This window comes from Salvia splendens, chromosome 13 (assembly GCF_004379255.2).
Source record: "Salvia splendens isolate huo1 chromosome 13, SspV2, whole genome shotgun sequence".
Classification (NCBI taxonomy): Eukaryota; Viridiplantae; Streptophyta; class Magnoliopsida; order Lamiales; family Lamiaceae; genus Salvia; species Salvia splendens.
The window spans coordinates 3,546,224-3,830,401 of record NC_056044.1 but is presented as its reverse complement, the minus strand read 5'-3'; the positions used below and the strand labels follow the sequence as shown (position 1 = coordinate 3,830,401).

At 37.1% G+C, this 284,178-nt stretch overlaps 31 protein-coding genes, 3 non-coding genes and 2 pseudogenes across 46 annotated transcripts; 20 read left to right on the top strand and 16 right to left on the bottom strand.

Annotated features, from left to right (window-relative positions):
- Positions 1–9,944: 9,944 nt before the first annotated feature.
- LOC121762845 (acyl-CoA thioesterase 2-like) lies at positions 9,945–16,182 on the bottom strand. Of its 2 annotated transcripts, none has more exons than XM_042158854.1 (17): positions 16,025–16,182; positions 15,814–15,906; positions 15,312–15,379; positions 15,137–15,218; positions 14,782–14,828; positions 14,576–14,701; positions 14,244–14,321; positions 13,890–13,977; positions 12,325–12,437; positions 11,690–11,752; positions 11,555–11,610; positions 11,028–11,132; positions 10,875–10,931; positions 10,646–10,747; positions 10,473–10,521; positions 10,311–10,379; positions 9,945–10,221 (listed from the first exon to the last, which is right to left on the bottom strand). In XM_042158854.1, exons 1-17 carry the CDS (start codon positions 16,038–16,040, stop codon positions 10,144–10,146), a joined length of 1,290 nt encoding a protein of 429 aa, XP_042014788.1. In that variant the 5' UTR covers positions 16,041–16,182; the 3' UTR covers positions 9,945–10,143. The 2 variants fall into 2 exon arrangements, with proteins under 2 accessions (XP_042014788.1, XP_042014787.1); XM_042158853.1 differs by having other exon boundaries at positions 15,814–15,912; positions 16,025–16,163.
- A 2,065-nt stretch (positions 16,183–18,247) lies between these two features.
- On the bottom strand, positions 18,248–21,071 carry LOC121759993 (pre-mRNA-splicing factor SPF27 homolog). 3 transcript variants are annotated; one of them, XM_042155591.1, is made up of 7 exons: positions 20,895–21,071; positions 20,532–20,767; positions 19,752–19,927; positions 19,502–19,585; positions 18,846–18,915; positions 18,605–18,738; positions 18,248–18,532 (listed from the first exon to the last, which is right to left on the bottom strand). In XM_042155591.1, exons 2-7 carry the CDS (start codon positions 20,763–20,765, stop codon positions 18,481–18,483), a joined length of 750 nt encoding a protein of 249 aa, XP_042011525.1. In that variant the 5' UTR covers positions 20,766–20,767; positions 20,895–21,071; the 3' UTR covers positions 18,248–18,480. The 3 variants fall into 3 exon arrangements, with proteins under 3 accessions (XP_042011525.1, XP_042011526.1, XP_042011524.1); XM_042155592.1 differs by having other exon boundaries at positions 20,532–20,755; XM_042155590.1 differs by having other exon boundaries at positions 20,532–20,780; positions 20,895–21,070.
- A 5,385-nt stretch (positions 21,072–26,456) lies between these two features.
- On the bottom strand, positions 26,457–27,140 carry LOC121761588 (40S ribosomal protein S7-like). Its single transcript, XM_042157225.1, has one exon. It carries the CDS (start codon positions 27,124–27,126, stop codon positions 26,527–26,529), a length of 600 nt encoding a protein of 199 aa, XP_042013159.1. The 5' UTR covers positions 27,127–27,140; the 3' UTR covers positions 26,457–26,526.
- Positions 27,141–31,807: 4,667 nt separating this feature from the next.
- Positions 31,808–36,948, bottom strand: LOC121762770 (conserved oligomeric Golgi complex subunit 7-like). Its single transcript, XM_042158759.1, has 10 exons — positions 36,576–36,948; positions 36,115–36,204; positions 35,898–36,017; positions 35,731–35,832; positions 35,322–35,602; positions 35,068–35,213; positions 33,839–34,037; positions 32,897–33,566; positions 32,345–32,677; positions 31,808–32,271 (listed from the first exon to the last, which is right to left on the bottom strand). Exons 1-10 carry the CDS (start codon positions 36,858–36,860, stop codon positions 31,993–31,995), a joined length of 2,505 nt encoding a protein of 834 aa, XP_042014693.1. The 5' UTR covers positions 36,861–36,948; the 3' UTR covers positions 31,808–31,992.
- A 12,657-nt stretch (positions 36,949–49,605) lies between these two features.
- On the top strand, positions 49,606–54,933 carry LOC121760205 (signal peptide peptidase-like 4). Its single transcript, XM_042155852.1, has 14 exons — positions 49,606–49,914; positions 50,448–50,606; positions 50,692–50,803; positions 51,156–51,275; positions 51,449–51,600; positions 51,699–51,881; positions 52,187–52,221; positions 52,426–52,588; positions 53,057–53,110; positions 53,544–53,636; positions 53,733–53,875; positions 54,321–54,391; positions 54,473–54,556; positions 54,638–54,933. The coding sequence occupies exons 1-14, from the start codon at positions 49,780–49,782 to the stop codon at positions 54,745–54,747; spliced, it is 1,614 nt and encodes a 537-aa protein (XP_042011786.1). The 5' UTR covers positions 49,606–49,779; the 3' UTR covers positions 54,748–54,933.
- Positions 54,934–59,489: 4,556 nt separating this feature from the next.
- LOC121760206 (probable glycerol-3-phosphate acyltransferase 8) lies at positions 59,490–62,545 on the top strand. The gene is made up of 2 exons (XM_042155853.1): positions 59,490–60,200; positions 61,556–62,545. The coding sequence occupies exons 1-2, from the start codon at positions 59,565–59,567 to the stop codon at positions 62,423–62,425; spliced, it is 1,506 nt and encodes a 501-aa protein (XP_042011787.1). The 5' UTR covers positions 59,490–59,564; the 3' UTR covers positions 62,426–62,545.
- Positions 62,546–62,716: 171 nt separating this feature from the next.
- TRNAY-GUA lies at positions 62,717–62,802 on the top strand. Its single transcript is given in 2 exon segments — positions 62,717–62,753; positions 62,767–62,802. It is a non-coding gene; the product is annotated as a tRNA-Tyr (tRNA).
- Positions 62,803–64,308: 1,506 nt separating this feature from the next.
- Positions 64,309–66,207, top strand: LOC121761543 (putative late blight resistance protein homolog R1A-10). The gene is made up of 2 exons (XM_042157184.1): positions 64,309–66,018; positions 66,092–66,207. The coding sequence occupies exons 1-2, from the start codon at positions 64,420–64,422 to the stop codon at positions 66,134–66,136; spliced, it is 1,644 nt and encodes a 547-aa protein (XP_042013118.1). The 5' UTR covers positions 64,309–64,419; the 3' UTR covers positions 66,137–66,207.
- A 4,978-nt stretch (positions 66,208–71,185) lies between these two features.
- LOC121761370 (pentatricopeptide repeat-containing protein At2g22070-like) lies at positions 71,186–75,801 on the bottom strand. Its single transcript, XM_042157030.1, is given in 4 exon segments — positions 71,186–71,362; positions 72,239–72,461; positions 73,070–74,413; positions 74,415–75,801. Coding segments are annotated over 2 exon segments (2,328 nt in total). The 5' UTR covers positions 75,560–75,801; the 3' UTR covers positions 71,186–71,362; positions 72,239–72,461; positions 73,070–73,230.
- A 12,719-nt stretch (positions 75,802–88,520) lies between these two features.
- Positions 88,521–88,594, bottom strand: TRNAV-AAC. The gene has a single exon. It is a non-coding gene; the product is annotated as a tRNA-Val (tRNA).
- A 137-nt stretch (positions 88,595–88,731) lies between these two features.
- On the bottom strand, positions 88,732–93,561 carry LOC121760990 (ferric reduction oxidase 2-like). The gene is made up of 8 exons (XM_042156572.1): positions 93,371–93,561; positions 93,132–93,240; positions 92,864–93,055; positions 92,463–92,697; positions 90,636–90,963; positions 90,293–90,536; positions 89,145–89,821; positions 88,732–88,962 (listed from the first exon to the last, which is right to left on the bottom strand). Exons 1-8 carry the CDS (start codon positions 93,516–93,518, stop codon positions 88,823–88,825), a joined length of 2,073 nt encoding a protein of 690 aa, XP_042012506.1. The 5' UTR covers positions 93,519–93,561; the 3' UTR covers positions 88,732–88,822.
- A 7,898-nt stretch (positions 93,562–101,459) lies between these two features.
- LOC121762125 (probable serine/threonine-protein kinase At1g01540) lies at positions 101,460–104,417 on the top strand. Its single transcript, XM_042157904.1, has 8 exons — positions 101,460–101,991; positions 102,327–102,637; positions 102,887–102,991; positions 103,083–103,205; positions 103,285–103,455; positions 103,540–103,669; positions 103,770–103,979; positions 104,064–104,417. The coding sequence occupies exons 1-8, from the start codon at positions 101,713–101,715 to the stop codon at positions 104,220–104,222; spliced, it is 1,488 nt and encodes a 495-aa protein (XP_042013838.1). The 5' UTR covers positions 101,460–101,712; the 3' UTR covers positions 104,223–104,417.
- Positions 104,418–108,168: 3,751 nt separating this feature from the next.
- On the top strand, positions 108,169–112,772 carry LOC121759982 (mitogen-activated protein kinase homolog MMK2-like). Its single transcript, XM_042155578.1, has 6 exons — positions 108,169–108,508; positions 109,714–109,843; positions 110,347–110,484; positions 110,642–110,974; positions 111,513–111,696; positions 112,354–112,772. The coding sequence occupies exons 1-6, from the start codon at positions 108,333–108,335 to the stop codon at positions 112,524–112,526; spliced, it is 1,134 nt and encodes a 377-aa protein (XP_042011512.1). The 5' UTR covers positions 108,169–108,332; the 3' UTR covers positions 112,527–112,772.
- Positions 112,773–112,835: 63 nt separating this feature from the next.
- On the bottom strand, positions 112,836–114,526 carry LOC121760356 (annotated as a pseudogene).
- Positions 114,527–128,066: 13,540 nt separating this feature from the next.
- On the bottom strand, positions 128,067–128,834 carry LOC121760355. The gene has a single exon (XM_042156037.1). It carries the CDS (start codon positions 128,832–128,834, stop codon positions 128,067–128,069), a length of 768 nt encoding a protein of 255 aa, XP_042011971.1.
- A 955-nt stretch (positions 128,835–129,789) lies between these two features.
- On the top strand, positions 129,790–135,086 carry LOC121761259 (annotated as a pseudogene).
- A 3,190-nt stretch (positions 135,087–138,276) lies between these two features.
- On the top strand, positions 138,277–141,277 carry LOC121761260 (protein ABIL1-like). Its single transcript, XM_042156895.1, has 9 exons — positions 138,277–138,624; positions 139,167–139,249; positions 139,526–139,676; positions 139,744–139,843; positions 139,942–140,031; positions 140,130–140,214; positions 140,323–140,375; positions 140,476–140,552; positions 140,833–141,277. The coding sequence occupies exons 1-9, from the start codon at positions 138,532–138,534 to the stop codon at positions 140,983–140,985; spliced, it is 885 nt and encodes a 294-aa protein (XP_042012829.1). The 5' UTR covers positions 138,277–138,531; the 3' UTR covers positions 140,986–141,277.
- Positions 141,278–142,292: 1,015 nt separating this feature from the next.
- Positions 142,293–149,410, bottom strand: LOC121761258. Of its 4 annotated transcripts, none has more exons than XM_042156891.1 (14): positions 148,755–149,410; positions 148,535–148,621; positions 146,813–146,916; positions 146,350–146,400; positions 146,067–146,238; positions 145,521–145,829; positions 145,169–145,372; positions 144,588–145,067; positions 144,280–144,480; positions 144,000–144,188; positions 143,509–143,672; positions 143,196–143,348; positions 143,031–143,109; positions 142,293–142,944 (listed from the first exon to the last, which is right to left on the bottom strand). In XM_042156891.1, exons 1-14 carry the CDS (start codon positions 149,196–149,198, stop codon positions 142,501–142,503), a joined length of 3,081 nt encoding a protein of 1,026 aa, XP_042012825.1. In that variant the 5' UTR covers positions 149,199–149,410; the 3' UTR covers positions 142,293–142,500. The 4 variants fall into 4 exon arrangements, with proteins under 4 accessions (XP_042012825.1, XP_042012826.1, XP_042012827.1 ...); XM_042156892.1 differs by lacking the exon at positions 148,755–149,410 and adding an exon at positions 147,057–147,184 and having other exon boundaries at positions 148,535–148,620; XM_042156893.1 differs by lacking the exon at positions 148,755–149,410 and adding an exon at positions 147,057–147,145 and having other exon boundaries at positions 148,535–148,563.
- Positions 149,411–157,045: 7,635 nt separating this feature from the next.
- LOC121762503 (delta(8)-fatty-acid desaturase-like) lies at positions 157,046–158,831 on the bottom strand. The gene has a single exon (XM_042158393.1). The coding sequence runs from the start codon at positions 158,565–158,567 to the stop codon at positions 157,215–157,217; it is 1,353 nt and encodes a 450-aa protein (XP_042014327.1). The 5' UTR covers positions 158,568–158,831; the 3' UTR covers positions 157,046–157,214.
- Positions 158,832–163,670: 4,839 nt separating this feature from the next.
- On the top strand, positions 163,671–164,422 carry LOC121761556. The gene is made up of 2 exons (XM_042157195.1): positions 163,671–164,139; positions 164,222–164,422. Exons 1-2 carry the CDS (start codon positions 163,695–163,697, stop codon positions 164,227–164,229), a joined length of 453 nt encoding a protein of 150 aa, XP_042013129.1. The 5' UTR covers positions 163,671–163,694; the 3' UTR covers positions 164,230–164,422.
- A 6,535-nt stretch (positions 164,423–170,957) lies between these two features.
- On the bottom strand, positions 170,958–171,107 carry LOC121763121. Its single transcript, XR_006042364.1, has one exon. It is a non-coding gene; the product is annotated as a small nucleolar RNA snoR145 (small nucleolar RNA).
- Positions 171,108–173,045: 1,938 nt separating this feature from the next.
- On the bottom strand, positions 173,046–174,439 carry LOC121761245 (WRKY transcription factor 22-like). 2 transcript variants are annotated; one of them, XM_042156877.1, is made up of 3 exons: positions 173,938–174,439; positions 173,764–173,874; positions 173,046–173,656 (listed from the first exon to the last, which is right to left on the bottom strand). In XM_042156877.1, exons 1-3 carry the CDS (start codon positions 174,276–174,278, stop codon positions 173,383–173,385), a joined length of 726 nt encoding a protein of 241 aa, XP_042012811.1. In that variant the 5' UTR covers positions 174,279–174,439; the 3' UTR covers positions 173,046–173,382. The 2 variants fall into 2 exon arrangements, with proteins under 2 accessions (XP_042012811.1, XP_042012810.1); XM_042156876.1 differs by having other exon boundaries at positions 173,764–174,439.
- An 8,872-nt stretch (positions 174,440–183,311) lies between these two features.
- Positions 183,312–184,790, bottom strand: LOC121760980 (heavy metal-associated isoprenylated plant protein 39-like). Its single transcript, XM_042156560.1, has 3 exons — positions 184,635–184,790; positions 184,295–184,370; positions 183,312–183,866 (listed from the first exon to the last, which is right to left on the bottom strand). Exons 1-3 carry the CDS (start codon positions 184,638–184,640, stop codon positions 183,487–183,489), a joined length of 462 nt encoding a protein of 153 aa, XP_042012494.1. The 5' UTR covers positions 184,641–184,790; the 3' UTR covers positions 183,312–183,486.
- Positions 184,791–191,346: 6,556 nt separating this feature from the next.
- LOC121761640 (uncharacterized protein At1g01500-like) lies at positions 191,347–196,301 on the top strand. Its single transcript, XM_042157269.1, has 2 exons — positions 191,347–192,231; positions 195,494–196,301. The coding sequence occupies exons 1-2, from the start codon at positions 191,554–191,556 to the stop codon at positions 195,722–195,724; spliced, it is 909 nt and encodes a 302-aa protein (XP_042013203.1). The 5' UTR covers positions 191,347–191,553; the 3' UTR covers positions 195,725–196,301.
- A 3,691-nt stretch (positions 196,302–199,992) lies between these two features.
- LOC121761641 lies at positions 199,993–202,902 on the top strand. Of its 2 annotated transcripts, none has more exons than XM_042157270.1 (7): positions 199,993–200,197; positions 201,217–201,309; positions 201,403–201,465; positions 201,544–201,591; positions 201,693–201,746; positions 202,374–202,431; positions 202,602–202,902. In XM_042157270.1, the coding sequence occupies exons 2-7, from the start codon at positions 201,232–201,234 to the stop codon at positions 202,646–202,648; spliced, it is 348 nt and encodes a 115-aa protein (XP_042013204.1). In that variant the 5' UTR covers positions 199,993–200,197; positions 201,217–201,231; the 3' UTR covers positions 202,649–202,902. The 2 variants fall into 2 exon arrangements, with proteins under 2 accessions (XP_042013204.1, XP_042013206.1); XM_042157272.1 differs by having other exon boundaries at positions 199,994–200,197; positions 202,671–202,902.
- An 876-nt stretch (positions 202,903–203,778) lies between these two features.
- Positions 203,779–206,703, top strand: LOC121761642. The gene is made up of 7 exons (XM_042157273.1): positions 203,779–203,890; positions 204,979–205,071; positions 205,164–205,226; positions 205,302–205,349; positions 205,455–205,508; positions 206,165–206,222; positions 206,422–206,703. Exons 2-7 carry the CDS (start codon positions 204,994–204,996, stop codon positions 206,463–206,465), a joined length of 345 nt encoding a protein of 114 aa, XP_042013207.1. The 5' UTR covers positions 203,779–203,890; positions 204,979–204,993; the 3' UTR covers positions 206,466–206,703.
- Positions 206,704–208,115: 1,412 nt separating this feature from the next.
- Positions 208,116–212,130, top strand: LOC121761638 (C-terminal binding protein AN-like). Its single transcript, XM_042157267.1, has 7 exons — positions 208,116–208,907; positions 209,595–209,763; positions 209,848–209,978; positions 210,214–210,999; positions 211,187–211,234; positions 211,499–211,612; positions 211,863–212,130. Exons 1-7 carry the CDS (start codon positions 208,335–208,337, stop codon positions 211,932–211,934), a joined length of 1,893 nt encoding a protein of 630 aa, XP_042013201.1. The 5' UTR covers positions 208,116–208,334; the 3' UTR covers positions 211,935–212,130.
- A 144-nt stretch (positions 212,131–212,274) lies between these two features.
- On the top strand, positions 212,275–217,109 carry LOC121761639 (protein REVEILLE 6-like). The gene is made up of 8 exons (XM_042157268.1): positions 212,275–214,076; positions 214,407–214,464; positions 215,252–215,375; positions 215,468–215,638; positions 215,711–215,836; positions 216,039–216,148; positions 216,323–216,382; positions 216,614–217,109. The coding sequence occupies exons 1-8, from the start codon at positions 213,829–213,831 to the stop codon at positions 216,683–216,685; spliced, it is 969 nt and encodes a 322-aa protein (XP_042013202.1). The 5' UTR covers positions 212,275–213,828; the 3' UTR covers positions 216,686–217,109.
- Positions 217,110–221,378: 4,269 nt separating this feature from the next.
- Positions 221,379–222,503, top strand: LOC121761057. The gene is made up of 4 exons (XM_042156642.1): positions 221,379–221,785; positions 221,865–222,086; positions 222,204–222,255; positions 222,346–222,503. The coding sequence occupies exons 1-4, from the start codon at positions 221,419–221,421 to the stop codon at positions 222,428–222,430; spliced, it is 726 nt and encodes a 241-aa protein (XP_042012576.1). The 5' UTR covers positions 221,379–221,418; the 3' UTR covers positions 222,431–222,503.
- A 5,883-nt stretch (positions 222,504–228,386) lies between these two features.
- Positions 228,387–228,941, bottom strand: LOC121760354 (protein FAR1-RELATED SEQUENCE 9-like). Its single transcript, XM_042156036.1, has one exon. It carries the CDS (start codon positions 228,939–228,941, stop codon positions 228,387–228,389), a length of 555 nt encoding a protein of 184 aa, XP_042011970.1.
- A 7,626-nt stretch (positions 228,942–236,567) lies between these two features.
- Positions 236,568–240,520, top strand: LOC121762014 (BTB/POZ domain-containing protein POB1-like). 2 transcript variants are annotated; one of them, XM_042157742.1, is made up of 6 exons: positions 236,568–236,947; positions 237,640–237,783; positions 238,422–238,543; positions 238,628–238,691; positions 238,989–239,268; positions 239,395–240,520. In XM_042157742.1, exons 1-6 carry the CDS (start codon positions 236,701–236,703, stop codon positions 240,221–240,223), a joined length of 1,686 nt encoding a protein of 561 aa, XP_042013676.1. In that variant the 5' UTR covers positions 236,568–236,700; the 3' UTR covers positions 240,224–240,520. The 2 variants fall into 2 exon arrangements, with proteins under 2 accessions (XP_042013676.1, XP_042013677.1); XM_042157743.1 differs by having other exon boundaries at positions 236,569–236,947; positions 237,661–237,783.
- An 864-nt stretch (positions 240,521–241,384) lies between these two features.
- Positions 241,385–242,613, top strand: LOC121762016 (eukaryotic translation initiation factor 1A-like). Its single transcript, XM_042157745.1, has 2 exons — positions 241,385–241,698; positions 242,226–242,613. The coding sequence occupies exons 1-2, from the start codon at positions 241,444–241,446 to the stop codon at positions 242,406–242,408; spliced, it is 438 nt and encodes a 145-aa protein (XP_042013679.1). The 5' UTR covers positions 241,385–241,443; the 3' UTR covers positions 242,409–242,613.
- Positions 242,614–243,548: 935 nt separating this feature from the next.
- LOC121762015 lies at positions 243,549–244,689 on the top strand. Its single transcript, XM_042157744.1, has one exon. It carries the CDS (start codon positions 243,709–243,711, stop codon positions 244,576–244,578), a length of 870 nt encoding a protein of 289 aa, XP_042013678.1. The 5' UTR covers positions 243,549–243,708; the 3' UTR covers positions 244,579–244,689.
- A 7,335-nt stretch (positions 244,690–252,024) lies between these two features.
- On the bottom strand, positions 252,025–256,136 carry LOC121761360 (alcohol acyltransferase 9-like). The gene is made up of 2 exons (XM_042157016.1): positions 255,511–256,136; positions 252,025–253,119 (listed from the first exon to the last, which is right to left on the bottom strand). The coding sequence occupies exons 1-2, from the start codon at positions 255,943–255,945 to the stop codon at positions 252,172–252,174; spliced, it is 1,383 nt and encodes a 460-aa protein (XP_042012950.1). The 5' UTR covers positions 255,946–256,136; the 3' UTR covers positions 252,025–252,171.
- A 16,149-nt stretch (positions 256,137–272,285) lies between these two features.
- Positions 272,286–273,292, top strand: LOC121763090 (bZIP transcription factor 44-like). Its single transcript, XM_042159154.1, has one exon. The coding sequence runs from the start codon at positions 272,766–272,768 to the stop codon at positions 273,198–273,200; it is 435 nt and encodes a 144-aa protein (XP_042015088.1). The 5' UTR covers positions 272,286–272,765; the 3' UTR covers positions 273,201–273,292.
- A 1,911-nt stretch (positions 273,293–275,203) lies between these two features.
- Positions 275,204–283,977, top strand: LOC121762370 (chaperone protein dnaJ 1, mitochondrial-like). 4 transcript variants are annotated; one of them, XM_042158235.1, is made up of 19 exons: positions 275,204–275,305; positions 275,387–275,465; positions 275,570–275,677; positions 275,773–275,864; positions 276,037–276,120; positions 276,238–276,276; positions 276,684–276,806; positions 276,877–276,918; positions 277,007–277,094; positions 277,443–277,507; positions 277,652–277,714; positions 277,791–277,863; positions 279,100–279,191; positions 280,427–280,498; positions 280,619–280,675; positions 282,382–282,430; positions 282,505–282,574; positions 282,942–283,025; positions 283,582–283,977. In XM_042158235.1, exons 1-19 carry the CDS (start codon positions 275,255–275,257, stop codon positions 283,679–283,681), a joined length of 1,431 nt encoding a protein of 476 aa, XP_042014169.1. In that variant the 5' UTR covers positions 275,204–275,254; the 3' UTR covers positions 283,682–283,977. The 4 variants fall into 4 exon arrangements, with proteins under 4 accessions (XP_042014169.1, XP_042014165.1, XP_042014168.1 ...); XM_042158231.1 differs by having other exon boundaries at positions 280,427–280,675; XM_042158234.1 differs by having other exon boundaries at positions 280,427–280,675; positions 283,545–283,977.
- The last annotated feature ends 201 nt before the right edge of the window (positions 283,978–284,178 follow it).

Here is a 284,178-nt window from a genome sequence, read left to right as displayed (position 1 = left end):
CATCCAGACGAGTGGATATTGGATTCAGGTTGCACCTATCATATGTGTCCCATCAGGGAGTGGTTCTTTGATTTCGAAGAACTCAATGGCGGACTTGTTTACATGGGGAATGACAGTCCATGTAAGACAGCCGGGATAGGCTCAATCAAGCTACGGAATCAGGATGGATCCACTAGAATTTTGAAGGATGTGCGGTACGTGCCCTAGTTGAAGAAGAATCTCATCTCATTGGGGGCCTTAGAATCTAAAGGCCTAGTTGTGATGATGCGAGATGGAATTCTTAAAGCAACTTCAGGAGCATTGGAGATGCTGAAAGGTGTGAGGAAGAACAATTTGTATTACTACCAAGGTAGTACAGTTGTTGGGACAGTAGCAACTGCAACTTCGAGTAACAAGAAGGATGTAGAGGCGACGAAGCTTTGGCATATGCGATTGGGACATGCTGGTAAGAGATCATTGCAAATTCTCGCCAAGCAAGGATTATTGAAAGGTACGAAGTCTTGCAAATTAGAGTTTTGCGAGCATTGTGTTCTGGGAAAACATCAAAGAGTGAAATTTGGCACTGCAATCCATAATACGAAGGGAATTCTGGATTACGTGCACTCAGATGTGTGGGGACCTGTCAAGACTCCGTCACTTGGAGGTAGACACTATTTTGTCACTTTTGTTGATGATTTTTCCAGGAGAGTTTGGGTGTACACTATGAAGAGCAAAAATGAAGTCCTTGGGATTTTTCTGAAATGGAAAGCTCAAGTTGAAAATCAGATGGGGAGGAAGATCAAGGTTCTCCGATCTGACAACGGTGGAGAATACAAGAGTGATCCTTTCCAAGATGTATGCCAAGAGTATGGCATAGTTCGGCACTTCACAGTGAGAAATACACCACAGCAGAATGGAGTGTCAGAGCGTATGAATCGAACACTAGTGGAGAAAATTCGTTGTATGCTGTCTAATGCTGGGCTAGACAGAAAATTTTGGGCTGAGGCCATCACATACGCTCAACACATTGTCAATCGTTTGCCATGTTCTGCCATTGATGGCAAGACTCCTTTAGAGGTATGGTCCGGTAAACCTGCAACTGATTATGATTCTTTGCGTATTTTTGGTTCTATTGCATACTATCATGTGACTGAGTCAAAATTGGATCCACGTGCAAAGAAGGCTTTGTTTTTGGGTTTCAGTGCTGGTGTTAAAGGATATCGGTTATGGTGTTTGGAGTCAAAGAAGACGATTGTAAGTAGGGATGTTACCTTTGATGAATCTTCCATGTTGAATAAGGTAAATCCAAATAGTAGTGATACTTCGCAGCAGGTGGAGTATACACCGAAGCAGGTGGAGTTCGAAGAAACAGTTGTGATCCCAACTACGAACACCACAAATGACTCTCCTACGGAAGAAGAAGAGTCAGATGATGAAGAGGTTCCACCCCAAGAACCTTCGCAGCAATCAGAGCCAATTGCAGTTAGGCGAACGAGGCGGGAAAATAAGAAACCTGCTCGATTTGCGGATAGGGTAGCATATGCGCTTCCAGTTGATGATGTTCCATGTATCTTTTCGAAAGCTATTGAAAGTTCAGAAAGCGATGGTTGGAAAGGTGCTTTGGAAGAAGAGATGCAATCTCTTCAGAATAACAAGACATGGAAGCTGATGCCATTGCCGAAAGGCAGGAAGGTAATTGGATGTAAATGGGTTTTTGCAAAAAAAGAGGGATTTCCTGACAGAAATGATGTTCGCTACAAAGCAAGATTGGTAGCTAAAGGCTACGCCCAGAAGGAGGGAATTAATTACAATGAGGTATTTTCTCCTGTTGTTAAACATTCCTCCATTAGAATTTTGTTGGCTTTGGTAGCGCAGTTGAATTTGGAGCTAGCTCAACTTGATGTGAAGACCGCGTTTTTACACGGTGATCTGAAGGGGGAAATCTATATGACCCAACCGGAGGGATTCAAGGTTGCTGGTAAAGAAAATTGGGTTTGCAAGTTGAACAAATCGTTGTACGGATTGAAGCAGTCTTCAAGACAGTGGTACAAACGGTTTGACAAGTTTATGAAGGATCAGATGTACACAAGAAGCAAATACGACCACTGTGTGTATTTGCGCAGACTTCAAGATGGTTCCTACATCTACCTACTCTTATACGTTGATGATATGCTGATAGCATCAAAGAGCCAAGTTGAAATTGACAGATTGAAGGCTCAGTTGAGTAAAGAGTTCGAGATGAAGGATTTGGGGGAAGCCAAGAAGATTCTCGGTATGGAGATTACAAGGGATAGAGAAGGAGGCAAGCTTTGGCTGACACAGAAGCAGTATTTGACCAAAGTAATACAACGTTTTGGTATAAATGATGATTCCAAACCTGTAAGTACCCCACTTGCTCCTCATTTGAAACTTAGTTCTCAGTTATCTCCAAATACGGAAGATGAGCGAGAATATATGGCGAAGGTTCCCTATGCTAACGCAGTTGGAAGCTTGATGTATGCAATGGTGTGTACAAGACCAGACATTTCACAGGCCGTTGGTACTGTGAGCAGATACATGCATGATCCAGGAAAGGGTCATTGGCAAGCTGTGAAATGGATTCTGCGGTATATCAAAGATACTGTAGATATTGGTTTGTTGTTTGAGCAGGATAAATCACTTGGTCATTTTGCAGTTGGATATTGTGATTCCGACTATGCTGGTGATTTGGATAAGCGAAGATCTACTACGGGCTATTTGTTCACTTTAGCGAGTGCGGCAATTAGTTGGAAGTCTACCTTGCAGTCAACGGTAGCTTTGTCTACGACAGAGGCAGAGTACATGGCCATTACTGAAGCTGTGAAGGAGGCAATTTGGCTTCATGGGTTGCTGAAAGAATTGGGTGTTGGTCAGAAACAACTTGAAGTATATTCTGACAGCCAGAGTGCTATTCATTTAGCAAAGAATCAGGTCTTTCATGCAAGGACGAAGCACATTGACGTTCGCTATCATTTTGTGCGGGAAATTCTCGAAGAAGTGGAAATTGTCATCCGAAAGGTTCCGACTTTGGAGAATCCTGCAGATATGTTGACCAAGGTGGTGACGAGGGCCAAGTTTGAACATTGTTTGGACTTGGTTAATATTCTGCGATTTGGAGCTGGCGCTTGACTGCGCCAATATGAAAGCACCGCGAGTCGTCTGTATAGGTAGAGAAGATTAGTGTTCGGTGGAATTTGAAATTTTGCCAAGGTGGAGATTTGTTGAAGTTTGTCAAATTTTACCAAATTGTATATCCCACATCGGTGGGTATTGAAACATTGGGGGGGAGTGGCTGCCTATAAAAGGATCATTCCTCCCTCATTTGTAAAGTATCCCAAATTTGTATTCTCTTCTCCGTCTATATATAAGCGGGCTCTGCAGAGGGTGCTCGGAGACGTAGGCAATTTGGCCGAACTCCGTTATCAAAGTTTCGGGTGTGTTCTTTCTTTATTATTTATTTTGTTCCGCATTTATTTCTGGCTTTATTTTCTGTTGGGATATTATATTCAATATTATTTGCGGGTTTGGTAGTAGTGTTTTGTACGGTTCTTTTGGGTGTTTTTATATTGTGATAAATACACCGACTGATAAATTTTGTTATGAATCTGGTATTTAAGATGGACAGTGTCCTCACCAGTCTTTCCAAAGAATTTATTTGGAGAAGTAATTTTATCGAGTAGACCCCATTGGGTTAACTCTGAAATTACTGAATCGGTTCATTTCACTATTTGAGAGAAAATTACCCGGTTTTCTCAACAAGGACTGCTTTCTTGAATCGCCTCTACACTGCTTTCTTGAATCGCCTCAATCCGGACTATCTCTCGAATCGACTCACTATCCAGGCCGTTGCGTTCTATGAGCATTCCGTGGAACTTCCAGTCCGAACCAGACGATGCCTCCTCAGAACTGCAGATCGCGACTTGATGATCAGAAGACATGGCTGCTATGAAATCTTGGAGGGGGAAATTGAGAGTTGTGGTAGCGGGAAAATTTGGAGACTGTTTATGTTGGAAATATTGTAGCCTTTACACGGGAAAACTCTTGCTATTACAAAAGAACAAAACTGGAAGGTAAATATAATAATATAAATTACAACGAAAGTAAAGAGATGCAAACTATAGTATTCTTCAAGTCGAGTCGAGGTATCCCTCTCTCCGCAAGACGAAATACGCCCCGGCTAGTGCTCACGGATTGGCGTAATGTCCCCAAAGATGAAACGACTTTCCTCCTATCGAGTTGAAGCACCTCAAACTCGTAGGCTCCGGCGAACTTGAATTGGAGGCGAGAACCGAGCTAGACAATGCTCCTAGAAAGCCCACTAGAATGCTTGAGTGATGAAGAGAGAATGTTTGTTGATTGTGTTGTGTGTCTTCCATCTCTCAAAACAAGCCTATTTATAGGCTAGGAGTGGCCACACGAGAGGTCTCGGGTTTAAGGCACCTCATAAACACATGGACGTTGAAAAGCCAAAAGACTTAGGAAATGAAAGGTTTTGAGACCTTTCTAATTTCCCACATGTTACATGTTTTTCCTACAATCCCCCACATTGGTTAGAGCGCTGCAAGCTCAAACCAACACCAGACACAAATGCATGTATGCAGACTCTTTGCTCAGTTCTCGAGAAACAATACTGTATTTGGAGAGGTAACTTGTGGTTTTGAACCTTCCATAGTCAATACTATCGGACATACCGGCGGGCTAGTGGACGCGCTGCCTTGAACTATTCCTCCTTAGTGTATGCCTAGTCAATAGTATCAACACAATATAGTCTCAACTCCATCAGTTCTCACGTTTGTGTCCGTTTCGGCCGTGGAACACCTCTTTGGAATTCATAAGTGACTTACTCTCACGAAGCGGCCTCACTTCTCACTTATATAGGTGATTCTTTCATGAGTATCCTGCCATACTGCATCTCCTTGAGATTTCAAGAATCATTAAAAGTCAAAAGACTTAACCTCTTACCACGTGCAGGTTACAACACTCAATGCTTTCTAAAGAATGGGCGAAGATTAAAATCTTCTGAGTGTTACAGCTAGATTTGTATAGCTTCGTTTTCCCATTGAACCAATCCCATGGGATCTCCAATCGTATGGTTGGGTTACCACTATACTCATCTTTTAAGATGTGGTTTTCAGTCCCATTCCTTTTAGCAATTTATGCATTTGATCACGGTTTAAACCTTTTGTTAACGGATCCGCTAAGTTATCCACTGACCTTACATAGTCAACTGTGATAACACCACTTGTGATCAATTGTCTGACGGTATTATGTCGCCGACGAATATGTCGAGACTTACCATTGTATAAGCCACTGTGTGCTCTACCTATAGCTGTTTGGCTATCACAGTGTATCACTACTGTCGGCACTGGCTTCTTCCAACATGGAATATCTTCTAGGAAGTTTCTAAGCCACTCGGCTTCTTCCCCTGCTTTATCCAAAGCGATAAACTCAGATTCCATGGTGGAACGAGCAATACACGTCTGTTTCGTTGATTTCCACGAGACAGCACCACCCCCCACAGTGAACACATACCCACTTGTAGAAAATGAGTCTTTTGAATCAGAGATCCAATTTGCATCACAGTACCCTTCAAGTACTTGGGGATATCTTGTGTAATGCAACCCAAAGTTAATAGTATACTTCAAGTATCTCAAAACTCTACACAGAGCTTTCCAATGTTCCTTACTTGGGTTGCTCGTAAATCGGCTCAATTTGTTTACAGAACAAGAAAGATCAGGTCGAGTACAGTTTGTGATAAACATCAAACTTCCTACGACCTTTGCATACTCTTCTTGAGCAACAGAATCACCCATATTCTTGCTTAGATGGACATTGAGCTCCAAAGGAGTCTTTGCTGGCTTACAATCAAACGAGTTGAATTTCTTAAGCATTTTCTCAACATAATGAGATTGCGTTAAGGCAATTCCCTCATTAGTCCTCAATATTTTGATTCCAAGAATCACATCAGCTAGACCCATATCTTTCATATCGAAATTTCTTTTCAACATGTTTTTTGTCTCGTTAATAATGGCACTATTGCTGCCCATTATCAACATATCATCAACATACAGACACACAATAACAAACCCGTTATCTGTGTTCTTAATGTAAACACACTTATCACACTCATTGATAGTGAATCCATTTGCCAACATCACGTTGTCAAATTTCAAATGCCATTGTAATGGTGCTTGCTTCAACCCATATAATGACTTTACCAGTTTGCATACTTTACGCTCTTGCCCAGGCACAACAAACCCTTCGGGTTGTTCCATATATATTTCTTCTTCCAGATCACCATTCAGAAACGCAGTTTTCACATCCATTTGGTGAATATCGAGATTGTGCAAAGCAGCAATCGCTAGAAGCACCCGAATGGAAGTGATTCTCGTAACAGGTGAATAGGTATCAAAAAAGTCATACCCTTCTTTCTGCTTAAAGCCTTGGACAACTAGGCGAGCTTTGTACTTATCTATAGTACCATCAGGCTTATATTTCCTTTTCAGAATCCACTTGCACCCTAAAGGCTTACAGCCTTCAGGCAAGTCTACTAACACCCAAGTGTTATTTCTCATGATGGATTCAATTTCACTGTTGATAGCTTCTTGCCACCACGCCGCGTCTGGGCCAGACAGAGCTTCCGCCAATGACTTTGGTTCGTCATCCAACATAAAAGTTATGAAGTCAGGACCAAATGTTTTAGCAACTTTAACTCTTTTACCACGTCTTGGTTCAACATCCTCAGGACTTGACCTCGTCCTTTTTGGAGGATTAGAACTAGTGGATTCATCCATCATTCTTTCACTAGAACGATCCTCTTGCCTCTTGCAAGGGTATACATTCTCAAAGAATATAGCATTCCTTGACTCAATCGTTGTTCCTTCAGCCACGCCAGGCACAACTGACCTATGGACTAGGAAACGATAGGCACTACTATTAAGTGCATGGCCAATAAAGATGCAATCGACTGTTTTAGGGCCTATTGCAACTTGTTTCGGAGGTGGCACTTCTACCTTCGCTAAACACCCCCACACTTTGAGGTATGAATATGAAGGTTTCTTCCCTTTCCACAACTCATAAGGAGTCACATCCCTATTTTTTAGTGGAATTTTATTCAGGATATGATTCGCTGTTAACACAGCCTCCCCCCACATGTTCTGGGGTAATCCTGAATTAATCAACAAGGCATTCATCATCTCTTTTAGTGTTCGATTTTTGCGTTCAGCAACTCCATTTGACTGGGGAGAATATGGAGCCGTTGTTTGGTGAATTATACCACTTGCATGGCATAATTCTGCAAACGGGGCTACATACTCACCACCTCTATCACTTCGAACACACTTAATCCGACAATTAAGTTGATTTTCGCCTTCATTTTTGAAGTCTTTAAACGCTTCAATTGCCTCATCTTTACTTCTTAATAAGTAAAGGTAACAATACCTTGTGCAATCATCTATAAATGTGATGAAGTACTTTTTACCACCTCTAGTTTGCACAAATTTTAAATCACATACGTCTGTATGGATTAACTCTAGAGGTTTTGTGCTCCGTTCTACAGAGCGAAACGGTAGCTTGGTCATTTTTGCTTCAACACAGACTTCACATTTTTCTTGTGAGTTAAACTTATCTACTTTTAGTAAATTAAGATTTACTAATCTTTTTATAGCATTTAGATTTACATGTCCCAATCTTTTATGCCATAAATCAGAGCACTCAAGCAAATAGGAGGATGCATCATCTTCCTTATTTCTTAATCCTTTTCCACGGTGAATGACCGTAACATTCAGCTCAAAAAGCCCATTCACTAGGTGACCTTCACCTATGAACTTTTCATACTTGGTCAATATAACCGTTTCACACTCAAATTCTAGTGAAAATCCATGATTTACTAGAAGAGAGCCTGACACCAAATTATTTCGGATGTCTGGGACATGCAGTACATCCCTAAGGGTAAGAACTTTTCCAGATCCTAATTTTAGGAACACATTACCCACACCAACCACCTTAGAAGAGGCTTGGTTTCCCATACGTACTTTTCTACCTCCAACAGATTTGTAGGTAGAAAAAACGCTTCTCTCGGAGCACACATGACATGTGGCACCCGTATCAACAAACCATTCATTTGGATTAATACCATGGTCCACGTCGGAGACCACTGCGATCACCTCGTGATCTTTGTTGTTTATAACAACACGTTCAAATAATTTGTACAGTATTGTTTCCAACAATAAGTACACAATTATATTGAACCAAATATGCATTGGCATATTCATCAACCCATGCATCCCAATTACTGCTACCAAATCTAAATTGGTCTTGCTTGTCAAAAGACAAACGATAAACATCATTCTCAAGAGAATAGATCTCAAGGAATTAACCACTCCATAGCGCATCGACATTGCGACCGTTCGTTGCTTTATTCCAGCTTTGAATTTCATGTTTCCTCCGGCATCGGTCGACATGATTTCAACAAGAGTACAATATTTCGTCTTGCGATTGTTGGAAATATTGTAGCCTTTACACGGGAAAACTCTTGCTATTACAAAAGAACAAAACTGGAAGGTAAATATAATAATATAAATTACAACGAAAGTAAAGAGATGCAAACTATAGTATTCTTCAAGTCGAGTCGAGGTATCCCTCTCTCCGCAAGACGAAATACGCCCCGGCTAGTGCTCACGGATTGGCGTAATGTCCCCAAAGATGAAACGACTTTCCTCCTATCGAGTTGAAGCACCTCAAACTCGTAGGCTCCGGCGAACTTGAATTGGAGGCGAGAACCGAGCTAGACAATGCTCCTAGAAAGCCCACTAGAATGCTTGAGTGATGAAGAGAGAATGTTTGTTGATTGTGTTGTGTGTCTTCCATCTCTCAAAACAAACCTATTTATAGGCTAGGAGTGGCCACACGAGAGGTCTCGGGTTTAAGGCACCTCATAAACACATGGACGTTGAAAAGCCAAAAGACTTAGGAAATGAAAGGTTTTGAGACCTTTCTAATTTCCCACATGTTACATGTTTTTCCTACAGTTTATAAAATTTGTGTTTATTCTTAGCCTATATATAAGTTATTGTTGTACATGAAGGTACATGGAAGCTTAAGATGAGGAACAACACACATGAACAAGAAAAGGAAGTTCAAATTTCGGTTGAACTGGTAGTTCTTGCGGTTGTAACCGATAGGATTTAAACCCCTTAATAATTAATTCAAATAAATTAGTTTGGAATATTGAAAACTAATTCAATTATAATAATCTAAATCATAATTACTTGTTGATATTGCACTATATGTCTCCGTATGTTTGCGATGTGTGATAAATTAGGTAAAAGCAAAAAAAAAGTGAGCATAAGGAATTAATGTGTCAGCATAAAAGCACTTCATTTACACTTTTTACTTCTAAAATTGAAATACTAGACAATATATAACACAAAAGCACTTCATTAAAAATTATAAATACTTAAATATTGAAATACTAAAAAAAGAAAACGTAAATGCTCTTAAGCTTCTAGAGCTTCCTATGTGTGTCCGCCTATTTTTATTGATATAAGGGCATCCGCACCGCAATGGAGTCTTTCACCAAACTGGTCAGAGGCGAGACGCGTTACGGGTGTATGGGAAGAAAAAGTGGCGGGCCCATTCTTGGGCATGGCAGACCAATGATAGACCTTAGGGCTGTGAAAGGTCAAGACTCAAGAAGCCATTTTGTGGGCCAGAGTAAGTGCAATGAGGCGCCGAGGATGAGGAGAGGAGGGTCGACGCCCACGCAGAGGAGGAGGCCCTAGCTGTTGCTATCATCACGGAGTGAGAGCAATGTGGGAAGAGGATACGGCTAGGGCATGAGGGAAAGAACCTGGAACCATTTGATTTTTGTTGCTGAAACATATATATTCCCATAGGTCTGGTGTTATTTGAATTTTAATATTCAAGCTATATTTCATCCCACTCAATTTTTAAAACAACAATGAAGCTTATAATAGACCAAATTTATATGTTATAGTCGTGTGTGTGGAACACTCAGAGAATTGTTTTAGAGAGAGAATAACTAAACATTTGAAGTAAATTAAATACACATTTATATATCTCTACCACAACACATTTGTCTACATGCGCCAGCTTCAAAATAGACTTGATATATGCCATGAAATTTTACAGTTTGGATTGGGAAGATGGAGCTGGTTCCCTGGCCCTCCTCAATAACCCCTCTTGCGTCAACGAAACAACTAGCTGATAATAACAATTAAATTTATCAGACATTAACTACTTTTAAACTAAATATCTGTCTGTTACATAATGATGTGGATAATGAGTTATACCTCTCCTGTCCGGGAAAACATTTGTCCGGTAACAAATCCACGACCGCGGTGAGCATTTGGACTATCGATCTGAGAACAAACAAAGCGTCATCGGATGAGAGCATTAGAACTTGTGTCACTGTTGATAGGAATAGGAATGGCAGAAGTGAGCTTGCTACTTACCACATATAGCAGCCAATCGTCAGCCCTCAAAGGCTTGTGAAACCACATCCTGAGAGAATAATATACCAACAGATGTATTATGCAGTTAAATATACTGAGAACTCTCTTTATGGAGAATCTGTAATTCGAAGAAAAGGGGGAAAAAGATGACGGTGTGAGAAATATGGACTCACGAGTGGTCTAGGCTGACAGAAGATGACTTCAAACCCTTTTCACGATGTGGGTTTAAACTCACTTGGAGAAAAATCAGATCAGAAGCATAAGCCACCACGCATCTGCACAAAAGTCGAGTGAACTTCCCACCATCAATCCAAGTTGAGAACAGTTCTTATTTGATTTCCCAAAAGTTCAAGTTTCATAAGCGAATAAGTGAGCACAAAGGAACTGCTAAAAGAGACTAACCTGTGCAAAGCTTGATCATCAGAAAGTGTGCCTTTAGCTCTAAACCAGTACCTTAAACTGCAGAGTATAAAACGGTAATGAAAGTGAGAATGCCTTCAAAAAGTATTACTACATCACAAATGAATTTGATGGACAAGAAAAGAATCCAGAGACCTTGGAGGAGATTTTGTGTAATTGGTGGAAGTATTAGGCTCACAGAACCTAATCTCGATGGGCCATGGCAAAAAATCAGTAGTGGCAACCTTGTTCCGGTATGTCCTGCAGCACACGTTAATAGCAAACCAAAGTAAATGACCTATAAGGTTTTAATAAATTTGTGTGTTTGAGAGGACACAATTGATAAGAATGAGTAAGAAAGGGAACAAATCGATCCATATTGAAAGGGGAAAGAGTTGAATAAGCTAGAGAACAATCCACATGGAAGGGTGATATAATAGAATCTAGTGCTGTGGGAACAGAATTGTGGGTGCGGCAAGCCAATACCATTGTCTTTCGTCAAATGAAGAGGAGAAAGTAGGGCATTTTGTGTACGTATTATTTAGCTCAGCTCGAGAACTTATTGAATTTATATATAGCTCTATTTGGTAAAGTTTCTTTAACATTCCTTTGTTTTTGGAATTGGGTCAATTGTGTTCATGGTACTGCTAAAAACACATAATGTTCAAGATAAGAAGTCAGACCTTGGAAGCCGAGGATCAACAAGACGTTGGTCACGTAACTCTTCCATGGATAAAAGCTGAAAACAAAGCAATAATTTAAAATTTTACAGAATATAAAAGACACTAATAAGAACTGATAAGAGCGTATTTCGAAACCTTTTCTGGATCAGACACAGAAGGCATCGTTGCCACCTGGTGAACAAACTGATACTCCTCTTTCTGTATATTGTTCACAGTGTTTAGAAAAAGTTGCAATCACAGAACAAGGATAATAATTCCAAAAGTAAGCTATCAATGACATATTTAGTTTCAGCACTCTCCAATTTTCGCAGCCAGTCATCCTTTTCTTTTTAAAAAGAAGGCCAAATCCCGCATTATCAATCCATACGAAATAAACCCCAGACACCAAATAAAGAGCCCATAATGAATCTCTTCTAGCTTTAAGACTCCACGTACAATGAAATACAACCCATACCATAGCTTTATAGCCACGTTCAAACTTTCAACAATCTAAGGTCTACTCTAAGAAGGGGCTATAATTTTATTTTTGGCAATAAATGAAAATTTTACTTCTCATCATATGTTATTTAGTTCTGATTCAGTTTACTCTTTGTCGTACTTTTGACAGCCTGATAGAGAGCGACGTGATACGACAGGATGGTGACCATAAATAAATCACTGTGCCATCACCTGAACTTTTATAGGATTGCCGATTGCCTACAATTGGCAGTGTGAGCATGTATGTATATGTGGCAGATCAAAGAAGAGCATCACACTTATGATGGAATTACCTGAAAAGAAGCCATCAATGTAAACACGACATTCCCCCTTTGTATAGCATCCACCCTTCGGGTCGCAAAGCTTTTCCCATCACGTACCCGACGCACTTCATATATAATTGGTTCTGAAACCATTATGAAACATCAATTATAATGACATGTTACTTTTAGATCAGCTTATACTAGATGGTGTACTTAGAAAAATGGTGAAATGAGAACACCCATCAAATTTGAGCACAATGATTGTTTATTAGCCATCATAATCATCTCTAGTTCTTAATGAATGTAGACATACTTTGGCTAGCTCCAAACTTTAAAACCCCCTGAACATTGTATATACTTGGTTTCGGATTCAAGAGCTCTGTGTGTCAATCATGTTTTCGTAGCATATATTGCATGTTGCACTTTTAACCTTATTAGCAATTTAATACTCCTAAGAGGCCTAGAAAGGGTTCATCTTAGAATCAATGTTATCAATCTCGTATGGCAGCTTATGACGGTTCGTCTAAAAACCGCCACAAGGATATGGCGGCGTATTAGTATGGCAGATATGGCAGTCAATAATTAAATAAATAAAATAATACTTATATATTTATATATAATTCAAAAATTAGAAAATACTCCCTCCGTCCCCAAAGAATATTCACTTTGGGTGTTCGGCACGAGTTTTAATGCAAAATTAGTAAAGTAAGAGAGAGGTAGAGAGAAAAAGTAAATAAAGTATTGTTAGTGGAGAGTGGGTCTCATCCATTAGAGAGAAAAGAGTTTCAAAAATTAGAAAGTGCATATTCTTGTGGGACGGACGAAGTAATAAAAATATAACATCTAAAGCTCTTAAAACAATTAATAAAGCATAAAATACAACTCTAACCTCCATGTTTCTTGCATAATTCCTCATTCTTAAATGCAGTACGCACGCAATGTTGTCAAATGGCGGATATGGCGGTGCTATGGCGTTTCCACTGCCGAACGACATGCCATAGCGCCATGGCGCCACCATATCCGCTATTTGATAACATGTTAGAATGAAAATCTTAAAATGAAGTTAGAATCCTAAATCAAACTTTCAAATTTTGAAGAACCATAGCATAGCTACAGCTTGAGCACTAATACTTGCTCAATCTCATACTGATTGTTATGGGATGTAATCATTTACAGATCAGGAAAAAAAGGCATTTTTCAGTAACAAGTACTACTACAATTTCTGGGGGAATAACCAACTTCTTGTAAATTCCTAAGAATTGTGTACGTACAACTTCAGGGACAATAACTAACTCCTTGTAAAATCCCTTATATTTATGTAAGTAACAATCTTTAATGGAGTAACAAATTTAGTAACATAATTGATAACACTAATTCAATCCAAATGTTATATAAATTCCAATAATAAATCTCCACCTGAATATTCTCTTTACTCAACCACCAGAAGACATTACGCAATTAATTTTGGAAAAGATCAATACTTAACTAGAGACGTCTTTTGAAGGAAATCACTGAACAAACATAAGCATGCCAGAATTCAGAATTAGCAATAAAAGTAGAGATATTGAGGATATTGAATAGACATGGATACGTACTATTAAAATCTCCAAGAAGAAGGAAGTATGCATGCAAACTGTGAATAATCTTTAAACAATCAACGGTTTTACAGGCTGCAGCCAGTGCCTGCATTCATCATCCAATGCAGACAATCAGTGGAAGAGATCCATCCATAGCAAATTAGCAACGTTAAAGGAAAAAAAGAAAAGGAAAATGTGTAAAAGGCCCATGGTAGGCCATATGGAGGCAAAAGAGATTTAAATAGTAATCTGCCAACAAATTTGAAATATATGCAATGGTACTTGACCAATCACATCATCAATTGTATTTCGCCTCTGAAATGAATTGGAAAGCACGTGATTCTATATTTATTTTTTTAAGGACAGGCTTACCTGTCCGAGAAATTGCCCGCCAAACACTTTTCCAAATTTTGGTGCATCAGGCAAAGTAATACCTTGGAAAATGTTAACCTGTGATGGAGAAGGACATGTACTTTTTAGATTAAACTTTTTGATAACACAACACAGCCAAACAAATACTATAAAAATGAGGCTAACTCAGGGAAATCGAACGAAAGAAAAGCAATCCAGAAGGAGAAGAATCCCTTTAGGATACTACTTTCAAACGAATACTATCAGTTGCCTACTTTCCCCTTGTCAAAACTTTAAAGCAAGAAAACCACCACTTCTAAAAAAAAACTAACTCTTTTGCTATACGGCTATACCTCTATAGGATCCAGTTGTAGAATTCTCTCAATGAGTGGGCGCTTCTCCTGTGCGTCATCCTCACTCCAAATTGATTTCGATTTTAACATATGCATTTTATCATTAGGAAGGACTAGGCAAGTCAGCTGCACAAAGATAGACATGTAATATAAGCACTCCTGCACAATCAGTGGAATATACTTGACATATAAGATAGCAATGCAACCTTAGACAAGGCAAGCACATCTGCTGTCTGAGTCGATGATGACATCCCTGCAATTGAACTTCAGCCTTCAGTATATTCTCATACACTCTATATAGAGATGCATACAAATAATCCTCCTAGAGCCCTAACAAATCCCAAAGCATATGCAAGAGGCAACGGGTAATTACCTTATGTTGGGGATATAGAGTAACAAATATACAATTTTGTTTTAACAAAATGGATGCACAGAGGACGTAAAAGGGAAGTTACACTTCAAGTCTAAGCACTGGTTTCAAAGAACCCTTTGAGTATATGAATCAGATGTAGAACAGGAAATTGAATGCATATGATGAAAAATTAAGCATTGGCATCTAACCATGACCAAAAAAGTCGCATTTCTTCAAATGATATTCAGCGTGATTTTGATCATCAGAATGAAAAGACCCACAGACCTCAGCCTGAGAAGATTTACAAGTACAGTTAAAGAGAGATCACACAATCATAGAGTATACCTCTATAGTCTACAACGAAAATCATTGTTACGGTGTTACCTCTCCTTCCCATATAAAATAAATGCCATCTGCCTCTTCTCCTTCACGAACTATATAATCACCTTGGTCTTCATTATTGTAGGCAAAAAAAAGAGATTAGTTGATAGAAGTAAAAAAACTGCGAATGAGCAAACAAGCAACACTCGAAGTCACTTTTAAAAATGGAAGATTGATAGCTCAATTCTGCAAAATACAGAACCACAAATTAAACAAGTCTTGCAAAGCTAGTTACGCGCTCTTTCAAAGGCATGTGGTTCAGCTCAAGGCTAAATGTCGAAGCCAATGCCAAGCTTGCTAAAAAAATTTACTGTAGCTGTTTTAGCTCAATTCACTTTACTCAAAAATGTCCATATGCAGAGACATAGAGAGATCGATCTAGCATCTGAATTCCATTCGTGTTCGAGTTAATCAAATCTAGTTCCTAGCAATCAATCACATCCAACAATCATCCCGATCAAAAATCCATCAAATGATCAAATTTGATAAAGCAAACACAAATTACCGTAGCGCTTAACAGAAACTACTTCGGCGATCTTCCTCAGAGACGAACTCGGCAGCGTCTGGAGCAGCGGCACACCCCCCAAAAACTCGATCACTGCCACTTTAAACAATTAATGTGAAAAATCCACAAAATTACTCCAAAATAAGATTAAATAAGTAGTGAGGTAACAGAAATAGGGCCTAGATCTGAGAGTGAACAAAAGAAGCAAAACCTAATTCGGGATTCATGGCTACAAAGTTTAGGCAGTTAGCGAGGATCACTCTATTGTCGATTAAGCGCCGCGGAAATTGAATGTGAATTTATCAAGTGTGGAGAGTGTAATCTGGTGCGGGTGGAGATAATGCAATAATTGCGCTCCGACACCCTCGTGAAGCGTGAGCCAATGGATCAGGTTTGAGTCAAACAGCACGTGTGTCTCGTTTGAAATGCGGCCCCGCCGGAGACCCAGTAGTGTTGGTCAACTTCGAAGTTTAGTGGGAAAGTGAATATAGATTTTCAGTTTTCAGTGTGGAAAATGTAAACCCAAATTATGGAGTTTTCAAAATCGAAATTGTATGGAGCTAATAATTATATTGAAATACATTTAATTTCATGTTTTTCTAAACCATTTATTTGAAGGGTTTATAGATTTTGTATTGTACGAGAAAATCTATTTCATTTGTGATCTGAGACGATGTAATTGTGTGTTGAGTAGGCGACCGTGTGCTGTATTCTTTGAAATCTAGGATTCATGAGACGGGCACTTGGGTATTGTTCTTTTTTTAAGAACATATAATTCATTCATAAATAATTAGTCAACGAGAATTACAAATTAGTTCGAGATACATTGGCAAGCGAACTAGCCTCCCCCAGCCCCTCGTGGCCGCACGAACTAGCCTCCCCCAGACGGGTCCAGGCCAGTAAGTTGTCCACCCTCAGACGGGTCCAGGCCCGTAAGCTTGCAAAGCCCCAAGGCAACAAGCCTTGTTTAGGCCCACAGGGGAAATTATTCCCAAGTTGCGCCATCCAGGAGTCGAACTCGAGACCTCCAGGATGGCGCGGTATCCTTGCCACCCTCCTCAACCACTTGAGCTAGGGGGCTTGGAAGGCACTTGGGTGTTGTTCAACTTGGCTTACCTTGCAACTTCCAATTAAAGGGAATTCGCATGTGGTCAGTGCCAATACGACTTACTGTTGCATACTCGCTTGTTCATGTGATTTTTATTCTATATCAATTGTAACTTGTTTTGTTATCTACTGATTCGTCTATAGGACCTGTTTGACAAGTGGGTAATGCCTAGATATAGATACTTATATGACTATTTCCAAGTATTTGGTATCATAGTTAACCTATCATGTAAGTCTGTGTTATCCTCTATGACCCATCTAAGCCCGTAGTTTTTTTTCCTCAAAATACAAGGATATGTATCTCACAAATTTTGTTGGCTAGCATTTTTGCCTCATTTCTTGTCCACCAAACAACGAAAAAAACATCATCTGAGCTTATCTTGATGTGAAGCCCGCATTTCTTATCTTACATTGCAAATCTTGTGTATATCCCATTTTTCTTATCAAACGAGCCCTAAGTATGTAGGTGATACTCTTAGATAGCTTAGACTTAGATCGGTGAAGATCCTAGTAATGCTAGTGTTTCCTAGTGTATCATGTACTTAATCAGTAGATTGTTTTGTTTCTTGGTCTGTATCTCGAGAGATGGACCATCTCTCAACTATGGGACATAGAAGATCTCGTTAATTAGTGAATCTTTGGTGATTTGATTCTTATAATTGTCTTATGTTATTTAAGTGTGGCGTAAAGTTTTTTTTTTGTTGTTGCTTTTACTACATGATTAAATTGATACTTCTATCCTAAATAGTCTTACTTTGGTGTTATTTCTATTATGGGGGTCATAAGGATCCTAGTATTTTAGATGTAGTGGTGTAGTACTATGTAAAGTGAATATAAATAAATTAGTACTCCAATCATTCACATGGGATACTGTGTAAAAAAGGAAAGAAAAAGTGAATAATAAATGAATTACATTCAAATTTTAGTTTTTAACCAATTCTACTTTATATTGTCCGAATTTACATCAACGTTTATTTTTTTGTCATAATTCACAGAAATTTTTGTATAGAATTTAACTTGAGCTTAATTTGTCCGAAGTCCAACGTGAAATCTAAAAGTACAAGCTCTTGATAATAGCCTATAATGGTACTTATAATGGATAGATTTTGGTTAAAGAAAGGACAAGAAAATGATTTGAAGTTATAGTCATGAAACTCAAATGGAATTCTATATATAGGTATTGTCTCACATTGCATTCCGAAGAACCAAGTGACCAACGAAATTTGAAGTTTAAAAAATTAACAGTTCATGTATTTCACTATTTCTACAAAAAAAAACAATTAATTAAAAGCAAAATTTTTTATATACTTAACATTTTTATAGACAATTAACCCACAAACGAATCACATATATATATTAAAAAAAGTTAGTAAAGCCGTCGTGAATTTTACAAAACCATATTAGTAAATCGATGGCCACTGAAAAACTAACAGAGAACAAATATCTTAGCATCAAAATCCATGGAATGACTGGTACACGATACTACATCCCTTTCCCTACCTATTTTTCATGTATCAGATAACAGTAAACTGTCAACAAACTTCAACCAAACCTCATTTTTCAGCTTCCTGCAATAGTTCCATTATCAACATTTGCTTCCAAATTCCATCCCCTGAGTATGATCGTAAGAAACTTGTGAGTGTGGGAAACGAAAGGGAAAACTGACTTATCGGAGATTAATTACCTCTTGGCAGCTTCGATTTTTACTGCTTCAGTATGGGCTTCAATTTCAGCACATGCACTTTCTATTTCGATGTTTTTTAGACAGAGCTCCTTCCATTGTGCAGATAAAGCAGTTAGCTCGTAGGCGGTGTTTTGCTGAATATTTACAGAACAATAATGACATTAGGCATATCATGTCCTGGCGATTTTTCCTTTGCAATGGGAAAAGGTAAAGAAAAATAAAAGAAGCTCTTTTGAAGTACCTGACGATACTTCCTCTCTCGATTGACGGATTCAATATGTCCATTGAGCTCCAGAACTTGAGATTGCATTCTGAAGGAAGTAAAAACATTAGTTGCAAAAGTAGAGCTACAGCAGAGTCTGAAATAAGAGTAAAAGTTTCGAAGCAGGGAGATTAAAAAGGATAAGCACAAATGAAGAGTGTAAAGTAACATCAGAGGTTTGATTATGAGATTATAATTATAGTAGGCTGCTAAGGCAGAGAACTTTGCAAGGCCTTAAAAGAAACTGAAGATAGACGTATTATATGTGATGGATTTGCATGGACATTAGCAAATTTTTAGTTAGCAAACGTCATAGACCTAGTAAACCAAATTGGTAGATCAACTCCCAACTCTGGAAAAGGATTTCAAGGTTCACAAATGATAGGATACGGGTGAAGAATGGAAAGCTACCTGTACCAGTAAAATGCCCAGTCAAGCAGTAAAGCCTGGTTTTTAACAGCTAAAGCTAAAGGTGTTTGAATAATTGATGTTAACATATTTATAACATTAACTTGTAACACATTCATTCAGTTAATTTTAAAAAAAGAATAGCGGAGAACGGAAAAACTGAAAAATGAATGACAAGCAGGACTTTAAGGACTTCCCTATTTCACATTAAGCAGAGAGATATGCACCTTGACAGAAATGCCTCCAACTGTTGATTATACAACTTCCAAACATCAGGACCATGCTTCAGCATCAAATCCAGATTTTCAAGCCTACAGAAAAAAAATTCAAAGGGTAAAAGGCAAGGCACATATGTTCAACAGTTCAAGATAATGGTTGGTACTTGGTAGTATTGTGCATATGAAGGTAACCTTCACTCAAGATGAAATTAATTTTGGTATTAAGATCATATTAGTTTCAATGCAATAACCACATTACCTGATCACTTGATGCTGCAACAGGCGCTGGGCTTTCTGAACTGCTTGCCTCCATGCAGTCTCATCGTTTCGCTTATTCACCGGTGGCACATCAAGCCCATATCTGGATGTATCCATTTGGACAGGGGGTTTCCCAGCTCTAACTCTGTCATATTCCTTTGCAAGCATAGGATGATCCTGAAACAAAGATATGAATAAGAGGCACGAAAGCATCACAGCGTGTCTCTCTCTCTCTCTCTCAAACACACATACAGTAGAGAGATGTAGTCTGCTAATGGTAAAAGTATTAAAGGGGTGCAAATATGATAATCTTCAGAAAAGAAGGAGATCCTCAAAATAAGATTATGCTTTAGAGCCAAAAGTCTGCTAACAAATGTTAAGTTTAACACAGACAAGAAACAGAGGGGAAAGGGGTATGTCATTAGCATCTAACTAGGAGAGGAGAGGAGAGGAGAGGGTGGAGTTAATAACAGTATCACTTCTCTCATAATTCTAGCAATATGCATAAAAAGTTCTCAGAAGAAAAAAATTACCCAATTTCCAATTATATATTCCCCAAATATCAACAGTATTGAGATAATCAATAATCAGAGAAGCATACACTAAACAACTTTCAAGCTAATACCATGCTTAAATTGAAGAGGATGGGAGGTCAATCTTAAAACATCTACTTGTTGATTTCCTCTAAAGCTATCTAACACAGATACAAATGCAAAACTAAAACAAAAATCAAAATAATTATTAACTCGATTAAAATCCCAAATTGAAGCCCTATGTGCACCTGAAAGTTGAATGTGGGGAGAGGGGGGAGCTCTTTGAGGAAATCGGAAGGCTTCTTGGAGCTTAACCGCATCTCCTCTTCCACCAATCGGTCGACTTCTTCTTTAACCTTCGGATTGCCATAGTCGTCATCAATGTACGGCAAAGCATCAATTATTGGAGCTGCCGTCGCTGGAGCCGGAGCCGGCTGCGGTGGCGCCTCCAGCATCAGTATGTCGCCATTATCTGTCGCCATTACTTACAAAAACCCCTGCCGTTAACACTTTGTCAGCTGAGAATTCGCCTCACAATGGGCGCAAGTAAGTATACGATACATCGGAAGCGTAGGTTACGCAATAAATAATCAATTACAACGATTTCTCACCTTCGAATAAAAAATTAGGGTTATGTGCTGCGCTGACTGAGATGGAGGAAGGCCCGGCGGTTAACGGAGGCCAACGGCGGATTACAGTTGCCGAGATTTGCTGAGGCAGTCTGAATTTAGGTTTCCTTTTCGTTTTTGAATAGCGCCTAAATCAAAAATTACCATGCTACATCAGAAATGAGGAAATAGGGTTTATAGGCTACTTTGCCTTTAACGTAACGTAAATGTACACATTTTGTTATCTATTCCATAAATAGGAAAAACGCCGACCTCGTTGGCGTGTTTTAAGTGAAAACGCCACCCGTATTGGCGTTTTACAACGTATGTGTCGTCGTATTGCATGTACGTTGAAAAACGCCGATGTGATTGGCGTTTTTCGTTCAGGCATTTCATCAAACACTTGGAGGGCATTTCCACGTTTCATTGTGTTAGTATGATAAATTTGGTTTTGATTTATCACATGCAGATTTCTGTCGAGTTTGTGGGAATGTAAGAGTGAATTCTGAAACTCTCGCAATAAATTCTGAAACGCTCGCAATTTTTGGTTTTATATACTTTATCCGTCCATGAAATAATGTTATTGGCATTTTTCATTTTACCAAAGTCATGAAAATTAGAGTGTGATTTGTACATTTTTTCTATAACTGTGAGTTTTGATTTTTATGAAATTTATAAAGTTAAATTTAAAAACTTTCATGTATTAAAATAAAACTATATATACAAAACAAAATAAATAACACTAAATATGTACTCATATGAGGATGAATGATGATACTCATGTTTACAAATGATATGTAGTAGCATATCCATTTTTTTGTTTTTGATTTTGTTTTTGTTTTGATATGTGTAGTATAATTCTAATGCCGTGCACTACATATCTTAGCTCAAACACCAACAATTTTTACCACAAAATTTGAATCAGACATTTATTATTCATGGTTCATCATTTACTTTTTTTTAATTCGTCATTTTTTATTAATCTTCAATTTCATATATTTATCAAAAAAAATTCATGTTTTAAAATTAAAATAAATTAATAAATTTTTACAAAAATAAAAACTAAAATTTCAAAAACTACTTAATTTGAAATACAACAAAAAGATACTAATTCTCCTATAACACGAATTCATGAGAGACAATGTTGAACTTGGGAGAAAGATACTAATTCTCCTATAACACGAAAATATTGTTTATCCAATCAATCGTAAATCTAGTTTGATTTTAAGTTTGCCCTCCAAGTGTTTGATGAAATGCCTGAACGAAAAATGCCATCAAGATTGGCGTTTTTGACGAAAAACGCCAATCCCACTGGCGTGTATAACTTAGGAGAATTTTTGGCCTTTTTTTCACGAAAGGCAACATGAAAAACGCCACCCGAATTGGCGTTTTTTAAAACACGCCAGTGGAATTGGCGTTTTTTGTCAAAAACGCCAACCACGTCGGCGTTTTTCAACGTACATGCAATACGACGACACATACGTTGTAAAACGCCAATACGGGTGGCGTTTTCACTTAAAACACGCCAACGAAGTTGGCGTTTTTCCTATTTATGGAATATATAACAAAATGGGTACATTTACGTTATTTTAAAGGCAAAGTAGCCTATAAACCCGATTTCCCCCATAAGAAATCGCATTAGTTTGGATTTTAATAATTTCATTGGACGTGTGGAATAAAAGGTAGTAAGTCTAATTTTGATTTTTTTTTTTTTTTGGTAATGAATTTGATAATAATTTTATACTACTCTTTTTCTCTTCGTCTATTGTTAATGATGCACTTTTCTACATGATTTAATAAAATGACATTTAATTAGTTACATATATAATAAATTAAGAAACACAACGTAACAGAAATTAAAAGGTATTTTTATTTATTTTAATTGCGTGCTTTATTGGTGATTCTTAATTTTAAAAAATACCACAATAAATTTAAAACAGGCAAAATAATTAAAAGGCTGAGAAATTGCAGTAAAGTTCTTCACAATATTTAATAGTAGTAATATTTTTTTATGCTTATAATATCTACTCCATTCTTTTATGCTCTATCTTTTTTCTTAGTTTACAATATACAATTTCGATAAACTGGTTGAGCCGTTTAAGTCTGCTTAGATAAATATCCAACTGAAATCGAAAAAACAGAATTTTCTTTTCAAAAAAAAAAAGAAAATGAGCTACCAAATTGTTCGAACCGAAATTACTAATTTTTTGAATCTTTTGTCTTTCTTGCGGAAATAAAGCAAAACTGGTACTAGTATAAAAAGAAGTGAGATTTAATTAAATCTGATCTAGTAATTTGGGTCTGATCGGGAAAACGTAAACAAATCTGTTGAAAAGTAAAATGCGGAAAATAAAATACTATTGCAGAAAGTAAAAGATGAGGAGAACTTTAAAGACTACATTATGAATGACTTGAATTCTATTCTCTCCATGGTTATACAACTATATATTGACTCTAATTCTAGCTAAATATGGAAAATATATTCTAATTATACTAATATCCTTTTATTTGATTTTCCATATTCTTTAATTGATTTCCTTCAATATTCTTGCCATAATTTCATCAATTGCCTTCTTGTTCTCCAATCAATTCATTTCCTTATTTCAACACTCCCCCTCAAGTTCAGTATCGAGTTTTTCGACCGTTAACTTGCACGATCTTTAGTTTGATAAATAGTTTATACTCGTATTTAAGAGTTCTTCAATTTCCATTGACAGTTTATGCTCGTATCATAGAGCTTCTTCAATTCATCATTGATAGTTTAGGCTCGTATCAAAGAGTTATTGAAAATTTAGACTCGTTTCAAGGAGCTCTTCATTCATCATTGAAAGTTTAGACTCGTTTCAAGGAGTTCTTCAATTTTTTGTTGACGGTTTTAACTCGTGTCAAGGAGCCAATCTAGACAGTTTTAACTCGTGTCAAGGAGCCAATCTAGACCGTTTTAACTCGTGTCAAGGAGCAATCTAGACAGTTTTAACTCGTGTCCGTGAGCTTGTCTAAACAGTTTTTACTCATATTTAGGAGCTATCTTAGATAGTTTTAGCTTGTATCCCGGAGCCATCTTAGATAGTTTTAACTCATATCTAGGAGCCATTTTAGACAGTTTTGACTCTTGTCGATGAGCTAATTCTGACAGTTTTGACTCTTGTCGAGGAGCTAATCTGACAGTTTTGACTCTTGTCGAGGAGCTTATCTAGACAGTTTTTGCTCGTATCTAGGAGTCATCTTAGACAGTTTTAACTCATATCTAGGAGCCAATTCAGACCATTCTCGGTCCATTCCAAACTCAAACTATGAGTCCATTATAGTGTTGCCCACGGTTCAAAAACCGGCGGTTCCGGTTCGGAACCGCCGGTTTCGGTTTTGTCGAAGGTGGAATCGGAACCGAACCGTGAGGCTATTTCACGGTTCCGGTTCCGGTTCGAAAATTGGCGGTTCCGGTTCCGGTTCGGAACTGCCGGTTTTTCCGGCGGTTTAGGCGGTTACGGTTCGGAACCGGCGGTTTCGCGGTTCGGTTTTTTTTTTTTTAATTTGAAATTTAGATTTATATAACAAATTGGAACAAGACAATGTATAATTCAAATAGAAATACGGCGAATAAGGAGAAAATGATATCAATTTTATTGAGTTTGAGTTGTAACGGACAACGATACATTACAAATTACAATACATATACATAATACATCTACAAGACTACAACTACAAGTATACAAGTATACAACATACAACAATGTAATATAATTTACATTGAAAAAAATATGAAATGGGGGAAAAAAAATTGAAAAGGACTTGAGCTCAACTTAAACTTTCAAAGTTAAACTTTTCAAATTTAAGTTGAGTTGCCTATGTATCCACAATTTTATTGAGGAAAACCGTCGGAATCGCCGGTTTCCGGGCGAAAACCGCCGGTTTACGGGACAAAACCGCCGGTTCGGTCAACAAACCGTCTGCCAAAAGCTGCGCCATGTCGCCTCGTGTCCCGCGCCGCCTCCGACAGCCCCTGAACCGTCGTTAACCGCCGGTTTTCACGGTTAACCGGCGGTTAACCGCCCAAAAACCACCGGAACCGGCCGGTTTTTCCGCTGAAAAGCTGCCGCCTCCACCTATCCCCCTGCTGCCTTGATTTGCGTGCCTGAACCGGCGGTTCCGCCGGTTAACCGGCGGTTCCGAACCATCCCGAACCGCCGGTTCGCTGACGGTTCCGGTTCGACAAAACTTGAACCTGAACCGGACCGCGACCCGATTTGTAACGGTTCCGGTTCGGGAAATTTGCCACGGTTCCGGTTCGGAACCGGAACCGCCGGTTCCGGTTTGCCGGTTAACCGCTGGAACCGGAACCGGTGGGCATCTCTAGTCCATTATAGACAGTTTTTGTTGACGGTTTTAACTCGTGTCAAGGAGCCAATCTAGACAGTTTTAACTCGTGTCAAGGAGCCAATCTAAACAGTTTTAACTCGTGTCAAGGAGCAAATTTAGACCGTTTTAACTCGTGTCAAGGAGCAATCTAGACAGTTTTAACTCGTGTCCGGAAGCTTGTCTAAATAGTTTTTACTCATATTTAGGAGCTATCTTAGATAGTTTTAGCTCGTATCCCGGAGCCATCTTAGATAGTTTTAACTCATATCTAGGAGTCATTTTAGACAGTTTTGATTCTTGTCGAGGAGCTAATTCTGACAGTTTTGACTCTTGTCGAGGAGCTAATCTGACAGTTTTGACTCTTGTCGAGGAGCTTATCTAGACTGTTTTTGCTCGTATCTAGGAGCCATCTTAGACAGTTTTAACTCATATCTAGGAGCCAATTCAGACCATTCTCGGTCCATTCCAAACTCAAACTATGAGTCCATTATTTTAATTTCTTTTATTTCTTGAGCCTAATAACTACTAGGCCCAAATTTATTTCTCCTTTTTGAAGACCCTAACAATGAAGACGTGAAACCATCAGCCTCCTTTATGTTTCTTCATAGGTCTTTTCTCGGTGACATACTCTCAATCCATGCCACCTCTGGCGAGTAATCGCCAAACTCTGTGGAGCCTCTGCTCCGTATGTCATTATTCTCTGACAATACTTTTGGTCGTCCATCCGAAGTCTGCTCATTTCTCGACGGTGAGAATTCTCCCGTCACTCCTTCAATCCAGTTTCTATTTCTTCAACAGCCGACGTTTCGCGACCATTGTGCGTCCCCCATCTCTGTGTGGCGACACTATCTTCTCCCATTTAGTTTAAGAAGGCCTCATCTTCTCTTATTGGCTTTGGCTTTTTCCGCGGTTGTTCCTTTAACATCATCTTATGGCAATGGGTTCTCAACGTCTTCTCGACGACAACCCATTCCCACCAACTCTTCACAACGGCTGTGTGGCGACACTATCTCTCTCCCCCTGCCACCCAGACGTTGGCTGCTCTGCCTTCGTCCTCGAAAATTCTCTCCTTAATTCAGAGATTGAATCGTTTGGCAAGAGGTTGATATCTCCGCTCTGCCAAACACTTCATTATAACGTGAGTTCACAGCCTCTCACGACTGCCACCTCTTCGGCAGTAGATTCTCCTTTCTCGGTTGCTTCTTCTTCTTCGGACCATTTTTGCCTGAAGCTATCTTCTCTTCTCTGGCATAGGCGCTGCTCCAATCATCTCGAATAATTATCCGGTTGCGGCTAACCTCTCCCCCTCGGCCGGATAATTCTTCGGCTGCTTTGTCTTCTTACGCTCCACTGTGGGGAATTCAAAGCCAACATCTTTTCCAGAAAGCTTCATGTACACCCTAGCAAAAGTTTCTAGCTTATTTTCAGTATCATTCCTCGACTTAGGATCCAAGAACACCTTCATGATCTTTGATCCATCAAGTCTGTATCTGATACGTTTTCTAACAATCTCAGCAGGGTACACACCATCTTCAAGCACAGCTTCGTGGACTGAAGTGAGTTTGCGGGGATCGAGGCCTTTGGACAGCAGAGCCCTCCTGGTAGCAACAAAAATGACATCCTTTCCACTGAATTTCTTCTCAAGCTCTCTAACAAGCTTTGGGTGCACCTTGCGGAAAGCTTTCCTCAGTCTGTAGGGAGCATGGATTACAACAGCAACATCAATTTGCACTGCAGAGTTGATATAGAGGTCTTTCAATTCACTGTTAATGTCTTGGTTGGTGTTTTCCAAATCAAACAAAGCCTGTGCAACCGACTCCTCAAATTCAGTGGAATCAGCATCCCTGTCTTCGTGAATTTTTTGCAATGCGGTAAACATATTGACTTCTTGGCGGAGGAAAATCCAAACTTCGGCGCCGCGGGGGCTGTTCGAAATTCAACCGCGGAGAAATCAACATCGTTGTCTCCGTCCCGCCACGCGCTACCATCGTTTACAGCGCCGCCGCCAGCCATAGAGGCGGTCGCTGCCTCTGCTTGTGTCACGACCGCCCATACAAAGGGGTACCACAACCGCGGCGATCATGACCGACATGCATGGATAACGGTTTAAAATAAGACTTAATTAACTTAAGAGGAAAACAACCTAGTTATAAGAAGTTTAAGGTTATAAAATTTTTTTGAGAAGACTTAAGGTAAAATGCTTTTAAAAGAGCAACGGGAAAAAATAGACTTATGAAATAAACCAATTAATAACTAAGGTAAAACAAACATTTAACTTAAATCTTAGAAAACACCATTTTCAAAGGACAACGTAAATACTTGTTTGAAACCTAACACCACCATACATGTTCAAACACAAAATTTAAAGAGAAGGTTAAGGTTTTGAGACATAGTTCGAATTATAGCAGCGGAAAAACAATAAGGTTAAAGGAGAGTCAAGGATAACGACCTATGTATGGAGACACAACGCATCCTAAGTACTTAAGCCAGCTCAACATCCACTGCAACATCCCGCTCAACCTGCACATAAAGAAAATAATATGCAGGGCTGAGTACTTGTTGTACCCAATGGGCTATGCCGAAAACATTTTAATAAGTTATGTCATCCATACCAGTGATCTCGAGTTTTATATAGTAAGAAATATCACGAGAAACACAAAAATTCAAGTCTGGCCAGATAATTTATCTCCCCACTTTTCACACCAATCCATCAATCACAATCACAGTGCGGCAAAAGTGTGGCCACACTATTCGCCCACGAGACCGGCCGACTAGCAAGGACGGCTCACGATCCCACCAGTGTACACAGCCTGATAGGGTTTGCGGTCCTACTCAGACCCGAATTCGTTTCATAACACAGCCATATAGCCTAACGGAGTAAACTCATACGAACTAGGCATCAGGCACAAAATCTCATAATAAAATAACATGTCATGACATAACAGTTAAACCACCCTTATAACGCCACATAGCATTTTCGGAAAAGTAAAGAGGTTGAAAAGAAAGCCCACCTCGATCGCTTAGCAGATTCACAACCCAACTTATAGCAACTCTCGATCCTCGAGTTCACGAGTACACAACACCCTTGTCAACGACAACACAAGTCAGCCTTCCACAACAACATTTTACTATGCATGTCCTATCGTGTTCTTTCTCATCGTTTTTCTCAAATTCCCCAACCCAACATACGTCACAAAGGTGTAAAGACACACGTAACACATTCCAACTTATCACAAGTGATTTCAACATTTAAACACGTTCCTTGGACATATATGCATCATATAATACTTTTAAACTTGAAACTAGGTGTCATTTTAACAAGGCAGAAAACTGGCAGAACTGCGCGACCGTTTTGTAAAAATCACTATAAATTCACCCGACCCCAAAAGAAGCTAAATTTTGGTCACAATACAGAGGACACATTCAAGTTCATCCATGAAAATTTTCACATCGAAATCACGTCATTTAGTCAGTCCTATCACATAATAAACTCTCTGGTCGGAACACACAATTTCTGACAGCACTGCGCAGTTCATTGGAAAAAAATTCACCATAAATTCATTCAATGCCCAAAAAGGCTGAAAATTTAACACGACTCAGAAAACACTTCAAATTTTCATATAGTTCAAGAATCAAATCAATCGGAGGTCATTTGGTCGGTCAAACAGAAAAAGAAACATTCTGGGCAAGAACACAAGTTTCTGGCAGATTTGTGCAGTCAATTTCAAAATTTTATTAAAAATTCATTTTTCGATAAAAAGGGTTGAAATTCACACGAGACACAGGAAACACCTTGAAGTTTACTCAGTAAAAATTTCATAGCAAATCTCATTCGTTTGGTGGGTCAATTACAGATCATAAGCTGCTGGTCGTGCACCACAGATTTCAGGTTCAAGGTTTGTAAATAGGGTTTTCATCCTCCATCACACAACCACCAATTTTTCATGCTCGAAATCACATAATCATGCTTACATGTTTCTCATACACATATTTGCACATAAACTCACATCATTCACCAATACTCCAATCCAATATCACATGGTTTCAATCAAACACACAATACCATCCAAGTTCTTACGAAAACACACTTTTCCCCGTTAAATCTTGCGATCTATCAATCCTACAACCACTACATGCATGTAGGACTCAAGAACATGGTTCAAACAGAAAAGGATGAGGAAAAGTGAGCAAATATACCTTATTTTACAGAAACAAATCGGTAGAAGCGAAGAACGAAGTGATCCATCGGAAACTCTTGAAGGTACTTTCAATGGTTGCAAGAATAAGCTTGAATGGAGGATTTTTTTGGAGAGAAAGAGTGGGCGAGGAGGAGAAAACGTGTGAGGGAGAGAGGGAGAAGGGGTGGGCGATTTTTTTGAGGGAATGAGGGCTAGGGTTTAGTTTAGGTGTTTTTTGTAGTATTAGGTTAAAGTTTAAAGAAATATTTAATTAATTATGGAGGAATAAAATAATGGCCAAATGAAATAAAAGTCCCATAATTAAAAGAATAAAATAGGCATGTGGGAAGGGAGGAATTTTCGAAAATTCCATGTAGCACACAACAAGGAATTTATTTGGTATTTACTTGGAGAATATATTCATAACTTAGGAAATAAAAATAATGAATATAAGGAAACAAATAGATTAAATCTCCAAGTAGGAAAAATATGGTGGGGGCCGAAAATCATTGAGCAATTGTACAAGGATATTATTTAAATCCCTAATTAAGTAGAATAGGATTTAAATTAGGTAATTTCTTTATAGGGAAAAGGCTCCCATAGAATAGGTAACAAATAAATAAATTCCCACAAGGAAAATTAATAATATGGGGCGTGTGGTATGGAGGGTGCAACACAAGGAAATATTCACATCCCCAATTAAATTGGCTAAGGTATTAATTTGAATAAAAGGTTCTCAAAAAGGAAACAAATAAATTCTCCTCTATAAAAAAATAATGAGGGCCGAAAGTGTGGCTTAAAAGCCCAAGGAATTGTTTCAACTCTTTTAATTAATTTGGGAGAAGAAATAAAGTATGACATGATTTAATCGGATTTAATTCAAAAGAATGGAGTCAACGAAGCACCAATTAAATCAAAGAGAATAATTCATTCTCCTATTTTAAATAGGAGATTTTCGAAACTCCTAAGGATAATAGGATAGAGTTTGAATTTCATGTAGTGCAATTTAGGGATCTTTTGGTTTGGATTTAATTTGGATAAATGTCCCAAAATAATTAATTAAATCCACGAAATGAAATACTATCTCAATAATTAGGGAGGGCCGAAACTTTCAATGAATTGACTCGAAAAAGGATAAATGCATGATCCTATTAATTATTTTTCCGCATTGGAAAACAAATATAAAATCTCAAACTCATCATTCCACATTAACCACGACAATTTATTTCACACAAAACACTTAATCACATATAAACAAAAGTTTCATAATTCCAAGAATTCAAAATTCAAATAACATATAAGAAGAGTCACAAAAGTTTGGGATGTTACAGCTTGGACGCCGTTTCCGTCGGGTCTTGCTGTGCCGTCACTTTGTTGGTGAAGAACTTCCTGTTGCTAATCGCCGAAGCCTCCACCTCCTTTGATGTTTTTCTGATAGGGTTTTGGTTTTTTTTTTTTTTGGTTTTTTTTTGCTTTAGAGACAGTGATCGATCCATGTGATCGAACCTGCTCTGATACCATGTTGAAAAGTAAAATGCAGAAAATAAAATACTATTGCAGAAAGTAAGAGATGAGGAGAACTTTAAAGACTACATTATGAATGACTTGAATTCTATTCTCTCCATGGTTACACAACTATATATAGACTCTAATTCTAGCTAAACATGGAAAATATATTCTAATTATATTAATATCCTTTTATTTGATTTTCCATAATCTTTAATTGATTTCCTTCAATATTCTTGCCATAATTTCATCAATTGTCTTCTTGTTCTCCAATCAATTCATTTCCTTATTCCAACAAAATCGAATACTATTTTTTTTAAAAATGAGGGGAAAAGCAAAGCAAATACATCAAAGTACATGTTAGCATCAAAAGATAATAAGAGAGAATCATCATCTGCATGAGTGATACAAATTAATAAGAATAGCACCATCCAATTTAAATGAACGAAGTTGCTAGTTCTCTAAATGGCAGAAGGCGTCGCCGCCGCACGTAGTGATGAATTAATTATGAGGTCCAGTGCTCAATAGGGCAGACAACAAGGTTGACCTACTGCACACGAAACGCCGGACGAAGATCTTTTTAGCTGTGACTACCCATTTTTATATGTTTACACAGAAATAAGAGAGCATAAAAATATACTCCTACTTTAATTTATTAATGCAAAAATGGGTATTTTTAGTGTGATCTTTTTTGGAATCGAGTCAAACAAGGGTTTTTTTTTTTTGCTTTTTTCAATAAATATTGCGATATTGAATAAACTATATTTTTACCTCCTAGATGGACAAACTATTATCTGACTCAAGTATTTTGATAAATTATTTTGGTTTTAAGAACTACTAATTGTTAGCAATATAAACTTTTGAATTCTAGACCCCTTTCTCCAACATATCTTCTTCATAGAGTTCTCACAAAAAAAGAAATCTTTTTTGGCAGAGCTGCTTTTCCAATAATTGCATTTTTACAATCACATAATCTCTATTTCATACAATACGAGTAAACGTATGAGGGAAAAATGGATTCGTCATTCAAGCGAGTTGGAAAAGGTCGACGACGATGAGCACTAATCAAGTCTGACGCCACGCATCTTACACACAAGGTTAGCAGTGGGAAGATCTAGCTGGTTTCCAGAGTCCGATTTGACAAGATCCTTGAGCTGATCCCTTGGCGTTGAGAAGCATGTCTGAAATGTTGCAAGAACTGGGGGAGTTGGCATTGACAGAGCCGACAGCACGTTGCTCAAGTACTCAATATCCACTGATAGCTGCTGTGCTCCGCGATCTGTGATCTTCTGGATCCCGCGCAGCTGCTCTATATAAAGAGCAGCAGCTCCCTCACCAACCTACAAATTCATACCCTGATGAGACACTCGGGTTTAACATTTCAGTACAAAGTAAATGAGCGAGTATAGTTACCTTGAACATCCATTCAGTTGCGAAAAATTGTGCATCCTCAGCGTTGGTGTCACTGTTGGAAATACCCTCAGCAAGGGGCTCCAGTTGCTGGGGTAGGGTAAGAAGGTATTCACCAACATTGTTCACGTAAGACTGAGGGTAGGCGCTAAAGCTTGGAACAGGGTAAGCACTAGCTTCTTCAACAGAAGACCATATTGGTAGATTAGACAGATCATTGAAGTGTTGTCTCACTTTTAGTATCAGTACGTCATAGACTAGCTCGTTGACTGCCTCAGAGAAGGCTGCTACTCTTTGAGAAGCCAGTGGAAGTGCGTGGAATCTGGGATCTTTGGACTGCAAGAACCAAGGGAAACTCATTAAGCAAGAAGCACTTATTCTATGTTGCATGTGATCAATATAACTCGTTTCTTTAGGTTGGTAGGTTTTAGCCCTCTTTAAAAGTATATCAACAAGTAAATCAATGATTATGATTAGTTTCTGTTAGACAATATAAGGTGGCATCAAAAAGTTGTTTTCCTCGAATCTTAAGATTAAGGGAATGATGGCAAGTACCTGTTCTAAAAGGCTAAATAGTTTCCGAGCCTTCTCAGGGACATCAACCAGCCGGAGAGCTGCAACATCCAAGGAAGCTTTTCCTGCTGTTGAAGAACCCCCAGCTCCATCATTGTCATCCAAATGTGATTGGCTCTGGTCAAGATTTGAACCGATCACGGAAAATGACAGATTAGTGCTCAGTCGAGTAAGTGTGGACTTCAAGGAAGCTTCAAAGACTGAAATTCGGCTAGTCAGGCAATCTGAAACGGTGAGAATCTGTAAAGCACCCTGAACAAAAGACCATTCCTCCTCATTGGAACTAAAATCAACTTTACGAGCATGTCTGTCTGACCCAGTTTCCTTCTTTCCTACAACGTTATCCACAGTTACATCCACTCCGCACACTGTTCTTAATGCTTTCAGATTTTCCTGAAGGATGGTTATGTATTGTATTGTTACATCATCGAGGGCTGGGATTAGTTCATCTAACTCGGAACCACCAGTAAAGTTGATACATCTTTCCACGGCAGCTTCAAGAAGTAGAATAACTAGTGGGATGGTTTCTTCCATTCTTCTGACTGTTTCACTGAGTTCAACTCCCTGGACACCAATAATGCGAGTACTAACTCCCCTAAGATCAAGACCAGCGATACCCCCAGACAGAACACCATGCTCCATTTGCCCATATCTACATGAGGAATTTTGCATATAAAGGTATTTATAATAATAAAACCAAATATTCATTGGTTATTGCATTAAACTAGAATCATCTTCCATAACAATATTCCCCTCAGTAAAATTTAATAAAACCATAAATCTAGTTTCCGGCATATAATTTCCATCCTCGTATATGAAATTGTCATCTTACCCCAAACATCTACCTAGTTAAACCAAGGAACGGAGGTGTGGAGAAACAGTTCTAATACTAGCCTATCAGAAATGTGTGCAGAATGGGACTACCTTTGTTTGAAAGTTTCATATGGCAAGTAGACCGCTTTCAGTGTATCCAATAATACATGCTGATTTGAATCTGCAAACACGTGTTGAATATTCCTGGCAAAACTCCCAGTTAAATTGTGTAATTCTATCAGAGCCTCTAAATGTTTTGTATGAATTTTGACACCTTTGGGCAAATCACCAGATAAGATGTCTAATACACCTGAAAGAGAGGGGCAAGAAGAAATCAATATGGGATTAAACTTCTTTACTAAAATATGGGATTAAACTTCTTTACTAAAATAGAGGGGCAAGAAGAAATCAATATGGGATTAAACTTCTTTACTGAAAGAGAGGGGCAAGAAGAAATCAATATGGGATTAAACTTCTTTACTAAAATATTGAGCTCAAATCAAAGGTCAGAGGATTGACTTGGAATTTATCAGACATAGATTCACAAATTCACATGTATCATTAGTCTTAAAACCATCTTTATGATTCTACACCATCCTTAGAAGAGGAAAGAAACCATTTTAATCTGTACACCAGTTAAATGAATAGTAACTTCATCAACACCAGCTCATGATCCTACCTATACCTTTTTAAGTCATACTAAGGCTTTGTTTACTTCAATGGGATGAAAGTAAAAAAAAAGTGTACTACTAACAAAAGGATAATATCACAGCTACTTCCTCCCCTTTAAATTCAAGAGGAAAGAAAGAGTAGTTTTTTTCCAAGTTTTATGTGTTTACCATTTTCTTAAATTTGTGCAGGCTTACAAACAATTTTTTTGTAAATAAAACTCCAAGAATTGCCACTAGTCAGCCAATCATTTTTCACTTAGGATCCAAAAGAGAATGGGCAATTAAACAATGCCAACATTGCAAAGCTAGAAGTAAACTGCCTAAGACCATCAACATCCATTTCCATTTCCTTAGTTTGTAGATTGTACTGATTTGTCCTTTACTAAGCTACAGCTTGAGATCCAAATTTATAAAGGTAAAAAATGGTTAATTTACAATGACAGAACTGCATAATTATATGTCAGTGGGATCCAGTGTTTCATCTGACTTGACTGGGTAATGCCACAAGCGATGAGATCTTTGTCTACTTTAGACTTTAGTGCATCATGGAGTTGGCCCATTTTTTTACAAACAAAGTTAAGAAGCAAATCAACATTCTGAGCTTAAGATAACTGTAACGTTAAATTCCAGAGAGAGAAACTGAATACAACAAATAAGATCGAGAATAACCTTTAGCCAATGCTTTAGTCTCAGGGACAACATTTCCAGTAGCCAGATTAACACGGGTTATAAAACTTGTACAGATGGATGCCATTGTCTCAGTCAACAATTTTGGAACAAGAGTTTTGTAATCTTCGGGGAAAGCAAGAATGCACCTGAAGAGGAATGAGCATTTCATAAAACATATCTCCTACTTGAGTCAAACACAACACCAGACTAAATAACGCAATAAGAATCAATACGCAAATGTAAACAAGTAATACCACTTCCACTCTTGCTCAAGATAAAGTAGCAACTCATCATAGAAACTTGGCAACCATTGTGCGAAAGATAGTGTTGGCACATTGGATTTTGAATCCACACTACGTGAGAACTGTTCCATTTCATTCTTCTCATTTGCAAGTTTATTGGATTGTTGCTTTAAGTCAAAATCTTCCCATAGCTTCTTTATGGGTCTGAGGTGGACTTTTGCGTAGTAATTCTCTAAAGACTTAAATCTCCCAATTCTAATAAGGATTCCCCGCATTTCTTGAGCGACATTAGCCTACAAGAGAAAGAGAAAGTCAGAAAGGGAATTAAGTTCCATGTCAAGTAAAAATTGACACGGATAAACACTATCCAAGAAAAAAGAACTATTCACTTGTAGAAGTAAAATACAATCATGTAGGCTACCTTTTTATTGTTTAATGCATCTGTGAGACGAGGCTGAACCATTGAGTCCAGTCTATCTTCCAAAACTTCAAGCTGCTTCCTTATATTAGCAAATTCAGCAACCTAATCATCAAAACAATTGCATCAGCAAAAAAACAAAACAATTGCACGGGTTAGGAAAAGAATACCTCCCCGACAGCAGCAAGGCAATGTCTCATGTTAGCCAACGTTTCTGCAGCTCGTGGGAGATCGCCACTGGCAAATACATCCTCCACAGTTGAGCTTAGTTGAGTTAATCCAGCAGCATCCTGTTCAACAACAGAAACAATTTCCACTGACCAACAAGAAACAAAATAGCTAACAGCTGAGAGAGTCCTAAATAAGAAATTCAAATCATAACTAGACCTGCAATGTCTCATATGCAGCTTCCATCCTCCTCTTGACTGTATCAATTTTAGCAAGGGCGGTGATCGACTCTGCAGAGGATCCTTCAGCCTACAGAACGAAATAAAATTGACAAAAAAATGTAACACTAGGTAACTACTCCTGAACATATCAGCAAACTATTCTCGGATTAAGTACTCGAATTGCTACGCATGCACCAGACTCATGTTAAAACATTCTAAATCAGTAAACAAACTATTCTCGTTTGCGAATTCACAATCAATTAGCAACTTCAAATTACTCTGCTTCTCCGATTTTCACCTATTTCGCTGGTAACTAGTTCCAAACTTGTTAGTTCCAACTCAGTAAAACTCAAATTCGCATTCCTCTCTAATTCTGAATTTCAAGCTAAATTGAATTGAAATATTATATTCCAGCGACATTATTGTGATGATAGACACGTGCGACAGAAATGAGAGCACCTTCTTGAGCGAGATCAGTATGCTGGCGACGGATGAGCGGAGCGAGAGAGCGTCATCACGGAGGCGAAGGACGTCGCGGGAGGCACGGGGGACGCGGAGGAGCGCGGCGGAGCTCTGCTCCTCGAGAGAGGCGGCGATCTCCTCGGACACCATCTGCAGCTTCATCTCCAGATCGACGAGATGCTTTTCGACGGGATCCTGCGGGTGCCGCTGCTGTACGGCGCCGTTGATCCATTTCTTAGGATCGAATTTCTTCTCCGAGAAGGAGCTGAGATCCACCATCATCTTGCCGGGTTTGCTGTTTTTCTCATACGGATCAAATCTTGAGAGATTTTGCAGTTCCACCGGCTGGAAACCAAGATTTGTTGCTCAAATCGCGTTTTCATTTTCACGCTTTTTATTTAATTAATTACATGTAATACCACCAAGTTTGGTTTAATTCTGATTTTACTATTATCTTTTAAAACATAAATGAAAATTATAAAGTTTTTAATTTTTGTAGTATTATAAACTTAATTTTGATTTCATAATAATTTTTTTATAAGGAAAAAAAGATGTTAAATTAGTGTACACGTGTAAAATTTTGATGATGTCAAAATAGTGACGTAAAATTGTATTATTGCTACTACATGAAAAATTAAAATTTTGTAGTTTTGAACCTAAGGAAAGAAAAAAAAAACAAATTTGGTCAAATAAGGCAATAGAATATTTTTAAAACTTTGTGATCATCATTCAAATTTTAGGTGCGGTACAAACCGAAAATTACCTATTCTTCGAAATTTAATAAGCAATTAACGCTTAATTACCGAGATCGCCCCGGCGAAGGCTATAGCCGCGGCTATACCATAGTGGACACTCTTAATGTAAATGTCCAAATATCTACCAAATGCTGATAAGGTGTACGTGAAACATTTAAAATCTACCAACTTATGGTGGCCACAATTTTTGTCCGTATATAAAATTAATTTTTGTCCGATTGAAAACTTACATTAGTCCAATTTTTCCATGGGATAATAATTCATTTGCACAGTGAGATAATATAATTATCCGACATGAAGATTAACATTATCCATCGATGATATTCAAATTTCCACCACAAAAAAATTGCGTACGGCAAAAGTGGTAGATGATACATATACATCTTCAACAAAACAAATAATTTGATTTGAAATATAACTAAATAAAAGTGGAGAGAACAAATTTCACCCTAAAATTAGACCTGTAATCACCCTTCTACACAACTAGTACCTCACAATGCCAAAAAAATATGGTTTGATTATGTAGAGCAGCAGAGGGCAAATGAATCCATGTGATAAATCAGAAATTAATAAGTAATGATAAATGTACATAAGTTTAGTATATAGATATAAAAACTTTGTAAGTATTTTATATTTAAAATTGATTCTGTTAAATGGTATAGACAACATATTTAGAGAAGAAAGCAATGGGAGAAGATTATTGTATTTTGATTGAATGATGAAATGGTACTCAACACCCATATATTTATAGGGATGTTGGTGACTTTTGAGATCCTACAATAAATGTATATTCATGGAACTACACTACTATTGGAACAATGCATGCACATCTTCAATGCTTCTTGGAACTCCATTCTTGGAACTATATTCTTCTTTAATGCTTATTGATACTTCCCCTTTTCTCAACACTCCCCCTCAAATTGAGTGGTGGGATCTCCAAAACTCAATTTGGAAAGCACATCTTCAAAGCTCCTTGAGTTGACTGCTTTAGTTAGGATGTCGGCAAGTTGATCCTCAGAGCGAACAAAAGGGAGTTCGACAATCCCATTCTCAATGTTTTCTTTGATAAAGTGTCTGTCAACCTCCACATGCTTCGTTCGATCATGTTGTACTGGATTTTGTGAGATGCTTATAGCGGCTTTGTTATCACAATACAACTGGCACTTGCTTGGAGGGAGATTAATCTCTTTCATCAATCTCCTTAACCATAAAATCTCGGTCAACCCACTTTTAATCCCACGAAATTCTGCTTCGGCACTCGAAAGAGCCACCACCTTCTGCTTCTTACTTCTCCATGTTACCAAATTACCTCCAACAAAGGTAAAGTAGCCTGCTGTAGACTTCCTATCGTTTGGGTTCCCTGCCCAGTCAGCATCTGTATAACCATGAATCTCAAGATGCCCATTTTTAGCGAACAACACTCCATGCCCTGGAGTTCCCTTCAAATACCGACAAATCCTAAGTGCTGCCTCCATGTGATCTGTCTGCGGCTTATGCATGAACTGACTTACGACCCCAACTGCATAGGCAATATCTGGCCTAGTGTGCGAGAGATATATGAGTTTTCCGACTAGTCGCTGATATCGACTACGGTCAGCCAACTTGGCTCCTTCTCTGATTTGTAATCCGTGATTAACTGCCAGAGGAGTGTCTGCTGGTTTACATTCCAGTAGGCCGGTCTCTGCTAAGATGTCCAAGATATACTTCCTTTGTCGCAGAAAAATTCCTTTGATTGACCTTAGCACTTCAATCCCAAGAAAGTACTTGAGATTCCCCAAGTCCTTCATCTCAAATTCCTGAAAAAGATTTTTCTTTAATTCCTCAATCTCTTCTAGGTCGTCACCTGTAATAATCATGTCATCAACATATATGATTAAACATGTGATCTTATCACCCTGCTTCTTAAAAAATAGCGTATGGTCTGAATTGCTCTGTGTATATCCATAGCTAATCATTGCCCCAGCAAACTTCCCAAACCATACTCTTGGAGATTGCTTCAATCCATACAAGGTCTTCCTCAATCGGCACCCTTCACCTGCTTTAAAATCTGTTGCAAAACCTGGGGGTGCCTCCATGTAAACTTCTTCTTCCTTCTTCAACTCTCCATGTAGGAAGGCATTCGTCACATCAAACTGGTGTAATGGCCAGTCCCTATTAGCAGCAATGGATAACAACACCCGAATTGTGTTCATCTTAGCTACTGGAGAGAAGGTCTCAGAATAGTCAACTCCATATGTCTGAGTATAGCCTTTTGCGACAAGTCGTGCCTTGTACCTTTCTATCGAGCCATCAGGTCTTCTTTTGATAGTGAAGACCCATCGACAACCCACTGGTCGCTTCCCTTCTGGTAGAGCACATTTCTCCCATGTGTGGTTTCGAATCAGTGCATCAATCTCTTTCTTCATTGCTTCCCTCCAATGCTTGTATTTCATAGCTTCTTCCCATGTCTGTGGTATTTCTTCTTCCTCATATAGTGCATTCTCGAAAGCCCGAGCCATCTCTGATAAATGGCCTTTGGCTAGGTTCACAACAGAGTACCGTTTTTTCTTGTCAATCCTCTCTGGCGTATACCTTTTGGGTGGAACTCCTCTGTTTGACCTTGGTGGAAGTATGTACCTCCCAGTGTCAGGGTCAACTCCTTCGACCTCGACTTCCTCAATTTCCCTTTCTTCGGCCTCAATTAAATTTTCTTCTGCACTTACAGTGTTAGCCAAACAATTATCTGTATCCACAGGATTACTTACAGTGGATAACCTTAACGGAGAAATATTTGAGGCGATGCCACTTTCTACGATGGACTCTACCACATCAGAGACTTGCTCAGCGGAATTGCTTACTGTTTTCTCTGATAGATCCGCATCAGGATTGCTTGGCGTTGGCAGTGGCATTGAGATCCAACTTAGCGGGTCCGTATCATTGTTATCCCTAACATTACTCTCCCCCTGACCGCTAAGATGGGTAAAGAAGTACTCAGTTTCAAGAAAGTTGCAGTTCATTGTAACAAACATCCGGTTGGACTTTGGATCGAAACACCTATACCCCTTTTGATTTACCCCATATCCTACAAAAATGCATTTGATAGCGCAAGGGGATAGTTTAGTTCTTTCATGTTTAGGAATGTGGACAAAAACGGAGCATCCGAAGACGCGAGGTTCAAGAGTCAAGGGCGGAGGAATTTTTGTGAAGGTGGACAAGACTTGTAGAGGAGTTTTATGTTTGAGAATACTTGTGGGCAATCGGTTTAAGAGATAGGCTGAGGTGGCAATGGCTTCTGGCCAGAAGTGTTTCGGGGCTTTTGACTCTATAAGCATAGAACGAGTCATTTCGAGGAGAGATCGATTTTTCCTTTCAGCCACACCGTTTTGTTCGGGAGTATGAGCACATGTGGTTTGGTGTATAAGGCCTTTGTTTTGGAAGAGTTGTTTCATGGTAGAATTAACGAACTCCCCCCCATTATCTGACCGAAGGACCTGAATGGTTTTGTGAAACTGAGTTTGGATAAGGTTATAGAAATGGGTAAAGTGTGACAAAACTTCAGATTTTTGTTTCATGAAATATATCCAGGTCATGCGAGTGCAATCATCCACAAAAACTAAGAAATATCGAAAACCTTGCCCCCCAATAACTGGTGCGGGCCCCCAAACATCAGAGTGTACTAAGGCAAATGGGGTTTCAACACGAGTATTACTTAATGGGTAAGAGTTCCGATGACTTTTGGATAAAAGACAAGTTTCACAGTACATGTCATGCTTAGGAATAATACTAGGAAATAATAATTTTAAGTAACCGATAGATGGATGACCCAAGCGCCGATGCCAAAGCCAAGCTTTCCTGTCAGCTGATCCGTGAGTTAACATGGCAGTCCCTTTTTGAGCTATCTCATCCACATAGTAAAGCCCATCACGTTCAGTGCCACGCCCAATTATCTCTCCGGTTCGGATATCCTGCAACAGACAAAATTGTGGCTGCATTAGTAACGTACAATTCAATTCCTTTGTGACATGACTAATGGATAATAACTTATGAGACATCGAAGGAATATATAGACAATTTGATAACTGCAAAGTTGGGGAAATGTTAACGGTTCCAGCCCCCTCAACCACCGTAAATTCCCCATTGGCAGTTTGGATATGAGATTTTAGAGGTTTCTGAAGGTTGGTAAGGTCTGAGGCATCATATGTTATGGTATCGGTTGCCCCACAGTCAAAAATCCATTTATCATTTTTCTCATGGCCATTAGATACTGCACACACAACTCCAAGCTTCTCGAGAGGCTGAAATCGATTTTGGCAAGTGGTTTGGGAAATTATGGAATTTTCAGGAGATTTGGGGGCTAATTGTGACTGAGAATTTTGGTGGGGTAAAACCTGCAATTTCCCAAAGATTTGGGGGCTTCCAATAAAAGAGCCCCCTAACCCTAATCTACCTGAATCGGGCGCCGCCTCTCCCCTCATCAATTCTTCACTCCAATCGTGAATTACACTCCCACTTCCGCTGGCAACGAAGTTTGCTGCCCCGGTTGTATTCGCCGGCTGAGCAGCTTCATTTCTGGTCCTTCCTCCTGGCTGGACAGCACCGGCGGTTTGCGCGACCCCCTGCACGGCGTTGCCTCCGTCGCCTCCAACTGCTGCGGCGGCGTGCCCGCCACGGTTCCATGGTGTTTGCGGTTGCGGCGGCTTGCCGTGCTTCTCTTCCCACCAATCTGGATATCCAACTAGTTCAAAGCATGAATCTTTTGTGTGTCTTTTCCGTTTGCAGTAGGAACACACCAATTTTGACTTGTCTTCTTCATCACTTCGCCGATTTCTATCATTGCCACTGCCGCGACCACCACTGTTGCTGCCGCGACCACCACCGTTGCTGCCGCGACCGCCACCCCGAGAGCCGCCGGTAGGGTTCTGCCACCCTCGGATGGCGAGGCCAGTTCCAATTCCATCCATGGCAGCTGCTCCGCCGGTGTTTGCCTGTTGTAACACTCGGAGTCGTGTCTCCTCCTGCTGAATCAGGTTGTACGCATAGTCGACGGAGGGAAGTGGGTCCATTTTCAGTATCTCCCTCTTGGTTGTTTCATATTTGCTATCAATTGCATAGAGAAACTGACATACTCTCTGATCTTGTATGAATTTGTTATGAATCTCCATATCCTCTGGACATTTCATTGGGTTCGTCTGTTTTTGGTCGATTGAAATCCAGATCTCTCCCAACCGGCTCCATATTTCTTCTAATGAACTGCTTCCTTGCCTCAGTGTGGTTGCTTTGAACTGAAGATCATACACCTGGATTTTATCTCTTCCGCTCCCATATGTGACGGCCAACGCATCCCATATATGCTTTGCCGTCGGATGTTGTGAAACTCGACTGACCAGTCGAGGCTCAATGTTTTGTATTAACCAAGTGATCACACAGTGATCGGCTTGTTCCCATTGTATGAAGGCTGGATCGGTTCGCGGTAGAGAATGAGGCACTCCGGTGACGTGAGATACCATTCCCCGACCGCTTATTGCCGTCTTCATCAATACGGACCAAAGGGCGTAATTTTCTCCATTCAACTTATTCCCACCAATGTGGAGGGGCTGCGTGTCAATTCTGAATGGCATGGCAGCTGTTTCTGGTGGATTTGGTTGGTTCATCGCAAAACTATTGCGCATAAAGTTGGCAAATTGCCGGGCAAATTCATCTGCCATAGATGAATCTGAGGTTTCGGTTACTATATAGTTGTCATTTGACATTTTGGCTTATGGTTATAGATACAGCGGAAAAAGGAAAAACAAAAAAACGGGAAAGGGCCGAGAAAGGTATCAAAGACGATGATGATACCTTATCTGAGTCCAAACCCGCTCTGATACCATGTTAAATGGTATAGACAACATATTTAGAGAAGAAAGCAATGGGAGAAGATTATTGTATTTTGATTGAATGATGAAATGGTACTCAACACCCATATATTTATAGGGATGTTGGTGACTTTTGAGATCCTACAATAAATGTATATTCATGGAACTACACTACTATTGGAACAATGCATGCACATCTTCAATGCTTCTTGGAACTCCATTCTTGGAACTATATTCTTCTTTAATGTTGATTGATACTTCCCCTTTTCTCAACAGATTCATAATTAATTTAAATAATTGATAGTAGTACAACTAATTCGTAGTACTATAAATAAAATCAGACGGATTTATAGCAGGTTTATTTATTTTATTAAAAATGAAACCATGTGATGTACGGCTAAACCATGAAATTATTACATAGATGAGCTTTAATGAGCCGCCTCATCTGTACGGCCGAAAATACGGAATAGTCACCGCCTCAGCCGGTGATGCCTATTTTGTCTGCCACGCGCTTCCGTTCACTCCCACTCCCCCACGCTCGGTGATTATCTAGTATTACTATTTGTTTATGATTAAATATATGAATTAATATATAATTTGCTATTTTTATTAAAACTTCTTTGTTCATCTTCCAATTATAATTGCGTCATATGACAATTTCCAACACATTTAATCTCCTTTATTTTTATTTTCTCTTACTTTATTTTCTTAATTTATTAAATATTTATTCTTAACATTCATATCTATTAGAATAGATTCAACTTTATTTTCTTAACTCATTAAATATTTATTCTTAATTTTCATTATCTATTAGAAAAGAATCAACGCTAATAGGACGAAAAAGATAATTTTATATTTGACATGAACTTTATTGCAAAATTGTCAACTATAAGTTCTTATTGTTATAGAAAAATTAAATACCGAAGTTAATATATTTGTCTATATCGAACGCATTTAATTGTTGACGCCGACACATTAACTTTTCAACTACCAACTGTTTTTGGAATATTAATTTTACAATAAATTTCAATTTTGTTACATTATTCAAACGAATCAAGAACAATCAAATTTTGTAATCTTTTCATTCTTCTAATTATATACAGTATATTTATTATTTTAGTCGAAATATATCTCAAATATGGAAATTGTATTGTTAAGAGAGATTTGCATAAACTTTTGTAATTTGAAGTAGATAGCTCTTGATGTAATTGAAAAAACTATCACTTTATTTTATATGATTATTAACATAAATTATTCACTTGAATTGATGTCCGATTAAAAATAATCACCATGCATGAAAAACACATAAGAAATTAAAAAATAATCACTGATGGAGTACGGACTAAACAAGCCCAACAGCAGTGACGGCCCATCAGCCCAAAGCCCAAGGAAGAGTATCAGATCGGCATTACCAAAGAGTTCGGCCCCAGCCTACAGCTCGGTAAAAGCCAACCAATCAGTTCGGCATTACCAAAGAGTTCGGCCCCAGCCTACAGCTCGGTAAAAGCCGACCAATCAAGCTCTACTCTCAGACCGGCAAAAGCTGCTCGGCAATAGTTCAGCAGTTCGGTCTCAGTATTTGACCGAACTGGGAGATAGTCAACTCATGTCAGAACCTCCACGATCTCCACTACACCCACGATCTATTTAGTGGTGTCAAGCAGTCATTAACTCATGCAGGATAGTGGGCCCATGCAGGATCGCATGACCTCCACGACATCCACAACCATCATTAGTGGTGATGCAAGCCACGATCTTAGTTCAATGTATAAATAGAACTTAGATCAGATAGATTAAGGGGACTCTCTCTCTCGCTCTCTAGAGAAAAAATATCAAATAGCAAGTCTGTATTTGTAAGCTGTAGAAAACAGATCAAGCAATACAACTCTGCCCTCCTTTCTCCCCGTGGACGTAGGTTTACTTCAGTAAATCGAACCACGTAAATTCTCTGTGTCGTGATCCGTATTTTTACTAGCATTCTTCACCATCAAAAATTCGCCGATTCATCACTGGCGCCGTCTGTGGGAAACAGAGAACCAAATTTGTGATAAAGCGAGTTTTTGATCCTCTTCTACCAAAAAAATGCATACCAGATCACATAACACCCGTGCCTCCGTCCGTGATAACCATGAGGAAGCTAATCCAGCAGCCCATAGGCCTGGAAAGCAGCCTCGCGAAAAATCTACTTCCAGTTCTCACGGAGAAGGAACAAGCCGCTCAAAAGGTCCACACACCGAGTCTTCCCAGCAGCCTGATTTGAATGAGGCTGTCAAGCTGTTCTTGGCTGAGAAGCAGGATGAGTTCTTAGCCTTCCTGCAAAAGAGCCAAGAGCCGAAGACGAAAAGGGTGGATTCTCCTTCCTCCTCCAGACATGAAAGTCACTACCGCAGTAGTGCCGTGTCTTCCGGAAAGAAGAATCCTCAACCCCGACATGTTCCTGTTCCTCCTCGGTACCGGAACCACAGGAGAACTCCATCTCCTCCGTACCGAAGAGATGTCAGTTCGTCTGAAACGAGCTGCAAGCTAACGATTGTGAGTCCAAGCTTCTAAAGAGGATACAAGACCACAATTCAGCTTAAACAAGCAGTTCGTCCGAAACGAGCTGCAAGCTAACGATTGTGAAGTCCAAGCTTCTAAAGAGGATACAAGACCACAATTCAGCTTAAACAAGCAGTTCGTCCGAAACGAGCTGCAAGCTAACGATTGTGAAGTCCAAGCTTCTAAAGAGGATACAAGACCACAATTCAGCTTAAGAATCAAGCACTCCGTCTGAAACGAACTGCAACAAAAGTCCGATTCACGCGATAAAACTTGCCTGAATTAGGACAAGGGAAAGTCCGATCCACGCGATAAAACTCGCCGAATTAGGACAAGGGAAAGTCCGATCCCCAAATTAGGACAACGGAAAGTCCGATCCGAGCGACAAAACTCGCCAAATTAGGACACAAACCAAGTCTGGTCAAAGATGTTTATTTCATCAGACCAAAGACGAGTCCGGTCAAAGATGTTTATTTCATCAGACCAAAGACGAGTCCGGTCAAAGATGTTTATTTCATCAGACCAAAGACGAGTCCGGTCAAAGATGTTTATTTCATCAGACCAAAGACGAGTCCGGTCAAAGATGTTTATTTCATCAGACCAAAGACGAGTCCGGTCAAAGATGTTTATTTCATCAGACCAAAGACGAGTCCGGTCAAAGATGTTTATTTCATCAGACCAAAGACGAGTCCGGTCAAAGATGTTTATTTCATCCGACCAAAGACGAGTCCGGTCAAAGATGTTTATTTCATCAGACCAAAGACGAGTCCGGTCAAAGATGTTTATTTCATCAGACCAAAGACGAGTCCGGTCAAAGATGTTTATTTCATCAGACCAAAGACGAGTCCGGTCAAAGATGTTTATTTCATCAGACCAAAGACGAGTCCGGTCAAAGATGTTTATTTCATCCGACCAAAGACGAGTCCGGTCAAAGATGTTTATTTCATCAGACCAAAGACGAGTCCGGTCAAAGATGTTTATTTCATCAGACCAAAGACGAGTCCGGTCAAAGATGTTTATTTCATCAGACCAAAGACGAGTCCGGTCAAAGATGTTTATTTCATCAGACCAAAGACGAGTCCGGTCAAAGATGTTTATTTCATCAGACCAAAGACGAGTCCGGTCAAAGATGTTTATTTCATCAGACCAAAGACGAGTCCGGTCAAAGATGTTTATTTCATCCGACCAAAGACGAGTCCGGTCAAAGATGTTTATTTCATCAGACCAAAGACGAGTCCGGTCAAAGATATTTATTTCATCAGACCAAAGACGAGTCCGGTCAAAGATGTTTATTTCATCAGACCAAAGACGAGTCCGGTCAAAGATGTTTATTTCATCAGACCAAAGACGAGTCCGGTCAAAGATGTTTATTTCATCAGACCAAAGACGAGTCCGGTCAAAGATGTTTATTTCATCAGACCAAAGACAAACATCAACTTACCCCGTACCTTTATCCAGAATGCCGAAGTGACTCGCTTCGCCGAAGTAATTCACTTCGCTTTTCGGGGGGGGTAGTGATGGAGTACGGACTAAACAAGCCCAACAGCAGTGACGGCCCATCAGCCCAAAGCCCAAGGAAGAGTATCAGATCGGCATTACCAAAGAGTTCGGCCCCAGCCTACAGCTCGGTAAAAGCCAACCAATCAGTTCGGCATTACCAAAGAGTTCGGCCCCAGCCTACAGCTCGGTAAAAGCCGACCAATCAAGCTCTACTCTCAGACCGGCAAAAGCTGCTCGGCAATAGTTCAGCAGTTCGGTCTCAGTATTTGACCGAACTGGGAGATAGTCAACTCATGTCAGAACCTCCACGATCTCCACTACACCCACGATCTATTTAGTGGTGTCAAGCAGTCATTAACTCATGCAGGATAGTGGGCCCATGCAGGATCGCATGACCTCCACGACATCCACAACCATCATTAGTGGTGATGCAAGCCACGATCTTAGTTCAATGTATAAATAGAACTTAGATCAGATAGATTAAGGGGACTCTCTCTCTCGCTCTCTAGAGAAAAAATATCAAATAGCAAGTCTGTATTTGTAAGCTGTAGAAAACAGATCAAGCAATACAACTCTGCCCTCCTTTCTCCCCGTGGACGTAGGTTTACTTCAGTAAATCGAACCACGTAAATTCTCTGTGTCGTGATCCGTATTTTTACTAGCATTCTTCACCATCAAAAATTCGCCGATTCATCAATCACCATGCATGATATAAAACACATAAAACTATAGTCTAAGAGGATTACAGTATAAAGATTCAACATGAGAAAATCTGAAAATGGCCTATTGATTATTGAAAACATGCAGTCACTCACTACCCAGCAAACTACAAAGACTACTGATAAATTATTTGGAAAAAAATAAATTTGATTTGAAGAATTATTAAGTTTGTACGTTGTTAGCAACAACCATTCCAGAACATACATAAGTTTTTGTTTTCCCATCTATGTATAATTCACTATTTCAAGAAAAAATACCCCCTCCGTCCCGTGTTACTTGCACTATTTTCCTTTCTGGGCGTCCCAAGTTATTTGCACTCTTTCCATTTTTAGTAAAAATTATCACCTACAGCCGCAATCGTTGACTTTGCTAATCACCCATTCCTTAATCTCCGTGCCGAAAAGCAAACGTGCGACTAACCCGGGACGGAGGGGGTATTAAAGATGTAATTTTTTAATGTGAAATTAGTATAAAAGAGAAAAATAATTGAAATAGTATGGATATCATGATTCACTCTACTAGAGGAAGATGTAATCATTAGCTATCAACTTAAAAATAATTGTTATTTTCATGTTCAAAATCAACAATCTAATCTTTCTCATAAAATATTAATTTCGAATTCATTAATCCTAACACAACACTAGAATAATATGAGAATCCATAAACTTAGTTTAATAGGATTACAATACAAAAGTTCAATTTGTGTGCCATCCAATATGGATTATTTTTCGTGAACAAATGAAGTGTACGTAAACAGTATATGTACAAAATTAATGTGTTATACTCCCTCCGTCCCGCACTACTTGCACTTATTTCCTTTCTGGACGTCCCAAGTTATTTGCACTCTTTCCATTTTTAGTAGAAATTTATACCTACAGTCGTAATTGTTGACTTTGTCTATCACTCATTCCTTAATTTCCGTGCCCAAAAGGAAAGGTGCGAGTAGTGCGGGACGGAGAGAGTATTATTTTGTAGCAATAAGAAAGAAATGATATGGAAATTTTATGTTAAATTTTAACGTGATTTCGAGCTTGATTCACATTAATTTTGAAATATTTAGTAAAAAAACATTTTTTAAATATGAAAATATTTAAGTTAAATTACATTTTTTTTAAAATTATTGCAAAATCATTAATATGTCATTTATTTTAAATCAATTTTATTTATAAATCATTTTCGATACAAAATATTAAAAAAATTGGATTATATATTAGTTTTACTACAATTCATATACCGTAATCACTATCCATTTTAACAATTTTTTATTACTACATTACTAAAACTATTACGGCCTCCGTCCCAGGATAAGTGAGCACAAACTTTTCGGCATGAGATTTAAGGAAATGAGGTTTTGTTAGTAAAGTGAATAAAGTAAGAGAATTAATAAAATAGAGAAAAAAAAAGTAAGAGAGAGAATATCAAAAAATGAAATGACTCACTTATCTTGAAACGTCCAAAAATGAATGTGAGTCGCTTATCTTGGGATGGAGGGTACTACAAATGATGATATAACAGAGAAATCGCGCAAGCATTTTACGGAAGCGCGTTGGGCGCACGCTGACTTTCGCGTCGAGTGGAAGGCGGTTGTAGTGAAAAGTCAAAACCGGTTTTAACGGTCGCAACGTGGCGCTCCCGTCGTGATAGAGTAGAAAATGCGATAGTGCCAAACAGTCCCTTAACCAATTTTCTCCTTTTTCCTCTCATTTCTTTGTACATACCTCAACTCTCATTCTTTTTGTCACCCTCTACTTCGCATCTCAACAATAATATCACCAGAAAATTGGAATTCAAGTAAGCCCCCTTTTGACCCAATTGATCTCTCTCACCTCAGATATTTTCCCCTTTCCCCAATTCATGGACCTCAGGACCGTACTTCTCTACTCACATTTTGCTCTCTTCCTCTCCACTTCCCTCGTCTTTGCTGGCGACATAGTTCACCAAGATGATATTGCTCCCAAGAAGCCTGGCTGTGACAACAATTTCGTACTGGTAATTCTCTCTCTCTTCTTACTTTTTTGGCAGTTTAAAGCTTTCGCCTTTTTGCATTTCCTTCACTAAAGTAATTGAACTTTTCTTATAAAATATCGGACAAGGTAACGGATTTTTTTTATAATTGATGTTTTTTTAATTGAACTTTTCTACAGTTGGTTGTGTTTTTATATGATATAATTAAAGGTCTGATTCAGTATAGATTTTGTTTTGCTATTTAATTATTACTATGTCTTTTATATTAGTATTCCTATTGCCTATAATTACGATGTTTTTGAATCTTGTGTGTTGGTCTGTAGTCTTTATATGGAGAAGGAAAGGTGGGTATTAGGAATAGTGTGAAAAGATTTTGTTTTCAATAGTTTAGGCTGAAGTTGATATATAACTTTCTTTATGAATTGTTGGTATTAGTGGGATCATAGATCTGTATGAATTGTTAAAGGGAATGAAATTTGAAGAAATCCAAACCCAATTCCTCCACTAATTTATGTGAACATGATCAGCTGAAGTTGCAGTTCATGACTGTTCAATAGGTTAAAGTCCCTATTTGGCTAGATGGTGTTGAGGTAACACAATTCGTTGGTATCGGTGCTCGATTTGGTCCGACATTGGAGTCACAGGAGAAGCGTGCCGACCAGATTATAGTTTCTCTTGCAGACCCTCCTGATTGTTGTAGTACACCAAGGAACAAGGTATTCTTCTCGGTTACATTTGCAACTGTTGTGACTATTTGTTTTTCTTATACCTGGCTTATTAATCCGTTTTGCATTTTCATAGCTGACAGGTGAGGCTATCTTGGTGCACCGGGGGAACTGCAGTTTTGTTACCAAAGCAAAAGTTGCAGAAGCCGCTGGTGCTTCAGCTCTACTAATCATAAACAATCAGACAGGTATATTCTCTGTCACCACACCACAGTTTTTTTGTCTTAGGACCATGATAAAGTTATAGCTTTCCGGTTAGCTGAACACCGTTCACAATTCCAACTAAATGAATTCATTTCCGTAGCAGATATAATTTTCTTTAGGAACACACATGATTCTTAAGTAGTAATCTCTGGTTTCATTTCTAAATATTGTGATAGCCCCGTTACTCCTCTACTACGCCGTTCCAGTGTCCAACTAAAAGTTATATAGGGACTCATCCATGGATCATTACTATAATGTTGACAACTAAACTTAATTAGATGTTGATATTACGCTGCTGATACTTCACGGTTCCCTCCTGATGGTGCTGTCATCCAGATCTCTTCAAGATGGTGTGTGAGAAAAATGAGACTGTTGTAGATGTTGGCATACCGGTAGTCATGCTTCCGCAAGATGCTGGTGGGAGCTTGAAAGTTAGCATGAAAAACAGTTCGCACGGTAAGCTTTGGCCTCTAAGGTTATGATCATTAGAATAGCACCTGATATATTTACTCCTAACGGATTTTTGTATGCCACCAAGATGCTTGTACCACGGTTTCTGTAGTTGTATGTTCTCTGTCCGCATCATTTCGTCTATTGCATCCCTTTCACGACCTTGGTGTTATTTTCAGTTTCCATCCAGATTTACTCGCCAAAACGCCCGTTGGTTGATGTTGCTGAAGTGTTTTTATGGCTGATGGCTGTCGGTACTGTCTTGTGTGCATCTTATTGGTCTGCATGGAGTGCTAGGGAAGCAGCTATTGAGCACGACAAGCTTTTAAAGGTAGTGCAGGGCGTTGTTCAGCATAAGCTTACGTTGTTGATAATAGAAGAAAGATAAGGGTCCTCGTGCAGTTCTGATGTTTAATGTTAACCTATCAGGATGGTTTTGATGAACACTTAACCAGCGATACTCACCATTCAAGTGGTCTAATCGAGATCAACACAGCCTCGGCAATTTTCTTTGTCGTGTTTGCCTCTTGTTTCTTGGTTATGCTCTACAAGTTGATGTCTTACTGGTTCATTGAAATTCTCGTGGTTGTGTTTTGCATAGGTGGTGTAGAGGTATGATATCATTACTGACATTCTAAGTTCTTTGTGGGGTTTTCATGCCAGTGAAAAGATTTTCGGTTCTGCATGATAATTGCTCAAACTATGCATTAGAATCTCTGAAGTGACCCACGAAAACTTTTTGAAATTTTTGTGTCTTCATGTGAATTTCACTGTACTCCAATAGTTCATTTGACAAAAAAAATTTCTCGGGGTGTATTATGTTGCACCTAGCTCGCCTTCGTTGATTAATTCATGAGAATATGGGCTGCTACATCTGACTTTAACTGAGCACTGATTTCGTTTGTTTTGTATCGCAGGGGTTGCAAACTTGTCTAGTGGCCATTTTAGCCTGGTATGTTATATTTGTTCTTTAACTTATGCTTACTTAATATATTTGTGTGGTCTATGCATGGATGGATGTGCCGTGTGCGTGTGTCTAATGATTGAGTTTGGGTGTGCATTTGCTTGTGGAGCACAGAGGAGCCGCACTGTTGTTTGCTCGATAAGTTTGCAATCCTATGTTCTCATAGCATTGACTTACATTACCGAAATATAGTTTCAGATGGTTTGAACATGCTGCAGAGTCGTTTGTCAAAATACCTGTTCTCGGATCTGTATCATATCTGACACTCGCTGTTTCTCCAATTTGCATAGCATTTTCTGTTTTATGGGCAGTGTACCGCAGTGCCTCTATCGCTTGGATTGGCCAAGATATACTTGTAAGAATGATATTTCTGTCTGTCAGTATTGTTTTCTTTATTAAAATGAGATCCAAATAGCACGAATTAGCTTAAGTAAAATTTTGTATGCTTAGTAATCGTGTTAAAATCAAATGCTTACAATAGTAAAATATGATAGTTGACTAGATGGGAGCAAAATTGTTTACGCTCATTGATTCATGCGAGTTTGCTCATAAATGCCACATTTAGAAAATAAGACAGCTCCAAAATATGCTTGTCGTCAAATTTGCTCATAAGCTGCCCTTTTCTCTTCTGCTTCGAGAAGTCAATCTGCAGTAGAACCTGATGCCATAGGAATCAAACTAGTTTCACTTGCCATTCCATTCCATTTCATGGCTTAACTTGTTTCACAAGAAGATGAAAATCTATGTATGTAGTTTCTTTACGTAGATTGTGAATGCTATCTACTAAATGTTTGGCTGATCTTGAAATTTATCACTGTAACAGGGAATTGCGCTTATCATAACTGTTCTCCAAATAGTACGCATTCCAAATCTCAAGGTGGTTATCGAGACTCATGTTATACTAGATAGTGTCTTTTTCTTAGATGCAATCACCAAGCTATTGTTGGAAGCGTTTCAATCTACCTGCTTTCTATTATTATTTTTGTTGTAACGATCTTTATTTCTTGATTTTGTGTCAACTGTCTAGGGAAAACACCAGTCCTGAACAAGCCTGACCACCACCCTTCCGAACATAAAAATATATATACAATAAAAAAAGGAATACCTGTAAATTTATCTCTGAAATTTTTTGAGTATTATTATAGCATTACACAAAGTATCAACATGTTCTCTCTGGACGTTTAAACAACAGTGGGTGTTTTATGCCATAAAATCAAACAAAACATACTCGGGCTGAAAATAATCTATCTGGATACATGTGTTACTTGAATTTATTTGATCTGATCACAGTCCATCCTTGGATTCCTCAGGTTGGAACAGTTTTACTGAGCTGTTCGTTCTTGTATGACATCTTTTGGGTTTTTTTGTCAAAATGGTGGTTCCATAAGAGTGTGATGATAGTGGTGAGCAATTGTTCAAATCTTGAAATGAAGCATAATATAAACTTTTGTCGGTTTCGATAGCTGCCTTATAACTGTGTTCTTGGTTCTTTCTTGTAGGTAGCTCGTGGTGACGGGAGTGGAGAAGATGGTATTCCCATGCTACTCAAAATCCCTCGAATGTTCGACCCTTGGGGTGGATTTAGTATCATCGGATTTGGTGATATTATCATACCTGGACTGCTAGTAACTTTTTCACTAAGGTTTGAACCACCATGTTTAACTCTCGTTCCCGTCTCTTATCCTGTTACGCCCCAGGCCTACTGGGATAAGGGTCCGTGACACTATTGCAAACAACTACTTGACATCCATCCCCGTACGACACATTTTCTTGAAGAGTTTGCCAAAATGGTTAACCCCGAGTTTCTTGAAGAATTCATAATCTAGTTTTCTCTCGAGACCTCACATTTTCTCCTCTATAAAATGTCATAAGAGTAACTTCACCTAATGTTTGGGTTTTTCACTTCAAGAAACATCGCAAACCTCCTAATACGACAACTCATGCTCGTATTGCACACACCTCACAAGCTTTCACCAAATATACGTATTTTGGAAGCCTATCCTCACTGAGATTTGTTGGTCTGCTGCAAAATATATGCATGAACGCAAAAACTTCACCTTTTAACCGCGTGGCATGGGTTCTTGCAGGTATGATTGGCTGTCTAAGAAAAGCCTAAAAGCTGGATATTTCCTGTGGGCAATGCTGGCTTATGGTTTAGGTAAACGAACATTTTTCGTGGGAGAGAGAAAGAGAGAGATTTTTACTGATAATACCGCACTTTCGAAATTACTGGCAACAGGTCTGCTAATTACTTATGTGGCTCTGAATCTGATGGATGGACATGGCCAGCCTGCCTTACTATACATTGTCCCTTTCACTCTAGGTTAAACTCAAACCCGGTGTCCTAATTCAAATTCATCAGCACGTCTCACATAATCAACACGCGATAATTTTGTGTTTTCAGGGACTCTGATAGTGTTGGCGAACAAGAGAGGTGATCTAAAGCATCTTTGGACAGTCGGGGAGCCTTACAGACCCTGCCCGCACGTTCGGCTTCAACAGGACGAACAATGACAGTTTCGACACCATTAACACAATTCTTGGCGACTCAAGCGACCCTCTTACTACATGCTCTCTATGAGATTAGGTGTTCTCTTGTGTAGAGGCTTTAGTGTACCACTACGGATAGGAATAAAATGCTTCTTGTTTTCTGACTATGTACCTCTAAACTTAAATCAAATAAACTTATATTTCATTTTACACCTTTGCCAAGTTTGATCTAAAGTATTGAGTTATACAATTGTTTAAAGGCTAAAGTCTGATTTTGGTCCCTTACATTTGCCCTAAAATTCTTTTTGGTCCCTTACATTAAGTTTGTGACCTTTTGGTTCCTAACATATTATTTTGGTACTTTTTGGTCCCAAACAAGGTCATAAACTTAATATATGAGAGTCGCAAAAAATTTTATGGAAAATGCACATGACCAAAATTGGACTTTAGTCCTAAATTATAATTAAGTTATTAAATTGATCAAACATGTTGACTGTTAATTTTAACAGAAAATGGTTATTTTGGACCAAAACAATATTTTTAAGACAAAAAAGTACCAAAACAATATGTTAGGTACCAAAAGGTCACAAACTTAATGTAAGAGACCAAAAAGAATTTTAGAGCAAATGTAAGGGACCAAAATTAGACTTTAGTCTTGTTTAAATACCAAACAATTTGGTACAATTAGGAATATTTATTTATTTGTAGCTTTTAAATAAAGGGTGAGAAAAACTAAGTGTTGCTGAAGTTAAATTTGAATATTAGCTTTGAGGGATTTCTCATAATAGTATAAAATGGAAAATAATTATTAAACTCTATCAAACAGATAGCCACAAATTTGATTTCGTTTTCAATAAAATTTCTGTATATGAACATTATCTATGATAGCCACCCCAGCTACCAACCAAATTAGATTAAAGTAGGTGCAATATTAATGTTTCTGAAACTATGATAAGCCTCTATATAATTAATGCTCTCACAATCTTGCTTGGTGAATTATAGGATACTAGTCATAACTCGACCTATAATTCACCAGTACAAAGTGTCGGTTTGTATACTGAAAAGTACTATGATTGAGCAAGTTTGCATCTAGTTTAATTTAATTATATGTTAAATTTATTTAATACTACAAACAAAGTTCAAAAAATTAAGAAATGAAGATTGTAATTTGTCTTGCCTAATTCGATTAATTAACTATCATGTCAGTCTTTATCAGTAAATATGATTGGCAAAACACTACCAAGCCTAAAACTTGAGCGGATTTTGTAGGTTGAGTGTGGTAAGAAAAAGAAAATGTGAATTTGACTAATAAATTTCTTTGCATAATGTCCTTTTTATGTATAGAAAAATTAGATTTCTTATGCTTGCAGACAATGGATTTCTAGTTGACCGTCTTTTTTTTGGCATTATGACTTTTATGGCTTATCCAAATGATATTACATTTGTATAAAATGTACTATCAGAGTCCTAATATTATAATGAATGTATAAAATCATTATATTTACAGTAAAAATAACTGCATTTTGAGAAGCGGAATTCTCATCTAGTGATAAGGTTTAATCCTAGTGATGCACTGATACGATCATATCTATCATATCTCTTAGGATCTTCTAATTATTTAGTTTTCCCTTATTCACCATATCTTTCCCATATTTATTTAGATATTTGTTTCTTGTTCATTAAGTTAGAGTAGTAGTATTCTAGTATTATAAATAGGAGAACTTGTTATCATTCTAATCATTCAATGAATATATTATTTTCCACAAACTTGTCTTGAGTAACAAGAATATCATATTTCGTTTCCAAATTGTTGTTCATCGGAGAACGTCCGAAAATCAGCAATTCGTGAGCTTTCCTTCGAGCACGTCGAAGGTTTGACCCAATCACATTAGGGTTTGATAAATTAAATGCACGCCTCGACAGTATGGATCGACGGGTGGACAAATTGGAGTCGCGTATGAACGCGAACAACCGACGACTGGGGAAGCTTCGACCTCCACAACGGCCTGATCCGGAACCACCTTACGGTCTTCCAGATCGTGGCGGTGCTGATTGGAACAAGCAGCATCGACGTTACACCCAGCCTACGTACCGGCGGCCACAACACCACCAGTCGGATAGGTACCCACCGCCGCCTCCATATCAGCAGGCTAGACGCCGGCTGTACCACCTCCACCAAACTCGTTATCAAGTGCCCGAACACTATCAACCCTTCGACTATGGACCGCCACCCACGTACAAGGGGTTCCCGCTTCATCAATTTCTACAGCTGCAGAACCAACCTTCTCGCCACCCACCCTGTTGGGACCCGCCGAGCGCTAGGGTGCCGATAGGTAACCTGGATTATGAAGAGAGCGCATCCGTATATTACCCTGATTATGATTGTGACTCTGAGGGATATGATGAGGACGCTGATGTCCACCGAGACCCATCTAGCAACTCACAACTAACTGTCAGTGTTGTCCCGCCACCACCACCACAACGCTCGTCATCTTGCTTGAGCATGACAAGCCACTGTCGTTCAGCAGCGTCACTGCCCGTGCCCGCTATAGCTGTTGTCCCATCTTCGAATCTGCCCCCAACAGTCCCGTCTTGCAGCCCCGACGACGACAACGGAGAGGAGAGCGGATTGATAGATGTACTACCTCCACCAGCTATGATCTCTCCGCCGTGCAGCCCCTATATCAGTGGAGAGGAAGAAACATTGTTAGATGGCGACGAGGAGGTTGATTCCATGGAGGAAGTGAAAAAGGTCGTCGCATCTCTCGACCCTGCTCGAATGACATCTCCCGATGTTGTTGAGAATTATTTTAGTGAAAATGGTGGTGCTTATCTATGTGCATTAGTTGGAAATAAAGTTGCACCGTCCTTTCCAATACATTTGAAGGAGATTGCCTTTAACTATGGGGATTTGCATGTTATGGATGCTACACGTCTGAATCCTCGATCAACATCGCTCGACACCGATGCGAGGTTGATCCCTCCGCGCAATGACACGTCATGTTTGGGCATTCTTGAAAGCGTGGACAAGCTTTTCGTTTTGGCATGGAATTTTGCCGACAACATTGGGTCTCCTTTGTTGATTTTTGACAAAGGTGAAGAAGGGGGACGTTCAGCTGTTCGATATGGGTTTGATCCAGGAGGAGACGCCTCGCCAAAGCGTTTGCTTTCAACTCTCGTCGTTGCTTTATGGTTCCCACCTTGAGGACAAGGTGGATTTCAACCGTGGGGGAGTTGATACGATCATATCTATCATATCTCTTAGGATCTTCTAATTATTTAGTTTTCCCTTATTCACCATATCTTTCCCATATTTATTTAGATATTTGTTTCTTGTTCATTAAGTTAGAGTAGTAGTATTCTAGTATTATAAATAGGAGAGCTTGTTATCATTCTAATCATTCAATGAATATATTATTTTCCACAAACTTGTCTTGAGTAACAAGAATATCATATTTCGTTTCCAAATTGTTGTTCATCGGAGAACGTCCGAAAATCAGCAATTCGTGAGCTTTCCTTCGAGCACGTCGAAGGTTCGATCACCTTATCTCTCCGAGAAGTTAGCCATCCGGCCTCGTTACGGAGAACGTCCGTAACATGCACTCATTTGGCAAGCACAATGCATTAATTTAATAATAAATACGTATATCACTATATTTCAATTCCATTAATTATATTTTATGAAAGCAAATGAACGTCGTATTAGGGGAGTTGGAGGGTGGAGGGAACACCCATTAAATGTACTAGACTACTAGTTGTATAATTAAATTTGGCCACCAAACATTGCAGCGTTTTCTACAAGTAATGAAGAAACCAAGCTTTCGTCCACCAACTTATCATGTAGGACTATTTTAAGCATATGAAAAAAAACTTTTGAAAATTATTTATTCTATTTCAAATACTACTATCAAACAAGAAATATATCTTGAAATTGTATGTTCTATTCTATGCATCAAGAAAACAAAATTCCAGGCGGAATTTAGGTAGTAAAGCGGGAACTACTCTTGGATTAAATTTACGATTATTTAGTCACGTGCATCAACAATGCATGCCCTTATTAAATAATAATAATAAATTGTATGGCAATGAGATTTTATGTTAAATGAAATGAGTTAGTGGAATATAAAATTATTTATCATTTATAGTAAAAAATAAAATAAAATTTCTATTAACAAAAGAATTAAAATAGCAAAATGAGACTTCTTTTTATCAAAGGGAGGGAATATGTATGGATGGTGTGTAATAACAAGGTAATGCGATCTAGATTAAGTGGCAAAACTGAAATACCCAATGTTATGATGACATTTATATTTCTCATATAGTAGGTTCAAATATGTATCTGTGGATGCATATTTTCCATATAAAAATCACACTATAGTTAGAATAGAGATAAAGTAAAGTAAGTAAGATAATAATGTATATACGACTATTTTCTATATTTTTCTCTTCACTTTAGCTATTTATTACTATCATCTTCGCAAAATAACGGCAAAAAAAGAAACACATCACTTGTGAGGGTACTTTTTTCTCGACTAATTGGTTAAAGAAAAAATATTTTACCAATTAAATTGTGCTTCTTTCATCTTAGTATCTTATACGGAGTATCTTATACGAGTATTTGTTACTTGAAATTTTTAATATTTACATATTATAACTAGAAAAAGAAAAAACAACCACCGAAAAGAGGGCATATCTGTCATTTGACATCCCCATCCTCATTTAAAACACTAACTCCCTCCCCAACAAATCACACCTACACTCATTAATATACACAATTCATGCATACATAAACCTCTCCACACACTCACACACAAACACGCGAAACTTCGAGAGAGACGAAAATGGCTGAAACCGCCGCCGCCGCCGCGGCGCGCTTCCCCTCAATCGAGAAATGCGACCTCTCCAGCTCAAACCGCCACTCGATCGCGGCGGATCTCGACGGAACGCTCCTGATCTCCCGCTCCTCCTTCCCTTACTTCATGCTCGTGGCGATCGAGGCCGGCAGCCTCCTCCGCGGCCTCATCCTCCTCCTCTCCTTCCCGCTCATCGCCGTCGCCTACGTCTTCGTCTCCGAAGCCCTCGCCATCCAGATGCTGATCTACATCTCCTTCTCCGGGATCAAGGTGCGCGACATCGAGCTGGCCGCGCGCGCCGTGCTGCCGAGGTTCTACGCCGCCGACTTGCGGCCGGAGAGCTACGCCGTGTTCGAGAAGTGCCAGAGGAAAGTGATAATCACGGCGAATCCGACGATCATGGTGGAGCCGTTCGTGAAGGACTATTTGGGCGGAGATAAGGTGATCGGGACGGAGATTGAGGTAGATCCGAAGACGAAGAAGGCGACGGGATTCGTGAAGAAACCTGGGGTTTTGGTGGGAAAATTGAAGAAATTGGGGGTGCTGCGCGAGTTCGGAGAGGAGAAGCCGGATATCGGAATCGGAGATCGGGAATCTGACCACGATTTCATGTCAATTTGTAAGGTTAGTTATCTTCTTCGCCTTCTACTACATTTTAGCTCGAATTTTGAGTAATTGATTCAAATTGAAGGTGTTCCTCAGGCTTTTCTATGTGATTAACTGAGATTTTACTGTTGTCGGTTGATTTTCTATGTTATCCTAATTAATTATTGAATTGAACTTGAAATTTATTTTCAATCGGAGCATCAAAATCGCCAATACTTCTGAATATAATCTGGTAAACATTGAAAAGAAAGTTCGTAATGCACAGCACAGCGCTTATAATGAATTTCATAGCTTAGAATATCATCAACTTAATTTGGAATTGTTTATGTATTCTTGAGAGTTGTGACAGTAGGTTGACTAGCCATATAATTGGAATTAATGTTGGTGAACGACCTGATCCGTTGAAATTTGATTAAATTATGTCGATTTCGGCAAATTAGTAGAAAAATATTGTTTATAGTAGTACTCCTATTACGTAGAAGGATGGTGACTTGACTTAGATCAATGGTTTTCGAAAATGCTTGTTTAATATTTCTTGATTTATGTAGGATTCTATATCTGTCAAAAAATGTTTCAATGTGTACATATTCATGATGACTTTTGCTTTCTTGCATGTTTTTGGTTTTCAACGAGCATTAAATTTTATCACATGTTTTTGCATAATACGCCAATGAAAATAAATGAGCAGGTGAATGAATCCCTCCGTTAACTGGATATTGACATTTATTTCTATCTCTAACCAATAAGTTGAAAAGTTGGGGATTCAGTTACTACTTCTAAAACACTATCTCTTAGAAAAAAGGGGGAAAACTATATGGTACTAATGTTATCTTTGAAATTTTAAAAAAATAAACGTTTATGGCCAATCATAGTTAATATGGTCAAATAGTAATACTAATCTATATGTCTAGACAAGGACATAAACGTTATTGAAAACGAAATCTAAAATAATTAAAAACGACTACTAATTATATTGGAGTCACCTAATAAATGTAGCAGTTGATGGTGTTGTAAAATGTAGTTGGGCTTTGAGACCTAAAAGGGAGGCACAGCATTAATAACCCAACTTTTAACAACGCATGTGTCCAAATTTATTTCGAAACTTTATCACTTCAAGCTGGCTAATTTAATGTGAGTAAATATCACATTAGTTTCTCAACTGCATGTGACATATATATTCTCTCCTGCACCTCCAATTAAATTTGGATAAAGTCAATTTACTCCTTCCTTCCATTATAAATAAGTGAATAGATACATAAGTTATTGATTTTTTTTGACAAGAGTAATTGACTTGTGACAATCCGAAAAGGAATATAGCTCATTTATTTTTACCGTGGTTGATCTGTGTAACAAGTAATGGTTATGTTGAACAGGAAGGGTACATGGTGCACCCGAGCAAGACAGCGAAGCCGTTGCCGGTCGATCGGCTAAAAAGACGGCTGATCTTCCACGACGGCCGTCTAGTCCAGCGACCGACGCCACTGAACGCACTAGTGACCTACATTTGGCTGCCATTCGGGTTCGTCCTCTCGTTGATCCGCGTCTACTTCAACCTACCCCTCCCGGAGCGCATCGTTCGCTACACCTACCCAATGCTGGGGATCAACCTCGTGATCAAGGGCAACCCGCCGCCACCGAGCTCCCCGGGCAACCTCTATGTATGCAACCACCGCACGGCCCTGGACCCCATCGTGATTGCGATCGCGCTGGGGCGCAAGGTCTCGTGCGTGACGTATAGCGTGAGCAAGCTGTCGAGGCTGCTGTCCCCTATCCCAGCGGTGGCGCTGACGCGGGACAGGGAGGCGGATGCGGCGATGATCAAGGCGCTGCTGCAGAAGGGGGACCTGGTGGTGTGCCCGGAGGGGACGACGTGCAGGGAGCCGTACCTGCTGCGGTTCAGCGCGCTGTTCGCGGAGCTGAGCGACCGGGTGGTGCCGGTGGCGGTGAACCTGAAGCAGAGCATGTTCCACGGGACGACGGTGAGGGGGGTCAAGTTCTGGGACGCCTACTTTTACTTCATGAACCCGAGGCCGACGTACGAGGTGACGTTCCTGGAGAGGCTGCCGGAGGAGATGACGGTAAAGGCAGGGGGGAAGTCGTCGATCGAGGTGGCGAATCATGTGCAGAGGATGTTGGCGGATGCGCTGGGGTTTGAGTGCACTCAGCTGACTAGGAAGGATAAGTACATGCTGCTTGGTGGGAATGATGGCAAGGTGGAGTCTATGTATTCCAAGAAATCATGATGTATCAGTATCATTCATGTTTTAGTATAATTGTTTGTCTGTGTAGCAATATGTGTTGATGCTGCTGTAAAACTCGTGCTTCACATTTTCGAATAACATTTCATTGCTATAAGCCTATAACTATACTATTGTTTCTCTGTAAAATTTATGCAAATGGGTTTATATTCAACGAGTTTTATGAACTACTCTAGTTATAATTAGAGAATGTATCGTTTGAAACCAAATTATTGATTTTGTTTGGCCTTCTTAGCTTTTCGTTACTACAATTATCTAATGACAAAGGAACGGCAACCGACCTTAGCTCAGTTGGTAGAGCGGAGGACTGTAGTATGAGAGCTGAAATCCTTAGGTCGCTGGTTCGAATCCGGCAGGTCGGATTTTTTAATCTTTTAATGATTGAGCTTATAACATTTCACATTTGCATACACCTTACAAACATATAATCTATTTTGTTTCCTCAGTTCCAATGGCACTATGGAAGACGAGCAGAGCAATATATTTATTTTGCTTAAATAACAAATAAAAAATATTTGGCTTCGCCCAGGTGACATTCAGTGTGTTAGACTGACGTGATAACCAACTACACCACCAAACCATCTTGTACTCTCTTCGTTATTTTTAAATTCCTAAAATTGGCACTAATGTTAAGGGGTGATGATGAAGAGGAGAATGATGATGAGTATACATCTAATACCGAGGAAGATAATATTATGAAGAATTTGTCAAACGAAGAGGGAATGACCGAGGTATTATAGCAATTAAGAGAGTAGTAGCTAGCTAGCATTCTACAATGATCATCTTTAAATTTTTACTGAAAATTGTCACTGGTGTTGAGGATATAGAGATGAGGAGAGTGATGAAGAGAATGATGACGAATATACAAATGAACATGAGCAAACCAAGGCAAGTATTCAGCTAAAAATATGAATTTGGTTATAGGATGTGGTTTCTGCTTCTTTCTATGCTTTGGGATCAATTTGTATTCTTACTTTTCCTTTTAATGCTGTTTTGCATATTGCAAAACATAGATGCAAATTTACTAGCTATATTGATTTTGCTATGCCAAAACACCCTTTCATTCTACCTTCACCTTCAATCAATCGCTTAACTTAGATCCATGTGAGTGTGCATTTCTTTTTGGCGAAAATTGAATTACAAAGAAAAATTAAAATTTTGTGATAAAGAAAATCAAAGTCAATGAATTTTCTGAAAAATCCAAATTTGAAATATAGAAATTGAAAAACCAAATTAAAATGAAAATATTTCAAAAATAAAAAAAAATTAAGAGATATAGACGAATCTTTAAATAATTAATTAGTAGTATTATTGATATATACACTTTATTTTCAATTAAGTTTTAAAGTTAGGCCGCACACCGAAATTTAATCAAATTTTGTAATTTTAACCAAAATTTAATTTCATTTCATAATTTTTTCGATAATTTGTGAAACTAGAATTCACCCAGTAGACCATTCTCATACATAAGTAATACTCCTTACGTCTCAATTTAGTGGATACATTTCATTTGAAAGCTAGATTTAAAAAAGTTAAAATAAAGAAAGAATAAAATAGTAGTCTCACCGTCCATTATTTAAAGAGCCATTTTGACTCAGCACGGGTTGAACTTGATTGACTTTGTGAAGAAAAGTAAAGGAAGAAAGTGAGTGGAACGTGAGACCCATTTAAAGTAGTATAGTTTTATATTGGATTGTGAGTTTAAAAAGTTGGTGGAATGTAGAATCTGCATACTAAACGTGGAATAAAGTAAATAGTTTTATAAATCATGGACAAACTAAAATGGCAAGATGGTTTTTTAAACGGCGGATGAAGGGAGTAAAGTCATATCGGTAATTGAGTAAAGATATGTAGACGGTAGACCATTCTCAGTGGATTACAGCTCATGTAGGGATTGATTGTGTTGTGTTCCACTTTCAATCAGCAAAGATAACTGCCTTTTTTTGCTCTCATTGCTGCATGAAATCTGAAAGAAAAAAATGGCATACAATCTTCAATCTCTCGTCACCATCCTACAACAAATCCTACATCCTGAACAAACCCACTGGGCTTTTGATCACAACAAACCCCAACTCCAATCCCTCCTCCACAAAGCTCTGATGCAAATTCTTGAAAATTCTCCACACACCAAAGCAGCAAGTCTGGAAAGCCGAATCAGAGATGTCGTGTATAAAACAGAAGACATCATTGAATCAGAGATGCTTCATCAAATGCTTTCCAACCCAGAAAGCCAGAGCTTGACCTTTTCCACACCAGATCTGCAACAAGTAACTCAACAACTTGATTCTGCACTGGTTTTCTTGCATGACCTGACACCAGATTTGCTGGTGGAATTTGAGGAAAAGAGTGCTTCTTCTTCCCTGAGGTATAAGGGAGATTTGGTGGGAGTTGATGAAGATCTGCTGCAGTTGAAGGATCGTCTCACGAATGTGGAGAGGAAGCGGGAGATCGTCCCCATCGTTGGTATGGGAGGTATCGGTAAGTCCACCCTTGCTCGGAATATTTACGAAGATCCGTGTATAGTGTCTCACTTTGATTATCGCGGATGGGCTGCGATTTCGCAAGTTCCCAACATGCGAGAAATTATGTTTAGTCTCCTTCGTGGCCCGAATGAAAAGGTCAGTGATGAACTGGCTGGATGCGGAGATTATGAGCTGAGAGATATATTGCATAAGAGGCTCTTTGAGCGAAGATACCTGATTGTGTTGGATGATATATGGAGCACGAAAGTCTGGGATGCGATAAGGATGTGTTTCCCGGATAATAATAATGGGAGTCGAATTGTGATCACCACTAGGGAGTCTGACGTGGCGGAACATGTTGCGGGGTCGAAGAGTCTGCATCATGTGCAGTTGCTAGACGAGTTTGCGAGTCGGGATTTACTTTGCCAGATTGTGTTTGGAGAAGAGGATTGCCCCGACGAATTGCGACAGGTGGCGGCTACGATCGGGAGTGACTGCAGTGGGCTTCCTCTTGCCATTCATTTGATCGGAGGGCTCTTGTCAAAGGTCGAAAGATCAAGAGATGTTTGGTATAATTTTTCAATGGATGTAAAAGCTTCAATCGTTGAATCGGACGAGCATTTCGCCAGTATACTTTCCTTGAGTTATAACCACTTACCGATTCGCTTGAAACCATGTTTCTTGTATATGGGAGCTTTTCCAGAAGATTACGAGATTAAGGGATCTAGACTTAAGAGTATGTGGATAGGCGAAGGATTTGTGAAATATAATGGAGATAAGAGTTTGGAGGACGAGGCCGAGGATTACTTAAAAGCTATGGTGGAGAGGAATCTACTTTTCGTTAAACGAAAAAAGAAGAATGGGAAACCAATGAGTTACTCGATCCACGATCTTTTGAGGGATCTATGCATAAGGAAGGCTAACGAGGAGAAGTTTTTAAACGTCAAGAATTCCTTGCGCCGTGTTAGTATTCTGTCACCATTTGGAATAGAAGATGTGTGTGCTTCACCCCGATTGATATCAAGTGCTCGATCTTTTATATGCACGGAAAATTGGTTTTTATCTCCTATCTTTTCCGCATTAAGATTGATTCGGGTGCTAGATGTAATGAGCAAGGTATACAAAGAGTTCCCGAAAGAAATACTACAACTTGTCAACTTACGTTACTTAGCTTTCTCGTGCACTTCAGGTTTTCCAATTGGAGTATCAAGATTGCGGAATCTGCAAACCTTGATTTGTCAACAACCGACAACGCTTGGTTTGCCATCGGAGATATGGGAGATGTCTGAGTTAAGACATCTCAAGTTGTACACAACAATTGAAATTGGGAATGGATACAACATAAGATGTGCTTGTAAGAAACTGCAGACGATTTACTTTGTGAGGATAACTCCTTCTCTGATTAGGGGTGGTTTCTTTGAGATCATCCCAAATATCATAAGCTTAGGAATCTATTACATCGACTCACCCGACATTGAAGTTGATCTTAGCCATCTTCACAAACTTGAAAAGTTAAGATGTGAATCTGAGTTGAATAAAGACGGTAGCCGTTTTCTGCACCAACTCAGATTTCCATGTAATATTAGAAAGTTGATTCTAGTTGGTTGTGTGGTGTTCCGGAGTTTCTTGACAACTCTATGTGCGCTACCGAATCTGGAAGTGCTCGTATTAAGCGGTTGTGTGTTTGAAAGAGACGGGGAGGCAGAGGAAGAAGTGTGGGAGGTGACAGAAGGAGATGAGTTTCGTTCGCTGCAATGTCTGCGCCTCATTTCCTTAAATATAGTGCACTGGAGAGCCGATGAGACGAACTTCCCTATTCTCCGGGAGTTGTATGTGACAGGATGCAATGATTTAGAGGAAATCCCATGCGACGTTGGAGATATCCCGACCCTCCAAGTCATTGGCATTAGTAGATGTCGCGCTTCTGTCGTGGCCTCAGCACAACAAATTCAGAAGGCGCAACAAGAGGAGTATGAAAACTACGACCTCAAAGTGGTTATAGAATATTAGAAGAGAAAAGGTACAAATGCTAAACTCCAAGCAATCAAAAAAAGCATGCTACATTTGTTCATATACTACAACACAATCTAGTCCTTAATATTCAGTTTTAAACTTACATCGTTGGTATACTTTCTTGATCATGACATGTGTGTGTGTGTGTGTGTTTTGTATGGTGTAACTGTTGAGACATGTGAAGATCTTTGAGTTTCTGTGGAAATTCATTTGGATGACTGTTTTTTACAAAGAAGGATGCAAACTAAGTAGGCAGTTGGTTTTTGTGATTTTGCATCCTTTGTTTTTAATTTGGCATCTCTGTATATTTATTCCAACCATTGCTCTGTGATTCACATCTCCAATTTTTTTTAATTAGAATTGGGAGTATGTTGCTATTACTCATATGGAAGAGGGGATGAATAGAAATGCAGAGAAATCATCATTTCATTTATATGTTCATTTTTTTCTAACTTGAGTCCATTCCATTGTCATAATTTTATTATTTTATCGAGTACCACACCAAATTATGATATTTTAAAAATTATCAATTGTTCTACGATGATTTATTTCTGGGCAAATGATTTGCCCCGACAAATTGGTGCATACGTGTAAAAAATTTAATGATTTCGATGAATAATGATGTACCCATGTATTAATATGACGACTATGACGACATAGACAAATAAACGATGTCATCTTAAGACTAAGAAACTAAAAAATGGAGTACAATAGAACAACATTGGTTAAATGGACAATTCATATTTTTGAAACTTTGTGATTCATCATTAAACTTTTGAAAAATTTAGGACAAACCAAAAAGGCAAAAATGACATATACTTCGCCATTATATAAGCAATTAACTAATTCCAAAATTATATGTATACGTATATAAAGTAGCGATATAATGCAAACTTTAAATATTATACAAACTCCAAACTAGGATATGGACCGTTGACAAAATAACATAAACATAAAATGTAAACACAGTGCCAGAACATTGTCAACACCGCGTCAACCGTTGACACTGTGTTGACAAGCTTCAACCACATGACATGCATAACATGAAATGTATATATATAACATATAGGATTATCCCTCTTATCAAGCACTAACACTAGATGTTTTATATTTACAAGTTGAAGCGACAAATTATTCATTCAACTTAATATTCAAGTTGAAGGTGTATCATTACTTCATACATAGAAACCGACCTAGATGAGAGGCGCATAAGCAAAATCACAATCAGCTAGTGAACTTGACATGCGTCATTTTATTATGACTACTATATATCGAGTTTGGTAAGCTTCAAAATATTATACTATTATATAGTTGCAGAAAAAACTAGTTTAAATGTGTAGAATGCTTCTCATAACATTTTAAATTGCAACATATTTCATCAAATAATCAATAGACAGAAACTGGAATTACAAAAAAAAAGAGAACTAAAAAAATGAAATACTACTAACTAATGAACCTGGTAATTCATCAACTACCACGTCTTAGCATCGCATTTTCCGTTGGGCCTGATCCCAAAAATTTTCTTGATAGGTTCTGATGGTGAATTCAAGAATCGGCTCTTCCCAAGCACCAAATTCGAGATAATTATATCTTTGAAGATAAGATTTAGGTTTTACCAACACAAAACCCGGGTTGCTTCGCCTTCGCGTGGTTCGGGTCGAGAGAGTAAGCAGGATGAGGACGACGATGGTGATGATGAGAGACAAAATATTCATACACTTTGATGCCATGGCTGTTTCATATGAAATTTCAACTAGCTGTATCAATTTATAGAGCTCAATCCTAATACTACACGGATTAATTACGTTCATATTTTGTATTTTTTTAGTTATAAATTTTGTATATCGTTTATCTATTACGATGTTGATTTAATTTGATTTTTATATTTAAAGAACAAATCAAATCTGTTATGTGCATCAAAGATTCAAATCATTATAGAAGATTCAAAAATGTGAGTCTAAAATCATTTACCAAATTATATTCTTCCGATTTGATGGGCCTACTCTATACTCCCCCTGTCCATGATTATGTGTTTCCTTTGAATCATTACTAATTTTAAGAAATATTAACAATTGTAGCTAAAAAAATTTGTGAAAGGTGAACCTAATTTTAATGAAAAACATGTAAGGTCATCCGCAACGCTGTCTCTTATCCGGCTCTTAACCGTCCCATCTCTTAACTACTCATGGACCCAACTGTACTTTCCACTCCATCTCTTAACTAAGAGACAGAATATGCAACCCTCCATCTATTATCCGTCTCTTAACCATCGCATCCCTTAACTATTCATTCAATTTCATTTTTTATTTTTATTTCCAACAAATTCATTAAATAAAATAAAAATTAAAACTTAAAATCCTAAAAAAAATACATAATTAAATTCGTGGCATAATAAATAAAAAAAAGATATAATTTAAAATACAATTTTATAGAAATTATAAAAACTACTCCGCCGGCGAATCATCCCCCGGAGGCGGTGGAGGCGGAATACCAAGTTGTCCCGCCAGATACACAATGTCGGCATGATGGGCTTGAAATTGGACAGGCGTCATGCGGGAAGTGTCTGTCATCGTGGCGGTGAAGTACATGGACATTAAGGAGGAGGGCGGCCCTTGGGAGCCCGCCTGGCTTGATTCGCCTCGGCCCCTCCTCCCTCTAGCTGCCTTCGCCGCCTTGGTCCCTTGCGGCCGACGGCGCCCACGGGAGGACCCCCTGCATCGTCCGTCGTGCCCTCAACCTCCTGCGAGGCAACCTCTTGTGCGGCGTTGCCTGAACCGCCCCCACTAGACGAGTATTGGCCACCCGTCGTGTGCTTCGTGCACTTCGAGGTCAAGCCCGTGCTGGACTGGACACCGCCGGCCCACCTTGCCTCGTCTTTGACGACCTCCCAAACATCGACATGTTTGAATTCTTTGCCGGTGTCGTCGAAATAGATTTGCAAAGCCGATATCAGAATGTCGACTCTCGTGGCTCCGTTTTGGTAATGAGCCGCTTCAGTCTTGTAAATGCCGCAGAATTTTTTGACCTCTCTGTCAACTCGGTCAAAGTGAGCGCGGAGCATCTTCAATATATGGCGGCGGGACCCTTTCGGCTTAATCTCGTTGTAGGCCTCGACGACCTTTTCCCAGAAGCACTTCCGGGTTTGTTGATTCCCAACGATGTGATCGTACGAGACGCTGATCCAGGCGTTGTACACAGCCATCATGTCCTTGCGGCTGTACGGATGTTGGCCTACATCCTCATCCTCCTCGGTCGCCTCCGCCTCTTCCTCCACGGCGTCGAATGCCCTGGAGCTTCCACCGCCTCGTTCTCATTTAGGAGTGGGTTCATTCGGATAATCCTCCATAATTTGGGATAATCCCTGCGAATACCTCAGGGTGGAGGGACGAGCGTATGCATCCACATCAAAATGGGATGGTTGGTGCCACGCCGGCGTCGACGAGCCTTGGGTGCCCGGCGTCGACCAAACGGAACCCGAACCACCCAATACATTGTACATGCCCCCCAGTCGCCAAACGCGTTGATGTCAAACCCGCCCGAGCCGCCCTCGTTTCCGTCGCCGGACATTTTGTGATGAAGAGGTTAGATGAAAATTGGAGAGGAAATGAAAATGATTTGAGAAGAATAGATGTGTGTTTGTGTGTGTAATGAGGATGAAATATGAGTATTTATAGAGTAAAAAAATAAAAAAACTAAAAAAAAGAAAAAACGGTCGAAAACGGTAATATTACCGTTTGATTTTTTTTTATTAAATTCGAAATTTTTTTTAAAAAAAATGATTTATTGCGTCAACGTGACGAAGCCTACTCGCGGGCCTGCGAGTGGGTGTCACGCGCGCCACGTCGCGCGCGCACGTGGCGAGTTGGCTCGCCATCCGTCTTGGTGGGATGGTGATGAGAAGGGACGCTGCAACGCGTCCCGCGCGGGTCTCGTCTCGGAGGGACGAGATAAGAGACACCCGCGAGATGCGTTGCAGGTGCTCTAACTACCTATTAAATTTAGTTGTTGTAGTATTTAAGTTGTTTTGCAAATCAGATCTTGTTTCATGGCTGTCCCTTGTTTCCAAAAAATGAAGTCTGAAATTAGACTAAGAACTGCATTTATTGATCTTCTTTAATAAGTGATCATTTAACTGTGGTTACATTAAAGAGAAATATAATATGATCAAATTAAAGATATTAATTTTATAGTATTTCTTATGGTAACATACTATTTGTACTGCTTAGTTTTCATTTCTCAACTTCAAAATTGCACGAGTATTGCAAGAACATGAAAAATGTAAATTAATATCAAAACAAAGTGAAAGTCATGCACAATGTGGAGAGGTTATATATAATCCTTCAATCAGGGGAGATCACACAAATCAAATCTAAGAAAAACACATCAAGTCTTAATTGAAATTCCTAGAATATAACAGTTTCTGTTCCCAGCATCCCTGATCGTTCACCTGTGGAAACGGTGTGCCTGATGTTAGATTTTACGAGGTCAAAGGACTAATCTCATTCATTGAAGCGTACTTTATACTTGGAGTTAAGATCAACCAACCGATATATGGTAAGATGTAGCGCAGGGTATTCGGTCGGTTCGGTTCTAACCGAACCGAATACCCGGTTAACCGAAATTGAAGCACCGGAACCGAAACCGAATTGGCCTCGGTTCGGTTCGGTTCCAATTAACCGAACCGGAACCGAATTTAAAAAAAAAAGTTTTTGCAGTTCATGGGGATCGATCCCTGGACATTTCATACGAAAAATTCCCAGCCTAGCCACCACTTGCGCTATATTGCGTTTTTGATATTTAATCGGTTTTTCGGTCCTAAATTCGGTCACACCGATCGGTTATCGGTTCTAACCGATAACCGATCAACACTTGAAGATGGGAACTGAAATTAACCGATAACCGAGATGGGGCGGTTCTCGGTTAACCGAGAACCGAGGTGTTCGGTTCGGTCATCGGTTAACCGACTAACCGATGACCGAATTATCAGCCCTAGTAAGATGTCATCCCATAATCAAGCAATTCATATGTGAATACCTCAAGATTAAATCTAATAAATTCGCATTTACGTTCTATGGTCTATTTTACTTCAAGAGAAATCGCATGTCTTTTTATTTTATTTACTACCTATGACCATCAAAAAATGTTTCGATTTTTCAAAAATGAAATTGAATGACGTTCTATATTGAGTAACTTATATAACACTCAACTACTTCATCTGTCTTGCTCAAAGTGATCCATTTGCTTGTTTGATGCATGATTTTATGCAGTAGTGTGTTTAGTGATGCGAGAATACAGTAGAGAGAGTATATATTGGATTGCATACCTTAGCAAATCAGTTGAGGCATGTCCATAAATCCCTTCAATGGAAACATCGAGGTGATCAACCAAGTCAATGAGTTTAGTAGTCCATTTTCCTTCACCTTTGATGATCGTTACATTATCACTCTCCAAACTACTTCTTGAACTTATAGTAAATGGGTGCCATTGCAGCTTCGAAATGCTCGGCACATTCATGAGCATGATGCTAGTTGGACTATAGTTTAAACCTGACAAAAAAACCATCAACCAAAACAACACATATATAGATAGTGTTACAAATGAAAAGAGATTATATATGCAAAACTCATGTACCCATGTACGGCTCATAAATTAGTTAGATAGTACTCTATAGGGTAGCATGCGCTAATGAAAACAAACAAATATCACACATCGATCTAAGAGAGGACTGTCATCACTATACGAATGTCAAGAGTTACTTTACTGTGTTGGCAAATGAAAACAAACAAACAATTGAATTTAAGTTGGAATCAGTGTTGTATAAGTTGGGCCAGTAAGTGAACTGAAGGTATTATCTCATGGTTCAACCGGTCAAATTGGTTTGACCACTCGTTATTTGACCGAAATACTGGTGTTTGTGGCGTTGTTCCATACCTTATCTACTGGACAAATTCAAATCTTCTTTTTTTAAATGCTTAAAATTTCCAAAACTGGTTCAACCTGTCTATGGTTCATGGTCGAATAATTGATTTTTTCAGGTTGAAGGCGACTAATTATTCCAATGGTTTTAATATGCAATCAGACCGGTCTGAGGCAACGCATTAGTCCCTAGTATATCTATGCTGAAAAAGTGCAACACCTCTGTTAGATAGAATACCTTTGTTCTTGAAGAAGTTGAGCTCAATGGTGTGGCATGGAAGAGCCCTAGCAGAGTTGAGGCGAACGTGCTGCCTCGACTGGAGGAATCTGAGGTATCGGTCTATCATGAAGAGGAGAAGTCAGGGAGCATGATGGAGGCGTAGTTGATGCCAACATGCTTCACCAGTAGTCCCTGCACGAACATGCCCCGTCCCTGAAATGGTGGAAGCGCGTAGCATCCCTAACAACAATCTCTCTCCCAACCAGCTTCGATATATACTTGATAGCAGAGTGGCAGTCGTTGCACACCCTAAGGTTCTTCATGATAGTCAGAGTACTCTTCTCCGGCATATTCATCACTCCAAACACGATAGCGAGCTTTTCACTGTGATGCTTGAGAAGCTGCTCCTTCAACTCGTCATCAAGATCATGCAAGACTGAAGCAGTGTCCGGAACAAATCCCATCTTCTTGATCTCTTCCCAAATCTTTGTCAATCTAATATCAATTGCATCTCGTTGTGGATGTAGAGCGTCGTCTGCACCAAAGATATGGACTTCACCTTTGATCTGCAGCCAGCTAATCCCTTGCTCTTTCTTCACCTTCCTATCTTTCATTGACTTTCTTATTATCGCTGCTTCTTCCCATTTCCCACAAGCAGAGTAGACATTTGCTAAAGCCGAATACGCTCCACTGTTGTCTGGATCAATTGAAATCATCCTCTCAGCGGCCATTGCAGCAACCTCCAAATTCTTGTGAGCTTTGCACGACGCTAGAAGTGAACCCCAAGCTATGATATCTGGCTCAATTGTCATGTTAAGTATAAAATCTTGAGCCTCATTCAAAAGTCCAGCTCTACCATAGAGATCAATCATACAAGCACAATGGCTAGAGGTTGGCATGATTCCATGGATATCTATCATCTTTGTGAAGTAGCTACGCCCTTTCTCGATCAATCCCATGTGCGTGCAAGCTGATAGCACCCCAACATAGGTTATATGGTCCGGTTTAATCTCCAACAACAGCATATCCTCAAAGAGCTCCAATGCCTCCTCACCATGCCCGTGTTGGGCTAAACCGGTGATCATTGAAGTCCATGAGACTGGATCTCTTCTTTGTTGTATCAATCGGAATGCCTTTCTTGCAGATGTGATGTTGCCAGCCCTTGCATACATGCTGATCAACGCATTTCCCACAGAAACAGATGACATTTCCCCCAATTTCTTTGCAACCGCGTGGATTTGCCCCCCGTGGTTTAAAGAAGCAAGATTTGAACTCACACTCAACATAGCTGCAAGGGTGTAGCTATTAGGCACAATTCCTTCTTCAAACATTGATTTAAAGAGCTTAGTCGCCTCATTGTTGCCCGTTTTGAGCATACCCCACGATCATAGCTGTCCACGCCACCACATCACATTCGTGCAAGGAATCAAAGACCTCCCTAGCCGGATTCACGTCTCCAGCCTTGATGTATCCGTCCAATAAAGCTGTAAACGCGATGACATTGAGAGTACACGTCCCACATGCCTCAAGCATCTTCCTAGCTATCCCAACACCGCCACATTTTGAGTACATGCACACCAACGCGTTCCCAACAGGTCCAGATGTGTCAAACTCAGCTCTAATAATATAAGCATGAATTTGCTTCCCACATGCTAACACTTGAAGATTTCCACAAGCCGAAAGCACACTCGCTAGAGTGTACTTATCAGGTTTCAACCTAGACTCGTGGAGCATTCCTTTGAACATTCCCAGCGCTTTGGCATCAAAGCCACGCTGATTGTAGCCTGCAATCATTGAATTCCAAGAGATCGCATCACGTTCCTCCATTTGCTCGAATTGAGCCAACGCCTCTTCCACCTGACCTCTCTGCATGTACAATGTGATGGTTGCATTCCAACTCGAAACATTTCTCAGCTCAATTCTCTCAAACACAGCCACTGCTGTCGCTGCATCACCCGACTTTGCATACATATTTAGCAAAGAATTGGCAACAGAAACTGCACGGAACAAGCCGAGTTTAACCACGAAAGAATGCAGCTTTCTTCCCACATCCAACGCTTCAACGACTGCACACGACGCGAGAATATTAGTGAATGTATACTCAGTGGGTAGAGCGCCACGCTTGATCATCTCCATAAACACCGCGAGAGCAGCGCCGAAACGCCCCTTTTGATTGTACCCAACGATCAGAGCGGTCCAAGAAACGGAATCGGGTTGCGGCAATTCGTCGAATATTTCGAGCGCTTGGCGGGTTCTTCCCTGTTTTGCATAAGCTGACAGAAGGGTGTTGTGCGTAGACACATTCTTCACTGGAATTTCATCGAACACTTGGCGGGCTTCGAAGAGAAGCCCAGTTTTCGCGTATGCGTTCATGACATGGTTCATCAAGATGACTCCGAAGTTGAGGCCGGACTTGATTATGCCGGCGTGTGCTAGTTTTACAGCGAAAGGGCGTCTGGTTTGGATGCTTGTTTGCAGAATGGAAGTATACTTTTCCCGATTCGACATGGTAAAGAGGTGAAATATAAATACTAGCTCTCTTCGTCCCAAACTGCGGCAATGCTGTTTGCTTCATACCTCATTATTTCAAGGCGGCGGGAATGCGGTGATGCCGAAAACAAAGTATCCAATAATTAATCGAATGAAAACAGCTACATTGGAATTATTTATTAGCCAAACTTTAACATAGGATTTGGAATAGGTTCATACACATGCTAAATGTTTAACTTGTGTATTGTGCGAAAATTGAGTTGGTGAGGAGGCAGATTTGTGGCAGTCAGAGAGCTGAACATCGATGTTATAACCATTTTTTTGATTTTTTTTTTAAATTTTAAAAAAAAAATTAATCCCAAAATCATCTATAAATACACACATTCATCATCAATTTGGGCAAAATTCGGCCACGAGTAGTGGATTTTTTAAATTTTATGAATTTAATTATGTAATTTTTAATTTTTAGGATTTAAATTATGTAATTTTTAATTTTTAAGACTTTAATGAAGAAAATTTTAATTTTTAGGATTTTAATTATGTAATTTTAAATTTTTTGTAATTTGTAATATTATTCTGGTTATTTTTAATGCATTTTAATATTGTGGAAATGTTTTTATTTAAATTGAATAATAGAATGGTGGGACCCTTGAGCATGTCCTTGCGGAAGAGTACGGATGTGGGTGTTATGCTCTTGCCTAAGAGCAGAGAGTAAAAGTGGGTCCGGGTCTACATCCGTGCTCGTTGGCAAGAGCACGAACGTGAATGCTCTTGAACGCATGAAACTGACAAAATACCATTCATTTCCTTTTTCTCTTTTCTATTTTAGTTTTGGAATACTTCATTTTATTTAAACATTGAAGAACACTATCAAACCAATTAAGTCAATAAATTATTACGTATAATTGATCTTCACTATTTATTTAGGATTTTTAAATTCACCGCTAAAAAACCTCTACTGTAGTAATTCTTAGTATGTTTCTTTTTTCTATAATGGTAATTAAACTAATATTTAAAATAGCAAATGGAAAAAGGAAATGAATGGGATTTTGTCAGTTTCATGCGTTTAATGTGCAAATAGCTGCGTTTTGACCACAGCAGCTTGTGCTGTGGTTTTTAACACTGCAGAGGATCTCTGCCCGGACAGCTGTCGGCGAAACAGAGAGATGCTATAAGAGTGTCCACAATGGTGGCCCTTGAAGGCCACCATTTGTGGCCCGGCCACCATTCGTGGCTCTCATGTGGCTTCCGTAATGGTAAAGTCAACAAAACTATCAAAAATAACAAGGGCCACCAAATGTGGCCCTCTTTAAAAAAAATTAATTTGTTTATTTTTTTAATATTATTTTTTAATTTAAGTCTAATAAATTTTATTAGTTTTAAATTTATGATATTTATAAATTTAATTAAAGTAAAATAATGTGGATTGTAAATTAGAAAATTCACAACCTAGAAAAAATGTAACAATAACTTCGTTGTATTATATTGAAATAGGAAAATTATACAACGAAAGTGACATAATTATACAACGAAAGTGACATAACTTTGTTGGAATTGTTCATCGTCGGAATCCATAATTGCAAGGTTAAATTGAAGTTGGAAGGGAAGATTGGAGGAAAATGGGAGTAAAATGGAGTTGGAAAATGGAGTGGAAATGTAGTATATTTATGCACAAAATTTCGAAAATTAAAAAAATAATAATAATAATTTCCGCGGCCCAGCCGCGATTCTCGGCGCTTGCAATGGGATGGCCGCGGCTCACACGGCTCAGCCGCGTGAAGGCCGCGGCCGCGGCTCAGCCACGCTTCTCGCCTCTCCGCCCCGGCTCTCGGCCTTTGCAATGGGGGGCCGCGCGCCGAGCCGCGGGCCGCGCGGCTCCCCCATTGTGGACACCCTAAAAATTAAGATGGCAAATTTATTCCCGTTTTATTATTTCTGTTTGTTATAATAGTTGGGCTAATAGTTTATCGTTCAAAATGGATAATTTGGGCTTCTAAACTAATCTCTTTTAATTATTCTAATTCAATCCTAACACCTATGAATTTGGGCTTCGAAATTGTACTCCATTTTTACATGCGCATAAAATCATTTTCAATCGATTTTTTAATTAAAACTTCAACGGCGCATTAATGAACATTCTCTCCCGAGTATAAAAAAAAAAGCAGGAAGAAAAAATGAATACTCCTACAAAAATATATAAAAAGGTAATTTCTACACCAAATTCCTTACAGCCAGACAGCTGGTGAGATTATCAAATCAATCAAAAAATCAAATTAGCTTGCGAAATAGAGTCTCTCTCATGAAGAAGTTGGTGATCCAATAGCAAGATTCAGATTAGGAGACTTGCAAGAGGCATTTTAAAAAGCAATAGTTAATACAATTTGCTTCTATAAAACTGCATTTACATATTTAATTTTCTAACAATTAGTGGAGAAATGTTGTGATGGGATACGAACTAAACAACTAAACAATAATTGCGAGCCCAATAGCAGTGACGGCCCATCAGCCCAAAACCCAAGAAAGAGTATCAGTTCGGCACAACCAAAGAGTTCGGTCACAGCCTATAGCTCGGTAAAAGCCGACCAATCGAGCTCAACTCTCAGATCGGCAAAAGCTGATCGGCAAAGTTCAGCAGTTCGGTCTCAGTATTCGACCGAACAAGGAGATAGTGGACCCATGCAGGATCTCCACGACCTCCATTACACCCACGATCTATTTAGTGGTATTAAGCAGTTATCAACCCCCCTACCAGGGCTGCAAACCACGATCTTAGTTCGAATGTATAAATAGAACTTAGATCAGATAGACCGGGGTTAAGTTCTCTAGATCCTGAATCTCATATAGCAAATCAGTATTGTAATCTGTAAGCTAGATCAAGCAATACAAATTTGCCCTCTATTCTTCCCGTGGACGTAGATTTACCTCAGTAAATCGAACCACGTAATTTTCAGTGTTGTGATCTTCATTTATTACTTGCATTTATTCCCATAAAAAATTCGCTAAATCATCACTGGCGCCGTCTGTGGGAAAACAGAAAACCAAAACTGTGATAAAAGCGAGTTTTTGATCCTCTTCCACCAAAAAATGCGTACCAGATCACATAATACCCATACTTCCGTCCGTGATGAACGTGAGGAAGCTAGCCCAGCCCGTAGGTCTGGAAAACAGCTTCTGGAGAAATCTGCCTCCAGTTCTCACGGTGAAAGAACAAACCACTCAAAAAGTCATCGCACCGAGCCTCCCCAGCAGCTCGATTTGAATGAGGCTGTCAAGTTGTTCTTGGCTGAGAAGCAGGATGAGTTCTTAACATTCCTGCAAAAGAGCCAGAAGCCGGAGAAGAAAACGGCGGATTCTCCCTCCCCCTCCAGACATGAAAGTCACTACCGCAGTAGTGTCGTATCTTCCAGGAGAAAGAATCCTCACCACCGATATGTTCCTTCTCCTCCTTGTTACCGAAATCACAGGAGAACTCCATCTCCACCATACCGTAGAGATGTCGGATTCGCTATTTATGGAGCGCTGAAGACTCCATTTTCGGATGATATCACCAGAACTCCGTTGCCACAGAATTACCGAACTCCGTCAGTGACTTATGACGGGTTAGTGGATCCTCATGATTTCCTGGGACGCTATCAGTATAATATGGCGAACCAAGGTCTCAATGAGGTTCATATGTGTAAGCTGTTTCCCGAGCTGCTCATCGGGAACGCAAGAAGGTGGTTTGATAGCCTCCCTCAAGGCAGCATTAGATCTTACAGAGATCTAATGGATGCTTTTCATAGGAGGTTCTTCCAGAAAGCTGAAACCCAAATCACTTCGGCTCAGCTGCTTTCTATACGTCAAGGTCGCGATGAAAAGATTAGCGACTTCATGACAAGATTCCACAAGGAATGCCTACAAGTAGATGATCTCAATGATCTACTTGTCTTTTCGGCATTCCAAAATGGAATTCTGCCAGGAGCTCTCTACAGAAAGCTCGTTGAATGCAGTCCGCAAACAGCTCAAGAGATGTGGGACATTGCGGACCAGTTTTCTCGTGCTGATGAGGCAGACCGTCGAAAACGGTCTTTAGACAGCTCTTCCAGAGGAGACAAGAGGAAGCCCGATCATAGCGATCAGGGACATCCTCGCCGAACTCCTTTTGAAAGAATTCAAAGGGCACCGGTACAAGACAGATTGGGACCACGTCTCAATCCTGAGAAACCACCCGCTCAGTTCGTACCATTGAACAAGTCGAGAGCAGAAATTTTCGAACTGCATTCTGATATGTTCGAAAAACCAAAGCCGATGACGAAATCGGCCACGCGCCGAAGTCAGGATAAATATTGCTCCTTCCATCAAGACCACGGTCACGATACCGAGGAGTGCCGAAATTTGGCAGCAGATATTGATGTTCTTGTGAAAGCAGGGACGTTAAAAAAATACCAAAGCAAGCCACCGAAAAAGAATAAGAAACAGAGAAGTGCGAACTGCGCTCCTCAGGATCCTAAAAGGCAACAGGATCCCGAAGACGATGACGAGCCGCAATATGATGGAGTAATCCAGACTATTGACGCTCTCCCAGCCGGGAAGACTAAATCGTCTCTAAAATCAGAGCGCAGAGGCTTCAATCGAGAGGAGCCAACACATAAAAGGCTGAAGAAGGAGGAAGTAATTACATTTTCAGATGCAGATCCCGTCCCGGCCATTTCTCCTCATCAAGACGCTATTGTCATTCAAGCTGGAGTGGCAAACAAACTGATCCACAGAGTGTTTGTGGATACAGGAGCGTCGGTTAGCATTCTTTTTAAAGAATGTTTTGATAAACTGGAAGTGGATCCAGCTCGGCTCAGTCCGGCCCCACTTCCTCTGAAAAGTTTCGCCCAGGAGGACACCCGCCCTGAAGGTATTATCAGCCTTCCGATTACGGTAGGAAGAGCGCCTACTAGCTCCAGTACGGTGATCGAGTTTTTTGTGGTAAAAGCTCGATCCCCGTATAACATTATACTGGGAAGAGACTGGCTCAACACAGTTCGGGCCATTTGCTCTACTTATCACCTCACAATCAAGATCCCCACTAAAGGAGGGATAGCAGTCATCCGAGGTGATCAAAAGAGAGCAAAAGAATGTTTGCAGATTGCGCTTAAAAGTGCCGAACAATCAGATCGGCACCATCAAGCATAGCAATCACAGCAGCCGGAGTCAGAGGCAGGCGAAATGAACGAAGTCACACCGGAGCCGAACTCGATGAAAGTTCAGTTATACGAAGATGATCCATCCAGAACGGTCAAGATCGGTTTCGCGGGAACACCTCTACTCCGGGAAAAGACCATCCAGCTCCTCAAAGAGTACAAAGATGTCTTTGCGTGGTCTCCGTTGGACATGACTGGAGTGTCTCCCGAGGTAATTACACATCGGTTAAATATTGATCCTTCAGTCCGGCCTATAAAACAGAAGCAAAGACTCTTTGCGGCAGAAAGAAATCAAGTCATCCATGACGAAGTCCGCCAATTACTGAAAGCGGATGTATTATTTGAAGTAAAATATCCTTCTTGGGTGGCCAATCCTGTGATGATCAAGAAAAAAGAAGGAGGATGGCGGATGTGCATAGATTTTACGGATCTAAATAAGCACTGTCCTAAAGATTGCTACCCCCTTCCCAACATAGATAAAAAAGTAGAAGCTCTGATAGGCTTCGAAATTTTCTGTTTTCTTGATTTGTATAAAGGATACCACCAAGTTTTAATGGATGAGAATGATGCTTCAAAAACGGCTTTCATTACTGACTTCGGTATTTTTGCTTATAAAAAGATGCCATTTGGTTTAAAGAATGCCGGAGCCACATATCAAAGGATGGTAGATAAGCTATTTCGGCACCTGATCGGAAAAGAGGTTGAAGTATATGTTGACGACATAGTTGTTAAAAGCAGAAGCACTTCGGAGTACGAAAACAATCTCAAATCCACTCTCGACGTGCTCAAAAAAGCCAACCTCAAACTCAATCCCCAAAAATGTACCTTTTTGGTAGATTCGGGAAAATTTCTGGGTTGTTGGGTTTCAAAGGAAGGACTCAAGGCAAATCCCCTAAAGGTTCAAGTTGTTCAGAACATGGCAATGCCGAAGTCCATACATGATGTGCAAAGGCTAACTGGATGTCTAGCCGCACTGAATAGATTCCTTTCCCAAGCAGCCGAAAAGCAAATGCCGTTCTTCAATGTTTTGAAAAAGGCACCAAAGTTTGAGTGGGGAGCCGAACAGAAAAAGGCTTTTGACGAACTCAAAAGTTATTTAACCGAACTTCCTACTCTCTCTGCTCCAACAGATGCCGAAGTGATATTCTTATATTTAGCAGCATCAGATCAAACCATTAGCGCGGTGCTTGTACGAGAAGAAGGCCTAAAACAGCGTCCTATCTACTTTACAAGCCGAGCATTAAGAGGTCCCGAAACAAGGTATCAACCTCTGGAAAAAATTGCTCTGGCATTAGTAAATGCAGCAAGGAGACTGCGGCCATATTTCTATGCTCACAAAGTATGCGTCTTAACCGATCTTCCACTTCGGCAAGTTTTGACTAAGCCAGAAGCATCAGGCAGAATTGCCAAGTGGGCCATAGAGTTGGGAGAACATTCAATAGAATATCTACCTCGGAAAGCTATCAAGGGACAAGCCTTGGCAGATTTTCTTGTAGAGGTAAAGTTCGATCAGGCAATCCCTATTATTGCCGAACAGAAAAATCCTACCAATGATGAACTAACACAGCCCCAGAAACCCGAAGTAGAGCCGCCGGACTGTTGGATTGGATTCGTAGATGGAGCTTCGAATAAGACAGGAAGTGGAGCTGGTATTCTACTTATCGCTCCCGACGGACACGAAGTAACTTATTCACTTCGGTTCTTATTCCCAACCACTAATAACGAAGCCGAATACGAAGCCCTTCTTGCCGGACTTCAGTTAGCGCAACGTCTACTTGTCAAATCTCTCAAAATTCATTGTGATTCACAAGTCATAGTGAATCACATGCTGGGTACAAGTGAAGCCCGTGGTGAAAGGATGAAAAAATACTTGGACAAAGCGCAAAGTATTAGCCGAAATTTCTCTTATTTTCGGATAATCCGCATTCCCAGAGCGGGAAATAGCCGAGCAGATACTTTAAGTAAGTTGGCCTCATATCCGAGCTCAAAGGTGGAGGAATTACCGCACAGAAGCATTGATGAAGCTGAAGTACACTCAGTAACCAGTTCACCAAACTGGATGACGCCAATATTAAAGTATCTAGATCAAGGACAACTGCCCGAGGATAAGAGAGAAGCAAGGAAAATCACATGCCGAGCACGTCGGTATGAACTTCATGAAGGAGTCCTATATAGAAAGTCCTACCTTCAACCGTTATTGCGATGTGTAGGACCAGAAGAGACGGATTACATTCTTAGAGAAGTTCATGAAGGATCTTGCGGTAGCCACATCGGAGCTAGAGCATTAGCTAAAAAAGTTCTGAGATGGGGATATTATTGGCCAACTTTGGTACAAGAAGCAGTACAGCTAGTTAAGAAATGTACGAAATGCCAAATCCATGCAAATATCCCAAGGACGCCGCAGACTGATCTATGTGCTATGCAAAGCCCTTGGCCTTTTATGCAATGGGGCATAGACATAGTAGGACCACTACCACAAGCTCCCCGGCAAATGAAATTCTTGATCGTTGCCGTGGATTACTTCACAAAGTGGGTGGAGGCTGAACCATTAGCTACGATAACAAGCTCAAAGGCATTAGATTTTGTCTGGAAGAACATAGTTTGCCGATTTGGCATACCCCATATCCTCATTTCAGATAATGGGACTCAGTTTACTGACAAAACATTCAAGAATTGGTGCCAAGAGTTGAATATTCAACAGCGGTTCACTTCAGTCTCTCACCCACAAGCAAACGGACAAACGGAAGTAACAAACCGTACTTTGGTGAAAGGATTAAAAACTCGGTTAGAACAAGCCAAAGGACAATGGGTAGAAAATCTTCCTCAAGTCCTATGGTCTTACCGAACTACACCAAAAACCTCCAACGGTGAAACTCCGTACAGTCTAGTGTACGGCACTGAAGCCGTAATTCCGGTTGAGATCGGCATACCCAGCCCCCGAACCCTTAATTTCTCAACAGAACTGAATGACGACGGACTGAGAGCCGAACTAGATCTTGCCGAAGAAAGAAGAGAATTGGCCTTCATAAAAGAAGCCAAGTACAAGGAGCAAGTAACCCGGTATTATAACCAAAGGGTGAAAAAACTGCAGTTTCAAGTGGGAGATCTCGTATTGAGAAACAATGAAGTAAGCCGAGCAGAAAAGCTGGGCAAACTTGAACCCACATGGGAAGGTCCGTATCGGGTGTCAGAAGTCCTGGGAAAATGGTCTTATAAATTAACTCACATGTCAGGAGAACAAGTACCCCGAACATGGCATATTTCCAACCTCAAGAAGTTCTATTTGTAAGAGACAAGGTCCGGTCAGTCTTGTGTCTAGTTCGGTCCTAGGGTTATGTGCTTTCATATTTTTATTGTTCTTTATACTTGTCGTTTTTTAAAAAGATTAAAATCTTTTTCGTCCTTTTTATTTGTCTCTCTATGTGCGTTTTGTCTCTTATAAATGTTACTGAGGTATATTGTTCCTTAAAGGCTGATCCCCTTTTTTTAGATCATGTATTAAAGACAATTGTGAGTCCAAGCTTCTAAGGAAGATACAAGATTCCACAATTCAGCTTAAGAAACAAGCAATTCGTCTGAAACGAACTGCAATAAGCCGAAAACCACTCCGGTTAACTAGGGAAAGTCCAATCCAAGCGATAAAACTCGCCAAATAAGGACACTAACTAAGTCCGGTCAAAGAAGAGTTTACTTCATAAGACCGAGGACGAGTACAATAAATGAAATAAAAAATCGCTGAACTGTAAATACGCAGTGATAGAAGCGAAATGAAAAAATTTCATTTACTAAGTCTTGTGGGGCATACAATTCCGCTGCCCTACGAGAATGCGTTACACCATTACAAAGGACTATTCTACTGTCTACGATTGCTAAAGTTGAGCCACCTATCCGAAAAATCCTCATGATGCTGAGTTCGGGCGTTCCGAGCAGTTGAAGAATAAGTAGGTGGACGAGATGCTCTGATCGACCTACCGCCTCTTCCCTGAGTCCGGGAAGTTCTAGCACCTCGGCGGCGAAGAGTCTCTTCACGAAGCATTCGCTGATCTTGCTCACTCATATTCACAACTCCTCTACGAACTTCAGGGCGTTCTTGTCTTGACGTTTCCGGTTGCTCCTGAGTCCGTTGCTGATTTGGAGTAGAATTTTGAGTAAGTGGATTAGAGGTTTGAGTTGGAGTGTGAGCATCTGTTAGCGGGAAACGGCTAAGGAATCTCTCGATTGAGGGACGCCGGGAAAGAATGATGTTGTACAGAGAAGCCAAGCGCCGCAATGATTTCACAACTTGTTGGCAAGCCGAGCTCTCCAGCACATTGTTCTTCCGGAGTACATGAAGCTTCTCCCACAGTTCATCAACTTGATTCTGAACTTCAGATATAGTCATTCCCCCGCGCCCGCAGATGAAATCTTCATATGCAGTCCTCTCAGCGATGACAGTATTCAGCTCGGCCTCCAGATCTTTCTTTATGCACTCTAAGTCCTTATTGTTGGACTCCAGCTCCACTAAACGAGCCAAGAGTTCATCATACTTCATCTGGTCATCTATAGCTTTTTTCTCAGCTTCATTTAAAGCCAAAGAGTATAGCCGCTTCCAGTGAAGTACCTCCAGCTCCTTAGAGTTAAGAATACGAAGCAGCTATGTCAGTTCGGCATTTCAGTTTACCGAGCAGGCAGTAAACCACAATAGGAGTAAAAGAGATTAAGAAAAACTATAAGGAAGACACGAGTGTAGAAAGAAGAATTTTTTTCATTCACAAGAAAAAATTTACACAAGGAGGGCTTCAAGGCCATTTTACAAATAGAAAGAAAAAAACTAAACTAAGAGAATGGAGACGAAATCATACTCCGCCAGTTTCGTCTCCGGCTTCCCTGTGGGTTTCAGCTTCTTTCTCCTTGTCGACCTCGGTCTCAGCCTCGGCCTCCCTCCTCCCTCCCTCCTGCTCGGCGCCCCCATCGTCGATCTGCTGCACCTCTTGCTCGGCGTGCCCGTCGCCGGTCTGCTGATCCTTCTGCTCGGTCTCCTTGCCGGCCTCATTTTCCTGCTCACCCTCTTCTTTGAAAATTGAAGCGGGTGAAACAGGCCCCAATGAGGCAAAGATGGCCTCCATGTTCTCGTCACGGTCAGCACGGCAATTACGGACTCGTTCAGCAGAAAGCAGGACCGATGAAGACGCAAGCTCCTCAAGGAGCGACAGACTCTGGAGACGCGCTGCAATCTCTCGGCCATACAGCGGCAAAACGACTTCGGGTTCCTGCTCAACATTATCGGTCATCAATTTCAGCAGATCACCGATAAGGGCCGAAAATTGATTGCTCAAAAAGAGTTTCTCCGTGTAAACACGGAGAGCCTCCCCCTGAGCAACCACGGCAGCCGCCTCCCTCTGTTTCGACCGCTCTCTCTGGATGATGAGCTGGTCTTTGGCACGCTGGGCTTCATCCTGAGCCGAGATCATAGCGGCCTTTGCCCTCTCAAAGTCTGCCCGAGCCTGTTCGGCCTGGTGACGAGCAGCATTCAAATTCCTCTGCATCTCATCATAATCGCTGGACGCTTTAGAGAGTTCAACTGTGACGAGTTTGCAGAGCATATTGTTCCTCTGAAAATGGAAAAAGGAAAAAGTCAACAGAGGGGCCACAAAAAAAATATAGGAAAGAAGCAAAGCCAGAAAATCAAGAAGAAAATTCACCTCTACAAAGTCCTTTGGCCATAAAAAGGGCTCAGAGATATGTTCCGAAGTGGCCGTAACCACTCCTGATCCATAACCCCCCTGGACAATGTCTCTCTCTGGCGCTTTTGGGGGTTTCTGAGTCTTCGCCTTCCCCCTTGCCGAGGTCGATCCCGGCTTTTTTGGATCCGAAGACTGACTCGAAGAGGTCTTCTGCCTCTTCGGATTCTTCTCGGCATCAGACGCCGAGCTGGTGGTTTTCTGTTTCTCCGGCTCCTTTGATTCGGAGGATTTGCGACCAAGCTTGCTTAGCATGTTCACTGCCAAAAAGCAAGAAAACAAAGTTAGTTTTCGCCGCTAAAGCAGTAAAGCATAAAAAAGAAATCCTCACCCTCAGTCTCTTCGTCCGAAGACGAGGAGTCGAACACGAAGTCACCCTTGACGAGCTCAGATTCCAAATACTGTTTCCTAATCATGGGAATCTTATTGAGCCCGCCCTCGAGCTCGTCCAACGGTTCTACCCGAGGATGAGGAATTACGGACTTCGGCCCTCTCCAGGAAAAGTCCGGAGCCGCTGTCCTATTGTAAAAAAAGAAGCGATTTTTCCACATCGGCCATTTGGTTTTACAGAAGGCTCTAAAGGGCTGTAAAGGGATCAAGTAAAACCAGGATCCCTTTCTCTTAAACTGAAAGAAATTAAGGATTGCCCTCAGAGACAGATCCTTTTCTAGTCTACGCAGCTCGGCAGCAAAGGCCGATAAGTGCCTCCAAGAATTTGGAGTCACCTGACCTAAAGGAAGTTGGAAAAAATCAAGAAGCTCTACAAAGGCGGGGGGAAGAGGGAAACGAAGCCCGCATTCTAAGCAGGCTTCGTAAACGGTGGCATAACCCTCCGGCGGCGAGTTAGCCCTATGAGTGTCGTCGGGAATCACCACTAACCCCCCAGGAAGAAAATATTTTCTGTGTAAGGATATCACAGTATCCTTACTCAAAATGCTGTGAAAATATTCTACCGTCTTCTCCCCGGACTTTTTCCGGCCAGAAGATCCCTTACCCCCCTTCCTACCACTACCTGATTCAGAAACAGTTTCAGAAGAAGAAGACATGATTCTTACTCTTTGATGGTCGAAAGTCTCTGAAGAAATTCTTGAAGAAGCGGAAGAAAATTTTACGAAAAAGAGAGAGAATGCAGAAGAAATAATCGCAAAAGTGTTCCAATGATGAAGAAAGGAAATATTTATCAGATTCGCAGAGGCGTTTCAAATTCGTCGCACCGTTTCAAATCCCACTTTTTCTGGATTCTCTGGCCGGATTTGCTGTCACATTTAATGCAGACACGTGCAGAGCACGTCCCCTGACGTCAGCCTCCCCCTTACACTTATCCAAAATGCCGAAGTGATTCACTTCGCTTTTCGGGGGGGTGGTGATGGGATACGAACTAAACAACTAAACAATAATTGCGAGCCCAATAGCAGTGACGGCCCATCAGCCCAAAACCCAAGAAAGAGTATCAGTTCGGCACAACCAAAGAGTTCGGTCACAGCCTATAGCTCGGTAAAAGCCGACCAATCGAGCTCAACTCTCAGATCGGCAAAAGCTGATCGGCAAAGTTCAGTAGTTCGGTCTCAGTATTCGACCGAACAAGGAGATAGTGGACCCATGCAGGATCTCCACGACCTCCATTACACCCACGATCTATTTAGTGGTATTAAGCAGTTATCAACCCCCCTACCAGGGCTGCAAACCACGATCTTAGTTCGAATGTATAAATAGAACTTAGATCAGATAGACCGGGGTTAAGTTCTCTAGATCCTGAATCTCATATAGCAAATCAGTATTGTAATCTGTAAGCTAGATCAAGCAATACAAATTTGCCCTCTATTCTTCCCGTGGACGTAGATTTACCTCAGTAAATCGAACCACGTAATTTTCAGTGTTGTGATCTTCATTTATTACTTGCATTTATTCCCATCAAAAATTCGCTAAATCATCATGTTGCACTCTAAAGCTGACTAATCAATAAAGCAACCAAATCAGTTATCATAGAGACTCTGAAGTTTGCTAACAAAGCAATGTTAAGAAACCCAAAGTGAATTCAATGTACATTTATTTAATGAAAAAACATATAGTAAAAAACTAAAATAAATATGGCTTCGCCCGGGCTCGAACCGGAGACCTTCAGTGTGTTAGACTGACGTGATAACCAACTACACCACGAAACCATCATGTATTCCCTTTGTAGTTTATTACATTATAACAGTGTATTACTAAGTTTACATATTGATTTGCTTCGATTTTACTCGTGTTCGTGTCTCATTTTTATAGACATTAATTTGATAGCGTCTCAACCCGGTTCATATAACATTTTTAATTTTCTATATGAAATATTTAAGCATCAATATAAAAACCTATTTTGTGTACAAAGTTGAAAGGTCGTTGTTGATCAGAAATCACCAACTAAAACTGATAGACTCAAAATGCAGATTTTCTGCCAAACTCGATGAACATATATACGCAACTTGACGCCTTAATTTCTTCGGCCCACAAACCAAAACTCCAACACTCGACTCCTTCCGCTCGAACAAATATCCTGTGCACGGGTGGAGCCAGAAAATTATCTTCAGGCGGCGACAAAAATTTTAATGAATAGATTTAAACAAATAAATATAGCATATTATAACAAGTTATATAGTACTATATAATTATATTGATTAATAAAGAGTACTATTTTTTATTGCGTAATTAATCATTAATTAAGTAAAATGAACTCACTCTTAAGATCCGGCCTTTCCCCATAGTAAACATTGATCGACTCCGCCAGCGACAGCTGCGGCAAGCTCTCCATCTCTCTCTCCGCGGCCATATTCCGTATCTGCGTCGTCTCCTTACCCACCCGCGCCTTATTCCACACAAATCCGGCCGTCGCGCCCGCCACCACAGCCGCGCAGATGAACGCCACGTGGATCGCGGCTCTCGCGGCGGTGGAGTACACTCGATTCGAGTTCCGATCGATCGGATAGATGAAGCACCTCGTTAAGATCCCGATTGACACGAGGTAGGTGATGAATGACGAGGCGATCACGGCGGCCAGCCACAGCCAGCTGTTGCAGTTGCCTAGGGTTGCGGCGAGGGGCGGGTCAGTCGGGCTCGGGTTGAACCCGACGGTACGAGGGGACTTGTCGTTTTCCTGTGGCGGCGGCGGCGGCTGATTCTGGCGCGTGACGTAGGCCTCGATTTGGAGATTTAGGTTGGAGAGGTGCGGTGGGGCGCCGGAGATTGGGAGGATGAGGCCGAGCATGGTGAGGTCGGCTGAGTTTTTGAAGGCGGCGACGAGGAGGATCTGCGGGGTCGGGGTTTTTAGGGTTTCGGACGTGTGGATGAGGTCGCGGATGATGGAGATGAACGGGGTCACACCGCTGCCCCCGCTCACCATCACTAGGAGGTCGTGCCTGCACAAAACGGTGTACCTGATATTAGATTTTAACGGTATACCTGATGTTAGATTTTACGAGGTCTAATCTCATTCATTGAAGCGTACTTGATACTGAAACATTATTAGCTAAATTAACAATATAATATATAGTGTTTACTGAGAACTTGTTTTTACTTCACATTTTCGATGTCAAGTAACTCATATGTGAATATCTAATCAACAATAATTAAATCTAATAAGCAAGCATACATTCTATGGTTTACTTGACTTCAAGATCAATTGCTTGCATGTCTAAATGTTTCAATTTTTCAAAAATGGGTGTCCACAGTTAAATGTCACATCTATTTTGAGTAAGTTATCTAACACTCCAATACTCTATTTGCTTCATTCAAAGAGACACACTTGCTTGTTTGACGCGTGATTTTATGCAGTAGTGTGTTAAGTGGGGTGAGAATAAAGCAGAGATGATATATAGTAAATTGTATACCTTAGGAAATCGGTCGAGGCAGGTCCATAAGGCCCTTCGATGGAGACATCGAGACGATCAGGTGGGGTAGGTGAAGCAACCAAGTCAATGAGTTTAGTAGTCCATTTTCCTTCCCTTTTGATGATCACACTTATATTATCACTCTCCAAACTACTACTTGAACTAATAGTAAATGGATGCCATTGCAGCTTAGAAATGCTGGGCACATTCATGAATACGATGCTAGTTGGACTGTAATTTAAACCTGTCAATAAACCATCAACCAAAACAACAATACATATATTAATAGTGTTGTGGTTAAGTTGTTTCATGGAGTATATATGTTAGATATACGGAGTAATACCTTTGTTCTTGGAGAAGTTGAGCTCAACGGTGTGGCAAGGAAGAACCCGAGCAGAGACGAGGCGAACGTGGTGCCTCGACTGGAGGAATCTGAGGTATCGGTCAATCATGAAGAGGAAGAAGCCAGGGAGCATGATGGAGGCGTAGCTGATGCCAACATGAAGCATGAAGAAGAAGACAAAGAGAATGTAGAGGTAATGTGTGTAGAAGAAGAGCTCAAACATTGTTTTTCTAATCCTTGGAAATGTGGTAGCCCATAGGAATAATCCTGCTAACAGAGATATCTCTCCAGCTATGTTTGAGATTCCTGTATTCTCCCATTTCACCATCTGAAATTTACCCAAAAGTTTTGATTATTATTCTTATATTAAATGTGTTTTTATGAATTGGAACAGTTTTTCTAAAATCAGGGTATATATGACTTTTTAAATTTTTGATTTGTAATAATAATGTTAATAGGCTTATCACTCAGTATATTTGACCACTATAATTAATAATACTGCTTTCGTCCCCCAAATATTGTCACACTTTGACTCGGCACGAGTTTTAAGAAATGTAATGGAAAGTAAGTTGAAAAAGTTGGTGGGATGTGAGTTCTACTTTTAAAGTATTAGTTTTATAATAAAATGTGAGTAGAAATGAGTTAGTAGAATATGAGGTCCACTATAAAAAATTATAAAAAATGAAGTGTGGCAAACTTTCAGGGACGGACCGAAATGGTAAACTGTGACAAACTTTCAGGGACAAAGGTAGTTATATTATAGTGAAATTATATCATACTATATATATGACACAGATTTGTCACATATATACAGAAACACTAGCATTGCATATATATTTGTAATCCATGTCTACTCCTATTATCAAACTTAATGGATTAATTTGAGTGTTCTTCGAAGCACGTACCACCTCTACAAAGAGAAGAGGAATATAATAAAATAAAATAAAATAAAATAAACGAGATCAATATGGCAGACTGCGATATATTATACGGTGTCACGTGCCATACATGTAAAAGACGAGAGAGCACTGCCACTATCCAAATGTAATACAAATTCCTCACCGCAGAGAGCCAGAGACTATATATACATGACCATCACCCCCAAAAATAAAAGTTTTATATCTTTAAAAAATGATTGATTGATATAGATATTTTTTCGATCAACATTCAGTTTCGACCGATACTATAGCAATATGTATATTTTAACAATGACTAATAATTAATAAAGTAGCCATTTTAATAAAATAAAAGTAAAAAATAGCTCGTTTCAGATCATATAAATAAAAAGGAGAAAAGATAAACCTACATAAATTGTACTATGTACCTAATATCCTTAAATTTTAAATTTAAGTGAATTTAATTAAAATTAGTTTTGTTTTTTATTATATTATATGTAGCAATAAGAAAGAAGTGATACATAAATTTTATGTCGAACTGTAACATGATTTCGAGCCTGATTTGAATTAATTATACAATATTTATTAAGAAAATATTAATTTGCTTAAATATACAAATATTTAAGTAAAAATGTACATTTTTTTCGAACTGTTGCAAAATGATTAGTATGAAATTTATTTTAAATCAATTAATTTTATAAATCCATTTTCAATGTAAAATGTTAAAAAAAAGTTTTGTTATGTACGTCCTATTATGTACGTCTATCACTGCAATAAAAAAATAGCTAGTTTAAGATAACAAGGTAGAAAATAGCTAGTTTAAGATAACAAGGTAGAAACTAGAAGGAAATAATCGAGTTAGAAACAAATAATAATGAGGAGTTGAATTAGAATGTATAGTTATAGTTAGAAGGAAATTGTTGTTAAATACCTGTGATATTTGGTGAGTGGAAGCCCAGTAGATGATGTAACATAGGCCATGAGCGGTGAATAAGGTCATTACAATGTGGCCCACCCATATGTGATATTTAATGCTACCCTCCGCCGTTACCCCCAAAAACTGCAGCACCGATGAGCCACGTGTCACCGGCAAGAACAGGAAAGTCAACGCTATGTTTCCGACCAGCCCCAGCCGGAGCGCCGCCATGTCCAGCTTCGCCTCCCACCTGCACCTCATTCATATAATTCAATATACACATCAACAAACTAAAGGGGGCTCAAGCACCCTCTATAATTTCGAATTCAATTATGAGGAGTTTACTTTTCCAATTCGAAATCTTTTACGTGTCAATTTAATACTAGGTTGAGGGAAACTAATTACAAATATCTTACACTTTTTCTCCACTTCGTGTGGCAGAAATGGTAGTAATTCTTGCAAAATCGTTGTGGAAATAGGTGGCTAAATTCCAAATAAGAAGAGCAATAAACATGAGGAAGAAAGCAAGCTCTATTCTTGAAACAATTCCTAGCCCTTTGATGATCATTGGCCTCTTCCATATCTCTATCCGATTCTGTCCTTCTCCACTGTCCATCACAATAATATTTCAAAAAAATAAGAATAATTATAGTATTAATTAATTAAGGTATGCAAAATATATACCTCTTGATATTCTTGATTTGGGAGTTGTTGTTCTTGCCTAAATGAAGATACACACATCCCAATAGTGCAATTACTACAATTGGAGATGTAAATACCAAGAAATTTGCACCTGCAAATAACATTTAAATGAGCATATATGTACTAATTAACACGTGACAAAGAATACCAAATGTTCCACAAATTACAACTATGAAGAAAATAAATGTATTTTTTTTTTCAAAATTTGAGAGTTATGAAACCTTGGTTAGTTCCGAAGTAAGTGGTGGTGGTTTTGGCTCGGAGCGCCGGCAGCCATGTATGTTTGTAGGCGTAAGTTGGCATCGCCACCAACAAAACAAGGTAGCCGGCAAACACCGCCGCCGCCAACGCCGCTATCGCCGCCCGCATAGCTCTCTTGCCACCGCCACCCCACGCCCCTCTTCTTTGTGGATCCATTTAATTATTATATGCTTATCTCTCTCACTCACACTTCTTTTATAACTATTTATAGTGTTTTTATATTTTAGGGATTTTTTAAGGGAAAATGAATTAGTATGTAGAATGTTTTTGAAATTGATGGGAGAATGAATAGGGATTGAAATAAAGGTGTGACAGCGCCAAAATTTGTTCACGGTTAGATAACTAATTAATTAATCATTCAGCAACAACCATGTTTTCTTGATATTTTTTGCCCTCATAATTTGTTCCACATTAATTTTTATGCGCTGAAAAGAAGTAAACGTATCTGATTCATAAATGACATGAAGTGAAAAAATTAAATTGGGTGTGACATGGCAGTAGTTGACATATTTCCAAATGTCAAAATCTTTGCATATTCACCAAAAGTTGCATGGTACATGCAATTAGTATAGAGTTGTACTCCACGTCACTAGCTATAAGAATTAGCACTTGTTGCTTCCTGCATTTGGAATAATTAGTAACGCAATCAAATTATAAAAATGGGAAAATAATTTCAAATACTATCGTGTAGTCTACTGTTTATTTTCTTTATTTTAGAATAGTTTAGCACTAGCATTTAAGAAGAAACGGTGGGATTAGTGAATTTGCAAAATAAATGGGAACGTGTGGAGTCATGTGTTTTTATTAATTAAGAATCGTTATTCGTGTGCTCTAAGTGTGTTTGCTATGTGTTCAACTTCATCAATCCCTTATTATTCTTTTCTAGCCCTATTAATTAAAATTAAATAGATTTTGTTGTTTTTCCCTTTTTGATTCTTTCTTCACTCTATAGTTATATTTAGAGGGAACATCTTTTTTGGTCCACTAACTTTACCAAAGTATTATTTTAGGTCCGTAAACTTTGAAAATATCATTTAAGGTCCATCAACTATGAGTTAATATCATTTCAAGTACTTTTTACTATTTCCAAGTTTTTATCATATACTCATATTTTTTTAAAAATATCTTTACAATATATTTTTAACAAATTTTCTAAATATAATTTGACCTTCAATATTATCATTTAATTTTGTGACATGCAAGAAAAGATCTTTATTCAATTTTTTATTATTAAAGAGAAGTTCTTTATTCAATTTAAAAAAAATTAATATAAAAAATTGAAGAAGCAATTTTACTTGCATGTCACAAAATTAAGTGATAATATTTAAGGTCAAATTATATTTAGAAAATTTGTCAAAAATATATTGTAAAGATATTTATAAAAAAAATAAGAGTATATGATAAATTTATTAAAAATATATACACTTTAAGGTATTGAGGGTATTTTCGTCCAAAGAACTTGGAAATAGTAAAAAAGTACTTCAAATGATATTAATCTATAGTTGGTGGACCTCAAATGATATTTTCAAAGTTCACGAACCTAAAATGATACTTTGACAAAGTTCGTGGACAAAAAAAGATGTTCCCTCTTATATTTATATTTGAAATTCGTCTACCATGTAATGACTTAGTAGTAAAGTGGCTATTTCTAAATTAAGTTAAACAAAACTTATAGAGGTATGAACTCGATCACGCTTTAAATAGGAATGTCAGACACCAGATTTTCTAAATATGATTTGTGCCATTTGTTACACTTGATTTTTCAAATATATATGGTACTACTACTAAAAGAATAGAGAAAAACGAAGACATTTTTTTCAAAATCGGTAGAAAAAATAGAAGGAAAGTAAATATTAATTTATAATTCAAGTAATTCTGATATGCAAATTTTCATTTCCTTAAATTCGTGGTTTGAACCCCAACTTCAAAGTCGATAAAATCTAGTGTAAACCACTTCATCCCTCAAAAAAGGGAAACATATCAGAAATTTGTGGACGCCATATTTTGCTCCAATTCTTTCACAAAAAGTCATTGTTAATGCAAGTCGATCTTGCGCAGTCGCTTTTGTTAATTTTTATTAATTTATAAATACGATAAACTACTACTATTAGGAGAAGGCAATGACTAAAGTTTATGAGTTATCGAGCTTCATTCTACATATTTTTCTTTGTTCTCTTCTCTAATTCATGACTATCTCCTACTAATAATCAACCAACATTAACTTTATCGGAAATAAAATAGTAAAAAAATAAATATATTTTACCCCTTTAATCGAACTGCTATTTTTAAGGAGATATGAATCAAAAATCACAAATTGACATGATTTATTACCGCATGAAAAAATACTTGTACTTGTTAGTATCTTTTACACTTGATGATTTATCATATAGAAATTCACATTAGATAAGAGAAAAAATACCCATAGTTGAGGGAGAGAATCCCCCCCCCCCCAATAATATACTTTACATAAAAAGGGAGAAGAAAAGGTCAAAAAAGGTCAAGTAAAGTGGACCATTGCAATAGTGAAATTGAAGAGATTGCATTTCAAAAGCCAAGTGGGGAAGTTTGATTCACAAACGTGCATGGTGATAAAATGTCGCAATATTGATGAGCACTTTATAGGGCCATAAACAAACCGACTCTACTACTAAAATGCTTTAGGGACCATATGCCAAACAAATTACCTATCATGGCAACTCAATTTTAATTTACATGTTTATATTGAGTGAAAACAACCAAGTGTACATAATACTTTAAATGGCTACTAGCTATAGCACTAAAAATTTGAGTTGTTTTAAATGGCTACTAGCTATAGCACTAAAAATTTGAGTTGTCAAACACGACGAGCAATATTGTATCAGGCAGTCACTGAAAAATATCATATTAACCATACAAATTTTCCACTGATAAATCCCAAAAATCATTTGTAATCAAGATTATCGACGAACGAATGGTGTCAATGTAAAGTATATTGGCAAAAAATTACTGACGGATAACACCAATTCGAATGGTAGAAATGTTCACCTAGTCTCCCTTAGTTCACGTCAATCCATAAGGTAGGAATGTTCACCTAGCCCGCCCATGAGTTCACGGGCAACAAGCATTTTTTCGATGAGCGAAGTTGTGATCAATTTAATATTAAGGTCTATAATGGAATAATTTTTTGAAATTCGAATGACTGAATTTTTGTGTTTTCCAATTATTATAAATAGAGAAAGGAAACATATTTTGTAATTATGTTGATTTTAAAAACATTAGTTACAAATTTATCAGATATACAACGACAAAAGCAAACAAAAGAAAGTCCCAATGAATAAAAATTAGTACATATAATTAAACCAGAGTGAAAATTCTCCAATATAAGTTGATTCTGCTATTGTCTAAGTAAACAAATACTCCTACTTAAAATTTGTGATGAATAAATACACATAGATAATATTCATGGGCTTGATTGTTAAAGATGACTGTAAACTAATGGGCCGAACTAACATAATTCGTTGGTCGGCCCAACATTAAGTAGGCTCGTCTTAGGTGACCCTGCACACAGTAACCAATTCAAGGCCCATTTATATTATTTCTTATACACCAATATAATTGTAGCTGCACAAATTAGTGATTAAATTATGTGAAAAATTCATATTAATCTGTGTGATATTAACTTCAAAATGACTAGTTTCAAAGTAGTCGACGCAAAAATATCTATTGTTAACTGGAAGACAAACTTTCGTGTTTTTTAAAAAATATAAGGGAGAACAATTAATGAAAGTCAATACTCCATTAGTTATGTTAGAAAATGGATACTTAATGTCCGACTATATTACTAATAAAGGGGATAGAAAACAAAACGTAACAAAAAGCGCTTGCCTCTTTTGATAAAAAAAAACATTCATGGGAAAAATAAAGTGTTCAGATTAAAATCAAGTCTTAAGAAGGAAGGAAGTATCCAGCCAATCATGACATTATTCTTTATAGGAGGGTCATTATAAATTTTATTTGGCTATAATATTTAATTTGGTAGGTATCTATTAATTTACTTGTCGTGTGTCACTTTATGATTATTGTACATAATTTAATGGATATGATATGAACGTTACAAGGTCTTAGTAAACGTCAATGGGATAAAGCTCACTTTTTTTTTTATAGTAAATTTGGTGCAGTTTGTTTATTTTAGGGTGTTTGGTTATTCTTTCTTTTGAGAATTCACTAACTCCGTAGAAGAATTTGTTGTTTGCTCTTTAGAACTATAATGACATAGTAAAGAGTCAATTGACACGATTTAAAGTATATTAACATAATTTCATGCTTACTAAAATTATATGGTTCTTTTCAAATTACAAATTACAAATATCAAAATATTATACTCCTCATTGCCCTATATATAAAGTTCACATAAATTAATAGTAATATGTGATTTTAGCATTTAGTACTTGTTATTAGTCCAAATTTAAAAGGTTAATATGAACTTCTCATGGTCCAATTAATTTACTAAATAATCAAAACACATATAATTTGCATGATGTAAAAATTAAGTGGAGAGAAAGTGCGATTTAAATAATTGTTTCCTAAATATCTTCAGATTCTTGACTTAGGTACCATGTGCCTGTCATTAATTATTTTCACCAATAGTAGTGAGTTTTAGAAATTTAAAATTATGAAGGTACCATGTTCAAATCACTATTAATTGAGCATGAATCCGAAGTAGTATTTTCATTGTGACATTGTTGAATATGTACCGTGTTTTAACATATTTTAATTTTATACGGTTAACAGATATAGCAAACTAATCATTTATGTAATTAATCTATACAATTGTTATTTTAAATCAAAATGCATTTTGAAAGCTGTATATATTTTCCAACTTCGTTGTTTGGATGTTTAAGTGGGAATATATTTTCATTATAATTTTAAAAATAAATAAGAATATTTATACTTGCTTTAAGCTTGTTCTATGTTACTCCATAGAATTTAGTTACTGCCTCAAGCCATATTTTGTTACCAATTAACTCGTACTAATTTTGTTATAATGATATCCTATAATATATGGAGTACTATTTTTTCCAGTCTCTTGATATAAACAATTCATATTTTATTTTAAGATATTTCGAGATAAGGATTAATTTCTTTTTAGCAAAAATCAAAATTTTTCTTTAATTTTATTCTCTTTTTTACTCTATTATTTTTTTAAAATACATTTTTTCTAAATCTCGTATAAAAAAGAAATATACTTTCACTTAACGAGACGTATATATTTGCCGATGCAATCATGTTAATAGTGCACTGATTTACTATGATAAAACAAACAAATGAAATGTTATTGTAAGATGCAAAAGAATTCAACTTTATAATGAAGGAACAAAAGTGGCACTATAATTAGTTATCCTAAACCAACACTCTTCCCCTTAATTATGACACCAATAATTAAAGATAGTGAATATGTACCAACTGGATCAATCACTTCCAGAAAATGACCTTGTAGTGGTTACCAATTTATATTTTTAAATGATCGCTAATAAAAGTGAATAATTCCTCTAAATTTATACCTAGAAAAAGGACACTACGTAAAGATTATATTAAAATAAATCAAGTGCTCATTAAAGATTAGTACACATCCCATTTAATTAAATCATGTGGCATAAGAATATTCACTCAATCTCAAACTGTTTTCTTTTCAAATGTACCATGTGATGCATTAATCTCGTTTGAGATATTGTAAACTAGTTTCAATAAACTTACTTTTGTAAACATTCGACACTAGAATTTGTCCCCCACTTTTGCCAACATAAAATGTCTACTATAAAATTTTGTTATATTCATAGGTGTGTGTAATTACAAAAGTAACAACAATGTTTAAATTGACCTAATTGTAGATTGTACGTAGGGTCGTTTATTTGATAAGAAAGTAAGGTTATTGAAAAATTTGGTTTTTAAGAATATATATTTCTTAATAGAAAAAATATTAGAATAATAAAAAATTAATTAACTAAATTTAGTTACTAGACGTAATAATTAAATTATTATTAACATGTGTGATTTTTCTAATAGTTAAAGTGAATTTCTTATATTATTCAAGAAAGTAATAATATAATAAATTATCATGAGTACAGCACAAACTATGACTCATAATTCTAAAATACTATCTGCATAATAAGCTGTCGATTGATTAGATTAAATTATTAAAATGATGTTTTAATTGAAACAATTATAAAATCGTATTGTAAAAACGAAGTAACTAAAATAAATGCAACCTAATTTTCAAATTTCACGGGAATTAACTCATACACAAACAAACCATATGATATGAGCTGTGGTATTAATAAAAACTGGTTGTGTGCTTAGTTTTTCATCAACAACAAAATTAATTGATTAAATGAATAGCGTATTTATTATTTTTGGTATTGTAGCTGAAAGTCTGAAACCGTGTCTCAATTCATTACCCGACCGTTGGAAATTGGACCCAAAATTTGGACACAGATTAATTTGTGTTGGTATGCAACTAAGATAGATTTATTATAATTAATAACCAAAATAAATAAATTTGAATGTTTACATAAGTATTTTGTTTGGAATTGAGTTCGATGTATGCTACAATAAAACTACTTCAACGAAATAAAATAAATAAAGGTAACTATCTTTAAACTCAAACTTAAATTATTAATTCACCGGACAACATCATTTTATTTTATAAGTATATTCATGCATGATACTTAAATTAAGTCAAACATAGATACTCAAAGCTTCGGTAATATAGTTAGTCAATATTTCAGTATATTTTGATGTAAATAAAATAAAGAGTGATACACCCACTAAAATTAGAGTAATATTGTAGTAAGTACTCCATTACTTATATTAATTAAATATTAATTATAATTATTGGTTAAATTAAAATGACTTATATACCCTTTACTCCATATTTGCCTCATTTTGTGAATTCCTCTTGTCCTATTTTTCAAAATCTGAATAAAAGTAATAAATAAATATACAAGTCTGCATTTTATCAATGTAAGAATAAAATAATAAAATTAGTTAAAGTTACAATAAAAATTAAATAAAAAACCAATTTATTACTCTTTATCTAATAAAAAATCCTGACTATCTCTAACGTGACTCAATGGATTTATTGTTAGTAAATCCTCGTTATTGTACTTGTTTATATACCTAATATGCATAAGTATAGTACAAAAGTCAATGCAACAATAAATTTCGTTATCCCAACGTTTCATGAGTAATTAATGTATGTTTAATTCGGCATGTACAGGAAAACTGTTGTATTATTCTTTAGAGTATATAATTATTTCGAAAAGAACTACTAATAAAAACACAAAAATACTCTCCTCCAACTTTAGCTTATTTTCTTATTCCCTGATATTTATCCCATCTCAAAAATTGAGAATATAATTATAACATTCTTCTCATTTTACTTCATTCGAACACTTTTTGAAATTTGATGCTATTTCTTAGTAGTAATACATTTTTTTAGGATTATAGAAGTAAATATTCCAAAACCACTAATGAATTTATTTGGAGCAATGTTATAAGTCGAGTAAACTCTGCAAAAAAAATGTCAAATTAATTTGCTTTTACTGAAGAAGTTGGTAAATACCAAAATAGGGATACAACTCAAAATTTTAGATTTTTCTCAATTTTTATATCCGTAAGTTTTAGATCAGTATATAAACGATGTCAATTTTTTATATTTAAACGACATCGTTCCAATCAATATAACAAATAGTACTATTATATTTATACACTAATCTTCATTTAATACTTTTATTTTCTAGTTATTTACACTGCAATTATTTAAATTGCACTTGATTAAAACTAAAAATATTTTAAAATAAAAATTGATTATAAAATTTGGGGGCTATTGGAGGTGTCCGCTATAGTGGCGGAATTTTGGGGCTGTGGATGAAAAACTGGGGCTATGGACAAAAAACTGGGGCGGGGTTATTGGGCGGGTCCGCCTTATAGTGACACCCTAATAGCATTACTAAATTTATCATGTGGATTTTAATATTATAAATAAAAAAAAGGTAGAATGAGTGGGCACTTTTTCGTTCGGACAGTGTGTATTACACTCAGACTACGCCCATTTCATGTACTAATCCCCTCTCTCTCTCTCTCTCTCTCTCACACACACACACACACACACACACAAACCAGCTCGCCGTCGAATAAACTTCACCGGCGTGAGGCTTTCCGATATCAATTTCCCCGCTCCTGCCTTCAAATCACTCAATTTCAATTTGCATGTCGTTTCCTCCACCTCTCACTACTCCCACACTAGACACACACATACTCAAAAATGTCGGTGCTCGATGCGGCGTTTCTGAACACGCAGCTGTCGAAGAGTACCTCGATCTTCGGCCTGCACCTCTGGGTCGTCATAGGGATAGTCCTCGGAGCCGTCATTGTGCTAATCCTCTTCCTATTATCTCTCTGCATCACCGCCTCCCGCCGCCGCAGCATCACCGCCAAGGGCAAGGGCAAGATCACCGCCGCCGCCGAGATTACTCCCGTCGTGTCCAAGGAAATTAAGGAGATCGTCTCCGCCGCCGCCGATCACCGCCCAATTGGGCCTCAGGTATAATCATTCCGAGATCTAATTTCTTAATTTCAACTCTAATTTTCAAGTATAGTAATTCAAATCATGAATTTTTAATCAAATTTGGTTTGAAAACAAGATATTGAATCAAGAAAGTTTCAATTTTTCTCAATTTCTCCAACTTTATTTCATGAAACATGTCAATTTAAATGATTATTATTCTGTATTTGTTAATGAAGTGAGTTACTTACCTATTCAGTTGTACTAATTGTTTTGAATTAATGTGATTCATCAAATGATATTGTTGTTTATGTTGCTCTAGACTAATTGAGGATAGTTAACATTTTTTTTATTGGTGTTTGGGTTCATTTTAGGCTGTTCCGGAGATACAGATAGATATGGGGAAAGTGGAGCACAGGGTGGTGTTTTCTGATAGGGGAGCGTCGAGTGGCGAGAGCAGGGCCACGAGTGGGGCCGACACGTGGTCGTTTGGTGGAGGTAGTGGGTCGTTGCCGGAGGTGTCTCATTTGGGATGGGGAAGGTGGTATACTCTAAGGGAACTCGAGGCTGCCTCGAATGGATTGGCAGATGAGAATGTGATCGGGGAAGGTGGATATGGTATCGTGTATTACGGTGTATTGGCTGATAATACGAAGATTGCTATAAAGAACTTGCTCAATAACAAGTGAGAGATTCTTCTTCTTTTTGCTTCCTGCAATTTCAGTTCTCATGGATAACTTTTTTCTTTTTAGAACTTGCCATATTCTTTTAAATTGTAGTCATTCATTTTCATATGCATCTCGGAGCTGGCACGTTTGCTCATTTGCATCATTAGTAATTTAGGAACTGCATTTAACAAGTTTTATGTCACATGTGTGAATGTATTATATCACTTTGCTTGTCAGCTAAGCCATGTTGAGTCATTATTAAACAGGGGTCAGGCCGAAAAGGAGTTCAAGGTAGAAGTTGATGCAATAGGGCGAGTCCGACACAAGAATCTTGTTAGGTTGTATGGCTACTGCGTGGAAGGGGCTTATAGGTATGACTACTTAGTCCGTTTTCACTAGGCAGCGGTTGATTGACACATTTGAGCATCATTTTTTTTCTAACGCGCATTTTCTTTGATATAGGATGCTAGTTTACGAATATGTGGATAATGGAAATTTGGACCAGTGGCTTCATGGAGATGTCGGGGAAGTCAGCCCATTGACATGGGATATCCGCGTGAATATAATTTTAGGAACTGCAAGAGGGTATGTGGTGTAAGATTAGTATGATCTCTTGCATTGTGCACATTATTTTTTTACAATCTTCGACTCGTCTCTGTGGCAGCTTGGCTTATTTACACGAAGGTCTTGAACCGAAGGTTGTTCACCGTGATATCAAGTCCAGCAACATATTGCTCGACCATCAATGGTATCCAAAGCTGTCAGATTTTGGGCTTGCTAAGCTCTTGAATTCGGAGAGCTCATACGTGACAACTCGAGTAATGGGAACATTTGGGTTCGTAAACTTGTCTCGATATATCTACGTCTTGCTAAGCTGATTTTCGAAGTTTAGTACTAATAATATTCATTCTCCTGCTAGATACGTTGCTCCAGAATATGCTTGCACGGGTATGTTGAACGAGAAGAGTGATATTTATAGCTTCGGGATACTAATTATGGAGGTTATTACCGGAAGAACTCCTGTTGATTATAACCGACCGCAGGGAGAGGTAAATCCTAGTGAAATCCTGAGAAACGTCTGATGTTTTTGCGTTTATTGTTTATCAGAATCGACTTTTATTTGCTATGCTCACGAGTACATGATTACAGGTTAATCTAGTCGAGTGGCTGAAAATGATGGTTGGAAACAGAAAGTCGGAGGAGGTAGTGGATCCGAAATTGGCTGAAATGCCTGCTTCGAAAGCGCTCAAACGTCTAATCTTGATAGCCCTTAAATGTGTTGATCCGGATGCCCAGAAGAGGCCTAAAATGGGTCATGTAATACACATGCTCGAATCCGAGGACTTGTTGTCTAATGAGGTACGCCTTAAAACGCATAGGACAAATGGTCCATTGTCCCGATGTTGAGCTTCGTGTTTACTAAAACGTCGCCTGAAAATCCAGGAGAAACGAATTGCTCGTGATTCTATGAGCTCCCACCGCGGAGAAAGTCATCGAGGCTCGGAGGTGACTAACAAACAAAGCAGTGAAGGTACACCTGATCATGTTAGTGAAGGAGATAGCAGTATGAACAACCATCACGCATCAACTAGATGGAGATAGTGCACAGATTTGTGGCTTTCTATTTACAAAAATTATTTAATGTTGTTTCATTCTGTTCAATACATATCTCTGTCACCATTTTTCCTCTAGTTAGTGCCTAAAGCATTGTTAATTAGCACTTGTTAAATGAATGATTTTTGTAATTTTTGTAATGAATCCAATTTTATGAAATTATACTTCTCCATTCACTCCCTATTTGTCACAATTTTCCTTTTGATTCATTCATAACTCATTTGTCATTATTTTTAACTCAAATAAAAATCTCTTATTCCACTCGCAACATATACTAAATAGCTCAACATGAAAAATTATCGGTGACAACCACTATATACCTAAAATATATAAACACATACATACATATATTTTGGGGGAGATATCTAAATAAGAATGCATCTAAATCCAGAAATATAGCCCAAATCTTGGCCCTAGGATTAGGATTAGGTGATCTAATGGTCAATAATTAACCAAAAACGTAAAATGTCTTTATTAACCAATTTTAGGTCATTTTATAAAATTTATGTTTGATGTCATTTTTAGATCATTTTAGGTCATCCTTTATTAAAATGACCTAAAAATAAACTAACAATGACCTAAAAATACCCTACATAAGATTTTGTTTTGCATTTTTGTATTAAGATCTAGTTTTAATTTTGTTCTGCATTTTTGTATTAAGATCTAGTTTTGCATAGATCAAAGCTTTTTTTTTCTCCTAAAGGCCACTCACTCCATAAACAACTAAGCTTCCATCACTCTGAAAAGATTGAATATTCAACTTTTTCCTATTTCTTTTTTTAAGAGACTATTTTTATGTTTAATTTCATAAAGCATAATGTTGTAGTATCAGTTTTTAGTTTTTACTATGTCTATTTCTCATATCCATAAATTCTCATTTGCAGCAATACACACTTTCCCTTTCACTGTGACAAAAAAGGTTGTAGACTTCTAATGAAAGTACTCTTTTAATACACATCTATTCGATGTTAGTTAATTTGTTTCAATTAATATTTTGTATATTGGACTATATCAATGTGCTTTACAATAATAGTGACCCAGTTCTCTTTTTATGAATATAAATAAATAAAATATACTCACTTGTCAATTCAAGATGATCACTTTTTCTTTTTTATTTGTCATAATCAAGATGACCACTGTCCAATTTTGAAAATAATCTCTTCTCTCCTTATTAAAATATTCAACTATTTTTTTTCCTCTCTACATATTCCACCTAACAACACTTCCTAAAATTCTGTGTCACTCAAGAATGTGATCATCTTAAATGGGACGAATGGAGTAGTCTACATTTTCTCCTTTGATTACATTTGTTTTTTACTATATTCACTCAAACTAGTAGTACTAGTATTTTGGCAAATTGGGAGTACTACAAATTCATAAGTGAGAATTAACATACTACATCCGTCCATGAAAATTTGTCCCATTTTTCCATTTTCATCCGTCCCCTAAAATTTGTCACATTTCACTTTTTACCATTTTTGGTAGTAGATCCTATATTCAACTAACTCATTCCTACTCACATTTTATTATAAAACTAATATATAAAAATAGGACCCACAATCCACTAACTTTTTCAACTCACTTTACATTACATTTCTTAAAATTCGTGCCAGGTCAAAGTGGGATAAATTTTTGGGGACGGAGGTAGTAGAATACTATTCTTTGTTGGAAAAGTAGTCTAGTCAACTATGGGGTGCATTATAATGATAACCCCAATTTCCGTAATAACCCTATAACTAAATCTGGACCACACATTTTTAAAATCACGTGGTCTAGATTCAAACTTAGATTTACTTCATAAAAAAAAGCGCGGGGGTAAATATGTCATTTCGCTCATGATAAAATTTACGTATCCAAATTTCGCTCATTTAATTTCTGAATTTCGCTCATTTTATCATTTTATCACTCAGTCAAAAGTATCATTTTATCAACTCAGAGTATCATTCTATCCGGCAAAACTATCATTCTATGCAATAAACCTAACATTTATCATTTTATCATTTTATCAGTCAGTCAAAAGTATCATTTTATCAACTCAGAGTATCATTCTATCCGGCAAAATTATCATTCTATGAAATAAACCTATCATTTTATCACAAAGCAGTAAACGCATCATTTTATCAACTCAGAGTATCATTTTTATAAGGTTATTGTCATTTTATCCGCTTAGATTATCATTTTATCAGGTAAAAGTATCATTTTATTAAACAAAAATGTCATTTTATACACCAAAAATACCTATCATTCTATCGGCTGAAAGTATCATTCTACCCGGTAAAACTATCATTCTATCGGCTGAAAGTATCATTCTATCCGACAAAACTATCATTTAATGCAGTAAACCTAACATTTATAAGCTAAAAGTATCATTTTATCAACTCAGAGTATCATTCTATCCAGAAAAACTATCATTCTATGCAATAAACCTAACATATATCATTTTATCATTTTATCATTTTATCAATCAGTCAAATCAGAGTATCATTCTATCCGGCAAAACTATCATTCTATGCAATAAACCTATCATTTGATCATAAAGCAGTAAACGTATCATTTTATCAAACTCAGAGTATCATTTTTATAAGGTTACTGTCATTTTATCCGCTTAGATTATCATTTTATCAGGTAAAAGTATCATTTTATTAAACAAAAATGTCATTTATACACCAAAAATACCTATCATTCTATCGGCTGAAAGTATCATTCTACCCGGCAAAACTATCATTCTATCGGCTGAAAGTATCATTCTATCCGGCAAAACTATCATTTTATACACTAAACCTAACATTTATAAGCTAAAAGTATCATTTTATCAACTCAGAGTATCATTCTATCCGGAAAAACTATCATTCTATGCAATAAACCTAACATATATCATTTTATCATTTTATCAGTCAGTCAAAAGTATCATTTTATCAACTCAGAGTATCATTCTATCCGGCAAAACTATCATTCTATGCAATAAACCTATCATTTTATCAGTCAGTCAGAAGTATCATTTTATCAACTCAAAGTATCATTCTATTCAGCAAAACTATCATTCTATGCAATAAACCTATCATTTTATCATTTTATCATTTTATGTGATATTTGGCGAAATTCAGAAATTAAATGAGGGAAATGACAGTTTTAGTGCCGCGCTTTTTTTTTATGAAGTAAATCTAAGTTTGAATCTCAACCACAAGATTAGGAAATATGTGTGGTTCAAATTTGGTTATAGGGTTATTACGATATTTAGGGGTATCATTTTATCAGCTCAGAGTATCATTCTATCCGGCAAAAGTATCATTTTATCAACTCAGAGTATCATTTTATTGTCAAAAGTATCATTTTATCTACTCAGAGTATCATTTTATTGTCAAAAGTATCATTTTATCTACTCAGAGTATCATTCTATCAAGCAAAACTATCATTTTATCAACTCAGACTATCATTTTATCGGCAAAAGTATCATTTTATCAACTCAGAGTATCATTCTATGCGGCAAAACTATCATTCTATGCAATAAACCTATCATTTTATCATTTTATCATTTTACGTGATATTTGGCGAAATTCAGAAATTAAATGAGGGAAATGACATATTATCATTTTATCAACTCAGAGTATCATTCTATCCGGCAAAACTATCATTCTATGCAATAAACCTAACATATATCATTTTATCATTTTACGTGATATTTGGTGAAATTCAGAAATTAAATGAGGGAAATGACATATTTACCCAGCGCTTTTTATGAAGTAAATCTAAGTTTGAATCTCAACCACAAGATTAGAAAATATGTGTGGTTCAGATTTAGTTATAGAATTATTACGTGATTTAGGGGCTATGATATGATCACAACTCTATATAGTAGAATACTATTCTTTGTTGGAAAAGTAGTCTAGTCAACTGTAGTGTAGAAATTAGAAATATATGGTTGAAAGTTGTTCACGGGTAATCTCAAGTTATTCCAGTTCAAAATTCACAGGCAAAGCAAATCCCCAAAGCTTCAAATCCAACAACCTAGCAAAAAATCCAGTCTTTGAAACTGGGCTTCTTCAATTCTTATCATATTTCCTCGGATTATAAAGGGACCCGCGCCTTGTGCTGCTGGCTATGTCGGCTATGTCTAAGGAGTCGAGTTCGGGCGATCATGGTGGGAACAATTTCCATGGCGTGCCAACACATGGCGGAAGATACACGCAGTACAATTTGTACGGAAATCTCTTCGAAGTTTCTAGAAAGTATGTCCCTCTCAGGCCCGTCGGCCGTGGGGCGTACGGCATTGTATGGTAATGATCGGGGCGATTCTCTTCTCTGTTGAAATCGAGCTGCTTGATTTGATTTGCTACGAGAAATTTGGTTTTCTGTTGCTTGAGGATTGGATTTTGTCGTTGATTTTGGTTGTTGACTTGCCTCTTCATCTGTGGTTGATTTGGAAATGTTGATTAATCTGTTGTTGAATGTGATTTGATCAAGTAGGGTTTTTGGTTAATTTGATCATTGTATGGTTCGATTTCGGGTTTCCTTTGTTGCTTTCTGCTTGGTGGGGTTTTGAATTGATGAAAATGTGAAGGGGGATAAGAGAAAGGAACTGCAGAAATTTAATGGAGTTGAGTATGACTGTATGGTGTTGCTTTTGTGCCGTTTGTTTGAGCTGAAGTGAATCTAATGCATTTGAATGGCTTCGGTCTAGGTAAAAATATTGATGCATAAGGGTTGAACAAGAAGGATGTGTTAGTGTCTCATTCTAGGCGGGGTGCTGGCGTTAGAGAGCTTTTATGTTTCAGCTTGATCAGATTTATATGACGAGGAGCTCTGCTTTTCTCTCGGATAATCGGTCTTGCTATAAAATGATGCACTTAGTTTGGTTGGAAATGGGTAACCGAAAAGTGCAGCTGGTAGTATCATAAAATAATCCGACACACATAATTATGCATTCGTAGAACATGGGCATATGTGGAAACTTAGGTTGTTTAAAGAGTAAATAACTAATGGATGATGTTTTTTCCCTAAAAAAAAGCATATTGATATAGAATGCAATCTGATGGTCTGACTTTGTTGACATTGGTTTATAGTTATATTATCATATACACATTTTTAGTGTATCAGGATTCTTATCAAATCTTCCCCTATATATCATTGACCAACTGGCATGATGCAAACTTTTATTCTTATCACAACGGCAATGTGATGGGATGAGGAATGAGGATGCGTCTCATTTTGTAGCTATCAAACATGGTTTGTGTTTTATTTTAATTTTCTTATAAGTGGTAGCTATTGAGTTTCTCTGCAAGTTATCTTTTGTGCGGATGTTTGTGTATTTTTTAATACTGTGTTATTGTTTATATTGTTGCTAACCCTAAAGCTTGAAATATGATTTTAGATTTGGTTTTAGAATTAGAATCTAAAAATGTTAGTTTATCATCTTGTTTGCAAAAAATAATCTGATTTTATCAATGATTGAGGGGAATTGAATATTTTTTACTTGCTTCAGTGCTGCTGTAAACTCTGAGACACGTGAAGAAGTTGCCATTAAGAAGATTGGCAATGCATTTGATAACAGAATTGATGCAAAGAGGACATTACGAGAAATCAAACTTCTACTTCACATGGATCATGATAATGTGAGCATTTTCACCTAAACCCTGTAGATCGTCAGCACTTCTTTTTCGTATGCATCAGGAGATTCATTTTTCCAGTGGATTTCGGCCATTAGCTCTTCCCATTATGATAATTTCAAGATTTAATTTGACCCTTTATTTCAAGTGCATTTTTGTTCTTTAGATTTGTAATTTTGGGTGTCTCATTGGTTCAATTGTTCATGATGCTCATATTATCATATTGGAATCATCTAACCGAGATGTAAAATAGTTTCAATATTGAATGTAAAGAACAGACTAAGATCGAAACGGATAAAAGAGGAGGTGGCACATTGAGAATTATTTCATAGCTCTCTAGGTGAACAGGAAAATTGACAGACCTCACTCCCCGAAACATTAGTTTTTTTCTAAGCGATAGTATTACTTAATCAGGGACATATTTCTACAACTTATATAACTAGTCATCACGTCTTTGTGAATGTTTTCGGGCCAGTTCCCTAAATATTTTTATTTTCTTACTTTAACAGGTGATCGCAATTAAAGACATAATACGGCCACCACAGAAGGAGAACTTCAACGATGTCTACATTGTTTATGAACTTATGGACACTGATCTTCACCAGATTATCCGGTCCAACCAACCATTAGCCGACGACCATTGTCGGGTTTGGCCTCGCTTTCTTATCTCATAGATGAGATCTAGTTTGTTCTGCATTGTACAAATACACTACTAACAACACTTGATGCCTTCATTATATTTTATTTGCCAAACTTGAATTCAATATACTAGGAACTCAACTGATTCTAGTTGAAAACTTGCAGTATTTCCTTTATCAAATCCTACGGGGACTTAAATATGTCCATTCTGCAAACGTCTTGCATCGAGATCTTAAACCGAGTAATTTACTCCTCAATGCTAATTGTGATCTGAAAATCGGAGATTTTGGCCTCGCAAGGACTACATCTGAGACTGATTTCATGACGGAGTATGTTGTTACTCGTTGGTATCGAGCTCCAGAACTGCTCCTGAATTGTTCAGAATACACTGCTGCAATTGATATCTGGTCCGTAGGTTGCATACTCGGTGAGATCATGACAAGACAACCTCTATTTCCTGGAAAAGATTATGTTCACCAATTGAGACTCATCACAGAGGTATTCTAGCTCAAACAGTCCAAAGACACATAAGTTTTTAATTGAATATGTTTTTATAGTGCAATATTCATTGTTATTCATGAGCATCAATATTCCTTCTTTATATGGACAAAAATAATAAAAATATTACTACATGTGCAATTTGTTTGATCAACCTTTCTTGATATTAGATATTCTTGTACGTTTATTAGCATCATCTGATCTGAGTATCATGACAATTTTTGTCTGCTGATATGGTGGTTATGCTCGGCTCTACAAATTCTGATGGCATAAGCATGAATGATTCTAAATATTCGTGTTTGAGTATAAATCAATTAAGGGCACGATGATATAGTGGTGTCCCAGTAGTTTGGGAAGGCTCTGCAGTAGTATATAACAAGATCGAATATGAATTTAGAAATTGCAACCTTGCTATCCCATTCTCATGCATTTTAATCATCACTTAAATTCATACTCCGTATTCTCTATTTTTAAGTTCTCTTTTTTTAAGTGTTTGTTTAAATACTGACTTTGTGTCGTCTCTCTTCATTTTGTGAAGCTAATTGGCTCCCCAGATGATGACAGTCTTGGGTTTCTAAGAAGCAACAATGCCCGAAGATATGTTAGGCAGCTCCCACAGTACCCAAAGCAACAATTTTCTGCTAGATTTTCGAATAGTGATCCTGGAGCTCTGGATTTATTAGAGAAAATGCTTGTGTTTGACCCAGGCAGGCGCATTACAGGTAAAGTTTCCTATTTCAGTAGAAGTATGGTTATGTAACCCTTGTGTATCTAAATATGTAATGATACCTGAATTCTCCAACGAAGTTTATTATAGCTTTATTTCCTGCATCGAAAGATACATTTACAGTTGCAAAGCTGAGAACTATCTAGAGGCTTCAATTCATCAGAATGTTATATTCTTATATTCTTTTCAATTTCAAAGAATGGTTGCGTTAATAAAAGAAACCCTCACCTAGGACTAACAGCGTAGCAGTTTTGTCAAAAGTCTTGCTAATAAATCGTGACCCGTGATTTTCGATTTCTGTTCCTCTATTATATTGTTATCATTGAATTGAAGTATGGGATGGTGTTTTAGAGTCTTTCGTGAAATGTGTGTTATGTATCTCCCGTTTTGGCAAATGCTTGAATGCAATTTAAAAGCTCAATTTTTTATTGAGATCAAAGTCATCAACTATGAAATTCTCTTAGTAGATGATTTAACTGAAAGTGGGTTGTTTGTTACCCTCACAGACAAGCCAAGTACTTCTTTAAATTGAATAATGGATCATTAAACCTGTATAACTTAAATTATGTATTCTATGCCTTCTCTTGTTTTAATTTTATCGGATCATCCCGACTCTTTTCATTAATGCTCGTATTTTCTTGATCGCTTGCAGTTAACGAGGCTCTCTGTCATCCATATTTAGCACCCCTTCATAATATCAACGAGGAACCTGTTTGCCCTCAGCCCTTTTCCTTCGACTTTGAGCAGCCATCAGTTACTGAAGAGCACATCAAGGAACTCATATGGAGGGAATCCGTAAGATTCAATCCTGACCCAACTCATTGAAATATGTTATTATGCGTGCTCTCATGTTTGTAGAATCTGTATATCTCACAAATATTCTCTAGATGGAGATATATCGGCATAAAAAGGACTCCTTTTAGGTCATAGCATGTTATTTGCCTGTATTATTGTCCTTCGCGTGAATGTTTTTACAGCTGTGCTGAAGTAACATAAACGTACCACCAACTACAATTTGATGTCTTCTGTAATTTTCTGAATGAGATAAATTCAAGATTCCTCGTTTCTGTATTAAATGTTTCATACGAATAACATCACCATAATCCATATGCATTGAGTTCAAGAACTAGGCTATTACAAGTAGTTCTTCACATAGGAGCATTTCTGTAGTTTTAGATCATCAATAGGTAAAGTATCCGTCGGGAAGTCACACATGACCCGTTTGTCTCGTCCCTTATCGGGCAGCAGACTACACGGTTGAGGCACCACCCTACTCGTGATCCCCTTGATCTCACTGCATGTCCACGGATACTTCTTGGCCTTCTTTGCCATCCCAATCGTGACATTGGACATGCAGATTCCGGTGAAGGGATCACCGGATATTCCCTCGAGCCTAGCAGCCATTGTCACATTCTCCTCTACCACGTCCCTGTAGTTGAACCCCTTGATCTCTGGTAAAGCGTTAGGATCATAGTGAATATCAGCGTGAGAGCCATAGTTCCCCGTCATCCAGAACACTCATTTCATGGTGTGCAGACGCATTCCCTTCACATATACGTCCCTCACATACCCTCCTCTCCCGACCGCCGTCTTTATCCGGACACCCGATTCAGTGTTGACCGCCTTTATGTCCTCAGCTCTAACGTCCTCTATCTCACCCGACATTTCACTGCCTAGCGCTATGGCAGCGCTGTAAGGCGAAACACAAGTGAGGCGCCTGATGGTCAGCTGTTTTGTCGGCATACCGTATTTTATACCGTATTCATCCCAGCCGCTTTTGACTGCTATGCAGTCGTCCCCGGAGACGATGTAGGCGTCCTTCTATTCTCGTATTTGTGCAGGAATCTGTTGTGCATTGGATTCATCACTGGTTTTGATGTTTTAGGGATAATTTTGGTTGAAGAAAGTGACATTCACATACCTGGATTGATCCCATCTGTATTTGGGGAAGTCACTGGAGCTAGGATTGTGATGCCTTTTATAATTATATCACTGCAGTTTTCATAGGGTTTTTAGTTACTTTTATATACAGTACTATATATTTTGTGTGTGTGTGAGAGAGAGAGAGAACCTGGAGTAAACAGGATGGAGATTCCATGAAGGAGAATTGAGAAAGGTGAGATTTGAAATTTGGATTTTGTGTGAATGCATGATTTCAATGAGATAAGGCCTAGTGTATTTTAGCTTTTTCTTGTGAAATTGCTGCCACCAAACTCCACCTTCACCATCAATTGTACCATTCTCCCCTGATATATATACAACAACAATCACATTCACCCTTCAATAAACACACACACACACACACACTGACATGAACTCTTACCAGTAATGACAACATCAGTGAGGTTTGTTCCAAAAGTAAGACTGATATACCTCCCTCCTGCTGCATCCCTTCCGAGTCCGTATGATGGTAACGGATCCACCACGCCCCACGACTTTATATCCTGAAACACATCTTACCAACTCAGTTGCGCTATCAAGCCAAGCTATAAATTAACCTGAGAAGCGAGGAGAATTGCGTGTTTGTGGAGATAGAGAGTGAAATGGCTGGTGAGATTGAAGCTTCCGGTGAGCCATTCACCGGCAGGGACGAACAGCTGTGCCCCGCCATCCGATGCGTACTTACTCAGCTCGTTCACCGCTCTCTGGAAAGCCGCCGTGTTGAGCGTCTTCCCGTCGCCGACCCCTCCGAACTCCAGAATCGATGCGGTGTGACCTCTGCAACTTATTGCTGAATACTCAATTGGCGCTGCAACCCTTCCTTCTCCGCTTGCGGATATCATTAGCACCATTACAACCACCACCGTAACCTCCATGACATTCATAATCTTAATCACCTATTAATTACCTACACTCATGATTAAACATCATTTTAAAGAGATTTTACAATAATACAATCAATGTATGTGAAAAAAAAGCATGTTAAGAAATAAGAAGGTGACAAAGAGGTAATGGAGTGTGTTACTTTTGAAGTGGTGTTGAAGAGATCCACAACCCTTTCATTTGTTTGGAGTGAAGTAAGCACATTTATAGATGAAAATAATCATCATCATTCATTTGATTGTTATTAGTCGATTATGTGAATGTATTAAATCAATCTATTGATTTTGAAATATGCGGCAGTTGAATTCGCCAATTTTTGTGAAAGGGTAAAAATTCTATACAAATAAACGAGCTATACTCAATCCTGTTGGCTAATAATTAAATTTTATACTAAATTCCGAATAAGTAAAATTTTGTGTGCTTTTTTTTTACCAAGATATAAAATGAATTTAAAAACAAAATTTATGCAATACATTTACACTTTTTATAGTAGTAGTAGAATTTCCTAGGGGGGGACACAATTGCAATCTCACCGTATAGACATCACACACACAACCCAATAGTAGTCTTTCTTGATTAATTTCCTAGGATAGGAGTATTACTCTAAATCCAATCCATTATATACTACTCCCTCCGTCCATGAATAGGAGTCCCGTTTCTTCATTTTAGTTCGTCAGCGAATAAGAGTCCATGTTCACTTTTACTATAAATGGTAATAGGGTTTCACCTTCTACTAACTCATTCCACTCACATTTCATTTAAAACTAATGTATACAAGTGAGACCCTATTTCACTAACTTTTTTTCCACCCACTTTTCATAACATTTCTTAAAACCCACGCCGCTCGTAAATGGGAGTCCTAATGGCGGACGGAGGGAGTACTTTGAAAAATAAATTTATTTTCTATTTTTGATCATTTATCAAAATTTATTGATATCTATTTATGATAGCTATTTTTTAAAAATATGATGTGTTATTTTTATTAATAACACTTCAACCATTTTTTTTATCTCGTTTCTTTTTTACCAATTTTAAAATTAAACTCGTATTGGCACTATGAAGACTACTCCATCCAATCCAGTCCCTATTAACGGTCCCATTTTATCATTTGCATCTGGTTCCATTAATGGTCCCATTTCACCTTTATTCTCTTTGTCCTATCAAGATTAACTCATTCTCGAGTGCAATGAGTTAGTGGAATATGATGTCTATTATAAAAAACAATAAAAGTGAGTGAAAATGAGTTAGTGGAATATGATTAGTAAAATGTGGTCATGCTTCAATATGCTAGTTTTATAATAAAATGTGAGTGAGATTGAGTTATTGGAATATGATGTCTATTATAAAAAATGATAAAAGTGAAAGTTGACCATTTTTTGAGGACATACAAAAATGAAAATAAGTGATAAATTTTTCCCGCACAAATGTTTTTAAAAACTGGTAAAATATGAGTTTAATGATCGGGAATGGGGTGGGTAATTTATTTAAAAAATTTTGAGTACTCCCTCCGTTCCAACTAAGTTGAGTCGTATTTCTCTTTGGGATATTCCAACTAAGTTGAGTCCTTTTTTAACAAAAAACAAAAATCCAACCACTCTTACTTTATTCTACCATTTACTTTACTCTTTCTTTATTTTTCCTACTTTATTCATCTCTCGTACTTTTCAATATAATTTCTTAATTTTTATGTTCAAAAGTTTTATCTCAACTTAATTGGAACGGAGGGAATATATGTGTTTTTGTTTAATTATTGACCATTGGATTGTCAAATCTCATGGTCAGGATTTGGTCTGGATTTTGTATTGAGATCAAGTTTTGTATTGATCATTTTCCTATATATATATATATATATATATATATATATATATATATATATATATATGTATATATTCAGTTCCTTTTTCCATATTTTCTCCTATTTTCTTCTTGATCTCAGCCGTTTATTTCCTCCATCCGATGGCCTAAATTATTGGCTTTAATCATTAAATTTAATTCAATTAAAATCTGAAAAGGAAAAAATAGGCAATTTCTAAATTGGTGGTTATGGAAACTTCCATGATTTCCTCATTTGAAGATCTTGGTGGTTATTTGTTAATGTCACGCGCTCTAGACGTGATTCACGTACCACTCCATCTCTGCACTTTTTCCACAGTCAGGGAGTGGCCGAGCCTGATATCCCTCTGCACCTTGTTCACGTCGTCGCCGTCTCTGTAAATCCTCCGCCACCGCTGGAACCCGACGTTGTTAAAATACTCCCTCACCACCTCCTTGTCGCCGCCGCCCACCTCCTCCGCCTGCATCTGCCACCGCTTCTCGGGGTCGGACAGGGAGAGCATCGCTGCCAGCGCCGCGACTGACCCGCCCCCGATTACATTTATTAATCTGTAAACATACCTGATTTACATAATGTACATATTTTTTTTTACTGATACACATAATGTACATATTGTATAGTATAATGCGTAGTTTAGTTTCTGTAATGCATTATTTGTGATATGTAATGAACATTTATCCTGACCCGTTTAATTTAAGTTATGTTGTGTTTCGATGTTTGGCTCACGTTTCTTATTTTCCCTAAGGGTTTAACAAGCCTAGGGGCTAGGGTGTAGTATGTTCTAAGTCTAAAAAACGTTGTCCAAATACACGAGCTGCAGTAATTCATCTGGGGTTGCACATTCATAGCGCGTTGGTTTTTTTTACTGATACACATAATGTACATATTGTATAGTATAATGCGTAGTTTAGTTTCTGTAATGCATTATTTGTGATATGTAATGAACATTTATCCTGACCCGTTTAATTTAAGTTATGTTGTGTTTCGATGTTTGGCTCACGTTTCTTATTTTCCCTAAGGGTTTAACAAACCTAGGGGCTAGGGTGTAGTATGTTCTAAGTCTAAAAAACGTTGCCCAAATACACGAGCTGCAGTAATTCATCTGGGGTTGCACATTCATAGCGCGTTGTTTTTTTTTACTGATACACATAATGTACATATTGTATAGTATAATGCGTAGTTTAGTTTCTGTAATGCATTATTTGTGATATGTAATTCACATTTATCCTGACCCGTTTAATTTAAGTTGTGCCGTGTTTCGATGTTTGACGCACGTTTCTTGTTTTCCCTAAGAGTTTAACAAGCCTAGGGGCTAGGGTGTAGTACGTTCTAAGTCTAAATAATGTTGTCCAAATACACGAGCTGCAGTATTTCATCTGGGGTCGCACATTCATAGCGTGTAGGTTTTTTTACTGATATACATAATGTACATATTATATAGTATAATGCGCAGTTTAGTTTCTGTAATGCATTATTTGTGATATGTAATGAACATTTATCCTGATCCGTTTAATTTAGTTGTGCCGTGTTTCGATGTTTGGTTCACGTTTCTTGTTTTCCCTAAGGGTTTAACAAGCCTAGGGGCTAGGGTGTAGTACGTTCTAAGTCTAAATAACGTTGTCCAAATACACGAGCTGCAGTAATTCATCTGGGGTCGCACATTCATAGCGCGTAGCTTTTTTTTACTGATATACATAATGTACATATTATATAGTATAATGCGCATTTTAGTTTCTGTAATGCATTATTTGTGATATGTAATGAACATTTATCCTGATCCGTTTAATTTAAGTTGTGTCGTGTTTCTATGTTTGGTTCACGTTTCTTATTTTCCCTAAGGGTTTAAAAAGCCTAGAGGCTAGGGTGTAATACGTTCTAAGTCTACATAACGTTGTCCAAATACACGAGCTGCAGTAATTCGTCTGGGGTGGCACATTCATAGCGCGTAGACATTTTTAAAACAGATGTACGTAATGTACATTTTTTGTAGAGTATAATGCGTAGTTTAGTTTCTGTAATGCATGTTTTGAGATATGTAATTCACATTTATCCTGCCCCGTTTAATTTAAGTTGGGCCGTGTTTAGATGTTTGGCGCACGTTTCTTGTTTTCCCTAAGGGTTTAACAAGCTCAGGGGCTAGGGTCTAGTATGTACACATTAATAACAACGTTAACAAAGACCATTAGTTGGATTTATAAAACTAGTGTTTAGTTATAATTGCGGATATGCACTCATTTTGACTGATTTACATAATGTACATATTATGTAAGAGACGAGGGCCCTTTCTTCCTCTACGGCTCTTCGGCTCACCCTGATCTCCAGATGTACTTGGGCCACCTCGGCCAATCTATCCCTGAATCTTTTCGCAAGTGCTACCGGAATTACATTGGCAATCGCTTCGTCGATATCGAGTCTTAGCCGCTTCTCTGATATGGAACAAACAACATAAAACATCAGAAAATTATCATTAAAACAGAATACAACATGATATGAGCACTTTGAATCTTCACTGAGTTGATTAACCCATATACAAAATACATCTCATAATGCCTAATATACTTCAAATAATGACAATAACCTGCTACATAATGCACTGCCTAAACCAAATAATGCACATATGTAACCTTCACTGAGTTGATTAACCCATATACACAATATCTCTCATAATGCATAATATACTGCACATAATGACAATTAGATACTACATAATGCATTGTCTAAACCAAATAATGCCCATATGTAACCTTCACTGAGGTGATTAACCCATATACACAAAATCTCTTATAATGCATAATATATTGCACATAATGACAATTAGATACTACAAAATGCACTGTCTAAACCAAATAATGCACATATGTAATCTTCACTGAGTTGATTAACCCATATACACAATATCTCTCATAATGCATAATATACTGCACATAATGACAATTACATACTACATAATGCAATGTCTAAACCAAATAATGCACATATGTAATCTTCACTGCGTTGATTAACCCATACACACAATACCTCTAATAATGCATAATATACTCAGATAATGACAATTAACAACTACATAATGCACTACCTAAACCAAATAATGCACATACGTATCTTCCAATAACCACAAATAATACCATGAATAATGCTTAATATACTGAACATAATGCATACATCATTGTACATAATACCCAGTCCAGTTTAAATAATGCACATAAAATTATTTTTTGAGTTTAGTATCTAAAACAAACAATACCCTACACGTGGCCCTAAAATGCATGATATACTGCAAATTATGACAGTATACAGCTACATATTGCACTACATATTCAAAAGACAACATGAACTGAGAGTAATGAGGATTAATACATATACCACAACAAATAATGCACCGGTCAGAACAAGTAATGCATAAAACTTGCTCTATAATGCATAAGACAAAGCAAATAATGATCATGATAAAATCACATTACAGCCTTATCAATCTATTCATCAAACTGAATCCTCTGTAATAATCTGAGTCTACAGCCCAATACAAACACTAATTATGTTTTAATCAACATAATGCATACATCATTGTACATACTGCACAGTCTTGCCTACATAATGCACACATACACACCAACAAAATCAGTTAAATTCCTTCATCCAAATCGACAAAAAACATAGATATAACTGAATAATCAACCAAATCGTCATTAATGGACAGAATCGACAACACACTGAACACAAAATCGACAATTTCCAGAAACATCTACAAAATCCGTATGGTTTCAATCGCAAAAATCGAACATATACCAAATACAACTCAGCAATAAACTAAAAAATTAAATAATCGGCGCACGCGAAACTTTTGAAACATACCTTGTCGACAGGAGTCGGTGTTTAGGAGCAGCTGTTAACGCCGGTAGCTTGTTGTCGCAGAAATTTTGGTGCACTGCTGCTATTTCTTCGAATGCTGCGGCAGGGAGTGAAAACTAGGATTTACGGCAGTGGAGGGAGTGGATGGAGTGGTTTTGGTTGTGTGCGTAATGAATGAGGAAAGAAGAAGAGGCGGATGTTTTCAAATCCCGTAAAATTCGCATATACCAAAATATGGCGGTTCATGTTTCCGTCAAATGTCTACATTACCCTTGTAATGCATATAACTAGGGGTGGGTAGGTACGGTATACCTTACCGAAACCATCATACCGTATACCTTACCGTAAATACGGTATGCGAAAAAATCATACCTTTACCTTACCAAAGTTTTCGGTATACCGAACTTCGGTATACCTTATTTTCGGTATGACGAATTTTCATACCGATACCGTACCTCATTTTCGGTATACCATACCGAAGTTCGGTATACCTTACCTTCAACATCAATTAAAATAGAAAATTAGATTTTTTAGAATATTATTTATATTTTATAATTTTAAAAATAAATTAAATATAATTTATTCATAATTATATTTATATTTCACAATAGATTTTATAATTTAAAAATATATAAAATATATTTTATATATAATTGTGTTTATATTTTTGTGGTATATACCTTAGTTTACGGTATATACCTTAATTTACGGTATATACCGAATTTCGGTATGCAGCGGTATACCGCGGTATTTGAAAATCCATACCGTTACCTTACCGAAATTTTTCGGTAAGGTATCATACCGTACCGAAAGTCACGGTATACCAAAAATTCGGTATTTTCGATATTTTTTCGGTACGATAAGGCCGGTATTTCGGTATTTTGGTATTTTTCCCCAGCCCTACATATAACCACCATCTATAATGCAACACGGATATAGATTTGTAGAATCAATCTGATCCGTTAATGCATTAGATCTAACGGATAATATTAAGAAGAAAATAGGATCTAATAGATGAAAAGGAGATTAATGCTCCCCTATATATATATATATATATATATATATAGGGGTGCATTATTCTCCTTTTCATCCCTAAGATCCTTTCTTCTTCTTAATATGAGTCGTTAGATTATCTTAATAAACGGTCCAGATTGACGCCTCATTTTAATCTCCGCGTTGCATTATAGTGGTTATCTTAATGCATTATGAGGGTATTATGGACAAAGACCAAAAAATGAACCGCAATAATTTTGGTAGTTCCGAAATTTGGGAGATTTGGAGATTTCAAATCAGGAGACGGTTCATTCTCATACATTCAATACTCTGTATTTCCTCTCCACTCTCTCCACTCGCTACCTTATCGAAACCCTAGTGTAGGCCGCCATTTTGCTCTCATAGTGAGACCGTGAAAATTTTGACATCAATCGTCCAAGATCCCGTCTCCCACCTCCACCGGTGCTAAAGTCGAAGCCAAACCGCCACGAACTCTCCTTTTGTATCCATCAAATCGCCCAGGTATGTTCAGAAAGGGCTTTTTGGAATTCGTATTCAAGATTTTGTAGATACGAAAAGTAAAAATTTGAACTTCCACTATGTCGCGGCTTTTGAAATTCAGAATAATAACTTGAAAAATCCGTGTGTTATCTGTATCCGTAGAGTATTCTGTTTAAAATCGTGGATTCTGCTATCTTATATCTGTTTGTTTTGACAGATTTAAAATGCGTAAACGAGGTCGTCCGCGCTCCCAACCTTCACAAGCTGCAGGTATATTTGTGTCGCTACTTGTGCAATTCAAAATCATATGTGTTGAGTGTGTGGAAGGGTAATTGCATGTCTGTTTAGTGCGCATTAGGCCATATTAACACCGCATTGCAGATGCAATGGGTGCATTATTGGAAAAAAATTTGATTAATGTACAAGGATTTGTTGTTGTTGTGCGAAAAAGTGGTTCCTGAATGAATTTTATATGCAGTATTTTGATTTGTAAGTGCATTATTTTGTTTATGAAGTGCATTATGAACATGTTTTTTGTCATAATCTGCAGTATATCATGCATTTTAGGGGTATTGTGTGTATTGTTTACGCAACTCAGTCAAGAGTACATGTATATATTATTTGGTTTGAGTAGTGCATTATGTATATATTAAAATTGTCATTATGTCCAGTAAATTATGCAATATGTAGGGTATTGTGTGTTTTAGTGACTAATCACATGAAAGATTATATATGTGCATTACTTAGTTTAGACTGTGCATTATATACAATGATTTATGCATTATGTTGAGTATATTATGCATTAATAAGGGTATTGGCTGTGTTGGTTAAGCAACTCAGTCAAGATTGAATATGTTTATTATTTGGTGTGGGCAGTGCGGTATGGATCTGTAATTATGCATTTGTTGGAGTATATTGTACATTTCGAGTGGTATTCTTTATATGGGTTAATAACCTTTGTATGTAATACATTTGAATTTTTGGGTTTAGACATTGCATTATGTACCATGATATTTACATTAACAAAGTAAATTAAACATTAACAAAGATAATTTGTATCTGTAATTACATTGTGAAGCAGGTAGTGTATGTATCAAATGTGCATTACTTGCCTTGTCGGATGCATTATGAGTCATTTTTAATTCATAATTTCGTATGATTTACGCATTATTTGATATGATATATGCATGAATCCTTAAAAAGCTAATAGCATTATGTATTCTGATTAATTGATAATTTTTTGATGTATTATTTTGTTTGTTCCATATAAGAGAAGCAGCTTAGATTATACATAGACGATGCTGTGGACGACGTTATTCCCGTTGCGCTGGCAAAAAAGTTTAGGTATAGGTTGGCAGTGGGAGGCCCTAGTACGTCTGGAGATGATGGTGAGCAGACACAGACTAAAGGACGAAAGGGTGATCGACGGTACTGTCGACGGACCCCGTCGGAGTAGTTTATGGATAGTTTTGGTACTTTTGCACTTCAGAGATTAGCCATGACTTTGCAATATTTATGTTCTGTGATACATTGTTTGTCAAAATTGGATGTAGCTAAGGGATATGGAAATGTGCATTATTTGAATTAAACCTTTCATTATTCTTCGAGAAATTATCATTATTCAGCAATATACATTGTGCATTACGTTTTTTTAGCTCTGCATTATGTGTAATTAAATTGTCATTATTTGCAATATATTATGCATTATAGGAAGTAGGTGTATATGGGTGAATTGGTTTAATATTAATTATCATGCGTGTGTTTTTGTATTGTTTCTTAAGTACTTTTGGTAATTGGGATATTAAAGTAGATAACTACCATTGTGGGCATCAGTCAAACAAACGTGTACATTATTTATGTTCAGGGATGCATGGTATATTAAAAGTGGATGTAAATTCATCAGTAGACAGATAAGTGCATTATTTGACTAAAACGTTGCATTATATACCGAAAAATTATCATTATTTAAATTGTTGCTTACACTATACTACACCCTAGCCCCCGGAATTGGGCAACCCTACGAGAATGAATGAACCCTAAACACCACATTATCAAAAACTGACAATCATGTTTCAATACATTGAAGTTAACATATCATGCATTATATATTCAATAACATGCAGTATCTATTAATAATTGGTGCATTATGTGTATCGGCTTAAACTACTACCATAGCCACGCCAAAATCTAAGCCCTTAACGACGGACTAATACGCGTGGTCTTTCGTAGAGTTTGTGTTGCTGATAATAGACTACACCCTAGCCCTGGAATTGGGCAACCCTAGGGGAATGAATGAACCATAAACCTCAAATAATCAAAACCAGACAAAACGACTAAGAAGATCAATACATTGCAGTTAACATATCATGCATTATATATTCAATAACATGCATTATCTATTCATAATTGGTACATTATGTGTATCGGCTTAAACTACTAACCCAGCTACGCCAAAATCTAAGCCCTTAACGACGGACTAATACGCGTTGTCTTTCGTAGAGGTTGTGTTGCTTACAATATACTACACCTAGGGATGTCAATTTAGCCCGCAACCCGTGGGCTGACCCGAATAGCCCGCCAAATTTATAGGGTTAGGGCTGAAAATTTCCAGCCCGATAAAATTACAGCCCGATTAGCCCGCACCCGATTAACCCGCAACCCGTTAGGGCCAGACCCGAAAACCCGATGGGCTGGCCCGGAAACCCGATAAAATTTATATTGTTCTATTTGTTTGACTCTAATTCGACACTTCATTGATTATTTTATACTACAGATTACTGAAAAAATAACTTTCCATTTTATATATTAAATATATAAATTATATATTAAGTTTTTATTAATATAATAATAGATAAATGAATTAGAAACTTCAAATTCACTAAAAAAATATATTTAAATTTCTAAACATGCTTTAAAATTTCTTGATGTTTATGTTTTATGTTGCATAAATCTCAAATATTAGTATTTGATCATGTTAATATTTGAGTTTACGCATATATCTCAAATTTATCATAATTAAATATTTTACATTTTATAAATATAACTAATTTTCACCATTATTTATTGGATTGATTGCATGTTAATTTTATCGGTAGCAACCCGATTAACCCGATGGGCTAGCCCGAAACCCGAGCTTTTAGGGTTAGGGCTGAACTTTTATAACCCGAAAAAATAACAACCCGATTAGCCCGCACCCGATTGACCCGCAACCCGAATAGGGTTGGCCCGAAACCCGGTGGGCTGGCCTGATTGACATCCCTAACTACACCCTAGCCCCTGGAATTGGGCAACCCTAGGGAAATGAATGAACCATAAACCTCAAATAATCAAAACCATACAAAAACGACTAAGAAGATCAATACATTGCAGTTAACATATCATGCATTATATATTCAGTAACATGCATTATACATTAACAGTTGGTGCATTACGTGTATCGGCTAAAACTACTACCCTAGCCACGCCAAAATATAAACCCTTAAGGACAGACTAATACTCGCGGTCTTTCGTAGAGGTTGTGTTGCTTACACTATACTACACCCTAGCCCCCGGAATTGGGCAACCCTAGGGGAATGAATGAACCCTAAACCCCACATTATCAAAAACTGACAATCATGTTTCAATACATTGCAGTTAACATATCTTGCATTATATATTCAATAACATGCATTATCTATTAATAATTGGTACATTATGTGTATCGGCTTAAACTACTACCCTAGCCACGCCAAAATCTAAGCCCTTAACGACGGACTAATACGCGCGGTCTTTCGTAGAGGTTGTGTTGCTTACAATATAATACACCCTAGACCCTGGAATTGGGCAACCCTAGGAGAATGAATGAACCATAAACCTCAAATAATTAAAACCAGACAAAAACGACTAAGAAGATCAATACATTGCAGTTAACATATCATGCATTATATATTCAGTAACATTAATTATATATTAACAGTTGGTGCATTATGTGTATCGGCATGGGGTAATGGGTGATCGAAACAGGGCATAAGTTAAATTAAACGGGTTAAGATAAATGTTCATTACATACCACATATAATGCATTATAGAAACAAAAATAAGCATTATACTATACAATATGTGGATTATGTATATCAGTTAAACAAACTCCAACGAATTAAACTCCAACGCGATTGACGATCTCCACAAACTCGTTCATAATTACTCATCGTCGATTGGCCACTACAATCCGGCGATCACGCCGAATCTGGTGGCAGATTATACGTTGCCCAGGTTGTTTGGAATGCCCGCGGCAGCGAGCGTAGCAGTGGCAGCAGCAGCGCAGCGCGATTGGGCAGCCATGAAAGCCATGGTGATTCCCGCAGTGGCGTATTCGGATCAATTGTGGGAGTGGGGTGCGATATCGGAATCGGAGGCGGGGAAGGAATTGAGCAATCTGTTCAATCTGTGAAAAGCAAATAAATCGCACGATGGAATACTGCAAAAAATTGCGTCTGGAAGGCGTGAAGAAGATGAAAAAAACGGAAGATTTCATGGGAGGATTTCATGGAACTTTCCATAACCACCAACATCTTGATTCCCTATTAAGCCCTTCGTCTAATTAAATTTGATTAAAAAGTAATATTTAAGTGCAATATTTTCGGCCTTTAGATGATGAAAATAAACGGTTAAGATTAAGAAGGAAAAATGAGGAAATATGAGAAAAGGAAATGAATACATCCATATATATATATATATATATATAGATATAGGACTGTGATCAATACCAAACCACTCTTAAACCTTAAACGCCGAACAACATCATTATATGATAACCTGGAGTTCATTATAATGAACTAATAACAAACTTATAATGAACTTCAGATTTCTAAACTATGCATGATGATGTCATTGTTTTTAAATCTCAGAATTCCCTATAATGAACTCCGCGTTATTATATAATGATGTGTTTGGCGTTTAGTGTTTTAAACTAGTTTGATATATAATACAACCCTATATATATATATATATATATATATATATATATATATATATATATATATATATATGGTAGTGTTAAACTCCTTTTCTCCCCTTAGATTTAAGTTCCTTCTTAATCTGGACCGTTAGATCTCATTCATCAATGGTCCAGATGATTTGCATTATTACACTATAATGGTGCATTATTAGTCGGTGTGCATTATTCAAATGAAAATCTGCATTATTACACTATAACGGTGCATTATTAGTCGGTGTGCATTATTTAACTGAAAATCTGCATTATTAAATGACACGTGGCATCAATCTAACCGTCGGATGACAAAATCGTGGGGCTGAGATCAAGAAGGAAATATGAGAAAATATGGAAAAAGGATTTGAATACAATCCTATATATATATATATATAATTTTATTTTACCATTACACAAAATAAAAAAAAGTTGACTTAGTAATGTATGTGTCTCAAATAATCACAATACATTAACTTAAGTTTACTATTTTTTCCTTTTGCATTTATATATAAAAAAATTAAAAAAAAACTAAATCATAATTAATCATATTAATACTATAGGCATGAAACTAAAAATATTATATATATTTATTTTACCATTACACATTATAAAAATATACTTATATAAATTAGTCTTACACGATGTGAATAGATAGATAAAAAATGAATTTATTATTATTATTATTATTATTATTATTATTATTATTATATGTATTAATAGTTTAAATTGTAATTTGAAAAGTTTAAAATTTTCAAAATTTTATTGTGTTTATAAGAACTAGATACCTTATATAGTGTAATTTCTATATTTCTACTATTTCCATTTGTCAGCTTCTAATTAGTGGCACACACCACGTCATCATGCCACGTGGTGTGTCCGGACCACTGAATATTTTCTCCATACAAGAGTATTTATATTCTAATTTTGAAAAGTTTGTGAGACTTACTTAACAAATTACTATAAATTAAAATGTGTATCTAATGAAAAGTGTATACTCTTATGGGGACGGAGATAGTATGGTATCACAATAAATAGTTTTATTGTTTTATGCTTTATAGATTTACTGTCACAGTTAAACTACTAATTCTGAAGAGAACTCCACAATCGACACACCAACAATCTATGCCTCCAAAGTCCAAATAATTGAAAATGTCTGTAATTGATGATAACTTTTACATTAACAACAAAACTCATCGAAGGTATACGCATTTCGTTTACCAAGTAGCAGTACTAACTGATAAATTGAACGAATTAAAAGAAAATTACAAACACAAATTCGAAATTATAATCTCCGACTAAATACATTTCAAAATCTCACTAAACGAAAATGAAAAATAAAGCGACTATTTACTGCAATCAACGGCTCACCGATATTCGAAACGATCACAGCCCTCCATCACCGACTCCCGTCATCTTTACCCCGCCACGTGTCAAGATTTGACGGACAGGATGGGATCTTCCTCGCCATCATCAGCCCGCACAGCAATCCTCCACCGTTAGATTTCGCCCCTTTCAATTTTCCCGCCATTTCTCGGACTGAGTTCCATTCCCTCAGCGCCGGCGACGACGCCGACGAGGACACCGTGGAGTCGGCATCGGAGAGATCGCACGATTCTCCGCAGGAGGACTGATTGCTCAGCCTGGAATTGCCGCGGCTGAGCCGCCGCGACTCCCGCGCCTTCTTCTCCGTCAACGCGCGGAAGCTGACGGCGGAGACCTTATCGAGGATCGGATAATCGGCGGAGTAGTAGACCGCGGCGGCGATGTTGAGTGCGCCGAGGAATCTGCCGGAGGGACGGCGGATCTGGACGGCGGTGAAGGCCGGGGCTCGGGTAGGGCTGTCGGCTGGAGATCGCGGCGGCGCGAGGCACGTGCTGAGGAGGAAGCGGACGGTGCCGATGAGGACGTCGGTGATGTAGCCGACGGCGAAGATCTGGACGGAGACGGCGGAGGTGTCGCCGGAGAGGAATTGGTCGGAGACGCGGAAGAGGAACTTGTCGTTCCAGGTAGGGTTTTCGCCGCCGAGCGAGTCGACTCGGGTTCTGAGCTTGGAGGCCGGGTTGACCCAGGTGACGGCGTAGGTTTGCATCTTGCGTAAGTTAGAGGGAGGCGCCTTAAGACCCTGCGCTGAAATCAGGTTGATTTCCAGAATCTGATGATCCATCACGTTTGGTCTCGCTCTATATGTTTCTTGCATGCATCACTTCCGTTGCATATACACAATTAATCAAGAAATTTGAGAGAGAGAGGGAGGATTGGGAGAGGAAAAGAGAGAGAGTGATAGAGAAGTGAAGGAGAATAATGAGTAATGTAGCTCTATAATTGGTTCTGGGTTATGGGCTGAATTGCTTGTGGGCCTGTGGCTTTGCATTTGAGCGTTTTACATACAAATACAATGTTCTTGATGTTTAATATTGTAAATTGAAAAAACAAAATACATGAAGAATACGTGATATCCCCAAATGGTAAAAAATGATCTATTTTTATGTGACGAAGAAAATATGCAGAGATGAGACGAAATATCATGGATCGAGTTTTCAAGAAAAAATAATCCAACAAAGGATAAGATTAAACATAATCTTTAGTTACAACTTATAAGTAAACATGATAATCAAATAGTTAAAAAAGAGATTGAGATGCTTAGTCGTGTTAATAATTTCGAAAGGAACCGTCATATTATGATATTAACTTGAAATTCGGTTGGAATCCAATATCTTTTTTTGTAGTATGTATAAAAAAATGTAATGATCTATTAATAATTTTAAACAATATTGTCGATATACTTTTTGATATCGATTGTGCCCGTCGAATTTCAGGATAATTACATAATTAATGTACAAAATAGTTCGCTGATGTTTTATATTGGTATAAAAAGTTTCATACGCGCTTCACTGTAATTTATTCTATCATATTACTATGCTTTAATGCCGTTAACTTTTTAACTATTAGGTGAATGAAAACATGAAATAAAAATGAAATTTTTTATACCGACCGGGTGATTTGCTCAAAAGCTCAAAGGCGCGTAATCATCATGCGTTTCATTAAAGGGAGACACATACAAACACGGAATCTAAGTTTCAGAACAAAAATAAAAAAAACCCCTCTCTCTGCATCTCTTTCAGTACGAGAATTCAATTGAATTTCAGTTAACTTGAAAATCAAATGGCCGAATCACAATTGATGTCAAGGAAAATGTCTGCATTTCTGCATCAGAGACCACTCTACCCCCTCTCACCGGAATCTCACGATTTGTTCCCTAGATCCCGCCAAGATCACCATAAAACCTCCGCCGTCGCCTTCCTCAGCCGCGGCCCAGCATCGGTCCTTCTCCTCCTCTCGCTGCTCATAATAGTCGGCGTAGTTTTCCCCCACGTACGCTCCCCCGATTCCCTCATTTTCTTCACTTCCAGGAGCTCCGATTCCAAGTGGCGGAGCTACACCCTCTCCGATGCGGCTGCCTACGCGGCGAAGAACAAATCGCTGGTCGTCTGCGCCGTCAGCGAGGCGTATTTATCGTTCCTGAACAACTGGCTGATCAGCATCGCGCGGCAGAAGCATCACGATCAAGTTTTGGTGATTGCTGAGGATTACGCCACGCTTTTCAAGGTGAATGAGCGGTGGCCAGGGCACGCTGTGTTGGTGCCTCCGGCGTTGGAGGCCGCCGCGGCTCATAAGTTTGGTTCTCAGGTAATTTATGTGATTTTGTGGTCTTTGAAGTTTGGTGTTCAAAATTTGGTAGATTTTGGTCCATTTCCGAAATAAGTTATGCTGTGTTGATAAATCTAACTAATATGCTTGATTATACTTTTGATTGCTGAATAACCTAATCCGATAACTTGATACTGTATCATGATTGTTCCATTATTAGATTAATATGTGAGATTGTGGTTGTTGATGCAAAAACAAGGCATTTTTCGGATTATGAGTAATTGATGATTGAGTTCCTTACGAGTCATCATACTAAGATTGGTGAGAATTTGAAAGTAGTCGTAGTTTTGGCTTGCTAAATCTTAAAGCTACTGATTCTTGGTGATCTGCTAAAGTGCGCGATTGGATTTTGAATTTCCTTGAAGTTATGGTGCTCCTGCCTATTATGTACTAGTGTTTCATTTTACTCCTGTGCCCTAGCTAACATCCTTTGTTGTACACAGGGCTTCTTCAATTTTACAGCTAGAAGGCCCCAACACCTCCTGCAAATTTTGGAACTTGGCTATAACGTTATGTACAATGATGTTGACATGGTTTGGTTGGCAGATCCATTTCCGTATTTTGAGGGCGAGCATGATGTGTACTTCATGGATGACATGGCTTATGTAAGAACGCCTGCCTCTTCTTAGTCCATAGTTATCAGTTTTGAAAGCATCCACTATTTTGTTTGCATCAAGCTAACTGGAATTTTGATTTAACCTCTCCTCAGTTGGTCTCATTTAATACATTCGTATTCCAAGAGTGGTTTTTTTCTCCTTTAAGAATTTGTATGTAGTCACTCTGATCATCCAATCCAAACTCCATCTTATGACAAATCTACGAATAGGTTCCTTATTGTTTAATTGATCAAGGGATAATGAAAATATCTTAATAACGATTATTCTAAGGTCATTCTACAATAAATTTGTGTCGAACGGAACTATTTCTATATGTTAATGGTGTTCGTTTTCTTCCCAATGAAACTGCCAGGTGAAACCTCTTAATCATTCTCATGATTTGCCGCCTCCAGGAAAAAAGGGCCGTACATACATCTGTAGCTGCCTGATTTATCACCGTCCTACTGTTGGAGCAAAATTACTTTTGAAGAAGTGGATTGAAGAACTACAGGACCAACCTTGGTCTAGGGCAAAGAAGGCCAATGACCAGCCAGCCTTTAATTGGCATTGAATAAAACTGCTGGGCAGGTAAATATGCACTCACTATTACTACTGCAATTTTCTTATTTTCTTCTTCTTTTTTTCCCCGTTAGATGCATCATTAGATCAATGTTATCAATCTCGTATGGCGGCTTATGGCGGTTTGCCTAAAAACCGCCACAGGGATATGGCGTATTAGTATGGCAGATATGGCGGTCAAAAATTAAATAAATAAAATAATACTTATATATTTATATATAATTCAAAAATTAAAAAATATTAAAAATATAACATCTAAAACACTTTATATAATTAATAAGGCATAATATACCACTCTAACAACCATGTTTCTTGCATAATGCCCTATTCCTAAATGCACTATACACGCAATGTTGTCAAATGTCGGATATGGCGGTGCTATGGCAGCGACATGGTGCTATGGCGTTTCCACCACCGAACGCCATGCCATAGCGCCATGGCGCCGCCATATCCGCTATTTGATAACATTGCATTGGATGCATGCATCTACTATCTACACAGTTGCTGATCAGTTCTGGGCATCATGCATATAATTCCATTGATCCATTATTTCCACACTTATCTTTTCTCTAATCCATGAGCAGGGAGAGTTAAGAGAGGGGCATGACTCACCAATCATTTCTTTAGTGATACATTCCTTTATTACTTATATGACCTCTTATGGTTATTGGTTAGAAGTGGTAATATATATATATGTAGAAAATTAATCAAGATGTATCTCCTGTCAGTTCTTACTCTTTTGAGCTTCAGGCATATTGCCAATCTAACTTGTGCTGGGGTAGCGGTCAGAGAACCATATTACACTGGAAGAAATTAGAGCAACTACATGTCATCAGTAGCTGCGCTGTTTTACCGAGGTTTAAGATGCTACCTCAGGATTTATGTCCAAGTCAATGTTCTGAAACTCTCTAATAGTCACCTCAGGATACTCTTATTAAGAAACCTAATCTTATCTCGTCAATGTTTCTGATTATCCAATTGCTTGCTTGTTACTTGACTTCATATCTTCAGGTATCATCAATTTCTTGTTCTTTAGTTTTGATAATCACTGATCTTTCCAGTGAAGCTTGCCAATTTCGTCTGCTTGAAAATATCATGCACAATGACAACATTGTCGTTGACCTGTCTAGTGCAGATAACACTCTAATCTTTAGCTATTTCTCTTGCTGATTCTCTTGAATTGTGGAGGTCATAGCGACACTAGAGATTCTTGTCTTCTTGTAGAATTTGCTGGGTTTAAATACTCTGATAGAGATCAAGCTAATGATCTCCATTATCTCTTGAGATTATTTTCATTATTATGGAGATTGTTGAAAGATTACAATTGATAGAGATCAAGCTAATGATCTCCATTATCTCTTGAGATTATTTTCATTATTATGGAGATTGTTGAAAGATTACTTTAAATGTTGAGGATTTGTTTCATTGTTTATCTATAGGTTGATCCCTATAAATAGCTCCTCTTTAGAAGAGCTAGATATCGCGGAAAATAAAGTGTATTAGGACGGTATCAACCGTAGGCCTCTTCGGAGGATTATCTTGGCCTCTTTGGAGGATTGTTCTTCTTTTATATTGAATTCCAGTTCTTGTTTTACTTCCGCCTTTAACTCCATATCAATTTGGTGCGGCAAACGTGGATCGCATCATGGTGAACACTCATAGCACTGAAGAACGCCTTGACAGACTGGAGAAGGCGGTCGCGAACATCAAAGTGCAAATGAGCACATTTGAAGCCCGGATCTCTAACTGTATCAATGATGCCTTGGCACCATTCTTGCAGGATCTGCAGTCTCGTGGCTTCATTCGGGAGCGCAGGCAACAGATCGCATTCACTTTAGATGATCAACCTTTATCTCACACCAACAATACCAAGTCCCACAACTTCAACACTGAGCCAACGCCGCCCCTACTTCCTCTTGCACCTGATCCTCCCCCAACCAGCCCCCTTGTGCAGGAGATACAACCAGTCCAGCAACCAGTGACTCTCCCATGTTTGGATGCACCATCCATCCCTGCAAATCAGCATCTCCATAAGTTGCCCATCACCCAACCTAATGTTGCACTTTCACCATCCATTTCACAATCAAAACTGCTTGCACTCTCTAGCCCCTCACTGTACATCCAGTTGGGGCTGGCCATCTCTCTTCGCTCATGTTTTCCTCTCCCAATTCCACCTGTGAATTCATTGAAGCTAGTTGTTGGTGTACCTTTGTGATGCATATGACTACCAAACATCTTGAGTATGAATGGCTACTTGCAAGCCCAACAACAAGGATACCCAAGCAATGCATTAATGTTGTTGGTCATTTTCTCTTGTTCGGCAATGTGGATTCTTTTCGAAAGCACGAGTACGAGCCTCCACCGATCAAAGCAATATGTTTATGTTTCAACTCCAGCTTGTGGGCAAGGCTGTTTTGACAGCGAGGCAATTGATAGAGATCAAGCTAATGATCTCCATTATCTCTCGAGATTATTTTCATTATTATGGAGATTGTTGAAAGATTACAATTGATAGAGATCAAGCTAATGATCTCCATTATCTCTTGAGATTATTTTCATTATTATGGAGATTGTTGAAAGATTACTTTAAATGTTGAGGATTTGTTTCATTGTTTATCTATAGGTTGATCCCTATAAATAGCTCGGAAAATAAAGTATATTAGGACGGTATCACCGTAGGCCTCTTCGGAGGATTATCTTGGCCTCTTTGGAGGATTGTTCTTCTTTTATATTGAATTCCAGTTCTTGTTTTACTTCCGCCTTTAACTCCATATCATACTCATGGATGGATCCTGTTACTTTTTACACCCGTAATTCATACGAATCACTCATGTGAAAAATGGATCTTTTTCTGTTCTACACAGCTTAGATAGGTGCCTATAAAATAATTCATGCTGCGATTGCCTTATTTATACGGTTTGATCTCATTTCAGGTGGATGTGTACCTGCTGCCTCAAAAAACATTCCCCACCGGTGGTTTGTACTTCAGAAACAAAACGTGGGCACGTGAAACCGAAGGGATGCATGTAATCATTCACAACAACTACATAATTGGTTTTGAGAAGATGACCAAGCGATTTCGTGACTATGGTCTCTGGTTGGTGGATAAATATGCTGCTGAATCCCTGCTTGGCAGATTAGAGTGAGCTACAAATGAGCTTTTCTCATGGCACATTTAACAAAAACCGAGCTTGCCTGGCTTGAACCTGTCACTGGAATAGAGAAGCAGAGGATCCGAAAGATTCCGAGGCCAAAGCTCACAGATTGCTCGAACAAGTTCTCCCTGGGTGCTCTGTAGTGTGTGTTTATCGGCAATGGATAGTGTAGCCTTAGTTTTCTTGTTCATTGAGAAGATGCATTCATTTATCTGATTAGGAAGCACCCTTACACGCCTGCTACAAGTTAATTGCAGATGTTCTTGATTGAGGAAATGTAAGATTCTTTCAAAATGTCTGCAACATTTTTAGGGGGGAAATCTGAAACATAGGAGAATATGCATCACTTTATCCAGATATATACATGACTTTCTGCAACATTTAAGCTCTCTCCCTTCTAGTCCACTCCCCTTGATCCAGCCAACCACCCGTATATAGCAACACTCGCTGCACGTACACGCGCTCTGACAAACACACACGTGAATGAAAGCATCGCCAGCGCCATGCTCAATTCTATCTTGAGCACCCATGAACGTGCTTACATGCCGATGGCGATGCAGCTCATTGAGTATGCGGTAATTGCACGCGCATGCGTGCGGATTGCATTGCCCAATGAATGGGCGACGCTTTTTTTAATTCGAAAATTTTATCCATGATTATTCTTAGGGACAATCTACCACCCAGGAACCAACTGAGTTAAGCCCGTGCGGGCAATACAAACGAATTCGGGTTGATGCCTTACTAAAAATTCGTAATTTTTTAATCATATACTTATTTTTTTTATTTCAACTATGCAATTTTAGTATTATTATTGTTTATCCATAGATCAAATTACCTTGGAAGTTATAATTAAAAATTAGAAAAAAAATGAAAAATAGAAAAAATATGTGAATAATGTAGTGCTCAAAAAACTAATGTTCAATAGTTGTGGGATAGTATTGAATTAGTAATAATTAAGCTTAGGGATGTCAATCGGGCCAACCCGTTCGGGTTCGGGCCAACCCGTTCGGGTTGTCGGGCCATTCGGGTACGGGCTATTCGGGTTACGATTTTTTCGGGTTATAAAAGTTCGACCCTAACCCTAACCCTTCGGGTTTCGGGCTAACCCACCGGGTTATTCGGGCCAATGCGTATTTTTAATTCTTTTAATATTTTCAAAAAATAATACGTATTTTAAATTTTCTTTATTTATATACATATTTTTAATTAATCATTCAACAATGAAATACATATTTTTAATTTTCTTTAATATTTTTAAAAAAGATTAAGTTATTTAAATTTAAATAACTTATTCATTACATAATTATTTACAAAATATCTATCAATAGTATGTTTATGTTTATGTATTTAAAACATAAATCAACACTTTGTTTCAAAATTCAAACATAAATCAATTCGTAGAAAATTAAACAAAATTTTCATAATGTGAGAGGTGCATCGTAGATGTAACAAAAATATTTTGAATTGTTAAAGAGTGAATTATCAAGATGCTAGCTAACTGGAGTAACTCTAAGTTTTCTAGAATTATGATTGGTCAAATTTAATTTATTGCAGCTGTAAATAAGTCAAATAATAATTTATCTTTGTTTTAAGAATCATCAAAGTACGCATAATTCAATGACGAAGCGGCGTCAAAACACTTTGCACTATTATATTGGAAATATACTAAAAGAAAGCTTTTATATACGAGTATTTATGAATCCATGAACCACATGGTGATTTTTTCCGTGATCTTATATAGTGGGTTGGCGTATTTGGATTTTGCATGGTTTTAGAGGGTTGTCTTGGATGATTTTGATTATATTTCTATATTTTGGTATATTTACATGTTTGTTGAGAAATGATAGAAAATTGATTAGAAAATGTACACAAAATATGTGGATGTGCAGCAGCCTTGTTTGAGTCAATGTTTCTCGCGATTTTGAAGTCTGATAAACCTCTAATACATATCATTCTCTTCGTCTTCGAAAGAGCTTCGCGTGGATATATTGCACGCCTCAATCGGAGCTTTGTAGAGAAAGTTATGACCGTTACAAAAACTGCTCGCTGTGCAGAAGCCTTCAACCCGACGGGCCGACCCGTAACCCGAACGGGTCAGCCCGCCTAACCCGACAACCCGAACGGGTCAGCCCGAATGGCCCGATTTTAAATTCGGGCTGCGAAATTACAACCCTAACCCTGTATTTTTATCGGATTATTCGGGCCGGCCCGCGGGTTCGGGTTACATTGACATCCCTAATTAAGCTTCACATTTCGTTCATTTTTTTAGTGGGGGGAGAAAATATTTATGAATAATTACATTACATGGATTGAATTCGGAACACAATCCGAATTAATAATATCATAATTTAAATGTTCGTCATGTCTCTATAAATACATAATTGAAGAATATTATTATGATAAGACAATCATTTAAAAGTTCATTATTACTCCATAAAATACTAGTAACAAAATTGAATGCCCCACCGATTGAATTCAACAACTAGAGGTCACCAATCCGAACCGAACCGGAACCGGAACCGTCGGCGGCGGTTCGAACCGGCACCGGAACCGCCGGTTCCGCCGGGCCGGTTCCGGGTCCCATATTTCGCGAACCGTACCCGGCGGTTCCGAACCGCCGGTTTCACCGGAACCGCCGGTTCCCGACACCTTTTCAGACCTACTTCTTAGCCTTTTCAGAAACCGCTCCCCCGGCCGCCGGTTTTGTCAGAAACCGTTGACGGAAACCGCCGGTTCCGGCGAAAACCGGCGGTTCCGGCCGCATTTTTCAAAATTTGAAATTTCAAACGGTCCTCAAAACCGGCGGTTCCAGCGGCATACCGGCGGTTCGCCGTGATTTTTCAAATCCTTTTCCTTTATTTCTTTTTTCTCCCCTTTGTTTCGAATATGTAATTTTGTAAATTGTAATCAAGACTTTAAGTTTTTGTAATTTATAATTTTGAAGTTGTAATTTCTAATTTTTATGTTGTAATTTATAATTTTAAAGTTGTAATTTGTAATTTTAAAGTTGTAATTTGTAATTTTAAAGTTGTTTGTAGTTTGCAATTTTAAAGTTGTAATTTGTAATTTTAAAGTTGTAATTTGTATCAATAAAATTGCATTTGAACATCGCTTTATTCTAATTGTATTTATGCAAATATATCTACATATTTTACTTGAATTACAAATTTAAAATGCAAAAAAAAAAAAAAAAAAAAAAAACCGCTGAACCGGATGAACCGGCCCGGAACCGGGCAAGCCTAGGCGGTTCCGCGGTTCACGGTTCCGGAACCGGAACCGCCGATCCTTGGCCGGGCCGGTTCCGGTTCCACTTATTTTCGAACCGGAACCGGCGGTTCCGAACCGTGGTGACGTCTGTCAACCACCTTTCATCATCATCATCATCATCATCATCATCATCATCATCATCATCATCATCATCATCATCACCATCATCATCATCATCATCATCATCATCATCATCATCATCATCATCATCATCATCATCATCATCATCATCATCATCATCATCATCATCATCATCAAATAAATACCAACGACGTCGCTTTCCTCCTTTTACCTCTTTCTCTAACTTCCATCCCAATTTACAACTACACCTCACTCACTTCCCGGGGTTGCTTCACCAAATTTCACTCACTTCACCAAAATTCCATACCCATTTTACTTGTTTCACAAATCATTGCTTAATAATTCAGCATTTCTGTTTCCGGAGCTCCTTTTTGGGGTGGAAAATCACTTTTTCTGTGTCTGTGATGGTGTAGCGGATTTATTGATTGAGTTTGAGGAAAAGTCTCTCGAAAGCTGAGTGGAATCTGTGTGTCTAATGGAGGCGGAGACAGCTCGAGCGGAGAACCGGAGCCTCAGGTTCGACGCGGTGTCCATGGAGAGAAGTAAGAGCTTTGTTACTGCATTACAGGTGAGGTTTTGTTTGTTTCTGAGATTCGGTTCGAGATTGTAAGCTCAGATCTGAGATCAACTGGTTTGCGTTTTTTGCTTGGTGATTTCTGGTTGACTTCCGTTTTTTGCGGTTTTTTTTCGTTTTGTTTTGGATCCTTTTACCTTTTGGTAGCGGAGAAGCTGAAGAAAAATAGGATGAGATGTATAATCCGGATTGAATCCTGAAATTAAGCTGGAGAAATTAAATATACTGTTTCATTTGTTTGAACTTTGATTTTAGCTTTAGTACTTTTGTTTGTTTTTATAAAAATTAGCAATAAGTAGGCATATATATGGTGTGCTTTGTAAATTGTAATGATACATGTTCTTAAACATTGAAAAGTATAGATGCATTGTTTGAAATTTCTTCTTGATTGATTGGATGATAGAGAATTGAGCTCCGAAATGAACTATTGAGGCATTGTTCTCTGTAGTCTGTATGAATGTGCTCTATGCTTGATTCACTTGCTCATGGCTTTACTAATTTTAATGGATTTAATTGTTGTTGTTTGACCAATGCAGGATCTCAAGAACCTCAGGCCCCAACTATACTCTGCTGCAGAATACTGTGAGAAGTCTTACCTTCACAGCGCGGAAAAACAAATGTGAGTCCATTGCCATCTTATATGAGGTTTGTGTTTGGCTTGAAGGATTTGATAATGGATCAGGAGCTTAATCCATTCATTTCAAATCCAGCATACCTATCTCAATCCATAATTTCTGATGATTTTAAAGAATGGAGTGCTAATTTTTTGGTGTTCGGTATGAGTTGCTTTGGTTCGCAATCAAGAATTGAGAATTTTTCTATAAAAGCTGTTACTGGGTCTGTTTTCTATTTGTCATGAATGTTTTAGCTTATAATTAGTATTGTTCTGCATTAGGGTGTTGGACAATCTTAAGGATTATGCTGTACGAGCTCTAGTGAATGCAATCGACCACATTGGTACTGTTGCTTACAAGCTGGGTGATATCCTGGAACAACAGACGTCAGACATCTCATCAATGGAGCTGAAAGTTACTTGTCTAAATCAGGTAGGTCAGAGAATATTTATTGATCACGAACATTTTATCGAGACTCAGAAATGCGTTTTCTCTGTAGCAACTGCTTACATGCCAAATATATACGGAAAAAGAAGGTCTTAGGCAGCAGCAGTTATTAGCTATCATCCCAAGGCATCACAAACATTATATCTTGCCAAGTAAGACTAAGGATTGTATTGTGGAATGACTATATTTGCTAAGTTTCTATTTCTTTTAATTTTTCCTGTTAATTTTATTTGGCTTTTACCTGAGCCAGATTCTGTGAACAAGAAGGTGCACTTTAACCCACATATACAGACTGATCCTAGGCAACCTGCACTAGCAAGAGCCCGTCTTTATCATGCAGGTGATTGATATGCTCTGCATTTTATCATTGTTGTTTACATGCAGCTGTGGAATAATACATAATCGCAGGTTAACTTGCCTTATTGCATACTTTGTTAGGTGCTACAGCTGCAAAAACTCTCTCTTGGCATTTAGCATCTGAAATCAAGTCGACTTTGAAAGGCTCTGTACGTAGTATTATAAGGTTTGTCTGAGAAGGTTTTCATAATTATATCGTTTGACTTACGATTCGAATCTCTGAGATACAAATGGTCAAACACATATGTTGATAATATATGCTTATTTTTTTCAGCAATGAAAACTCGCAAACATATGGGAGAACCTCTGGGGCGCCCAGCATGTCAGGTATGCAAATATTACAGTGGGACTTGTCTTGCTCTGGTTAATGCAACATTGTGTCGTTGAAGCAGTATTTATTTTGTCAAACTTTGTCTTGATTGGCTAGATATTGAAGAGAATGCACGGATGAAATCCACACCGGCTTCAAGTGCAGCGATGCAAAAACTGGGTGTTGTACAACAGGTAAAGTTAAAATAACTCCAGAATATTCTAAATTGAATCGTACTTCTCTTCTTCACAAGACACTTGGATATCTCAGTCTCCGGTCTTTTACATTTCTTAAATTTGGGCAATTAGGCCAGCTTGACTTGTGTTAATTCCAGAAATGTGTCTATATTGAAATATTACATGGACCTTATGGCTCAAAATCAGTAGGCTAGGCTCTTCATCGAAATAACATCCAGCAGCTGTTTTTGTTGGTTTTTTTGTGTTAAACCTAACAGTTCTTTCCATTCGCTTGCAGGATGCTTTTGAGGGTTCGAAACCTCTGACTCCATTCCGGTCATTTGACAATCTTACACAAAGAGAAATAGTTCGACCCCCTGTTCGCAGCAGGAGTGTGCTCTCAGCTTTCTTTGTCAAGCAAAAGACGCCAAAATTGAGGACGGGCGCATAACTCCTCAACCAAACTATAATCGAGATCGTTTCAGAATCTGCATCAGGCTAGAGTCTATGGATATGGACATCTTCTTTTGATCAATCATTAACTAGTAGTTGGCTGTATCTTATCATCCAATCTTTCCCTGTTGTGCATCAATAAACTAGCAGTCAGTCAGGTAGAATGTTGAGCCTTTTCTTTTCTTGATGTTATATTTTGTGTTATATTTTGTAGTATTAACATGAATATCTGTATTTTCTAATCATTTTTGTGTTAATAATAAATGTGTCTTGAACACATCTCTATGGAATCGTGTGTTGTTGTGTTTGAATTTATTGGTCAAGACATCATCATATAAATATTGACATAAATATATAAACATGATTATTAATATCTATTTCATTTTAAAAGAAGAATAAAATACTATAGAAACCTTTAACATTTTAACTAAAATTCATTCATGCAACTTGTTATAAAATCAGACGAAATTGAAAGTTCATTCAAATTTCAAGATTTCAATGTTATGTTTTTATGTTTATATAACAAGATCAAAATCCAATAATTTACAAGCAAATAGTAATTCTTTGATTTATTCTACATATTCTGCTTCTGCATGCTTATCAACATTCTCGTCACACTAATAATTCTCAAAGCTATAACGCATATTATAAAATGTACTAATTTTTAAGGCTAAATCAGAACTCCTCTTGTTAAAAGTTTAAACATATTTTAGATTGAGAGATTATAGAAAAGACAATAAAAAAATAATTTAAGGACATTACAAATTGAACGAAGGGAGATGTTACGCATGTTTGGGCCACACGTAGTGGCCTGATGGGCTCACGCTGCAGGCCGACCCAAATCGACCAATTTTAAACCTCTCACGTTATTAAAGGAAATAAAAGGTTAATTTAACAAAATAAAAAAAAGAGTATGCTCATCCAAAGAATAAACAGAATTCATTCTTCAAAATTAGGACTTAATATCAATTATGCTAATTACATATTAAAATTAATGGAAATTTATATTAATCTTTCTTCTGTTTTAAAATTTTTCCAAAATGCCAACTACTTTATCAAATTTCTGTTATTTATATGTATAATAATATATTGTATTTATGGTTAATTATCATGTCTATTTATACTACTATGTTAACGGCTTATTTTGTAAACTCTTAAGCTATCTCATATCATATTTATAGTAATATAAAAATATACTACTAATATTTTGTTTAAATTCTTAATTGAAAATCTTGGACGCGTCACTTCTGACCATTTATACTATACCACTAGAGAAGACTAGTCGTTCATGTTTGGGCGTCATGATTAGTTTAAACTCACAAATCAAAAATATGTGGCTCGTTGCATTTGTGATTCAACGTCAGCACAGGCTTGTTTACATTTCTGGTTAATTTATAAACTAATCTACCATTTACAAGTAACAAAAAAATGACCAAGTAAAGAGGGGAAGGGAAAGAAATCTTGATCCTAAAACAATGGTAACTCCAAAAGAATTAGTAAGAAAAAATTAGTGCTACCTCAAAGCAAAATCCGTGGCATTCGCTTTCGTCGCCTCCGCCACCGGCTTCACATACTTTCCGATCGGTTTCTGACGACTGCCCCGTCTATTCCTCCGGTCCCTCTTAGCCTCACTCTGTTGCCTCTTCTTCTCCTTCTCTCTGATTTTCCGATTCCTCTCCTTCTCATAGGTACCTTGCCATGCTATTTCGCCCGTTGATGGCCAGAGCCGTCGTCTGTATGAACGATCCGTGTCAGATTCCTCGGCCAAGTCCTCGTCCATGGCTTTAAGAATGGAGAACTGAAACCACTTGATCCACATCTGACCCCTCCGGCTTTTCAGCCCGTGCTGTTCCTGCATAAAACCCGTCTCTGGGTCTACGTACACCATTCTTCTCGCACTATGGTATGCCCAAACGTTTACGAGCAATTCAAGCAAACGAGAGTAGCAGTGCTTGTCCTGATACATTTCAGATAACATGTATGTTGAGAGGATATTCACAAGAAAAAACTCATGTTTATCGATGATGGTTAAAGGAAGCGTACCTTTGATATGCCAAGACTGCAGAGCCCGGTTTTTTGGTCATCCTCGTGGAATTGTGCATCAAGTGCATCCACGAAGATTCTATGAATCGACAAAACAATAGCTTGTTAAAAGATATGTTCGTGCATTGGAATCTTACCGTGACAGGATTTTTAAAAAGTTCGAACCTTGAAAACATGACGAACTCCAAGAAGGACTTGGTAGGAAGAGCCCACGAATGCATGACAGACCAAGTGCCATCACTCGATGGCATGACAGGTAAAGAAGTCAAGTTATGTTTTATGCCGTACATCTGTTTCAGAGTCTCCAAGAACACAGACCTGATAGCCACGGCAAAAAATATATCAGGTCAAATGCACATACGAACCTAATCTCGTGGCAATACTTTGAGAAAATAGCAAACACTAATCACATTATCTCTTCTGCCATGTGTGGGAAGAAATGGACTTGAAAGTGATAAGATCATACGAGAATACTTACCGGCAATTCCCAGCATTTATAGCATCGCAAAATGACCAGAAATCCTGTTTCAATGGGTTTCTCTGGTCCTTGTCGAGCCGGGCCCAGAAATACAAAGTGTCTCCATGCTTTCGTGCTTCTACAGCGTCCAACAGCGACTTTTCAGCAGTCTTGGACATAGATACCTGTTAAAATATTCGGGTTAGACATGGATAAGTATTTGTTGAGGAACAAACCACACAAAATGATTCAAAAATATTTTTTAACACTTTATTTATAGTGATTAGTGACTAAGAATAATTGCTAACATCTCGATTGCATATTTGAATCAAGCCCGAGTAGATGGTCATTCAATTTCTTATCGGAACATCAACACCGTATGCTCAACGTTACTTCTATAGATTTGGAAATAAATAATCAACCGAAGTACTTTCGGTTAATCTAGAGTTGCAAAAGATTTGTGACGAAACAAGAGTTAGTCACGTAATGCTTAGAGAGCAAAATAAAGGTACCATGTGTGCTGTAGCTCTCCAGGACTGAAATCCTATCCAAGCATTCTTATGAATGCGGTCAATCCGGTTAGCAATTGCGAAGAAGGCTCCATATTCTCCTAATACATCTCGATAGTAGGCATTATTCAACAAAGACAGACGAGAAGGCCCATCCACATCATCAGCTCCAGGCCTTCTACCTCTCGTGGACTAGCCAATGCATTCACACATTGCATCAGCCAAATGCTAGTAAGCTGACAGCAAACAGGAAAAATACATGGTGCATGAGTCGAGTACTCACCAGTCCAATCCCTCTATATAATGAAGTGCGGTGCAAGAAGGGCCAGGTTCCTGCTCCAAAGTAAGGTTCGTAAATACATAGTGGTTGGCCAGTTCTTTCAAGTTCTCCTTCATCTCTTTCGTGCAACGTACGATCAATCCTCCTGACACTTCGATATATTTCATCCCATTTGCCTCGAGGCTGATCTGTCCTATCCTTCAACTGGATCAGGTTCACCAAAAGAAATGACTCAGCAAACCAAAGAAGCCCAAGTACCGAATTTATCATGCTCGAATTCATAGAGGGTGGCAAAAACCAGATTTACTTACCTCTGCATCCTCCCTGTTCTTTCTCGTGTAAGCAATATTCATGTTCTTTTGCTCTTCCCATATGGAATACAAAAATGTTTCATTCGGTGAAATCAACGACACAGAGTTCTCTCCGGTGGCATGATCAAATAGTTTCTCAATCTTGTCTACAGACTCCACAGTGTCTTTGCTAGGAGAATGGATGTCCGAAATAGCTTCGAAAAGAGACCATCGCCATTCAGTTTTCAGTTTGTTGGGAATGCTTTTGGCAGCCAGGGGTAGAGCTACTTCGGAAGGGAGCATAAGGATGTTTTCCAATAGTGAAGCATATCCATCCACGCTTTCCGAGACCATTAAGTTTTTAGCTGCATGTTTTCCATTTGATGCAACATTCCGAGCTGAAACTGAGAGTTTACCATTTGAAACCACTTGCAACAAGATACGTATCAGAGCCCTCATATTGTCCTTTGGGAAAAGGTAGCCATTTACCTTGTCACTTACCTAAGATATTCATGAATCCATTAAGCAGGGAAAATTAGAAAATAATAAATGTATTCTCTGCTAAATTTACCAATCAAGATGATTATGATTATTGTGCTTACATATTTCCTTGTAGCAGGTAGATCTGGAGCTACTATAGGTTTCTCGAAACACATAGATTTCAGCAAAACACCGGGAAAAGAATGCTCTTCAAGGAAGGATCCGTACACTACGAGATCAGCTGTGTCTATCACAGTGTCTATGTTTTGGTCCACAGCAACATGCTTCACCGTATCCTTTGGAAATCCAAATTTTAGGGCGATGGTCTGCAGCAAGAAATCCAGTCTATTAGTATAGAAGGATTTAAAAAAGGCAAGCTCCCTTCATTTCATCAATTGCATTATCAAAATGTGCTTGCGTCTTGCAAGGTCTCCGTGAACGTGATAGCAGTTTAAATATAAATTATATTCTCACCTCCACGATACTACTGTAGTTGCTAGTGGAGTCGCCAGTTGAGATTATGATTTTAAGACGGGAGCTTGAATCACCAAAGTCCTTATATAGCGGGTATAAAGCCTTTAAAACAAAGGCATGCTCTAGCCATAATCCTCTATATGATAGTTGACTGCCCACAACTGCAATAACGAAATCATCTGGTCCATATTCCACATTCGGTGGTATATTCTCTTTTACTAAAGCCTTTTGCCTATCAGCTTTCCAAGCTTCTTCAGGAGAGCCCGAAATGACAAAGTAATTTCCAGGATCACACATCGAATACACTATCTGCATTAATCTAGGAATTGGTCATGTAAATCACTGTAGCATCCTCTCATTTTCCCAGATACACTCAACAACAATTTTCATTCATGAGTATTAAAATTGGCAACAAATTAGTTTCAGGCTTTGTATCCTCCTCCATAACCACTCGAAAGGGTAAAACTTTCACGTTTACTCCTAGTAATTATTTAAGGACTCTCTTTTTTTTTAGTTGGTAGATAATAACAAGTAAAATGTGCTTACCGGCAGAATATAGTTTGGGAAGACAACAACAGTGGCCCGGCTGAAGTATTTTCTCCACATATCGATCAGCTCACTTTGGCCACTAGAAACATATTGTCTTAATTGGTCTGCTAGTGCTTGTTCGTGGATGGTCCATACAACAGGAACATGTTTGAAAGGATCCTGCATAAGACTGAGGAGTAAAGCATTTTATGTTATCAGCAAAAAGATATAGTCAATAACAAAACTCAAACTGTCACAAGATAAATTAAAATGGATGACAAAATAAAACGATGTTGCTTACCAAGATAAGAACCCTGCAGCATTAAGAGAATTCACGAGAACAGCATCATAGCTGCAAAAGAAGCAGAAGATTAGAGCATCTACCATCATATTTTGGCTTCTCTCCTGAATCACCGATATCCTATTACAGCTGGAGCTGAATAAGTTCTTAAACCCGAAGTCCTTATAAATGCATCAAACAACAAAGAAATTGCAACCTTAGCACTTTATGAAGAGTGAACAATGAAAGAACACAATTGGAGAAAAAATCAAAGAAAAAATGTATGGAGAATAGGAATCAATATAAAATTTCCATGACGAATCTCTTTGCCAACTGGACAACACGGAAAGAAGTTATTTTAGAGACATGAGAATGGTGGGTACGTTCAAGTGTAACTACAGTGATAAATTTCAAATATTATAGCTGTTCAATCCCAAAGATAATGAAGAATTTATTAACATGAAGTCGAGGGAAATATGCATACTCCAGCCAATCTACAGCAAACGTCATATCATTGTCAGCGGTGCTGACAGTAACACTTATATTTCTCCAGATAGCACGTGCTGGACCATTTTCCATTGTGAATACCTGGAAAGACAAAGAGCATATTAATGTCTGTTTCCAGCTCAAGTTCTGACTCAAGTTTAAGGGAAACAACAGCAACAGTGATAACGACAATCAGATATAAGTCCATAAAACCCAGATTCTGTTTGTGGCATAGTTATCACCTTTATCCAAGTTGCCTCCTAAGCAAGATGATATCCAGCTAAAAATGTGATTTTGTACCCGAAATATTGATCCCAAAGATCCACTCCCTCTAACATTAGGCCCAAAAACACAGCTTTAAAGCAGATTCCTGCTAAATTAAAACATAGTACTTCCAAATAATCAAAGTTTCCAATGGTATTCTTCTTAATTAGTAATTACTTATCCAAGAAAAGGATTTAGGTATGCACCAAATCCAAAAATGATAAGCTTCGACAGCTATTAGAGGCTGCAAACATTTAGCACAAAAATATTTATCATACTAGTTCCAATCAAATAGGAAAAGTAGAATAGTAGAGATTTTAAGAAACTTAGTCAACATCATCATATCTAGTCAAGGTTAGGTTAGACTGAATACATTGCAGCGTTATGTAGAGCACCCAAAAAAATACTATCGTTCTTCCCCTCATCTCAGCTCACTATGGTAACTCGAGCAAACATATGCATGAAACTTACAGCGTTTTTCAGAATGCATTGTAGGAACTTACATATAAGTACTTAGCAGTGTTGTTAGGGTCGCGGGGCGAGCCGGGGCGATGAGGTCAAATCCGGGGCGCGGGGCGTTGGGGCGAGCGGGTCGAGAGACCCACGAATCGGGGCGTACCATTAGCCTAATTATGTTATATCTATACTTTTAATACAGGTTAATGAAATTCATTACCTGAAAATGACTTTTTGGTGTGAAGTACAATTTTTTAGATTATTTATTATTTATGTAGTACTAATATTTAAAGATAGTTAATCAATATAATGAATATTTTAACTGTAAAAAGACTAAAATGTTTACTGTTCTAACTTGGGGAGTGGGTAACAAAAAGAATTATGAGTAATAAATTAATTGCACTAACTATTGCATGAGAATCGATACAGGTTACTATTCTCTAACTTGAGTGAGTGAAAAAGAATTAATAATGTAGTTAGTAGAAAGACAAGTGTAAAAAAAAATCAATTAATTAATGTAGAGAAAACATCGAAAAGTGGGTCGTAGAGATGAAGCGGCTGAGAAAACAATTAATTATTAGAAAAGAGAAAAAGGTAGGTTAAAGTAATGAATGCCTCGATTCTCTACCCATAAGAGCTCATCTCCATTTTCAAAACCCATAAAAAATTAGTCAACAAAGCAGGGAAAACCACTTCGGCTCCAGTCGCCGCCCCCCCGCCCCGTCGCCCCAACGGCGCCCCATGTATCTCGCTCGACTCACCCATGTCGGGGCGAAGCCGGCCTCGACCTGAGCGCCCCGCGCTCCGGGCGCTCTCGGGTCGCGTTTTTGACAACACTGGTACTTAGCATGATCATATTATTAAAAAGGTTAAAATTTTGAAATCATCAAAACTAAATGAACTTTGACAACATAAAAACGGCATAGGTACAGAGCCACCTATCCATCTTGAGTATATCTTTATAAGAAATATGAATTGCAACGAACTAATGAATTGTCACCTCAATTTCATATCCAATCTCCATCAAAGCCGTAGCAACAGTAGCCATTAGTATTTGATGCTGATCAACCCATAGATCAGTAAAAACCTACAAAAACATACATCCCAAAGCTGTTCATTTCAACTACATTGCTCAGAGATCAACTCTACTAGCTAAATTCACAAAATCCCAAATAAACAGGAATCAAATTCAGTAAAAATCAAATCTTTACAATGCTCACCAAAGCAATCCTCGGTTTTCTGTATCCAAATCTCACAACTCCACTCTCATTCCCAACACCACCTTCCTTCCGAAACTTCTCAATGATTTTCAAAGGCTCAAAATTCAAATCTTCATCAAAATCCAACCCTTTCAAAAACGAAAAACCCTCAGAATCAGCTCCAACATTCCTCCCGAACAAATCACGGCCATTATTCCCATCTTCAATCACCGAGCCCGGCAAGAAGAAAATCTGGAAGAAGAAAACGAAGAAGAAGAAAACAGCAACCGAGCAAATCAACTGCAGATAATCCATTTTCTTGAAAAGGACAGCTCTTGCAAATCTTGATCTGCTCCTTTGCCCCGAAAATCCAAAACTATTACTGCTGCTAGAGCTCCTCGAAGAAGAGGAACGCTGCAAATTATGATCCCTCTTCAATACCAATCCAGTTTCAAGTGAACCCATTTACACTCCCATGAAAAGAAACACCAAAAAAATCAAATCTTTATAGCTGAAATCTCTTCCACATCGACATACTCGTTTCAAGAATGTTGGTACCCAAAATTACCCCCAAAATTCGCAGAAATTGGAAAAGGAAACTGAGTTTTGGGAAGTTTTGGGATGCTAAATATCATGGATTTGCTGAATCGTGTATAGTAATGAGTCCTCTTTTTTCATTTTTGTGAAAAAGATGGTTAAGATTTAATCTGCTGACGTGGCTATATCAGTCATGCTTAGTCCAACGCATGCATATGTATAATTATTTAGTTAGGGTAAGAGAGAAAAATAAGATTATTTTATTATTTTCGAATCCAAGAAAAAATAACAGATCTAGAGATGGGTTTGGTTTGGTTTGTTTGTAAAGTAGGCTGAATGTTAGTTGTTAATTAACTTAAGACTAAAGGCTCATTTTGATTCTTAACATATTACGATTTTTTTTATTTTGGTTCAAAACATTATCTTTTTAATTATTTGGTTTCTCACAAATAAAAACGGGTCACATTTGGTCCATTTTGGACCGTTCCATCAAAAATTTGACGGTTCTCCCTCCAGCATCTCCGCCGTCAAGCTCCGTCGTACCATCACCTTCGGTCCCCCTCCTCCCTCTTTCTATATCTGTCATATCCTTCTCTCGCTCTTTTCTTCTCAATTAGAAGTTCCAAATTGAAACACTGTCTTCTCGGTGTCATCCCCATCTGCCTCAAAATCGATTTCGCGGCACCCTCATTTCTCCTCGGACATGCCGACTTCCGACTCCCGGTGTTCTGCCGTTGCTGCTCATCGTCAAGTCTTCGTCTCGCCTCCTCTCCCTCTCCCCCGACCCCTCCATCGACCACCTCTCCCTCGCCGTCGTCCAGGCACCCTCCGCTATGGCTGCCTCCCCCCGCCGCAGTTCCACATCCCCCTCTCAAATCATGGCTGTGGTAACACCGGAAGGCGTCATCGTCGCTAATTTTGCCAGAGATGAAATCGATCAGATACACCCTCGATTGCGGCACCTGCAATTATCTATTTCTGACTCTTTCGAAAATCGGTCAATTTGGGGAAGCGGTGAGGTGTTGAAAGGGATGGGAAGGGCGGGATGAGTCCCCGATTGTGACAGCCTGGGGGATTGATTGCTGAGTTGAGCGAGGCGAGGAAGGTGGACGCTGTGGCGGAGGTGGTGAGGGAGATGATGTAAGGAGGGGGTGAGGCTGAGGGATGAGACGGTGACGACGGTGGGTGAGGCTGAGGGATGATGGAAGGTGGACGCCGTAGCGGAGGTGGTGAGGGAGGTTTGGGTTAATTACATATTAGACATTAATAAAACATAATTATTAACTCTTAATCTGGTCAAAATCGAATTAAAATTCGTTGACCGTCAATTTTTTGACGGAACCGTCCAAAATGGACCAAATGTGACCCATTTTTATTTGTGAGGGACCGAATAATTCAAAGATAATGTTTTGGACCAAGATAAAAAAAAAACGCAATATGTTAAGGACCAAAATGAGTGTTTAGTCTTAACTTAAATTTGCAAACAATATATCATGTGTACACATATAGATATAGGGTCCTGTTAGGTTGAGATTTTTTAGCTTAATTGAGAATTGAGATGCATTTTCAGCCACTCATCCACAACATTTTTAAAATGTCAACTGTAAGTAGATTATGTCAACTCGGGAGTATTATCGTCAATAGCATGCATATCAAATGTCAATAGCCCGCACATCAAATGTCAACAGCCTGCACATCAAATGTCAACAACTTATAGTTGACATTATATGTGTATAGTTGACATGAATTGTATATGTAGTTGACATTATATGTATATAGTTGACATGAATTGTATATGTAGTTGACATGGATTGTACACATAGTTGACATTATATGTGTGTAGTTGACATGAATTGTATATGTAGTTGACAAAAAGAATTTTTAAAAAAATTTAAAAAATTTAAAAAATTTATTAAAAAATTAAAAAATTAAAATTAAAAACAGGTATTTATTGAATAAAATGTACTGTAAAATTACCATTCTACCCTTTCATAATTAATTAATCTAAAAATATTTTCCATGTGACAAATTCTGGACCACTCATTTAATAAAAATGAGTGGCTGATAATGCATCTCAATTCTCAATTTAGCTAAAAAAGCTTAATTGATCACGACCCTATAGTTATAATCATTAATACAATAATTCAAGTATTAAATACTAGTATCATCAAATGGCTGGTACATGTGCTGCTAACCCTCTATGGATAAAATTATTCCACAAAAAGAAAATAGTATTGCAAAAATCAACCCTAATTGTTGTAAAGTTTTATACTATACCAAATAGTAAATCCTTAAATACAAATAATACTACCAACAAAATTCAATAAATTCAAAATTTAATTATACTTTATGAATTGACTTTTAAGAGTTAAAAATAAAAATGACATGATCTTCGAAATAGTTTGATATTTAGATGCACATTGCAAAAATGACTGTATATCAATAGAACTGGAAGTAGCTGGACAGAGGTGATATGTAAGTTCTTAACCCTATGTAAAATATTAATATTATGTTTGCGTTACATGTGCTAAATTATCTATTATTAAAATAATTTATGGTATGAAATAAAATGTTAGTAAATTAATTAGGTTAATTAGGTGATTAAGTTAAATTAAAATGTACTAATTGAAGGTTTTGTTTTGCACCTAGGAATTCTATGTGCACAAGAAGATATCTTGAATATAAGTGTCAATTTTTATTTCGAGGTATTGGTAGTTAAAGGTGAGATTTTGAAGGAAATTTTTTGTAATTTTGAACAAAAATTCTGCAATATCAAATTTTGATAAATTGTGAAGAAGAAAAATAGCAACATATCCTACTACTCCCTTCTTTGTCTATTGCTTTTTTAGGTTGATGATAGTGGAAATGAAGTAAGGCCATCATCTTCCTGAATTTTACAAAGCATGGTTTATGATTTATGAAAAGTAGTAGAAATATAGGAAAGGGTGAGAGTGAGTTCACATTGTTGTAGTTTCTATTTATTCTCTCTTTCTTGTAGAATCAATCTTTGCTAGAGTTAAATATATTTGCAATGTACTATATGAAAGATTGGATGGCAAAGCTTGGATATTTAGTGATGAAAAATAAAGTACTAGATTGAGGAAGGGGTGAAAGTGATTTAACAACCAAATTTCCAGTGCCAAACTAATGTTATATGAGTGGATTTGCTCCTAATTTTTCAATGTTAATATATCTGGCAATGCTCTTAAGGCCATCCGCAACACTGTCTCTTATCCATCTCTTAACCGTCTCATCTCTTAACTATTCATGGGCCCTACTGTACTTTTCTCTCCATCTCTTAACTAAGAGACAGAACCTGCAACCCTCCATCTCTTATCCGTCTCTTAATCATCTCGTCCCTTAACTATTCATTCAATTTCATTTTTTATTTTTATTTCCAACAAATTCAATTAATAAAAACACACTTCATTAAATAAAATAAAAATTACAACTTAAAATCCTTAAAAAATACATAATTAAATTCGTGACAAAATAAATAAAAAAAGACATAATTTAAAATACAATTTTATAGAAATTATAAAATATTACTCCGACGGTGAATCATCCCCTGGAGGCGGAATACCAAGTTGTCCCGCCAGATACACAATGCCAGCATGATGGGCTTGAAATTAGGCACGCGTCATGCGGGGAGTGTCGGCCATCGTGGCGGTGAAGTACATGGACATTAAGGAGGAAGGCGGCCCTTGGGAGCCGGCCTGGCTTGATTCGCCTCGGTCCATCCTCCCTCTAGCCGCCTTCTCCGCCTTGGTCCCTTAAGGCGGCCTGGCTTGATTCGCCTCGGTCCATCCTCCTCCTCGGCTGCCTCCGCCTCTTCCTCCATGGCGTCGAATGCCCTAGAGTTTCCACCGTCGCGTCCTCCTTCCGAAGTGGTTTCATCCTGATAATCCTCCCTAATTTGGGATAATCCCTGTGAATACCTCGGGACGGAGGGACGAGCGTATGCATCCACATCAAAATGAGGTGGTTGGTACCCCGCCGGCGTCGACGAGCCTTGGGTGCCCGGCGTCGACGAACCAGAACTCGAACCACCCAATACATTGTACATGCCCCCAGTCGCCAAACGCGTTGATGTCAAACCCGCCGGAGCCGCCACCGCCAGAGTTTCCGTCGCCGGACATTTTGTGATGAAATTGGAGAGGTTAGATGAAAATTGGAGAAGAAATGAAGATGATTTGGGAAGAATAGACGTGTTTTTTGTGTGTAATGAGGATGAAATAGGAGTATTTATAGAGTAAAAAATAAGAATAAATTCTTTATTTTAAAAACTGTAATATTACCGTTTTTTAATTTTTATTTTTTTAAATTCGAATTTTTAAAAAATAATTTATTGCGTCAGCATGACGAAGTCTACTCGCGGGCCGGCGAGTGGGCGTCACACGTGGCGCTACCGCGCGCCACGTCGCGCGGGCGCGTGGCGAGACGGCTCGCCATCTGTCTCGCTGGGACGGGCGTCTCGGCGGGATGGTGATGAGACGGGACGTTGTAACACGTTCCGGATCCGTCTCGTCTTGGAGGAACGAGATAAGAGACACCCGTGGGATGCATTACGGGTGCTCTAAATAGTAACTCGAGTAAAAGATAAATGAAAAGACAAAAAGAAATAATTATTATATTGATTCTCTTATAAAAAATCATTCTTTGGAAAGGTAGTATTGAAATTCTTTTAATATTGAAGAGATATGTTTACATTTTCTTCACGCACAAGAGGTAGATGACGAGTACTTTTTTTTTGTCTTTCATTTAATTTCTTCCTTTAAAATTCATTATATATTTGATTTTTTTAAAAGGTAAATGAGAAATATATATTCTCAATTTATATCTTTTTGAAAAAGTAAGATCCTTTGAGCATACACATCGGTGCTCTTAGCTAAGAGGAGGTGCTGTGCCGTCGGCACGACGGGTACCCTGCTCTTGCCGACGCCACGTACCTGCTCACCGTTGTGCTCTTGCCGACGGCACGGCCTTGCTCTTAGCTAAGAGCACCGCCGTGCCGACGGCAAGAGCACGAGCAACCGACGTGGCATGCTTTGATTGACCGTTAGTTTATCATTTATTTATTTATTTATTAATTCAAAAAAACATGAAAAATTCAGATTTAATAAAAAAAATATTTTCCCACTTCCCAATAAAAAATATCCATTTTTTCCAAACTTTTAATTTATTTTTTCATTATTTTTATCCCAAAATTCACACTTTCATCTATAAATACCTCCATTTCAACACAAAAAATCATATTACACCAAACAACTCTCTCAACCTCAATTTTTAGGATTTTAATTATGTAATTTTTAATTTTTAGGATTTTAATTATGTAATTTTTAAATTTTTAGTAATTTTTAATAGTATTTCGGGTATTTTTAATGCCTTTTAATATTATGGAAATGTTTTTAGTAATTTAAATTGAATAAGAGAATGGTGGGACCCTTGAGCATGCTCTTGCCGAAGAACATGAATGTGGGTGTTGTGCTCTTGCGGAAGAGCAGAGAGTAAAAAAATGAATAAAAGTGGATTTGGGCCCACATCCACAATGGGACGGAGGATAGCCCGCCTGATCCATCCTCCGCCACTGCAGGTGGGCGGAGGATGCTCCATCTATCCTCGCGCCCTATGCATCCTCCGCGGACGATGAACCATTTTTTGCATCCTCCGTCCGGCCCATCCTCCGCCCCATTGCAAGGGATAACGAGGATAGTCCGGACGATGCAACACAATTTTTTTAAGAAAATTTCTTCTATTTATATCACCTTATTTTTACTTTATTTCACATCCTTCACTCTACTCTCTTCCTCATCTCAATTTCAACTCTTCCTATTTTCCTATCGTTGTAAAAAAAATTTCTAATTAAGTAAATGTAGAATTTTCCTTTTATTTGTGGTATTTTTATATTTATTTTGCTAATAATTGACATATTTGCAAACATAAAAAATAAAAAAATTAATATAAAATATTAGTTAATATTATAAGGTGCACCACTGCAGATGAATGAGGGGAGGATAAAATGCTGATGTGGCGGAATATAGCACCTCATTTATCATTTATTTATCTGCAGTGGCTGTGAGTTTTCCATTAATGGAATTGGTTGTGAAGAAGAGGAAGAATTATGTTTGTTTAAATAGTGAGGTTCACAACAACACAAGGCATGTTGATTTGGAGTTTTTGCTAGTTTTACCGACAATTGACAAAGGGAATTTGTCGAAGTTTTGGATTTGATGAAGTAGGCTGTGGTCATATGATGTCAAGATTATGTGGTCTAGAAAGGGAACCACTAATAGTAATGAATTTATTGTTAACAAAGAAAAGATCACATAGGGTCAATCTTTTCTTGGAAGAATACTATCTAGACATTAGATTTTTGTCTTGAAAAAATTCTTTACTTATTCTCTATAAAGGAGTGAAACCAAAGATACCACTTCAATCTAAGAGGAGGATAAAATGCTGATGTGGCGGAATATAGCACCTCATTGTGGATTTAAAAATGATACCATTTATTATTTTAAATTATTTTATATGCAAAATTTCTTGAATTAGATCATGTTGGAATCGATCATAACTTGATTCTTCATGGGAACATGTCGACATAACTTGATTCTACATGAATGGAAACATGTCAAACTAAGAAATTATCGGAATTGAAGCGAAGCACCTTGAGATGGATTGTCTTAAAAGTGAGGCAGTTCCATGCCATCATAAAAATGGAACCAACAAATTTATGAAAAAAATACTTCAAGTTGGAAAAAAAATATCACTCCCTTTATTTCTTATTATTTGAGTCTTTTCTTATCAGCATATAGATTAAAAAAGAGATGTTTACTACTCCTACTATGTTAAGTAGAAGGAGGATAAAATAAGGAAAAAAATATGTGTTACTTTTTGCAAAAATGATTTAATTATCTTGGAATGTCTGAAATAGAAAAATGTTTCAATTAATAAAGAACGGACGGAGCAATTAATTGGGATGCGACCACGGCCGCCACTGTGTTTTTGTGGCGCTACTAGGGGTGCAAATTTAATTCTCGGGTTTCGAGTATACCCGATACCCAACATATTTCGAGTACCCGAAATTATGACTTTAGGTAGCTGATGTAAAAACTTTTTAGATTTTAGATACCCGAACCCGTATTCAGTTACCCAATTAATACTTGATTAGTCCCCGTTTATGGATTCATGATAAATAATTTTATCTAGATAGGGTCCAATTATGTAAGAATCTTAGAGTTTCGAATTATGCCAAAATTTGATTTTTTGAAATCGTACTATTATGTTATTTTTAATCATATACATCAAAATATAATTTATATAAATAGAATAAATTTGAAATATAATAATTTTGGATTTACATGTACTCAATTAGTCGAGTTCAGGTACCCGCATCAGGTATTAGGGTATCCGATTCATATATGAGTCGGGTATTGGGTAGGACAATTTAGATATTTCAGGTTCGTGTATCCGAATTTACAGGACTAATCGCCGTGAATGGGGCTGGTGTTCGTGGTGGCCACGCGGCGGCCTCGCACCAGCCGGGTTTTCCGGCGCTAATGTGGATGCTCTATATCATTCCTAGGGAGATTGTTTCAATTTATCCAATGCAAACATCTTATTCGATGGACTTTGGCCAACTAATTAAAGTGCAGCAACTCATTCAATTTCAGTATATAGGTTGCCTCCACCACCCCAAAACCAACTTATTACTTCAGAATTCAAACCTTCTTCACCAACAAAACAGTTACTGTAATAAATATGAATAGTGACAGCAGTTGCTCCAAACATAATAGATACGTATAAATATGCCAATGAACAACTTCAAACACATAAGGTTATCACAAGCTGTTCCAAAGAGTTGATCAAATAATTTCAAAACAGAATAAAGAATAGAAAAACAAAATTAAGGAAGAGCGTGTGAGTGAGAAATGAATTACTCTCATTTCATCCATGTGTGTTGACAGCTTCCCACAGCAAGTTTCTCGGCACCATGGAGAAGTCTCGGGCCTCGACCGCGGCGGCCCTGAGCGTCCGCAGCGTCCACTTGTTCGCCTCCACAAACGTCAAGCTCCGGTATGGCAAGTTGTGCTTCTTGCAGAGGTCTCTGATAATGGGGGAAACCTTCCTCAAATGGCACCTCGGCAGCCTTGGAAAGAGATGATGCTCCAGCTGAAATTGGAGCCCGCCGAAAAACCAATCCATATAAGAAGGGCAGTCAATGTCGATTGTTCCAGCGGTTTGTTTTTCGAACCAGTTGTTCCCCTTCGGCGGGCCTACGTAGACGTCGGCGGCGAAGTGGTTGAGCGTGAATTGGATGTGTTGGATTGAGCAGACGCAGAAGCTGGCTAGCACGAAGAGGACTCTCTCCGTCCAATTGGGTAAAAATGAGACGAGGAGAGGGAACCATGTCCAGAACACCATGATTCCTAAAATGTTGAGGCCTCTGTCGGGGACTCTGCGGCTGGAGAGGAGGAGGAGGAATGTTTGGAGGTAGAGATTGACTCTGGCGACGCACATCACGGGGTAGTATGTGAGGTGTTGGTAGCTGATGAAGAATCGAGCGATTGGATCGAATTCGAGCTTCCTGTTGTAGAATTTGGAGGTGAGGTTGGTGAAGAAGCGGTTGGAGACGGCGAGCATCGGGAGGTGCTGGAGATCGGGGTCGTAATCGAGGCTGTTGCACGCGATGTGGTGCGCGTTGTGCGTCCACTTCCACCACGCAATGCTGATGCCGGTGAGGCAGTTTCCGGTGAGGATCTGCGCTAATTTGTTGAATCTAGGGCTAATCATGATGTTGTAGTGGCCGGAGTCGTGCCCTAGGTAGGCGACCTGCATCCAGATTAATCCGAGGAGGCATCCGGAGAGAATGTGGGTGAGGAAACCGTCGCAGCCGAGGACGCCGTAGAAGCAGGCGGCGAGGAGGAAGGAGACGAAGCAGAGGCTGTAGATCACGCCGTGGCCTTTCTTCTCGAACATTCCGGATCTGGCGAACTGCGTCGCGAGGGTGCGGTAATCGCGAGACATTTCCGAGACGTGGAAGTCGCGGAGGTGGTAGCCGGTGAAGAGACTGTCCAGGTGCTTCCAGGCGGAGCCAGGGTGGAAGGCGATGAATGCGTCGGTGACGTCCTGGCCAGCGAGATTGAGAAGAGGAACCTCGCCGCCGGGGTGGCGCTTCGCCCAATCGGTGACGTTGTAGACTTTGCCCTGGATTGAGAGCCACAGATCGCCGGATTTGTTGTGCTTGCTGAGATCGTCGGAGGTGATGTACTTCTTATCGTCGTCGCCGGCGGCGGCCATGGCCGATCGATGCGCCGCCTCTGTGGTGAGATTGTATAAAACGAGATCTGGAATCAGATAAGCGAGTGGAGATCCGCTTTCTCTCTCCTCCTTCAAATCTGGTAATTTTGAATTCGCAATGCTGAAATCAAACGAGATCGAATTGTTAGTATCTTATGCGGAGAGAGAGGGCGGAGAGAATGCGCGTTGACAGCGAATTTTCCGGCGAAGCGGTGGTGGAAGATATTTTCTGCTATGCCTCTCACTAATTTAAACAACAATAGATTCCTCTTTGGAATATTACTCTCTTTTGTTGCCTCTTTTGCTCAGTGGAATCTTTAGAGCATCCACCGTAAGAATCGGTCGGCCATAGCCCAGCCACAAACTCCTTCTATCACATCATTAGGATAAGCAACTAGATAAGTAATAGCTCAGTCATAGTCTAGCCACAATAAATAAAATTATAAAAAACAAATAATTAACAATCACACCAAATACGGAATTAAATATACGACACAGATACGGGAAAATTCAATAATAATATTAAAATTTAAAAAGTACATTAATTAAAAAAACACACTTCATTAAAATTAAAATAACATTACAACATCCTCATTAATGAGTTTGTCCCACATCGAAAGTGTAACATAAAACATTCAAGGATGTCTCTATAAAAGAGAAACAACCAAGAATGAGTTTGTCCCACATCGAAAGTGGAACATAAAATATTCACGGATGTCAACCAAGAATGAGTTTGTCCCACATCGAAAGTGGAACATAAAACATTCACGGATGTCTCTATAAAAGAGAAACAACCAAGAATGAGTTTGTCTCACATCGAAAATGGAACATAAAACATTCAAGGATGTCTCTATAAAAGAGAAACAACTAAGAATGAGTTTGTCCCTCATCGAAAGTGGAACATAAAACATTCACGGATGTCTCTATAAAAGAGAAACAACCAAGAATGAGTTTCATTTAAAAAACATTAAATAAAAAAATTAAAATTTTCGCTTGCCGATCGCTCGCCAATCGGGAGCCTGCAATAGCGGTCAGCCGATCGGCGAGCGCTCGCCGTTTTTCTCGCCGATTTGGCGCTCGCTGGTTGCAATAGTTCGGCGAGCGGACCGGCGAGCGCCAAAAATCGGCGAGCCTATGGTCTTAAATTAGTTATAGTTAGCAATTAAATGATTAGTTCAATTGATCACTCCCACTAGTAATATAGATACTAAATTTAGATAATGGAAAATTAATTTCTATACTGAATTATATCAATTTGTGATAAAATTCATAAAATAAGAAAAACATAAAAATTAAAGAGTGATAATAAATATTTTTAACGAAAAATGAGATCCGCCGATTTACCTTAAATATATAGTAAATGCTAATTTTAATGAACGTAACAAAAATAGAAAAACAATTTTTTTTTTGAACAGACTAAATACAAGTAATTGATAAAACTCCATCGATCACAAGTTAGGTGATGAAAATCAGTATTCTTTATTTGGTTCCAAGCTAAGTTGCAGATTAAGCTTATTCTCTCTTCTATTTCGTTTTCTATTCTTTCTTTCATTTTAATCTTTCTCTATTTAACATATTATCTTTTTTCTTAATTATGGTCTTGACATGAATTGCATCGCTTAAATTGGAACGGAATGAGTAATAAATATTGTAAATACTAAAGTCAAATAAATGGATGAACTTTTCAACAAAGCATTTATGTGAATGCTTTGTTTTTTTGCAATACATGTCTTTATCCCTATTAAAAGAGTAATTTTATTAATTGTCGTCTTCCCAAAATTAATTGTATTTAAGTTTTCACCCCCATAGAAGTCTCCATACTTATAAATTGATGAAGTTCTGATAATATTAAATAAATTAACCTATATAATTAAGAATGCAATTGATGAGTATTCAAGATCAAATCTGAATAGAGAATGCATGCGATGTTATGTAGTCAATGCAATGTGTAAACACATAAATATAAATGGTTTAGATTTCAATGAAGAAGTATCATTTAAAAATAAATGAATGAGATCTCGTTGTTGCATGATGAGTCATGCAACGACGGTGGCGCGCACACAGTGAAAGGCTTGAGATAAAATGTGCAAGCAATAAGTCACAACTGTCTCTAAAGCTACTAGAATTATCTCACAACTGTTAACGAAACTTTAGACTCGCTAATAAAATCATGGATTTTGTGTTATAGATTGATTCACTTTCCTTTCATACTCTATACTCCTATATTATTAATTTATTATAGTGTGAAAATCACTACATATATCATCACAATAAACGTATAAATGATAGTATATCAAATTTTGAAATGTACTTTCTCTATCGAACAAAGTTCTAAATCCAAGTTGACAAACCATTGTTAGATGTTGAAATCAAAATCGTGGCTCTTTGTATGTACGCCAGATAGAATATGGAATCGATGGGGTGTTCATGTTGTCACGTTAAGGCAGGTCATTATCATTAAAGTTTTAATAATATAGTATTATATTAGTACTTGAAATAGATAAGAATTATTTTATTAGAATCCTTCAAAGTTATGATAAAATTTATTTATTTTTTAGATTAATAACATTAAACTGTATGTCGCATATACCAATATTTCGTTATTAATTAATAAAAATTCATCTAAAGTCATTTCCATCACTTTCTATGATTTATATAATGTGGGAAGAACAAAACATATACACTTATTTTTCGTCGCACAATATTACATCCTATTGTATATGTATCCATCTGTCAAAAAACATAATCTATTCAAATTCACTATCTTCGTATCATTTAATGGCTTGTAAGTTATGAGAAAATGTTTATGTTCTGAATTCATTGAAATAAAACGCCAAAATCAGTATTTTTTTTTTTGAATAGTTCCAAATTGAGATTTGCATGTAAAAAGTCGATAGATTCGATGTAATCTAAAAAAGACATATCTTAAGTTAAGAATAGTACTTTTATTTATAGGAGGGGACAGTGTTCGTTTTTCAACTAAATTTTGTTAGTTCTAACGCCATTCACAACAATGTTCCTATACCGTTCTTAAACTGTTCCTTAAACTACTATTTGCGGGCCCCACTGTACTTTTTTACTCTATTCCTTAACTAAGGAACGGAACCTGCAACCCTCCGTTCCTTAACCGTTCCTTAAATTACTATTCATTCAATTTCATTTTTTTATTTCCAACTCAATTCAATTAAAAAACACACTTTAATAAAAAACAAACACACTTTATTAAAAAACACACAACATTAAAACAAAGTTACAACTTAAACTTAAAAAAATAAAAAGCACACACTTAAAATCCTAAAAAAATAAAAGTACACAATTTTAATAATTTCATCCGCCAAACTGGGTTATCGCAGAAGTAGTCGCGTACTAACTTTGCGGCGGCTTCCTCCCGGTTACGATGGATGTACGTACGGGAGCGTCGTTGGGGCGGCGCGGCTTCTTCCGCCTCCCGTCGTCGATCTTCTTGAAGTGATTGTTCCAATATTTGACGCATTTGTTCAAAAGGATCCATTAGTTTGATTAAATTTGAGAGAAGAAAAACAGAGTTGATTTGAGATGAAAATTGGGGTGGAAATAGAGAGGATTTGAGAGGAATAGATGTGTGTTTGTGAGTGAAATGAATATGAAATAGGAGTATTTATAGAGTAAATAAATTTTAAAAAAATACAAAATGGATAAAAAACGGTCACAATACTGTTGCAAAATTTTTTTTTTTATTAAATTCGAATTTAAAAAAAAAAGAATTATTGCGTCACCATGACGAAACCCACTCGCGGGGCAGCGAGTGGGCGTCACTCGTGCGCTGAGAGCCCGCCACGTCGCCTCGGCGCGTGGCGGAACGTGTCGTGCCACGTGCCGCGGCAACGACACCCGGCACGGCATAGGCACGGAATGGCGACGACACGGCGGCTGCAACGCATGCCGCCGCGGAACCGTTGCTCTAAAACCTTTGCTGACGTTCAAATTAAAAATTCAACTACTTTAATACTACTATTGTATGCACATGGAAATATTCTTTTAAAGTGGTGGAACTGAATTTTATACATGGAGAGGTTCAAAAAAGACCTCACATTAAAATAAGATCGAAAAACTTTTTTCAGTTTTTTGACCATGAAGATTTATAGTGTATGCATCTCTCTATTAGATAGTAATGCAGCATATAAGTCAGCTTACGATTTCAAATATTTTTTATGAGCAGAATTTCATTGTTTGAAATCTGAATCATGGTCTTGGCTTATTGTGACAGCATCTTGCTTCAATCCTTCCCATAAATCCTCCTGGAAATAATATTTGTTTTAATATGACAACTTCCATATTCTAATGCCATTTTTTGCATAACACCAAACAAGTATGTGTATAATACTATAAGCAAGAAAGGCATATTCAATTTCTAATTTAGATCCATATATTTGTTATGTAATTTAGTAACCTCATTTCCACCCAAAAAATACGGAATTGACACGGATTTTTCCGTAAGTAAATCCGAAAATCGGTTGGCAAGATTACCGATGGATCAACAGTGTTGGTACAAAGAATGTCAGTAATTTGCTACGAGCACATATCCGTCTATAAATTTAATTTCAACAACATTAACAAAATTTTAAGGATTTCAAAAAAAAATCCCAACAGAGAAGTCCGTCAGTAAATCCTCCGATGTGGACATCCATCAGTAAATGTGACGATAAATTTGGTGTGAATCATAAATCCGTCAAAAGGGCTGTCAGGAAATTTACCCATGGACGATTAGTCATAAATCCGTCAGTAATCAACGATAGAGAATTGTCCATCAATAAATGTTAAACACTGAATTATAGAGAATAGTAAAGAATTTTTTCAAGACAAAAATCTAATGTCTAGATAGTATTCTTCCAAGAAAAGATTGACCCTATGTGATCTTTTCTTTGTTAACAATAAATTCATTACTATTAGTGGTTCCCTTTCTAGACCACATAATCTTGACATCATATGACCACAGCCTACTTCATCAAATCCAAAACATCGACAAATTCCCTTTGTCAATTGTCGGTAAAACTAGCAAAAACTCCAAATCAACATGCCTTGTGTTGTTGTGAACCTCACTATTTAAACAAACATAATTCTTCCTCTTCTTCACAACCAATTCCATTAATGGAAAACTCACAGCCATTACACACAGACAGCTTCTCCTACAGCTGGTTAACACACAACACTCCCCCTCCCAACCTCAGACAAATCGACGACAACGACAACGACAACGACTTCTGCTTCGACGTCCCTTCTTCCTCCACTGACTTTGTGAATGCGGACGAGATCTTCTCGGAGGGGCAAATCATAGCCAGATCCCCGGGAACGGAGGCTGCCTCCATTCCCGGCAAAAAATGTAATCAAGTCATATCGAAATTGAGGAGATTGATGTTGAAGAAGTGGTTAGTGCTTGTGAGTTGCTGGTCAGGGAAGAGCGGGAAAGTGGATGATCTTCAACGGAAGGTTCTAGAATCTCTAGAAGCTTCGCCAAGGCGAAGCTCAGCTTCTTGCTATGATGCTGATGAGAACTCAATTAGTGAAGCTATTATTTATTGCAAAAGATCAATAGGTTTGTTTCTTGTTATTATCTTGATTTGTTTTGGTTGATTATGGTTTTAATCTTTTTTTGTTGTTGTTGTTTGATTTTTCAGGAAAATAATGAGGTGGAGGAGATTTGTGAAAGGGTGTGAATGAATCAAGAATTATGATTTTATTCAAGAGATTGATAAGTATGTTGTTTCAATGTAAAAAAAAACTCTGCGTTTTACCAGCGGAATTACCGACAGATATAGTTCTAACGATATTAATTAGCAGCAGATTAACACATGTGAATAACATTTTTCTTTAGAAAATACTGTACTGTATTAAATTTTTCCCACTTGTATCGGATCTAATTGGACAATTTTTGGTAAAGGAAATCATCAATTACTGAAACGTTTCATATCACACGGAATAGTATAACTTATTGGCATTTTTATATATGTCGATATACTATTGCATTATTTTTATGGTGAAAGGGGTCACATGTTTCAGTTTGTTTATTTTTTTAATGAAAAAATGGGACTCTTTGCCATCCACAATAGGCGCCCATCGACCGCCCAGCCGAGCGCCGGCGCTGGCCGGTTCGCTGGGCGATCTATTGCAGCCGCCCAGCGGGCGATTGGAGAGAGAAACCGCGCAGCGCTGGGCGGTCGCGTGGCGCTGGGCGGTGCGCTGAACGGTCCGTTCGGCGCTATTGCAGTGCCCGGATCGCCCAGCGCACCGCCTAGCGCGAAAAAATAATATTTTTTTTTTCGAAACACTAATATACGCGCTTTGTTCGTCATTTTCATTCGCACCACTTGTTTTAACGAGTACTCTCTCTATCTTAATTTCTGTTCAAGATCAACAACGCAAAATGAGTAATGCTGGTGGTAGTAGTGGTGGTAGCGGAGGGGATGCTGAGGAGTACGAACGTCGAATGGCCGAGGCGTTGGACGCCTATACGACCAACGCGATAAACCAATGGATGGAAAGGGCCTTGCAGCCGGCGATACCTCGACCTCCCCCAGTGGTCCACCGCCGCAGTGTGATTGATCGGGATCACGTAGCTGCACATCAGCGCCTATACGAAGACTACTTCGCACAGGAGCCTCGGTTCAACGCCAACCTTTTCAGGCGTCGTTTTAGGATGACCAGGAACCTGTTTATGCGTATTGTCAACGCTTTGGAGTCTCGATATTTGTATTTCCGCTTCAGACACGATGCGTCTGGCAAACCCGGCCACACACCTATTCAAAAGTGCACTGCGGCAATCCGGCAGTTGGCCTACGGAGGCGCGGCAGACATGTGGGACGAGTATCTCCACATCGGTGAGACGACTGCCTTGCAATGTCTGAAGAATTTCTGTCTGGGAGTGATAGAAGTATTCGGTGATCAGTATCTGCGAAAGCCTACCCCCGAAGACTGCCAAGATCTGTTGCGGATGCACGGGAGTCAGCATGGGTTCCCGGGTATGTTAGGCAGCATAGATTGTATGCATTGGGACTGGAAGAACTGTCCCGCAGCCTGGAAGGGGTTCTACACGTCCGACTACAAGGGAAAGAATCTCACGATGATCCTCGAGGCCGTAGCTGATTACCGGCTTTGGATTTGGCACGCGTATTTTGGGATAGCTGGTTCGAACAACGACCTCAACGTCCTCAACTCGTCGCCACTTTTCAACGAGCAGTGTCAGGGCGTCGGTCCGGCCATCAGTTTTGTCGCCAACGGCAACCAACATGATATGGGCTACTACTTGGCGGATGGGATATACCCTAGGTGGCCCGTCTTTGTGAAGACGATCCGATGCCCAGAAGATGCGAAGAAGGCCTACTTTGCGGCACGGCAGGAGTCGGCGCGCAAGGACGTGGAGCGCGCATTTGGTGTGCTCCAGTCTCGATGGGCGGCAATTAAGGGTCCAACGCGTTTGTGGGAAGTCCAATGCATTGCTAATATCATGTACGCATGTATTATCATGCACAACATGATTGTCGAAGATGAAGGTGGCGAACTGACCAATTGGGTCAACGACGATAATGAAGCCGGTCCAAGCCACGACGTGGCCGCCCCCAACGTACGGAGTGGGGTACCTCACGATGAAGCTGGCCTCTTAAAAGCACACGCCGACATGCGCCAAACGGCGGCTCATATTCGACTCCAAAAGGATTTAATTGAAGAGTTATGGGCACGGAGGATTGACCGCCGTTAGTTTTTTTTAATTATATAATTTTTTTTTATTAATGTACTTTTTATATTTTATTAATATTAGTGAATTTTCTCGTTTTTGTGTCGTAAATTTAATTTCGTATATTGTGTGATTTTTAATTATTTTATTTTATATATATTTGTTAAGAATGATGTGGATAGTATGTGGCTGGGCTATGGCTGGGCTATTGCTGGGCTATTTGCTTGTTTTGATGATGTGGCAGGAGGCTTTTTAGTGCTGATGATGTGGCAGTGGCTGGGCTATTCCTATTGTGGATGGCCTTAGTAATCGAATTGGAGAATAATTAGCAAAGCATAGACTAATGATTTCTAAATCCACACAATTAATTAGGGTGGTGGAAGAACAAGGACAGGCAAATAGGGTACATGGGTTCATAAATTTTGAATGCATATGCTAGATTTTATTGTCTTTCATTGCAAACGTTTGGCTATAGATTAGGGCAGGACAATTACTAATTAAGAATCTAAGATTTGATGTTTCATGTGTATCTCAAATTAGGTAGCCATGAATGTGACTGGGGGACCCACCCCTTCATTACCTCCTACTTGTCCTAGCTATATGTTATTTACGTCCTTTTCTCACACATGGTGGCCTTATTTTAACAATTACAGAAAAATAAACCAAATTGTGACAAAGGTAGTCATTTTTATTAGTACAACATATATACAATTTGAGTTTTTCTAATATTTTTAAGAATTAAATACCTGGTCCCGTATGTCCTAACTAATCAAATACTCCACTAGTAATACGTTAGATTGAATGGACTGTGCCTAGTCCCCGTAAAAATCTAACTTAACTTGGTTCACAACTAATTATTTGGTTTAGATAAGTAATTATGTTGATTATTTTGGGTGTAGGATAGTCTATAATTCTAGAAAATTTGGCAGCTCGTGAGCACAGCCTATATCTTGGCCCAAGCAATATAACTTTACAGATTGTTGTTATTTCTAGAACACATGCTTTGTTCTTGTTTCAATCTATAATGTCAATTTAGAAATAATGTTATTTATCATCCAAGTTTGCATGTTCAACTTTTTTGGAACTTCTTCATTTGTTCTTCTATTCCTTATTCTACGTATTTTATCATTTTTTTTTTCAAAATTGCAAAATACAACCTGCAAACACAAAGATACGAATTCATACAAATGGTTGGGTGCGCAGCTTAGACTTGAAAAAAATTGATTAAAATTGCATATAATTAAAACAGTGATCTTGTAACTATAATGTGGTTTGTCTCTCTAGACCTAAAAATGAGGGGAGATTCAGTGTTCCACTTTTTGTTTCTCATTCAACATACCATACCCCCAAAGGAGTTAATTATGGCAACGATATTTGTTAGTATAAAGATAAAATCCATTTTAATATAGCTATTTTATGATATTTTAATTATACCCCTCGTAAGAGAACAAAGACCTAAGTGTGACCACTTGGCCATCATGACAAGATGAGATGTAAATTATAGCTATTTTATTAGCACACGAGTTCATGATATTTTTGGCAAAGAAAAACCTAGATTTAATCAAGCCAAGTTGTGGAAAGAAAAAAACAAAGTTAACAACACGTTTGAGTTTGGTGAAAACAAGGGCATGTCTTTGGTTAATTAGGGGACCAGAGACAAAGTCGTTGCGCCTTTTGTTTTCTGCGTTTGAAATCAAAACCAAGAGACATTTGGTTTTTGCATTCTCAAATGAGGCCAATGAAGAAGCAACAAGATTTCATTCATGACATGAATATAGACATTCTAGTATCTATGTATCCCATCCCATGTGCACTCATTTTGGGACCATATTTCATGGGTTTGGCAACTTTATTATTGGGGGGGGGGGACTGTTAAGGGTGCACTCCCTTAACAAGATTCCGGCGACGACGAGAGGTCGACGACGGAGGGATAAAAGTGGGCGTCTCGGGATTTCCCCTGGATCAGCTCCAAACTAGGGTTGCGAGAAAATAAAGAAGACGATAAAAATAGGAAAATGCTATAAAAGGAAAATAAGATAATTTGATATTTCTTGAATGATGGAAAGGAATAACAATGTCCTTATTTATAATGCTAATACCTAACTTAGGCAATAAGAAACTAATTATATGGGAAAGATGTGCAAATCAATAACTGAATAAATACTAGGGTAGAGGGAATATTTAGAGATATGCTCGTATCAACTCGACCGCGGTTAAAATCCATCTTGTCCTCAAGGTGGAAACCACGACACAATGAAGAACATTGCGAACAAAAGCTTTGGTGAAACCTCCCCTCCTGGATCAAATGTATGCAAATGCTCAAGACTTGCACAAAGCCATCGAAGTGAAAGGACATCCACTGTGGAAAAGAACGCATTCTTAACTTTCTTGGACTTCTCGTCGGTGTCATCTGGCAAATTTGAATACGTTTTTCCATTAAAAGAATTTTCCCTTCTCCGCTTTCTGAGTGAATGGGCAACGATCACCCCAGCAACTTTTTCACAACCCAAATATTGATCTCCTTGAATCAAAGCCTCACATACAGATGAAATAACAATTTTCTTTACCACATCAATAAGTATACCAGCAGGTTGAATACCTTTCTTTGTTATGCACACAATGCAATTCCAAATCGGACAACTCCACTCTCCTAGGGCATCTACTACTTCAGCCTCTTCATAATACTTGGTCAATAAGAATTTGTGACAATACATAATTGTACACGACATTTCGTTGCGCGGAGGGATCAACCGGCCGTTAGTGTCGAACGTTGTTGAACGATGATTAATACTTGCAACATTAGGGCCAATGGCGACGACAACATTGCGAGGAACTTCCTCCCATATTCTTTCCTTGTCTATAACGAATCGAGGTCGTGAATAGAAGGGTGGGTGCGGCTGTGGTGGCCGTGGGACAGCAGCAGCGGTCAGTGTGAGGGCTGAGCAGCAGGGACTTGTAGAACGGAGCAGCGGCTTCCGCACTACAACAAGATGTTCGGGGCATGAACGCTCTTTGATTTTATCCACCTGTTCACTTTGCAACTACTCCAAAGAGGGACCCATAAGTGAGCTCCGTACTGTAGAGTCCATGCTGCTGTCCAGTGTGTCGGTGCGTTGAGGGATCAGCTTATCATCGGCGTCGAACGCACCATCATTAATACTTTTATCATCAAAATTGTGAGATTCCTCCGGCATTCTCCTCTCATTCTCACTCTCTTTCTCCAAATCTTTGACGTTGTCTTCAAATGTATTCTCATTCATTGAGCTCGGGAGGTGGAGACGCGAGGGCTGTCGGGAATCATAGGCATGAGGTGGGGCAGCAACAGCTGCAGGCAGCAGCGCTGTTGCCAAGAGCTGGAAACTCGGTGGATCCCAGGAGAGCGGGCGCTGGGGCAGCGGCGGTGGTATTGATGGGTACAATACCGTGCGATCAGACTGCCAAGGCGGTGTGCCCAAGCATGGGTTGTGCTGCTGCCAGGTGGGCTCGGCGTGTTGGTATGATGGCGGTCCGTAGGCGTAGTCCCACGCACAGTCTTGCTGCTCCGGCTGGTATGAGGTCGTCTGGCTGGACCATGGTGGGTCCCAGCAAGTGGGCTATCGGGCCAGGTAGGGGTGATGTTGCTGGTGCGCGATGTAGGTGTCTGGGACGGTGTATGTCGGTGGTTCGTAGTGCGCGTAAGGCCGCTGTGCGGTGGCGTTCAGCGGCAGCCCGTCAGGTGGGTCAAGTTCAGGGTGCGGATAGTACCCCGAAGCAAGCCTTGGTGCGCTAAAGGGGGGCGCAGGAATCGGGTGTGGCGTCGCCTGTGTTGCGCCTACTCGAAGAACAGCAGCGTAAAGTCGGGCCTCTAATTTGTTGAGTGCAGCTGCGACACGCTCAAGCTGCGAGGTCATGAACTATTCCAGTGAAGCCTCCCCCAGCAGCGATGACTCCCTCGGGCGTGGCACTCCCCCAAGGTTGATGGTGTCGATTCCCGTCGATATGAGCCATAAGTTGCGAAAATGAAAGCACCAATTGTTAAGGGTGCACTCCCTTAACAAGATTCCAGCGACGACGAGAGGTCCACGATGGAGGGATAAAAGTGGACGTCTCGGGCTTTCCCTGAGATCAGCTCCAAACTAGAGTTGCGAAAAAATAAAGAAGACGATAAAAAAAGGAAAATACGATAAAAAGAAAATAAGTTTATTTGATATTTCTTGAATGATGGAAAGGAATAACAATGTCCTTATTTATAATGCTAATACCTAACTTAGGGAATAAGAAACTAATTATATGGGAAAAAAACTAATTTGTCTTGCAGAAAGACATAAACTTATAGTTCAATTTATTTTATAATTTCCATTGTAATCTCCACCCACATTTCTTAAAACTCATACTCACTTTTCTTATATTTCGTAAAACTCATGCACCCACACTAAAAGTAGACAGAGGTAGTATTTGGGTAATGATAAATTTAATTATTGCAATTTCATTTTCATTCCTAATTACGAAAAGATGTCACGGTATTTGTAGTGCGTGAGAGAAATAAAGTTCATTGTTATATTTGGGATTTATAAGATCTTCCATCTGCATAATAAACTTATGTTCGTCAATTGGATTAAAACTAAATCAAATCATAAAATACTGATTTCAACAACATGAAAATAAAAACCTAAGATAATAATGAAAACTAAAGTGTCATTGAAGAAAATATAGCCAAAGGGTTCAAAACGCATCTAAAATTGAAATTTTCAGAAGCGCGTTTAAGATGGCCAATCTCCGTTTGCGAAGGTGTAAATTATGTGTTAGAGAGGTGTCGTTCAAGACCGCTTCCTCTCCGCTGGGAACCTTCGCGTTTCAATTATCGAATTAAATAGATAAATACCAAATAAAAGGAATTAGAAATATCTGAAGATATGGAGAACCTAACCGAAACTAACAGATCCGGATCGGCGATCAAAATTCACAACGATATATATTTCCGAAGGTAAACTTGACTGAATCGGCATTTACAAATCGCCTCTCGTCTATAGGTCCTTCGTTGGAATCATTGAAATTTAGAATCGAAATAGGAATTTGCATTCGATTCAGATCGAAAAACAAATCGAAGTCAAAATGTAATAAACATTTGGGGAAAATAAAACAAATTGCTCAGTGAATACGAACCAAATAGAATGATTCACGCTGCGGCATGATGCTGCAATCGGAAAATAGGTAATTCTCTTCATCGCTAGTAACCTAAAAAATTAATGGAGAAATCGAAGAAAATATAGAGAATAAAAATGAATGACTGCAGATAAATATTAGGACTCTGCTAAACCTAGTTGTGAGGGTTCATACTTATAGAGATGGTATAATTAATGGGCCGGGCCTTTAACATTGCCAAACATGGTATAATGGATAGTCAAAGCCCTTTAGTTTTGGGCTATATCGGAGTGGACTATTCGTCATAGGGCCGGGCTTAAGCATTAACAGATGACGGTGCAGCCACTAAGCACGTCTGTTGCGTGCTCTAAAAATAATACATACTCCCTCTTAAATGTCTAGTAAGAGAAAATAAAATAAGAAAGAGACTGAAATAGAGAATAAAGTAAGAGGGTGAATCAAGTAAAGGAGATTTGAGAGAGGCGTAAACTAATTATTATCAAAAGAGGAAAGACGTACCAAAAAGGAAAACGTCATATTTAGGCTGGCTTTATTTTGGACATTCTGGTATGTTATCTATAATTCAAATTGGGTGAAATTATGAAAAAATAGTTATATGTTAAAATTTTAGGTATTTCTCTATTGCAATCCAAGTAACTACATTTCTGTTGATTCAAAACAATTTTGCATATTTTCTTGTTATTTCATTGTTTTTGCCTTATTATTTTATTTAAATTGTTTAAAATTTTAATTAGGATATTATTTTGATAATTTTCTATTATCTTTGATATAAATAAATTTAATTTTTGATGAACTTTGCATTTTAAATTTGCATACTTTTTTCGCCTTTCAATAATGCATAATTTTATGATTTTAACTATATAATTTTTAAATTTTAATAATTTTTTGTTTTAATTAATTTGCATATTTAATTTATTAAAAATAATAAATACATGAAATAAAAATTAAAGCATGAGACTCATAAATAATAATGAGTGATGGATTGTGATTGCTGTTTAAATAAAAGATAAAGTTGATATGCTAACTCTACTAAATAATGGATAAGTAATTATATGTTGTGAATTTACAAGTGCTTTTAGAAAGCGCTCACGATGCAAATTCTAGCAATATCTGTTGGAAAATCCAGGTGGGGTATTAATTTAGATTTCTTTCCAATTTCATTCCCAAAGTAATCACATAATGTCATTTCTCGCATATGAATATTAATTTTAAAATTTCATTACGTTACTCATGTAAATTATTATAGTGTATAGCTAGTAAACTTTTAGTTATGTAAAAATTGTATAATAATTATATATAAAAAAAAAGTATGCATATGAATTTCGGGGTATTGAGCTAGTTTTTGGCTAAACATAGAAAAAAAACTTGCGAGATAAATCTGAAATAGATGATCAAATAGACTATGTTGGTGCAATTATTTGTAGAGTAAAATAGAATAGATACAAGTCCACGTAAAAAAGACAACAATGCAGTCGAAACCTACCATTTTAACATTGAAAATTTTGACCAAAGTATGACCCTTTTTTCTCCACCACATATCTACATTAAATCATTCATATCCATACTAATAAGGATTGTCATTTCAAACATGTAGATGCGTGGAATCCATCAAAGCCTACTCATGAATCTATAGTGGATCATCCAATGTATAAATATATGGTTCAAATTCATACAAATGAAGCACACAAAAGGCTATTAAATCCGATTTTCGATATTTCAACAAGCAAATAATACGGATAAAGATTCATAATTGATGACCATTTTTCTATAATAAACATCAACTATGAATCTAAAAAAGAAATCGAATCTACTCTCCTTTTCCTCTAGAAACCCTCTTTATCATGCCCAAATTTAAATCTAATTTAATTCTTTTAACGAAAAAAAGAAAGAAAGAAAGAAAAGGAGTCTGTGATTTAGTAGATTCTCAACGGATAAAAGTGATGGTGAAGAAAAGCATCATTTCATTCATTCCTCGTCCGCCATTGCCGCCGCCACGTCGGAGAAATCCTCCAATCCGGCGAACAAATCATCTTCCTCCACCTCCATCTCGGCATGAGATTCCTCCTCCGCCGTCTTCCTAGGTGCGCGGGTGGTTCCGGCCAGCGAGTTCCGGTGGGTCGGAGGGGCATGGTTGTGGTCGCCGGTGAAGGTGAGGATGAACATACTCGGGTCGGCTTTGTTCCGCTCCACTTGCTTCCTCGCATTGCACCCCTTCAGCGTACTGCATCTGTAGTAACCCCTAATTTTTCATAAAAAATACAATAAAGTTCAATTCAGTTGGTAAGACGAATTCTGAAATTTAAAAAAAAACACAAAATTGAGAAAATTAATAGAATTTGTTTAAACCGTGGATACGGGGAGCCCTTGATGGGCTTCTGGCCGTATTTCCGCCACGACCACTTGTCGGAAGAGATGCCGTCTGCGGGGACATGGCACACGTTCTTGGAGTAATGCTTCCTGAAAAAAAAAATCATAAAATTGGAAAATGGATCTGTAAGTGGAAATTTCATTTTCACAGACCTTTTTTTGGTCTTTAGTGGGGAGGGTTTTGGGGCGTTGACGATGGCAAAAGGCTGGTGATTTTGGGGGGAAAATTGCTTGATTTCTTGATCGGCCGGCGATGGATCTTGCAAAACGGAGAGGGGGGAAATGGGGAGGCTGATTTGTTGCTTGGAGAAGAAGGGTTTCCATAGCTCATGCAAATCTTCCTCGAAGCTGATTTGTCTTGGTTCAAAAAAGGTGCAATCTTTCTCAGTTGGGGTGGGGATTTGCGCCACCGCGAGGGCGGCGGGGGTGGGGGTGAAGGAGGAGGAGCAGCAGCTTCTGACGACGGCGTTGAGATCCCAGTTATCATCATCCATGGCTGTAGAGAGAGAAATGGAGGCGCTGACTTAATTGGGAGTGAAGAGAGGGAGAGGGGAGTGAGGTCTTTTATAGGGGGAGAAATGGAGTATGGGTTTGTTGCTTTTTTGTGACTGGAAATCATAAAGAGGGGAAAGGGAGGATTTCGCTCATCTCTCATTTCTCATGTGTTGGGATGAGAAAATGTGGTGGAAATTTTTGGTTTTTTTTGCTTAAGTAGAGATAATAGGAGGTTGACTTTAGAAATGTCAAAGGGAAGTTACAACAACATGTACGCGGTTTAAGTGTTTGGTGAAGTGGGGCTGCAGACAAAGAGACACTGAGGCTAAGCCACGTGGGACTAGTGTCTCTACACTCTACTCTCAAATTCATGGTTTTCGGTAAAACAAACATTGGTCGTAAACACGTTTCTCTTGTCGAAGTATCGAATCATGGAATAATAAGAGAATCATGATTGATCTTTTCTAGTAAAAGTGAAAAACGGTCCTTTATTTGATTCGCTATTCGAATATAACTTTGTCGTATAGTTGTTCGATACTGAATTAGTTCGAGATTTTTTTTTCATCGAAAAAGTTAAAACGCGTAATGCAAGAATAAATTTATAGTTTTGTCGAACTATTAAGTTTCCGCTGTCGATGTTTCGAATCATTGTATAATAAAGAACCGTGATTGATTTTTACAAAAGCGAAAAACATTCCTTTTGTTGTTTCGTTATTCGAAATAATAGCTCGGGTCTACAATTGTTCGATATTGGGTAAGTTGAGATTTTTTTCACCGAAAAAGGTCAAAATACGTAAAACAAGACTAAATTTATAGTTTTGTCCAATGATTAAGTTTCCACGGTCGGTGTTTCGAATCATCGTATATTAATGAACCATGATTGATTTTGTACGAAAAGAGAAAATTATTCCTTTTTCCGTTTGGTTATTCGGAATAAATAATTTTGTCCTATAATTGTTCGATATTAGATTGGTCTGACATTTTTTTTATCGAAAAAGGTCAAGCCACATAAAACAAGAATAATATTATAGTGTTGTCTGATGTCGGACTGTATTTACTCAATCGACCAACATTCGTAAAACTCAATCTCACGTGAGTGTTCGGTTTAATGAATTAGTTGTGTTGTAAATGTTATTCGTAATACTGAATCTTACTTATAGTATTCCGGAACAAATTAAACATCAACATTTGAACACCCTACTCTATAATAGTACTCCCTTTGTCCCATAAAAATATACACCTTTTAAATATCTCGGGAATTAATACACAATTAATAAGTAAGAGTGAGGAGAATAGTAGTTAAAATAGTGTTAGTGGATAGTGAAACTCACATTATTATTAGTGTTTAATGGTGGACCCTAGTGATATAAGTTGTAAATAAATTGTTGTATATAGGTAATGAGTTGATGACAATTTTCCATTTCAAAAATAGAAATGCTTATATTTTTATGGGAATGCGGAATGGAAAATGCACATATTTTATTGAATGAAAGAAATATATAATATTAGAATTTCTTATTTTATTTTGTTTATGTTAATTAATTTATTGAATAAATAGGAGTATGAATCTGAGAAGCAAAATAATATCAATAGTCCAATGTGTAACAATACGTGATGTATTTGTAATTAATATAATTACACTTTTTATTCACTAAAATATCAACTTTTTTTGTGCGTCCATCAAAATAGTGCGCTATATATTTATGAAAACTTTCTCACAATTTAATAAGTACTATTTATTACCTTATACATCAATTTATCTACATTTTGTACCTATGTGACTCCTCATTACATTCAATCACTTTTTCTTTTTTCCTTTCATATCTCAATCATGTTTTCTACTCTTTCGTATATCTTGAGTTATATGTTATCAAACTAGTAGTATGCCGGAGTAGTATTTTTTATGGATTTATACTAAAGTAATAATTTATCAGTGTAGGTTTGACGACTTAGAAAAAGCGATGAAGCTAGAATTAATATATATTCACATTCATAGATCTTAATAATTGAAGTTTGATCTTATAAGATACATTTTGAAGTTAACATTCTAATGCTCGAAAATAAAATGAAAAATTATTTAAGCTAGATTTAGTTGATTCAAAGTACAAAATTCACGTAAACTAGCCGATAAGTCACATCCATTAATCTATTCGAAATCAATAATATTTTGGTGGGACAATCATAGTAGTTTAATATTTTTTTATGGATAATTTCATAAATTATTAAAGTGGGTAAGTAGTGGGACGCCATTGTATATTTTTTTTTCTTTGTAATTTTTGTTTTAGTGGCTATGTTAAAAGGTGGTGATAGTCGCTTGCGTATCCTATTTGTATATAATAAGGTCCAATTTTTTTTGTTTTATTTATAACACGTGACATCGAGGTACATGTAATGCACAGTATACTTTAATTTTATATACTACTCCTTCCTTTGCCAAAATCTGTCACATTTCGTTATTTTAGACTAATCATCATTTAAAGATATTTTTAACCTTTTTTTATTTTTGGTATGTAGACCTCATATTCTGCTAATTCATTATTCTCACATTTTAATTAATATCTAAAAGTTAGATTCATACTATACTAATTTTTTCATTCATTTCTTTTATAGAGTTTAACAATTTTTTTAAAATTTATATTAAGTTAAAACATGTCTTTACATATCAGAGAGATGAAATTTAATGTTTTAAATAGTGTAATTAAATAAATATGGATTGGAAAGAATGAAATGAAATGAGTTATTATTCAATCATCCACAGCGACGCTGATGTTGCTATAAACAAAAAAAATAACAAAAGAACTTTCGAAGTCCATTTTATTTATTACTGAAAAAAAATATTCATTTTATTCACCATTTCATGAGTCACGGCTCACGATTTTTTTGACTTAAATATTACTCCATACAATTATATCTTTATTTTACATTTTTTTCTTAAATACTAGTAGTATCTGATTAATTTGTATTTGGTGAAAAATTTATATGATGTGGAAGCTAAAACCCATGTTTTTTTTGCAAATTTATATATTACTCATAAAATTCATTAATCTAAGTATGAAATATACTAGTAGAACATAAAATTAGATTAGAAGTATTTTTTTCAAATCATACATAGTTTAATCGAATAAATAAAAATTATCAAAATTATAATAAAATTAATTAATTTTAAAAATTATGAGATTCACTAGATTTTGACCATATTTTAAAGACTTAAAGTTTTTATGGCAATTAGCCATTGATATAAATAAATTTGCCACTATTGATTTACAGTTGTCGTTTTGCACACGTCATACCGCCTCATGCTTATCTCATGGGCCCTACTGTGAAAAACACCAAAATTCAATTAATCCTATAGTAAAAGTAATAGTCCATCTTAATTTAATTGTGCCCATAGTTATTTGTTGCTGGTAAAGTAGTATGGCAGTGTTATGCATTTTTTCTTGAAAGGAAAAATATATTAATTGCTTAGTGAAATCAAAGTGTGCAATCTCCCCAAGTTAATCCCAAAACTCATTCATTTATATTGACCAACATATAAATATGTAAAAATGATTTGAAGTGTATCTTTGTATGTTTTGATTATAGCTTAAATTGTGGTGAAATAATGAAAGAATGAATTTTCCAATATGTCTCTATTATTTATTGTAAATTTGAATATGCTGCACTTACTTGTTTTTTTAAAGAAAGAAAATTAATTCAAAGCGGCATGCATTAAGCATATACTAAAGGGTAAATTGCCTAAAAAGTCACAAACTTTGGGAAAAGTTTAATTTTTCTCAAACTATAAAAGTTGCGCCTAAAGTCACGAACTTTATCAGATCGTGCAAATTTCCCAAATTATCCTACCCTGTGGCATATTTCCGTTAAAATCGTATCCCATGGCATGCCGAAGGCATGACTTGTCAAAATTTCTGGCTTAACCCTAAACTCAGGTAATATAACCTCATTTTGACTGATTTCGAAAGCGCAACTCCAATTCAATCGACGGAAAACGTAATCGACAAGAGTTAAATCGTCGACAAACGGTTTAGGGATGAAATTGACGACGTGTAAAGAAGATTCAATTAAAAAAAGCATAAAACGGCGTCGTTTTGTGCTCAGTCAAAAATTTTTCCAAGTCACGCCTCCGCCATGCCACGTGGGATAAGTTTTTAACGGAAATATGTCGTCAGGTCGGTAGTTTGAGAAATTTGCACGATCCGATAAAGTTCGTGACTTTAGGCGCAACTTTTATAGTTTATGGAAAAAACTAAACTTTTCCCAAAGTTGGTGACAATTTAGGCAATTTTTCCTATACTATATGTCAAATAAACTAATAGTAGTTGGGCAGAATATATGAGGAGTACTATATTTTTCTAAGATGGACTCTATAGAATGTTAATTAGTAGGTGACAAAGAATAATATTATCAATGTCCCAATACACACAATAGAATAAATAGAGTACAGTTGGGTTTTAGACTTATATGTCATTTAACTATTTATTCCTTCTCTTACCATTAATTAATATCAATGTAGAGAATTAGAAATCCCCTTAATTGCCCTTCGCCAAAATTGGAATAAATTATTAAGTAACATTATTTGAAAATTATAGTAGGAGTTGCACGCAAAAGAAAAGGAGAACATTGATTATAGCCAACGATACTTGAACTAAATTTCACTGCTTTCGTTCTGAGTTCGAGTTCGAGTTCGAGTTCAAGTTCGAGTTTGTGTTCCGTGTTGAATAAGAGAACCATACTAGTTTCTGCTAAATACGAAGCAATATCTCAAGGCCCAGTTCAAATCAGCCCATGCATTAACAAGGTAGGCCCAAGCCCATATTCTCTTACTCAGCATAGTTGAGGACTTGAATATTGATTATCCCACGCACGATAATTTTATCATGTTCGGGTTCTTATTGGATTGAACCAATAAAAACACGATAATTTCAGATTCGTTTTGGACCAGATTAATCTAATTTAGATCATGTTCATGTTTATATATACCAAGTTAATTTATTATTGGAATTGATGATTTTTTAAATATATCAAATCCGGATTTGGAGTCAACAACTTATGTCATTATTATGCCAATTCAAAGTCCGCAAAGGCCTAAACTTGTGAGGCCTAACTGAAATCACATATTGTAGTTATAAGTGGCGGACACACAATGGAGTAACAAATAAGGAACTTAAGCTATATTGTTGTTATAAGTGGCGGACACACAATGTAGTAACAAATAAGGAACTTAAGCATCTCCAGTGGGCGGATGTCCCACTCGGACATCCACTAGGACTTCCCAAAAACACCTCCTGCCACGTCACTAGGACTTCTCATCCCACTGCCACGTCACTAGGACATCCCCTTCACTATCCGCCCTTCCCATCGCCCTTCCCACTAGGACTTCCCGAAATAAAAAAAATTACAAATTCACAAATATACGTAAGGAATTATAATTTTGACACGGAATACGGGAAAATTGCAAATGCTTCATTAAAAAAAATTACATAAAAAAAGAAAAAAATTACATAATAAAAAAGAAAAAATTACATAATAAAATTTTTGACTCGGCTCACTCCTCGTCGTCCGTGCCGCCTCCGTCATCCCCGCCGCTAATCTCGGCGCCATCATCTCCAATGGGTGGCATGCCCAAATCGCGCCGACATCCATCGATGACATCCTTCAACATCCTTTTGTACACAGGATCTGTCGTACTGTGCCACCTATGCATGGTCCGGACCAAGCTAGTCGTTATCTGCGCGCGGGCGAGACGGTCGTACTCTTCTGGGGGAGCAGATTGGACCTCGAACGACCCGCTGCTGCTTCCCCTAGCCTTCCGCTGCGCAGCCTTTTGCCCAATCGGGCGACGACGCCGGCGGGAGTCTGATTGAGGTAGCGGGGGACACTTCCTCGACTTCTGGGAGCTCGTGCGAACCAGCACTGCTGTTGTATTCACCGGAAGCGTTGATCTTCATCCGCTTCTGCCAGCCCGATTCGACACCCCCACAAAACTTTTGGAAATCCTTCACCACGAGATAGGACTCCCACTGGTCGAAATCTTTGAACTTCAAAGATCTGTCGGGGTACTGCGCCAGGGCACGGTTCTTCACATCCTCCTCGGACATACCGCTGGTTGCCTGGCGGAGATTGTTTTGGTAGAGGCCGGCAAATCGACTAAGCTTAGGCCTCAACCGCTCCCACTGTTTCCGGCATTGTTCGGGAACGCGACTCTTCGCCCCAGCCGGTTTGTGTGTGAGGTAGCCTTCAACGACGCGATGCCACAGTCTGTCAATATGCTGGTTAGCACCCACATAGGGATCCTCGACTATTGAAACCCAAGCCTTCGAAAGCACGACGTTTTCCCACACGCTCCAGACCGTCCGCTTTCCCGTCTCCTCATCATCCTCCTCCTCAGCCACCGTTCGCGAGGAAGAGCCCGTAGCTTTCCCCTTGCCCTTGCCCCTGCCACGGCCCTTGCCCCTGCCCCTTGCCGCTGTCCCCACATCATCGGGAGTCTCCCTGATTGGAGATAGCCCCAACTCCTCAAAAGAGAAAGTTTCCACGCCAGTGAACTGAGTCTCCGGAACAAAACTGGAGGGGGTATCAGTAGACAGCATATCGATAACCGGGCGATAGACATCGTCCGCTAGTGGTTCAGGGCCCCTGCCACCCCCTCCACCAGGCATGGTCTACATCATCCCCGGCATCATCCCACCCATCCCCATCATATTTGGGGTCATGCCCCCCATCCCCATCCTCATCCCCATATTTGGGGTCATGCCCCCCATCACCGCTGCCCTGGGCATCATACCACCCATCCAATTGTACATACCGAAGTAAGGGGACATCATACCACCCATCCCACCCATCCTACCCATTCCACCCATCCCCGACATTGCCGGAACCATTGGCGCATTTCCGCTAGGGTTTCCCTCCAGTTCGGCGGGAAACGTCGGAGTCAGCGACTCGCTCGTGCCGGGGGAGGTTCTGTCGTTCTCCATTAAGTAGAAATGAAATTTGTAGTAAAAGAAGAGAGAAACTTGTTAACACAAGTGGTGTGAATGAAATGACGGGCAACGAGCCGTATATATAGAGTTTTAAAAAAAAATTTAATACCGGACGTCCGACCCACACCACAATGGCGGACGTCCGCCCGCCCGTCGCCCGCACGTCTGAGGACATCCGACGTCCTTATGGGACGTCCGTATCCTACCTTCCACGCCACAATGACGGACGTCCCGGTCGCCCGTCGCGGATGTTCGACCGGACGTCCGCCATTGGAGATGCTCTAAGCTCCTATCAAATAATATTAATACGGAGTAATTGTTATAATTTATTCGATCATATTGAATTTTGATATTTTATGTGAATTGTTACAGGAAAGTCTTTATCATCATTATCATAATGATATAGTGTAAAATTATTATTCTAAAATTGTGAACTAAGTATATACTCAATTCAAATCAAAACAAATTTTTGGTTGTCATGATAATGTGGCACACGTAATTCAACCATGCATGTCTCTCTTTATTTGGATTTACTGTATTCGAAGTGAATCTAATGTCATTTTCACTTTATTGGAAATTTCATTTCAAAATACAAATGTCATATTCTAATTATCAACTTGATTGAACAATGACTACCTAAAATCTCAACCAATAATTATTTTTTCCCTTTGGCATGACCTACTTAACCGACCGTCTGCGTACTCCACGCTAATTACTTTATGTTTGAGGATAGGAAGAGACTATGTTTTCAATTTATTATACTAGTATTTATTTAAATGGAGTAGCTTTTATTTATGTCCTTCATTTTTATTTTTATTTTATTTTTGAACCGACAATAAAATTATGTTATATACGTGGTACATATTTATTTTTTTCTTCTCCCTTTTCCGAAACATTACAAAATAAAAATGAAATATGCAAACATAGAAATCAATTTTTGTAGTAGGAGTTCATCTCTTAACCCCATCATATTTTAATTACTTTATCAAACCGATCACATATAATGTTTATTATAATTAGAGCATCCATATCCATGCTCTTGCCAACGAGCACGGATGTGGGCCCGGATCCACTTTTACTCCCTGCTCTTAGGCAAGAGCACAACACCCACATACGTGTTCTTCCGCAAGGACAAACTCAAGGGTCCCACCATTCTATTATTTAATTTAAATAAAATCATTTTCATAATTATTTAAAAATAACCGGAATAATATTACAAATTACAAAAAAATTAAAAATTACATAATTAAAATCCTAAAAATTAAAATTTTCATAATTAAAGTCTTAAAAATTAAAAATTACATAATTAAATTCATAAAATTAAAAAAATCCACTACTTGTGGTCGAATTTCGCCCAAATGTGTTTGATTAGGGATGAATATGAAAATTTAAAAGTTGTATGAAAAAATATGAATGAGAGATGAATGAGAGATGATTTGATGTGAAAAATGAATGATGAATGTGTGTATTTATAGATGATTTTGAGGATAATAAAAATAAAAAAATCAAAAAAATCCATAAAAAGGTAAAAAAGCGGCCAGGTTTTTGGGATTCTGAAAAATATATGTTTTTTAAATTTTTGGTGTTATTTTCGATGTTTTTTAAAAAAAAATTGAATTTCCAACGGAAATGCCCAATCAGAACGCGCCACGTCAGCTGCTCGCTGGCACGGACGTGCTCGATGCATCGAGCAGCGCCGCGCCAGCGGCAAGAGTGCAACGGCGGACAATGGTGCCGTGCCACTGGCACGGACGGATGGACAACGTCCTGCTCACCGCTGCGGATGATCTTAATAAACATTACTTTCTCTTTTTTTTTTGTTCATAGAACAAATTTGAAATCTTGGAAACCATGACCTTTACAATTTGTTATTTACAAAATAAAGCTGATGTAGCTAGATATAAATGTAAAAATTTGGCAACCACATTATTTAGGCTTTTTTTCCTAATCGATTTGTCATATCATCAATGAGAAGTCACCACCCATTTCTCTATAAATTTTTGTCTGCATCAAAAAATATAACATAACTTTACAGCAAGGACAACAACTGTGGAGCACTCCAAAGAAATTATGTGCATGATAATAATCAATTTTTATAATTCAGGAAAAAACATTGTTACAATTTTATACACACATGACAAAATCCAAGAAATGACTATTACACCCTTACAAATTTATAAACAGAGTTGCTCTGTTTTTTCAAGAAGGGAAAACAGGGCAAATTCACTTAAGAGATCACACATGCATTTGGATTCTCTTCCATGCTGTGATTAGCATAATAGTATGTGTTGGTCGGCGGATAAAACTGTCGAAACGGCATCACCGTTCCGACAACGGGCTCGGGTTCCGCCTTCTTCTCCTCGTCTTTCTTGGCCTCCTCCTTCTTTTCGCCTTCTTTCCCGGGCTCCTCTTTTTTGCCCTCCTCCTCCTTCTTCGCCTCGTCTTTCTTGGCCTCCTCCTTCTTCTCGGGCTCCTTGGGCTGGCCGACAGAGACGATGCCGACTTCCCAGTTTTTCTTGCGCAGCTTGCTTACCACTCTCACCGGATCAACTGTCCCGACCACCATTATCGTCTTTCCCTTCATGTCGATGGTGATCTCGTCGATTCCTAAAATAAAAAGGGTATATATGTAAATTGAAGTACATCACTTGATCAACATTTGTAACATGCACTTGATACAGAGTGAACGGCGCCCTTATTGCGAATGCCCTTATAAACATGATAAATAATGAAGAAGCTATTGGAACATGAAATTAAATATATCTTCATAAGACTAAGATACAATAATCCTAAACAAACACAATAAAAATAGCTGAACTAAACTTTATTTTCAAACACTTTAAAACTTGGGAACAGTCATTTTTTTGTATGACTATGATATTCTCTAACTTGAATAATGCTCTAAAAGATAAACAGTTAAATTATTAAAATAAAAAATACTTATACTACAGATCGGTATCAGAATTCTTGTACTAAACGGATAAATCATATTTTTCACATAGAGTTTTTGATAACAAAAAATTTTAGAACCAAACCTGAAAGAGTAGCCACAGTTTTGAGAGCCCTTCTTTTGTCTCTGTCTTCTTCTAGATTTAGTTTCAAAACAAGAATCTGCAGAAACACAACATTAAATATATAAACAAAAATCTTGCAAATACAAAAACTTTACACACATGTGTGTGTGTGTAAAATGTTACTACTATGTAATAAAAAACACTCAATCTTCTCTTTTTTTGGCAAAAGACGAACAAAGCAACAATCTTTCTTCAAACAAACACACACACGCAAGAAATTCTTGGGTTCCACAAAGGGAACAATCATTGAACATATAAAAATGAGATAATCACAAAAAATGGTAAAAGGAATTAATCCAACCTTCATTTTAGGTAGAGGTGCTGAAAAAGAGAAACTGGAAATGTAAGGAGAATGTGATGAGATGAGTAATTAAGAGAGGAAAAATGGAATCAAAATCACTAGTGTTCAAAAACTTAAATATAAGAGGGAGATGACAGAAAGAGAAAAGTGATGGTGGGAGAAAGGGACAGATGGTGAATTATGGGCTATTTGAAAATAAAAGACAAGATTGTGATTCACACAATCAAGAATTCCTCTAACTAAAATCCAAAATATTGCAGGAGATAAAATGTAGTGCAACTGTCCATCTCCCTATATCTCTAAAATGGGAGGGAATGAAATAGTAAGATGGGAATGAGTGCACGTTCCTCCAAAGAAATGGGAGGATCGCACCGGTGTTAGAGCATCTCCAACGCGCACGCTACATCATTAGACAGAGTGCGCGCACAGAGTGAAAACGGGCGTTTTAGGGTGTGGTGCACGCGCGCGTAAAATGCCTGCAATAATGTCATTCTTTTTGTTTTTCTCGATTAAGTGTAGAATTAGTGGATTATAATATCGGATAATTATCTGAATTCGTTTTAATTTATAAATACTCCTATAAGTTGTTATAATGATCGGTTAAATGTCACAATAACAACATGATTAGTACTCAACAAATATTAACAATAAATAAAATGAAGAACAATAAATTACAATGGAAAAAGTTCCATGGATGCTGATTATTATTCAAATCCGTTTATGATTTTATATGCTCATTCATGTCTCCTAAACTTTAAGAATCATATCTGACTTTTGAGCATCCTTTCATCATTAATTTAAACAATTAGATGCAAACTTCTAAGATTATGATGGTTGGAAAGAAGAGTAAGGAATCATCTTTTTAGTTTTGTTGCATTAGTTAGGTGATGAAAAATCTTTGGGCGTATTTATTTGAAAAAGTTGGGCTCATTGACCTAAAAATGTTGGTGGACATTCAATTATATCGGTGATAGAGTATAGATTGATTAATATTTTCACAGTTTTCATTTTATCTACTATAACGACATTCTATTTTTATATAGGAGTATGTTTAAGATTCATTTATCACACAACGGGTGATAGTTATTTAAATTGCAAAGTTTTTTAATAATTATTTTACTATTATATTTATCGATAATTTTTAATTATATTCGATCGAACAAATTTTATTTTCTGGATCTATCATCGTGTCTCGCCCAAATCTTAAAAGAATGAGGTTGCATTCTGATAACCATCTCATTTCGTGGCTGGAAGATTGAAATTGGATCCTTAGCATCGTCCTGCATCATTTTGTCATAAATCTTGAAAGACCATAATAACTTAGGAACATCATCTCATCTAAAGTTTGACATGCCATCTTTAATTTTGAGATTATCTCATTTGTAGATTGAGATAATAAAACTAATTTATGATCGTCATCTTATTTAAAAGAAATAAGATGAACTATGTGTATCATCTCATATAAATTTAAAATTTACTAAGAAGGAATGTATTAATTTACTTCATCCATATATTGTTCAATATCCAATCGAATCTTAACCCCGCGATTTTGTGATCTAATGGCTGAATTAAGTGCATGTTATTAATTAAAATATTTAAAAAATAAAAAAGAGCCTTTTAGGAAGGCACATTTTAGTCAGTTATGGAAGTTTCCTTTAATTTCTCCCTCAAATCTCACCCATAATTTCTCTTTCTTCTCTCATGTAACTGACTCAATCTCAAACATAATATCTCTTTCTTCTCTTTCTTTCCTTTAATTCAATATTATTGATTCTGATTTTGTGTTCATGATTACACAATAATTTCTCTTTCTTCTCTCACATAACTGGCTCGATTTTCTACGTTGAACACGTCTGGTGGTGTAGTTTCTCGCCTAAACCCGAATTCTGGAAGTATTCCTTGATTGCTTTCGTTTTTTCAACAATAAGAAAGTAATTTAATTAATTCGTGAATTGGTTTACACATTTTCGTGTTTTCTTTTCGTAAGTTACAGTTTGTAAATTTTCGACAAGTAATGTACTCCCTCCATCCCGGATAATTTGTCCCATTTTTCCATTTTGGTTCGTCCCACATAATTTGTCTCATTTCACTTTTTACTATTTTTGGTAGTAGACCTCGTATTCCACTAATCCATTCCTACTCACATTTTATTATAAAACTAATATATAAAAGTAGGACTCACATTCCACTAACTTTTTTTAACTCACTTTTCATTACATTTTTTAAAACCCGTGCCGGTCAAAGTGAGACGAATTATCCGGGATGGAGGGAGTACTATATTAAGTGTATGTACGATTATAGTTGTATAAAGTATATGTCGTCTTTGAATAATGTAGATTACAATGGGTTTAATGTGTGACAAAAGTTAAATCCATTCCTCAGAGGGTTTAGCAATCCATGGGGCTAGGGTATAGTACCGACTCACTAACAAAACCTTGACTACGGGAAGGGAGTTAGAGCCATTCCCATAGGATTTAGCAATCCATAGGGCTATGGCATATTACTAACTCGTACATCAAAATTCATTTTTGAATTATGTACTTGTTTCAGGGAATAATGTTTAGGCTAAGTAGAACTAAATAATGTACGCCAAGTGGCCTTTAATGTACATGTGTAATACTAAATGATGTACCTGTGTAAGAGCATCCGCAGCGGCATATCCGTCCGTCCGTGCCGCTGGCACGGCACACCCCTGTCTGCCGTTTCGCTCTTGCCGCTGGCATGGCTCTGCTCGATACATAGAGCACGCCCGGGCCGCTGAGCAAGGCGACGTGACACGTTTCTATTGACCGTTGGCATTTTCTTTTTCTTTTTCTTTAAAAAATAAAAAATAATACCAAAAAAAAAGATTCCCAAAAATATACAGATTTTATTACCATTTTTTTGAATTTTTTTGAATTTTTTTTTTAAAAAATTGAATCCCGAAATCATCTATAAATACACACATTCATCATCCATTTGGGTGAAATTCGGCCACGAGTAGTGGGTTTTTTTTAATTTTATGAATTTAATTATATAATTTTTAATTTTTAGGATTTTAATTATGTACTTTTTAATTTTTAGGATTTTAATTATGTAATTTTTAATTTTTTTATAATTTGTAATAGTATTTCGAATATTTTTAATGCATTTTAATTTTATGGAAATGTTTTTATTTAAATTGAATAATAGAAGGGTGAGACCCTTGAGCTTGTCCTTTCGAAAGAGCACGGATGTGGGTGTTGTGCTCTTGCCTAAGGATATGGAGTAAAAGTGCGTCCGGGCCCACATCTGTGCTCGTTGGCAAGAGCACGGATGGAGATGCTCTAAGTATTTAATGTTTGGCGAGAGTTGAATCCATATACCCTTTGGGTTCAGCAATCCATGGGGCTAGGTTGTAGTACTCACTCACAAACGAAACCATCACCAAGCGCAGAGAGTTTGAATCATTCCCCTTGGGTTTAACAACCCATGGGGCTAGGTTATAGCACCACCGCATGAATTAAATTTCATTTTTTAATGCGTTTAAGAATTGGTACAGTAAATAATGTACCAATAGTATCTAATAATGTACATTCGGATCAGTGAATAATGTACAGATTGAAGAGAATAATGTTGAAAGTAACTTGAATTCATGCTCTTTGGGTTTAGCAATCCATGAGGCTAGGTTGTAGTACTCACTCACAAACGGAACCATCACCGAGCGCAGAGAGTTTGAATCATTCCCCTTGGGTTTAACAACCCATGGGGCTAGGTTATAGCACCACCATATGAATTAAGTTTCATTTTTAATGCATTTAAAATTTGGTACAATAAATAATGTACCAATAGTATCTAATAATGTGCACGGATCAGTGCATAATGTACAGATTAAAGAGAATAATGTTGAAAGGAACTTGAATTCATGCCCTTTGAGTTTAGCAATCCATGGGGCTAGGTTGTAGTACCCACTCACAAACAGAACCATCACAAAGGACATAGAGTTTGAATAATTCCCTTAGGTTTAGCAACCCATGAGGCTAGGTTATAGCACCACCACATGAATTAAATTTTATTTTTTAATGCGATTAAGATTTGGTACAGTAAATAATGTACCAATAGTATCTAATAATGTACATTCGGATCAGTGAATAATGTACAGATTGAAGAGAATAATGTTGAAAGGAACTTGAATTCATGTCCTTTGGGTTTAGCAATCCATGGGTCAAAAGTATATAGTAATGTAAATTTATATCATAATAATAGTAGGAATAAAATTATAAAGTAGGATAACTCCAAAACAACGTAATACTTAACTACTAAATAATGTATGTCTTAAAGCAAGTATAAAAAATAATACATCTGGAAAACAAACTAAAAAATGTCAATATTTCCTCTTGCATATGCTTCTCCTTGTCATTCTCTATATCTTTCAGCATTGGAGAGTTTCTTAAAGCATGGTGTCCTATCTGATCACAAACAAAATCAGAAAAGCATACATTAAAAAATACTATACTCTGTACATTACTTAGTAAGAGAGATATACATGAAATAACTATAGTCGTACATTAAAATTATAATAAATATAATGAGAATGACTCTGACTCTCTGCCCTTATTGAACGTTGTACTACTGGGTTGGTACTACATCCTAACCCCATGGACTGCTAAACCATTGGGAATAGATATAACTTCTGCCCCCTAGGAAATGAGTAGAACATCATAGTGAAGTAATGTACAAATAGATCATCATAATGTAGCATTTCTATCAAAATAATGTACAGGAAAAAATGTCCCATGACAACAACATCTAATGTACCGCAACATTACCAACTAATGTACATCTTTGGCTAAATAATGTAATAGAACACAATGTACATATCTAAGCTACATGATGTAACAGAACATGATACATAAAAACAGAATCAGTTAATGTACTGATCTATTTAAATGATTTAACAGTGAGATAATGTACCAATTTGTGTGAATAATGTATATAGAGCAGTGATGTATGAGCATCGCTTAAATAATGTAGCAAACCAAAATCGAAATCCATCACCAAACCAAAAACTGTAAAACCGAACACGAAGTGCTGATTTACCGAAAAACCACCATAATAACTTTGCTAAAAACTTCGAAGCTTCATCACTTACCCGAAATTGCCGAGTTTGGTTCAATTTCCACCATATCTGCACTGCCATAGCAACCGTACAACGACGAAAAAGGCTGAAACGACTAAGAAACGTAGAGTTCACTTGACTGAAAGGTTTTCACGAAGATAGAAAAGCGTGGAAAACCGCTTTGGTGGTCTCTTCCCGGCGGCTACGGTTTTGACTAGGAGTGGAATTGGGGAAAGGGTTTTGATCGAAATTGGAATGAGGGAGGCGTTTGGAATGAGAGAGAGATAGTGAGTGGAAGGGAATATCTTGCTTAATTTTCGAACCTGCAGTTTTTAAACATGTGATATAAATGCTTTGTTTACATTTCTACCCCTATAATGTACCAATTCCACCTAATAATGTAACACGGAGTCAGTTATGAAATCTTAATCTAGACCGTCCACCCTTTTAATCTAATGGTTGATATTATATTGGAACTTAACACTAAGAGGGCAATAGGAGCTTAATGCTCTCCTTACTAAGACTAAATGATGATGTGGAATATTTTTTTAAAAACCATATTACTATGTACTAGATGATTGTTATATGATCCATCATCTGCAATATTAATTTATTTATTTATTTGCGAAATAAATGACAAACTTTAAAAGTAATTATTATCTGAAATATCGAATTAAAAGGAATAATGTAGAATTAGGTTAAGCCATTAAGACTTGGTAGGCAAAGGCGCAAAGTCAATTAATATTTTTTTATTTTAGGTAACTATAGCAAGATTAATGTCAACGTGCGACCAGAGTATCTATCGTTATTAAAATTAGAAAAAGGATTATAATATAAACCATTGAGATTCAAGATAAATAAGAATGTTAAAATATGGTAATATAAAAATAAATAAGGTAAATAAATATTGACTCTTGATATAAGTCAAACTCAAGAAATGGTTGCACATTTTCGTTTTAGTTTCATACTAATTCTCCATTTCCAACTAAGATTTAAATGAGGCAAAATCGTCGCTTGCTCGTCCTATTTTATTAAAGTTTTAAACACAAGTGGAAATTATAACAAGAAGCCTAACTTGCAATTAAGTTGGACAAACAATTCACATGATCCTACCTATAATGAGTCAATTATACTCCAAAAATGAACCACAATCACAATTTCCTTTTCAAAAAGTTTTAAACACAAGTTGAAATTATAACTAGAAGCCTAACTTGCAATTAAGTTGGATAAACAATTCACATGATCCTACATATAATGAGTCAATTATACTCCAAAAATGAACCACAACCACAATTTCCTTTTACTATTACGGTTCTAATTTCTTTAAATTAAAATCCTACGCTGCTCTGAATGAAAACTAACGATATTCCTATCACGAGGTGGAGGTGATGTAATATCCTCCTCCATGTTACTTAATATGTTGTGTTCTATTTTGGATGTCATCCCACATTATCTAAATCATTTCCCTTTATAATAATAAAAAAATTATCATATTGCTCTTATTTTATTCTGTTTTCAACCATCTATTTTTATTCATTTTTTTAACTTAATATGTTAAATATCATTTGTAAATTTCGTGCTCTTTAAATAGTGAGGTCAGATTCCACTCGCGCTCAGCGCGTCTATTGATCACGCTCCACTTGTCCTCTCGTGTCTCTCTCCCTTTTCTCCCTATTGTTCTTATTTTTGTTTCATTTTCCCCAATCTCAAATCACCCTCGGAAAAAAACCCTAAATTCCACAACAATTTGATCACCCCTTGAATTCCTCAATGAACCGAATACTGTGATTTCTATTCGAGAATTTCAGAATTAGATTGTTCGAATCTTAGGGTTTTTGGAGAATGGGCAAAAACGAGGACGATTTATCGATTTACAGGCCGCTGAAATTCACCGGCGGGTGTTTGGAAATCCGCCTCTTCTACGTTCGAATCGCCTCCTGCGCGGTGGAAAACCTCCCGGACCAGCTGAAGCTCCGCCACCTCCGGCGGGAGGTGGGCGTTTCCTTGGAAATCAACGGCGCGCGTATCCCCTCTTCCGACGCCGTCTCCATCACTCTCCGCCGCGATCGCGTCAACAAGGACTCGTCCGAGGTGACCTACGTGAGCACCGATAGCGTCAAGATATCGGGCCCCTCGGAATTCGAGGTGTGCGAGGAGAGGGATGATTTGGATTTGATTCTATGTGGCTCGCTGGAGAAGGCTGATGCGTGGAGCAATGAGAGCGCGTTGGATAACGATTCGAAATCGGGGTGGAGTATCGAGTGCTACGCTGCAACACCTATCACGAATAAGAGCTCGGCGCTCCTGCAGCCGAGGAAAGGGGGATGCTCCCCATCCATCGAGGTTTACATAGCCGGGTGTTGTTCAGGAACGCCTGTGATTTTGATGAAGACAGTGTTGGTTAGCCCGCGGAGGAAGGCGAGGCAAGGACTGATGCTTGATGCAATTCCCGAGGATGAGGAGATGGGCAAGGAACAAGGGAGTTTGAGTAATGTGTTGGTCAGACAGCGAAAACTGCAGGTAATTTTGGATTGAGGCGTAATGTTTGGTGTTGAGAGTCTCTCTTTTTCTTCTTCTTGTATATATATATTTATTTAAATGGGTATTTGAGCTAAGATTGATATGCTGGTCACTTAATTTATGCTTTGAGCTAGGATATCTGACAGAGGTTGAATATGGTAGGCTGCAGCTGAAGCAATTAGTTGCGAAGGAATATAAGCAAAAACTAAATTAGTTTGTGCTATTATGAATGTGTCGTGTGTGATTTAGGACTCTGCAGATTGATAGATATCCCACAATTAGGTTATAAATCGTGTACCTAATGAAACTGAATCTTAGTTTTAGGCTGAGCATAGAGCCGATTTATTTTGATGATCCCATGATACTGGCAGCATTTTTTGGATATTCTCTCTATTGAAAATCTTATCATTTATAGTTATTATTTTATGTGATGCTAGTATTATAGGAAAACTATGACACAAGTTCACGATCCATCAGATAAGTCCTACTTTTGGTATAGGGGGAGCGTACTTTGGTAATAGCATGGATAGATAAAAATAGTATAGGCTAATCCACCACATACTTTGATGGATTGAAGAACTTTGGATTTGTTGGATCATGCAATCATTCAAACACTAAATCATATGCATTGTAAACCCGAGCTGCCATCGAAAGTGAGCATCCTTTTGATGAATATATGAAATCATCCCAGTCAAATGATCATATATTAAAAAAGATGATATGCTTGAGGCTTGTTGCCAGTAGTTGTACATTTTTCATTAATATGATGTGGGGATTCTCCTGAAGTTTTACTCCTAAAAGAGCTGTATCAGTAAGGTACTCCGTTTTAAATTCCAGTCATCTCATTTGAATCTCCAAACCAAGGACGTTTCCTGTTAATGATAATTCTCCTGCATGTACTATCTTCCTCATTCTGGTTTGTACTTTGCGGCTGCTGGGTCCTTAGATCTGCCAAGGATAGGTGCCTTAGGCTTATTGAGGCACCGAGCAGCCCTTGCTTTTTCCCAAATTGTCTACGCCTGAACTTTCCTGGGATGCTTATCCCTAGCTTCTCACTAGCGACTTTTAGAACATTTCCTTTTAGAGTGAACTACGGTCCCTATAGGAAATTATCATTTGGGTATCCTTTTCCTATAGTGTAATGTTATTTGACGGTCTTTTTCACTTTTTGGCTTTATCTTATGAGCAAAACGTCCTTCCACCCTGAAGGGATAGTTTTGTCATTCTCCCCCCCCCCTCTCTCTCTCTCTCTCCCCCATCTTTCACTTCAATGGCTGGCTGGCATTTCTTCTCTCTCTCTCTATCCCCTCTTTCTCGTTCTTTCCCCTTCTCATATCTTCTTCTTCCTTTTTCTTTCAGTTCATTTTGTTCTTTATTTTTATTTTTATTGTCCACCATTTCATGGCATAGACCGCCCTTCCTCAGCTGAGATGGCAAAGATAAACCCTCCCGATATCGCCACTGCTGATCTGCCGCACGAAGCTGAAGTTGTGGAAGCTGGCATCAGGCGGATTGCAAGGAACTATAATTAACTTAATTTTGATTTGAACTTTTGTGGTGTGGACGTGTGGTAGAGTTGAAATAGGTATGTGTGGGGATGATCATTAATGAAATGTGGAAAAAGGTGACAAAGAACATGGGTGAAGTCAAAATTTTGGCACAAGGGAGTGAGATAAGGCTCAAGCTAAGGAAGAATATATTAATGAAGCTTTTTTTGAAAGTAGGGGAATTGGTTGAAGGGAAGCAGACTTTTTCCTGTGTATATTTAGGTAACAGCCAATAAGGTTTCCGTGCTCTCACATAAAACACAGATGTGTGTGTTTTTATGTTTATAGAGAGAGAGAGGGGGGAGGGAGAGAGAGAAAGATGGGGAAAGGGGATGAAAATTGAAAGTTTAGGAGGAATGCAGGAGCGAATCGAAAAGAAATCAAGCTAACAAGTCCTTCAAATGACATTAACCCATTGTAAAAAGTACAGACCCAAATGATATTTTTTATAAGGGATAAACGATCGATCCCCATAGCATAGGGATATAGGATATTTCAAGCAACAGCTAGTTCTAATGCAGAAACCTGCATGTATAAACCTTCTATTTTGGGCATTGTATCATGGCTAGCTGCAAAAGTTGAACACCATCTTTCAATTTCCAATCGATTGCACTAGTTGCAAAAGGCAAACCTAGAAAATTAACTTTGGTTGAGGAGAGTTGATAGGGTTGTATTGATTTTATGAAAAAGGTAAAGTCTAATTTCCGGTTCATGTGAATACTCATGCTCTAGGCTCATCTCCCACTACCACTGAGATGTATAAAAGTTTTAGTGTAGGCTTTACACTTCCTCTTTTTAATTAATATCAGATTTACCAAATGATTGAGGAACCCTGTATCTTTACTTCCCAAGTTCCCATCAAGATTCAAGAGTATGGTTGAGGATGCGCTATAGCTAATTTAATGTAATTTATCTTCAACACCTCACTGTGTCAAGATTCCAAATCCAATTTCACCTTGCGTGGGGTTTAATTCTAAATCAGGGCACACAAGTTTTGCTTTATGTACTCGGTACCTTTTTCCTTGTAGTGGTTGTACACTGGCCATTCCTTGACAGGGGAGTAGTTTCTGGGTGATAACTCCTATTTTTTTAAGTGAGTCTTATTTTGTAATTCTAAATTAGAAAGCGAGAGTATGAATCTGGGTATGCAGTCTACTTTAAAAAGCAGACCATCCATGTAAGGTAACCACGAACTAGATGTATATTGTAGAACAGTTCTCTTGATTACTGTTTGGAATGTCCCATGCTTTCTCATTCACATAGAACAATGACATCAAAAGTCCCATGAGTTTGACCATGAATTTTGTTTGGAAGGAACATGAGAAATCTGGTTCCTTGTAGGCTAATGATAGTTAACTCGTAAAATTTAGAATTTGTGCACTTGGACTCTTGGAGTATCTCCCGAAGATATCACATGCCCAGTGGAAATATTAGTGAGTGGAGCCTGTTAAATTAAATCTAGGAAATAACAGAATCATGCAAATGGCTTTGTGGAGAGCTTTAAGACATACTTTGGCTCTTTGCTCCACTTGTTACCATTTTGGCATTATGCTGCAGAACAGAAAAAAATGTTGTCATAGGTTGTTTTGCTGGTAAGCCTATCCAGCTATGCTTCACAGGGTATCCCATTTTTCAGAGTGGGTGTTGAAAGAGATTTAACTCTTAGCGTCTTGATGTTAAGTTCTCTTGTTCAATCGGTTGGTTTTCTTCTGCAGTTAATGCCGGCTGATATGGATGATGATGAGTCGGAGGGGAAAGCTGCATACAGCTATTACTCTGAAGATATGTATCCTGGTGAAGACGGGCAGCTCTCATGGTTCAATGCTGGTGTAAGGGTTGGTGTGGGGATAGGGCTAGGTATGTGCCTCGGTGTTGGAGTTGGTGTTGGGCTGCTGATGCGATCTTACCAAGCCACAACCAGGGGTTTCAGGAGGAGGTTCTTCTAATCCGGTCATCCTCACTTGGGAAAAAATGTAGGAAATCGCATTGGAGATGGAAGCATACCACCACACCATAACGCAGCTACAGAAGTGAGAGGCTCTATTGTATATAGCATACCACGGGGTTGTTTACAAGTTGTGTCTCATAAAAATGGTGCTGCTGCTGCCTTGAGGGAGGGTGTCGTCGTCTTACAGTGTGTGTGCCACGGGGGGAATGTTTGTGATATTATTGGCCTTGTGTGAAGTACTCATGTGTATCTTCCCTTTTACATGTATATCGTCTTTTTTCCCTCAACAGATCATTTTTGTGTAGTTCTTTTCTTTTCTTTTCTTTTTTGTCCTTTTTCACTCAGAAAGTCCAGACATGTTAAGCCAATTTTGTTTCCTTCACTGTCCGAATAAGTAGTAGCCAATGCTGCTTTTGGTGTAGAGCTCTGTATATATGTAACGCATAGCTGTAGAGAGTTGGTTTGTGTTGTTCGAGATCAATGCCTTTTCACTTTGTAAGGACAGTATATCATTCTCTATATCTTTGTAAGTTATTGCAATATGATATTGAAGCGCTAGGTACAGTTAATTGTCATTACTTTGTCTTTGAATAAACATTCTTAAGTCTCAGCTGTCATTTTTTGCTTCCTAGAAAACTGGATAAAAAGAAAATGGATAATGTCATTGAAAATCAATAGCTACATTATTTGCATAAAATAGAAGGATAAGTGGAAAGTTTAATGCTACTTCCTACAGTATATTCCAAAGTGAAATAGGATACTTACCAATTACCATATCAAAAAAATAATGTTTATTCATATATTGGCCTAGGACTGTGATACGTTCAAAATTCAATTTTATAGCAGAATACATAATTTTAAATACGGAAGTCATTTTAGATAACACATTGATACACACGCAGTATGTTATTTTTAGTTTATTTTAGATGACTTAAAACAATCTAAAATGATATTCGTATTTTTCAAATCCGAATTTTCTGAAATGAACTAAAAATTCATCTAAAAGCAACACCCCTTTTGTCGAAACTAATGATTTTATATTATTCGATAAGATATGATTAAATTTTGTTCACACTATTTGACTAACCATAACTTATGTTGATATTTTGGTATATATTGGTAACTAGTACCGTAGTATATAATTAGATACAGTTGGTGTTATATTATAGTAACAATTTATACTATATTAATAACAAATTGAACAATTTATTTTACTTACTAAACAATTAAAATATTAAAAAAGTATTAAATAAGTTATCTATCTTCTATTTTATATCGTCATATAACCAATTAATATAAGATAATAATAATTAAATATAAATTTAAATTTTATGAATATACTTTGAAATGAAATAAACAGAGTAAATATAAAATCTAGTATAATTCAAATTTAGTACTCCACAATATGTTTTCATGCATAACACGAAGAACAAATCTAGTTTAACTAGTGGCACTGGTTGATGAGGTTAATATCATTTGAATCGTACCACAAATATAACTTGTCCACTGAAGTTTTATTTATAGTTTTATACTATGACTATTTTCATACGCAATAAATAAAGCAAATAAAATGTAAATTAATCTTTCGCCGAATTACACGCTAGTATTACGATGCCATGTGGGAAAAAAACGCGTTAACAATATATTTAACTGAAATTTTATTGAATACAGTACAAAATAGATATGTTTATTTACTTATTGTTATTTTTATAACAAATTCAACTAATATTTATTTAAATGGGGAATGAAATTAAATTTGAAGCAATCATTTTGTAAAATGATAGTGAAAAAATAGGGAGCGGATCCTCTGCTGTGATTTAATCACAGCAGGGTCTGCTGTGGTAAAAACGTCGTCGTTTCCTTCCAATAAAATAATGCATTTTATTTAGTTTTTAAATCCCTCCAAATCTGCCAACAAAGCTAAAAACGTGGTACGATTTCTTTCTTCCATCTATTTATGGACATAAACTGTATATATTTTGCATTCCCTGTCTGATTGGAGGCATCAAATTATTTTTTACCAAAATTTTGCTAAAGAACACCCATCAATTGCTCGATGAAATGACTAAGAGAGAAGATACTTATTGTGAATTGAGTTGGGAAATTGAAAACTTGGTGCTGTATTCAAAATCTTAATTTTGATCTTAGCAACTTAAAGTTTACTTCATATATCTTGCTTTGTATCTAATAATTGTTTGATGAGTATAAAATAGTTTTGACAGCTTATGCATTATAGATAAGATTGGCTACATATACTTAGTAGTAATTCAGTTTTTACTAAATTTTTGATGAGCATTAATTACTTTGACAGATTATGCATTGTAGATAATATTTGCTGATATAGTTAGTATTAGTTCAATTTTTTATCTTTAAAGGCAACAACAAACATGGCTACGGCAAGGACAAAAAGAATACCTCCTCAAACTAAAAATAATTAGATAAAAACATCAGCAAATATAATCAGATAAAAACAATCCAAAATGCTTTAAAGGGAATATCTATGCTCTCATTTCTCAAAACAACACTGGCAAAACTAATTATATAAAAACAATCCAAAAATATATACTTTGAAACATGACTAATCTGAAAATACTTATTCAAAAGGCATGAGATGTTATTTTATCAAACAAAAGGCATGAGATGTTATTTTATCAAAAACTACATTCAAGGTGTGCCTCCAAAGCTTTGTATAGTGTTGCAAGGCATTCAAGACATCTCAATGATCTCGATCTCCATCTCGATATTGATAATTAGCACTAGATGTACCTTCAGAGCTCTGTATAGTACTGCAAGACATATAAATCAATTTTTTTCTTGAATCCTTTTGATGCCATTAGAGAAGAGACCGTTGAAGAGGTATTCACATTGTCACTGTATTCTTGATCTTTTTACGATAAACGCATTTCCATTACCTTTTTATATAGATCCGACATTGTTTCATTCACCAAGGTGAAAGTGGGTTGATGGACAGAAGCTTCATTAGCCAACCTTACAAGAATTTGACATAGTCTCCGATACCACTTAGTACTTTGTAATTTAGAATCTTCTTCAACTTCATTACCAATATGGTCATGGACTACACCAGTTCTAGCTTCTCTTGTCCACCTTTTAAGAATATAATTCTCAGGAAGCAACTTCACGTCTAACACATCAAACACTTTCACTGAGCCCAACATCATCGGCTAAATCAATCTCATGTGCTTGAACTTCAGTAATGCGGCGTTGAGAAGATAACATATGTACTGTCTTAGGAATGTAGAGGGGATGATTATGCTCTTCCTTAAACTCATTTACTTTATATATACCCTTCACATAGGTCACCCCCAACCTTACTTGACAATTTGTTCGAGTCCCAAGTCGAGGATGGAGCGTCAAAGAATCCCTTTTGTCCTCTTTACGGACACCTTCCTTACAACAAACATATTTATGTGATGTTATTCGATCAGTTTATTTTACATTTGTTAAAGTAATGTTTCCGAACTCCGAAGCCAACTTTTCCCTCATATTGAACCCAAAACATCCAAGCATCATCTAAGCTATCAAATTCCATATCGATTCTAGGCTTGAAATCAGAATCAGAGCTCATATTCATCGGTGAAAAAGTTGTTGGAAAACTCTGTTATAGCCACTAAAATATGAAAATATTAGATGATATGCAATGGGAAATTTTTATGCAGATAGAAACATCAATGATAATATATGTGAGATTAACTTTTGCTTCTTCAACTTCTTCAACTTCAATATAAATTCCAACTCTTTTAACCTATCTCACTTTTTCTCTTGGAATTAAATGGTGAAAAAAGCAACAATGGTTCGGTACTTTCAATATTTGGCAAGCTCAAATAACAAGTAAAACTAAGATTATATTCATGAAGTAAAGCAATACATCCCACAAAGTCTTGGGAATAAAAAATATTTAAATACCATCAGTTCATAAAATGAAACAGGAATAACAAAAATATTAGATGAAGCACACGACATTCATTAGAAAAAAATTCATACCTGTGAGATAACAGAGAAGAGTGATTAATTTTCTCCACAACCGGCGTAAAACAAATAGAAGCAGATTAGAAAGAAGATGAAGAGATTTTTTGTTTCCATTGTACGCAAAAAGAGAGAGGGAGGGAAAAGAAATATTTGGCAATTGATATATTGGAAGAAGCGTATCTACGTTTTTGGTTTGTTGGCAGATTTGGAGGGATTTAAAAACTAAATAAAATGCATTATTTTATTGGAAGGAAACGACGACGTTTTTTACCACAGCATGCCCTGCTGTGATTTAATCACAGCAGAGGATCCGCTCCCGAAAAAATATTCGTTCTAGATAAGTACGGCATGAGAGGAATTTCAGTATCTACCCTTAATTGATTCCCTCTGTTTTTATTCATTCATTTTTCCTTTGCTCATTGAAACACGCACGCACGCGATCGATCGATAGTTGAAACAGCTTTGAACTAGCTGCCTTCCTTAGGTAACTCCAGATCGACAATTATTTTGTGGATTTTGTTCTAGTTTAATCCGCTTGCAACCCCAAAATTTTGGCCCTATTGATCTTAGTTAGTTGTTATATGCTATTGCTTCAGTTTTTAGTGTTTCAGCGTTTTGGTAGCATGTTTGTATTTCAGTTTGATTCATCATTCATATATGCTTAATTTAGTTGTTTATGTTAAGATCGGCTGAGGTAAAGAAATAGAGGTGGAAAGATTTCGATATTTATGAATTTGTGTGACACTATTTTTTTGGATCAGAGTCAGACAATGTTTATTGATTTAGATCCTGCGCAATAGGATAATTTATTTGAAAGGTGAACGATTGGTAATGTGATTGCTGAAGTAGTTTTTTTGTTCCACTGTCTATTTAAATATTGAAAATTCTGGCACTTATTTGCAGAATTCTGATATTTATATTAGAATTTTGATTTGAAACAGTAGACTTCATATAGACTTTTAGTCATTAGAGTTTTATCTTGAGTTTGTTGGAAACCTTCGTTGACGAATTATAAGGAAAGTGATGAACTGGTTGTTCTAAAATGGACTCAGATTTGTGCTTGGAAGTGATTTTCATCTGAGCTGTTTATGGTGCAGTACAAGTGATGCTAAAAATGAGTCGTTGAATCGTAGTTTTATTTTAAGACTAGAGCTTTAGGTATTGAATGAATAGTGTTGTATGCAATGTTGATGTTATACAATTTGGATATAGTGTGTTACTTGACAGTGTCAGCAAATGATTACTTTTCCTAACGAGTGTCTTGAATTGAGATGTTTGGATTCATCGAGTTTGTGTGGTGTGGATATTGTGCATGCATATCTATGATAATGTGATAAATCTGTGTCAACGATATGATGTGTGATGCGATTCTTTCTAATTTAAGGGAAGTGGAAAATCGTGTTCTTTCTATTTCGAGTGGTCGGTTATATTGATTAGTCCTTTCTAGGCTTGAACAATTGATGAAATTGGTGATACTGTATACTGCTGGTATTCTTTGTGCAGTGTTGTGGCAAGGATATGTCAGGTACTGAAAGAGAACAAGGGGAGATTGTCATGGAGGATGCTGAAAAGTCCCTGCCAACAGCACAGAAGGAAGTTGTGTCCAGATAATGTTCTTTTTGCATATCGATAAATGCAGTCAATGTTCATATTGTAATAGTAGCTCTTTATGTGTTCCTCTTTTTTCAGGAGGCAGTTGTGAAGAAAAAATATGGAGGAATGATGCCGAAGAAACCACCACTTATTTCTAAGGTATTGTCTGATGTTTCCTTCCTTTCTTTTGTCGTTTATCCTGAGGTTTCTTTCTAAAGTTGCCCCATTTGATGTCAGGATCATGAACGAGCCTATTTTGACTCAGCTGATTGGGCATTGGGAAAGGTAGCCGTTTATGAAATTTGCACCATATATGCTTTTGTAACTTGTGGTAGTGGAATCTGATATGTTAATCTCGTTGCATCATCAATGTTTTATGATCACAGCAAGGTGCAGGGAAGCCTAAAGGACCACTTGAGGCTCTCCGGCCAAAGTTACAGGTGACTAGATCTACTTTATATATACAGAGTTCACAGGAATTGTAGCTATTCATTTTCCGATATTTTGAATTTATTATGTCTTCTTGACCATGTTAGTTTACAATATTACCTATGTCCTTTCCCATAAAGGGGTCATCAGTATCAATAAGTATCTGATGTGTTCTTGCTTCAAGATATTTTTAGCTATATGATAGAAGCTTCCTGTTTCATTCACAACCACACGAAAATCTCCTTTCAATTGCTAATCTGATAGTATACTATAATACCGTGCCCCATTCCCGTGGATGGGATTTTCGTTGGTTCTGTCGGTGCATGGTTTATTCTAGCTTCAGGTGTTCTCTTCCTGGACTGTTGTTAGCTAGTATTTTGGTGGGGTGATTGATAATTTTGAACCTAATCGAGATTACTTCGAAATTAACGATGCTATTCACCAATTTCTTTCATCTCATTGATCTTTAAAATTGAACAAAAGGAGTACTATTTGTACATCACTATCTTTGATATTTACAGTTTTGAGTAGCAAACTTGGACAAAGTAAATGAAAATTGGGTTGCCACTTCATGTGTTTGTTTCTTCCCTTTTTCCTGTGTCATGACATTTTTCTCCTTTCTGTATTTGTTTCCCTAGCCTACACAGCAGCAGACACGTTACCGCAAGTCTCCCTATGCACCAGCAGAAGGTGAAGGTACGTATGGTTCTCTATCTTTCTTTAATTCTTGAAGTTAAAACATTCTATAAATCATTTTCCTTAGCTTGAAATTAGTTAGTGTCTGTAAATATTACTCCCTTGTTTTTGTATTCTAACCTCAATATCGTCGTTGCTCGTTGGGGGTCTGCCTAACCCCTCACCAATAGGGTGTTTTGAGGGAAAAAATGTCTTTGTGGCTGGCGGAGGTGGTTAACGAAATCTAGTATCTTGTGTAGAAGGACATACACCGCCATCGGAAGATGCAAGTGCAAATGAATGAGAAGCAAACGCTAATCCATCTGGTAGGAAAGTTCCTCCAACATTACCTGCATCCCATCAATTAGTGAAATAAAATGTGAAAACATGTTATACTAAAGAGATGAATTGCTTGCTGCTGTAATTTGATGCTTTCCTGATCTGTGACTGCTGTAGACTATTTTAGCTATCAATTCTAAATTTCTAAAGTCACCAGTGAGTTCAGAGCTTTATAACTTCTGTGTATTTATTGCTATCCCAAATACCAATTTTATTAAATTTTGAATTCTTAAGCTGTACATTGGTTAGTTTCAGAAGACTATTTGGATTATACGAAATGACAAAATACCCTCTTCACATAATTAATTATTTAGAATCTTATAGTAATAAATATTACGTTGGATTTACTATTAACCGGCCTTGGATATGATATTTTATAACCTTATTTATTTTCGGTAAATGATTATTTCACTATTTTTATTTAGACACTTAAAATATATACTACTACAAAAAACAGATGATTTATAACTCTATAATAAACAATAAATATTACTACTACATCAAAATTACTATTAACCTGCCCTGGATGTAACAATTTGCGATGCCATACTAATTATTCATTACTCATAGTCCTATTCGAATAAGTTTCTGTAATTACAAATTAAAATCGCTTTGAATATACAATTGATAAAATCATCATTTTGACAATAACATAAATTAAAATATGAAAAGTTGATGCCAACCGATTGAGAGAAAGAGAGCCAATAATAAAAAATAGAATGGAATTTTAATAACACATACTGCTCAGACAACGAAATGTAAAAAAAACAAGCAGAAAAAAATGAAATTTGAAAGAGAAAAATACCCGATTTTTCTGTGGCTTTATTCGGCCGCAATATTAAATTAAAAATTAATTCAATAGGATAGTAATTAAAATATTCGTAATATGGAGTAGTATTTTCTAAATGGTAAAAATGTAGGAGAATCCTTAAATTAAATATACTTTGAATTTATTTAATTCTAGAAGTCCGGATAATATTTCAAGGGCATAAAAGGAATATCGGTATACACGCTAAATTCCCTGTGTAATTTTATTCATTGCTCACAGTAATAGCATTTCTTTATAAGTACACACGCACGCACACGATCGATCAATCTCCATCGATCTCAAGTGGAAAGAGAGTTGATTTAGCTGGTTTAGGTAACTCCAGCTCGCCGATTTTGTTTTTCTGGAATTTTACTTCTATTTTAATTTGCTTGCAATCCCAACTTTTTTAGCTCAATCCGTGTAAGTAAACTGTTAACTGTCTCATGCTTTAATATTCAATGATCTAGCTCGGATGATACGTTTGATTGTATTTCAATTTATTTACTATAAGCTTAATTTAGTTATTTATGTAAAGATCTCTTCAGGATCTAGGCTGTATTGAAATGGATGTAGAATAATTTCGAGATTTCGGAATTTGTTTGACGCTCTATTATTTGGATCAGATAGTCGAACACATAGCTCGATTGATTTGTTTTTTAACTTGATGTGTTGATATTAAGCGGTGGAACTATGATCTTTTGAAACACGAATTTTTTGGTTTATCTTACTCTCGTTTATTGGGTTAGAATGAGGCCGAAGCATGAATTGGCACTGCGCTTGTAGTTTGGTGAACATTACGATAATTTGTTTGCTCTATGTCTATCTAAATGTTAGTAAAAAAATTTGAACTTATTGGCAGAATTCAGAATACATGTTTCTGGATGCAGTAGGTATTTTCAGTGATTAAAGTTTATCTTGAGTTCATCGGAAACCTTCATTGGTGAATTATAAGGAAACTGAAGCACCGGGTATCCTAAGATGTATTCGATGTGGCACTAAGAAATGAGTTACTGATTTTCTTAACCATGTTTTCTTATTTTAAGACTAGCTTTAAGATTGAATGACTAGTGCTTTTATACAATGTTTTTGCCACAGTAATTGGATAAAGAGTCTTACTAGGCTGTGCCAACAAGATTGTCTGTCAATGCATACAATAGCATCAGCTATTCTTAGATCAATTGAAATGTTTGGATTCATTGAATCGTATGATTTGGATTTCATGTATAAACATCTAAGATAACGTGATAAATTGGTGTCGAGGACTCACCAATATTATGCTCATTCAATGTCTTTCTTGTGTTGTTCTAATTTTTTTTTCTTTTTATCTCAAATAGTCTGTTATTTCTCAGAAGTTGTATCATCAAGGGTTGAACTAACTATGAAATTGTTGATGCCATATAATGATGGTGTTCTTTGTCCAGTGTTGTGGCAAGAATATGTCAGGTGCTGAAAGAGAGCAAGGGGAGATTGTCATGGAGGATGCTGAAAAGTCCTCACCAACACCACAGCAGGAAGTTGTGTCCAGATCTTGTTCTCTTTGCATATTGTAAAAATGCAGTCCCTGTCCATATTGTAATAGGTTCATCATGTGTTCCTTTTTTTCCAGGAGGCCGTTATCAAGAAAAAATATGGAGGAATGATGCCCAAGAAACCACCACTTATTTCTAAGGTATTGCTTTCCCACTTCCATGCTTTTGTCCATTACCCTGAGGTTTCTTTCTAAAATTTCCCTATATGATGTCAGGATCATGAACGAGCCTATTTTGACTCTGCTGATTGGGCCTTGGGAAAGGTAGCCACTTTTGGGATTCACACCATATATCCTTTTTTAAACTTGTGATGGTGGAATTTGATATGTAAACCTAGTTGACGGTTGCCATTGTTTTCATGATCACAGCAAGGTGCATCGAAGCCTAAAGGACCACTTGAGGCTCTGCGGCCAAAGCTACAGGTGACTAGGCCTACTTTTTGTGTGCTTGGTGTTAAATTCACAGGATTTATATCCATGCTTGTAATGAGAATTTTGAAGTTATTATGGCTTTGCCACCATGTTAGATTCTACGGCTTATATTTATAGCATAAGTACAATATTACTTTGGTTTTTTTCCAGGGGACTTCAGTTTTATGAACTATGTGATGTATTACTAGCTTTCTTTAACTCCATGATATTGTGCACAATAGAATAGAGGCTTTTTGAATTGTTTAGTGATGGATAAAGATCTCCTCTCTTTTTGCAGTCATCCAATTAGGTACTAGAATATTGTTTTTCTCTGCTCATAGCTAAGATTTCCCTTTAGGTGTTTGAACTGTTGCTAGCAGATACATCATACATATGTCAGTAGCTATTTTGGTGGCTCGATTGATAGTTTGGACCTTACCTGATATTGCATTGAAATTAATGATGCCATGGACCAATTTCTTTCATGTAATTAATCTATAAAATTGAATGGAAGTGTTGTACTGTTTGTAATGCCTTTGATATTTACAATTTTCGAGTGGCAAAGTGGGGTAAACTAGTACTCCACTTTGCGATGACACTTGATGTGTTTGTTTCTTCTCTTCTGCCTGTGTCATGACATATTCTTCTCTCCATATTTTTTGCTCTAGCCTTCACAGCAGCAGACCCGGTACCGCAAGTCTCAGTATGCACCATCAGAAGGAGAAGGTATGCTTGATTTTTATTCTGTTTATTTATATATTTTTTATATTCTTGTAGATAAACCTTTTCTAGGTCAATTTTCTTTGCCTAAAGTTATGCTCGACAAAATATTATGCTTTGAAATGTGTGTAGTTTTTGTCCCGAGAAGTAGCTCCCTTTGTAGTTGCACATGCAGTTCGTTAACTAAATCTGTTATTTTCTGCAGAGGGACATACACCACCATCGGAAGATGCAACTACAAACGAATGAGAAGCAACTGGTAATCCTCAAGTTGGGAAGTCCCTCCAACATTAACTGCATCCCTCACTAGTGAAATAAAATATGAAAACATATTATTCTAAAGAGAGAATGCATGACGCGTCTAACATAGCTTGCTGCTGTATTTTGAGGTCTTCCTGATCCGTAACTGTTGTAGCCTATATTTCCTTTAACTCTCTGTCACCGATGAGCTACAATATATGTTGCAAAACTCAACTTTCGTTTGTTATTTGTGCCATTGTTATTGCTGTCTGTTTAGTGTTTAAGCACATCGATGTTGTTGAAGTTTACCTGTCTTTCATGCTTAAGTGTCTAATTGTGCTTTTGACATTTTACCCTAATCGCAGGTAATATACATACATAGATGTATAATATTGCAATTTGAGCATGGCTAAGTGGTTGTGTTTTATCATCCATCCATCCATCCATCCATCCATCCATCTTATAATCTTCTGTGATATTTATGTTATGTGATTACTTACAACTCCATCTTTCCTATGTTTGTGTACTTTTGAAAGTAAGTTTTTTGAAATGTAATCTTTCAAAGTCTCAAATTTGAATGAAAGGTACTTTAAAATAGAAGAGAATAGTCGGGGACCCAAATGAAAAGCCTCTTGCTCAGGCAATGCCATTTGGAAAAGGGAAAACTGATGATATTTCTTGAAAGAGAATCAAGAAAATACATAAGGTTGTTAGTTGTAACTTGTAAAGACTATTTCCTCCCCACCCAAACAACTGCGTAGGGTGAGGGAAATTGCAAAGAGGTTTAAAAGTTTGGTGAGAAGAGAGACTAGAGAAAATAGTTGGTGCACTTTTAACTTCAATTTGGTGTGGTTTCATGCAAATTGGAGTGGGTGTATCCGTCTAAGAAATAGTTATAGTATAGGAGCGTACAGTGGTGGAGCAAGATTTTGATGTTGGGAGCCCAATAAGAAAAATACACTCTTAACGGTTATGAGGAGTCAATATTGATGGTACCAGTTGGGCAACGCGAGAGAGGAGAGAATTATAAGATGAGCGGGAGTAATTAGAGATCCATATGATGATTATAGGTAAAAGCAACATCGTCATTGAGAGAAACGACAACGTCAGAGAAGTGATAGTGGCACCGATGATAATAAGTTACAGGGCAATATACGTGGAGAAATAGAGTGAGACAGAGTGATGCAAAGATAGGCTATTACAAAGACAACGAAGACGACGTAGGTATTAACGAACGGATAGAAGAATTAGGGAACGTTCTAATTCGAAGCAATACTCTCAAAGAATGGAAAATCATAAAATTAAATAGAAAATTATTAACCTTATTATTTATAGATGGCTCTTTTAAAGAGAACATATATATGCAGTTAAAAAATGAAGAAAACCAAGTTCGAAATTACTTTAACAGAACTGTATAATACTTCCCATTTGGTATAATTCTTTGTATAAAAAGTAACACTAAAATTAGAGATAATTGCACTGATCGAAGTTGTTCGTTTAATTGTCGAATAAATTTAAATAGTTATTCAGTTGTTTTAATATGGGTTTGAAAACTCAATTTAATGGCTGCAAATTGATTGACTAGTTGAATAAGAGAATAAAATAAAGGATTATTCCCATAAAAGATACCGGAGTCCGAACATAGGTGAGAGTCGAAAAACACTATACACACAGTAAAAGTAAAAATACACGCAGATGGAGTGACAGTAGTATTGTTGAGCAATCGGCCATTTTCATTTTATTTTTCACTTTCGTCGTCCAAAACAAGTACCTCCAACTGCTCAATTCCAAAATTTTCAATTTTTTTTTATCTGAAACAGTGATTTCTGCACCGGATTCACTGCTTGCGTGTGAAATAGAGAGAGATCTCCAGCAGCAATGCCTCAGAGCAGCACCGCAGCCGCCCAATCGCAGCCGCTTCCGCTTGTGGTGACGCTCAATTGCATCGAGGACACGCTTCTCGAGGAGGAATGCCTCGGCGGCGTCGCGGAGGTGGAGCACGTCTCGCTCAGCCGGCTGGCTGACTCGCGGATCGAATCTGCGGCGGCGGTGCTCATCCACTCGCTCTCGTTCCTCCCACGCGCCGCGCAGCGCCGCCTCCGCCCGTGGCAGCTGATCCTCTGCCTCGGATCGTCCGACCGCGCCGTGGACTCGGCGCTGGCCGAGGAGCTCGGGCTGAACCGGCTGATCCACGTGGACGTCAGCCGAGCTGAGGAGGTGGCGGACACTGTGATGGCGCTGGTCTTGGGGCTGCTTAGGCGTACGCATCTGCTCTCCAGGCACGCGCTATCGGCTTCAGGATGGCTCGGCTCGGTCCAGCCGCTATGCCGTGGAATGCGGCGGTGTCGCGGCTTGGTGTTGGGGATTGTTGGTAGATCTGTCTCTGCGACGTCGTTGGCTAATAGGAGCTTGGCGTTTAAGATGAGTGTATTGTACTTTGATGTGCAAGAGGTATGTTAATTAGTATGTATTCTGAAGACACATATGCTTTATACTTTCTGTGTTGTTTGCATACAAATGGATTTTGGAAGATTGTTATTCATTCGTGCTGAAATATGCTACTTATATGTATACTTGGAGGTTTTATATGATTCAGGTTTTGAATTATGGAAATTTTAGTTAAATGGTTTAATCTGTTATGCTCTACTTCTACCCCTAGTTTGTGAGCTGTGGTGCTATTTTAAGTTTCTTGACATTGTGAACTAATCGAAATGTTTCGTGCTTCTTTTAGATAATGTTTGTTTGATTGTTTTCCATCTGATGCTACATCGTCTTCCTGCTAATGAGTTATACTATGTTATCTACGGTTGTGTGGCTGTTTTTCCTCATCAGTTTTATGTGCATTGTTGCAAGCAGTTGTTCATGCTATTGATTTTGTCACTGATTTCCATGTTTCCGTTGTTTTTAATTAGCATATTTTCTTATAAATTCTTTTGGTTTTGTCACTGATTTCCATGATCAATAATCCGATTTTCTTAGACAATGTACAACATATTATATGGAGTCTCAGAGTTTTCTATTCCATTCTGTTTATGTTTAATTGAATATATTGGTAGTAATTTGGACAAGTTTTCTGTGGTATAATGGCATATGGTTTGGATATTTGATTAGCCTTCTGTTCCTGACATATGTATGTAGGGAAATGGTAAAATAAGCAGATCCTCCTTAAGATTTCCGGCAGCTGCAAGAAGAATGGATACACTTAATGACTTGCTTGCTGCAAGTGACCTAATATCTCTGCACTGTGCTTTGACTAATGATACGGTTCAAATTATCAATGCAGATTGTTTACAGCATATAAAGCCTGGTAAACTATTCAATTTTCGTTCATGGTGATATTTCAGTGCTTCGTTTTCTGAATATCTCTCTTATGAGTTGATGCTCTTTGAAGGGGCATTTCTTGTAAATACCGGGAGCAGCCAGCTGCTGGATGATTGTGCTGTGAAACAACTTTTGATTGATGGCACGCTTGCAGGCTGTGCCCTTGATGGTGCTGAAGGTCCACAATGGATGGAAGCCTGGGTATGTGATGTTTAGTGTTAGGGTAATTTAGAAATTGACTACACTCTGCTTGCTTGCTTGTTTGCTTTTATGTACAACCCTTCTTTCTTTCAATGATCTCATCTCCATTTTCTTGTACTCCTATGTGTCTATGTTGATAAAAATGACATTTCAAGATCCTAACATTACTTGGGACCTCACTTTTACCGTGTTTTCTGTGTGTGTCTGAACTGACACTATTATGATCTTATTTCAGCTAAGGGAGATGCCCAATGTTCTGTTACTTCCTCGCAGTGCTGACTACAGTGAAGAAGTATGGATGGAGATTAGGGAAAAGGCCATTTTCATACTACAGCAATTCATCATTGATAATGTCATTCCAAAGAATGCTGTATCTGATGAGGAAGACGAGGAGGAAAGGGAGTTGGAAAGTAAGAATGAACAGAGTCACATGCTAGAGAGTGAAACTTCATACCTAGGTTCAGTGAATGATAGACTGACTGAAAATGTTGAGTTGGTGGCAGAAAGTTCCCAGAAAAAGGTCTTAAATCAGTCAAAAGAAACTTCTAGCCAGAATCAAACTTCTGTTTTGTCTCAAAGTACTTCAAATAGATCTGAAACAAAGCGAAACAGATCAAGTAAGAAGGCTAAGAAGAGACATGGCCGGCAAAAGTCTCAGAATAAAGCAGATGATCCCTCGACATTTGAGAAAGAAAGCTCTTCATATAGAGAAGACGATGCTAATATGAGTGGCACAGATCAAGTTCTGAGTTCTAGTGAAGATTCAAGGAATAGGAAAACACCAGTTGATTTAAAAACAGAATTAACCCCAGAGCTGCCGCTAAATTCAAGCCGAGAACTTTTAAAAAATTCGGGTGAACTGCTGAAAGATGGTTATATTGTATCTTTACATGCAAGGGACCATCCTGCACTTCATGTCTCGAGGCAAAGGGTCCAAGGTGGTGGTTGGTTCCTGGATACATTGTCAAATGTCACAAAAAGAGACCCTGCAGCGCAGTTCCTGGTTGTGTATAGAAGCAAGGTACTGAGATAAGAAGCTACATGTTATTTTGAGTGTTTGACTTTGTCCCCATTTATCAATTGTTATTGGCTTTGTTAAGATTCGTTCGTGGATAAAAAGGGGAAGTAGTGCTAGTCCTAGGTTTATTACAGGTGAGAAAATAACACAGAGATAGCTACTGAGTGTCCTCTTTTGCTCTTAATTGCAGGATACGATTGGGTTTAGATCATTTACTGCTGGGGGAAAGTTATTACAGGTAAGCTCCTTGATATGTCTTCCACTTTCTTTTGGTGGGTTGTTGTTTTTAACTGAAAGGGTTTACGAGAGAAATATGTTCATGTTTTGTTTTTGGTGCATGTGCTCTAGTTTGAATGTTGGGTTCCACACTATTCTTATTTAACTGATGTGCTTTTGTTGTTTTAATTAAATAAGCCAAATATACTCCCCCGTTAATGTATTGGCAACACGTTTGTCGATAGTGACAGTTTCTGTTGCTTCAGCTTTAACATTGACTTTGCAGATAAATAGAAGGATGGAATTCGTATTCGCCAGTCATAGTTTTGACGTCTGGGAGAGTTGGACGCTTGAGGGTTCTCTCCAAAAGTGCAGGCTGGTGAACTGCAGAAACCCTCTGGTACGCCCATTCTAGCTCAGCATGATTAGATTTATTAATCGTTGCTATGTAGACCGCTTGGTTAATAGTGTTTGTGCGATAACTGCAACATTCCACACACAAGAATATTTAGTGAGCTTATTGAACAAACTTATGCTTAAAAAGTTTTTACTTAATCCCACAAGAAAACAATGCGAGGAACACAAATCTGGTTCATCTCTCCCCCTCTCTCTCTCTCTCTGAGATATATGGCTACTTTGGTAATATGCAGGCTGTGCTGGATGTACGCATTGAAATTGTCGCGGCTCTAGGTGAAGACGGCATCACTCGCTGGCTCGACTAGTTGTTGGAGGTACGAATGTTAAAATCCTTATAACACCTGAAAGACACATTTATTACTGTCTCACGGCCAAGACATCATATTCTGTAAAGATTTCTATTGAAAACATGGATGCATTCAAGTCTCATGTGTTTGCTTGCTTATTTTGATGTGTCAAATATTCAAATTTACTAAATCTCATTTTGTTTTTTTCGTGACTTATTCATAGTTGATATACAGAGTGAAATTTATTGCAAAAAGGTTTCAGTTTCCTGTCGTACACAAAATACCAATTCTTGTTCATGTGTATTTGTTTCTTCGTAAGGATTAAGGGAGTTTGGTATTCAACCAAACATGTTATGACATTAATTGCTTCTCATGGATGATTATTCAAAGCAGTCCTAAGGTTTTAATTTAATTACAAAAATACCTTAGGATACTTCTTTGACTACAACTCTACAAATACCCTTCAAAGATTTTTACTACAAATAGCTTGCTTAGTAGCATTATTTGCAACGTATTGAGATTCTGAGATCTACTCCTTTTGTGCATATGATTCTATTGCTAGATTTGCAATTTTTTTTATAAATGCATAACGTGGAATACATGGAGTATCGTTTGTTATAATTTTTTTTTACAATTTCTTCTACATTATGATATACTACTACTATTTGATCCAAGCAAAACTGATTATTTGATGTAGTATTTCAACAAATAATACAAACAACTCAATAAAGGTAATGTCATCAATGTCACGTGCGAGCATTGGCAATGGGGAGCCAATCTTCCGGGCCCATGATCGGCCCCTCTCACTCACTCCAAATAGCCGTTCCAACGGCCATGGTCGATCACCATAGGGCCATAATCGGTCCACCAATCAAATTAATATTTTTTGAAATTATTTTTAAACCCTCTACATATACTTCCATATCTCATTATTTACATTTACGGATTCACCCCTTCATTCTCACTCTATACTTCTTTTTATCTCTCTAGACAATGAATTTCGACAATTCTTCACAAAATTCCGGTTATGAAACTAATATATCGGCGGAACCCAATTTCCCGCTTGGAATCAATTTTACTTTACTCATTTTTTCTTCTCTTTTACTTTATCAATTTCTTATTAAAACTCGTGTTGTCCACAAATGAAATTATTTATTTTAGACGGTGGGAGTATCATTTAACTCATTGGTTACTACTGTCCACATATAATACCATAAGTGTCATATTAGACGAACAATTTCAAACTTAATAATTTTTTCAACTAAATTTTTATAATAATACATAATTGACCAAATTTGATTATTTTTTCACAGATAAACCTTTATGATATCGTGCATCCGATACAATTTACATGGATTATGTTACACACCATGTTGGAGCACTATACATTATACAACCATGTAAAACGTTAAACGTTACGATAGCACCCTGTCGTCGTTAACTTTCCTTGGAAAGCTTGTAATAAAAGTAATAATTTCCCTGAAAGTTAGGTCTCCAAAATAAAGATAAGATAAAAAATTATAGGCATAATTTTTTAAAAGAGAAACATAAGCAGTTTTACTAAGAGACAGAATTTCAAATAACGAGCAATAGAAGAGTGACACCTCACCCTGCCTAAACATAACTACTATCACCATCTTTCGACACGTGTTCGGCTCAGATCTCTTCCCTCTTCTCCCCAACACAGAGTCGGTTATTTTCCATAAACCCGTCGCTTTCCATTTCTTCCCTCACCAAAAAACCCAATTTCAATTTTCGCGAACCCAAATTCAATCCGATTTCCCCAAACACAGATTGGATTTCTCCTTCTATATTCTACACGCTACTCAAATCTTCTTACCTTTGCTTGATTCATTATTTTGATTCCGCGTCTCTGGATTGGATGAGCTGAATTTGAAGTGTTTGATCATACATGGTGTCGGTGTACCGGAGTCCACCGCCGGATCAGGATTTTTCGCATTTTCGCGGTTTTTACATGAGCGGAGATCCCTCGAAAATGCCGGCAGCGGATGGAGGTAAAGGTATTCTGCTTCCGATGGCACCGGAAGTGAATGCGGCCGATGATGCGAATAAGAAGATCCGGAAGCCTTACACGATCACGAAATCTAGAGAGAGCTGGAGTGAGCAGGAGCATGATAAATTTCTCGAAGCGCTTCAGCTGTAAGTGTTCTGTCCCTGTATAATTTGATTTGTCATAGATACTTTGGCCAGCTGATAGCAATGGCGAAAATTGATTGCTTATCTGCTGTAGTGAGGATATTGAGGCTTAGTAAGGAAATTTTGTTTGATTTTTTAGTTTGATAATGTTGTAATTTTGAAATTATTGCGTTTCTCTTGTGGTCTGTTTTCTTAAATTGTTATTGTCGAAGATCATTTGAAGCTAGACTGAGGATGAATTGGGAAATGAGATTTTGACAATCGAATTTTGCTATCGTTGTTGATTTGATGCTATTACTTGTTTTTTCTGATTTTTACTTTCTTCAATTTTAGATTTGATCGTGACTGGAAAAAGATTGAAGCATTTATTGGGTCAAAGACAGTTATCCAGGTTATTTACTTATTTACACTGTAGATGATGTGATGCTAGAAGTAGTAACTATAGTTTTAATTTAAATGCTTTAGGAATTGAACTAGGTAATCTCTTAAATTCATTGTGGAGGTGATGAAATAATCATTCTGACCTAGTTATAATATGTCTATTTAACAGAGTCGGGATGTGTGCAATATTTTGTGTCATGGTAGATATGGTCAATTTGAGCAAGTTCCTGGATGAGGCATGTGGTTCATCCGTTCAGTTTATACAAAGATAAATGATTTGTTTTATCTGTATCTTCTACTTGGTTCATTTTTGTAATGTTATTTATCTGTTTCTATTATAAGCTGATTGAATTGTTTTCTTTGCTCTCATTTCTCTTTTTCCTCTTAGTTGTAAGGTTTCTCTTTATATCTGCCAACTTTTATATTTAGTTCATCAGGTTTTGAATTTTGTTCCACGGATAATTGATTATTTTTAGTTATTGTATACTCTCTCCGTCCCACTCAAGATGGCCACATTCTTGAGTGGTACGGGATTTTAGGAAGTGTTGTTGGGTGGAATAAAGTGAGAGGAAAAAAGTAGTTGAATATTTTAATGAGAGAGGAGAGAGGAGGTTATTTCCAAAATTGAAAAGTGGTTATCTTGATTGGGACAAACGAAAAAGGAAAGGTGGCCATCTTGAATGGGACGGAGGGAGTATAACTTACGCTCCAATGTGTGATGCATAGGAGACTCCTTTAAAAAAGGAGGTTGTGCCCGTTACTTTGTTTCCTGAAACTGAACAAAGGTCATCTTGCAGATACGCAGCCATGCTCAGAAGTATTTTCTCAAAGTCCAGAAGAATGGTACAAGCGAGCATGTACCTCCTCCACGTCCAAAGAGAAAAGCTGCTCATCCTTATCCACAGAAGGCCTCAAAAAATGGTTGAGTGCCTTTGATTTTTCATTTTTCCTTTCAATTTCTTTTCAAGTATTATCCATTGACACTCTATTATTTTTTCTTTCGTTATGTGTAGTTGTACCTCGAACCGCAGGTCCTGGGCAATCTTCAGTTGCTCAAGTGGAGACCGGGTATGCTGTAAGACGCGATCCGTTTTCAGTTCCCAGTAATCCTATCAGCAGTTCACCATTGTCTTCTTGGAGTTACAATGTTGTGCCGGCAGGATGTTTGCCAAATATTGCAAAAGGTAATTTTCTACTCCTGACCTGACCTGACATTTGTTTTGAGATGTCACTGATGAATTGTCTTGTTGTTTTAGACGATGTTGGATTAGCTAGTGTTGCCAATAATTATAGCAGTAGCAGCAATGATTGCACTCCACGTGTATGGAAATCTAATGAGATGGATCATGAAGTAAAAGTGAAGCAATGCAACACAACAAAAGGTCTGTTCCCTACTGTCTTTAGTTTTATTTGTTAGTTTCGGATTTAGCTGTGCATCAAGAAGGTCAGACATGCGCAGTGTTATTATTTTTTGTAAGATGGATAAATGGCTATGCATCAATATTTTAACCATAGAATTATCTATTTTCTGACTCTTTTGATGGCATAAATAAAACTTATCACACTAGCTTTTTATTTGTGCAGATATGCCAGATTTTGCTCAAGTTTATGGTTTCATTGGTAGTGTCTTTGATCCTACTGCAACTGATCACCTGCAAAGACTAAGGAAAATGGAGCCTATAAATGTTGAGACGGTGGGTTGAACCTTTCTGTGACTGAATAAGTGCCTTGGACATAGCCTTTCTCTACTAATTTGAATGTTCGAGTGGTTATCAATTATATCTACTGTCAAAAAAATCAGTTAATTAGGCGTGCATCCACACTCTGATCCACTCAGATACATAATTTAACACCTGTTAGTCTTGCAGGTACTCATGCTGATGAAGAACCTGTGTGTCAATTTGGCGACCCCTGAATTTGAGGATCATGTGAGTGTGGTGTTCTCTATTTTTGTTTCAGAATTTTCAGCTTGTGTACTAAAAATCTGGGAGGACCATTTTGGGACTAGTTTTTCCCTCACTCTCGATATGCATACTAGTACATCGTATGCCTTGATAACCCACAATAATCTGGTAGCTTAGTCTGAATGATCGTCTTCTAGTCTCATATTATACCTGCCAATTTGTGGTTTTTGTTTGACGTGTCTTGATTTTTGACAGAGAAAGTTGCTCTCTTCATATAAAGTGGCAACCGAAAATGTCAGTGCTGGGAGTGAAATCCAGTCTGCATAGAGTCCTTGAAAAGCATTATCTGAATCTGAACCTCAAGAGCTCGCTATCATCAAAAATTGGTGGAGATGTTTCTACTTGTTGCTTTATGATGGTGGCGATAGTTGCAGCCTTGGATGATGGTGTTGTTGAAGCACTTCCTTGTACCGTCTCGATGGCCATGGTGTTATCCTAGAAGTTTGTTAGCTTAAGAGAGAGAGAATGATGATTTGAGTGGTTGGTGTGTGTGATCAAGTGTTGGGAGTAGGTTTCTCTGTTCATGTACAGTCTTGGCTTCTTCTCATGATTTCTTCAGAGTTCATGCAATGTTTTGGTGTTAGTAATTTAATAGTAGTTAGTATGTTGGAAAGCAAACACTCCTATGCAAGATGATCGATTTGATTAGTTGCACATATAAATAAATAAACCTTTGAAGTTGGCATTGTAATTTTTATCTCGAGAAATAATGATATGAATCTTGTGTTTTGACAACCGGAGCGGATTAAGCAATGTGGTTGGTGACCGGTCCGATTTTAATTATTTTTAAATGTTTTTTGTACGTATTTTTAAAATAAATTTAGTGCTTAAGGTGGATTTATCTTTAGTTTCATTAAGATTGAACCCGTGACCTCAATGGGTTTAAACCCCGTCACCCGCTGGGAGGCTTTCGACCTTAATCCGCAAGCTCGGTTGAATAGGATTAGTCGGATTCCGCTAAAAGACGGATTCGGTGCACATGTGGTTAAACAAAAAAAAAAAGGAAACGGGAATGAAAGAAATGATTAGAGCATCTCTAAGGGAAATGGTATACGGAGAGGTAAAGAGAAATAACTACTATATTTACCTCTTCTTGATAAAATTTCATGCTCCAATGGAAAAGGTATTTGGGAAGGTATTATACCTTTTTTTCATTTTGAGAAGGTATCTTTACCTCTTCTTGGAAGAAAAGGTAAAAAATTAGTTATTTTTGTTTGCCTTCTTAATTTACCTTTTCCCTTGGAGTCAATTACTTTTTAAAAAGATATAATTACTTTTTTGAGAAGGTAAATGAAAAATATACCTTCTCAATTTACCTTTCTCCTTTGGAGATACTCTTACTAAATATAAGAGCATCCACATCCGTGCTCTTGCCAACGAGCACGGATGTGGGCCCGAACCCACTTTTTCTGCCTGCTCTTAGGCAAGAGCATAACACCCACATCCGTGCTCTTCCATAAGGACGAGCACAAGAGTCCCACCATTCTATTATTCAATTTAAATAAAAACATTTCCACAATATTAAAATTCATTAAAAATACCCAAAATACTATTACTAATTACTAAAAAATTAAAAATTACATAATTAAAATCCTAAAAATTAAAAATTTCATAATTAAAGTCTTAAAAATTAAAAATTATATAATTAAATTCATAAGTGGCCGAATTCCGTCCAAATGGATGATGAATGTGTGTATTTATAGATGATTTTGGGATTAAATTTTTTTAAAAAAATTTATTTTTTTAAAAAATGGTAATAAAACGGCTATATTTTTGAAAATCAGAAAATATATATATATTTTTAACTTTTTGGTATTATTTTCAATTTAAAAAAAATGTCAACGGCCAATAGAAACACGCCACGTCGCCTTGCTCGCTGGCACGGCGTGCTCTTAGCTAAGAGCACGTCCGTGCCAACAGCAAGAGCGCAGCGGCGGACAAGCGTGTCCTTGCCAGTGGTAAGGACGGATGGACAGCGTAATACAACCGCTGCGAATTCTCTAATGCTTTAAACTTTGACAAGACTTGTCATATGTAAAACATTAAATTATAACATTTCTTTATTTTTTATATTTGAACTCATTTTGCGTTTTACAATGGTTTTTTCTGTTTTACAATTTATAAAAAGTTACCCCGATCTATTAGATCGATTCAGTGGTTTGAAAAACAAGGGTATGAATAGTGGCTAGGTAAATTCATTGGAATATTATGTTCACCAAAATTAGTTTTGTTTATTATTGTGGTCTGTTCTTTGTTCTGTTTATAATTATATTTTTTATTAATAATTTTTCAACTTCTTTTAATACTCGTATGTTTTTGTACTAAAATTTGTGTCATCTATTATTAAAATGAAATTAAGAGCATCCACAATGGTGAGCTTGTGCTCACCGTCCGTCCGTGCCGCTGGCAAGGACACGCTCCGCCGCCGCTGCGCTCTTGCCGCTGGCACGGACGTGCTCTTAGCTAAGACTTAAGAGCACGGCCGTGCCAGCGGCAAGAGCACGGGGCGGCGACGTGGCATGCTCTAATTGGCCCGTTGATTTATCATTTTTTATTATTTTTTTTAAGATCAAAAAAATCTGAAAAATTCAAAATTAATAAAAAAATATTTTCCCACTTCCTAATAAAATATATCCATTTTTCCACACTTTTAATTTATTTTTTTTCATTATTTTTACCCCAAAATTCATACTTTCATCTATAAATACTCTCATTTCAAACACAAAAAAATGACACTATACCAAACAACTCTCTCAATCTCAAATTTTAGGATTTTAATTATGTAATTTTAAATTTTTAGGATTCTAATTATGTAATTTTTATTTTGTAGGAGTTTAATTATGCAATTTTTATTATTTTTATAATTTGTAATATTATACGGCAACGAGTAGTGGTTTTTTTAATTTTTAGGATTTTAATTATGTAATTTTTAATTTTAGGCTTTTAATTATGTCTTTTAAATTTATTTGTAATTTGTAATGTTATTTCAGTTTTTTTAATGAATTTTCATATTATGGAAATGTTTTTGTTTAATTGAATTGTGCTCGTCCTTGCAGAAGAGCACAGCTGTGGGTGTTGTGCTCTTGCCAGAGAGCAGGCAGAAAAAGTGGGGCCGGCCCACAACCGTGCCGCTGGCAAGAGCACGGTTGCGGATGCTCTAAGAGCATCCGCAACAGTGGCGCTGCTCGCCACCGCCGTCCGCGCCGCTGGCACGGACGCCACCCGCCGCCGCTGGCACGGACGCCACCCGCTGCCGCTGGCACGGCGCTGCTCGATGCATCGAGCAGCGCCGTGCCAGCGAGCAGCTGACGTGGCGCACCCTCATTCGTCAACGGCATAGCCGTTGGGTTTAAATAATTTTTTTTTAAAAAAATCGGTTTTTAATTAAAAAAACCGATAAAAAATAATTTTTTTTTTCACTTCCCAAAAAAATTATATCCGTTTATAACCGTTTTTTGCTACTTTTTAATTTTTTTTAATTTTTTTTACCCCAAAAATACACACTTTCATCTATAAATACCCCCAATTTCACTCCCAAAAATTCACATCAAACTACACAAATCTCATCATCATTCTCTCATGTCCATTCTCATCTTCAATCTCTCATATCCATTTTCATATTTATTCTCTCATACCCTACAACATCACTATGTCTGGCCAAGGCGATAACCCTACGGGCTCCCACGGTTGGAACCCCGAATGGTTCGGTTCACAACCGTTTCCTAGTCCGGAAACGGAATATTCGGCCCCTCCTCAAACCCAAGATTCGGCCGTTCCGCGTGGCTACCGTCCATACCCAATCGACGACCAAGGTGCCTCCGAAGGATGATACGGGTGGACACCGGAGCCTAGGCCGACCGGCGGAGATGGATAAATTGTTCAAGGCGTACTTCGAAATCTCCGAAGATGCGGCGGTTGGCACGAACCAATCGGGCGATCACTTTTGGTGGCGCGTATCTCGCCAGTACAATGCAAACCGGCCGCCGGGAACGATCGAGCGCAGCGAGAGTATGGTGCGCAACTGCATCGGTCGAGCCAACGACGAAATTGGCAAGTTCAATGGCTATTTCCTCCAGGAGTCGCGGAATGCCGGGAGCGGCCGGAGCGAGGTCGACATCATCACTGTGGCGCTGAGCACATACCAATCCATGAACGGTAAGTCGTTCAAGTACCTCAACGTTTGGCAGGAAACGCAGTTCCACCCGATGTATCTGGGAGGCGTAGCATCCTCCTCTAGCGGCTCCTCCAAACGGTCAAGGTCGGTATCCCTATCCGACTCCGGCTCCGAAGAAGTGGCTAGCCAACTCGCCGGAGCTAACTTGGGTAGCCCCGGCAACGCCGACCGCAAGGAAAGAAGAAGGCGGCTCCGCGACTCCATCGGCCCCGCCCCCGCCCCCGCCCCCGCCCCCGAACCCGCACCCTATGTTCCACCTCCACCCCCGAACAACTCGTTGTGGGCCCTTTTGGCCCAACTCAATATGGCCGATAGGTCAACTATGACCCCCCACGCAACTTCAAACGCACGAGGGCATGATAGTGGGTCTCCAAAAACAATTGGGGTTGTTGCCGCCGGATGAGTAGTCTTCCTCGGGTAATATTAGCCAATAATTATGTAATTTTTAATTTTTAGTATTTTAATTATGTAATTTTTAATTTTTAGGATTTTAATTATGTCTTTTTTATTTTATTTGTATTTTGTAATATTTATTGTGATTTTTTAATGAATTTTAGTATTATGGAAATGTTTATATTTAATTGAATATTAAATTAATTGTGCTCGTCCTTGCGGAAGAGCACAGTTGTGGGTGTTGTGCTCTTGCCAGAGAGGAGGCATGAATAGTATTGCCCGGGCCCACAACCGTGCTGCTGGCAAGAGCACGGTTGTGGATGCTCTAAGGTTAATGGCCCTACATTAAATTCATGGCTACCATTCGATATGGTAGAAGATATTTCAAAATGGAAAAAAGACCGCGGGAGATAACTCCAAATTTCCTATTTCCATGGCGATTTCTCTAGCTTCAACTATTATCGCTCCACTGTCTCTCCCTTGCCGCCGCCGCATCCACCCGATTTCCAGTCCAAATCACCAGCAAAAGACAGGCGAATTCCGGCTTTGCGCGAAGAATCCAACCAACGACACATCAATTAATAACACAGACAAAGTCGAACCTGAAAATCTGCTGCTGAAAATCGCCTGGTACGGATCGGAATTCCTAGGAATAGCGGCCTCTCTCCTCCGCTCTCCGTCAGAAACTGCGGATTCCGGAGCTGACGTGGAGCTCTGTGCCGACGGATTGGGGAAAATCGATCGAGCCGCTGTTGTGGAGACGATCAAACAGGATTTCAACCGATCCTATTTCGTGACAGGTAGAATTTGTATATTGCAGCTGAATGAATGGATTGCATTGATTGAGTTGTGGATTTTTCCATTTTGCGATTGCTTCAGGAAATGTGACGGTGGATGCTTATGAAGAAGAGTGTGAATTCGCAGATCCAGCGGGTTCATTCAGAGGTCTGAGTCGGTTCAAGAGAAATTGTACAAATTTTGGTTATTTAATCGAGAGATCGAATATGAAGCTGATGAAATGGGAGGATTTTGAGGATAAATGGATCGGTCACTGGCGTTTCAGCTGTGTCATGTCGTTTCCATGGAAGCCGATTCTCTCTGGTATGTATGTATGCATGCATGTATGTATGTATGTATGTATGTATGTATGTATGTATGTATGTATGTATGTATGTATGTATGTATGTGGAGAGTGATGGTTGTTGTGGGATATTGCAGCTACTGGTTATACTGAGTATTTCTTTGATGAGAAATCTGGAAAAGTATGCAGGTATCTATTTGTATTTTCTCAAAATTCTTTGAATTTGGTATGTCTATAGTTTCTATTGTTACTATTATCATTAATTTACCCATGTTTCAGGCATGTTGAATACTGGAATGTACCCAAAATGACTCTTCTGAAGCAGCTTTTAAAGCCTAGCAAGAGCAGCAATAAGTCAAGTTGAGTTTGTAATTAGTGAGACATTGTTGTAACTCTGTGAGACATTGAAAGGAGAAATATATACTGGTTCTTTCAAAGGCTGAGTTGATAGTAAATCGGTTGAGATCTTCGAGCTCGATAATTTAATCGAGCCAAGTCGGGTTTGATGATAATGCTCGGTTTGTTGGGCTCACAATGAACAAGTTCAAGAAACTTTTTAATCAAACTAAGGCGAGTAATGGATTGTTTTCTCTCAATGTGGTCTATTTTATTGTCTCATAGTATCATGTAGACTAAATGCCCAATTTGGTCCTTAACATATTGCGATTTATTGATTTTGGTCCAAAATATTATCTTTTGAATTATTCGGTCCCTCACAAATAAAAACGGGGCACATTTAGTCCGAATTTGACGGAACCATTAAAAGTTAACGGTCAACGAATCTTAATTCGATTTTGACCGCATCTCCGCCGTCTGGCTCGCCGGCACCGAGCTCCTCCGCACCAGCACCCCCGAGCCCATCCCTCACAGAATCTCCTGGACCTTCCGCAAAGACAACACCCGCTACTCCTCCCTCCTCACCTTCACAACAATCAATTCCAGATCATTCTATAACTATTGCATAACACAAATTAACCAACAATTCATAACTAAAATGGTGAAGTCAACAAATTTTCAATAAACCCTAATTGGCGATTGGTGAACAGAAAGTATTTGGGGGAAATGATTGTTTACCGGCGTATTCACAGATAAATCTTCCGGCGGTGATCAGCTCCGCTGCATAGAGGCCCCAGCCCTTTTTCTCGTGTTTTACAATCTTCAACCTCAAATTCACCCCGCACTGAGTCGCCCTGTTGCCGCATAGAGAGTCACACTTGCAACTAGGTCCGCATTATGTACTGAATTTTCGTTTTAAGTAGTGATCTATTGCAACAACGTTCAAATACTATGGCCTATAGAAATTGAACGGGTGGAGTAAAATCTTTTAAAGATGTAACTTTTAAAATAAGTATTAATTGTGATGCATTACATGTAATAAAATTTGTTTTATAATAAACAGTAGTATTAAAGTAATTAATATATTCATACACGATGATTAACATAAAAAAAAGTTGAGAGCATCGCTCTCATCAACTCCATAAATAGTACTACTACTACAACAAAACTTTTTGAATCCCTTTGTTTTTGCATGCCCACCAAACTTTTTTATAACATGTAACCAAACTTTATTTTTATAGTAAAAAACAAATTATAGAATAAAAAATACTATATTTTCTAGGCGGTCAAATAAAAAAACACTATATTTCTTATTAGATAAAAAAGCTATTTATACTAGTAATATTACGTGATTTCACAAAATCAGGTTTTGAATTGCGCGATAAATAAAATTGATATATATACGAGAGGAAAACATAGAGAGATACCGTGAAATCGTATTATCTTCGATGGCTGTGGTGGGAAACCCTAATTTGTGGATTGGAGAAACAGCATCTGATGTGGTAAACGAAAAAGAGGTGATGAGATTCAGGAAATCGATGCCGCCATCGGAATTCACAGATTTCGATGGTGTAGTGCGTTTTTTCAAACAAGAGCTGATCTTCGAAAAGGAAGATTTTGATCTTATGAGAGATTATTGCGACAGTGATGATGATGAATTGATAGAGGAGAAGGAAAAAAGTCTTCCCTTCCAATCCAAATATCATCATTATTGTATATATTAATTTCATTTAATTTGGGAGTATTTGGTATGAAGATGATATTTTAGGGTTTTGATGTGGATGTGAAGCTTCATCGTTGGCGGGGCTGGTATTTCGTCCACCTTCCTCATCGTCATGATTATGTGTACGAGCGAGCAACGTTGCGATTGATGAAATCAATGTTGACATGGTATAGTATTTAACGATCAAATGTTTGTTCATTTATGATTGTAACATGTTTAAATTGCAGAAAACCAAAACTTTCGAGCTTGTGGAAATTGTCAAGGCTGTCAAATGAAGAAGATGCTACTAATAATATCACTAGCTCAAGGTTTGATTGTTCCATTTCTTCTACTACTATGTTTTATATCTATTACATATGTTGTCCAGTTATATGTCATGTTTTAACAAGTTCTTGCTACTTCTACTACTATATTTATGTTTCATATTTAATGTTTGAACAATTCTAATTATTATCAGTATTTGCACTCATCCTTTCCTTCCCTTTCTTGATGGAGAATTGGATTGGTTGTGTTCTCATAATTAATCTCCCGGCCTCCATTATTCTTCCTGAAAATTGGGATTTTTGAGTTCATATGAGAATTTTGAATCTAGAGGAAGTAAGCATTTTGTGAGCTACAATTGTGACTAAGATTGGTGAAGTAAATAAAACCTGTGCGTTTGTATTGAAATGTTTCTGCTTCGTTGAAGATGAGCGTGACCTTAGTTCTTCGACTGAAGTTGATGGACAAGCGCCACAGCCGGAAGTTGAGACGACGACAAATGAAGATGCTCGATTTCAAGAGTAATTGATTCGATAGGATGCAATAAGAAAATTTTACATATTTAAAGATTTAATGGAAAAGAGTGACAATTATTGTGGTATGGACCGAAATGAAAAAGAGTGACAATTATTGTAGGAGGAAGCGAGTAAAGATTTTTACATATTTAAATATTTAATGGAAAGTGAAAATATTATATTCCAACCTCATCTATTATCGTATGAGTATATAGTAGAAATAGATCATTTGGGACATCAAGAGTTTTAATATATTAATTGAAAAAAAAATGTAATTGTGATACCCAGGTTAGTTTATTAAAAAAATATCTATAAATAAATATAAATTATTTTTGATGAGAAAAAAATATATATAACATATTTTCATGAGACATAGAAAGTAATAATTGCAAATATATACTTATTAAAAATAGTAAAGAGATAAAACGAGATGATTAATAGGGATCGACCAAAGTTAGCAAAATTTTAGACAAATAATAGGACCCACCACAACAAAAAATTGGATAAAGACACTTTTTAATACTATTAAGAATGCTAATTTATGTGTCTAATTACCATAAATGTTTTATAAAGTGTCCTTATTGTTAGTGTCCCAGCTAAAATTAGGAAACACAAATAAAAACGTTCTAAAAAAGCAACATATTAAGATAATTTGCCTTCAACTTAGGGACGCTTTCTTTTGCATCTTAAATTATGATTGTTTTTAAAAAAAAATTAAAACACTAGTAATTGGGCCTCAAATTTTGTGTCCTTAAAAGTTTTTTTAGTGATCCGATGGTGTAAATGTTATTACTAGGAGTATAATACTTATTGTCTACATAAATAAAATAGTTAAAAATATAAGTAAATAAAATAAAATAAAAATACCTATATTAGGCCATAAGGAGACCCTATCTTCATGGACTGAAAGCCGACGAGGGAGTCCAAGTACTTTCCTATACGTGCTAGTGGATACATACAATACAACGTCGCTAATAAAATTTAATCAGAAATTATTTTAGATTAATTAGGAATTCCTACTATGTCAACATCCACAAACCATTCCTCTTCTCACATTATTTCAGATTAATTAGGAATTCCAACTATTTCAGCATCCACAACCCATTCCTCTATGGCTCCTCTATCTATCGCTCTCCCTTGCCATATCATTATCTCTCTCGTCTACGATAACACGGTATAGGGAATCTAATATCGTTACCGTATCGAATCTTTTGATACGGTATGATACCGTACCGAAAAATCGGTATTTTCGATACGGTAAGTCCGGTATTCCGGTATAATTAATTCCTCACTCGGGTTACTTCAAAGTATTGATGCACCTGATTGGATCCAACTATATTCCTATTGGCACGTCCTGTGGATGCTGACACTCATAGTCCTGTAGATGCTTAGAAAGGTGTTTGAAGGAGTTGCTAGAATTGTTTATCATCCCTGATTATTCCACATAAATTAGATATGTAATTAGTAGATATGTTGGTGAATGTGTTATTTTGTGACTATGGTATTGAATTGATATATCAGGTTTAAACAAGTTTTAGGTATGCATGATTTTGACATCATGTTTTTCATGTATGTTATATGTCATGGAGATTTGTTCACGTTAATAAACTGCACAACACATTAGGAGCAATGTATTAAATTTGTTGGAATATACTCCCTCTGTCTCATTAGAAATGAAACGTTTTCCATTAAAAATAAAATGTTTCCTAAAATGGAAACATCTCTATCTCTACTTTTCCTTCTGTCTTACTTTACTCCCGCTTCATTAACTCACAAAACAACACTACATAAAAATCCGTGTCGATTCCCAAATATTGCATATTTAATGGGACAGATGGAGTATATTACTTTAAACCGAAATATTTGTGTTGCTTCTATGTTGGGACAAAACAATCTCATTCATTATTACCAATATATTTGTGAATGTACACATAGCGAGAACTGTTCTGCTGCACAACTTGTGTGAGCGTTATGTGAGCGACTTTGATCCACGTAGGAGAGAGAGGAAACACGTTCTTATTTTTTATTTCTTTTCTCTTTCTATTTATACCTTTTATCTCTCTCCTTTTAGATTTCAGAATTTTGAATATATCTCTTCCTCTTTGGATTTTTTTCTGCATCGCCGTGAGTTTGTCGGAAATTCGGCGCAGAACGTCACGGCGGGATCGGACATCAATTCGGCGGCGCTCGGGCGCGCCCAGGGGTTGGCGACCTTCGCAGATCTGCAGACTTGGGCGACCGCTGAGACATAAACTTTGTCTTCATGGTGGGGGAGTTCAACGGAAGCACGATCAACACAATAGGTTGTAATCCCGTGGGAAATCCGGAGAGGGATCTGGTGGTGGCAGCGCTGGATTTTTTGGTGAATGCTTTTTCACCATCGGTCAAATTCCTCAATTTAATGAAAAGGAACGAGGGGTGTGCGGTGGGGTGGATTTTATGTTTGTGGAATTTTTCAAGAATATAATCTTGGAAGATGAAACTAGAAGAGATCGAGATGCAGTAAATCATTAATAATTTCTCTTCTGATTAACTTAAACAACAAAATGTCGTCTAAAATTTGTTGCATCAGTGTAGCAAAAAACAAGAAATATGCACTTGTCAAATTACTGTAACTCTTGAATGTTGAGATACTACTTCGGTTTTGTTATACGCTTATATGTCACTGGCTCGTGTTTTAGTTTTTGATGTTTTGATTTTATGCTTTCTTCCAAATCTGCAGAACTATTAGGCGATATGAGTAGTTTATACTATTAATTCATATTGAAGGTTGGGCATGAGATGGATGTTCAGCCTCCAAAAGCAGACTACTTATGTCGGTTTCGTCATCACTCATGATATAAGTGACTAGTAATAACTGAATTATTACTGTTGACCATTAAAGAAATCTCATTCTCGTAATAAGTTTCTGATCAAATAAAGTAGCATCTCAATTCAGCACTACTCCATTCATTAGCTTTGAAGTTTCTGAAAAACACTGCTAATTATTTCAATTGTCTATTCTTTATTATGTGTGTTTTGTACACAATTACCTATTTCAGTTCAATTATTGTGGAGTACATATTTTATCCATAAAAATATCACGAAATAAATGACCAATCTCATAAAACCAAATTTAATGCATAGAGAAGATGAAAATAAATGATTAATCTCATTAAAAAACTAGATGTACTCTCATGGTATTATATTAGCAGCAATACAAAAACAACATAAAAAATAATTTCAATAACTATGGAGATCAGTCTTTTTCGTTTGCAAAACCATTGTCGCCGTAACCATCATATGCGACTAATATGAAATAGTAAAGTTAAATTGATTGATTATTAAAACAACCATAAAATATAAATGATAAAATTCAACATCAATTCACATACCAGTCATGCAATTTTGGACAATTATGTTTGTCATGTGATACTCCACTTAGTCCACATCCATGACAAGCTCTAGCCTTTAAAGTTGACTTCTCATTTGACGATAACATTCTCTTACACGCATCCCTTTGTTCTTATATTAGAAGGATCGCCAATATTTCTGGGTTTATCTAAGTTCTTCCTTGTTTGACTACTGGGCACAGTGGTTGAACTAGCACCCATCTCTTTGATTTTTCCATGCAAGGAATCAAGTTGTTCATTCAAAAACTTTGTCCCCTCATCAGTCAAAGATGCATAATCAATCAATATTGAAGCCTTATAGGATAACTTGGAGCGTCGAGTCATCAAAAGTCTTGTTGGATCATCGTTGGTATTTTCATCATCTAGTGCATAAACAACACCAATCTTTGCTTCTTGCGTCCATCTTGTGAGTACATACTTCTTAGGTAGTTCAAATATTTGGCTAATCCGGAAGAAAGCTAGCATGTGTCTGCACGGAATGCCATCAAACTCGAATTTTCCACAACTACAAGATATATGATCTCTTTGTCTATCATGCATGAGTTGCCTTGGTTTTGAGGATGAACTTTGAAAACTTACAACATTGTAAATCATGATATCATCTCTTGTAGTGGTATGCTCCACAAAGTAACCATGACTTTGACTCATTTCATCTTAAAACTCCGTCCATTTTTTCTTCTTGTAGACTTTAACCATTTGCGTTTCCATCGGCCAATTTGTTTTTATTTTGGGATGCTCATTCATGTCAATATGATCAGCAACTAACTCATTGTGTCTTTGGTGTCTTAGTGCTCGATTGAATCGAGTGATAAAATCCATCAATGAGTTCTTGTGAGAGACATACTTTTTGAAAAATGAATGCGAACTCTCAGATCTCTGACTACTTGACATCCCAGCAAAAAATACATGACTAAAGTATACCGGAACCCACTTATGCCGCAATTCATACATCAACAAGATCCAACTATTTTGCTCTAAGTTAGCAGATCTAATAACATCTTTCCAACCATGCTCGAATTCCTTAGGAGAAGTAGAATTTTTTATAACATTTTTTATGCTCTGATAATGCTCTCGGAAAGTCACTGCTGAAATCTTTTCCAGAAATTTATTCAATATGTGCCACAAACAATAACGTTATACTATTTTCGGCAAAACTTGTGCAAGTGCTTTCGTCGTAGCAGGATCTTGATCAGTGATGATTGCTTTTGATGCACTTGTTGGCATAGCTTCCATGAACTTATTAAGCAGCCACAAATATGATTCTGTCTTCTCATCACTTAGAAATCCACAACCAAAAACAATTGTTGATGGTGATGATTTACTCCTACGAACAGTGTAAAAATCATTCCTTACTTATTAGTGTTATAGGTAGAATCAAACACAACATCACTGAATACACTATAAGCACTCCTTGATTTATGATCTGCCCAAAAACATCTTTTGAACCTATTATCTGAATCTGTCTCATAGTCAAAGAAAAATGATGAATTTTTCTCCTTTTCAGATGTAAAGAATTCTACCAAAGTTTCGGCGTCGATCCCCTTCTGTTCATCCCTCATATCTCTCTCAAGATTCCTGATATCTCTTTCAGTGCAACCTACACTTTCAGGTCCCCCCATGCTCTATCTCCATTAGTTGCATTTGCTGACAGGTCGGTATATTAGCTTCTGAAAATTGTTGTGTCAACACTCTCTTCGCAGCAGAGACACTACGGTGTGATCGGAGTAAATGCACCTTTGAAGGAGTAGAAAGTCTATGATTATGACCTTCAGTGAATAAGCTAATACTCCAAGAGGGTCCAGTTTGTTGTTTGACAATGGAGATCTTTGCCTTTCAATCAGTTTTAACTTCACCACGAGCTCTTTTCTTGATCGGGCCACCACTCGACGCTCGATTTTTTGAGCGGACTTCATCAGTTTGACCAGCTTTAAAGCATACAAATTGTTTCCAAACAACTTCATTCATCTTATTCTTTTTGTTGGAATCTTGAATTTAAGATGTCCGGTCAATGAAGTTTGACCAATAATAAATGTGACGAGACATTTAATTTTTTAGAAATTAAATGATATAGCATCGATCTACGTTCCGCGTAGATGACCGTGGTATATTCACTTTCTCAAATCCGATTCTCGGTGAGTGAGAAATAGTGGATAAAAGTTGGTCACATTGTAGCTTTTGATAAAGCTATGAGTTGAAAGTGTAGGGAGTAATTAACTAGTGTTAATTATCCCACATAGGAGATGAGACACATCTTTAAATGTGTATTTATTAAGTGACTTACTACACTTAGTAATTATCGTGGACTAAGATGGGTGAAAGAGCTCACACGCGCGACGAGCCGAGCCGTGCCCGTGCCTGCACCCGTGCCCTTGCCCTTGGTCTTGGACTTGGACTTGGATCTTGACAATTGGTCTTTGGGCTTGTCCCTGGACCCAGACTTAATGTTTTGGACCACCTCAGTTTTGGGCTGCAGCCTGATCAACTCGACATGTTGCGCCTTGATCAGCAGCGTGATCAACTCGTCCTGCTGTGCCTTGAGCGATGGCTTGATCAGTGTCTTGATCAAGTCGCTTCACGAAGTCCACATGTGGCGGTTGAACTAGGGCGTGTACAACATCTAGATTCAACGTCGACCACTCCAGCTTACAAACTCGTAACGGCCGGGGGTTACAGGCCAGCCATGATGAGCCATGATGACAGCCATCAAGGCTGAGTTGACCCCCCGCAGTGGACCAAGCCTATAAATAGGCTAGTCATTCCTTGCATTAGGAGATGGAACAACATACTCACAAGCATCATACTCTCTTTGCATTGTCTTTCTTCCCGAAGCTCTGCCCTCTCATCTTCCAGTTCGCCGGAGCTCTGTTGATTGCGGTGCTGCTTCACCAGAGACGTAGTCGTTTTATCTTTGGGGACGACACGTCAAACCGAGAGCACTACCGGGGCGTATCTCGTCTTGCGGAAAGAGGCCTCCTCGACTCGGCTAAGTTTTATTTCCAGTTTACAGTTTCGATTTCATTGTAATTTTCAGTTTTAGTTCTTCCTTCTTGGGTTGTATTACGCCCGGTATTGTTTATCTCTTGTAATTCCAGCAACTTTCTCCATCACTTTTTGCTATTGCTTATTCTTGCACTAAAACCAGCTTCACGTGCATATTGATTATAGAATTCAAATGCATCATCTATTGATGCAAATTTCATTCCAATTCCTGGCTTTCGATCATTCGCAGTTTGAGACATATGCAGTTCATCATTCATATTTTCACTCCTTAGACTAAAAAATAAATTTTAAAAAATATTAATATATACAAAAAGTAAGTAGCAAACAATACTAGAGCCTAAATAAAACTAAAGATTAGTAGTTGATTTAGGATTTACAACATTACGCATGTTGTTTAATTAGTTTCTGAACTAAAAACGTATGCAACACAATAATTGTTCTACTAAATTTCTCCAGAGACCAAACTTTTTAACTACAAAATCTATAATTTCACTATTTTGAATAAACATAAGGCAAATAGACTAAAAATATTACCTGACCAAATTTGATGCAACTCAGTAGAAAATCCAGAGAGGGAGAGAGGATACTTCAACAATTCTGATGGAGGAAACATATAAAGGGTTGCAGAATATATAATTTTAATAAAATAGGTCCAATAAATTTGTACAAGTACACAGAGAAATAAAAAAAGAAAACAAATCTAAGCCTAAAATATTGAATAAAGTAAGATATATTCCATTATAATGCGTAGGGAGAGAATAGAATCCAAACCAGAAAGAACTAAAATTTCGGACTATCTCCTACGAGGATTAGAGTCTCACACAAGTTGTGCAGTAGAACAATTCTCGTATCACATATATCTTTTAATGCGTGAAGCTAAGGCAATATGGAATCAAGAATAAAATTCTTACTTAGAAGTATTATATGCAATCATTCACTAGATAAGTGTCGATGTACTTATTTCTTTTCTTCATAAAATCAATTCTAATTACCTATTCTTTTTTCCTTTGAAGTGACGAAATAATAATCTAAGCTTACTTTTGAGCCACGCACATTTATTGACAATATAAATTTTATTCCCATTCACATACAGTAATATATAAGTAGAATTTTGTTAGTTATTTAGACACGATTCCTAAAATTCTTTTTAATTACTATTATATTTAAAAATTTATTTATATTTTAATAAAATTTCGTGTTAAATAAGAAAAAATACTTCACTTACCGACGTAGTATTATAAATTTGCTCATTTTATCTTTGCTGAATTTTAATTTCGCTGCACAGAAATTGCAGTATGGTGCGTCACATGCAATAGATGGTCGGCTGTAGTGGAAGAGGCGGCGGTCACGGATCAGAGGCGCCACTCTCAATATCAACAGTGGGACCTCCTAACCTATATATATATATATATATATATATATATATATATATATATATATATATATAATACGTTCACATATATAGATATACTCCATAAAATTGAAAAAAAGAGAGAATAGTCTATCAAATTTTTAAAAAATCACCTAGAATAATGTGAATACATAATGAAAAAGAAATTAAATATAAATATATGTGTATTAATAGTTTATATTGTAATTTGAAAAGTTTTTAAATTTCAAAATTTTATTCTATTTATAAAAACTAGATATCTTATATAGTGTAATTTCTATATTTCTACCACTTCCATTTGTCAGTTTCTAATTAGTGGGACATACCACGTTATCATGTCACCTGGTGTGTCCGGATCACTGAATATTTTCTCCTCTTGTAGGAGTCCTACAATAGGACGAACTAAAAAGGAAAGAGTGTCTCAATTATTTTAGATGTCATGATTTTCTTTCCACGTAATTTATACTTCTACTTTTATTAGTTCATACTCCGTATATGATATACTATCAAATATCAAGGGTATAAATTTTATAAAAATAGTCTGGGAGTAAAATATGAGACAAATATTCAATATATATATATATATATATATATATATATATAATACGGAGTACTAATTTTTAGATATTTAATAAAATAATTATGGTATATTGGCACCTAATATCATGTAACTTTCAAAAAGTTGGGTTTTCCCACGAACTTTGAAATTGACAAATAATATCACGAACTTTACCTTGGGGTTGTTATTTTTCACCGGTGAAAAAATTCTAGCAAATAATATCATGATACAAATTTTTTTCCATAATTTCTCGACAACACCTTCGAGAGTTTCAAGATTTTCAATATTTGAGAATAGTTTTTCTTGAAGCACACCCTTCAAATTTGTTCTTCAATCTATTAATATAGATGCAACTTTTTCACCTGTGGGAAATAACAACCCTAGGGTAAAGTTCATGATATTATTTGTCAATTTCAAAGTTTGCTGGAAAAATCAATTTTTTGCAAGTTCCGTGATATTAAGTGTCAATATCCCAATAGTTATTATACAATTTGAATAATATATCAGTGACAGAGTTAGGTGGAGTCGGTCGAACACCGGCTCCGGAGTGCTGTCGGAAAATGCCTTCGTCGGCGTCAGCCCTATCTGTAGTGTGGCCTTCATGCAACTTTGAATTGGGTATTGGGCTTTTTAATGGGCCTAACGCTCTTCCCTCTCTTTTTGACGGTCCATATTTCTTAATTACTCATGGCAGCCCAACTATCTTTCTATTAATGCATTTATCAGCTAAAAATTGACCCAATAAATTGATTATATTTTGGGATTTAACTATTTAGAAGGAAATTGATTTTTCGATCCCCACAAAAACCTCGAGCACCACTATATTATTAGTACTAGAATGTTTAGAGGGGATTGTATCGAGACTGTTTCATGTACCTATAGGCTATATCACAAAAATAATACTATAAAGTAATTAAATATTACGATGTAAATCAAATATCAATTATATAGATATGTTGACTGTCCAACTATCTACTTTAAAAAACAAAATGAATTTAATTAATTATTTAAACTCAAGCAATTGAAAAGAAACTACCAAGTCAAGCAAGTGGAAGAAATCTATCTATATATTGATTAGTCAATTCAAATTTTAACCCCTTTACTCTGCCTAACCCTTTTATATCATTTTTGAAAGTTTGTTCAACAACTCATCAACCCTAACTTCGAGTTTGGAAACCACCTCTATCTAATTCAATTTGGAATTTTAGATTCTACAAAATTATTTAGTAACTTGAAAAGAACAACTATCTAATTGTAAATGAAACTCCCAGTGGATTTCTTAAACATTTATTTAACGTTTGAAATAGTAATGGTTGCTATAATAAATTATCACAATTATAAATTGGTGGTGGAATTGCCACCAATATGGACCCTTTCATTGTTGCCAATTGAAGTTTGGAACTTTCTGTATGGCTGTATTCTTTGTTCTTCATTTTTTTACGAAAAAAGTAAGCAATATGGAACTACATTTAATTTATAAATGTTACACACGTTTTTATAGTAATGTATCCATCCTTTGACCATTTTAAGCAAGTTTCCATAAAAATAATGAAGTTTGATCAAATTCTAATTCGTTTCATAACTTTAAAAGTTAATCGACAAATTTATAAAATTTGGATATATTCTTGGCGAGGGTTAGGGCGAACGACAAGCGCGAATTCGGACCAAGTTATATGGAAAGATAACTGAACCGGTTGGATCAGTTAGCAAATGTCGTTGCCACTTGATCAAGTTGATCTCGCTTTCGCTCGTTTACCCACCAAAGTAATTTATAACTTCTAATTTTGCACTACTTTAACAGTAAAGCGGCAAGTTCGGGGTCGATCCCACATAGAAGTTGGTGCATCTGGTGTGTGAATAGTGAATAGGGGGTTGGCTGCTGCCACGCTTTAACTTGGGAGTTTTTAACTACTGATTTTACTCTAGACAGAATTAAACTGGCTAATTTGAACAAGGTAAATTTAACTACTGGATCAAGTGCATCATAACGAAACTGAAGCTAAAGCAGTAAAAGCGAGGATGAAAACGAAAACAACTTCGATTAAACTAGAACAGTACAGCGCGAATTTTAAACTAAGCTAACACTCTGGAAATTACGAAAGGAAGTAAAACCGAGAAGAGCCTCGGCGGGGAACTTAAGACTTTGCTGACATATAACAAGTATTCTGCAGCGCTTCTTCAGTCGCTCTTTTCTAACTAAACATTACTTTATCTAAACTAAGCTAAGCTATTCTAGAAAACTGAACTAAGCTAGAGAACTAAACTAAACTAGGCGGAAAGTAAAGGATCCGATCTCCTTCATGTGGTGGCACATTCTCTATTTGTAGGCTCAGCACGACCTCCACCTGGATAACGATTTTGGCAGGGAATATTCGCTCATGCTGAGAGTGAGCGACTCATTGATTGCTACGTGCTCTTCTTCTAGAACGACGACGCTTTTCAGTAACAAATTCGTGACTCAGCTCCGTCCTTGCGTCTAATATATCAGTACGTGTCCCCTTCTAGAACGTTGTCCTTGATAACAGAATGCTTCGCACCATCCAGCTCATAGCCTCGCGTGTCCTTCTTCTGACATCCAGTGGTCCCCTCCTTAACTGCTTGATTACTCCCCTTGATCAACTTCCCCCGAAATCTGGTCTTTTTCGCCTATTGTACTCGCTTGATCAGTTTGACCTTGTTGTTTTGGTCAAGCGGCATTCCTGCACATTTAACACTTGCTTTGTGCGATAAACCGATCAAATAGAGTACATTTTACCCTTAAACCGATGCATGAAATGAGCCATATAAATTCTCAATGATCACGTAGCAAAAACATCGAATGCATATGTTGTTGAAACTTTTCATCCTAATGATATTATTTTATTCATTAATAGACAATGTCGTATACGGCAAGTAGGTGATCGGATTTTTCATCATGAATATGCCTGAACAAATTCAACTTTCATGGTTTACTTTTTTGAATGATTTCTAAAATTGCACCACGAAATAGAAGTTGACCAAAATTTTTTTCCAATAATTGTTCCTTTTTTGAAAAAAAAAACTGTATAATTATGCAGACGAATTGAAGTAGATGCATTAATAATGAAAACATTCACTGCATGATAGATAATCATATCTATATAGATATAGCTATTAGATTTGAAGGAGTTCTAACATTAGAAACACAAGCAGACAGATTATCCAACTATAGTTATTCACAAAAATAGGATACTTTACCAACCAATCATAGCTACAAAATTTACATTTTCTCAAAAACATTTTAACCAAAAATATCATAATTTTTTAGAAATAATCATTTAAATACGCATAGAAAAATTGGACCAAATTGAAAGCAAATTAGAGAGAAGACTTTGAAATCCAAAGCAAAGCATCCGTGAATTCTCTCTCTCTCTCTCTCTCTCTCTCATTATACACTGCTCTTCTCAGTGGATAACGAGAAAGGTTTTAGAGAGAAAATCATGAGGGATTCGGGTCAGGATCTGTTTGACCCGACCGCCGTCATGGACTCCGCCTACACCTCCTCCCCCAGCGCCAGCCGCGACCCTGATTTCGGATTCGCCTTCAACGACAGCAACTTCTCCGACCGAGTTCTCCGAATCGAGATTCTCGCCGATTCCGCCGAGGACGACGGCTGCAAAACCCTAGCTGATTGGGCGCTGCGCAAGAGCAAACGCCGCCGAGGCGATGCGACCAAGAAGGAAAGTGGTGAGCTGCTTTAGTCAACTTAGCTCTGTTATTGTTGTTGGTGAAATCGTGTTGTTTGCTTGGTTATTCGAATAAAAATGAAATTAAAATTCATGAGATGTAATTTGACTTGTTTTGAATTTGGTGTAGCTCGAGAAATGAAATATAGCTTAGCATCTGTAAATTGAAGTTTGCACTAGGGTTGCTGGAGGTGGATGGATCATTTAAATGTTGACTAATTCTTATGTTGTGGAGGAATCTAATGATGCTGAACAAAAATAGCTCTGGTCTTTGCAGCTGCTGTGTCTTATGTGGTATTGGAGATTTGCTTTCTTTAGCATGTTTTTTTAGAAATTAAATTTGTACAGAGTGCGCTCCTATAGTTAGATGAGTTGAGTATGTTTTTTTAGAAATTAAATTAGCATGTTTTTTTTAGAAATTAAATTTGTAGATAGTGCGAAATGCTACTCTAGAGAGTTGAGTATCTAACTATCGAGCTGCCCTTTCAGCTAGGAAAAATGGAATTAATTGGTAACTTGGTGTTGAGTATTTATCCTATTATGAATGATCTATGTAAATGCTTCTATTGTAACTAACACGTCTTCTCTGTAAGTCAATTAGTGACGCACGTTACTTTCTTGCTACCCTTTGTGCACATGTATATGGTTTATACTCATTCTTATAATGGCATGGGTTGTGCTCACCTTAATCAGACATGTACCACTCGTTTGCAGCTTTGGATATCAACAATTGCCCGGAAGAGCAGATTTTAGACTGCCAGCCAGAAGCTGAAGATGTCGCGGGTGACGAGAATCATGACGAGGAAGAGATTCCAATGATAGAAGATCATCTATCAGGTATTTAACTGAAATTAATTTCTACATTGCTTACACTTTGTCATATAATCATGATTTGGACTTTCAGTTGATCATCATAATACGACACAGTAATTAATTATTTCAACATTCTAGGACATTTATATGATTAGCCTTAAGTTTGAATGGAGAATGTGAGTTATTACAGCAGAAAAGTACCTACGGGAAATGTTCTTCGGCAAATAGATCTATAGCAAGTTTATGTATAGGTGCATTCAGTGTAGCCAATTTGGTGAAATTGAGTGAAATTAATTGCCTCCATGATTATGCATATTGCTTAACGAATGAAACCCTGTGAACAATTTGTTAATTTGCAACATAAACTACAAGATTGACTTGTCACAGATTGACTTAGCTGAACTTGTGTCTCTATTTGCCTTAAATTTAGGAATCTCTTCCCTTATTGTTATCCTATTAAACTTGTGACTCATCTTCATTTGTATGGCAGAGATTTACTTTCGTCATACATCATATTTTCTTTAAGGAAGTACATGGAAATGCACATATGTTTCCATGAAGTTGCTTACTTCTTGAATATCAACTACTGATAGAGAATTAATGGTCTATTTTATTCCTTCTGCTCTGAGTTGGTGCTTATATTTGGTATGTTACCGTTGCAGGGGATGAAGCTGTTCATAGTGATGATTCAAATTGGTCTGAAGATGGTTCAAAAGTAATTAGAGTGAAAACTTTGCATATTAGCTCTCCCATCTTAGCAGCCAAGAGTCCATTTTTCTATAAGGTACTCATAGATTTAGTTTCTAATATTTGCTTTCCTTTATAAGAATTAATGTACACATTTCTTATTCTACTCTTCATTTTGTAGTTGTTCTCGAATGGTATGATGGAATCAGAACAGAGACATGTCACCCTAAGAATTAATGCCTCAGGTACGTGATCTAGTGCATTATGCAAAAACATATAGCTACTTCTTGTGCATAACTATTGCTTGCAAGTTTGGTTCCAGAAATGCTTTTTCAATATCTTTATTCAGTTCAAGATGATACTTGGGACCCTCAGTTTTTGACTGAGCATTTTCATCCAGTTATTTTTTAGTTTTTCCAGATATTGTTACTGATTTATGTTAGCTGCTCTCTTGCATTTAGTAAGGGAGCTTATCCAGGTCATTATTTGCATTTATTGCTCAATTGCATTGCGTAAGTGACATATTTTTTTCATTGTAACAGAAGAAGCTGCACTTATGGAACTCCTAAACTTTATGTATAGCAACAAGTTAAGCACCAATACAGCTCCTGCTTTATTAGACGTGCTAATGGCTGCTGATAAGTTTGAGGTTGCTTCATGTATGAGACATTGTAGTCGTTCACTGAGAACATTGCCCATGACTCCAGAGTCTGCGTTACTGTATCTGGATCTTCCTTCTAGCGTCCTTATGGCTGATGCAGTTCAACCACTGACTGATGCAGCAAAACAATTCTTAGCTGCACGCTACAAAGATATATCAAAGTAAGTTCTCCCCCCCCCCCATCTCCCTTTGTTAATCATCATTTGACTTTCTGTTGGCTATATTAAATTATTAATTACTCTGCCCCTGCTGGACATTCACTTGTGTTTTTTTTATACCGAGAGCAGGTTCCAAGATGAGGTTATGAATTTGCCTCTTGCTGGAATCGAAGCAATCCTGTCAAGCGATGATCTGCAGGTGGCTTCAGAGGATGCAGTTTACGACTTTGCACTAAAGTGGACCAGGACTCACTATCAAAAGCTGGAGGAGCGGCGTGATATCCTCTGCACCCGGTTGGGTCGCTTTATCCGTTTCCCTTACATGAATTCCCGAAAGCTTAGGAAAGTTCTGACCTGCAATGACTTCGATCAAGATTTTGCTACTAAAGTTGTGCTTGATGCCCTCTTTTTCAAGGCAGAGGCCCCACATCGTCAGAGAATGCATGCCATAGAGGAGTCATCATCCTCTAGCCGTCGGTTTGTGGAGCGATCATACAAATACAGGCCGGTCAAGGTTGTAGGGTTTGAAGTCCCACGCCAACAGTGCGTAGTCTACTTAGATCTAAAGCGGGAAGAGTGCGCTGGTCTGTTCCCATCAGGGCGGGTGTATTCTCAAGCGTTCCACTTGGGCGGGCAAGGCTTCTTCCTATCCGCGCATTGCAACATGGATCAAGGGAGCTCGTTTCACTGCTTCGGCCTGTTCCTAGGGATGCAAGAAAAGGGCTCCGTCTCATTCGCAGTTGATTATGAATTCGCTGCCAGATCCAAACCCACAGAAGAATACATCAGCAAATACAAGGGCAATTACACATTCACCGGTGGCAAGGCAGTTGGATATCGCAACCTGTTCAGCATTCCGTGGACTTCATTCATGGCCGACGACAGTCTCTATTTCATCAATGACATGCTCCATCTCCGAGCCGAGCTCACCATCAAACGCGACGTCGCCTCGTCGTAGAGAAGGGGGGAAAGAGAGAGAGCTCTTGAAATCCCTTTCCCTTTAGCTCCAAGTGAGATGATATATAATCAAGTAAAATGTTGCAATTACTTTGAAGAGTCAGGCTGTATACTTTTGTGTGATATACAGAGAGATGATGTTGTTGTGATGCTGAATGCTGTAAATAGGGTTGTTTGTTTCTGACAGGCCTTACCCTTTTTGAAGAGCTCTAATTTGCTTCAATAGATTTGGGTGAAATTATGTATCAAGTGAGAGCTGAAATTTGGGTTTATATATTTACCTGAATCTTTATATTTACCGTAATATATATTTTTAACATGTATTGTTTCTTAATTCATTTAAGACAAGCATTCGCAAGCCAGACTTTAATATTTTGCTGCGAATAATGTTATACTTTATTTTTTTTATTGATTTTTAAATTTGCAAGATGGACAAAAACTCGATCAAAATTCACAGTTCTTTTTAAGAGAAAAAAGAAAATATTCCTTAAATTACAAGGTGGGGAGAAATCGATTAAAATTAGTATAATTATCTCTAAAAGAATTTTATATTCACAATCTTAATCGATTTAGTAAACCGGATTTTAATATGGTAATTACACCATTCATATAAAATATTTTATTACTGTTTGATATTGGCACAAAAAAATTATTATTTGCATAAATAAGTACTAAATAAAAGTTTATTCGCAAATTATTTAATACATTTTGTTACATATGTTTGGATGCCATTAACTTTTCACCTATAGTATATAGAAAGTACGAAATAGCAATAAAACTTTTTGTACCGAAATAGAATTATGATAAAACTTTTTGTGAAACTAATATTGATTCAATATTGAAATATTTTGTATCTCATATTGGAAAAAACTTATTTACGCAAACATCCATCTTTTTGTTCCAATATGAAACTATAATAAAATATTTTATAAATAGTGTAATTACCCGATTTTATACTTATTCAATCATGCCATTAATTTAAGACATATTTGTGTTATATTACATGATCCCAAATTCCCAATATTTGGTTATACATAATTGCAAATTTATTTCATAATTTCGTAATTAATTTTTAAAATTGCGAGATAAATAAGAAATCGATCATGATTAACAGTATCGGGCCGAGAAGCCCAACGATAAAAAGGCAAAATCTCTCTGAATATTTTTGCAAAAGAAAGAAGCAAAGAAAGGTGGCAGCCGTCCGATTTAGGTTTTCCAGCGATGCCGAAGAACAAGGGAAAGGGAGGGAAGAATCGGAAGAGGGGAAAGAACGAGGCTGATGATGAGAAGAGAGAGCTCGTCTTCAAGGAAGATGGCCAGGAATACGCCCAGGTCATGCGCATGCTCGGGAACGGCCGCTGCGAGGCTACCTGTATCGACGGCGTCAAGCGCCTCTGCCATATCCGCGGAAAGATGCACAAGAAGGTCTGGATTGGCGCCGGTGACATCATCCTCGTCAGCCTCCGCGACTATCAGGTTAATTCATGGAGTATTTTGTTTCCGATTGGTGGTTTAGGTTTGTTCCTGTTCTGAATTGGGGAATTTTGAACATGGCGTGTTTGTTTGTTTGATTGTTAGTAGTTTTGTGGTTTTTATGGAATAAGTAGTGATGAAGATAGATACACATGAAGCTGCAAAATGACCTCATTGTATTATCTGGTTTGTTTGTGAAAGACATCCTTGTTGATTTGGGGATTTTGCTAATCCTTTTTATTGAGAATTTGTTTTGGACATTTTTGTTTAGTATACCAAAGCTTTCATCTTTCAATTGGTTATAGATTTAAATTACTCTGTTTGCATCTCTAATTTTTATGTTGCAATGATGGTCATAATCATGCCTCATTCTTCAAATTGGAATATAACAAGAACTGATATATATTCAATGTTCATCTAATCATATGTTTGTGTTTGTGGTGATGGATCATCAGAGGGCAATGATCTAATCATATATATATATATATTTAGATTTGCGTTGGTGATGAATGGACGGTGTTTTGCAACAGGATGACAAGGCTGATGTTATCCTGAAATACATGCCTGATGAAGCCAGGCTGCTGAAGGCGTATGGGGAGCTGCCGGAGAACACCAGGCTGAACGAGGGCATCGCTGGTGGGCTGGACGAGGAAGAAGATGGCCCTGGTGACGATTACATTGAATTCGAGGACGAAGACCTTGACAAACTCTAGAGTCTCCACCTCTTGTTGTAAGGGCCATTTCTTGCAACACATTGATTGCCTCTTGTATTCTTGATGTGGTTTTTCCATCTCTTCATGTCTACTGTTTTTGAGTAATATGGTGAAAGCTTTATTTGGTCCAAGTTGCAGGATGCAATTTTTATGTACTTTGTTGAAATTATTTGAACCAATATATATACACTTGATTTGTTTGACATTTTGTGAACCATCTTAAACTTTAGGCTTACCAATATTGATGAATTTCTGGTTCCATTTTAACAATCTTTCACCATTTGTAATTTTTTATAAATAGAGATCTTGCAAGGAAAATGCATGCAGTTTCGATTGTAAATAATTCAAAAATTATTACTCCGTAGTTTTCTTTTTGTAACTGATGAATCGTGTGGGTCCCTGCAATTCCAAGTCCAATTTTAAAAAAATTAATGGAATGGTCTGATTTTATCTTCATTTTCGATGGTAGAGATTTTCTAGAATTTTATGCACTCCTTTCACTTATAAACACCCCAATTATTAACAACTCCATTTCCCACTCTCTTCAAATCATTGAGTGTCTTGGAAAAATACACCCAAATTATTTATTAACTCCATTTCTCACTCTTCCAATTATTGAGCATGTGAAAATACACCACAATTTAAAGAATTATAAAATGAAAAAGCTAGTGAAGTGTAATTCTACTTTTATACTCCGTGTATAATTATATATTAATTATGTAGTAATTATATAGTAATAAAATATTAGTAGTATGAGTTAATAATATATATAATCTATTTATTATTATAGTAAAAATGAAATAAGAGTTTTATTAATAATGTATTAAAATAATAAAATGAAACTCATAATTATTTTTCCTTTCTTCATTTAACATATTCAATAACAATTCACGCATTATAATTTATAAATAATTTCATTTTTTACACGATAATAAAGATATAGTGGATTAACATTTAATGCTAACAATTTAGATATTTCCACCGACAAACATGCGAACATATCATATATTTAAAAGGAGGTGACAACATCTTTCCAAATGTAAACGTAGAGTAAATTATTTCCCTATTATTGATAACAAAAAAAACAAAAAAAGAAAGCTGTACATAAAATCATGAACAAAAGCTTAAATTAGACGGCACACGAATGTGGACACATATCATATCACAATTCAGTTTCATTTCATTTTGCTTTCTCATAACCTTGTTGAGATTTATGGTTTTTTCTATAGCTATAGTATTATACTATAACACATGAAATCAATATCATGAAACCTTCAATTCACAATCATGCAAATGACCAATGATGATAGCATCAATCTTGATGGGGTGCAATTGCAAAAGGGATTGCCTCATCGCTCTCATCATGTTGAATTCATGGCTATGGCACCTTGTCGATGGATCATCATCAAATAGGGATTCTCTAGATTCATTCCTCTACGACTACGCCTTCAAGAATATCAAGAAACTCCGGTCGGGGGAGGTGTACTCAGTCCCCCCTCCGGCCAACTTCTCCGGCATGGAGCTGGCTGTGGCCCGAGTCCGCACAAGCAGCCTATGGCGCAAAGGGCTCAGCCACGGACCCTTATCAATCCCACCAAAGACATTGCCATGGCCATTCACTAAGAGAGTTAATGTAGTGTATCAAAATCTTGACAATTGGTCTTCGCTTTACTACAATGTGCCCCACCACACATTTCTTGCACCAGTTTTAGGGTTTCTACCTTATGATTCTAGTGGGAATGGGGCCATTGAGATTAGGGCTTTAGGTGATGAGCACTTGGTGCTGGATTTCAAGAGGTATGAACACGTTGGTGAGGCCGCGAAGTGTGTTAGGTTCGATAGGAATGGGACGTTGGAGATGAGCAACATGACGAGGGAGGGGTGGTGCGTGGTGAGGGGGCGGGGCAACTTCTCCCTCGCCGTGCCTAATGACGGGAAGAGGGTTTGGGAATGGTGGAAGATGGGGGTGGTTTTGGGGGGTTTTGGGGTGATTTTGGTGGTTTTAGGGTTTTTGGTGTGGAAGAAGATGAGGAGGAGGAAGATGAAGGGAATGGAGGAAGAATCAGAGAGGAGTGAAGGGTTGGAGTGTGTTTGGAATGGGAGAAGTAGAATGCCTTTTGCTTCAGCTATTAGAACACAGCCAGTTCTTGAAAATAGTTATCTTCCTTGATTCTATTTATCAATCTTGTTGATGAAAAATTTGTGTTCATACAAAATGTGATGGTGTTTGTCTTGAATGATCATGTATCTTATGTTAATGTTTCATGTATAGTTGTTTTACAACTTGTCCCTTGGCTTTTGGAAATGTCCATGTTCATTAATTATACTATTCTTGTATGCTAGTATATTACTCCCTCCGTTTCAGGGTAGTTGAGTCATTTCATTTTCTACACTCGTTTTGGAAAAAATGATAATAAATAGTTAAAGTGGAGAGTGAGTAAATTAAGAAAGAGAATAATGTAGAGAAGAGTCTTATCTAAGTTATTCTCTTTCTTACTTTACTTTTTCTCTACTTTAACTATTTATTATCATTTTTCGAAAACAAGTGCTCAAAATGAAACGACTCAACTACCGCGGAACGGAGGGAGTACTAAGTACATTCTAAGTAAGTTTTGTTGGTGCAAATGTTTTGGACATTGTATTTTCTGATTTGGGAAGTTTAAGGCTTAGAGTTGTGTGGACAAAGTGAAGCCGTCAGAGACGAAAATATGTGTATGTTTTGTCTTGTTACATGCGAGTATCAATTGCATGATATAAATGGTTGTTAGCCCCTTGATTGATGGCAATGATAAAGGTTGAAAAATGAGGAATTTATAACCTACAGACAAGATTGGCCATAGCTTTTCTTTGTGTAAAAAGATGATGTTGTAATCAATCCATACAGGGACAAAATTCATTGATTGATTTTTTGTGTAGTAATCAAACATTTGATTAAAACAGTGAAATATGATAGTGTAATCTTCAACAATAGTTGTTACTTCAGAAAGCTGGAGCTTGATCCAAAGTTTTTTCTCTTTAAGATTGTCACAGAAACCATTAATGATGCAAACAATGTCTAAAATGCCTTTTGGGGACTCCATTTAGATGTTTTAACCAATAATTTTTAAAAGTTGTACACTAAATAAAGTTTTTTTACTTATTATAATGAATATTTTGTGACACATACATTTATTTTTAATTAGTGTAGTGTTTCATGAATTAGATCTGTTAATGATCATCCTCAATCTTGATTCTTAGTAATCACAATTGGTTGGATGTCATGATTACTTACCAATTAACCTAAAAAGCAGTTATAAAATTACAAAACATAATGTTACACAAAAGTTTGGCCTTGGTTATTTCAAGTTTCAACACCAATTTGAGCCTAATACCATTTTATCTACCCAACTCCGTTAGGACCACAGTCCACTGTCGATTGTGTGTTTTTCCTCCTTTAGGTTAATAATGTTGACTTTCACCTAATATGGTCGTGTTCGGTTTGATGGCTTAGATACAATTAAATCTAATAAATATTATTTGATTGGATGGATAAGGATCACTACTTAATTAATTTCATGACAATATAATGCTACATATAATTAGTTTTGGCTTATGAGTTTTGGTTACGTGGCAAGATTAGTATCGAGAAATCTCAGGACAAGTTCATTTTGAGAAAACTCATTTGGATTTGGTAGGTAATGAAAGACAAATTCGGTATAAGCCCAATGACACCCAACCCGGACCGAGTTAGACCATTAGCATTGTAACCTCAAATGTCAAACAGTGATAACAAAATGTGTGCATGGATTAGAGTCAATATTTCCAAGGTTGAAAATTTACATTTTAATTGTCAAACTATTGGACTTTCCAACCAATGAAATACCAATTGGACCCATTCGATTGGGACGAAGTGTTTTACCAATTGAGTTGTGCTTTATCATTATGAAGATATATTTAATTGATATTTCGTTTAGGGCAATAGCAACGCCAAGGACGGAGGCAAGAATTTATAGGGAAGGAGACAAATTTACCTTTGAAGAAAATTTAAGAATTTGAGGAGCATTTAGTGAAAAATTAAAAGAAATAAATTTTATAAATGATAGTAATATATATATATGGAGAAGAAAATTTTGAGGTGGGGCAAATGCCCCTCCTAATTGTTTACTAGATCCGCCCCTGAGCAATGCAACCTTCAATTCTCAGCTCAGGTAGATTCTCAGTCATTCAATACCTCCAAGTGACCAATGACCTTAGAGACTCTGATTGCTGAAAATCCACCCAAAATGAGAACTAAATCAATTGCAACTAAATACAATTGTACAATGCATAAGGTTGTAATTTCTAGGCACAAGAATGGTTTGACGTAGGCAACAAAGGAGGTTGGTAATCATGGTATCGTGATACACGAAGCCATAGGCCCCATCCTCCACCGTTGCAAATGTCAACCCATATTGAGTGGTATTTTTTCTAAAAAAATTATTCTAATATATATTTGACAAACTCATAGTTTAGGATGGTTTTAGAGGTGATTAATCTATGTGTTTGTTGAATTAAGGTGTTTATTATAGGTTTTCACCCATTTAGTCATCAATTAGATGAAGTAATGAGTTTATTGGAGTTTTGAAGTAAAAACAGGTTAAAACGGGCAAAACGGAGCGAGCGGGGTGATTCCAGAGAGTTCGCCCGGTCGGGCGTTTGAAACGCCCGCCCAGGCGTTTTGTTATTTGTGGATCGCCCGGTCGGGCGTTTTACACAGACTCTTTATTTTGCTGATTTTCACTCCGGATATAAGAGGGGACTTCACACATTTGAGTCATAACTCCCACACTACAAAATCAAGAGCTGAATAAGAGAATGAAGAGGATTTGAAGGCCAATGAGCTTCTCCTCTCAAGAGATTGAAGGAGAAGACTCCCCACCATCAATCTCACCTATAGGGAGTTCTAGTTTATCTTTCTATTATGTTTTTTTTTTCATTTCCTTTGTATTTCTTTTTGTTTGGCTTTGACCATGAGTAACTAGATTTCTTTAGGGATTTGGTGAAGTATGTATGGAATTCATGAGTTGAACCTTGATTTATGTTTATCTATCTCTTTGTGTGGTTTTGTTGGTTATTGGGCTCTTATTATCCAATTGCTTAGCTACCTATTTGATATATCTTGTTCTAATTATTGTCATTGAGAAATGCTTGATTAGATTGTTAAATAATCAACAACTCCATGCGTTTTATGTGATCGAGAGATGCATAGCTAGAGAGAGGGCTTGGGTCCGTAGACTTAGGGAGTCGGACTTGAAGTGTTGGGAGGAGACTCCGACATTAGAGTCCGATCAACGTGTTAGATGCACCCGAGAGGGGGTCTATCCAATCGTCCCGACCTTCCTAACCATGCATGAGACCCAATAGCTGAGCATAATCCCTAGGTGACACCCCGTGATCCATACCAACGGATCCATATCCCTACCTTTCCTATATTATTTGAAAACCTTTCTTTATTTGCTTTCTTTGGTTATTTGATCTTAATTGTATTTGTTACTTAGTTTATTATTGTCTTTAGATAACAAAAACCAAAAACCCCCATTCATTAGTCTAAATAGTGTTTGACATTGCATCATAGTATTCATCCCAATATTTAGTTTTCGAGGATCGATAATTTTAACTTGCCACGTGCTACATATCCCGTACACTTACGGGTGACGCTTTTGATTGCCAAATTAGCACGAGTCAATATTGAGTGTATAATTTTTTGGATAAAGGGTTTTAACCACGGGTAATTGTCAATCACCAAAATAATAATAACCATGAATATATGATGTTGTTTTCTTATTGAATTTGTGAGTGGAATGCTTTCATACGTATGAACACAATGAAGAATTTAAGATGATGGTACAAGATAATATTTTTCTTAACATGATGTCAAGTGCAATAAATTCGTAGGTAGGCACGATTAAATAATTTAAAGTAGCATGATTCTATTTAATTATTTTTACATATCACATCGGAGGGCAAGATTTTTCTACACATTACTAGCAAAAAGCAAATCAAATTCCATTAATCATCTGACTTCTTTTTCATTGCCAACCAAGTGCAAAGTCAGCGACAATATATTGGCAAATGTGGACAATGATATATTGTCCACTTTTTAAATAAATAATAATCTTTTCCATGCCAACAAGAATATAAGTATTTCCAAAGGATTGAGTGAGGCATCAACCAAGACCTCCAATCCCAAGTTAGAAATAAAAGATTTTTTTAGTGTAATATAAATGTTCAAACCAAAAAAATTAATGAGCTAGCAATACATGACCAATTCAAAGAATATACATAAACAACAACGAAATGAATGTAATATCTAAAATCGAACAAATGCAAAAAATAAGCAGAAACAAACAAGCAACACAAATCAATACATTATCTGTTAATCCTCATCCGTCTGCGAGTATTGGGTTTAATGCAACTCTAATCCAAACGAAATGTTCTATTAATGATTTTAATAATTACTAGTGTCACATATCCAAAAATAAAATTCAGACCAATATATATTAAGCACAACTACTTAATACTCAATATGTACCACTCCAATATATATTAAGCACAACTACTTAATACTCAATATGTACCACTACTGAGTCGTATTTCTTTTTGAATATAACAGTTATATTTTTTTTAACAAAATAGAATATAATATCTTATATACTTTATTCTTTTTCTTATTTTACTAGTATTTCCTACTTAATACACAAAAAATATCTTAATATTAATGGGAGAGAGTATTAATTTTTCTTATCGCAAATTTTTCTTATTTTACTAGTATTTCCTACTTAATACACAAAAAATATCTTAATATTAATGGGAGAGAGAGTATTAATTTTTCTTATCACATTTATGTATTGCATAATGCAAGAATGTGAAGGGACAGAGAAAAATTAAGTCATAGCAATCCACTAATTTGACTAGAAGTGATTGTATATCTCGATAATTATTTAGATACATGTATGTCGGCATGCGTCAGTGTTCGATCCACCTAGACTATTACATTAAATATTAATATTTGGGAATTAGTAAAGAAAAAGTGTTCAAGAGTATCTTTCAAATAGATCTATAAAAGTAGTCTAGTAGTGGATTGACTAGTGGACAATATATAGAATATTACATATCTCTGAAAATTATGTGAATTTCAACTAAGGGGCAATTATTGTAAGTGAACTTTATCTACTTATCTACTAATTAAAAGGCACTAGCCAAGAGTATCCACTATAGGGGCGGCGGCCGCCCCGCCCGGCCGATCTATAGTGGCGAGGACGTGCCAGTGCCTGATCGCCGCGCTTATAGGCGCACCGGCGGTCGGCGTGCCGGCCGCCCCGGTCAAAAAATTTTTAATTTTTTTAAATTTTTAAAAATTCTATTATAAATATCACCCCTCCACCACCCATTTTACACCCTATACCGCAACCCATGGCCCCTATACCGCAACCCATGGCCCCTATACTGCAGGATCGCGCATCCCGCAGCCCGCCCCTATACCGCAGCCCATGGCCCCTGGTCCCCACGAGGTCTTGAGGGAGAACCTAGATGTGCAGTTGATGCAACAACTGCATGATAACTGCCTCAGCTACGAGACCGCAACCGACCCGGTCATCAAGGGTATATACTGGAAACTCATAGGTCGGATCCAGCGCAGTCTAGGTTAGCCTGATGAGGATTTGGCAGGGGCGGTCGGCTGAAGCGGGGGAGACGGTAGAGAAGAGGAGGAGGAATCCGACTCCGCCACCGAGTAGACGTTGGCGACGTTTTTATTTGTATTGTTTTTAAGTGTTTGTTGTAAAATATCCCGGTTCAATAATACAACGAATATTCGGTCACAATTACCTCGTTTTCTAATTATTTACATTCTGATAATTTTTTTATTATAATTGATTTAAAATAAACAAAAATAAAATTAAATGAAAAGTGGATATAAAATTTTGGGGCTATTGGAAGTGTCCACCTTATAGCTGCGGGCAACTTTTTTTTGTGGGTGCGGACAAATAAACTGGGGCTGTGGACAAAAAAGGGGGCGGGGCTATTGGGATTGTCCGTCTACAGTGGATACTCTAAAGAACAATGTTATACTAATGGACTAGATGATGATGGTGGTCGTAATTAAAAAGTTATACTAATGATAATTGAACTTAAGAGCATCCGCAGCGGTGGCGAAAGTCGCCACCGCCGTCCGCGCCGTTGGCAAGGCGAAGGACCGCCGCCGCTGCAGCCGCGCCGCTGGCACGGCGCTGCTCGATGTATCGAGCACGTCCGTGCCAGCGGACGCACACGTGTCGCGCTCCCATTCGTCAACGGCATAGCCGTTGTGTTTAAACTTTTTTTTTTAAAAAAAAAATCGGTTTTTTATTAAAAAAAATCGATAAAAAAAAATTCACTTCCCCAAAAAAATATATCCGTTTATAACCGTTTTTTACACCTTTTTCATTTTTTTTACCCTAAAAATACACACTTTCATCTATAAATACCCCCAATTTCACCCCAAAAATTCACATCAAACTACACAACTCTCATCATCATTCTCCAATATCCATTCTCATCTCCATTCTCTCATATCCATTTTCATCTTCATTCTCTCATGCCCTACAACATCACTATGTCCGGCCAAGACGATAACCCTTCGGGCTCCCACGGTTGGAACCCCGAATGGTTCGGTTCACAACCGTTTCCTAGTCCGGAAACGGAATATTCGGCCCCTCCTCAAACCCAAGATTCGGCCGTTCCGGATTTTAATTATGTAATTTTTAATTTTAAGGAGTTTAATTATGTAATTTTTAATTTTTAGGATTTTAATTATGTATTTTTTAATTTTATTTGTAATATTTATTATGGTTTTTAAATGGATTTTAATATTATGAAAATGTTATTGTTTAATTGAATTTTATATTAATTGTGCTCGTCCTTGCGGAAGAGCACAATTGTGGGTGTTGTGCTCTTGCCAGAGAGCAGGCATGAATAGTACCGCCCGGGCCTACAATCGTGCCGCTGGCAAGAGCACGGTTGTGGATGCTCTAAACATGTTGTATGAATTATATGATGATTCTCTAAATTGTTTCTACGATGTTTCTAGGGGAAGTCCTAATATGGATATTCAATGGCATAGTAATTATTAAATGCTAATACACTTTTAATTAAATATTAAACTAATGATAATTTTCACTTATTCAGTTTTGTTATGGGGTTTCAAGGGGATGTTCTAATTAATATGGTAAATCAATGGCATAACAATTATAAAAAAACTAATGCCTTCCTTTGTTACAAAAGAAACGCTATGAAGCAAAATAAGTTTAGCAGACGAAAGCAAACACTCCATCCGAAATGACATCAGACGAATACAAGAAAATAGAAACAAAAGAAAAAAAACATATCCCAATATTATCCGTCAACCTCATCCACCAATGAGTAGTGGTCTCACAACAACTCCAAGCCGTATGAGAAATTGCAAACAACAATCACAAAACACATGACATACAAAAAAACTAAAAGGAAGAAAACGTCGTAAAGGCAAGACACACAAGCCCAAGCAACAGAAATACGCAAATGATCAAACGATCACAAATAGCAAGAAACAGAAAATCTGCAAAAGTAAGCAAATAACGCGTTTCTTGAAATATAAACTTGATTGTATTAAAATGGATACATGTACATAAATACACTCGAAACTATGTATAGTTGTTCTTGCTTTTGTCACATAAAAATTGTCGACAAGGAGTATATTCATGAGCACCCATAATGATCAAACTCTTTCTTAAACTGAAACCATCTTCAAACTATCTACTTCACATTGATTCTTTGCATCCCCATTCTCAACAACTCCATCAAAATCTGCCATGTAAAACTCGAATTTCTCGACCACGCTCCGAGGCATCGACACGAGAACCCTGACCGCGTCGGGCTCTCCGGCGACCGGAACAAACAAGCAATAGATGTCACTATACAAAGGCCCCATGTGAAGAGCCTTCCCTCCCCCAAAATCCAAATCCTCCAACCCTAATCTCGACCATTGCGAGATCACCAAACTCGATGACAAATCCGTCACCACATTCTCATCATCCAACAAATCAATCACGGATCGGACATAATCATCACTAATTACCGATTTAGCATGTTGCACTGATTTAACCCCATGGCGCACGTTAGCCGAGACGAGGTCCTTCACCTTCGCCTCGGCGCACGCTAGCACGAACCCGTTCCCATAATACCCCTGGGGCATCTCCGGCCGCACCTTGTCCCGGATGTTCATGGAGAAGAGGAGCTTCACTTGAAATGACGGTTTTAGCCCCAGCGAACGGACCCAGCTGCGCCACGTGTGGGACGCGAGGGCCTCGAAGGTGGTGCATTTCAGCGAGGGGTAGCATTGTCTTTTCAGGTGGAGGATTTGGGAGGGGGAGAATGTGACGGATGACGTCACGAGCGGTTGGGATTGGAGGAAGTTGAACACGTTGGGGCCCGCTGCGGGTTCGTTCGCTGGAGGGGTGTTTTTGGTAAATCCGGGGTGCGAGGAGGTTACTTGTGGCGGGCGGCGGGGCTCCAACACGTGGCGGGAGTGGAACGGTTGGATCGGTAAGTTCGGGGACGATGAGGATTGGTGGATGTGGGCCCAGGCGTGTAGGAACTGCGATGAGCCGATTCCGTCGCAAATGCAGTGACTTATTGCGGTGCAGAGAATCGTTCCACCGTCTCGGAGATTCGTCACCTGTTATTATTACAATATTTACTTGTCAATTAACAAGATGTTTGATTGTTCAATAGTATATTTATTTGTCTGAATAATATTCATAAAAATCAAATCTTTATCTAATTTACTAAATAAACATCCCGAACCTAAGTAGGGGTGAAATATCTATCTATTAAGAGAGAGTTTTCACCTAATACAATAGGATTCAATTTGGCGTCATAGAATAATAGAGTCGTTTGATTTTTCTTTAAATAATTTGTACCATCATATAACCGATGTGACAATATATTCCTCTGTATTCAGTGGATGAGGTAATACTGCATGCAAAAGTCTAACCGTTTTGCCATTTATTTTATACCCCATCCACAAAAAATTGTCATTTTTCACTTATAATTATAAAATCTATACAACTTACAATACACTCACATAATTAAAGTGAAACTTTTACTTTATTAGCACACCACCAACAATTTCATGGATAAAATGAAATCATACACGTGTCATTCTAGCTAATAACATAAAACGATGAAATCTTGCATGACATACATAGTAGTAGTATATTAACTAGATGTCTATAATAATATAAGAATTGGAAGTAATAAACTCTTATAAATCAACAGAAGACATATTTGAAAAGATTTGGTGATTGATTTTGATGTAAAATTGATGTAGAGAAATGTAGACCGTTGAATGAGATGGGTAGAAAAGTGAAAAGGTAAAAAGATTGTGAAATAAAAAGATGTTGGAATATATTCTTGGGGAAAAGAGGCCAAGAATGAGTGCCGAGGGAACCGACACATGTTGGATATGAGTGAAAGAGAAATTAAGCTCATTCTCTATTTTATGTCTCAATATTTCACCCAACTTAGGTAAAATACAACATTTCAATACATAGTATGTTAACTTTTCAATTCTACCCTAAAGAATTCATTTTCATGCGAATCATAGTTCTAACTACTTATAACTTTTTGGTTAATTGCCTAAATTCAGTCAAATTTTAATGACAAATATCTACAATTTTTTTTCATGCAAATATTGAGTTAACGAACACATGTAAAATTTTGATGATATTGATGAATAGTGGCGCAGATGTATAGCGACTAAACGTTCTCGTTTGAAATCTAGAAAATTAAAAAATTCCTCTCTCCACTCTCTCTAAATTACTCATCGTCTTGTTGTCTGACCAAAAACATCTCCATGTAGACTTTTTTGTATGTCACTCAACTTTAAAATTTTCAAATATATAACAATTGAAATTATTTAAAATTTCTTAATTTATCGTCTAAATTTTAAAAAGTGCCAACCATTATTTTCCTAATTTTATAGTTAATCAATCTTAAAATATTTGTAACTGTGGGTGGAAAGATATTCGTCGTTGACATGTTAGGCAAGATAAACGACAAAAGCTTACTTGATCTAAACAAGAAAGCTTTATTACCATTTCTTATTAAACATGCCAATAAAAAACATAAATAATTCAAAGAAACAAACATCGAGGTATCCTTTTCAGGGAATAATGTTGCGTGACAAATTATTGACTATTCGTGAATAGAAGATCTAAGTTGGATATACTAAAATAAAACTCCCCAACTCAACTCACGAATTTTTTTAATAGTCATTTGAATGATATGTTAGGATCAAAATCTGATAAATCCTATAGGATCAGTTTGGTTGCTATATTTACTAGGATATTTACTACTAGTATTTATCCTAATTTTACTTGTTTTGAATGCTGAGTTAAATTATTTTTTGATTCGTGTTATTTTTTGCTTCACTTTATTTTTCATTTTTAATGTGTTACATAAACTCACCATATAAGTGGATTAATCCTGAAAATCCAATAATGATAACTAACTCAAATTACCTTATTACTCCCAAAATTTACTCCTCGCATTTTGATTGATGGAGTATTTACTAGGTAAATACTAGTACAAATTAATATACTAAAACATAAAGTTAAATATTTATTTTATTTGTTTAACGTATACTAAACACCAACTCATGTAAGGTTATTCACACAAAACTGAATAATTTATTTTATTTATTAACTAATATGGCAAAATTTCAATCTTGCTACCAAAGGAGGCCTAAGTATTTATTTTTATAACGGTATTTTACGGATTGCCAAAATACGACGATTGAGAAAAACTGAAACCTAATGAATTAATATTCAGTTTTCGAATCTTATGAAATTAATTAATTTTTGATTAAGTTTCATAATTTAAATTACTATTATTCGTATACCACGAAGAAAACAAAGTTCCTCCAAATCAGCCACATTAGAGAAGACTAGTAACATGTTCACCCAATCCCAAACACCATTCAACCAGAAAAGACTGAAACCAAACCATTTTGGATTTTTGTCATAATATTTCACAAAAACAAAACAAAAAAAATGCAAATTAATACCTGAATTATGAGAGGTGGAATATCCAAGAAATCAGCACCTTCAACTCTGTACAGCAGCTTCCTCATCAAGGCCCTGTTTGGCTTCCCCACAAACTCAACAAACTCCTCACACCTCAAATCCATCTCCGCTTCCACAAACACCGCCCCTTCTCCGTTGCACTCCACCTCCAGCTTCCGATCGTCCCCGCCCACGCGCCGCCTCAGCCTGCCAGCGAGCGGGTAGAACTCGACGAGGGCCCGGGCGAGGGAGCTTCGCAGGGCTGCGGTGTGGAGAAATTTGGTGAAAAGGTAGAGATATTTGATGGAGAATCTCAGGAATTTCTGATCATCCAGATTGGAAAGGTAGAGCCTGTGATTGGGAGTGGGCCGGGCTGGGCTGATTAACACGGGCTGGGCTTTGTAGATGCAATCTGGCAGCTCTGGGGATTTAAGCATGGTGATTAGGTAGAGGATTTGTGAGGGAAGATGAAGTGATTAAAGTAGAAGCATGGAGATGAAAGTTGGTTTGTGTTGTGAAGTGTGTTGGAGATCCTATATATGTATCTAGTTGAATTAGTTAATTAATTTAAATAACTTACATCATGCATTACAATCATGATTTGGGAGAGTGGTTAGGTCATTCTCTCACATGTTGGTGGATTTCATTCAACGACGGATTTATGTGGTGTCGACCGATTCCACTGCCGCTCCATGAGTGTTGAAAAAACTTTATTGATCAGGTTTTTGGAGTTGTCGCTAATCCATGGTGTGGCAATTTTGGTCAAACTGTTCGAAATTGTGTTTATTTCTATTTTTTGTCTGTCATCCATTTTTAATAAGTACCAGTGACGAGCCTGACGGTCACATATTTTTCGAAATTGGGTTCTTATTATTGTCACTTTTGATCTTACTATAGTATTCTTTATATCGTACTACCTCTAATTTTAACTTAATAATCTTTTTGTTTTGGTTCATCCACACATGAGAGAGGTTTATATTTCACTAATAATATTTCAATCACATTTCTTTTTATTTCTCTCATACTTAAAATTCATAACGGTTACTAATAAAGAACATGAGAACACGAGACTTTTTAGTTGTGAATTGTCAATATTGATTTACAACTATTTTATGTAAACTTATTGATTAGTCTTGAATTAACAAACCAATTATGACCAAACTGCTTGTTAGTCGTAACTGATCATATTTTCCCTAGAATTTATTACAATCGTGAAAGTTCTTAGTCATAAATCGACCATATTTAACTTACAGTTCCAAAATTACGAAGATTTGTAGTCATGAATTGTGAATTGCATGTAATGGTTCAGTTTAATTAAGCTTCAAATATATGTGGGAATTGGTTGGAAAGTTTTCATGATTTAAGGAAAAGTGTTGAAATTTCGAAAGCTTAAAGCTGAATGTTCAACTTTTAATCATGTTGGAGTATTAGCATGTGGAATTTGACAGGTGGTTGTTCATATGGATTTGATCATGTTATGACTTATGATTACTTAGCATTAATGATAACCTTTTGGATATTATACTTTTGAATGATAACCAAAATGTTCATAATTATTCATTTTAGCTGCCGACAATAAGCATTCGGCTCGTAAATATTCAGCTCGATTCAAGATACTCCCTCCTTCCCATAAAAATAGGTACAATGAGTATGACACGGGAATTAAGATAAACTTGGTAAAGTAAGACAGAAAGAGGAGAATTGTGTGGTAAAGTAAGAGAGAGGAGGAGAATGATATTAAAAATAGTATCAGTGGATAGTGAGACATATATTATTAAATTGATATAAGTTTCAAAAAATTGAATGCACATATTTTTATGGGACAGATGAAAATGGAAAGTGCACATATTTTTATGGGACTGAGGGATTACTATTTTATTGTTCGAGCTCGGTACGTCACCTAATTGTCGAGCTCGAGCCCAACTCGTATGATATTAGATAATGTTGTATCTCAAGCTCGAACGATCTTATATACATATAAATAGTGGTCAAAACTCAAGTAAAATATTCAAGTCATGCTCTCGATTAACGTGTTACTCGAACTCGACAAAAGGTTCGTGTACTAACTGGAGCTTGAAATCAGACTCGAGCTCGGCTTGTTTACTGTCAAATCCAACTTCGTACGCGCTTTTTCGAGTCAAGCCTCGAATTGCTCACAATTAGCTTTGTGTATTTTCGATCCTACTCTAAACAACATATTTTCTTATACTCTCTCCGTCCGCGAAGGAGTCCCGTTTTTTCATTTTAGTCCGTACGCAAATAGGAGTCTTAGTTCACTTTTACCATAAACGGTACTCCCTTCGTCCCTGAAAATTTGTCACTTATTTCCTTTTTCGTTCGTCCCTAAAAATTTGTCACTTTTCACTTTTACTATTTTTGGTAATGTACTCCACTAACTCATTCTCACCCACATTTTATTAATATAAAACTAATACTGTATATAAAAGTAGGAACCACATACCACTAATTTTTCAACCCACATTCTATTATATTTCTAAAATCCGTGTTGGATCAAATAGTGACAAATTATAAGAGCATCTCCAACAAGGAAAGGTAAATGAAAGAGGTATATCATCTATTTACCTCCTCAAAAAGTAAAATATACCCTTTCAAAAAGTTATACATTCCAAAGGAAAAAGATATATAGAAAGGTATATCATTTTAAAAAATAAAATAATAGTAAAAAATACATTAAAAAATATAAAGTGTAATACCTTCTCAAATACCTTCCCCCTTGGAGAATGATTTTTCATGAAAAGAAGGCAAATATGGTGGTTATATGATTTTACCTCTTCATTGATGGAGATGTAAAGATACCTCCTCAAAATGGGAAAAGGTATAATACCTTCTCAAATACCTCTCCCATTTGAGAATGATTTTTCATGGAGAAAAGGTAAATATGGTAGTTATATGACTTACCCCTCCATTTACCTCTCCCCTTGGAGATGCTTTACAGGACAAAGGGGGTAATAGGATCTCACATTCCACTAACTTATATTTTATTTAAAACTAATATATACAAGTGAGACTCATATTTCAATAACTTTTTTTCATTCATTTTTCTTAACATTTTCCGAAAAAGGAGAGATGGCGGACGGAGGAAGTATTTGGTACTTCTTATGGGCTTTTATTTGACAGCTATGGTACAAATGCGTTTGTACAATAACCATGAAGAACATTTTCTATGGTTCAAGCAATGACGTATCCCTCCTTTCAATTTATAATAATCAAAATTCTTTTTAGATTCTCCCATTTTATACCAAACAAATAGGTTCCTTAATATTTGTCCTTTTTTTTAATTATTACATTGAGGAAGTATTAGTTTTGCTCTAAAAATATAGGTCTTGAGTTTTTGTGTGCATAGAGAGTAATTTAATTGAGGGAAAAATTTATGGAAAACTTATGAATTTTGGTTTATCCCATAATTTTAAAAACCAGCCCTAGAAATCATAATTTTAACATTTTTCTCTAACTTTATCATAATAACAAAATATTTTGATTTTCTATTTGTAACATGTTGATTTGGCACACATTTATTTTAAATTGATGACCTGGTTAATTTAATTGCTTAGTGTGTTGAGGAAAATGATAAAATTTTCGAGTTGTCTCGTCCTTGTAGATGTTTTCTTGGAATCCAACCAGATACAATATCACTCAAATTATACCTAGTAGGGAAATTGAAAAATATTAAAATTCAATATGTTCACAACCGATTCTTTAAAAAGTTGTGGATCGAATTAAACTTTGGCTAAAATTCATAAAACTTTTTTTTTTGACAATTTGCTACTCCCTATTTAATTTTCCCATTATTCACTTGGCCTTGGTTATTTATTTCTCCGTATTGAATTAATGACTATTGCTCTCACCTCGATTTGTGGTCTTTCTAAGAAGATCAATAATAGTTAAGTCATTTACTTGTTATGATAAATTAGACTCCCAATTGATTGAGTGTAGAAAATAGTTTTATCAATTAAATAAAAGAATTAGTATTTGTGATAATTCAAATTCCCAAGTAAATGAGTTAACTATTATTGATCTTCTTAGAAAGACCACAAATTGATCATTTAAGTTGTGATTCACTGTCATGGTCGTATTTTGCGTGGGTGCGATTTAAGTTGGAATTGGGAAAGTGAAGTTCTAAAAATAGTTGGAACTTAATTACCTTTAGAATAGAATATTTCTTTCTAATATTGACAACTACATTTTGATCGATAAAACAAAACTTTTATCGGAGAGACTAAGAATTGACACGTGATTCAACCACAGACACAAATACGTAATTTACCACATCCAAAATAATATAATTAGACACATTTCCCCCCTCAACAAACAGGCTAAAAAAGAGATAAAGAAAAAATATTATAGTACTATGAGAATTCAAACTAAAGAAAATATACCTAATTCCTGTTTTCAATTAGGTGAGAGTCAACATCAGAAGTAGGATAAGAACTCTAAGTAAATCCAGCAATAAAACGCATAATCATCTCTAAGACTTTTAAATCCATCATAATACAATTACTTTTATAATTTTCTTTATTTGTTGATAAAAAATTAAAATTATAAAAATGACCGCAAACCACATAAATGTACGTAGTTTCCTTTCCCCTAAACGGAAAAGTAAGAAGCTAAAATTAAATTTAGTTTAGAAACATAAGATCAGTTTAAATAATTTCCTTTGGAAGTTAATTACAATCCAAATAATATTTTTTGTTAACAATAAAACCGTACAAATACAGTTTGTCCAATTTAATTTACGATTTAAACTAAATTATGAACAACCTTACCAAATTATTTCGGTGTATGTCTATTTTAATTATAAGTACAGTCATAATACCACAAATACATACATAACACATATACTCATAAATAAAATAAAATAAATTATAATGATAGAAGGGAAAAGGAGAAAAGAAGTTCAACGCATGTCAAAATTAAAATTATCCTAGATCTGGTTGATTAATTAATTTAAGGAAAAGAATGTCGGCCCACCAAAAAGTCTCGTGATGTAAGAATTTTGTTATTGAAAATAAAAGAAAAGCATGAAAAAAGTTGTCAAGAGCATCTATCAAGTGGATCTATAAAGTGGTCAAGTTAGTTAGTGGGAGATCATATATAAATAAAAACATTAGTATATCTTGACTTGGATGAGAATATTTCAACTTTGGATTAAAATTATTGTCTGCTAACTAAAGAGCACTAAGCTGAAAAAAGTTGGCGACATGTTTGATGATAATTTTAACTTACAAACGTATGCTAATGATAGGTTAACTCAATTTATTAATCCATAGTCAGCGGCGGATATAGGTGCACCCAATTTTTTTTTTATGGTACCACTTCTATAAAATAATACGAATTTTAATATGAAAACAGTAAAGTAATTAAGAGATTGAGAAAATATGATTGAAATAATGTCAAATAGATGATGGTTAATTCATATTATTAAAAATGTTTAGTTGTGACGAGAGAAAATAAGCACAATTTGGATCACAACTTCAAAAGTTTGTACTACTATTCTACTACTACTATAGGAGTAGTATTGTTTTGTGATGGGCTAACATTTTAAAATTTAACTAGACTGGACATGACTTGTTTTTGGATCACTATTAAAGTTAGTAACTATTCTTGGTTAACTTGAGTTGGTTTATTTCGATTAGATTTGAAATATAATTTTGATTATGTATTGGTATCTCTTTTGGATTTAAATTAATAAAATAAATTATTATGCTTAATCGGAATTAATCAAAATCCACAATCTATAGGCAAAAGCAAATATCTCTTTTTGGTATGTTTAGTCTCCTTGTTGGCTTGTTGTTTGAGGTTTTTTCGCCGGAGAGTACGATGTAAACGATAAGTTCTTATGATACTCTATTATTTATTCATAAAAAATACATAGGAACACAAGAAATTAGAAGCATATGGCAACACACATTCTACATTCAGACGTTATTCGTCAATCTTATCCACATCCACCTGAGAGTAGCGATCTCACAATAGCTCTAAGATAAATGAGAAGATCCAAGCAACAATCTTAACGCACACAAGGTAAAGATCAACCAAATTAAAGCCCAAAATTGCGTCAATGGACAATTTTTGAGAATAACACGATATGCATAAAACGATTAAATTCCTTTTTTTTTAATCAAAGTTTGTTAGCTGTAAATAGATATGTTTTTGAGGTAGGCCCTCTTTATATATACCCTACAAAATTAGGATAAGGAAGTTACTTTGTTTCTTTTATTTTTGCGAGTAAAGATCAAAACTGGTGCTGAACATATGCTCATTTTATGATTTTTTAGTCCTATATTTTATCTTTTGAATTTTTACATCCTGAACATTTCAACTCGGATCACAATTGGTCATACACTAACAATTTCGTCAAATTTTAAACGGTTTTAACCCGATTTTGATGGTTTTAACAGTCTCATTCGGGTTAAAACCGTTTAAAAATTGGTCAAAATTGAGTTAAAACCGTTTAAAAATTAATGGAATTGTTAGTGTAGGACCAATTGTGATCCAAGTTGAAATGTTCAGGATGTAAAAATTCAAAAAATAAAATATAGGACCAAAATCGTAAAATGGACATGTGTTCAGGATCAGTTTTGGCCTTTTCTCTATTTTTGCGTCATTACTCATAATTTTGGTTGTGTATATGATAAGCAAATCTTGTTACTCAAAGGTTTTTTTTATGCCTCTAATTAATTTCATGAATATATGTGCATAAAACGATCTATTACTATATTTTTCAATTGTATCATATTTCAATCAATTTAAAGCTGAAATAAAATCTTACCGGCAAAAAGAGAATCTCACCAGCTACACTTTTTGTGTCGGTTTTGGATTATGATATATTGAAGTCAATTATATTTTGGACGACACTGTTTCTCTCATTCAATAAATTTTAAGCTTCTGGCTAGTCTACAAAAATTGTTAAAAAATTAAATATTTAACCTAGAAGTAAAGTCGTTTTCCATGTATCTATTTTCATATATCCTAGCCTCTATCCTCCAACAAATTTAATGAATCACAAAATGAGAAATTTTTATGTATAATTAAGCATCAAATTAATGGAGTACTAATTAATATCATTGGTATACGTGTTATATTCACCGGAGTTTTTTTTTCCTTTCCTTTCATTGCGATAATTTGAACCTTCAGTTAATAAAACATTAACATCTTATCGATTGAACTGTGATTAATTATCCTATTATAAACTTTGACAATTATTAATAATGAATTTGATAGAGTAGTGATTTAGAGACATAATGTCTCTATGACATAATGCCCCTATGTCACTTTGCCATAACTATATTTTATATTATGACTAATCTACCCTAATATCATATTAAATGGATATATATCTAGTTAAGGAAAATTATATCAAATTAAATACATTTATCTAAATGCATGCTCATTTATTAGAGATAAACGTGAATCATGCATTAAAGTTATAAATGGATTTCAAAAAAATCATATGTATATATATACTTATGTCATGTTAATTTAATACTCATTTAAAAAATATTAATTGAGATTATAAATTTATCATTATAGTAGTATTAATTAACACACTATATAACTAAAATGTTATATTTAATTATAAAATAATTTGATAACTTAATATAGTACTCCCTCCGTCCCATGCTACTCGCACTTTTCATTTTAGGCCGTAAATTTGGGATTGATTTTTTTGTGTAATTAAAAAAGAATTTTAGGTGTAATGAGACATCACTTAATAAAAGAGCTCTTAACTTAAACTAACATATTAATTAAATGCAATAATTCTAACTTAAATTATAAATAGTGTAAGGACTTTGTGACGAGCCGAAAAGCAAACGTGCGAGTAGCACGGGACGGAGGGAGTACTACTATTCTTTTATATCTTGTTCTTTTTTTTAAAATATTCTAAATATACAACAATGAAATCATTTATTTTAATATATGAAAAAAATAAAAAACTAAACATTTTTCTTCTTCAAATTTGAATTTTATAATAAAATAATATAGTTATTATGATGAAGAATTTTTGCGTTATCTTATTTTTTGTATTATTTTCTATAGCTTTTCTATAGATAGAGAGCTTGTTATTTACTATACTTCATCATAGAATAAAGAGTGTTGTTATTGGGAATAAAATTTACATTTACTATGAAAAATTAGTGTTTAATATATAAATTTACTAATATAGTTTGTTGCAAATAAAAGTTATTTATTGCAGAAAAAAGTTATTTATTTTTGCTATTTGACAAGAGATTATAATTGTTAAAAATATAATCATTTTAATTAATAAAATATTATTAATATAATCAATAAAAGCATTATTGTAACAAATACTACCTCCGTCCCACAAGAATATACACTATTTTCTTTTTAGTCCGTCCCACAACAATATGCACTTTCTAATTTTGGAAAGTCATTTCTCTCTAATGAGGTGGAACTCATTCTCCACTAACAATACTTTAATTACTTTTTCTCTCTACATCGCTCTTACTTTATCAATTTTACATTAAAACTCGTGTCGACCCCAAAGTGCATATTCTTTGGGGACGGATGGAGTAATAGTTATAGTTATAGTTAAATGAAATTATTGTTCCAATAAATAAAATTTATTATTCTTATGAATAACATTTATTATCCTTGTAAATAAAAGTTAATGTTTTGGGAATAAAAGTTACTGTTATTGCAAATAAAAGTTACTATTTTGGAAATAAAGTTACTATTCTCATAAATAAATAATTTTGTTCTAATGAATATAAAGTTAGTAGTATTAATTTTGTGAAGAGACAAAGCAAAGGGAATTAATCAAATGCGTATTTTAATCTGTATGTGATAAAATGATATAAATAATTTTTTTATTGTTATAGAAAATTATAAATGAGCAAATTGGAAAAGAGATAAGTTGTTGAGGTAAAACTATACTTGGAGAAAAAAAATGAGAATTTATTGATGGAGATTATAATGTGAGAAAAAAGAGAGAATTTATTGATAGACTTATAATTAGAGAATAGGAGAGAATACTTAATAAAAAAAATGAATTAAAAATCTTTGAAATTTAATTAATTGCTAGGCACAAATCTCATTAAGACACTCACCTTCCTTAATTGAAGTCATACATACCTTTCATACCATTAAGGGTAAAATAGTATACATGTAAAGCATTAATAAACACAATATAATACAAAATTACTACTTTAACCTTATTATGTCTTAGACATTATGTCTCCAAAACATTTTTCAATTTGATAATACTCCGGTACTATTCATGTGTACAATATCTTGTACGGTCAATGATATTAAATAATATTCAGATACCTTTTGTCAGAAATCTTGTGAAATATCTATGGAACTTCACATGCTTAAGATGATTAGATTCCTCTACGGTTTGTTTTTTGAGCTCTTTCTACTTTTGTTCTAGTCTAGTAATGGAATTCCATTTTAATGAAGAGGTTTAGATGTATTCCGACTCAGGGAGTGACGCACAACAATTATGCGTCGTTATTAATGAACGACGCACAACCCTTATGCGTCTTTGGTTAATGACGTACACGGGTTATGCGTCGTTCAAAGACGCATAAGAATTATGCGTCTTACCCTAGTGACGCATAACCTTTATGCGTCACACTGGTAAGCATTTCCGCTTGCCACCCAGGTGACCCGGGTTCGATCCCCGGCAACGGCGCAATTTTTTAAGTGAAGTATTTGATAAAAATGAGTTATTCTAAACATTTATTTTTGGCAAATAGATATTACTCTTATAAAAGAATTATGCGCCTTTGCCGAGGATCGAACCCGGGTCACCCGGGTGACAGGCGGGAATGCTTACCAGTGTGACGCATAAAGGTTATGCGTCATTAGGGTAATGACGCATAATTCTTATGCGTCTTTGAACGACGCATAACCCTTGTGCGTCATTAACCAAAGACGCATAAGGGTTGTGCGTCGTTCATTAATAACGACGCATAACTGTTGTGCGTCACTCCCTGAGTCGGAATACAACTAAACTTCTTCATTAAAATGGAATTCCATTAACATGCATTACCCAAAAAAGAATTGTTCCTTTGTTTTTTAAATGCCTAAACTTTGCAAAATCATTTAATTATGGCATGCAATGATTTGTTCTAGTGAGCCTCACTAGAATATTTTTACCATGGATATATTAAACAAATTTTAAATATTATTATTGAATATTATCATTATGAATACTTAACATAGAATTCCTAACTGTGATTTATACGGAGTATAAGGCATTTATTTAACACTGGAAAAAGATATTTTTTTGATAAAAAGTTCGAAGAGGACGAGCAAGAGTATGTAACAAGTGCAAAATCATGCAGCAAAAAATAAGAAAATACTATCCAAAATGTTGGAAATATTGCAGCTTTTACACGAGCAACCCTTGCTATTACAAAGAACACAAAAACTGGAAGGTAAATGAAACAAAGTAAATACAATAAAAAAGACCAAGATGCAAACTATAGCCATCTTCAAGTCGAGTCGAGGTGACCCTCTCTCCGCAAGACGAAATACGCCTCGGCTAGTGCTCACGGATTGACGTAATGTCCCCAAAGATGAAACGACTTTCCTCCTATCGAGTTGAAGCACCTCAAACTTGTAGGCTCCGGCGAACTTGAATTGGAGGCGAGAACCGAGCAATGCGATGCTCCTAAGATGCGAACTAGAATGCTTGAGCTAGAGTGAAGAGAGAATGATTGTTGGTTGTGTATTTCCTCTCTACAACTCTATGCCTTGTATAGGCTAGAGATGGAGACATGAAAGATCAAGGCATAAAGACATTACATAAACCAATTGGAGGTTACACAAGATGAAAAGCCAAAGGTTTGGCCACATCAAAAGTTTCCCCATATTTTACACGTTTCTTACACAAAAAAACCTATGCTTACCTCAGAGTTCAATCCCCCGTCCATCCTTTGTCTTCCCTATGTGCATCATTTGTTTGTCAATTACGGTTCATGAAAGGAAAATTCGAACACCAACCTTCGTGCCCAATGTCAAAGAAGGTGTTGTTTTATCATCTCTCATGTTGACTTGTTATCCTGAAAGACAACTAGTATGTTTTTTGATATCCCAAATAGACTATACGATAACGTAGACCATGACATTTCCGATTTTCTTGTCAAGTCACAGGGCATACAAAATGAAAGGTTCAAGAGTCCACAATAGTGATACCATATGCTACTCGAGAATATGCAACTAAAACTAATATGCTCAATTGTCTGGCCTGCATATGATGCAAGAACTTCAAATCTAAAATAGTAAAATGTTATTTCTTGGTATGATGTCTTCCTTGTATGATTAACCCTAAACCCTAAGGCATTTTAGTTTTAAAAAATAAAGTAGGCAAAATCTCTAGATTAGGTTAGCAAAATTAATGGAGGTCCCCTACCCACACAGAAGGAGATTCGTACCAGAAATGCAACATGTGAAATTCAACACCAAATTGTTAAATAGAACTGTCTTTTCCATGCATTAAATTAAAAACAGCTTTTTACCAAGTTGCAAATTTGTGGACCTCAGCCTCAAATTGAGATATTTGGTTCTCTTTTTCTTTTTACTGCAAAAGATTTGCTGTTTATATGGACCACTCTTTTGGAATCTCAACATTGTCCAGTTAAGGAAACTAATAAATGATCATCTTTTCTGAAAGAAAATTGAAAAAATCGATTTATCTATAATTGTCACCGGTTACCTATTTTATAGTATGAATGTAAGATCAATGTTTATAGTGAATCTGTCATGACATATATCTTTAAATTAGATGTCGAATTAAAAAAAAAAAACAAAACCCTTAATGTTTGTGTGCGTAACTGTCTAAACTCACGTCACATTTTCTATTCATGATGCAGGGTGAAGAACCCAACAACTTCATATCGATAAGATTAGAGGCATTCGGACGCAATGCCCTCGACCAATTCTCAAATTTGAAATAGGTACGGTGGTGTGGCTGCTCGATTGAGCTTCACCTGGGAATCGAGAGCCACATTATGCCACCTCTAAGCTCGTTTTCTTTGTTGTGGTTTCATTGGATAATAGACCGTGATTGTGGAAATTTCGTTAATCCATTCATGGTCGTGCAATCTTTGAACGGATACGCAATAAATCTGATTGATTTTTTAGAAGAGAACAATTAAAAGTATTTTTTGAGATTTAATCACGTTTTGTCGAAGTTGTCGAGATACGTATAACATGTTCTGGACAGCCTAAGATTTTGCCAGCCATTATATCACTATAAACATCTATTAACGAACCAAATAGAGAAAAAAAAAGTATGAAAAGACACAACTTTTTGTTTAGATAAGAAGCGATGTAACTTATTGGGTAAGCAAAAATATGGAGATATATACTTAGGGACAAAAGGTGATTCGCTCACCCCAGGCGCCCCCATAACCCGGCCCGACATCGCTATGGAAGGGTTCAAACACGGTACCTCAGCGGCCCATTAGGTGGGAGGAACTTACACTGGTAACCAGCACACAAGGAGCCACCACAGTGGTGAAACTCCCACACTGCGGCTGCCAGCATTCGATCCTGTCTGCTTAGGGACAATCTACCACCCAGGAACCAACTGAGTTAAGCCCGTGCGGGCTGGAGATATATACTCTTTCAATATACGGAGTATTATCGTTTAATTAGCATCTAGTATTGATGAAATCTATATTGGCAACTGATTAATTAAACATGAAATGTATATGATTGCCCGATATAGTTATTCATCTCATTTTAATATTATCGGATTCTGTCGGTTTAATTACTTTACAAGCTCGTGATATTATATGTCAAATTTAAAGTTAGTGGGAAAAAATAGTATATTTTTGAAAAAAGTTTCGTGATATTATAGGTGTCAATATCCCAAAAATAAATGAAATTCGAGCATCTAGTTCTTTCAAAATGAAAACCGATGACTCTTTTTTTGATTTGTTATGGTCCATTCAAACGAACACATGTTATTTAAATCAAATTATATGTCTTTTCACGAAAATTAATCTTTAAATCAAATTATATGTCTTTTCACGAAAATTAATCTTAACAACGGATGAAGTGAACTTTTAAGTATATTGATAGAGAAAAAAGATGAAAAGTGGTCGAAGTATTGTTGAAAATTTGAATTAACCTTATTAGCGAGAGAAACATACCAAAAATAGATAGGGACTAATTTTTATAGACAAGCCAAAAGGAAAAAAAACATGATTATTTTTTGTGGACGAAGAGAGTATATATCCCATAAAATATACTCCATAATTGACAAGTTAATTGTATTTTTTTAGTAGTTTGTATTTTTAATTAATCAGAACTTTAACTTATTAATCGGCAAGCTAATAATAATCAGTGAAAATTTATTCGAACTTGGATTGTACATCACTTTTGACTTAGAGCGTATGACATAATTGAAACTTTTATTTTAAAGAAAATACAGTAAGTATCTCGTTATTAGTTTAAATTCATTAATTATCTAAGTGCAGCACTTTACTTTTCTCTATTGTAGATTGATGTGTACGTGTATTTACGTTGACGTTTTGAAAAATAATGCGATAAAGTTTGGGGTGTGGAATAAAAATAAACGTTTTGCTACTTAATTTTCCTATTTTCCATAGAAATTAAACATTCGTGTTTGACCGGGTCGTGTCACGTTTCTATAGAAGTATTAATAATTGGAACAAAATTATATTAACCCTTTGGAAAATGAAGTGTCACGTTTGACGGGTCGTCTCAGTTACTAATTTGCACGTTTTCCGTGTCATTATTACAAAAAAATTACTATGCGTAACTCAATATATTAAATACAGTTTCACAATTAAAAAAACGATAAGTAATAAAATAGTTATCTGCAACCTTGTTCTGAATTTTCGCATGTCAACAAATTTTTGTATTATTGTATTGTTAGCCAGATATAAAAATCCAATATATTTGTTCAAATCGTCGGGTGATTCAAATTGCTTTATTAATTTCAGAGCATAGTAATGGAAAATTTATGAAATTTTAATTAAATTTTGGTTTGTCTTATAATTTTAAAAATATGATTAAAAAAATCATAAAATTTGATTTGTTTGCACTTATTAATTACAAAAATATTTGATCACATACATAATATGTATTCAACTAAAGGATGCCATTTTCTGTGTTGATGGACAACCTCATTTAATTCACTAGTGGAGGCGGTGGTATTTATGTATGGTTTTTCGGTTAATATCTAAATTAATATTACAATTTTATCAACAAATTCACTGTAAAATGAGTAAATTGCTGACAAATTCAAACATTACAATTTTTTGGGCTAATTTTTGAAAATTGCGATATAGACTAAAATTTGATCAATTTTATAATTTTTTATAGTTTGCCATTTTAATTGCCATACTTTAATATAATATACACTCTTGAACCATATATAAATAATTCTTAAACTGAACGTGCTAGATCGAGATCACATCATATTGAAACGCATTTTTAACTTTTTTTCCCTATACACATTGAGAAAAAAACACGTGATTGTTGATATGAAAAACAAATTAATATGTTGTTAAAATGTAAAAATGATACTATATGAATATAATAGTGTTATAAAAAGAGACGTGATAAGTTTTGTGTTAATTAAATCCATCAAAGGCTAATTAATCAAATGGAGAAAAATAAAAGTCGGTGATATTACATATATCATCGTTAAAATTTGTAGAAATAGTTTGGTGGGTAGGTGTAATATTGCATTTAGAAGATGGTTAGCAAGAAAATTTGAAAAGTAGGTTATAAAAATTGATTAATTAATTTGGAGTGATAGTGATGGTGCACTGAACGTGATTAGCAAACTGTAATAATAGTCCTCCTTGGCGATTCCGAAAGGTTGTTTTGACTGATTAAGGAATTTTTGACTCTCCATGTTTTTCATTGTGGTACATTTAAAAATTAAAATAAACATAATCATAGTCGACACTTCACATGTGGAATTAAGATGATTAGGTACAATACAATAGTATCATGAAAGAATCACAGTAGTTTGGCCTTTTATACTTACAAATTGTTATTTTCGAATCATAATATACTTCACAGATAACATTTAATAGTACAAATAAGTGTATATATATATAGGGTTAATCAATTATGGATTTATTTCAACCCTTCAACAGGTATCGATTTATCTGTGGAAGATAATAAAGATTTTTTAAATTGATGATTGAAGGACTAATTGATGTATTTTTATTAGTCTATAATTTTCACACTTACAAATTGTTATTTTTTGAACGTTGTACAACAATTGTAAGTAAGAGTGTCGTATTCATATAAATTAGTAAATTGGATATAAGTACTACTACAACATTAGTCAATTTATATTATTTAAGTAATCAGTAAAAATATTTTGACTAAATATAACTAAAATAAACAAACAAATAAAAGCTATACAAATAGAATAAAGCTATGCGGCCACATTATGGCCAGCCATAAATTAATTAAATAATAAAAAAATTGATTTTTTTTTAAATTTTTGGTTTAATACTACTTGATTTTACTTTTATATCATCTTCATTATATGTTGCTCAACATGTTAGTGTTGCTCTTTGGTAGTTTTTGCTCAACTTATTACTACTGTCATTTCTTGATTGTTGCTCAACGTATACAGTAATTCGTGATATTAATGTGTTTTACGTAATGGAATTCAAAGATAAGTATCAACTCACAAGTCCATTCACACACATATAAGTTTATATCGGTAATTCTAATTTTTTTATACATGTAAATGAACTAAATTAAATCTTTATGGCCGGCCACATTATGACCATTTAGCATCACTCATACAAACAGCTAATGAGGAGGAATCTTAGGACTTCAATTTCAATGACCACTCTTTAGATCTAATAAATACATCTAATGTTCATCTATTATTACTCAAGTTATATTAAAAAAGGTCACTATTTCAGTGTAGACCTTCTATCGGATCACCTAAATCATGGGTTTCTAGAATCAACACATTTGTCCTATCACTAGCATGTATACCTAATAGCTCAGCTATTAGATATTTAGATCCATGCTTCCTTACATCAAATATGTTCAATTTATTAAATTAAGGTGTCAATTATTTCCAAAGTCGTAACCTTATAAGCAGTTAAAAATTACAAGAATAATTAGAATATAATAAAGTCTATAAACATAAAATATACAATTAAATAAACATTTTAATCATATTCAAACTAATCAAAATTAGATAAAATTCAAAACTATAAAATCGTGATAATTTATGAATCCCACTTGCCCGAATGAAACATATATTCTCTACAACTTGGTCGAGTGACCTTTTCAGCCTCTCTCGGACCCACCTCACTCGCCGAGTTAAATACACTTGGCTTCCCGCTTGGTCGAGTGGTGTGCATTCAGCTAGCCACTCAGCCAAGTCTTCACTCACCCCTAGATTAATTGGCTTTTCCACTCGGCCGAGTGGTTAAGATTATATCACTCTCCTCTTCCTACGTTGAATCGTACTCTCTTACTATAATTTTTGGTCCTACTCGATACATTGTTTTTAAAATTGTAGCCTTTTTAAAACTATAAAATAGTAGTAGGAGTACTAACTAATTAATAAAGCCCGTTTTAACCGATTAAATATTGAGACTAAACATCCTATGTTAAAAAGAAATTCTAAATAAATAAACTACTCGTAGTTTGTTGAGATGAATGCAATGCAATCATTCATCGTTTTCAGTGACCATATTTTGCTGCACACAGCTGGACTTGTACGTTTATGACATTATTTCTCCGCCCCACATGCTTCATCACGAGACAGATTCCCTCATTTTTCCCATTTCTTTTTTTTCTTTTCTGCACATTTTCCTTCTATAAATCAAACCCCTCTCCCTTCTCCAAAGCCTCCCTTCTCCCCTCTCTCCCTCTCTCACCTCCATTATTCTGCCTCCTCATTTGATTTTCCCTCTTTTTTTCTCTTATCCCATCGTTACTCTGCTTGATTTCACATCAACCACACATTATTTTCCTATATAATCAATTCAAAAGAGTAAAAAATTAAATGGTAATGTTCGAGATCAATTGATGTCTCCCGTTCTGAGCGAAGTTCTCCGATCCGGTTTTGTGATCGGCTCCTCCCTCCGCCGCCGCAACCATCTCGTCCAATCCTTCTCCGTCGTCTTCCTCTACTGGTTCTACGTTTTCTCATAAATACTTTCCCCCAATTTCCAAACCCTAATTAATTGATTAATTGATCAATCCCCTTCCCCTCCTCTCTCAATACAAACACTGAAATTGAATGGCTACATCGAGCGGAACGTCGTCGTTTGAGAATCTGGACGGCGCGATGGACCAGCGGAAGCGGAAGCGGATGCAGTCGAACCGCGAGTCGGCGCGGCGGTCGCGGATGCGGAAGCAGAAGCACCTGGACGACCTGATGGCGCAGGCGCAGCAGCTGCGGGAGGAGAACGCGCGGATCCTGAGCAGCATCGGCGCCACCGCGCAGCGCTGCGCGAGCGTGGAGGCGGAGAACTCGGTGCTCGCCGCGCAGGTGATGGAGCTCACGCAGAGGCTCGGATCTCTCGATGAGATCCTGAGCTATATCGGCTCGGCTAGCTCCGGCGGAGGAGGATGCATGTTTCAGTCGGAGGAGTTTCAGTTTGGCGACGGCGGGGCGTGGAACTCGGTGGGGCTGAGCCACCACCCAATCATGGCGGAGATGTTTGATTATTGATGGATTTGTGATTTGGGGGTTTTTGTTTTTTTAATTAGTGGTTGTTTTTGTTGTATTCGAATATCATCAATTATTAATGATTGTTCTCTATATTTTCAGTAATATTTCTATAGTTTTATTAATGTAATTAGCGAACCTAAAATAGTGAGTCATCAATCTAAACAAAAAACTACGACAACACAATCAACAAAATAACAAAATAAACAAAATTAAGATGGTTTTTAATCTTCATATTTTATTTTGAGTTGTTCATAAAATTTAATCTTCATATTTTATATTAGTAAATTTCTTTCTCTAATTAGATGAAACAAGTTCTTTAATTTACTAATACTCTATAAGAGTATGGGTAAATTAGACCAAACAAATGTAATTAAGATATTTATTTTTACTTATATGAAGTCGGGGTGGCGAGACGCCTATTTTGAAATGGCTGAAAACTAGTGTATATGTATTGATAAAATAAAATAGATTTGACCATAAAATTAACTCATCGTCTCAAAAAAAATGAGCTAACTAATAAATATAATTTGAGTTGCATCCGTGTGTAAAGTGTCGTCTTTTCTGAATTTTGAGGCTATTTTAAATGGATTTCAAACCTTCCCAAATTGTTAAAGTACGTACTAATATACTACTCCCTCCGTTCCATAGCAATGGAGACGTTTCTTTTCGGCACAAAAATTAAGAAAAATTGTGTTAGATGAGTTAAATAAAGAGAGAGTATTACTATGTATCACCTTGGTAGTTAAGAAAAATGTGACAGTTTATTTTAGATATATGACCTCTAACAAATTTTATATGGTACGAATATAGGTAGACTAAATAAAACGAGATTCAAGTTTGTAGTAGACATAGACGGCCGACGTCATCTATTGTTATTTGGACTAAGAGTGTCCACAAGAGGGAGGATACTTCGGTGGACAAGCAACTTTTTTTTGTCCACGGCTACAAAAAAAAATATCCACAGCAATAGTGGACACTCACAAGCCACAAATCACATTATTTTATCAATTATTGACATATTTTAATTCAGTTAGATTAAAAATTTAATTGAATTAACACATCTCCCTTTTTCAAGTCACAACCCAAAAAAATAGAAAAAAAAAAAAAAAAAGGAAATCAAAAAATCCATCTCCTTCGTCAACCCATCTTCTTCTTCACTGGAATTTGCTGCATTCTCTCAAAAAATCATGACCGGCGGTTACGGTCCCGAACTGAAACTGTGAGATTTAAATGAAACCAAAATCGTGTCGGAACCTCCGATTCTGGACAGTTCCAGACGGGCACCGCGAAAAATTGTCGGTAAACTGTGAAACCGAGCCAGAACCGCAAAAAACCACCGGAAACCGGTGGTTCGGAACTGTGAAAAACCGTAAAAAAATCGCCAGAAAACCGGCGGTTCCAAACCGAAACCGTAACCACCGGTTTTAGAACCGGAACTAAACGCAAAACACCCTCGTAGTTTGGTTCTAGTTTGGCAATTTCTAAAATCGGAACCGCCAGTTTCGGAAGTGGGCATCTCTACATGGGAGTATTGGACTAGGCCTTTAATCTAGTAGGCATACATACTCGCAGTTTCAAAAGGTGGAATGCTAAGAAAAAAATTAAATGATAGAGAAAAGTGAAATGTATTCAATGTAGTAATTTGATTGAAAATTCAAACAGTATTTTGTTAACAAAAGTTATTATTGAAACTAAGTTGATTGCTAATTATTGACTTTGATTATTAAGCATGATTCACTAATTCAAATTTAGCATCTAAAATTTAAATAAATCTGAGTTTAAAAAATCACAACGAGGGAATACATATCCCATTGTCATCTCTAATTTAGACATGCGAATGGGTGGTTTTACCTTCTTCAAATTCATCATATAAGCAATTATTTTATTCAACAACAAATAAATCAATAATAGTAAGATTAAAAAAGAAAAAGAAAATTTGTTCATAAGAATAATCATTCGGTTAAAAAGTAAAAATATAAATTCACAAAGGGTTTAAGCAGATCTTTAAACCCCTCCCCAAATTCATTTTCCCTATATTGCCGCAAAGCTTAAGCATGCGTCGATGGCTGGCGTCTTCGCACAAATCACTCGCCGATAAACTATTGGTAATTGCTTAATCTCATTAAAATTTAACAATTCATCACTTTCCTGTCAAAATTATCATCCTTTTTCTCCGGTTTCGGCAGAAAACTTATGCTAAATCCTCCGATGGAGTCTTATGTGGGAAAATTCCCAATTTACAGCGGGCATTGCTTCATTCTCCATGTAAGAATTGCTAAATCTGACTGTAATAGGTGTATTACTTTACTCAATTTGATACTATTCCGCAACTAAAGAAGAACATTTTGTTGATAATCACTAATGTCAAGGTCGATGGAATCATTCACCAGCTGCTTATCAGTTCGGTTATAGGGAATGTCTGGCCGGTTTTGCACATAATGAGATGCTGTTGTCAAGGCGTTTTATCCACGCCACAGGTTTTGATTTCAAAGTCAACAGACAAAGTTTGAATTTTTTTGATATTGTGGTAGGATTTGGATTTTGGTGGTCATGTTGTGATTCATTTTAATAGGAGCTTGTCGGTCTGAGGCACGTGATTACTATGAGATTCTTGGCATGTCTGGAGATGCCACGGTCGATGAGATTAAAAAGGCTTTTCGTGCTGTAAGATTTGTTTATTCATTGTGGTATTTTAGTTGTTATTTGTTATCTCGTCCTATATACTAACATTGCATGCTTAGCATCTCTAGATTACTTTTTGTTTTGTCTTTCAGCATGTTTATACGAAGTTATATGAATAATGACCTTATGCATTTTGGTTCTCTGTGCTGTGTAGCTGGCGAAGAAGTATCACCCTGATGCCAATAAGAATAATCCTTCTGCACAGAGAAAATTTCAAGAGATAAGAGAGGCATATGAGGTCTGCTGTCCTATTGACATAAGCTATCTTAATTAAACCAAGAACTTATTTGGTCGTGAATAGGTTTTCTATGACAATAATGTACCTGTTCCATTTTATTGTGGAAGGTGATTGCAGACTTTGAAAGATCCTGATAAGAAAACACATTATGACAGGGTAAATACTACTTTCTTGTTTCCATTGGTGTTAGTTACTAGATTGTTTTTGTGTTTTGTTGTTCTACGATATCTTTTCTCCTACCTTTCAATGGTTAAGTTATTTGTTTTATGGCGAAGAATTGGATAACATTCGTGGATAAAGAGAAATCATGTTTAGAGTGTGAGGAAGTATCAAACAATGGTGGCATTTTGGGCCCAAAAGCATAAAAGAGTTTAGTTATCTGTCTTGTCTCAGATTTACTTAGATATAGGAGTTTATTCTTTAGTCCATGCTACTTTCTTGCAGCAGACATGTTATCTACTGACTACTCACATTTTGATTGATTATTGTTGTTTATCCTTTGTTTTTAGTGTTAAAGTTTGTATATGCATGTGTTGAAATTAAGCAAATGAATTTTCTAACAGTTGAGACGGAGTTCAAAAACAAATGGGACAAGGAGTTCAGATAATTTTAACACCGGCTCGAGTCGCTTTAGACATGCTCATGGAGCTCAGTTCTCTGATTCATTTCACAAAATTTTTTCTGAGGTACTATTGTGATTCTGTTGCTGTGTTATAGATTAAAAAGTGTTTCTGATGACACCTTTTCCATCCACAGATTTTTGAAAATGAAACTGAAAATGTGGGTGGCGATATTCAGGTACATTATTTATATACTACTACTATTGCTGCCTCATGTATGTAATTTCAGCTGTCTGCAAATTAAACCTTATTTTTTGGGATCCTAGGTGGAACTTATGCTTACATTTTCTGAAGCTGCTCACGGATGCACTAAGCATTTGTCATTTGATGCAGATGTGCCATGTGATTCTTGCGGTGAGTAGAACGTGGAGCAGTTACATGTTATTTATACTAGCTAAAACATTATAACTAAACTTATGTCCCCTGAATTAAAGATGTTGAGTTGGATAGTCAATAGTTTTACCAATGCTCTGTGTCTCACTTGTGGATAAATAATTAGTAATGGAGAATTAACAGCTTATTCAATTCCTATGTGGTGATCCCTACCCTGTCCAGTTCCACTACTCCGTGTAAAGAGTTACTGTGTCCATAGTTCTTGGACAGAGGTTATTATATGGTGTACATTGTTGCTGTAGAACTCACTAGTGCTGCTGTCACTTCTGGGCTTAAGACCTTTTCTTTACCGATTATCTTATTTCTCAGGTGGCCGAGGCCATCCCTTGGATGCTCAGACAATTCTGTGTCCAACTTGCAGAGGCATTGGAAGAGTGAGTACTCTCTGATTGATACTCTCTCGGAGCATTTCAATTCATTTTTACATTTTCTATTTTTGTATATATGATATCTGTTAAATATCAAATTTGTACGAGTGCTTATTTATCACTTTCATTTACCTTGTTACTGTTTTTTAGGTGACAATACCACCTTTTACCACAACTTGCAGTACTTGTAAAGGTGCTGGACGAATAATCAAGGTCTAATCATAGTTTTTTACTTCTTTTCTATCATATTTTGTATGTCCAAAGAAGTAAGAAACAAAACCATGTATAGGAATACTGCACAGCTTGCGGAGGATCAGGTGCGTGTAAAGGAGTCAGGGATGCCCGAGTAACTATACCGGCAGGTTAGGTTTACATAAGCACTAATTTGGTTGATAATTTCACACATCCTTCTTTCCTTTTGTTTATCTTAGCAATCTTATAATTCTGATGTTGATACATCTAGCAAACCATTTCTGATGCATTAGTTATATTTTTAATTTTTAATACTACTTAATAGTTTATGTAACTTTGTTTCTTTGGATCTGATGGAAAAATTGCTAGCCTGTATTTAGTGGACGATTAGGAGTATGCTAGGATGCCCTCAAGAATCTATCTGGAAACATAAGCTGTGGCTAGCACTTTGAGTCAGAACCAAGGCCGTGTATATATGCCGATTAGATAGAATTATAGGTTTTTTGTTGGAACAACTCCTGGCGGTTAGTAATATCTTGAATAAATCAAGTGAAGTGTCCCCGAGGACAATTAATTAGATCAAGGCTTACATACTAGGTGCCTTCTCGTCTCAGAGGGATATATTCATCAAGTTACAGCAATGGGACATTTCCGAGAACCTTTGCTGAGGTTTCACAGCAAAGCCGACAGGAGAATAGCACTGTCCTCTATTTTTTGTACTTGAAGCAATAGAATGGGCATGGTAAACTAAACAATATGAAGGGAAACTGCTGAGTCCTCAGTTTGTAAATTTGCTTTTTCAGGAGGGTTAATTGCCAAAATATACATGAATTTTGCCACTAAATGCAATTTAATCCAGAGCTTTCAGTTTTGCAATTATATTCACAAGCTTCTTAGTTGATAGACTATTTGATGTTTGTACAGATTGAGTTGACATGCACGCATAGACTGAATACCACTGTGCCTGTGCGCCGTATGATTTTTTATTGGAGAATGGAGAGATATCAATGGTGTATTAATTTTAAAAATAATAGAAAGCTTATGAATATAATTGTAAATTAAAATTTTAAGGATTAAATTGCATAATATGTTAAAGTTTGTGTAGGTTACTATGTTTTGCAGTTAATCTTGATTAAGAATATCTCCTCAGTAGCATTCCACAGATGAACATCGGGACTTGAATGATACACTTTATCTTTACAATGTAGTAACTAACCATGTGTAGTGAATGATGCATTGATTTCCTGGAATTCAGTAGACCAGTAGATTTCAAAAGAGGGGGAGGATTTATTACTTTAATTTTCAGCGTCTATGTCTTTATGTCCCCTGAACTTTCTCTATGTTCACTGAAGTATGCATGATGCTTGTGTGCTCACTGCGTTTTTTTTGTATTTTCTTGGGATTAGGTGTGGATTCTGGTGATACAGTTCGTGTAGCAAGAGCTGGTAATTCTGGTGCATGGGGAAGCACTTCTGGCGACCTAATTATTAAAATAAAGGCAACACCATTCTGTAGCTCTCCTTTCTATTTGCAATACCTAACAAAAAAACAGACTTTGTTTAAGTTTACATGATCACCTAACATATTTGGTTTAAATTGTATTTTTTAAATTTGTCTTGATTGCAAATAACCTTTTGGGCATATGGATTTTCTTTTCTGGGTTGAAAAAGAATATTTCCAGAAAAAGAACAAAAGAAATACTATGTGAGCGAGCACCTAGTGTCACTACACTAGTTCCATTCAGGCGGCCATAGGAAAAGCCTACTTGAAAGCATAAAAATAGAATAAGGGAAACTCTCAGGATCTTCGTTGTATGTTTCCAAAGGGGTTCCTTTGAGCATAGTTTTATATGGAAAAGGTCTGTGCGTGGGCGGGGGAGGTTCCTAGATGGATTTGATTCAAGTACAATATAGTTTGTTGCCAGTTGTGATTTTCCGCAAAACTATTCTAGGCATATAGCCATCTCTTGTTGTTATATGATAGACTTTCTGTATGTAGCATGGTATATGTGCTTACCTTGTTGATTTAATAACTGTGAATTATGGAAGATTGGTGTGTGATTCATCTTTGCCTATGGCTCTAACGAAGCATGCACACAAATACTACAATGGATATTAAGTTGAATCATATGAATTCTGTAGGTGCAATCTGTATATAGATTCTGTGGTAATTCTCTCCAAGGACATACAGATTGTTGAACTAGGAATGAGAGAGGTAGAGTGAACAACTGTTTTCTCTGAGAATGACATCATTGCTCTGTAAGCTTGAAAGATTACTAGCATAAGATTAGATTAACATTTTACCGTCAATACAGCTAACATTGTAGGATTGGCAAGTTATTGTTAAAACTGAATTCTTATTCTCTAGTTCTCCTAGGTTGGCTGAGTTCCAATGATGTTAGATACCAGTTTTAACTGTTAGATCAAACATTTTTGCTTCTGGTATTCTCCTTGAAGGCTTGAAGAAGGTTCTCCAGCGTTTTGTTAGGTGGATGATTTTTCAACTTATTGGTTACTTCCAACAGTGTTTCTTGGAAGGAATTATGCAACAAATTGTTCATTGGACTTCTTGTTTGCATGTTGCTTTGCCATTGTGGGTCTTTGGCTTGGCGTAGATGACTTCTATTATTATTTATGATATTACTTGATGAGGTGCCATGCTTTCAAGTCGATAATTTTAAATGTTATTTCGTTATTTTGATTCTTTTATGTATTTGGTAATCTCTTGATCCAGGTTGCAGAAGATCCCATATTTTCCAGAAATGGTGCTGATCTTTATGTTGACAAATATATTAGCCTTACACAAGTCAGTTTGTTCTTATCAGATTCTCTTTTGTTTTTGCTTCGTCTTAATATAGGAAGGGTTCCGTTTTGCTTTTGTTTTTCTACCGCAGTCGAGTTGAAATTTTCTTTTAATGCCATGCAGGCCATTCTTGGTGGCAGTGTTGATGTGCCTACCCTTTCTGGAAAAAAGCAATTGACAGTAAGATACTTACTTCCCTTTCTGATATGGCATTTTGTTATGTGTCTATACAAGATACCAGTTCTCTCTTGTAGATTTCATGTAGCATGTTTCCAATTGCATTCTTTTATTTTCCCTTGTTAATTTTACATATACGTGTTCTCTATACTTCCTTTTTTCTGAATTTAATATCTTGGATTTTTTTAACATAATTTGCTACATAATTTTCTAGATACCTACATAGTAAGATAACCAGACTGATGTGGAATGTCATTAAGAAGTTAATGTGGTTAATCATGAATGGGGCCACAGCTTGTGATTGAGATAGAAAACTTATGTTCATTTCCCAATCACTAGACCAGGTTTTCCTTGTTTTTTTTTGCTTGTAATTGGATCTTTTACTTTCATTTTTCTGTGGGATGGTGTTGGAAATTCGCCACTCTTTGTACCTAGTAACTGAGATTAGCTCTCCTGTCCTTGGAGATTGGCTTAGCTCTGCTCTCTTCCCCCTCCCCTATATGTGTGAATTCAAGTCACCAGGCCATGTGGGTGGCAGTTGCTACTTGCTAGTAAGATCAGAGTCCAAACTTTTAAAGCGTTTGACATGACAGATAGACATTCATCGAAAGCCATTTGTTTGTACAGAAGTTTGTTGCATCAAACTCATAATCTGTCCAGATAATTTTCTGCCATCCCCGTACATTGTATTCTCCTGCCTTATACTCTGTTTTTCTATGTCAATGCTACTGGAGTGTACTCTGATATTGGTTTTTGAATCCCTAAAATCTAGAGGTTAGGCCAATATCAGGACTCCAGGGCAATGGGTCCATGAGCAGCACTCTCCATGGGGAGTAGTATTTTGAATGTACCCAAAACATTTCTGTGGGTAAAAGCATGCAAGAATTTCCCGTTTCTAATGCTACCAAGTACCAAGCCATCCAAATGTCACCAAGATCTGCTGATCTGATGTGACCTAATTAAATCTCTCTTTATACTGTTATACCTCATCTAAGTCTTCAGGTACATCCAATGCAGAATTTATGTTCCAAATTAAAAAGGATAACCTGATAATCCTTAGGCTTCCTGATGAATTATTTATGTTTATCTAGTTATGCTTCTCTCACTTGATAAAAGGAGGAAATCTCATCATTTGCTTTGACTTGTCTCACCTGAATGTTGCTTCCAATATGAACACTATTGTAATACATAAGGAGGAAGGTATCAGTCTGATTTTCTGTGTTCTGTGTGCAATGAAAGACTTTCAATGATAGTCATAGGACATAACGAGGATCCTTTGTATATACCAATGTTTCCATATGATTGGACCTTTTTGAGGAAGCTTAAAATTAAAACCATTACAATATTGGTCTAAATTGGACAAATATATATGCAAAAGTGGAAATGGAGGTGTTAGTAGATTTCAAAGTAGTTTCACTGGAAACTACATGAACCACCTTAGTGTTGATAATTTGAATTAATAAGTTATTTATGAAACCCTTTAGCATTAGAAGTCCTCTTTAGCCTAATTATATGAATTACAAAATTATTCAAAAGAAATGATTCTAGACTGGATTATTGTTAAAACCCTGCTCCGCCCTTTCATTTTTCATATATTTCACTCGGTTATGATGAGAGTTTTCTCTTTTATGTGATCAGTGTTTCCAGGCAATGTTTAAATTTAAATCTTGTCCTCTGCTCAATGGTTTCAATGGTTGTTGTCGTTGCAGATTCCTCGGGGGGTTCAACATGGGCAATTGGTTAAGTTAAGAGGCCAAGGTATGGCTTCTATCCTGATTTGGCATACCTTTTGCTTTTGGTTTAGGTTTGCTGATGGGTTTTATGCACTATAGGATTGCCAAAGAGTGGTTTCATGGTGACCCATGGAGATCAGTACATACGCTTCTGCATAAAACTTCCTCCGTAAGTTTGTCTTTCTTCTTACTGTCTTGTGCATTTTTCTTTTTAGTCGAAGCGAAAGCAAGCATCAGGTACACCGGGGCTATGGACTTATTGTGTATGCTAAAATCACAGATGATTAGACAGTCTTCTGACTAGGAGATTTCATATAATCGGTTACAAATATTTCACTCTTAGTTTGTCTTGGTAACAATGAAAATCATTCCTCCAGAACACCACAACAGTGATCATTCTAGTTCTGAAGTGTTATACTTTTTCGCATTTTTGTTTGTGAAAATTTGTGCATTTACTCTTGGATTCTAAGAATTCTTCTGAAAAGAGAAGTAGATTTAATGTTAAGCTCCACTTTTTTCGATGTATCAATTCTCAGCACCGTAACTGAGAGACAACGTGTAATACTAGAAGAATTTGAGAAGGAATCTGATGAAGATAGCAGATCAGCTTCCAGCAGTTGGTAAGTTTATGTTTCATGTTTTTATAATGACTCAGCAAACTGAACCCCTTTCCCTCTTTCTCTCTCATTTTTCAATTTTTGGCATCCGGGACTCATGGTCTTAATGCATTGACATTTATCGCGGGTAGGAATTTATTATATGAGCTGACATGCACATAATTTGGCATGACTAAGAGGGTGTTTGGCTTAAGGATATCTTAGACAGCTTAAAAGATTTTCAAAGAAGTTATATGCATGTTCAAGAGCCTTGGATAATTGAGCTTATAAGTTACAGAAATATGAAACTCGAAGGGTATATGCTGGAAATGACTTATCATAATAGGTTTTGTTCTTCTTAAAATTGATTGTTGCTTATAATATCATGAGAAACTAAGATGGGAGTAAGGAACTTATTTTTTCAGAAGCTTATAAGTTGTTGAAGCTTAACCTAGGAACTTGCCATAACTTTTCCCAAATTTCTTATTCTCATTCTATAGTCACCATTCTAAATATGGTGCATAATCTGGAAATGCTTAGCAGGCTTTATCAGCGGCTATCTACTGGTTGAACTGTACAGGTGGCAGTATTGGGTGAGACGTTCCGCTTGGCCTGAGTTTGTACTGGAGTTCTCCGTATTGACGATGATATTGCTAGTACTCGTCAAAGTCTTGAACTAGGGCCACTACACGCTCTGGACGCACAAGTGTACGTATAGAGATTGAGTGGCAAACCAGTGCATAATCTACACAATCATCTCTGTCTACAAAAATTTTGTTTGACGAATAGAAGAAATGGTGAAATTCTTCTTAGCTCTTGAACAGTTTGCTTCACTTGGTAGGTAAGAATCAAGAGTAACCAACAACATCATTTTACCTTGTACAATGATATTGGATTCTTTCATTCTTTCTTCATACAAATATTGTACAACTCTCACATTGAAAGAATGATATACACATGAAACTTCTTCTGGTTCCATACTGCGCGACCGGGGCACCCCGTTGGAATCTCTGGAATCCCAGAGATTGTCTTGTAAATTGGTGTTACTAATGATGTATCTGAGTTTAATCGTGATTTTCTTATTCTTTGGTATGTAGTGTTCATGACTTAGAAGATTGATGACCTATAGATGAGTTTGTGTTATTTTTCATATTTTAGACCATCTCAACCGTACCGC

What these genes read in the sequence shown, in the direction of transcription:
- LOC121761245 (XM_042156876.1), bottom strand. Translation starts at nt 174,278, where the DNA reads ATGGATGATGATAACTGGGATCTCAACGCCGTCGTCAGAAGCTGCTGC. An exon ending in AAGGGCTCCCCGTATCCACG is followed by an intron (nt 173,657 to 173,763) that starts GTTTAAACAAAT and finishes ATGAAAAATTAG; the next exon opens with GGGTTACTACAGATGCAGTA.
- LOC121760355 (XM_042156037.1), bottom strand. Translation starts at nt 128,834, where the DNA reads ATGGATCATCAGATTCTGGAAATCAACCTGATTTCAGCGCAGGGTCTT.
- LOC121762014 (XM_042157742.1), top strand. Translation starts at nt 236,701, where the DNA reads ATGAGGGATTCGGGTCAGGATCTGTTTGACCCGACCGCCGTCATGGAC. An exon ending in GATAGAAGATCATCTATCAG is followed by an intron (nt 237,784 to 238,421) that starts GTATTTAACTGA and finishes TTACCGTTGCAG; the next exon opens with GGGATGAAGCTGTTCATAGT. An exon ending in CGCTACAAAGATATATCAAA is followed by an intron (nt 239,269 to 239,394) that starts GTAAGTTCTCCC and finishes TACCGAGAGCAG; the next exon opens with GTTCCAAGATGAGGTTATGA.
- LOC121763090 (XM_042159154.1), top strand. Translation starts at nt 272,766, where the DNA reads ATGGCTACATCGAGCGGAACGTCGTCGTTTGAGAATCTGGACGGCGCG.
- LOC121761642 (XM_042157273.1), top strand. Translation starts at nt 204,994, where the DNA reads ATGTCAGGTGCTGAAAGAGAGCAAGGGGAGATTGTCATGGAGGATGCT. An exon ending in AACCACCACTTATTTCTAAG is followed by an intron (nt 205,227 to 205,301) that starts GTATTGCTTTCC and finishes ATATGATGTCAG; the next exon opens with GATCATGAACGAGCCTATTT. An exon ending in TGCACCATCAGAAGGAGAAG is followed by an intron (nt 206,223 to 206,421) that starts GTATGCTTGATT and finishes TATTTTCTGCAG; the next exon opens with AGGGACATACACCACCATCG.
- LOC121760980 (XM_042156560.1), bottom strand. An exon ending in AACTGTGGCTACTCTTTCAG is followed by an intron (nt 183,867 to 184,294) that starts GTTTGGTTCTAA and finishes TTTTTATTTTAG; the next exon opens with GAATCGACGAGATCACCATC.
- LOC121761641 (XM_042157270.1), top strand. Translation starts at nt 201,232, where the DNA reads ATGTCAGGTACTGAAAGAGAACAAGGGGAGATTGTCATGGAGGATGCT. An exon ending in AACCACCACTTATTTCTAAG is followed by an intron (nt 201,466 to 201,543) that starts GTATTGTCTGAT and finishes ATTTGATGTCAG; the next exon opens with GATCATGAACGAGCCTATTT. An exon ending in CTGATTGGGCATTGGGAAAG is followed by an intron (nt 201,592 to 201,692) that starts GTAGCCGTTTAT and finishes TTATGATCACAG; the next exon opens with CAAGGTGCAGGGAAGCCTAA.
- LOC121760354 (XM_042156036.1), bottom strand. Translation starts at nt 228,941, where the DNA reads ATGAGTCAAAGTCATGGTTACTTTGTGGAGCATACCACTACAAGAGAT.
- LOC121762370 (XM_042158231.1), top strand. Translation starts at nt 275,255, where the DNA reads ATGCGTCGATGGCTGGCGTCTTCGCACAAATCACTCGCCGATAAACTA. An exon ending in GTGCTGGACGAATAATCAAG is followed by an intron (nt 277,715 to 277,790) that starts GTCTAATCATAG and finishes AACCATGTATAG; the next exon opens with GAATACTGCACAGCTTGCGG. An exon ending in CCGAGTAACTATACCGGCAG is followed by an intron (nt 277,864 to 279,099) that starts GTTAGGTTTACA and finishes TCTTGGGATTAG; the next exon opens with GTGTGGATTCTGGTGATACA.
- LOC121761556 (XM_042157195.1), top strand. Translation starts at nt 163,695, where the DNA reads ATGGAAAACTCACAGCCATTACACACAGACAGCTTCTCCTACAGCTGG.
- LOC121762125 (XM_042157904.1), top strand. Translation starts at nt 101,713, where the DNA reads ATGTCGGTGCTCGATGCGGCGTTTCTGAACACGCAGCTGTCGAAGAGT. An exon ending in ACCGCCCAATTGGGCCTCAG is followed by an intron (nt 101,992 to 102,326) that starts GTATAATCATTC and finishes GGTTCATTTTAG; the next exon opens with GCTGTTCCGGAGATACAGAT. An exon ending in TGCGTGGAAGGGGCTTATAG is followed by an intron (nt 102,992 to 103,082) that starts GTATGACTACTT and finishes TCTTTGATATAG; the next exon opens with GATGCTAGTTTACGAATATG.
- LOC121761360 (XM_042157016.1), bottom strand. Translation starts at nt 255,945, where the DNA reads ATGCTTAAATCCCCAGAGCTGCCAGATTGCATCTACAAAGCCCAGCCC. An exon ending in TTCCACCTCTCATAATTCAG is followed by an intron (nt 253,120 to 255,510) that starts GTATTAATTTGC and finishes TAATAATAACAG; the next exon opens with GTGACGAATCTCCGAGACGG.
- LOC121761258 (XM_042156891.1), bottom strand. Translation starts at nt 149,198, where the DNA reads ATGGGTTCACTTGAAACTGGATTGGTATTGAAGAGGGATCATAATTTG. An exon ending in GGAGAGCTACAGCACACATG is followed by an intron (nt 143,673 to 143,999) that starts GTACCTTTATTT and finishes ATATTTTAACAG; the next exon opens with GTATCTATGTCCAAGACTGC. An exon ending in ATAAATGCTGGGAATTGCCG is followed by an intron (nt 143,349 to 143,508) that starts GTAAGTATTCTC and finishes CGTGGCTATCAG; the next exon opens with GTCTGTGTTCTTGGAGACTC.
- LOC121759993 (XM_042155591.1), bottom strand. Translation starts at nt 20,765, where the DNA reads ATGGCGACAGATAATGGCGACATACTGATGCTGGAGGCGCCACCGCAG. An exon ending in TTGGAGGCATTTCTGTCAAG is followed by an intron (nt 18,916 to 19,501) that starts GTGCATATCTCT and finishes TACTTCCTTCAG; the next exon opens with AATGCAATCTCAAGTTCTGG. An exon ending in AAAATCGAAGCTGCCAAGAG is followed by an intron (nt 18,533 to 18,604) that starts GTAATTAATCTC and finishes GATCATACTCAG; the next exon opens with GGGATGGAATTTGGAAGCAA.
- LOC121759982 (XM_042155578.1), top strand. Translation starts at nt 108,333, where the DNA reads ATGTCGGCTATGTCTAAGGAGTCGAGTTCGGGCGATCATGGTGGGAAC. An exon ending in TTCACATGGATCATGATAAT is followed by an intron (nt 109,844 to 110,346) that starts GTGAGCATTTTC and finishes TTACTTTAACAG; the next exon opens with GTGATCGCAATTAAAGACAT. An exon ending in CCCAGGCAGGCGCATTACAG is followed by an intron (nt 111,697 to 112,353) that starts GTAAAGTTTCCT and finishes GATCGCTTGCAG; the next exon opens with TTAACGAGGCTCTCTGTCAT.
- LOC121761543 (XM_042157184.1), top strand. Translation starts at nt 64,420, where the DNA reads ATGGCATACAATCTTCAATCTCTCGTCACCATCCTACAACAAATCCTA. An exon ending in TGCTAGATGTAATGAGCAAG is followed by an intron (nt 66,019 to 66,091) that starts GTATACAAAGAG and finishes CGTGCACTTCAG; the next exon opens with GTTTTCCAATTGGAGTATCA.
- LOC121762770 (XM_042158759.1), bottom strand. Translation starts at nt 36,860, where the DNA reads ATGATGGTGGATCTCAGCTCCTTCTCGGAGAAGAAATTCGATCCTAAG. An exon ending in GCCTTGCTGCTGTCGGGGAG is followed by an intron (nt 35,833 to 35,897) that starts GTATTCTTTTCC and finishes TTTGATGATTAG; the next exon opens with GTTGCTGAATTTGCTAATAT. An exon ending in TATGAAACTTTCAAACAAAG is followed by an intron (nt 33,567 to 33,838) that starts GTAGTCCCATTC and finishes TTCCTCATGTAG; the next exon opens with ATATGGGCAAATGGAGCATG.
- LOC121762016 (XM_042157745.1), top strand. Translation starts at nt 241,444, where the DNA reads ATGCCGAAGAACAAGGGAAAGGGAGGGAAGAATCGGAAGAGGGGAAAG. An exon ending in TCAGCCTCCGCGACTATCAG is followed by an intron (nt 241,699 to 242,225) that starts GTTAATTCATGG and finishes GTTTTGCAACAG; the next exon opens with GATGACAAGGCTGATGTTAT.
- LOC121761260 (XM_042156895.1), top strand. Translation starts at nt 138,532, where the DNA reads ATGGAGGCGGAGACAGCTCGAGCGGAGAACCGGAGCCTCAGGTTCGAC. An exon ending in CACAGCGCGGAAAAACAAAT is followed by an intron (nt 139,250 to 139,525) that starts GTGAGTCCATTG and finishes GTTCTGCATTAG; the next exon opens with GGTGTTGGACAATCTTAAGG. An exon ending in AACTGGGTGTTGTACAACAG is followed by an intron (nt 140,553 to 140,832) that starts GTAAAGTTAAAA and finishes ATTCGCTTGCAG; the next exon opens with GATGCTTTTGAGGGTTCGAA.
- LOC121761640 (XM_042157269.1), top strand. Translation starts at nt 191,554, where the DNA reads ATGGGCAAAAACGAGGACGATTTATCGATTTACAGGCCGCTGAAATTC. An exon ending in TCAGACAGCGAAAACTGCAG is followed by an intron (nt 192,232 to 195,493) that starts GTAATTTTGGAT and finishes TTTCTTCTGCAG; the next exon opens with TTAATGCCGGCTGATATGGA.
- LOC121762015 (XM_042157744.1), top strand. Translation starts at nt 243,709, where the DNA reads ATGATGATAGCATCAATCTTGATGGGGTGCAATTGCAAAAGGGATTGC.
- LOC121761638 (XM_042157267.1), top strand. Translation starts at nt 208,335, where the DNA reads ATGCCTCAGAGCAGCACCGCAGCCGCCCAATCGCAGCCGCTTCCGCTT. An exon ending in TTTACAGCATATAAAGCCTG is followed by an intron (nt 209,764 to 209,847) that starts GTAAACTATTCA and finishes TGCTCTTTGAAG; the next exon opens with GGGCATTTCTTGTAAATACC. An exon ending in TGGTTGTGTATAGAAGCAAG is followed by an intron (nt 211,000 to 211,186) that starts GTACTGAGATAA and finishes TCTTAATTGCAG; the next exon opens with GATACGATTGGGTTTAGATC.
- LOC121760206 (XM_042155853.1), top strand. Translation starts at nt 59,565, where the DNA reads ATGGCTGAAACCGCCGCCGCCGCCGCGGCGCGCTTCCCCTCAATCGAG. An exon ending in ATTTCATGTCAATTTGTAAG is followed by an intron (nt 60,201 to 61,555) that starts GTTAGTTATCTT and finishes TATGTTGAACAG; the next exon opens with GAAGGGTACATGGTGCACCC.
- LOC121762503 (XM_042158393.1), bottom strand. Translation starts at nt 158,567, where the DNA reads ATGGCCGCCGCCGGCGACGACGATAAGAAGTACATCACCTCCGACGAT.
- LOC121760990 (XM_042156572.1), bottom strand. Translation starts at nt 93,518, where the DNA reads ATGCGGGCGGCGATAGCGGCGTTGGCGGCGGCGGTGTTTGCCGGCTAC. An exon ending in CAACTTCTCCAAGAACAAAG is followed by an intron (nt 90,537 to 90,635) that starts GTATTACTCCGT and finishes GTTTATTGACAG; the next exon opens with GTTTAAATTACAGTCCAACT. An exon ending in GCCTCGACCGATTTCCTAAG is followed by an intron (nt 89,822 to 90,292) that starts GTATACAATTTA and finishes CGTTTTGTGCAG; the next exon opens with GCACGACCTCCTAGTGATGG.
- LOC121760205 (XM_042155852.1), top strand. Translation starts at nt 49,780, where the DNA reads ATGGACCTCAGGACCGTACTTCTCTACTCACATTTTGCTCTCTTCCTC. An exon ending in CATGAAAAACAGTTCGCACG is followed by an intron (nt 51,276 to 51,448) that starts GTAAGCTTTGGC and finishes TGTTATTTTCAG; the next exon opens with TTTCCATCCAGATTTACTCG. An exon ending in AATGCTGGCTTATGGTTTAG is followed by an intron (nt 54,392 to 54,472) that starts GTAAACGAACAT and finishes TACTGGCAACAG; the next exon opens with GTCTGCTAATTACTTATGTG.
- LOC121761057 (XM_042156642.1), top strand. Translation starts at nt 221,419, where the DNA reads ATGGCGATTTCTCTAGCTTCAACTATTATCGCTCCACTGTCTCTCCCT. An exon ending in ATGGAAGCCGATTCTCTCTG is followed by an intron (nt 222,087 to 222,203) that starts GTATGTATGTAT and finishes GGGATATTGCAG; the next exon opens with CTACTGGTTATACTGAGTAT. An exon ending in AAATCTGGAAAAGTATGCAG is followed by an intron (nt 222,256 to 222,345) that starts GTATCTATTTGT and finishes CCCATGTTTCAG; the next exon opens with GCATGTTGAATACTGGAATG.
- LOC121761639 (XM_042157268.1), top strand. Translation starts at nt 213,829, where the DNA reads ATGGTGTCGGTGTACCGGAGTCCACCGCCGGATCAGGATTTTTCGCAT. An exon ending in TTTCTCGAAGCGCTTCAGCT is followed by an intron (nt 214,077 to 214,406) that starts GTAAGTGTTCTG and finishes CTTCAATTTTAG; the next exon opens with ATTTGATCGTGACTGGAAAA. An exon ending in CCCCTGAATTTGAGGATCAT is followed by an intron (nt 216,383 to 216,613) that starts GTGAGTGTGGTG and finishes GATTTTTGACAG; the next exon opens with AGAAAGTTGCTCTCTTCATA.
- LOC121762845 (XM_042158853.1), bottom strand. An exon ending in CTGTGTCTGATCCAGAAAAG is followed by an intron (nt 11,611 to 11,689) that starts GTTTCGAAATAC and finishes CTTTGTTTTCAG; the next exon opens with CTTTTATCCATGGAAGAGTT. An exon ending in GATGATCAAGCTTTGCACAG is followed by an intron (nt 10,748 to 10,874) that starts GTTAGTCTCTTT and finishes ACTTTTGTGCAG; the next exon opens with ATGCGTGGTGGCTTATGCTT.
- LOC121761588 (XM_042157225.1), bottom strand. Translation starts at nt 27,126, where the DNA reads ATGTTTACCGCATTGCAAAAAATTCACGAAGACAGGGATGCTGATTCC.